Source organism: Perna viridis, chromosome 10 (genome assembly GCF_037379345.1).
Source record: "Perna viridis isolate PV_CMFRI_1.1 ecotype Kerala chromosome 10, ASM3737934v1, whole genome shotgun sequence".
In the NCBI taxonomy this organism is placed as follows: Eukaryota; Metazoa; Mollusca; class Bivalvia; order Mytilida; family Mytilidae; genus Perna; species Perna viridis.
Window position 1 is genome coordinate 37,325,045 of NC_142454.1, and position 251,353 is coordinate 37,576,397.

Genomic DNA, 251,353 nt, shown 5'->3' on the forward strand with positions numbered 1-251,353 from the left:
GCTTAGCAGGGGCAGATCCAGAGGAGTTGGTGCCCCCATTTTATTGAAAAAAAAATGACATTTTTATGTGTAAAATTGACGAAAAGTGGCAAGTAATATCCTATCGCACTCCTTTTTCTGAGTAACCTCGACTGGCACCCCCTTTTCAAATGGTTTTGATATGGCCATGCTAAGTGGTGCACCACACACAGGCGGATCAAAAGGGGGTGGGGTAGGCCGGCTCCATTGATTGTTTAATTGTTCAGTAAACTTTGGAAATCACTTGATCCCCCATAGGCAAACCCCCTACCCCATCGATTTTTTTCCATTCGCCACTGTCACCCACATACGCAGATATTCTCTCAAGAGAGAAAGAATCCAAAAATCTCATCGATGTTTTATACTAAGTGGTTCCGGTAACGTGCTACATTTTTTGCCGATGCCGACAAAATAACCATTTTTATAGTGTTTCGCCAGAGACCTATAATTAAATTACTGGTCTATGGTTTCGCTATTCTGTTTGTCTTAATTTGTATATTATCTTCAGTGTACGTTATTTACTTTCAAAACGAAGTTAATATTTTTTATGTTCTAAATTCACTTGTTCAACCGAACATATATTATTTATGTGCAAAACTTCTGCGAACTACTATTCAAACCCAAGCCACTTCTCTATCACTTTTTAATAAAATAATAAAACACATTTCTGATTTCGTCAGGCACTGTGACCATGTCGATTTAATATTTAATTACATAAACAAAACATATTGAAAATAGAATTAATGTCCATAACTACATCACTGAAACATTGGAATATATCCACAAAACGTCCAATACAGAAAAAAATAGCCAGAGTCCTGCCCAATAAATATACTGGCATTACAGTATATCTAAAAATAAACAAATATCATGATTGATAAAAATGAAATTGACCTTTTTATTACATAATTCATAATACTGTAAATATGTCTACACTATGTATGTACGTGGTCACCGCCCGACCTCGATAACTGAAAAAACGTGATCATCTCCTTTATATACTACCCGCGAAATTCAAATCGGTTCTTTCCCAATATAGACAATATAAACTACGTAACTGAAAATTACTACGCGTAAAGCACATGAATATAAATAGGATGTACATTTTACAGTATCATAGAATTATTCCGAATCCAAGTGCCTGTGATTCAAACTCCGTATGGACCGAAAGTGAAACTACTTCGACCTTGACATCGCTAGACACAAATGCTGAAGTACCTTTCTGTGTAAGAATCAGGCAATGGATGGAACATCATTATTCTTTAACTTAAATATTTTCAATAAATCTAATCACGAAGCACCTGTACTTTAAAAAAAAATACTGCTTATAGGGACCCGAAAGTATTGGAAAACTTTTCTACCATTTCAACTACAATTAACCTATCAATATCTAATAAAAGAAAACTTTACTAACAATTTTATGGTTATTTCTGGAACTTGTGAGGTATAAATACTTGGATAATGTAATAAAACATATGCATTTTTTCTTGATGTGCCACAATTTATACACATTTTGCCTGATTCTTACATATAGGAATACTTAATTGCGACAACAATAGGAACACAAATTTTCCCTATAGCTATTGACGACAGAGTGAGGAAATTTGAAAGGTATAGATTTGTGTAATTACGGACACGTAATTCAAGAGTTATAAATCATGCAAGTCTTAAATATTCTAAATCCCTTAATAGTGAGCGGAGAAAGAATATTTCGAATATTGTATAAGCGAACTAACTGGTAAAACTGATACAGGTGCGGAAAATAAAAGTTAATTTGCATTGCATGGGCCGGACAGCAGTTTTCTTTTCTGTTGAACACTTAAGTAATGTTTAGTACCATTAGCTTAAAAAATGTATGGGATATTTTTAATTAGAATATGTTTTTGAATATGTTTTACATTGTTCATAAACTATACCATTGCGAAGATCTCGGAATATATTAGCTCGCTATTAAGCAGATATAGACCTTTCCCAATTATAGATCACGAAGGAATATATCTTGTAATCCAGCCCTGTGCGGATCCGGGTGTCAAAAGAAAAAGCCCGCAGTAGCGCTAAGCTTGTCGAAGAAGGCAACTTAATAGCGCTCAGAACGGTGGCCGGGGCTAGAGCGCTCTGCATGCCCAGAAAGCAACTGGGTTGTGTGGCCCAGGTGATGGAATGGGGTATACACCTGGCATACTACATGCTGGGGTCGTCAGGCTTTAATACCGAAAACCGGACCGCCTCTGCCACAGGAGGCTAAATTGCCCGACCCAACCCACTTCTCCCTATTTCCAGTGGCAATTTTTGTATCCCATCCCATTTTTTTATTTCATCATCATTTCATGCTCATCGCCTGGATATAGCTGAAATATTGCTGCTCGGGGGTTAAATCCCAACAATCAATCAGTCAATCTTATAATCCACAGTTGCGGATCCAGAAGGGGGTGCAGGGAGCTGTCCACCTTTTTATTGGAAAATTTACCATTTTCATGTGTAAAATTGAAAAAAAGGTAAATAGTGTCCTAGCACCCCCTTTTTTTCTGAGGAACCCCGACTGGCACCCCTCCTTTTTTCCAAGTGTGTGGATCCTCCCCTCTGATCCACATCTATCTCAACACTTTAACTTGGTGTAAGAAATTATAACTTCATAGCATTGATACTCTACTAACACTTGCATGCTGTAAGTTTATCAGGAAGTGATTTCTTGTAACAAAAAAGTTGAACTTAACTTGCAGGTAGCATAAAGAACTATAAGGGACATACCTATACTTGTCGTCTTTCGAAGGAAGGCGAATGAAAGGACATTTTCTTCAGATACCACGGTTCACCCAGTCCGTTTACATAGTCCTAGCATTCCTACAATGCAAGAGGTTGGATTTCGGTTACTCCGTACTACAATTAGAATTACATCTAACCAGAAAGTGGCTTGTCTTTCATCAGGTAGAACACCAGTTTAGTATCGTTTTCTGTGTCATTCTGTTTGATTTCTTCTCTTCACTAATTCATGGACCAAACAGCAATTTATATAGTGAACTGCATATGTTACTGCAGAAACTAAATGCATTTGACTCCTGAAAAAAATCATTAAAGGAAAACGGAAGAGCCCCATCCAATATATTACTAGAACTAATAAAAAAAATAGGATATAAAGACAAGAAATGACCACATACAGGATATAACGATAACAACAAAATTACTGAACACTGATCCGATCAATAATCAAGTCTGTGCCCATTGGAATGCCAATTTGTTGACAATAACTCCTCCAAATGTGACAGATACATTATTAATAGAGGAAATCAAGCATACCACGAACCTGCTGTGTAACACACATTGCTCGGCTGCGATGTTTTTAGAAAAGTATGTGGATTTGTAACCAAGAAAAACAATTTTTCGGAACAGCAAAATATTTTAGAATAAGTCTTTTCAAAAGAGATTTCAATTTATCATGCGGCAATGTAGTGTAAAGAGTTGAGAAGTCAAAAGTTTGGAGAGAACTAATTTCCGAAAAGCCGCGAGATTTAAGTATTTGAAGTAAATCTTCAGAATTTTAAAGCATCCACATATGATTCACTTCAAGTAAACGAGTTACCCGGGCTCCAACAGTAAAAGAACACACTGATTTTAACAGCATATAACCACTGTCTAAGGGGTACTTGCATTCACCCTTGTATCCCATCAGGGACTTAACATTGCATACAGTATACACGTAAATACTTTCGGAACTCGCCCATCACGAAAGTGTATGGCAAACCATTGTGGAATTCATTACCTATTTATTAATATCAATAATTCATTTATTGATACCAATAAATGAATTATTGATATTAAGGATAAATTATTGATATCAATAAATATAACATATTTATTCTCATGTTAATAAATATTGATATCAATAAATGATTTATTAACACATTAATAAATATTTATAAACATGTTAATAATTAATTACTGATATCAATAAATAGCATGATTTATCAACATGTTAATAATTAATTACTGATATAAATAAATAGCACGATTTATCAACATGTTAATGAATATTTATTACACGTTATTAAATCATTTATTGATATCAATAAATTGATGAATTATTAACATGTTGATATATAGGGTGTTACTAAAGATGGTTAAATTGTGGTCAGAAAAGTGTTTGTAATTGCTTATTGTATTGGATATTGCCCAGCATGCATAATCCGGAATAAGATTTAATAACACATGAACTAGTATTTATTAATATGTTACTAACTCATTCAATTTATTGATATCAATAAATGATTTATCAACATGTTAATAAATATTTATCAACATGTTACTAATTAATCTATTAATTGATATCAATAAATCATTTATGCACATGTTGATAAATATTTATTAACATGTTATTAAATATTTATCGATATCAATAAAATGGGAATAAATTCCACAATGGCTTGCCATCAAAGTGCTACAGTTTTTGAAAATATTTTCGGTTAAATTGACAGACATAGTTAACAAAATCATAGACCTGTAATTAATTACAGGTCTATGACAAAATGGTGGACATATTACCCACAATTAGGCTTTCTTGTGTAATTATTCATCGAATTTATTTTTTTTTTGTTGTGAAAAAAAAAATTAATCAATGAGTTTACTTGATACATATCTGCTACGAGGAGGACAGTGGTCTAATTAAAAAAAAAAAAACAAACACACATTTCCTTTAATTTCAGAAACAGTAATATGGACAACCCTGTAGCTTACCATTTGAAGTGAATTAGATTTATTATGCCATCCAAGTAACATTTTTATACGTTTTTACTTACATTTATGTAGTAATGTCTAAAGCTTGGATTTATACACCAAGAAAAATCTATAGTACATTTAAAGTTTTCTGCCATTCAGAATTTAATTGAGTTGATTTCAGTGGCTGTATCAGTGACTCAAGAATATTTTTCCTTATCATGATAGGTTTTTATTCTGCTTTGGAGTTACATTTTTTTTCATACAAATCAGCATTGCTTTCTTCCTTATCAGTAAAGCAGGTGTAATCCGGACAGATTAGTTACTGGAAATATTGCTTAACAAGACTATCTATACATGTAATTCTTATACTAGTATTATTAATGTCCCTGGCTCAACATTTACATCTCTTCTACTTCAGGTTTCAAAGAGATTTGTATTTTCTATGCGTTTCTGGTTAGTTATTTAGTGTACATAGACCTTACTGCAGATTTAAGTATGGCATTATTTGTTGTTCAATTTTCAGGTCTTAATTTTGCTTTTGAAGTCCAATTATAAGCTGAAGATGTTTTTTTTTTACAGTATGGTTTTGGACAATTATGTTTTCTGCTGAATTTGGACAGAATAAGTGTTAATGTCTGTAAGAATCAGGCAGTGGGTTAAACATGGTATGAAAAAAACCCCATCATTTTAATAGTGTAATTTGACTAATTGCACCATCAGAATCAAGGAAAACTAACCAGATTTTCCATATCATGCTGGACCAACGAGTTACAATTTGACTGAAATGCACTGAAAATGAACATTTCAATGCAGATATCTCCATCAAACACTTCATTTTTAAACATTGTATTGAAAAATTTCTGAGCAAAGCCAGTGATGCAGAGTGCTATTTTTAAATAGAGAAAGCAGCCTTGAGTTGTATTACATTGTAAGATCGGTGGGTTTTTAATATGCATTTTTCTGATTTTTCCCATTTTGCCATTTTGCCAGACTCTTACAAGCACTTACACTTACGTTGTCATAAAAGTTTGGCATAATTTTACCATATATGCTGGAGATGACATTATATTTGCTATTTTGGTACACATTTTACATATTTGTTTCATTTATGCTTTCTAAATGGCATGTGTTTTTTTTCCATTTGTTATAATTTGATGTTCTTGATCCATTTTTTTTCTGAGTCATTTTATCTTTACACTTAAAAAAAATCAACAATCACTAGTCATCCTGCACGGCTTCATGTTATTGTAAATCATCATTATTTCAAGAAAATACCTCAAAAGTATGTTTATATATGTGATTTTATCTATTTCACTTAGTTCACTAATTCTTCATGTTGCCAGTGTGTGTAACTGATCAAAACTTTAATTTCATGGCTGTTGCTTTTATGGGCATTTTTCCCCAATCTATGCTTCACTTTTGCTACAACATCAGATTTCTTGGCAAGTTATGAGTAAAACAATGAAAATTACATTTGTGTCATTTTAATAATGAACATGAAGTATATACTTTGGTCAACATTTAATTTGAAGACCAACACATTTTCTTTCAAAGTCAATGAAAATTATACAAATTGGTTACTCAACATAGTTATTTATTGTTGCAAATTTACAAAAATAATGAGCACATTTCATACATACTTCAATAATGTGAGAGAGAACAATTGTAGAACGAAAAAAAAAAAAAAAAGATGATGAAACAGCAAAATAAACAATTGCATCATCACAACCTGTCGTCATGGTGATGTAAACAAACAAAAAATAATGCATAATTCTGTCAAATATAAATAATTTCATTGCACATGCTTCTTTTACATGTTACTAAATATCATTAATGCGACATTGTTGAACACAGAATACTTTTCTTTGCAAGGCAACCATGGTTCAGAGGTCAATGGTCAATATTTAACACAAAGAGCATAACTGCTGGTCTTTCTACAGACAATGAGTAGAACCAACAATAGATGAGAACATGAGAAGAAATAGTGAAAGCTATCCCTGATAAATTAATACTTATTTTACAAATAATGACAAAACAAACAGTCAAGTATATGTAAACACCATTTACACGGCCAGCATTCGCCTTAAATTTTGGCAAACAGACTAACTAAACATTTGAGATTTTGAGCTGGTGAATTATGACTACTTACTGAAGATGAGTAAATAAAAATTCAGAATGTAGTTTGAAGCAGATGGTTTGGGCTGCTACTGCTAATGAAATCACTTCATTATACTCATAAAATCTGTGTGTCTTAACAAAGAAATTTAATTGAATTTAGTCATAGCTATGAGATACAATTTAAAAAATATGAGCATTATGCAATACACTGTTTAAAAGCCTTGAACTTTTAACTGAACTGCTTATTTCATAGATATCACACAGTTAAAATTACAAAACCTGTCTGTAAAAATCTAAAATCTTAAATTACCCATTTTTCATCCACAGGAATTTATAAATGAAGCCATGGTTACCTTTCAATACTACTAGTGGGAACAGAACCATGAAAAAATCAAGGTCATACCAGACTGAATGTTGAAACTAACATCACAGATCTGATTCATATCTTGCTTATTTATCAGAAGACTTTAAAGATTAAAAAAAAAAATACAATCAAACAGAATAAAATTCTGATATGTCAATCCTATTCAATACTTACCAGTGTACTTTTTGATTTTTTCATGGTTCAAAGAATTTGATTCTTACTTAATTCTAGATAACTGACTTGATAACAAAACAATACACTAGTTTTCTTAGATCACAGAATTTGGAATGATATAGATAGTTCCTTTATATTTACAACAGCAATAACTCTAAAGAAACCATTAATTATTGTTGTCCTCTATAAAACCTCCTAACAACATTTAAGTAAGTCTTTTTAAGAGTCAGGCAAAATGGGAAAAAATGAAACATTTACATCAAAAACCCACTGATGTGAGAGATTATTTTCATTCCATTCAAAGAAGGATCATCTATTTGAAATTGCTACTATTTGATCTCTGCATCATGGGATATATTTGGAAATTTGAGGCGTTTTAGTTATCTGTCCTTGAGATGTACATTTGGAAAGCATTTCATTGACATTGTAACTCACTTGACTAAAAATCTTGTCTTAAATCCTAAATGATGGTACAAATAGCCAAATTACACTATCAAAATTGCAGGTTATATCAGATTTCACCCACTGCCTGATTCTTACAGAGACTGACATTCTTTTAGTGTAGGTTATTAACATTCAAACAAATATATTTTGCCGATCATAAAAACAATGTTACCAGAAAGGCAATACTTACTAACCTCACACTATTAAAACATTTTTGGATGTTTAGTTTTCAGGTTGTGATTCAACAAAACGTCACTTCTGATTTACTCTCTAGGTTTACAATATAATTTCTTTGACCAAGTAGTGTAAATTTGGTTGGTTACACTTACTTAAATTAGTTAAAAGGCAATTTATCATAAAACAAATCTCAGATCATGTCAAAACATACACTCAGGTGCAAACTCATTAAATTGCACAGACTTTCTCCAGTAACAAATGAAGGCATTGATGACAATATTGCAGACACTAACCAATGGATATTCCTTTAAATAATGCTACACTGTATATCTTTCAGAAGTAGGCTCTGGTGTCACTAAACCTGCAAGTTATTTGATTCTTAGAATATTCTCAACTTCCACGGAACTTCCAGAAAATTTATGATATCATGAATAGTTAAGAATATACTCAGATTTAAGTAATCTTTCAAGTTTGTGGTACCAGGGCCAGTACTGCAAACTGAGATACTTGTTGTTTTTTCTTTTTTCATCAAGCCATTTCAGACTAGACTTAAAGGTCAACATTCATTACAACTTCTTTGATAAAATACTGTCAACACTTCTATTTTTGGATTAAAAGTCAAAAGGTGAAAAGGTGAAAATAAAAAAATTTCCATAGTTTATAGTATTCTATCTCTTCCCAATAGTGCACAACAAAGATTCATATGGTTTGCTAAACCTCTGGTATTATCAAAACTTAGGCACATAGACTTCAAATTTTTAAAACAAGTCACTCCAGTAAGTCAGCAATCTTGGAAAAATTAATACTTGATTTGTGAAGAAATGAAATTAAGAAAATGTAAAAAAAAATACATAAGTTATATCAAATTTATATGCCAGTAAATGTAGCACAAGTCTAGCCCTCCCCCTCCCCAATGAATATCAATTAGTCAGCACCAACTAGCACAAGTTTTATTACTAGCACCAAGTACACAACAGATTAGCATTTAATTAGCACATTTTAAAACATAGAGTACCATCAAAGTTAGCACTGTTTATAGTTAATTAAGTTTTGATTGCATAGAGCAAAATGAAGTAGAGTTGACATAAATAAAAAAAAGAGGGAGAGTTGTGTGGAGAGTTATTAAATTGGGCTCCATTTAAAAGGTCTATATAAATGTTAATTCTCTTTTCAAGTTAATACTCTGTGTTACTTAAACCACAGAGTTAATATTTATTATATCCCTAAGTATACACTTCATTTAAGTATTCTGGATCTCATGCCTCCCCCACCTCCCCCCAAAAACTTACCATAAAATAACTCTCAACACATTGAACCAAATGAAGTATGTAATTAACAAAATCATTAAACAAGTGAATTATCAACTTGACTAGGTGGACAACTTTTCACATTAGGAGCAACACTGACAAGGATTCTGGAAGGCTTGAGAAAATAAATATCACTTTGTACATCAACATTCAACGAGATTATAAAAACAATTAACAACCAACTACAAGTATTAAAGATGTTTAAAGCATATGTAATAGATGATTAAACAATGTAAAAGGCTGATCATGAGACCCAAGTACCCTTGTAAATTATCAAAATAATGCTATCACAAATCAGGGTCATTTCCCCAAGAACTAACATTTATCCTGCTCTGACTGCCTCCAGTTGCCAAGAATTATTCTAGAATAAATCATTTCTCATTAATCCTTTAAAAGGGAAAACAGGTTCAAGGGAAAACTTGCCCCACTTTGTGTTTTAACAGTAAAGAATGACCCACAGAGACAAAAACAAAAACAAAAAAACAAACAAAAAACAAAAAAAAAACAAGCATGGCATTATGATGTATATGCAAAGTATACAGTAAATTACATAATTTGAAATAAATTTTTGTGTTAAATTTTTTCTTTATGTGTACTTACAAATAAAAAAAAATTGTCAACAATGTACAATGCATATAAGTATACAGAATTTTGTAATAATAATGAGATAATTTCAAATCACTTTGAAAAAAAGACATACAGAGATTATCATTTTTCAATCAGCTTACAATACAGTCTTCTCAAACATTTAAGTGATATTTCATTTCATACATAAATTTGCTTGTAAAGAGACCATCAAATTCAACTAAAATGATTTTCTTTACAATGCATACACACCATAGTGCCATTTCTTGCTGATCTCTGCAGACCAAAAGAGAGACAAGACAAATGATATCTATACATGCATAACAATATATTACAAATGTCCATTTTTTTGGCAGTTTGACAAAATTTGATTTCTGTTCAAAAATAAATTAATTATAAATATGATGTATTTGTATATATATTATTATTAATTATTCAGAGATCAAAATAAAATATATAACTAATCATTTTATTGTCATTTATGTTACAAACTCCATATTAAGATGTTTAAAGGTTTTGTCTTCTTTGTCAAGGTCACAGGGTTACAAGGTCACCAGTACCATCAAATTTTCTCACAACTAGTTCTTATCACATTCATAAATATAATCCATTTCATTCTAAAATAAACAAGTCATACAATTAAAACTTTTTAGTAAATAAAAAAATCAGGTATCTCCCATTCTTAAGGAAAATATGACTTTCTTATTTTGAACCCTATTATCACAATAACAGTAGGATAAGGAAAAACAATTGGTTGATATTACATACACTTAGAAATTTACTGTGAAATTTAGGCAATTACAGTACAACTCAAATGGACTTTGTCATTTAAGCTCAATCATGGTGAACATTTATGTTTCAGCTTTTTGAAAATTTATCAGGCTACATAAGCCATGTAAAATTACCAGAATTTCTGCTGAATGTGGCATGTAACAAATAAGTTTTGTTTACTGTGTCCCCTTCAGCTGTGAAAGGCAAAAATCATAAAAACCACATGTGCTGTAGTGTACTTATCCCGTCACTGTGGGAACACCCACCACAATGTTATGTTTTACATAATTTCATTTTGAATTCAATGCAAGAGTTTTTTGACACAATATATTTTCCTTATTGAAACCAGATAAAAAAATCACAGGTTATAATAGAAATAACACACCAATTTTTTTCAGCCAGACAATTATGTGAAAAAGTCAAATAATGCATAACTAGTTTATGTACAAATATTCAATAAATATATATATATATATCAGAACAATAAATAAAATCATTTTGACAGATTCTTGGGAAAACACTACACCGGCAAAGTAACCACGCTATTTTTACCCTTTAACAAGCATAGGACATGCTCTGAGCAATTGCATGTAGAATTTCAAAATCCTTTTAACAAGCATAAGACATGCTCTTGAGCATTTGCATGTAGAATTTCAAAATCCCTTTAACAAGCATAGGACATGCTCTGGGCACTTGCATGTAGAATTTCAAATAGCAGACAATTTGCTCCAACTTGAACTTAAGATAATCATGGATTAGTAGTAATTTAACTGTCATTTGAATTAATATGAAGATTTATACAGCAACTGAGTAGAGAAAGTTTAAAGAAGTAAAAGAGACTTCACAATTGAACACGATGAAGATTTTTATCAGCTTGGTCAAAAGTAGACCATTTCATCAGCAATATGTACATGTTTGTTTTGAAATTTGTAATCTATATTTTCTCTATCAAAAAAAAAAAATTAATAATATTCCCTATTAATTTGACAATTAAATATATCTTATTATTTTCTTATTTTTTTGCAAAACTTTTAGGTTTGATACAGTGTCATGTGAAATCTGAATTCAAATGCATTTAAGTGTTCAAGAATCAGTAACTATTTGTCAGATATTAATGTAAATAAACGTAAGCATCTAAACTTTTGATTTTTAATTAATGACCAGAGTTGCTTACTACAGATTTCTCAATCAACAATAAATATTGCAGTAGTGCAAGAACATGTTGCCATAGTAATGTACATGTTTGTCTATGGAATGCAATGCTGTGTCATGTCAACAGAAAAAAAATCTTTTTAAAAAGAGATTAAAGATAAAAAAATAAACTGAGTGTATGACTACGGTATCAACTGAATTCTTTAACATATAATTAATAACTCTAGAATTTTGACAAAACTTTGGCAGGTAAAAAAATATCACCTATTACAGGTAAAGATATGTTCTTAAAAAGAAATTCATTTGGCCATTCAAGTTCTACATATATAATTGGTTAATGTCATTGTGAAGTAAACCATATCTTTGTTAAATTAAAATCTCTTATTATATAGATAGCAGATAATTCACACTGTGAAATAAATTCAGTAATTTCACTCTCAGACTTTCTCCCCCCACAACTTCACAACTTTGATATCAATCTGCCAATCACAAAATTAAAAATTCATGTTGAAAGTATCGATAAATTATGAAGAAAATCTTTTTAATAAATAAGATAATCAATAGGTTATCGTGAATAACCAAAATAAGATCACTCGTGCCAAAAACCCTTGAGGATTGAACACTCATTAAATCTAGGCATTCTTCGCACTAATGATAATATTTTGGCTATTAATTATTTCCAATTTATTATCCCATTATTATTCATTATGTAATTGAACGTTTTGACATAATACTTCAAGTGTAGTACAAAAATATGGAAATTTGTATTATGGAATGTCCATGATATAAAGCCTAAAAATTTAAACTTGATAAATTTCTGTCTTCTTACAATACTCAAAATATAAACATAACATATAAAATTTTCAATAAACTTATCAATCATTATCTCAGAATGCCTGTAAGTCTGTACAAAAAACCTTATTTTTGTTATGAGCTTTCAGTTGCCCTATGTATTCACAAGTCTTAAGCATAGGGTAAGTAACAAAAAGGCCTTGTTGAAGATTTGCAAAACTTCATTTTACCAATAAATAATCATACATTTATATTCATAACAGACACTTGCAATTTTCTATGAAAAAAAATAACATGAAAAAAATCGATATTCATCATCATACATTTTCTTAAATAATTTAAATTACATAACAAATTCTATAAATAGTAACAATAAAGAGAAAGTAGAATCAGTTTCACCTAGGTACACTAAAGTTGTAATGGTTTTGCACAAAACTCAATCAGAAAGACACAATTGTGTATTGCTTACTATGTGACAGACACAAGCATGTGGATTAGGTTGAGCATTTCTACTTTTTTCCCAAAATATTAGATTTACAGAATACATAATATATGCTTAACAAGTACCCAACAAGATTCTTGAGATACTAACCAATGAAAGTCTGAGAAGAAAATTGAATCATAATTTTATAGCCATGAAGGCCTAGTTTGAAAAAAAACAAAAGCAATTGAAATTAATAACAAGACTATTAAAAATCAATTCAAAATGATGCCCTAGATGCAAAGCTTTTATGACCACATGTCGAAAAATCGTTAAAGTAATATTATATGTCAAACAGTTTTTCTGAATTGCCTGTAGCAGACTTTTACAAGTTTTTCAACAATATTGTATGATTCTACACCACTGTTATCATATTCTAATTTGAACACATTCTTACAAAATCAGTAAATTGGATAATAGAAAAATATGTCCATGACTTTTCTGCTTTCTGTACTATCTTCTCTTTAAGAAGAATAATCCATGTTATCAGAAACTCTAAGGTTAAAGAAAGAAATCCACTTTGTTGTTGTTGTTATTGTTGTGGAATTGTCACACCACTGAAATCCCATTGCCAGAGATCACATATTAAACAGAAAAAGTTGAATCTGCAAAACTGTTGTAATCCAAGCATCAAAATTTATGATGAGAATATCCATCTTTTCACAGCAGAATCACTGAATATCTATTTGTACAATTCCTCAGAGAGAAAAAAAGAAGTATCCTTAGCAACTTCATGGATGATGGATGCATAATTCCTAATCATAACTTGACAAGGTTATCCGAAGACATTTAATGGTAAGACAATTGAGGAACTGTAAAGACTTTGTTATCCTTAGACCTTCCAAAGTAAGACAACTGAGGGTTTGGAAGACCTGTAGAATGCCGTGTATATCACAATGGAGTCAGCGGGTAGCTGCCAAAGGGATTAGAAAAAAAATTATGTTATCAAGATGTATCCTTGATTTTCTGTAGACCAGTTTGTACATAGTAGACCAGATCTGGTACTGAAGAATGTATTGATAGAGAACCACACTGTTCATCAATATCTTCATAAAAATCTATAAAAGAAACACATAGGTCAATAAATATTGTAATGTTATAGGGAAGCAAGCCTAAACCCCTCTAAAACTTTTGCTTAACTCATGCTGGTACATCGGTTTACACATGGTGTGAAATGTTTCATGACAGGTAATAAGAGCAAGTGATAAATTGGATGAGATACCCAAAGAACTAAGGTCTTATAGATAATCATTATAAAACAAGGCATTCTAAAATACACCTATCATTTTCTCATAAATAATCATTATAAAACAAGGCATTCTAGAATACACCTATCATTTTCTTTCTTACTGTACTGCAATGGCATTATACATCCATTACGTCTACAACTGTCAGTCTCACTAACCTCGGTTCCCTTGATTAATCTTTGATATTTTTCATTTCAAATATTTTTTGTTTGTTTGTTTGTATTGTTGGCAACATCAATTAAATGTGATTTTCTGCCAAAGAGGGACAGAGCTGTTTGTACTCAGATAACATTTGACCTTGTTGAAAATTCAATGTCATGTTCTTACATCACTGATGTCTCAACCCACAGGAATATGCAAGACTTCCTGAAATTGTGTTAAGTATTTCTCTGATTTAAAATCAGGCAAAATTGTGTATAAGGTGAGGTAAATGAAAAAAAAAAAAACAAAAACAAAAACAAAAACACAGAGATTTATGAAATTATCCAAGTCTTTATACCTCATAACCTCCAGAAACAACCATCAAAGTGTTTAAGAAGATTGCCTTTGTAAGATATTGAGAGGTCAAATTAAGTTGAAATGCACTATGGGAAAATGGTGGGGAAATTTACCAGTGCTTTTTCCCTATACAAGCAGTCAAAAAATATCTATGTCATACAAAGATGTGCTTCAGAATAAAACTAAATTGCTTTTCCATAATTTCTAAATGAAATGAATGTATTTGAGGCATAAAAGACAAAATTGAGAAAAAATGATGAGCCACCTATAGCCCAATTCTTACACATAATGGTACTTAAAAGTTCAAACAATCACCTCCCATCTATATACATTGTTTCAAATTATGTCCTTTCCAAGAATTTGAGCCATTCATGTTTCAGTGCATCGACAAAACAGGACGTTCCTGATGATTTTGAACAACGAACTATTTTGTCTATTTCACTCAATATTTTATTTGTTTACCTTTAAGATCTGATAAGACTAAGTCAGCTTGATCCCAGTATTCATGGCACTGTACAGAATAACCAACTATACTAAGATATTGTTGTGTAATGGAATGTATTCGCTGAGGAACGGCAACCGTCCCCGGCGATGACATGGTTGGTTGGCTCGATATGTTACCATTCATCATCTTTGATGGGGTAAAATCAGCACTTCCCTGTAAAAAAAAGTATTAACATTATTTTGCATGCTTAGATTAAAATGATTGGAGCAATACAAACTGATTAACAATATTTTCCATGCTTAATTGCAAATGACTTAGGCAATATCAGAACAGATAAACATGATTATTGTGCACGCCAAAGTTGGAAAGGAAAAAAGCAACACAAAATAAGAATAGGCATTACATTTTGCCCAAGACAGTTGAAAATGACAGAGGGGTGGAGATATTTATAGAAACTATCACTCTAACAAACAGTATTTCTTGTCTATAAATAGACACATTTTAGAAAGTTCAACTATGACACTTTTCCACTTGACAATCAGCAAAAAAACAAAAGTTTATATATAGACATCAAGTGTATGATTAAAAAGAGCACTTAATATCTCACTTTTAAGTGTCATATCTGATATGGAAACTGACTCTTCAAGTTGGTCTTTTTGTAAGCTGTCATTCACTGATTTTGATTTTTGCTGCGTTTCAACATTTCCCCCCCCCCATCCTTCAATCATGAATCAAAACCATGCTATAAATATGGAAAAATGATTTGAACTGAATCTTTGGACCACAAACTTTCAAATAATCACTATGCATATTACGTGCGTCTGTACGTACCTGCGAGCCTTGAGAGCAGACACTACCTGCTGGTGAAGGTGATGGAGACATTGGTGATGGAGTTGACCGATTGTTCCAGTGAGGAGATGGTGCATGAGCAGGTTTAGATGAGGAGGACTGTAAAAAAAAAATTATTTATATTCAATCTCAAAATAAATACAAAAAAGCCCCAACAATTTTTTATGATACAATGTCCATTTTTCCCATTTTGAGATGGTTTTTATTTTTTTTAAATCAAAATCAATTTTTCATGGAACCAAAACTAAAAGAGTTAAAAGAAAAATCAATGAATTCTGAGAGACCAAAATAAAACTGTATGAAATTCTGTGTATGACTTTCTTGAAATTCTGAATATGAAAACATATTTTGAAAACGACATTTTTCCATTTTTAAAACCACTATTGTTATATTTCTTCCTCTGCTGTTGATGCTGAATATTTAAATTCGACTTGAAAAAAAAATAATTAAATAATGAATACACAAACATAAAAAAACAAACAGTACTAAAAGACCCTAAGTTCAATAAATAAATTTCGTTTTACAACAAAACAAAACCAGGAAATGCTAAAAAAAAAAAAAAAGAAGAAAAAATAAAAGATATCAAAACAGTAAACAGCTGCAACAACCAACAGATTATAACTTTATACTTGCCTTGTTTAGGCAAGGATGTTTGATATAATGTATCAACCTTCTTGGTCTCTGTAATGACTGATGATAAATGATGCTTTCAGATTTATTGTTTTCAAAAATGATAATTCTATCTTATGACAATTCTTGCATCCATAAAAAAAATGTGGACTCATTGTTTCGGAAATATTGTTAATTATGTACCACCACATTTAGTTTCATGACAAATTTGAAATAGTTTTTTTTTTCAATTAATAGCTAGGATGATTGAGACCAATTTGGATGAATGCATACCTGTTAATCCTCCAACATAAAACGGGAGACTCCCACAAAAACGATGAAAAATTCAGAATCTCCCATATAAGAAAATGAGATTTGTGGGAAGTTTTTGAATATTTTCACAATATTTTCTATAAAATTTACTCAATAATAAAATTTCAACATAAAACATTTGCTTTTACATAAAAATCTCCCCATGAACTGTTCCAAAGGGTAACAGGTATGTGGATGGACAGAAAGACAAGGTGATTCCACTTCACCTTGTAGAGTAGGGATTAAAAAAAAACATACAATAAAGTTTACTTCAGGCAGGGACTTAATTTTTCTGAAGAAATCCATTCCTTTTTTTGTTCTTTAATTGTCATTTTCTTTTCTTAACCCACATCAAATTATACAGTTACTGGTTTGTCAATCCCTGATTTTTCTAGATTAAACAGGATTGTTTCACATTTTTTTCTAAAAATCTAAAAGCAAGCGGAGTTATGTCCCCTAGATCACAATCAAAACCAACCTTGTTATGTTCATCAATGATTTTCTTGAACTTCAATGCCTCATTTTTCTTCAGTTTATACAGCTTATAACAAAGAATTGACTGGATTCTAAATCTGAAAGTAGAAGATAAGGGACAAGGTAAAAAAAAACCACATCTTTCATCGCCTAAAAAAAAAAAAAAAAAAAAAAAAAAAAAAATTGACAAAATTTCCCTATAATGTGAGTGTGCATCTTAAAAGGTAAATTAGCACTATGCAGAATTTTAATAATACATAATACATTGGTGACACAGGTAAAATTTAATATTTCAAAGACAATTCTAGGTTAAAATACTGAAAATAAATAATTTTTTAAAATATCGAACAATATTACCCTAATCAACCAATGGACAGTAATCTACATTCGTAACAGGAGCTAAAATAGGTCAAGATGTAGAATTTTCTCACTTTATTGATTTGAAAAATATTTTGATGGCAGCAATAAAGTGAACAGATGGCATACCATGGAAACAAACAAGGCAAAAACCAGGTTTTATATGATTCCTGCTAACATTTTTGTTTAATGTTCAGATATTTTCATGGAAAAACTTGTTAAGTAAAATTTAATAGTATGATCTTAAAACCAATCTTTATAACATTGTACTGTAATCATGTGATAATAGTGGTAACTTTCCCTAAATTCAATTTGCAAATATTTTAAAGAAAAAAAAAAAACTTGCAAAAATTTCCTTGCTCAATCTTTCCCCCCACCCCCCACACATTAAGAGACAACTTATACTGAAATTACCCATGCAAAATATTTGACTAAGCAAATCCTGAAAATAAAATCCCATGAAAATTTCCACTTTTCCAATTGTTGCTACCTTCCTGGGGAAAACAAAAAACTATCAAGTTTTTAAAAATTCATAAACTTACATTAATACTGCTAGTTTCTTCTCTGTATCTGAAGTTTCAGGAGTAGGCCTAATTCTACAGATGTGACTAAAACAAAGCAAAGTAAACAATTAAATGAAAGAAAATTCCATTTCTTTGAGGACCAGCTACTAGAGGTTTTATAAGCCACTTATAAGCATACATACATGTACTTGACAGTAAGTTGAAATACAAATGATCTAGTTCATACAGCAATAAAACATAACATTCATTTGCCTCACATAATTAGGAAACTATACCAGAGTTGGATACGTTCAACACTCTTGTACAGCTCTGAGTGCTGGAAAATAGCACAGCAAGACTGAACAAAACTGTAAACATTTCATACCAAATGTTTAAGACGTATGTTGCAAATATTCTGACCCAATACCATCAGTACTGAATATCTTGAGAAAATGCAACCAACTTGACATGGCAACAATACTGCTGAGAAGAAGATGGAAGTGGGTAGGCCATGTCATCAGAAAAGACAATACTTCTCATACCAAAGTAGCCTTACACTGGACACCACACCAGACGGCAAAAGAAAGAGAGGGAGACCTGAAACAACATAGAGAAGAACCATAGAAGCTGAGATGAAGGGCAGAGACCAAGTCTGGGGAACTGTTGAAAGGATGGCAAAAGACCGTAACCAATGGAGATCCTTTGTTGCTACCCTTAAAGGGCAGTAAGTTATTAGAAAAGTTAGTGAAAAGTGATCGATTTTTTTGAGTTCTCTCCTGCGACCAATGTCCTCCTCAGCAAAATGAAGGAAGGAGAAGGTACAACAAATGCTGACCATTACTTAATTCTTCCATCACACTGCAGAGGAGGACAAAAACAAACACTACTGCTACCCTTGATCATATTAAGTTAAAAACACCTAAAAAAATCTACCCAATTTCATCAAGACAGACAGGAATTAAGTGTTAGTATTTGTAAGAATCAGGCAAAATGGAAAAAATCCTAACTATGCATGTCAAAAACCCAACAAGGATGATTCTTTGTATCACTGAATTTGTTCAAAATTTTCAATAGAGTATTAGAAAAATGAGACTTTAATTAGAGTTATCTGCCCTTGAAATGTTCATTTTCAGTCCATTTCAGTGAAAACAAAACATCCTTTTTCCTTGATTTTGATGGTGCAAATAGTTAAGGAGGGGTTGTAGACTTTTTGATATACACACTACATCCATTCTCTTTACAGAAATTACACCATTTTTCATACAAGGTTTCATCCTCTGCCTGATTCTTACAGAAACTATCACTTAGAAAAAGCTATTGAATGATTAAATGTGTGATGCATTATCGCCATGACATTTCTAGTTGTCATCAACGGATTACATAACTCTATTTAAATATTTAAAGCCAATGGAAATGTCTTCAAGTTGGTGGATTAAAAATTCACATTAACAGTTTTAAAATAATTCACACACAAATTAAAGTGAGGGTAAGATTTCTATCTTTCAGATAAAGAACATGTTGAGAGTTCCAGGAAAAAATTGTTAACATGATCAATATGCCACAGGAAGGCAAGAATAAGTTGGAACAATACAGATTTATCAATTAAATCATTGTTCACTGACACTCTTCCCCATAAAATAAAAACAAAACTCTTACTTTATTAGTGCTTTTTCTGATTCAAATAATGTGAAATAAAAATAAGTGTACATATCTATGAACATGCCCTCCTCCTTTTTATGATAGATAAACCACAACACTAATATTTTCATTATAATCCAAACAATCCTTGGCCCCTAATAACAATATCTAAACCTTGCACTAGTTTGGATGTTTTCTGGAAAAAATTACACTTAATGACAAAATCACAAAAATAAATGCATACAGCAATTTCTGATTTTACAATATCATTATCTCATACAGAGAAATTTTTAATATTTATATTAGGCACTAAAACAAGTAAACTGCAATGTGCATTTTACTGATAAAAAAATTGGTTAAACTATAATTTACACTGGTATGTTGTAAGTACTATGTTATCACTTCATTTCATCAAGGACACAAACACATGTTATTTTTACCACAGGAAATCTATCATCGTTTACTAAGCAGAAAAACTTCAAAGTAAACAACCACAACTGCACATATTGCATTACAAGTGCGTTAAACAGCTGATCAATACACTAATACTATTGTTCTAAATGCAGGCTTTCTTTGTCAGGAGAATTACCACTTCACACGATTATTGACAAGTCATTCATACTTTTTTCGTGTAAAAAAAGAATTGCAAAAAAACTTCGTATAAGGACTTGACATCACAATAGGTGTTTCACATAATAATTCCTCAGAATTTTTGCACGTCTTACTGAATGAATAATTAATTCATGTTTTCAACATTTTCAAATTGAAAAAAAAAAGTAAACTTGGTTTTCATAGAAGTAATGACTTATCGATGGCTGGTCTTATCAAAACTTAAAATATTAACTTTATCAAGTGAAATATCTCACAAATAATATTGGGAGGTACAGATGTATCAAACTTCCTGATTAACAGGCAGACAGACCTGATAACAAAATGGCCTAAATGAGACTAACAAAATAATGCCTAATTTAAACTAGGGCTTTCAAGTCAAATATGACACCATGGAAATTTTTTTTTTTCATACTTGAAGTCTTTCACAATTAATAACATTTCTAAGTTTCATGAAAATCTTAACTTCATCAAATCATCTCATGAACGTGCCAGTGGTACTACTGTTTCAATACTGCAGATATTCAACACACAGATTCCCAATTATACAAGACAATCTTGCCAGGTAATATAATCAACAACTTGGCAGAAACTGACCTTGTTGATTTTGTTCAATTTAAGTCCAGAAAAAAACCTTTAAAGCAAAATTTCTAAGTTTGAAATTCAAAATTCCATGGCAACGGTATATCAACTAAAAACCTCTTCCCTCAAAGAAGTATCATTACCCTGAAAGTCGTCTAATGACTTATTAATAGGCTGTACAAAAGAAGATCCTATTTTCTATCAAGCTACTACAACTGCTTCAAATAGAGAATGCCTAAAGGATGACAATAAGTCCTAAAAGTAGCCTTTGAAACTAGATAGTTATACGCCAAAGGAGAAAGGTTTGAAAGCCATAAAAGTTTTCATTAACCAAAAAACGACGTTATAACTACTGGTAGTAAGATGACTGATAATGAAATACATGTCCCAACAACAATATTTCACTTTTAACTTCAATTAAAAAAAATATCTTAATATGATGGTTTTTTTTTTCAATTAAACATGCATATGTTCAGATTGATTTTATTGTTCCTACAATAGAATCAATTCTACTCAAGCCATTATAGAATAAAGGAAGAAGGCGCAGGGGAATAATAAAAGAACTACTTTGAAAGAACACAATCAAAACTTTCTCACAAGCCAGAGATCATTAAATCACACGATATCTTATTCATTATTCAGCACATAAGATTTAAAATTCATCAACAATTAACCAGTTTAGTATTCAACTTTGTCCAGCAATTTATTTCATCAATTTCCAAGCAGGTTTAAAATTCCATTAATGAGCCGTTAAGCGACTACCTGATGTAAAATTGATGTCAATTCAATGTAACCAGACCTACTGAAATCGTGACTGATCAATAGACACACAAATTAGCAGGACCCAATACAGGTAGTAATTTCCGTGGATTTGAAAAGAGATAATTTTATCAGCTTCTTCAGACTTAACTTGATGGAAAAAAAATATCAAGCTCAATCTAAGTTAATTACAGTGTTTTAATTTGACTCCGGCTCAGGAGGAAGAAGCTTATTTCTTCTTTCCTACAAATATCTAATACACTGCAGGATATAGCATGAAACCCATTTTGAAGGTTCAAATGTACTTTGTCTAAAGCAAACTAATTCTTAAAGTTACCATGCAAATTTTTAAAAAAAATTTAAAAAAAAAAAAATTACTGTAAAAGACCTCTCCCAAAAAAACAAAGTTGTTTATATTCCTCATGGATATAATGCAATCTATTATAAGAAAAGAGTGGGTTCTATACTACCATTTGGCATTTCTTGTCCAAATAATGCATATTTATTAATGTATTTATTTTCTCCAAAAAATAGTAGGAAGGATTTCAAACATCCTCATACACCTGCCATTATAGAAAATTACCATAAAATTTATGTTACTGTTGTTTTCATACCTTTTTAATATTTTCTGACATAAACAACACTATAAAAAATAACTGACAATATTATGTAATTTGATTCCTTTATCAAAGGTTAAAAGTCAAAGTTCAAGAATAGGAGGGTTGTTAATCATTCTTGTTGCCAAAGTATTGAATTTCTCCATTATCTATTATTAAATCACTCAAGTTCGAAGCTGCATGAAATGGTAAAGTTGAATTTGTTCTCTACATGAAGACACTGTCAGGTCTTGGTTTTGTCTAGTATTGATCTCAATACAAGAAAAAAATGTCTTGTAAGTAATAACAGGACAAAAATAGATATTTTCTGGAAGTCTGATCTACAGTTAAAGGAACCAGAGCAATTAATTTAAGAACCATAGTATTTCTATATTTAAACTGATAAAGGTCACAAGTGATAGAATGAGGTTCAGAGAGTTATTAAGGATTAAAAATAACAATATTAAACAGTCAAAATAGAAACAGTATAAACTGAATTGTTGCTGCTCACATTAAATTTTTACATATTTTTTACGGATATCAGAAAAATGAATTGATATAAGACAGTCAAAGTGAGTATAATCTTGATAATCAACAATATATCCATACTACAAGATGATGGCTTTACCATAAAAATTTTTACTAAGGAAGCACACATGTCGCAAAAGTATTTTAAGTTTTAGTGCCATTTTTTTTTTGGGGATAAAAACCTCACAAATTTAGTCTGTCTTGTTTATTTAAAAGATGTATCTTGCGAGGTTTTAATCAAATCTATGAATATGAGAAGCAAGATAGAACCAGACAGTACCTATACTAAATGTCTCCCCTGTAAATGGAAAGATATAGGTGCAAATATAAATTCACTTTCAATCCTAGCGGTAAACTCTGAATACAGACTTTTCAAGAGCGGTAATCTTCTAGTGAGCATGAAAACTTTTCTACAGCCATAATCTTTCTTTCCATAAAACCATCACTGCTTCTATTTCTATACTTACGATATCAGATTAAGGGTATCAGAATACATTCTATTAATATCTGCTGGTTTGCGTTCTTCTTTTTCCATGGCACATGCACATAATATAAACATTGTCATAGACTCTGTATACAACAAGTACATAGCAATTCTGTCAGACTGAAAAGAGAAAGACAAAAAATATTAACGAATTTCATAGTTCAAGACATGGCACAAGTATGTCAACCAAATCTAAATATAACACCCACAATTCTAGAAGTCAAAATTACATTTAGTCACTTTAGCAGACGAAATCATGGTGTGAAACTTAGGCATCAAGCCTGAAGTTGGTCAGAGAACCTGTACAAGCTGTTTTTTGCTTGTGAGTATTTGGGTGGAATTTCTGATAGACATCTGTTAAATTTAAGGTTTGAACAAGCAAATTAAAAAATGGATTTCACATATCCTAATTCAGCTGAGTTCGGGAAAATTTACAGTCAGAACGGTCAACAATAGTAAATTTTGCCCTAGAGATGTTAGATGAGACCGACAGTGTTTCTTGAAGGACAACCGAGGGAATATCAACCCTGCATTCAGGTATCTTGGAAAATTAGACCATTTGAATTTTGTAATAAATTGAATTCAACTGTTTTATCTGTATAGAGCTGTTTTCATCAGTAGTGCAAAGAGCACAAGATATTTCTCATTGATAAGGAACTAACAATAAACAAAGGGAAGAAATTTAAAACTACATCACTTTTACATAATCTCATTTAAATAGATTAAATCATATCACAAAATGCAAAACAACCTTAACCTGTGGGAAGAGTAATAAACATGTGAAAACTGGATGCTAATTGCGGATGCTATTTTTAGCTTGACAAGAGCCATAATCATTAGATTAACAAAAAGCTCTTCAAGTGTATCCAGTTTCAGCCAGAAAGTAAGCAGCTGAAAGTAATAAATAATACATTTCAATTCTTCTATGATTGTTATTAGCTATTTCTTAAGCATCTTCCATCATAAGGGGTATCAATTTCCAACCAATTGAGGGCAAATTATTCTCTTTGAGAAGATAAACTGATTTACTTTTGCTACTAATCAATTTCTACCTGTTAACCCTGCAAGTAGGAGAATACCAAAAACTTGTGTAATGAAAAGCATGAATTTGCACACATTGTCATGCTAGGCATACCTCTACTCCTTCAGGAAGTTAATATCAGACAGCAACCAAAATAACTTTCAATGTATATCCATTCTGTATCAGGCAACACACCAAATTTGAAAACATTCCATTCATTGGGAGTCAAAATAATATTGCAACAGTGTGTACTAAGGACTATTTAAATAATTCTTTGTTTCCAGAACTTGACCAACTATTCTAATCATACCTTGATGGCTTAAGCCTAAAGATATGGGTGAAAACAGAGAAAAATCTAAATTAATATTCTCAACACTACAAACACTTATTTGAGATAGTATGAATAGAGAAAATATGAAGATGCATAGCAGTGCATATGGGCTTATAATCAATAAAATTCCAACTGTCACTGGTTGTACATTAACATTTCAATAATCAGATATTTCCATCCAACAGTTATGAACATCTATTTTACCAATTTCAATGAAATGAACACTTCACTGCTCTGTAATATGATCGTCATTCAATCCAGGTGAGAGGTATGATCTCAGTGTAGATTTTCTATTGTCAAGATTGTGTTATATAATGGTCCAAATTAATTTTACACAAATAAACACAGGAACTTTTCATTAAGAACATTAACACATTCATGGAAATAGCTTTCAAAGAAATATTGCTTCAATAAAATACAATATTTACAAGAATTAAGCATTGCTCAAGCTAGAAGCAAAGCGATTCAGGTCATTGATCATAAAACCTAAATGAATATGCACACCTGGATCAAATTTTCTTAAACTAATGCCTTTTTAAACTTGGTCTGAGCAAGAATTTTCAGCTTTGATTTCAATGCCAAAAGTTTTAAGGTATAAATTTACCAAAATTCACAGAAAGTAACTAGAACTTTACCAACAGCATGACAGGACATAGAGGTACAACATATTACAAATCAACATACATATTTTGCTACCCACTAATAATTTGAGAACCTTATAACTTAATTCATGTTTCAGACATGATTTTACAAAGCCAACCAAAAAAAAAAAAAAAAAAAAAAAAAAAAAAAAATTACCAGAATGCGAATTAAACATAAAATAAAAAAAGAAATGAATTCCAATTCCAGACAGTAGAAAATCTGGTATGATATTTGCAAAATGCCCTTCTAAAGAGTCAACCAAAAAAATTGCCGAAATCCAAAGTAAACAATACAGAATTCCACTTTAAAGCAGAAAAAAATCAAGTCCATTCTACTTTATAAAATAAAATGCTGTTGACAATGATGAAACCTGAACAAAACTCTCTTGACATTTGAGAAAGCCCATATCTCAATCCACTGCTCCATATTGCTAATGACATACTTCTATCTACCATGTACTATACAGTATGATTGATAGTCCAAAAAAAAGAAAAACAAAGTGGTGTTGTATCTGACAGATATAAACATGAACATCAAACTAATACTGTCACTTGACAGGGCAACAACTAATGCATGACCAGAGTCACTGTGATGTTTGACATCATGCATACATTAGATACAATTCTTATAAGTAAGACAGAGTTATAAGAATTTCATTCAGAACCAGACATAAAGTACCTGCTAGGAATATGTGTATTTTTGACAGTTCTCAAAATTTCAAATGAGTACAGAAATCACTCCAGTCATTTCAAGTGTATATTAAAGACTTTTTTGAAATTTTAGATCATAAAGAGAAGCTCCACTCAAGTCAATTCAGACATTTGTAATATGAGTGTATTCCTACATATTCAGAAATTTCCACCACTCTTACCAAATCATGAAGAGGACAACTACACTGAATTTATACGTGTGTATCCCTACAATATCAAATCTGTATGACTACTTACAAAGCTGTCTACTTGACGTTTCAGATGTTTGGCAATTTCATCAGCCTGGTGCTTCAGGTCTCGAGCTCTAGCACGATACACATCATTATGTTCCAGACTGAAATGGTGAATGTAAAATAGAATGTTTTAATACAGAAATAAATTCAGTCAAGTACAGTACTGTCATAAAATTAGGCAGAAAGATGTGTGTATCTGTGTGTGTTTAAGTACATCATATTTTTCATTTGTAGTACATGAAGCATAAACAGTGTTGTAAATGATGTATGTGAAATCAAAGAATTGGCTTTCCAACATCTCAGAAGTACAATATGATGTATGCAAAATCTATCAAAGAATTGGCTTTCCAAGATCTCAGAAGTACAATATGATGTATGCAAAATCAAAAAATTGGCTTTCCAAGATCTCAGAAGTACAATATGATGTATGCAAAATCTATCAAAGAATTGGCTTTCCAAGATCTCAGAAGTACAATATGATGTATGCGAAATCTATCAAAGAATTAGCTTTGCAAGATCTCAGAAGTACAATATGATGTATGCGAAATCTATCAAAGAATTGGCTTTCCAAGATCTCTGAAGTACAATATGATGTATGCGAAATCTATCAAAGAATTGGCTTTCCAAGATCTCAGAAGTACAATATGATGTATGCAAAATCTATCAAAGAATTGGCTTTCAAAGATCTCAGAAGTACAATACTTTATTGACATTAAGTTTTCAACCATCAATTCTACTACCATACATTTTCCAACCATTTTTCTCTCCGATTGGTTTACTTACGGATCATCAAGCTTTCTGATTGGTTTACGACTGATGGGATCATGTGTGATTTCACCGTCCCCCTCTCGATTAAATATGGTTTCGACTGATGAAGGATGAGCATCACTGTTTGCCTGGCCGTTCAAATCTTCAACCTGCATAGAAAAAGATAGGTGAGAAGGAAAGCAATGAAACTGACGTCCAATACAGGCCAGTGAGAACTACCTCACCAGTGTCCACTGTGGGCTATTGATAATTGTAATGTAGTAAAGAGAACTACTACAGTGGTGTGCACTGTGGACCAGTGAAAAAGTTAAATTGCACACAGGTTGTACTGTTAATCATACATAAGAAAAACTAATTCTGAAAGTATCATATACCCCCACACCCGTATTCTTTTTTAAGGAATTAAAAATCTCAAATATTGGTGCAAAAATCATTGATTGGCTGACAACCAAAATTTCACAGGTAATGTTTGCTGTCCAAAAAAATACCTAAATCATGTCAACAGAACACTGAATAATCAATAGACAAGGTACTCAACAAAATAATGACTAACTCAGAAGGTTTATTATAGTACTTTTTTAGACAACAGAAAAATCCAATGGAAATAAATTTATTGCAGAGTTACAAATAGTAGCCTGCCTGCCAGCCTGAGACTGGCTATTTTTTGGCAGGACTGGCTAATTTAAGCAAAAATTTATAAAGCCATATAGTAAATAAATTGAAAAATTGTTATTCAGGACTGGCTAGAATTTGAGTGAGTTTCCTACACTGTTTATTGTTCAAATATTCACTCAAAAAGCACAAATTTAAGTTACAGATGCTTAAGCTCCAAGGCAGTAATGACTGTAGACATGTGCCTGTCTAGTTTTCAAATGCTTTATTCATTACAGTACACAAATGCAACAGATGATAAAAATAATATAATTCAAAAGGAACATTCTTGATAATCACCAAAAGCCTTAAAGTTTGGCCTATATAGAGGACCTAGTAACTTATCTATCTTCAATAAATTTATGCTTTTAAAACCCTTCAATGCTGATTTATATAACCTTTATGCAAACTTAGACCTAATTATAGCAAATATTTATTGTATTGGTCATAATGGATCATATTTAACATTCTGGCACAGAATTACTAATGCGATAAATATAATGACACCAGTACAACAGATATTTATGTACCTATCTTTGTGAATAAGTAACAAATATGTATGGACAGTGATACCTGTCTAAACCAAAACCCATTTGAAATTTAAAATTGGTTAGACAGATGTTTCATTTACCAAGGATTAAAATACATTTCAACTCATATAAAGGGACCTTAAATAGTGTCTGGTTTAGACAGATAATTAGATTATTCATGGTTCAGTTAAAGATAGGTTCCATTGTATAAATTACATTATCTAGGACTCATACAGTAACACAATATGACTATGAAGATATAAATGTAAACACACATGTATAAAGAGTGAAAATAACTGATTTTAAGGATAAATACAGATTTACAAGTGTGTAATAGAAAACTTCACATTTCTTGAAGGATACAGTAATGTCAAAATCAACTTTAATCATTTTTGTCAATCATCATGTAATAAGAGTTGTTTCCCTTGGGCTAATATCTGCTAAACATGTTTGCTTTAATCCATTTCATTACTGTATGGATTGCAATGAAACTTGAACACATGTTTTATCAATAACAAGACTTTAATGGTAGAGTCAGTATAAAATTTGACAAATGTTACGTTGTTATCAAGTTTTTTGGTGATTTTGTCAAAGTTTTATTTACATGATAATCAAGGTAAAAACTGTTTAAATATCAGTGAATAATTTGGAAGTACTAAAAGCCAGTAGTTTTTCCAATGATAACGATCTAAATGTAGCTTGACTGAAGTCAAATGACTGTTTCCAAAAAAAGTTTTAAAAAATGAAATTGACATTTTTCCCTTTCACAGTTATAACTTTTCATTGTATCAAATCTTACCTTAAAATGAAATTTAAGTTTTATGACACATACATAGGATTTTTGAGTTACATTCCTTTAAATTGGACACAACAAACTATTATACATGTAGCTAAAGTTATGAAGGAGTAATCAAGGGAACCAAGATTCTGGCTGAAATCAAAAGAATTTAATCCAGGGACAAAAACCAGACATGCAAAACAGACATACACCACAAAGAACATAAAATAACCAAAATAATACATACATGTACAAAGCAACAAAAGTAAATGAGCAACTTAGACCACTCATGAAGGCAATAATTAGAACTAATTAAAATCAAAGGAAAACAAAATCTTGGTCAAGTAAGCCAAATGGTCTTTCTATGCTGATTAATTTAACAAAGAATGTAATATATAGGGATATTTCCATCATGGTCATTTAAGTCAGGTTATTGCTGAATATAGGTAATTTGTGCATTAAAAAATCCTAAGTTTGTGGAGAAGAAATAGAATCTCTACAAATCAGAAAAAAACAGGCAAACAGACATACAACTTAACAAATTAAACTCTCATCACAAATGATATAAAACTAAGGCCTTGTAACTCTATAATATAAATTATACAATGGAATGCAAGGATTACTTTGAAGTTTATAATCTTATCTATTGGAAAATCAATATAAACTCTTTACAAAGTGAATTCAGGCTTAGCATCCAAACCTTGTGGGGATGATACTATTTCAAACAGCAAAGATATCAGACTACTTTGTAGTTCAAAACATTTAAAATTCAATATTATGCCTGTGGTTTCAATATCCTTGTGTTTACATAAATATTGTTTTTATTTAAACTAATTTCAAATTGATCTTTTCTTTTAGCATACTCTTGAAACATACAAATGTAATTTATCACTGAGAGTATATGAGGACTCTACTTAAATATCTGAGAACTCTATTTAGATCAAAGAGAAACCCAAACACTTTCAAAATCCTAAACAATTTTGTTTGAAGAAAAAAATCTAAGTTAAGTCATTGATCAATATTCAAAAATAAATTCAAGAAATTGGACCATAGACTGCCTGATATAAGAAAAACATATCCTCAAGTACATGTACATGTATATCATAGCTCAGGTGGATGTTGCCTCCCCCTTTTTTTGGTAATGGGTATTTCATCATTGAAGCAAGCATAAAATTTTAGATAGGTATTCTAAAAAAAAGTTGGATGTGGGCAACATGTATATCAAATTAAGTTGTATACTTGATTGAGGCTATGTTGCTCTGATATCACATAAAAATGTAGGAATGAGTGAAGTTACCCATCATATTTGACAAACTTAGAAGGCCTTATGGAAGTATATGTTACTTCTGTCAAAGACTACAGCTCAAATCATATCTAACAGGGAAACAGAAAACAGAGGAAAGAAATCTACTCCATGACCACCACGAATGAATACCTCATTACAAGTTATGCCCTTAAGTGTCAAAGATTTCAAAATAACATTGAATGTTAATGGAATTCAATTCGCATGAAACAGACAAAATATGAGAAAAATGGTATACAACAAATGACAGTGCATTTAAAGTTAAAACTTTATTGTCCTAATCTCTTAAAAAGCCCTGTAATTCACTTTCAATGGTGACTAAATGGAATTCAATTCAGCCTTAATAGGAGGTATCTTATTCCCAACAGTAATCTTACGGGTCATATTACCTGACCATTTACATGTAAATTCAATCAGAGAGCTAGTATAGCTTAGAAACAGTGGCATGACACTCACACATCTATGGGGAAAAAATTTGCATTTAAGTGCAAGAGGAATCAATAATCTATGAAATCACAACACTGAAATTTCATGATAAAGAGTTGATCGTGCCTCGAGGGAGCAATTCTGTGAAGATCTCTATGCACAATTTACCATTTGCGTCATTTATGTCATTTCATTAGATATTGGATTTCTTCATGGATTTAATGTATTTTTCACTAATCACTTTTAAACATAAAATCAGAAGAACGTGAAGACAAAAAGGCAACATTATTTTCAATAATAACTGTGTTTTTCCCTGTCATTTGAGCCGAAAATTAGAGTTATAAGTACGTCATTTAATGAGTAATAAAGAGAAAATTATTTTTATTATCATATTTGACTAGTTGTCATTAAAGAGTCAGCAGATGAGATAATATTTTGGAAATTCTGTCAATTTTTATCTTTAACTGTATGGGAACTGTTAAAAATCACCAATAATGAAAATTTATTTATTAAAAAAAATTATTTTGATCAAACAATAGTTCTTGGCACATTACACATGACATCATTTTAAAGAAAGTTTAAAAATCATCTTTTTTTTTTTTAAATGAAATAAAAGATTCCTTTGTGGCAACAATGAAACAGAACAAAAACAAGTTCAACAACTTCGACCGAAGATTAAATGTGATAGAACATTCTAGTTATAACCTACATGTACAAAAACATTTGTCAAAATTAAAAATAAGTTAAAGTACATGTAGCATGACATCAACATGCAATCCAATTTTCAATACATAATTTGTCTCTAATTACATGTATTTTTTTATTATTTGTGTTTAAGGTCAATTAAAAAGAAATAAAATGCATCAAATAATCTTCCTATTAAATGGAAGTTATGCATGTACATGTATGTATCTATAGATGTTAATCACTTCACATCATCACATTTTATTGATAACTTGTGTGAACAGATGAACAACATTGACAATGTTTATAAGAAGTAGGGTGACAGACAGCGATATCTCCTAGAAAGTTGCATATTACTGGCCTACATTCCAAATGAATTATTTATTAACAATGGGTGGAAAACAGATAAGAAACATAACAAATGCACCAGATACATTCAAGGATCACCATAAGGTCTTCAATAAGTGTATTGTCTGAATATAGCTGAAATATTGCTGCTCGGATGTTAAACACCAACAATCAATCAATCAATCAATCAATAAGTGTAAAACACACCTTTAAGTTAACTCTGCCTCTGGAAGGCCCTGACAACAATAAAATCTACAATAACCAAAAAAAGACTAATCTTCAAAATCAAACTAAAAAGTAATAGAACAACACAATGACCAACATCTAATGACAGGGTCATGAAATCTGTGGTGGGGTGAACTAGTCTAATAAGGTGGCATTAATACCTTAACCATCCCCCTTTTAATGTAAGGTAAAAAATGAGTCGAAACAACAAACACACCATAAATGATAAAATTAATTCAAAAATACATCCAATTCTCTCCCTGGAATATGTCAACATAAACCACATAGACAAATGAGATATAAGGTGATTTATCACCAGTCTTTGAATAATTTTTCATTCTATGACACCACTACTTCAATCTAATATTTTCTTACCAGTTCAAACTCAGGTTTATCTGTATGACTAGAACTAGTACTACTATTGCTAAGAGGCTCTCTAGTTTGGGACGACCGGTGCGGGTGCTTCCTGTCCCATTTATGGTCATCCTCATGGCTGTCTCTCCTGTAACAAATCACATGTCAATAACTTGACAATCATTCTTGTAACAAATCACATGCCAATCATGCGACATGCATCTATTTTACAGAACTCATGATCATTGATTCTGCACAAAATAGATATGATTGCATAGCATAAAAACAATTTTTAACGAACTGTGCAAAACAGGATATTTCCTACTAGAGTCTGGCAAAATTCTTTTTCTACAGGTGAAAATGTACATTCATACACTACCCCTAATGAATACAATATTTAAATAAATAAAACAGAATACTTACACTCTTTCACTTACCCTTATCTTGAATATAGAATATGTTAAAGAATTTAAACACAAAATTACTAGAAATGTCCCATAGGAATTTAAAAATAGAATCCAATAACATAAAATTCAGAAGCTCAATGCCACTTACTCCTTTTGAGCAGTTTCTGTAGATTTATTTGTTTTGGGCGTGATTTTCCTTCGTTTAATGAACACCTTTTCAGGTTCGTTTTCCTTGCGTTTACTGCCAATTTTAGTATCACAAGGTTTCCAGCACTTATTATTATGAGGTGATGTAATAGAAGACACATTTCTTGAAGAATAATCTTCAATATGGCCATTCACCATTTCAGAGTCCGTGTCAAGGTCCATCTCAACAGGCTCAGTATTGGCAGTTACATCATGGAAGGGCGATTTATGAACAATTGCAGGTGATTTGCTAGGTAGGTTTGGATATGGTGAATTTTGTTTAACATCAACTGACTTATTTGCCACTTTATCACGGTATGGAGATTTCTTTCTTTCATCCTTCAGAAAATGGGCAACACTTTTCAGACTAAGACAGACTTTTATTGAAGGCTTGCCATCATTATATTTGAGTGCATCTTTATTCACTGGTGTCCTAGCACGTCTCAACTTTTTAGGAATTTTCTCTGGACTTTTATCGCGATGCAAAGGAGATACAGGAGGAAGTTTAGTTCCAACATGTTCAAGAATTTTTTGTATGTCGTTAAGTTCCACATCATTATTATTGTGAGGTCCAGCATCCTCATCATCATTGTCATCATCACTACTTAAACTGCCTATAAAACTTAATTCTGAACTCTGCCGCTTCGCAGTACGCGGCTGAACTTCTCGTTTATTTTCATAATCCAACCGTTTGACAACACTATGCTCACTTTGTGGTGGTAACAACACTTTTTTCTGAGGAGTATTCACAACATCTATTTCACTATCACTATTATCACTATGCAAATTCTTTTTACTTGGAGTAATTCCATTCAGAAAAGATTTTGACGGTGTAGAAGGTATAGAGTGAGGACTACTACGACGGAAACTTGAATCACCATGACTACTTGAATGAGAATGAGGCTGTTGATATGGCGACTTTTCAATACTGGTTGGAGTTTTGCTGGTTGGAGATTTGATGAGATCTTTGACAACTGATTCAAGAAGAATGGCATTTTCATCATAATTATCAGATCCGTTGGAAGCTGGTCGAGCTGACTTGTCACCTGGTACAAAGTTATTTAGACTCCATGATAAAGAACCTGAATTCTGCAGAGAAAGAAAATGTACATTTGCATTAAGTTACATTCAAAGTATCCATAACTACAGAATAATTAATTATACGATAAAATCTTTTGCAGAGTGCAGCTTGATAAAACTGCAGATGTCAAACTTTCAGCAAGTGTGGATTTACCATTCAAATTTTTTGCCATCGTATAAAAAGAAATGGTTTTCACTGAACACCTGAAAAATTTTAACCATATTTTTAAAATTTATGACCAACTTCCACTAGCACAGCAGTACAAAGGTAAAGACAACCAACTTAGAAAAGAGATCAAACAAAATTTCAAGTTCATCATCGTACATTTTATCTTGTTCATTCATTTCTAATTTAACAGTAACACTGCTAGGGCAACTGGTCAATGCTTCCAAAAATTGTAACAAGTATTCATTACTTATGTGACATTCTCTTATTAACTTTTATTTTTAAAAATTTCTATATAGTTTACCTTTTCCTGCACTGGTGACTTGTGTGTCACTTTTTCTAATTTCACTTTGGTTTTTTCTTCCTCTTCTTCATCTTCAGATGAGGAATTACTTTCATCAGAACTACTCTCAGACTCATTACCAGATTCACTACTGGAACTGTCAGATGACATTGAGGTCCTATAAAACAAGTTTATCAAAATTAAATACTACATTGCAATAAAACAGGCAAAATAAAAACCCATACCACGAATTTCTTGTTTTTTTGTTTTAAATTTGATTGATTGACTCATTGTGGTTTTATGTCCAAAAGCAGATATTCCATGCAATTTAGGACAGGAACATTTGACCAAATGATCAGCCCATACCCTGTACTAATCTGACATGCTGAGCCCAAATTCAAGTCAGTATGTAACGGTATCAGTACATATCAGTGACTATCAGGTACAGATTAAGTATTTTGCTGGAATTTCCACCATTCTGTAGGACGTTCCAAACCCATTTTTATACCAACCCAAACTTTCAAGTACATTAAAACTGGATTTAATTTGCATTATTTAGTTCTATTTAAAAAAAAAAGTTAAGAGAATCTTGAGGACCAAATGTTCTTCACAGCATATAACAATAAAATACTAATTACAAGTCACACACAGTTTACAAGTGTACTCACGACCAAAGGGATACCAAATCCATATGGAAAAGTTTACAAGTGTACTCACGACCAAAAGGTTACCAAATCCGTATGGACAAGTTTACAAGTGTACTCACGACCAAAGGGATACCAAATCCATATGGACAAGTTTACAAGTGTACTCATGACCAAAGGGTTACCAAATCCATATGGACAAGTTTACAAGTGTACTCACGACCAAAGGGATATCGAATCCATATAGACGCAATATCAACATCACTCCAACGAAGTATATCTGAATATTACACAACACTATTTGCCTTTTTGTTAAAAATTTCACACTTAGGAACTTTACATGTGTTACAATTGTAGGTCCAAACTCGAAACAGATGTTTTATATTCATAGGTACAGTTTAAAATATCCGCATTATGTTGTGTAATAACAGACGTCAATACACCATAATATTAAATTCTGAACGGTTCAGGAGTTTTTAAATTGATATGCATTTTATAACTTTTATTCTACTTTTTGTAAGTAATTTATCTTTTTAAAACACGCTGTTATATAAATCTGTTAGAAAGTTGATATTAAAATTATATTTTTCAGATCAAACATTTTTAGTCAGTGTGACATGTTTTTTCCTGGAGTCACTTGTTTTTTTTTGTTTTTTTTTTCAATGGAGATTTCATAATAAGTCCTATTGCTACAACTACAAGCACAAGAACCAGACATCCACAGCAAGGCAGATATTTAAAATTCCATAACATTAAACGAAAAGGTCTCATGTCAAAATATTTGTCAGTAAAACAGCAAGTGTCAAAAACAATCAAGTAACCTAAAGTTGAAAAATGAGCACTTCAAGCTTCAAGAATTTGAAATCTCATGTAGACAACAAAAATCACACTGCTAGTCTAGTTACAATTTTCATTCTTTTATAGGGAACACCTAGTAAAATAGTCCCAATCCCATTAAAATCTAAATTTTACGAAGCATTTTTTCATTCATACATAATACACACTAAATTGTACTTTTCTTTGTTTACACATTTATTTATAATGGTAATGACCACCTATAATCCAGGAAGTAAATTGAAAAAAAGGTAATTGCCCTAAATAGCCATGCACATTTTCCACACACTTTAAATTCAGTACTGTGAGAAATCAGTACTCTATTTGACAAAGAGACCATTGTACTATCACCAAGTCTTTTAAACTTAAATGACCTATCAAATTTAAAGATATACTTCCATAAAGGGGACTTCTTTTATTCACAGCTTGATTACTCAACAAAATATTTATTTCTATCTTCCTCATTTTCTATTAGATAATGCAGGCAATAAATATTTTCAATTTGACAACATCTTGTAGTGCATTGAAACATCTTTACAAATTCAAAATCAAAGAATTCAATCCTTACACTACATTTCACACTGTTTAAAAAAATCCCTGTTTCCATATTGTTCATCCTATTTATGAAGGTTCCACCAAATCACTAATTCAGAGCGCACATCCTTTATCACTCACTTCTTATCTCCTGAGTGCAGTGGCCATGACAATAGGTGTAAAATGTTTAGAGGTCAAAGAACTAAGTTTATAGCATTTCCATACCATATGCATTTGAATTCAATACTTTATGTATAATTGTAAAAATTTTCACAGAGCAAGCTAACTTAGCTTCTCTGATTATTTACTAGTGGCTCAAGGTAGGTTAGGTGAGAAAATTAAACATTTTTTGTCAGTTGAAACCAAATTCCTTCACTTAAATTCTTCAGACTAACAATTAGATTTGAAAAATCTAGTTTCATAAAGTGAAGGTCAGTAGTTATTATATGTAGTATTTAATGGACCATCAAAAACATCTCATAAAAGCAATCCACTACTTCTAAAAAACATTATTCACACTTGAGTCTGGTTTGTTTACAGTCAAAACTCCAGACCTGTCTTTACAGATCAGCTGATTTCACACCAGCTCTCAGTACAATACCACCCACAAAGTCTTAATTAACCAGGCTTTGTTTTTAAGTGCATGTGTTTTTTCTCTTCAATTAATTGTTTACAATGCTTACAAATAGACAATCTAAAGATTTCAGTACAAAAGAAACATCTGCAAACACATAACAGCAAATTTCCAGTCATATCTGGATTCTCCACTTTCAAAGTAGGCTCATTTGGGTAACCCACACATACAAAAATAAATATTAATATGGATAATTAACCCTTTCAATTTCTAAAAATTCATTTCAAAGAAAATAATTGAGCCAAAGATTATTTAAAAGCTTATTTAATTTCATCAATGTCAAGATTTATGTCAAAGTAAGTGCCAAACATTAATATCTAAATAAGGACAAATTATTTGAAAATTATTTCTTTTCATGACACTCAGACTATATACCTACATACAAACTATATCACAATAAATTAGGTCATTAATAGCCAAAACAGTGCAACCTTATCAAAAAGTCTTTTTATGCTCTAGAACACTTCAACTCCTTCAAACATTCACTAAATCGTGAAATTATTGTGTTAAATAACCAACAGATGTAGGCGATCAACTTAAAAGTTACATAACTTCAAAAGTAACATTTCTGCTTCTTGCTTACAATTTAAAGTTTCATTAACCACTTAAGGTGCAAATCTCTGGCAATTTCTCAAAGAATTACACCAAAAAAGTTAATGAAAGTTGTACAATAGGTATTATTGTAAGAGGTTAATTGTGTAAATTCATTGCTCTGTGATGAAACAAATTACAGTTTGGTTAAATAATATACATGCAGCAAAATCAAGTAAAGCTATACTATTTTAAGCACTGTAAACCCTAATCATTTATAATTGACTTCCCGAACATGTTGTTCCACTAGACAAAGCAGCTTAAAACCATGTTGTAAAGGTCATTAGTACTTTTTACCTCTGATTATTTTCAAGAAAGGCTCCATACCTAGTCATTTTATAGTCAAACAAAATAAAGTGGAGTAAATGTAGGACTTTTTACATAAGACCAAAATGCAGGGTAGGAAACTCACTCAAATTCTAGCCAGTCCTGAATACAATTTTTCAATATATTTACTACATGTCTATATAGATTTTTTTTTGCTAAAATTAGCTAGTCCTGCCAAAATATAGCCAGTCTCGGGCTGTTGGGCAGGTTACTATTTCTAACTCAGCCAAATGCAGATTTATATTCATAAAAAGAATTTATCAATGAAGACCACCTTTTCCACTCTGGAAGGAATATCCCATAACCCATACAATATAACCCCCCAAAAATACAAAAGGTATGACTTAACCCTAAACTCTCCTTAACTTCTCCCAAAACATGCATGAGGGAGTTCTCTTTTTTTTTGTAAAGTCTTCAAAATCATTTGGAAGATTAATTCAAGTAATATTCATTCTGCTGAACTTTTAAAAAATAAAACATTAATTAAGTGATCAGGATGTACTTCAATAAAATAGCTAACAATTCATGAGTGAAGTCAGCTTCTGAGAGAATCAGTGTCGCAAAACATTACAATATCAGCAAGGTATTGTTTTCTGCATAATCAATAGCCAACTCCTAGGAAAGCCATAAAAAGCCCATCCTTTTCTGCAATAATGATTAAAATGGATTTGTAAATGCACAACATCCTATCTCAATTTACTGTCTGCTGATCAACTTGTTGCCTCCATACATTTTTACTCATTTGAGTCAACATCAATATCGTGTCTTGTCTTGTATTATTTGAATCAATGACGGCATTGTCGACAAAGTTATCACTTTAACTTAAGCTTCCAGGCTTCAAGCCATGCATCTCCATTGATCTTCACCTTTTCATTTCGAATCAAGAAATTCATCATAAATATGAAAAACCAGAGATCAGTGCCTTAAGTTGTTTTCCTTAACCAGATTCTGAAGACCTTACTATGTTAAGTATAAATGAGACGATTGAATAAAAGCATTGTAACTCCAATCATTGGTATATATATTTGCTTCTTGAAATGAACACATTGCTTTTTCTACCAATGATAATTTCTAGTTTCTCAATAACAAATAACTCATCAAAATATGAGGGTTTTGGTATTTAGACAAAAATTTAGCAAGACGGAAGGACAACAGTATACAGTAATACTGTGAAAGTACTTATATTTGTGGGTATCCATTTTCATGGTTTAGGGGAAAAACACAAGCTCGTGGATTCTTGAATTTATGGTTTCGATAATCATATCATACGATTGAAAGTAAATAAACCTTTCCTATGGACCGTAGGAGGTCCGGGTGTCAAAAGAATAGGCCTGCAGCAGCGCTAAGCTTGTCGTAAAAGGCAACTAAATAGTGCTTAGAACCCTAGCCAGGGGCTAGGGCACTCTGCCCACAGAGGAACTGGGATGTGTGCCCCAGGTGGTGGAATGGGGTACCCCTGACCCCTGATGCTGGGGTTGTCAGGCTATAATATGGATCGCAAACCATAGTGGTGCACCGTGTTGGGAAAGATGCCACGTTCCTCGCACGTTTAAGAACCCTACTGTTGTATTCTCCTGGAGTAGGAACCATTAGGCTCCGCCACAGGAGGCTAAATTGCCCGAACCTACCCACCTCTCCCTATTTCTAGTGGCAATCAAAATTTGTCGACCCCATTGTCCTTGTGTTCCATCCCTTTTTCATTTCATCATCATTTCATGTTTATTTTATCATTAATTTCATGTTCATCGTCTGAATATAGCTGAAATATTGCTGCTCGGACGTTAAACCCCAACAAACAAACAAACAAAACAAAACCTTTGGGAATCAAATTTCATGTTTACCTTCCTACAAAATCCATGAAAAATTGGCACCCCAGGAACAGTAGTACTTTCACAGTATTTTCATGTTGGGTATACAATCTGTGATTGAGATTTAAAAATATTTGTGATTGGGCCATTTTAAATGACATTCAGAATTCTATAACAAATGTTCAGGTGAAATGTGATAAATGTCGCATGGCCCTTTCTAATCCCAATCCCTAATACAATAACTTTACCTTCTCCCTGAGGACTTTCATCACTGATCATGCCATTAGTTCAACTGAAACCTACGGACATGGGCGAAACAAGATTTCTCAAAAGGCCATCAGATTACATTGAATTAGCACAGATTGTTAACAATGCCAAAAGATGTAGGGATAAAACTCCAGAGTGTTAACATGACAGCAAAGTATATTGATTTAAGTACTGGACAATGAATGAGTCATTGAAAATCATAGAAGAATATGGGGTCTAATTTGACACAGAATACCGACAAAAGTGACAATCTCTCATCCTGTCAAAGGATATAATTGGCCAAATCAAACGTGATAAAGAGTGAAAAATGTGATTAATGAAAAATTATAGTCTTCTCCGTTTTCTTTTATGATGGGGGTGTCTAAAGAATTGACTAATGCACTAATGATGTAACATGCTCAAAATCATAATTTGACATTTAAACTAAAAACAAGACAGAATATGCCATTAAATATTGCATAATAGCCGATGTCCTCAATCCAAGTGCAGTAAGATGAGACATGTGAACTAAGACCTGGATGTTTTTAGGGCAAAAAGATTTAAGGTCAAGACAGTGGATGATCACCATTGAACTAAATCTTAAGGAAGGGCTTTAATGTAAAGATACAGCTAAAATCTAAAGGTAGAGGAAGAGAGTGGATGATCAACATTGAACTAAAATCATAAGGAAGGGCTAAAATAGAAGGAAAGAGCGATAAACGTAAGAACATCAACTCTGCAAAATCCAGTCAAAAATTATCTTATGGTCATTCAAATGAAATAAAAACAAATATGCTTTGCAGATAAGTAAAGCATGAAACAGATATTACTTTTCTATTGCTTTAAGATTTTGATAAAGAAAAAAATTGTCAATCTCTTCGTGAAGAATATTTGACAAAATTAGGCTACTTCTTATTTTTGTCTGTTCTACTTCCATTACACCGCTAGAAAAAAAAACAAATGAAAGAGCTTGACAATATTAACTAATCCTGAAATGAGCCAAAAAGAACAGACCAAAACAGAATGAGATGGAAAACAACTGTAGCAGCCCTGTGCTCCACAAAGAATGATGGAAACTAAATAATGAAAATAATGACTTTCTACCTGCGTGATGAATAGGATTCATGGATGAAAAAGTCTACATATTTTTATTTTTGATATTTTGTTAGAATTGCCATAGTAAATAGAAATTTAAAATCAGTTCATATAACCTGTGTTCTTAGGAGATAAATATTATATAGAATGTACTGTAGATTTCAAAATTAAGGGAGATAACACTAAATGACGCTCAAATTCAACAGAATCTATTGGATTTTCAATGTTGATTATCTTCTAAGAGCAAACAGACTGGAATGAATAATACACCCATAAAAGAACTTAATTACAAAAATAAAAATATGTAGCCTTTTTTGGGATGTATCACATTTTTCAGACTATGCATGATTCTTACAAGGACTACTACTTCAGTACAAACTAGCAAACAATGTAAATAAGTTACATATAGTTATGTTTATCTAGCCTCATACAATAACATAAAAATAGACATTAATTAGTAATCTGTACTTTTTACTTTTGACTGATTTTTGTCTTTTTCTGGTATATGACAAGATATTCAAAAATATCCTAAAAACATTGGGAGTGATTGTGACATCATCAGATCTTTCAAGGACATCAGGCACTAACCATAGGTTATTGGCGGGACAAAAGCAGTCTAAAAACTAAATGTACATTAAAATGATTAAAAATGCAATAACTTAATTATCAATAAACAAAATAATAGTTACTTTTGATTTTGATACTAACATTATCAAGTGGAAAATCCAAACTCACTCTTGTCGAGACCCAAAAAGTGATATTATCAGAATCAAAACTGAAAGTTCCCATTTTTCTGTATGTATTATTGTCCCAAACTAACAGAAACATTTTGTAAAAACCTTTATCACCATATGTACTAGATCAATTTTCCAGGCATTATATGAACTTGATGTTCTTAAATAGCAAGTAAATATATGGCTGTATATAAAGATATTGTCTTTAAAAAGGTTGACTATCGATAGTTCACACAGGCTGGAGTATTACAAAAACTGCAAATATCAGCAGATACTTGAGGTACAAATTACTGGAGTCAAACCTTGAACTAATTACTTACAGTAAAAATAACAGACAAACAACATAATCATTGAAAATGTAAGTACAGCCAATAAAATAAACGTTAATCATATCTACTTTAATCATGATTATATAATGTTTTAAAATGTTATGTAATTCTGAGTTAATGAGGTATGAAAATCCAACCTGTATGATTTACATAGTAACTCTGTAACTTAAGTTTTATTGATTCCATTGTTGGTAAGATCTGACTAATGAGTTGCTCAAAACATAAACATTTGTGTCAACAGGACTGAAAAGCACTGCAACAGGTAGTATACAGACATAATACCATTGGATTGTACTGACTCAATGTCTAATAGTACTGAAAAGTACTGCAACAGATAGTATACTGGCATAATACCATGGGATTGCACTGTGGACTGTATAGTACTGCAACAGGTCTTACACAAACATAATACCATTGGAATGGACTGCACTGACTCAATGTCTGAACAGTGCTGAAAAGTACTGCAACAGGTAGTATACAGACACAATACTATCTGCCTGCACTAACTCAATGTCGCATTATCATTGAAAAGTACTGCAAGAAGTCTTATGCAGACACAATACCATGGGATTACAGGAAAAAATGTCTAAACATCACTGAAAAGTGCTGCAACAGTGGTATACAGACAAAATATCATTGGACTGTAGTTACTCAAAACTGGAACAGTACTGAAATGTGCTGCAAAAGGTAGTATATAGACAAAACAAAATAAGATTGCAAGTAAGCAATGCTAGAACAGAACTGAAATGTACTTAAGTAACAGACCCAAAAATCACTAGAGAATAGCTAAACTATCCAAAGACTTGGACAGAATATTCATAATTTCAATCTAATGGTATAACTCTGTACTGATTAAAATGACCTTGAAGTTTTACTTGTTATTTACATGCACATCACCATATCTTCTCTAGGGACTCTTGAAACATATCTCAAGCTGTTTGTAAAAAATATAAGTTGTAAGATTTGTGACATAATGTAAACAAACAAGGTGAGATTGTTGATAATCTTATCCTTTACCTTGACAGATTTTTTACCTGTAAATTTACCTTCATTTATTGTTTAGCGTAAAAGGAAAGAGGAAATGGCGGGATAGTTTTCTATTATTTAGTATTGATGAAAAGAACCAATCAGAAACATCTGTAATAGGCAGTAATTATTGACTATCAGGATTGCATATTTTTTGTCATAACAAAATTTAATGATTAATACCAATCACAGATTTATGAACGGATGCAGGAACTAAAGTTTCTCATACAAAGTATTTTTCCTGGAGTGTGCAATATCTAAGGATCATTACTCTGAAATAGTGCATTTAAACTCTGAGACAATCAAATATCAATCATATAACACTGATCTCTTCTAACTCACAGACACATTCTTGAGCAACACAACACATTTATAAAAAAAAAATTACTTAATTAATTTGGTGATTGAATGGCAGAGACAACTGAGCTATACAGTGAATATTTTTTTCATGAGTTACCTATTTTCACAGCTTTCTTGGTAAACCACAAATTCATATTCCAAACAAAATGTAAAATTTCCATTTAAAAACTTAAAAAATTCTCTTTCAAATCTACAAACTACAAAAGTTTTAACAAAGATAAAAAAAATTAATACCCATGAATAAAATTTTATATCTACTGCTTCACGAACAGTTCAAGTTCTTATTCAGCATCAACTGAGATTGCAAATTGTTAATGTCTTGTTTAAAATTGATATGGAAAACTGTATGACAGACAGAAAAAAAATCAAGCCCAAGAAATTTTCACAGAATTGGTCTACAAAACCACAAACCACAATACTTAAGCACCAACTGACATGCCACTGCACCAGAATTATTCCTATTAAATATCAGAAAAAGCCATAAAAAATATTTTACTGATGCTATTACATGACAGACCACAATAACAGAAACCTTTTTACCATCAATTCATTTCACAGCAGATATTTTCCTCCCATACTGAGAACAATTTGTTCCTGCTATATAAATACCCAACCAGAGTCAGGAATCTGCTGTGTCTTGATTATACTGCACCTAGAGTGTCAACAATAGAACTATATCTGTAAATGGAATCATTATCTCACTGACAATATCTACAACCATCCATAAAATAGCAGAAAATGATGCTTAACGGCGTATCAACTAAAATGCACTTTGGATAGCAATTTAAAATCTCCCTTTCTCTCTCTATATATATACAGTCAAACCTGTCTTATCAACCACCTGTATTCTGCAGTAACCTGCCAAAAAGACTGAATAAAACATGCAGTTCATTCTATGTACCATAAACTTGTTATAACCTGTCTATAAAGACAATCCATCTTATATGGCCTTAATTTTGCTCCTCTTTGGTTACTAAAGACAGGTTTTACTCTGTGTACATGTTGTTGCTGTTGTTCAATTTTCTCTAACATTTACAAAGATATTTACTGTTTCGTTTTTAATTCAAGCAAATAAGATCCAAAGCTGTCAGTTCCAAAATATTTTTTACAGTAAAAAATGGGTTACAGCTACAAAATTGACCCCAATATTTATGGAATATTTTTAGATTAAGTGTGAGTTTCACTGGATATTACAAAATCAAAACTGAATTCAGCAGTTATGTAAACTTCCTCCTTTGACTAATACTTTTTGAACTATTAGTAAAATTCCTACAAAACACAGAATGACTGCTACAATTCCTTGACATCCATTTCATTTAGAGAAGAAATTGCTGCAAAACCATTTAACCTCAAAGACCATTCCTTCAAAGATTATATCTATAAGAATCACAAAAAGACAATTTGATATTTATTATAAATTCTCATCATTCATTTTTTTTCAACCTTAGTACAACAATAACCGGTCCCAGACAGAGATCTTCAGCAACAAGTGTCATATTCAGTAGGTCATTGTCCCTGTTAATAATTCATCTATTCAAAGCACCATCTCCTGTCATCACAAGAAAATCCAATGGATCAATTTCTCCTTTTGAATTAGGTTAAATCAAAGAAATTGGAATTAGAATTGGAAATACTGATAAGAAATCACACTTAAGTACAAACAGACTAAAACAGCAATTTCCATATAGCAGTAGAATGTGGGTTCATACATTAGTCATTCACATGGTCTACTTTTGTCTGTATAAACCGCAAACTGTCTCTTTTGAAAATACATCAACTTTAACTGCTCTTAAATAATAGGGTGCACTACGAAAAATGTCCAAGGAGCAATTTTGTTTTTGTTTTTGTTTTTTGTTTTTTTGGGGGGAGCTAAAATCATGACAAAAATACAATACTGTGAAAGTACTTAATTCGTGGATTAATTCTTTTTTGATTAAGAATTGTAACAATACAGGTAAATATGTGATTTTATATGTGGATTGTGTTGTTACTTTTACTTTGTGCTTTTTTATGATCCTTCACACTGTACCATTCATTCTTCCAGTATTGAACTTCAAATAATTATTTGGGTCATTTCTTGTCCAAGGATTTTACCCTTGTTTACACATTTGATATAACTACTTCTTCCAGAAGCCAAATTGATTATTCTTAGCATACTCTATTTCTGAACCCTACATATATCTTAACATGAGCAGTCTTTCCCAAATGTCAGGTAAAATTATTGTCGGACCGACCAACTCTGATCTTTTGCTGGACCAAATATTATTTTGTAGGCATGCCCGATTACGTTTTGATACCATTTCTATTACCGGTTTTAGACCAATGTTGAACTAAAAATTGTGGAAGGGGGAATCTCTGGAAAGTCTTTGAAACATCTTGATAACAGAGGCTGAACAAAGCCAAAGGAAGAAAACATATGAGGAAAATCGTCCCGATCGGATATTCAGTAATAGCTGGGATAGGAATATGGACACATTTATTCTTACAGTAAATTAAACAAATGCAACTGATTTCGTGAAGCATTGGGATTACGTTTTGGTGGGATAGGAATATGGACATGTTTATTCTTACACTGGGATGCAATTTTTTCTTTAGCCAAGGAATAAAAGTTTAATACAAAAAATTGCTATTAGTATTCTCAACATTTCACATGAACAAATTAACAAAGTAACATGATAAAGGCTGAGACAATATAAAAATTAAAACAACAAATGAGTTGTACACCATACATTATTACAAAATACACCAACAAATGTAAATGCAGACAAAACCAATCAGCCTGTCTGACCAAATGACAGACAGATCCTCTGACAATTTGGCACCGACTGATGAGGAGACACACCATAAAAACCCCCAAGTTACACATTTCAATAATGTCAGAATTAAAAATACCAAATCTAAGTTCACTGATATGTCTAGATTTTATCAAATATTTATGAAAGGTTACAATAACAGTTGGATTAAATCCTCTTAGTCAATAACAATGTAAAAAGTGGGTTCGTGTAAGGTTATGACAAGTCTGACACCAGTACTTGAGAATGATCCATTGATTTTAATCTCATTGTAGTTAAAGGCAAAACCAATTGTTACTTTTGTAAACAAAAAAAATATCAAACAGGGTACAAACTGCTGTTTTCTCATTTAAAACAAGTATAAATCTAGGTGATGGTAGATCTGTAATGGCTAAAAAGATACCTGACATTTTTCTCCCTTTTCGAGAATTCTATGCTGAACAGCAGCAAAACAGAAAATTGGGTTTTTTTAACAACAAGACGATATTGAAGAATTACGTTATTTTCCATGAGTGTAAAAAGTTGATAAATTGTTCACACCAGCAGAAGAAAATCTAGTTATTCATTGGTGTGAAACTGATTTCTTCAGCAAAGGCATCATAATGAAGACTCTACACCTAGATATTTATGTTGTGAACATTCCTTAAAGGGTCCACTAACTTACCAATTTTCAAGAGTCTGAATCCAAAAGCTGATAGAAATGATGGTGGACCTGTTAAAAGTCTATTTAATCAAAGTATTGACCAATACAGATTATATCCATTCAAAAATAAGGGATCATGCAGCTGTCTACCTGCCATAGAAAAAAGACATTAACACAGAAAAAAACCTATTTAGACACAATAGCACTTCAGCAAGGAAACAGACAAGATGATGGGATGATAGCTTAATTACTTCCTGAAAAAATGATGAGATGAAAAGTAATTGCCATATAAAAATTGGGTGAAAAACTATTTAGTTTCTTTTGTAGTTGCTTCTCTGACCTCTCATTAAAAAATAAAGATTGCAAAACCTTAAATCCAAGGCTTCAAGTATTTCCCATTATCTTTGAATTGATTGGAGTATCGGTTGACACATGCACCAATAGTCAAGTCAAGATCGGGGAAACCATCCAAGAGACAACCACTAAAACAGTCATATAAAAAATTAAGACACCAAATAATCTTAATTAAGAAGTAATAAATAAGGAATCTAATTATGGTATATAACAGATGTGTAATACAATATGATATGTACTACTGCAAATTACCATATCTGTACTGCCTATGTCAATAACCAAAGCTGTACTGCCTATGTCATTTACCACAACTGTATTGCCTATGTCAATTACCACAACTGTATTGCCTTTGTCAATTACCACAACTGTATTGCCTATGTCAGTTACCACAACTGTATTGCCTATGTCAATAACCAAAGCAGTACTGCTTATGTCAATTACCACAACTGTATTGCCTATGTCAATAACCAAAGCTGTACTGCCTATGTCAATAACCAAAGCAGTACTGCTTATGTCAATTACCACAACTGTATTGCCTATGTCAATAACCAAAGCAGTACTGCTTATGTCAATTACCACAATTGTATTGCCTATGTCAATTGCCACAACTGTATTGCCTATGTCAATAACCAAAGCTGTACTGCCTATGTCAATTACCACAACTGTATTGCCTATGTCAATTACCACAACTGTATTGCCTTTGTCAATTACCACAACTGTATTGCCTATTTCAATAACCAAAGCTGTACTGCTTATGTCAATTACCACAACTGTATTGCCTATGTCAATAACCAAAGCAGTACTGCTTATGTCAATTACCACAACTGTATTGCCTATGTCAATAACCAAAGCTGTACTGCCTATGTCAATTACCACAACTGTATTGCCTATGTCAATTACCACAACTGTATTGCCTATGTCAATAACCAAAGCAGTACTGCTTATGTCAATTGCCACAACTGTATTGCCTATGTCAATAACCAAAGCTGTACTGCCTATGTCAATTACCACAACTGTATTGCCTATGTCAATAACCAAAGCAGTACTGCCTATGTCAATTACCACAACTGTATTGCCTATGTCAATTACCACAACCGTATTGCCTATGTCAATAACCAAAGCAGTACTGCTTATGTCAATTACCACAACTGTATTGCCTATGTCAATAACCAAAGCTGTACTGCCTATGTCAATTACCATAACTGTATTGCCTTTGTCAATTACCACAACTGTATTGCCTATGTCAATTACCAAAATCTGTATTGCCTATGTCAATTATCAAATCCTTATTATTGCCCATGTGAACAACAAAACCTATATTATTGCCTATATAAATTACCAAACCTGTATTGTTGCCTATGTGAATTCCTAATCTATTATTGTCTTGGTGAATTCCTCATATATTATTGCCTATGTGAATAACCTAATCTATTATTGTCTTTGTGAATTCCTAACATATTATTGCCTATGTGAATAACCTAATCTATTATTGCCTATGTGAATTACCAAACCTGTATTATTGCCTATGTGAATTACCAAACCTGTTTTATTGCCTATGTGAATTACCAAACCTGTTTTATTGCCTATGTGAATTACCAAACCTGTATTATTGCCTATGTGAATTACCAAACCTTTATTATTGCCTATGTGAATTACCAAACCTGTATTATTGCCTATGTGAATTACCTAATCTATTACTGCCTTTGTGAATGACCAAACCAATATTTTTGCAGATGTTTTGGAAAATTTTGCTCCAACCCAAACAAAATAACACCCTTAATAGTCCAAGCATTGTTAGAATAGAATACCATATATTAATGTATAAAGGTCACTACTTTATTAATGACCAAAACTTCTATAAGAGACAATAAAGTTGACAATGGGGACATTCTCGTGGCAATTATAGTTCTATAAACCAGTAAGAACTGTCAGAGATACTACTATAATTCTCAGATTAGTCTAGCACTGCTGTAACTTCTATCCATTTCCTATAAAACAGTTTTTTCATGGATATGACAAACACATGATTAAATCTTCCAACTGAGTCCTTTAACCAAAGATCAAGGTTACTGCATCAGGAACTTGAAAGTTTCCTGAAATATCTCTAAAGAAGGATATCTTGTAAGAAATTGGTAAATGGCAGGCACGAATACTTATCCATTGGAGGAGAAAATTATTAAACAACTTGACCGAAAATCATTGCAAAATTGATCTGAAAAATAATCAATTTAAAAAATAATGATAGAGTAAAAGGCCTCAGTTAAGAGTTTGAGAAAGTTCAATTGTTTAAGGGATTAAGTGTCTGTATCAGAATGTTCATGTACAGACTATCCCACAAAATTTAAACAAGAACAGGAAAAGCCCTAATAAAAAAATATTAGTTATTTTTAAATCCTTGCTTGTGTTTCGTCTACTTGAATTATGAAAATATTCAGAGAGAAATATCAACATCATCCTTAAAATGTTTCAGAACTTCCAGCCATTTGTTAATTACCATCAAAATAAGTTAATCAGACACTGCAAGTTTTTGAGGCTGAAATGTCAATACCTATTATACAATGGAGATATCTAAAACTGAAGCCTGATGCTACTGGAATTAACTAATTCACCCTCTGGTGCCAGAGAGTCCTATAACTAAGTTGTATGCTAGACAGCCCCACACCAGTACAGATGACATTAGCTAATTATCTCTCAGTCTGAAATCTGTAAATCATTTTCAAAAGAGAAATGCAATACTAAAAAGAAAATGGAGTAATTAATTTTCATGCACAAACCCCTGACATCTCCAAAAGGTTAGATTTCAGGACAATTATGCTGTTGTAGTGTCACTTTGCCCTAATGCATTTATAATATATCCTATATGATATATCATTTGTCTTCAGAGAACATATGTCATAATGATAATAGCCACCAGTGACCAAAAAATTTTAAATTTGGATATTCATGTTTCTAACTGTTGCCAAGGGGATGCAACAAAAATGTATTTCAACAAATCAACAGACAATGATACTGAAATTGGAAAGGATGGAGATAACAAACTAAGACTAGACAAGTGAAATATATTGACCTATATACAGCTAATGATTTTGACCCTGATTCTGGTCTCATTAATCATGTCCATATATATCAACAGAACCATAATTACTGAGCATGTCAACTCACTCTCTAGAGGCTTAGAATTACTTATTAGTCTCATTATTGTAAGGCTTTGTCATCAATCACAATATGGGTAATTACAAACATTCAATTGATTGGGAATTTTTTTTCTATTCCAAGATCAAAGAAAGCTTAAGTTAAGCTTACTAGTACATACTTATTTTTTTTGTTTTTCGTTTGTTTTCAATCAATAAGCCTCACTAAATGTTGGTTGAGATGTATTTTCTAGGTCACTGTCTTAGCATACATTTCCCACATTCCCATCCTACTGATTTCCTTTCTAAAATAAAAGTTTTTATTCTAAAATAAACTAAATCTAGAAGAGACTGTTTATAACCTTCTACCAATCCAGTCCACTCATGTGACAATAATAAAAAATGGACAATGAGACACTCTCGTATGAAAGGAGGGACTGCCTTAAAAGCAAGAAATTATTATTGTTGATGCTATGAAACACAAATTCTTTTTCAAAATTGAGAAAAATTAAAACTGTTACAGTCACTTGTACCAATGCATTATTATGTAGACTGATGACTGTTGCCTCACTAGACTAATCCAGAAACAACCAGTTAAATTCAAATGAAGTGAGGAAGCCTTTCATTATGAATGATTAATGTTTACACAAAGAACTTATAAAATGAATTAAAATAACACATCATCTGGGCAAAAACTTTTTACATAACACAGGTAGCATGTAAGCACTTTTAATACTTGAATACCAAATTTTTGTGGTTTGAAGAAATTGTATTGGTCTGAAGTTTATAATTGGCAATTTAATGTGAACAGTTAATGTGATTGGTTGCAATTTAACTACATGAATTCACTGAATTTATTTTTCAAAAGAAAGTACCTTGAAACCTGAAAAAAAACACCAGATCCTGTTTAAACTAAACACATTTTGAAGTTCTTTCATAATGATTTAGAAGAATTGAAAACCAGATTAAAATCAACTGCTGCTATCCAATGCTAATAAAACAAAACCAACTACTGCCAAGTCATCCTTCACTAATTACACAAAAAAAGCTTATAACAGAATCATTGTCACCAATGGCAATTTTTAAGAAATATCATATAATGGGACTATATTTAGATTTCATTAAAATTAGCTCAAGTTAAAATGTCAACTACCTCATGCCTTGTATCTACTGAAACAACCCATTAAATACTTTATACTCCCACATCAGAAAATTTGACACGTTTATTATCAGAGCATAATGAAATGAGCAACATCCCTGTAGGAGCCAAGTTTTCCACATAGCTTTAAAATTCCTCTGTCAAACTTTTGATGTTAAAAACACATTGTACAAAATTTAAATCTAGTATTCATGCTGCAATAATGTATAATTGATGATAATGATTATTGTGTATTGGCTTGTAAGGTTCAGAGGGATGTCAATTACAGCGTTTACCTGATCAATAAGTGCAATATTACATGATTTTATACTTAAATTCATTACAACTTTTGCTGCTTTCAAAAGCTTTCAAATGGCTCATTTGGCCTGCCAATTATCTAAAAGTTTTTGAGATTCTACATGCATATAAGATAACACAAAAATGTTTAACAAATCAAAGGGAAAGTTGAAAGATCAAAGAGATTCCAGTAATCTCATGTCAATATGAAAGTCTCGAAACAAAATTCAATCTCCCCTTTTTGACCTGTTCAGTTTACTAAGAGGTCTTTTGAATACTGAATACATTATTTCTTCTGATTTAGCATTCCAAAGAACCCAAAATGAACTTCTAGGATGTAAAGGGTTAAGAACTATTTAAAATTTAAAGCAAAAATTCAATCCAGGGAAAACCTTAAGTTCTTACAAAAAGCTTGACTTATTTACAACAATATTACCTCTAAATAGTACTGCTCTACTGAATTACATTAGTATGCAGTTCTTCTATGCATAAGAAGTCTTGCACGATTAAATTGACACAGTTTCATAGACTGAAATGTTTTCAGTCAAGCTGACGTCAGATTGTTTACATGTTAACATTCACTTAAACTATAAAAACAAAGAGACATGATTATTCAACTTTTAAACTATGAAGTTGTAAAATTGTTCTCTTTTAATACTTGTTACCAACAACTAACATAATTTTTCAACATGTTACAGAATTTTCAAAAAGCTTTACATATCACAAATAAAAACAATATGATCACATAACAATATAAAATGTCAGATTAAACTTCTCATTGCTACAACTTGTTTACATAGATCAATTCAATGCAAACAATCTACTATCAACCTGCATACAAAATCAATATGCAATCCAAGGACACACTCTGTAAATCAATTTGTACGAAGTTCAAATTTTCATTTGACAGGTAGATTAAATTATATACACTGCAGCTTATGTTGATGATACCTTTCCACCTGCTAACAGTTGCAAACTGTTTACTCAAAGTAGTTGAATAGATCACAAGAAAATTTGATCTGGTGATTCCAAATCTTCCAAGAGAAAAGAAAAGGCATACACCCACTATTAAGTTAAACTATTCATTTATTATCATCCAGAAATGATTAATGGATGATTTTTACGGAAACTGACAAAATTGGAAGTAAATTTACATTAAAAATAAGAATCGTAATGGTAAAAAAAAAATCTTCCCTGTATATATGTCTAACATCTATTGATAAACACAATTTCACCAGCAAATTAAAACAAATGTTCTCATGCACTCTTTGTATTCCATGAGTAGTGGAACAAGCAGAATTCTCTACAGCTGTAATGTAGGTAGCCTTAAAAAAAATTTTAAGCTAACAAATAAATTCAAACTTCCTCTGCATTTCCCTGATATAGGCTGACAAGATGTACATCTTGCTATGTCAACGACATGGTGTAACCTTGATTAAGTATTCCGGAAGGGGATTAAAACACTTCCTTTAGTTTCAGTCTAAAACATTTTAATACTTTAAATGCACATCATTAAATTACACTTTCAAATATGATTTTTTTTTTTTTTTTTTTTTGTGATAATAAAGAGCCATTTTTAAAAACATGACCAACATATGACCTTGGTCCTGCCTTTTGAAGCCATAACTGTCATTTGAAAGAGTAATCAAGGGAACCAAGGTTGTAGCGGTAATCCAGGGACAGACCCTTGCAACGAACGAAAACAATTTAAAAGAATTTGGCATTGAAATTTCATTCACTGTTGGAACTCACAGTCTGTTTCAGTTTTACTTTTAAAAATCAAATCTGAATATGGGTAACCTGACTACTTGTCACCTGTAAGGTTTACACAATTCTTTTAAATAATTCATAGAAGTTCAAGTTTCAGCTTTCATCTATTTCAATCAACTACATTTAGCAAAGGCCCTTGAGTCTACTTAAATTTCTCTTGGACAGCTTAGTAACAGGTACATTATCTACTTAAAAAAAACATCAACAATCTCAATATCGATGAAAATAATAATTTTACCCCTTAAAATCAATAAAATACCCTGCTTAAACATTTCCAAGAAAATATAACATAAAAAAATTACCTGAGCCATAACTCGAGACAATTAACCAAGAAATTCACAAATAGAATCAATGGAATTTTTCAAGTATCAATTAAATCATGGCTACCATATTCTATCATAAGTAAATCTGCTATAGAGAAACCAGTCTTAACCAAACATATTCAATACTGTAGGATTTCTATGGTTTAGACAGGTGTATGGTTTACCTAGGTTCAAAACAAATTTAAATAGGATATAAAAGGTTTTTAAACAGAGTCTTATCTTAGACAAGATTTATTCAGGGTTCAGTTTAGGCAGTTTTCACTGTTGAAGAAACTGTAATGGATACAAGTCTTATTTAATAAACCATCCATTTGAACTTGATAACTTAGTCTTGTCATTATCAAAGTTCACACAAGGCTAGTGTACTCTAAATGTGACACTGTTAATCTATACTTTTCTTATTAATTTCAAGAATGACAAAAAATTTTTTTCTCATATACATAGCACGCTTTCTGACCCAAAATATTTTTCTTGTCATGCATTGGACTTTTAATGCATATTTTTTTGTTTCTTTTATGTATATAATTTCATACCCTAACTAAAGGGAAATATTTCAAGGCCTTTCAGCTAATAGTACAGGTATAATAATATAAGCCAAAGAAGAAGTTGAGAAAAATGCATTAAAAGTAATAGTGATCCTCAGATTCAATCAGCATGAAAAATACACTAATAAAAAAATCATAACAAAATGTGTCAAGTTATTACAAACTTCACAACCCCAAAATATGAAGGCTTCATTCTTTGAACTGTATATGATAAAACTTCTTCGAACAGGTTTTGGCATCAAATTTTCTTTGGTTATCACTACTTGTTGTGGACTATTCATCTAAAGCTGCTGATGAAAGGTTATTCTTTAAAATTAGTGTACAGCAATCTTAAATATTTACACAAGATCAGTATTTTTGTTTTCTCATGATGATTGGACAATTTTTAATATAGAATTATAGCTTCAAAACAAACCTGTAACACGCCAGACTGGTGCATGGACCAAAATTTCAAAACAACCTTTACCCACACCCTTTTGCCAGGGATTAAAACAGCATAAGCTCTTATCAAAAACATCAGAATAGGTTATTTGCTAACTGAAACCCAATTAATCTAATGTATAAATCGGTACATTGACTGGCCACTAAATGTCAGTGCTTGTTTAAATTGCTGGCTCCATCAGTCTGTAGATATTTTCTCAACCAGACCCAGGGGCAACACAAAAGGTCAACTGATCTATTCGGGTCATACAAATATACACAATGAAATTTTGATTTTTTAAAGTAATGCAGAGTAACACATAAAATTAGAAAGCATCATGAGAAAAATTTTTTTAGAAGGAGGTACATGAACTTGTTAACATGAACTGTTTAAAAAATTTTTCTACAATTTTTTCTTCTTAGTTAATTGTACCCATACTTTCTCTTTTGTTTCTTTTATTGAAAAAGCAAAACATGCCAAGTGTAAGCATCCCAATAGCATGGAACTCTACAAAAACTCATCTGCAGTAACAAATAAGTACGGACAAAAAAGAGTGGGGCATTTTATTTTTCAGCCATTTATTTTCTCTATACAGTGAAACCAGTATAATGTGAACCATTCATTAACAGAAAACATGTCTGAAGTGTACATTTGTTCTTTGTGCTGATGTGACCGCTGATTTACCAATTATGACAATAGCATGCTTGGACCCACTACATCAGCCAATTCTGATTTTTCGGAAGGCACAAAGGTTTTCGGCTTGAAAACATTTAAGATGCTCATTTTCAACTTTTACTTAGCATTCCTGTCGTAATACTATTTTGTGTGAAATGTAGTGAGATTCATTCATGACGTCGGACTAGAATGTCAGGGTTGATCGATCTTAAAAAGTATTCACAATTTAAATACATATTGATCCGTCTACCGTTAGGAAATATGGGAAGTCCCCTTGCTATTTAGTTGAAAATATGTATTCCGATAGATGGATATTTTCGCGGGATTTATTTTCGCGATTTCCGTCGCACCACGAAAATAAGCGAAAATAAAACCACTGCGAAAATAACCCGCTATACGGTACTTTTTAATCACCACTGGTATATTCCCGCCAAAATGGAAGAGGGAGGTTTAGCATGCTGTAAAACCTGGATTTAACCCACCATTTGCCTGTACCAAATCAGGACCATTGTGGTACCAGCTGCTCCAGTGGTGTAATATCTATTCTGTCACATTTACTTTGGACTTCGACTTGATTATAAATTGGATTAGTGTTTGGCAATTTTGTTATTACCCTTTTTTATGAAGTCTCCTTCCAATACTGTTAGAACCCTACATAAACCTGAAATCTGTCGAAAAAGAACAAATCCTTCAGTCTTTAAGTGGTCAGGTTTGACAAGATATAGGGATTCAAAAGTCTGAACAATTAACTCCCACTCATCACAAAACCCATCAGTGTCCAGATATGGTCATTAAAAAGGACAATATTTGTGTCATTGATTATTAACACAGGGAGTGTGGCTCTTAATAGCAATTTAGACAGTGTATCAAATTACTAGTATTCCACCTCCATTAAACATAATATAATAGTAATTCAATGGCAACAATTATACATTTAAAGCCCAAGAATTTTATGCTCATATTAAGTATCAGAGTCAATTGTGGGAGATAAAGCAATCAAAACTTAGCAATGACGACACTCCTTGTCTTACATCCTCCTACAATACTGTAGACAACCACATTCCTCCCTTTTTTTTTGACAATACCATCCTGTCCTTTGTTCTAAAAAATCTACTACAAACTATTTATTTCAATTAGAGGGAAACAACCAGAAAAAACTAGCAAAATCAGAAATCCGACAAAGAAATAGACAATCATTGATTATGTTCTATGGAAATTCTAGGGTCAAACTGTTAATTAACCCATCAGTCATTTGTTTATTACCAATAAATCAACATGAAAATTCGAAAACTTGAATAACACCAAAGGAAGTAAATAATCTTAGAATTTTATGTTATGAAGATTAAGGAGAAACTGTTTACAACCAGTCAGAAATGATTTAAATCCAGAAATCAAGATCTCAATCTTGTGAGGAAATGAACATTTGAAATAACTATTCATCAGAAGTTCAAAGGTCAAGTTATTTACTTTTCCCCAAAGAACATTTTTACTTTTTTTTTTCATTCAAGAAAATTGAAGGACATAAATAGCTCAAACAACTGATCACAGTTCAACCACGTACATTTCAATCTTTTAAATAAACATTGTGAAAATTTAAATGGGTGTAGTAACGATTTATCTTTTTATGTACGGCTATGTCGTCCATCACTTGTGAATGAAATATTAGATTAGAAAAGAAACACTTGAATTAAAACATAACATGTGGACCATGGTAAAGCCTTGTTACATACATAACATCTTGAATATAGTAAAGCCTTGTTACAAACATAACATATGGACCATGGTTAAGTCCTGTTACAAACATAACATGGGGACCATGGTCAAGTCTTGTTACAAACATAACATGTGGACCATAGTAAAGCCTTGTTACAAACATAACATATGGACCATGGTAAAGCCTTGTTACAAACATAACATATGGACCATGGTAAAGTCTTGTTACAAACATAACATGTGGACCATGGTAAAGCCCTGTTACAAACATACAATAGTTTTCTTTCCCTAATCCTAACAGCAAATACAAATTGCTTGTAATTTATTTCATAAATAACTTGTAGTAATAACAAAATACAACTGTCAGGAAATACTGTATTCATAGTTTTGCGCATATTTTATCTAATCTAAGGCATGATTAAAAAAATGCTGGCATAAAAATTTACATTTACTTCACACAAACCTGTATTTCTGTCAAAATTTCAAAATACATTTCTAATTTGTGGACAAGGACACTACCCTAAAACAGGCTACCATGGTAAGTAGAAATTCTCCTTAAAAAGCATCATGGTTTATTGTAACCTAGCAAAGGACTATGACATTATAGATAACTTGTACATCTTTAAACTCTTACTAACTTCCCAAAAAATCATTTTAATTCAGAAACTAAATAACATGAGCAATAAACTTTCTGCATTACAATAAAAAATAATCAATATCAAGTGTGCACTGTCTAGAAGTAAAACTTGTTTAAGCAAGTTCAGAAATTTTTATGTTATCTGCACATATCTACAACAATTATATTATAAATGCAATCAAAACCAGCATGTTACAAACAAAAATTATGAAATACCTAACAGAATTGTTATAAAAGTCCCAAGTCATCAGAACTTTTTTTCTTCACCATTCCGGTTACTCAAAATGCAGATACACTGTACTTATTTATAGTTAAAATGCATTTAAAAAACAAAAATTTGATAATGTGATGAAGTACACACAGTCATATCCCTACTATTTTGATTTTTGTAATCAGTAGGTCAATATGAGATTTAAAATTCATCCTCCTTTAATTAAAAAAAAAAAAAAAAAAAAACGGCCCAAAGGTACACAGACCAAGGGCCTTCTGGACCAGAGTCAATGGGTATTCGACTATCATAAGCATGCAGTGTGCCTCCACTTAACACTTAATGACTTCAAATCATAGCTGCTATTTTTTTTTCAAATGATACAGTCGAGTTTATGTACTAGAAAATTTATTTTACATATTAAAATACAGTGGAACTTGTGTAAACCTAACCATGAATAAACAGGGAGCCTGAGTAAACCTTACCCTGAATATACTGGGAACCTGTGTAAACCAAACTCTGTATAAACTGGGAACCTGTGTATACCAAACCCTGAATAAACTGGGAACCTGTGTAAACCTTATCTACAATAAACTGGGAACCTGTGTAAGCCTTACTTTGAATAACTGGGAACTAGTATAAACCTACCCTGAATGTACTGGGAATCTGTGTATACTGAAAACCTGTGTAAACCAGACATCTTTCTAGTCATGTAACATGTTTCAATACAATAAGAACCTACTTAAACCTAACACCTGTGATCACCAAACAAAAGATGTCTGGTTTATGCAGATTTCACTGTACATAATATGGGTGAAAATGTGTCTCACAAAGTGTCATGACATAAATTATACCTTTACAATAAGAAATTTTTTGCATAAGGTTTACATATTTATTACTTTAACTACTGAACACTGGGAAAATGTGTGCTTCAGAGTAGTTATGTCAAAATACTAGGCATCTAAATCACTTGAGATGCATATGAACAACTGAGTACAGGCAGTCAGGGCACCTGTTACTGTAAATGTAAGATATATCTAACAAAAAAGATTGAATAGAGGCATGATGGAGTGAATCCAAGCATGACAAGATCTCAATTTCAGGAAAAAACAGGAAATGATAAAAATGACCCATGCAATTGTTGAGAATGAAAATTTTAGCTTCCAGATATAATTGAAAATTTAAAATCTTGTTTTTTTAAAAGAATTGCAGGACCAGAAATCTGTAAAAATCTGTAAATCAAACACTAGAAATAGAGTTAAAAAAATCAAACAGAACAAAAATGTAACAGATTACATCTTGGAGTCAGTGATTTTATAAAGTTTTAAGTGCAAGAGTAAGAATCAGGCAAAATCTGAACAATCAGAAACATGCATGTCCATACCTTTCACTCACTGCCTGATTCTTACAGGGACTGACACTTAAACTGTCCATACCTTCTGAGTTTTGAAAATTTATTTTAACCAATGTTATTTTAATGTAAAATTCATTGACTCAAAAGCTATTTTGAGTATGAATTTAATACAAGTAACATTATTGTGACATTAGATGAAGGCTTACATCAAACTACATGTAATGATCTCATGTTTCTAGAGTTATCAGAGGAAGTAGCATGTTCTAAACAAAACATTACAGACAAAAACCTTGTACATAGCACAGGAAAATGCAACATAGTTTACAATTTGAAATGGTCCAGTGAATCCTAAAAATAGGGGGAAATCCCAGACTATAAGGACTTAATATCCAATTCCCCATTTGTACTGTCAATGACCTTATATCATCTATTGATACATTACCAACCCATAAATAGAACCATTGCAGTAAAAATACAGTTCAATGGTGATCAAAGTGTAATGTGTAAAGTGAAAGTTCACATACTTTTGGTTTTCTTAACAAAGCATGTACTTTATCCAAATATGATACCAAATGTAAAACAAGGTTTTAAAATCCTAAAAGTTTAAGGCTCCATGAAAACTTCAAGGTTCATGGTTCTCAAAATACAGTACATCGTACAGTAAATAAGTATTAACGACAGTGCTAGCTCAAACTTCTATCTATATACATGTAGAATAATTTAATTTCGATGGTAAAGTCTCTTCTGATTGGTTGATATTTTTTTTTTGTTTACCATCACATAGATATAATTTTACCAAGTGAAGTCATATAATGTTTTCTTAGATATTGAATGCTCCCTTGAAAATATCTTGCTACAAATGTTATTTAGTGTACACCACATGATTGAGGTTATTTCTTCTTAGAAAAGATATTAAAATCATTCTATAAGTGCATATAACCCGTAACTACCCAACAGATTCATAGGACGGAATGATTTGACCAAAACTTACTTCAAGAAGTTGTGCAAACACATTACAAAACTAATTTCAAGAAGTTGTGCAAACACATTTGTCTGTCTTTTTACACAGGACATCCTATTATGCGACTTAATCTTAGATACAAGAATATGTACATGTATCTGCATAAACATTCCCATAATACAAGTCAAGTTACTTCATAACATCTCTGATTTATTGTGTATTTAAAGGGTCACATCAGGACAGCCGTGTTACCTAAGCAAATTCTATACTTTGAATTTTTGGTAATAAAGTTTAATGTAGGTTTATAGGCATAAACTTCAAGCATATTTATAACATTTACAAGTTTTACGTAGATTGATTCTTACAGCTTAAACTTCTATTACTCATTTTGTTGTAATAACTTTTTTGGACTGTAAGTCTATGTAGCTAAGGTCTCCAGCAAAATACCATTTATCAACTCACATATAGATACAGATGCTGTTTTGTTGTTTGATTTGATAAGTTCTTTTTTTTCCATTGAATAAAGTGCATACAAAATCTTAAGATAAAATGAAAAACATCTCAAGCTTTCACTTCAAATTCATGAATTATAAAAATACTGCAAGGAATAGACAATTTTACAATTTACATGACTGTTGAAGATTTCTTTTGAAAATTTCCAAAATACTTGTGGTAATTTTCGATCATCAAAATTCAAAAAGACTGTCATACTAGAATCATAACTGACGTAAATATATGTAATTCCTGATACGTATATTCTTCTTGCATTAATTAATTTCTTCCCAGAAAATTACTAATTTTTTACATATAATTTGTGAAATGTCACAAATTTTGCCAGCCCTGTGACTATGTAGTATTCTTGAAAAATAAATCACTGCTTCTAGACAATACAGTTAACACACATAAGGACTTACCTGGGTTCCTTCACTGGGGCCCTTTTCCCCTTTTGGGGGTCCTTCCGGGAGGGATCATCAGGAATCTGAAAGAGGGAATGAAGGCAAAGGTCATTGCACTTATTATGAGAACTATCCGATAGCCATAACATGTTTTACTGTCTCCTATTGAAAGATTGCAGCCATAGAAGATTCCATTGTTAATCCTGGGGGGTGACAGGTTGCAACATGCAACAGAGTCATCACTCTAATGAACAAGTAATTTTTCATTCCATTTTTACCAAGGAGAACATGCACTAATGAAGTGTTGTGAGAAAGCCTATGCTCCTTCTTGTCATTTGATAACAAACAGTAAAATTGAGACGTGATTTAAATGGCATACAGATCAATATAATCAAAACTTGTCACATAAAAAACGCAAGATTTACGTCCCCTTTCACAATACACTAATCAATAGATGAATTAAATCCTGACTGCAATCCCAGGACAGCATAATTAAAGACATTTTTGTAGTACAAGTATATTATGTGACCTAATCTGGAGAAATTTTGCTGCAGGCCTTTTGTTGTTTTTTCTGGATCAGTGGTTGAAAGAACTGTGAAGGCAATTAATCAATGTTCATCTAGCACTGACAAGTGGATTTAATGTGTCTTACACAACCATCAAACCCCCGTTATCTTATAAGAAGCAAATCATTCAATTTTATAGACACATGTCTTTACTTGTACTTTTTCGTCAATAGACCTGACCTTTGAGTCTAAAACTGAGGTTTATATCTATAAGACTGACCTTGATAAAAGAAACATTAATAATTTTGTTCTTTTTTTTCAAATTTGACCCTACAACACTCCTATCTTTTGATCAAAACAAACAGAATGAGTCAACAACAGTACAAACCACTTTCAATTTTTTTTGCCTCGCATGTTCTCCCGATGACAAACCAAAATGTAAATGTGACCTATTGCATGTTCATTTTCTCTCTTATAAATTTACACTGATAACTTGCATTAAGCATCACAATACTAAATCTGTTCATTATCATTTTCTCATGACATCTAATTGATTTCGGACACAATTATAAAAAGTATTGCATCATAATATAATTTAGAAACTTCCATTTTTTTCTTTCTAAAATTGGGTGCTGCATATCAAAGTGTGAAGTTGCCTTCATTTGTGGTTACACATTAATGTAGTTAGCAGAAGTTCTGAAGTCTTCCTTTTCATCAGGTGGTTTGAATTTTGAAGAGAAACTTTAATTCTTCTGAAAAAGTACTGGACCAAAAATAATGACAGGCATATTTCAAATAAGTCCAGTGAATATCAGGCAACTCTCTGAACGAAGACCTGGCAAAAATTCAATATTCCAGTCATTGTTTAGTTTTTTTCTCTGGAAAATCTTGGTTTAGACATTCTGATTTCTATACTTGCAAGACCTAATATCTCATCAAAAGGTTTGAACTTTCCATGTGACTGCTTTAACATTTAGAAGGAAATCAGGCCTTTCATTAAGAGGCGGTACCAGGTACTTTTACCCTTCCAAACTACTGAAAGGTACCTCCAGAATTTTAACATTTCATGCATTTTTATGAAACAAAATTATGAAAGTACCTTCTACAAAACCAAAGATACCTGCATTGCAAAAAATTAATTAAACTCTTGGGAAATGATTCTGATGTTTGAGCAACCATTTTATAACCAGTTAACATCGAACTTTCTGCGTATTTCTCTTTATTTATATGCACTTGAAACATTCAACTCATACAATGTATCTATTAATCATGCAGTTGGTGATTGTATATCCTATTAATAGTATACTGTATCACAACATGTATTTTTTGCATGATTCTTAGGTGAATCTGTTTTTAAAATCTTTCATGGAGAAAAATCTTATTTCATAATACACCTACAATCATTCCAAAGAGAGCCATTGCCCACAGAAAAAAAGACTCCATAGTTAGATACAGTGGTTTGAATATTTTTCCAGCATTATGGCTTCCATTAAATGTTTAAAGGTCAAAATCATATTTCCTATATTATTATCATGCCAACATGCTACTTTCTAACAATGATACTATGAAATTAGCATTCAACAAAATACCCAGTTATCTTCTTAACATAACAAGCCAATGTGACTTAAAATTGAATAACGTGCATTATCTTAATCTTTTCTATCAACTGTTAAAACCGATCATATCTTATTTTCACAAGGATGAAATTCACTCAAGAGAATAATCGATATAGAAAACAAGCTACTTTCGATATAAAGTACCAGCCTCAGCAAGAATTGGGCAAAAATTTGGAAAAATCTGAAACATGCATGCAGAAATCCTTACCAGATTTAAAACTGATTTTATCTCCACAACATAATAAATAATGATGAAGTTTTTAACAAGTGTTTATTCATTGATGGTGTTGTCTATTGCTGTGAATTATTTATTTGCAGTGTTTTTCATTAAAGAAAAACTTAATAATAGACCCTCTAATGAGAACTAGTATTTCATCTTGCCAAGTCCTTCAGCAAGGAGAAAACTACTTCCCTCTAAAATTTGATTGAACACGATCAGAATTTTCATTTGGAAGTACCATATACATCAAGGAGGTACTTGCCAAATCAATTTTGAAGTAAGCATGGAAAGGCCTTTTCCAGAAAAAATAACTCTGATGGTATAAATAGTGAAAATTTTGTTGCATTCCACTACATGATTCTTACAAAGATTGGTCAATAAATAATCTTCCAGGTCAATAAATAGTTATGTTTTACTAGAATGGTTCAATATCATTCATCAATTTGTTAAAAGAAATTATCATGTCCAACATGTTGATGTTAGAGCATGTTTGTAAACAAACTTAATGTATTCAAATAGGTTATCATTTCCTCACAACACAAAACATAAGATTAATAGATGCTTTAAGCAGCACATGCCAAACTCTTCTAAAACATGATCAAACAGCTTTTCAAAAGATCTTGCACTGAATGAACTTATTTTTAGAGATATTTTCAAAATGCATTACTACTAGGTCAATTTCCTATGAAAGCAAAGTGAAAGTAAAATTCCACTTTGCTCCAAAAACTTATCCGACACCAAATAATTTTTTATGCTATTTATAAAATCTGAACTTCTACATAGCCAGTAACCCTTGAAATACAGAGGTTGGACCTTTAAGTTAATTCAGAATAAGATCCAGAGAAAGAGTGTACAAAAAAGCAGAATTCAGGGCTATTACTGGTCTAATTTCACTTCTTAAAATGCATAATTATGAAATACTGTCTGACTAACAGATATGTCAAACATTCAATCAGTCGGACAGAAATTTTGAAAGTTTTTGACTGCTTACATAGGAGGAAAAGGTCAAATTTGGATTTCAGTCAGTCTGAAAACTGAAAATGCACCAAATTAACCAAAATTTCCCCCAAAAAAAGGCATGCATAAATGCATCTCAATAATTACAAGTTCAGACACACTTTATCTCCTTTTTTTTGTTGTTCTGAAGAATCGTTAATATTTGATTCAATGTACAAATGTCATATACGTATAAGTAACAAAAGACATTTTTTTACAACCGATTCTACAATTCTTCATTGAGATTTTTATCCTAAGTTTTCCGTCCTTTACCTGATATCAAGCCTGAGCTAACAAATTTTAAATGAATTGAAATAAAAATTATTGGTTTGTTAGCCAAATTCTGCAAGTCCACCAGCATTTTTACCAGCCATGGCTGTTGGTAAATTCCTAAGACTGCAACTAAGAAAATACATAACATTCACTTATAAACTATTTATTAACTGCGAAAATATACACTGAAGAGTTATCTACCTCATTTATAAGCAGTGACAGTATACATAGAAGAGTTATCTTCCTTGTTTATAAACAGTGATAGTACACAATGTATACATAGGAGAGTAATCTACCTTAGAATTGTCTTCATCTTCACTGTCACTAACAGTCAAATCTTTACTCACATCATCAGCTCTTAAAAAAAAAAAGAATGAAATTAACATGTCAGACTAGAACACAAAATCAAACAACTATTATGCAATGGTATGAAGGAAAAAAATAACAAAAGACCAGGATATTCTTGAAATTTTTGATGTAGGAAAAAAAAAAAAAGATCAGAAAGATTAACGATTTTCCGTGCCATTTAGTTGCCAAACTGATTCAGTAATTAAAACAAAAAACAAAAAACGCTCATCTAGTAATGCTGGTCAAAGAAAATGTAATATTTTTCATTTCTGACATTAAACCCTTATAAATGAATTTAAGTTTAGTAAGGAGCATTTAGGCACAATCTCATTTATCATGGGGCAAATATTTTAATTGATTTTGAGATGGGCTACCAAACTTTTGGGTAAAATTCAGTTGAACATATAGCAAATATTCAACAGAAATATTATCTTGGCTACCAGCTTGAAATTCCCAAGTTCTACTCCTGACCTACATGTAATGCTTTTGTTTGCCTGTCAAATCACCATCAATAATTATTGTACAAGTTCTCAATGTAATAACTTAACCTAAAATTTCATTTATTGCACTTTAGTACAGATCTTTCCAAACCTACATCATAGAGTACCAATCACTGTCATGGAGATAATAAAAACTTGTTTTCATCAAAGTGCATCTATTTGTTTGTGAAGATTTCAATGTAAAGAGATTATACACTGAAACTTATTGTTATGTAATTTCTAACAAAAACAAATAAAACTACATTAATTAAAAATGTACAGCTATGAAATTGTATGATTGCAGTCCATAAGGTTCCAAACCTTTTTACAAAAGAATCTGTGGAATTTACTGACAAACAATAATTAACCCTAAAATGGATTTTGGTAATATAAAATGCATCGATCAGAAATAATGTTGCAATATTCAGTATCAACAATCTGCTCAAGGTTAAATTCACAAGGACAAAATATGGTTTGTTCTGCGGTTTGATATGCAAATCTTACGATATGAAACATCATTATTGAAAATGTTTTCTTTCTTTTTTTCAATATAAACCCATGCACTTTTGTCAGTTTTCTTTATTGGAACAGGTAAGCCAATAATGAGCTAACATGCATCATAAATATGTCCCAATATGATTTCCTCAATAAAATGATCAAATTCCAAAATACTTTGGTTTGACAAAATGAGAATAAAACAAGATTTCCACAAGATTAAACCAACTATTGTATTGAATGACTTTTTAAACACAAAATTCCATGATATAAAGCCAGCAAACTGTTACAACTATTGATATTCCTGTATGGAGGAAACCATTTTTAAAGGAAAGTTGCAACTTTTTCAGACCACACTCAATATGTTGTTCTTAAATCAGTGAATTGATTTACTCTATTTCTGTTAGCAGTGGCTAACAAATGAGAATGAAAAACAATAAATCAGCTGGTGTGGAGAAAGAAGTTAAAAGACAGAATGATGTTATCTTTTTCTCTAGTTTCTTTGTTCAGTACATATGTACTTAAAATCTAAAATAAGCATTGAAATTTCAAAGGTAATTTATGCCAATTTCATTATACTATATTCCTAAGTAAGGAATTGCCATCAGTGGATAATTTGGTAACACCACAGTTGTGAGAAAAACTTTTATAATTTATTTTTTTCTATAAGTCACCAAAAACTTCACAACTTTAAGTCATATAGAATATTATTTCAGATCAAAACTATTTCCCTGTTTGATCAATAAAAAAACATTCTTTTTCAGTTTTTTTGGCAGTCTTTACAGGCTACAAGCTACTCCACAAAATTCCAGGGGAGTTTTATTTAAACATCTTCTTGGTATTTCAAATTTTGTTCAGTAAGATAATTTTAATAGATTACAGTGCATACAATAAACACAATCAGTAGTGTTTAAATGACAATTATCTAATAAACTGTATTAAGTAGTTACACTGGGCAAATGAGAAGATTTCTATTTTCCATCATTCCACAGGTTTTTGAATCTATGTCTGATAGATGGTCAATCTGTTTCTTAACTGACAAGCTAACTAAGGGAGTTTACCTGGTGTTTGTCATTTAATCAGGGGAAGGAAAGAGAAATCAAGGGAACCAAGATTCAAAAGAATGTAATTCAGGGATAAAGGCACAGAAAACAGGCAAACACAACAAAAAACATAAAGTAACTAAAATAATACATACAAAATAACAAAAGTAAATGAGCAACTAGGACTCCACTAAAAACTGGGAACATGGACCAGGTGCACTGGTAGGGTAAGAATATCTCATGAACATCCTTATTGTATGTGCTATAACTGGTTGCCTACTTACTTTTCAGTTTTGACTGGCACAGGTGGCGGTTTAATAGGTGTTTCTGGAGGGGTTATCAGGGGTTCTATTGGTTTTAAGAGTGATATGTTCAAACAGTCCTTGTCCTCATCACTTGATGATGATCTTTTTGATGGTCTGGTATGGTTACCTATAAAAACAAAACATGTCAGATATTACAACATTTTCAAGACCAAAACTTAACAATACAAAACAGAAAGTTGTAGTTGACCAGTCCTAAACTACATGTAGTATTTAATACAATAGAAAAGGAATCAGTAAACAAAACTTGACTGAAATGGACAGAATACAGCCATAATACAAAATGATTAAGAACTATCCAGGTTTCAAAATTAATTTCTGTGTAATCCAAGCATTTTTCAATGAGAGAATGGGGCATTTTGTTCCTTACACAAAACAAACCATGGTTATATACCCAAAAAATGTCAAAGTGGTAGGGTATATCAACCAAAAATTTTTTATTACTTGGCCTTTGAAAAAGAAACCTGTAGCTTTTCATTATAGATGTTGCTGCACTACAAAATATTAGTAAACAACTAAAACCACATCCGTGTTTAAAATGCTTACACAACAAAATAAAATCTTATTTTATATATGCCAGCAACATTCACTTCGGATTGCATAATTTAAGTGATTTACAAAATGAATATAATAACTGAAGTGAAAATCGGTCAGACAATGTTTATGGATATAAAATTTTGGAAATAAGAAAACCTCATATATTTTTGGTCTCCCACAAAATTGGCACTGGCATGGTGTTATTTTATGGGATGGAATCATGGAATGGTATCGTGGAGTAGAATTTTGGACAAGTTGTTAGAGTTGTATTGTTTTTTTTTTTTTTTTCCTTTTTCAAATGTCATTGATGAACTAATTAATTTATGTAGTTACATTTTTAAGAATATAACAAAAATAGACAACAGTTTCAAACAAAAAAAAACATAAATGATAAACTGTTATGTAACCCCAAAACGATGCAAAAATATATATCAAAGATCAAACTTTAATCCAAATTCAAAACCATATTATCAATTCCAAGTTCAACTCCAAGACTCCACTCTTTACCTCCACTCCATAAAATAGATTATACCACTGACACCCATCACTAGATTGGTAAATTATTTATAGAAACTTCTAAATATAAAACACATAATCAGAACAATTATATCATACAGTTAGTGTGACACACATAATACATCATAACAATCCAACCAGAACAGCTAATGAAATACCACATATACAAAGGTCAAATTTGCATAACCATGTCTTTGCATCTGTGATTACAGATTTATTTTCTTTGATGTGTTTCTTTGTCTAATAATTTGATTTAGTCAGAACTACATGTACTTACTTTTAAGATCACTTTGGTTTCTTCCCTGCAATAGAAAATAATTTATTTACTGTGAAAGTACTTTTATTCGTGGGTACCAATTTTCGTGATTTAGGGGAAAATCATCAGTTCAAAGATTCTTAAATTCGTGGATTTGACAACTTCATCATACAAATGAATGGTTAATTTCCTTTTCATTGGGAACTAGATTTCATGGTTTAATGAACCAACTAAAACCATGAAATGGTACCACAGGAACAATGATACTTACACAATATAAATTTTGCTTTAGTAATTTCTTTTTTTTGAAGAGTAAATACTTATCCCAGCTTACTTAAAGTGTTCTGAGGTTCTGTTTCCCATGACTGCAGGCAAGTAAAAAAATCATCAGGGAGCAAAGTCACATGAAGACATAATTACAGTCTGTATTAGGCCAGTTTTCAAAATGTTCAGTAAATTGGGTTGAAGCATCGTATCATAAAAATCTCAATTTGACTATTTCCTAAAATTCTTCCTCAACACACATTTATACAAACAAGATAGCTTGAAATTTGAAGTAGGGGCAAAACTCAAGGATTTGAGGAAACCAAACTAAGTTACAATACACTAAGACTTGTGTAAACATATTTTCTTTCTGATATGTTTTGTTTTGTTTTGATTGTTGGTTGTTTTGTTTTTTGTTTGATTTCTGTGGAAGATTAACACTGCATTAAGATACAAAATACTTCACAGAACATTTCTACTGCTTGAAAGGCAGTACTTACAATTATATTATAAGGGAAGGGAAAATGTTCATCTTTCTGTGGTGTAGATATCGCCGTCAATGGATGCTCTAAATGTGTCATCTCCTGTAATGAGATTAAATAAAAACATTCTTACCAACAAGAAAACAAAGTAGGGAATATAGAATCATAATTAAGTAACAAGTGATAAAGTATTAATTCAGGTGCATCTCTCATTGTAAAGGTAGTACAGGGAAATTTGTCCAAAACTTAACCTGAATAAACTAACCATGTTCTGGAGTTCAATCTACATTTGTTTGTTTGTTGGGGTGTATAGCAGCAATATTTCAGCTATATTCAGGCGATAGTTCAATCTACAAAGGGTGGCGATGTGGCAGGGGTCCAAATTTTCTTACAGGAGTAAAAGGTATTAGATTTTTTCAAGTTTCCAATCAATGGTCCATTTGAGTACACTCAAAAGTCCTCAATAGTCAAATAAGTATCAATGAACACAGTTCAACATCATAGAACTGGGTAAATGAAATTTCAAGGGTCCAAGGTGTAAAATTAACGGTACTCTGACCATGGCCAATTTGAACCCAAGCGAGATTGGGCCGAGCAGTTTCTATGAAGTTTATGACCAAGTGCAACAACGAGGATTGTTTTCTTCAATAAAAAGAGGGTTCAGTTCATAGTGCAGCTTAACAGTTATAAAGATCTTGACTCAATTGCACTGTAGCATGACAAACAAATCAGATAGCCAAAGATGTAAGGCCCCCCAACAAAGCCATGACAAACAAATCAGATAGTCAAAGATGTAAGGCCCCAAACAAAGCCATGACAAACAAATCAGATAGCCAAAGATGTAAGGCCCCCAACAAAGCCATGACAAACAAATCAGATAGCCACAGATGTAAGGCCCCCAACAAAGCCATGACAAACAAATCAGATAGCCAAAGATGTAAGGCCCCAACAAATCCATGACAAACAAATCAGATAGCCAAAGATGTAAGGCCCCAACAAATCCATGACAAACAAATCAGATAGCCAAAGATGTAAGGCCCCCAACAAATCCATGACAAACAAATCAGATAGCCAAAGATGTAAGGCCCCCAACAAATCCATGACAAACAAATCAGATAGCCAAAGATGTAAGGCCCCCAACAAATCCATGACACAAACAAATCAGATAGCCAAAGATGTAAGGCCCCCAACAAATCCATGACAAACAAATCAGATAGCCAAAGATGTAAGGCCCCCAACAAATCCATGACAAACAAATCAGATAGCCAAAGATGTAAGGCCACAACAAATCCATGACAAACAAATCAGATAGCCAAAGATGTAAGGCCCCCAACAAATCCATGACAAACAAATCAGATAGCCAGAGATGTAAGGCCCCCAACAAATCCATGACAAACAAATCAGATAGCCAAAGATGTAAGGCCCCAACAAATCCATGACAAACAAATCAGTTAGCCAAAGATATAAGGCCCCAACACATCCATGACAAACAAATCAGATAGCCTAAGATGTAAGGCCCCCAACAAATTGTATAATTTTTTCTTAGCTACTTCTTTTATATCATATGTTAAGAAACATCTTGCATACAGTGAACAAAATTTAATTATACTTTTCGTATTCAATCAAACCAGATGCCATTTTCAAATATTATTAGTCCACAATACTAACTTAAGCAGACTGTGTATGTGTTTTGCCATTTAAACAAAAAAAATTAAATGTCCTTACTAGAAACTTGTTAATGTAAATTATGACAATAGTTTGTACTTTTGGCCTTTGTTCAAAGTCATAAATTTACAAGGTCAACAGATACACTTGACAGTTGAACAAAAATTATTTAAACTTTTATACACTGATTAAATAGATAAGAAAAATTCAGTACATATATTGATTAACTGTGAAGAACTACCACAACTGGGAGTCATCATGTTAAAGCATTTCAAGCAGAGATTTTAATTGGAGTATGACCACAATAAAAGACGAAAGAACTAAAAAAAAAAAATCACAATGAGTATTGATAAACAATACAAATTAGGAAACCTAAAACTCATGACATTCAGAAGTATTCAAACAAATATTAAATATTTTGTGAAACCTTCAGGAATTTCAAATATTTTTTCCGTTCAAACAGGGTTTATATTTGCCCTCGAAAATGAGGATACAAAAATCCCTGCTGTTCAGCAGTTCAGAAGAGTAAAATGACCAACAGAGTTTTGGCAGGATTGGGTAAAGAATGAATCAGAAGTCCTACAATGTAAAACTAGTTTAATAATCATAGGTCCAAGGATTCAATAATTTTTCAATTTTTTCCAGCAACAAAATACTTGAATTAATTAAAAGCTATGCTGGCCAAAGCATATTGGATGAGTCTTGTATGATTTTTCTCATTTCTACATGTTTATTGTTGTCACTATATCATTATTTCTTGTTCTGTCTTCATCTCTTGATGATAACAAATTCCTCAAGTTCAAACTTTTTTCAGCCATTGATTTGAAAAGTCAGACTTGTGTAGGTGGGTTTCAAACACTACAGGTAAACAATTTATACAGGCACATGTTTTAAATGACATTAATGCTTTATTCAAAAGCTTAAACCATCAAAAATATGACAAACTCAATGGAACACATGATCTAAAACATTCTACAAAAATTCACATAAAAAGCTTCATCTTCATATGAAATATTTACAAACAACAGGAAATAAACTTACAAATTTAACACTATTTGACCTTTAACTAAGTTCAAAGATATTGAATTAGTTCTATAATTGTTTGGTTAAGAAAAACAAACTTGATTGCAACCTGCAGGGTACACATACACCAACTATTTTCAAGTCTGTTTACAATTTAAGAAATTTGCTACATGTCAAGAAATAAACACCTAAAAATAACCTAGCAGATTAATTGTAGCTAAATATAACATCATTTGATTAGAGGCCAATTATCTTCAGAGTTTTGAGCACCTAATTAGGATATGATTGGTTCACACTGGGACAAAATCAATAAATGCATATACAGAATTTATTGGATCTGGATTCAAATCTGACACTTTAGATGCTAAATTTTCCTTTTATGGGACTAATAACCACATGCTTGTAGACGTCAACAACTTGTCTAGGAATTTTATATGACATCAACTAAAAACACAAACCATGATCAAATTTAGCAACAATCTCGAACAAACCAGAAATAGAAAATTGTAAAACTTTGCCTTCAAAATCCTCAATTGATTTCATATTCTTCATATATATTCGACATAAACGAAATCTACCAGCATGATATATAAGCTGCTTAAGATGAAATCTACCAGCATGATATATAAGCTGCTTAAGGTCTCAGCAGATCAATATTTAGCACCGTACATGTGAATGAAGTGACTAGTCTATTATATCTTTCTCCTCTGCAGACAACTAAGGTTAATAATAAGATGTATGCGAAAACAATTGTCTTAGATTAGCACAACAAGACTGACGGCAGATCAGGAAAGACTTAAATAGATTACAATTAAAGGAAAGTGTCCACAATGCATAATTCTTGTCACTTATAAATGTCAGTAGGGCATCCATGATAAAAGAGTCAGATTCTCTTTTTGTTCCACTTATATTATTATTCTCACAACTTTGAACTCCTGGGAACAGACAGACAAGCTAATTACATAACAAGTTTCTATGGACTTCCAGGAAGAAGACAGTGTATGCCATTATACAATTGCAAAATGTGTGTGGTCACATAAAAAGGAGCTATATATACAGTTTTGGATTTCTACTAAACAAACTAAAATAACCTTTGAATTATGCAACTTATCTTGATGAGAACAAAATGGCATACATTTAAACAAAAATGAAAAAAAAAACACATTAAGAAGATACCATGATCATACATACAATCTTATGCAAGGTCAGACAGACAGACAGACAGACAGACAACATACCACTGGGTCAAAAGACATACATGTATGCATATACATTACATACAAGTTTGGCATTTCATGATATTTTAATCAGATACTGCACCACATGAGCACAAAACATGACACTAAGAAGCAATATTCATTGCTCTAATTAATCTGAAGATCCCTGACAAGGTACATGTCTCAATAAAAGGTGAAAGCACCCCATTCTCCTGCCAAGTTCAGGTCAGATGTCTTTCTACATGTGCCTTGTATAACTACAGGTGGAATGTGTCCCTTGCACATCAGCATGTAGGAGGGGACAAGAAGGGTACTATTCAGTGAAGTATTTGTAGAGAAGTACTAGTACAAATATCAGATGCAGCAGCATAGTAGCCCTTTGTTTTCAGACATTTGTCAAAACCAACAATTTTCTTCTTCCAACATAAACACAGAAATTGTCAAATTAAATTCTAACTTTTCATTCTGTTTGTACAAAAAGTATGCACTTCTGATTGTGAAGTGAGCTTAAATGGTCTCTTTTTTCACAAATTGTGACCCTTATTTTCCAGCTGGAATAATATACTGTTTACTAGTGTGAGTACTAATAGTGTGCACAATGTGAGCTCAACAGCACCGTGTGTACGTGAAAATAGCATTCCTGAGATAGTACCTAGTGATAGCTATCAGCTGAACCAGAATATGTTCGGTAGTCAGCAGAAATAGCCATAAAATAGAAGTTCCATGAATTAAAGTACTTTCACAGTAACTTTCCAGGGTTTGACACCAACATCATTTGTTTGGTGGTCAACAGGACTATTTCAGAGGTTAAATAGGTAGTCCCCAGATGGTAATGACAGTTCTGTTCTTAGATCTTATGAAATATAAGGCTTAATTTAGATGGCCCAAAGGACTACCATGAACATTTTTCAAGTAGTCCTCTCCAAAATTTGGGTGGAATAGGACTATAGGACTACTGTTAGTGTCAATTTTTTCAAGTAGTTCTCTCCAAAATTATGGTGGCATAGGACTATAGGACTACTGTTAGTGTCAATCCCTGCTTTCAATCACGCTCTCTATTTTGGTCATGAACATGTTGATAATTTTGGATTGCATTATAAGTCGGGTATGAACAAAATACCAAGTTTGTTTTTATTTAGAAATAAATATTTTGCCACTAAGTGAAAATGAAAAAAGGTGTAAGTCTCTGAAATTATGTTAAGAAAATGGTCCATAAGTGTGATTTAAATTTACACTCAAATATTGCTTGTAACAAAATTAACAGAATCTCACAGTAATTCCTATAGTTAAAATGGCATATTAAAAAAAAAAAAAAAACAATCCGAGCACTTTGAAACCACAATAATCAAATATCTACAAAAGGAACAGAAATCTTTTATAGCAGTCTGCTACCAGAAATTTACACTCATCCAGATCAATCAACTTAAATGGGTAAGAATTAATTTTTATCTTTGAAAATATACAGTCGTTTTCAATGCATTCCTTTAAATTTTGTCCTGTGTGATGAGAAAGGTTGCATGCACTGACAAGTGTACTTACAAAAATGTATGTGTCTTTCTTTGCTGTTCCACTTGCTTTTCAAGAACCTAACCCGCCTTGAAAAAAATATCGTTTAAATCGAAGCATAGCTTTTCTAAGATTGGGTGGCAATCATATTTGGATTTTCTGTAAAACTGTCAGTTTGCGAATATGTCACAGGTTATGTGTGAACTATTCCCATCATCCATGGAGAACTGTTAACATTCCAGACTTTATACATACATAAATTTGTATTCTGAATTGGACTTGCTTAATCTTCAAAATGATATAGCCAGAGCTGCACGAACAGTAAAAAGTGAAGGTTCAAAAATGTTGAATCTCTTGGTGCTCACTTCAATAGGGAATGTTTATGCCAACACCATATTGGTCAAAGCAAGGAATAAACTAAACATGGGTCAAGTAGCACATTGCTTGTACGAAATTGTTGGCTCCACACTATTTACCAAAATTTTTCATTTGGGTCAATTCAAAAACTTCATCGTTTGCAATTTGATCCCTAGACCGAATATGTAACACACAGTTAATTTAAAATAAAAAATTTCAACACTTGTGGAATAGATACATGTTTACCAACATCCACCCAAATTGTAGTGTACATGAATACTAACATGTACAGTACAAGTAGGTCATTAATCAGAAATAGAAACACCTAGTATGTTCTGGTTTAGATAAGAATATTACCAGAGATTACTTGGAATGAAATGTCAGCATCAATTAACATCAACTTCCTCATAAGTTATTTTATTTCTCTTCTTTGGCTTGAAATTAAATTTCTCTGGCACTGACAAGACTGCATTTAGCAAACAATTGCAATATAAATTTTATTTACAAACGTTCAAACAATTTAGTAAATTCAAACATTAATTGATGAATTCAAGACTGAAAGATTAAGAAAGTAACATAATGCTGGTTTTCAAATTAAACATTCTGACAGCAAGACCATGACAAAACAAAAGTAAACCCAGGACGACTAAGAAACCAGACAAAAATTCTACTATATAAACATCATATTGTGTGTACAAAATTTGGCCAAAATCAAGGGATGTTGATTCTAGAGTGTTCAAAATGGTACTGCTGACACAGGGGAAAGATATATCTTTATGATCAAGGTAAATGCTTTATGAGGTTTTGGCTCAAGCTTAACACATGACAGCTCCTGTTTTACTAACAATTTATCAACACAATCCACTGAACTTAATTCCACAAGGAAAAAAAAACACAGATCTTTAATAACTTGGTATTTTTAAGTACAACCAATCAGTACAAATCTATCCTACTCTTTTTAATGACTATCAACTCCAGGAAATATGTACTAAATCTACCTCCCACTACTTCAAAAGAAACTGCCACCTAAACAAACCCCTACTGTTTTCATTTTTAACAACAAATTCAATAACAAGAACAAGCAATGATAAAATGATAAAGATATGAAATTTACATATTTATCAGCAAGCACCTTTATTTCAGTTAAGTACACCTGTATAGGCACTACAACAGGTAACTGTCAATATCAATTTACTTGACAACAGAAAAACTTACATGTATGATCATTGATTAGGGAAATAATCTTGGCTTATCTAAAGCTAAAGTGTCTTAACCACTTAAGATTTCCATGAGGAGAATAAAGAAAAATGCCAGAACACTTTGTGAGACTCTTCCAGGTACAGGGTAGAATACCTCCATGTTAAAAATTGCTACAGAACATAAGAGGAAAAATTCTTGAAGGGTAGAACTGTTCAAAATTCAAGGAATTTTGGAACAAATTTAAAAGAAAAGTTTATCTGTCAGTATTTCCTTCTAGGCCTTCACAAAAAAACTATCCTCACTGTTATCAGTGTTTTCTCCACAACTTTGGTTCAGATGTAAACGTCCTTTAATCATTAACATGAATTCAGGAATCAAGCATTTTAGAGGGAGGACATTTGTTTTTTTTTTCCAAAACAGCTCTGGAGAAAACACTGCTTTATTCACAAGTGAATTCCAAATTAGTACAATTAACAGTTTGGTGTGTATTTAAAACCTGTAGTAATATTACAAAAATGTGCACATAGCCTACATTTAAATTCAGAACAAAATGTTTAAAGGTTTTTAAAGGGATTTAACTTCTGAGTATTTATTTTTTTCTCTATTTCATTTTCAGAAATTCATTTGAAGACAGAAAAACATTTGAGTTAAAAATGGTTATGTGTTTCCATGTCATGTGACATCACGCAAAGAGTGAACCAAACAAAAATGCTTCCATTTACAGACTCAAAACAGGAACAAGTTAAAAATCAGGCCATAAAAAATAATCATGTGTTGTTATTACCAGAGAATCATTGAGCTATAACATTTACAACTATATATTGATGTATTTATCCCATAAAGTTGGATATAAATATAAGTTCATTTTGTCAAAGTATCTAAGATTTGGTGTTGCTATGGTTCACTACAACAAATGATTTCATAGTACATGTACAATGTATGAACACTTACCTTGAAAATTTCATCAACACTTTGTGGTTCTTTCTGACCATCATTCTGCAATAAATGAAACATTTAAAGTAAAATCCAGTATACAAAAATAGATCTATTTTGGTTCACATTTTCTAACCTGAAAGGAATACACAAACATTTTGAGCATCTTGTACTTGTAGCCCATAGGGGTCTCAAAAGCAAATACTCAATCAATATCATTGATGTCAAATTGACATCTTCTAAAGACATTATAAAAACTACATAGATTATGGAAATTTTTATGTTTTACAGAATAGGTCAAATCATGGATAGTAAGGATATGTTCTGGAACACAGCATTATAACATGACATCAAGATGATTTTCACATGTCTAGGATATGTTTACATGCCTAATCAAGAACAATATAACTCATTATCTGTTCTTTTTTGCAGGAATAAGCAGGGATTGATTTTGAAGTCATCATGTCATCAAGAACTACACATGTACTTGTTTTTATTCATTAATAAAGCAATTAACCCTTTATAAATGTGACATACAATAATAAAAATGTACTAGGATTTTTCAAAACTTAAGGTTTCCTCAAGAAAACTTTAAATAAAGATTATCTTTCCCACACTTGAAGTTAGCTTTCCAAACTTAACAAATCCTTTAAAAAATTCAAGCGTTCTACTTGCATAATAATCAACTTTGCCCATGCCCCAGGTGATGGGAAAGTGGAATCCCGGAACACTCATAGATAAAAATTAGCAGTCGCCCAGTAGCCCATGGCAACTACATTTTGAGCTGGGCCACCTAACTTTTGGGAAAAATTTAGTTGAAAATATAGAAAATATTAAACGAAAATACGGCCTGGGCTACCAATTTGTATTCCCTAATTTTTATCGCTGACATTGCACTTGAAGTCCTTGAAAAAAAAAATATTAGTCCTTCAGTGTACATGTATGACCCTTTCAATACAAACACAAGAACATTTTGAACTTCTAAAATAATTTGGAAAGTTTTTATCATATATTTAGTAGAAAAATTAAGATAATTAACAATAGTTAATGAAAATCATTAATTATGAACTTCTGAATTGTAATGAAGATTACTATGTACCATTAACATAATTATATTACCTGTTTCATAGACTATGCCAGTATATCAATCTACTTAGTATACATTTTTTTCTGTTATGTTTGTAACTATATGATAAATATAATTGTATAAGTGTCATATATGCAAAACGGCCAAACATATTTAATTTGCAGAAAACTATCAAAGCCACTGAATTTAAACTGAATATAAATAACTAATACTGCTTATAAAAAATTACAAGTACATGTGTATTAAAAAAAAATAATAATAAAATGAAGTCATACAACTGAACATTTGAAACTGTAAGACAGACTTATCTTCACCTAAAATGACAGTATGACTGACACTAACCCTACAAAGCTCTATTTTGGCATGAGGAACACACGAATTACAAATTACGTGGGAAGTAAATCACATGTTTATACCCATCAACCACGACAATCAAAAAGGGAGATCTGTAACGACATAGTGATCGGCACCTACAACCACCGCTGGGGTTACAACTATTATTATAGCCATGTCCATTTAAATACATCCACCATATGTCAATATTCAGGTACATTTGTACAAGCTAAAATATTACCTAAATGTAATCTCTGTCACAATAAGCCATTAACATTGATTCACACACAATGTGTGATTTATAAACCAGCTAATCAGAAGATTGATGTCTTTAAAATCTCAGTTCATTGGAATGGAAAAAGAAAAGTCTTTAGGCCAATGATTTGCAGATATTGGAGGAAAACTAAAAAAAGCTGAGATTTTGAGCTGGGCTATCAAACTTTCAGAAAAAATTTAGTTGAACATAGAGAAAATATTATACAAAAATATGGTCAGGGCTACCAGCTCGAGTTTACTAATTTTTACCCCTGAACTAATACAGGGATTTACATGTACATGTACATATAACTCAGCCATTAAACCAGATTAGTCAATGAACTTGGGTAGCAGACCCTATAGTTAATGGAATACGGAGTTCAGAATCGGCCAGTTACCTTATAAAAAGTGTCCACACTAAGTTTAAAAATTTCCTGTGCATAAGATTCCATGGTATATTTGATCTGAGATTAACGACCAGGTGAATCTAGTTAATTCAGGTCTACTAGTTCAAAAATGTAATCCTTTCGTCAGATAACACAATAGATAAGTCAATATTTTTAATCCTTAAAGAGATTTCAACTAAATATACCAATAACTGTAATGGTATTTAAACATTTGGTAAAGAATTTTAAGACAAAGACCCAGGGTTTCTTACAGGAGACAAGTACCACAATGAATAAAGGTAGAGCTGTCAATTTCAAATTCACAAAATCAAGAACAAAGGGAAGAGCAAAATTAGTTAGTACTCTGAGAGGCCAGGGACTGAAAACTTTTTAATTGGCAGATGTCACATGCATGCAGGTGGTGTATGGTGCAATTTTCAAAACATTCCAACACACTGTAAAATCATAGATCTAAGTGTCATATGATGTAGAATCTCCCAAAATAATAAAAGCATTTTCATTTTCAAATCCATAGAGAAATGTAGTATAAGTATTTGGTTTAGATTTAGTCTTCCATGTAAAATCAATTGCCATGGATTTGATCATCTGATAACTTACAAAATACATGTATTAAATCCGTATGTACATTTGTGTATTCTACAGATTTACTACATGTATTTTATAAGAGGTCAACCTTTTCAATGATACTTGGAGATCTGATCATTGTAAGGCTTAATATACTTAGAACAGCAAATTCAAACATACATGTACTTTATGAAATAAAGCAAACTAAGCATTCAAGTACCTGTTAAATTTCATCAACATATCTTTTTTCAACTTGTCAATGAAAATCAATATACATTTAGTAATATATCTTAAATTATACTTTTGAATGTCATCAAAGATCACCTAATGGTGAATGAATACACCATTAACTTTACTGACAGAAAATCTTAACACTGAATGAACACATCACTAACAAATACCTTTGCCATAGATAAGTAATGACCTTCTTCTACATGAAATAGGGGGATGTTTCAAGCATGATAAATGACATTTATTTCTTTTGTTAATTAAGCACTTACAGTATAAGATTGTGCTTTTTGTATCCAAGCCAAAATGTTTGATTCTCAGATGAGTGTTAGAACTGCAACTAAACTTGTAACAATCACAAGCAATATAAGATATTCATTCATTAGCTCAAATGCACTAAAAGAGTCCCCAATACACATGTACAAGATATGTATCAGACCTAATGATTTATTGATTTTGAGTCCTGAGCAACTCTGCAGGTGTTTCTAGGAAGCAGAGGACCCTTACCCTACCAGTGCACCTGGTCCATGCTCCAAGTTTTTAGTAGAGTACGAGTTGCTCATTTGCTTTTGCTACTTTGACCGTTTTATTTTAGTTATGTTATGTTCTTTGTTGTGTATGTCTGTTTTCCATGTCTGATCTTTGTCCCTGGATTTACATTCTTTTGATTACCACTAGAACCTTGATTCCCTTGACTACTCTTTTTCAAGAGTCAAAAGGCAACAACTTGCCTACATGGCAATTAACACATAAGGTATATCATCTGTACACATACTTTTCATTTAAAAGAATTTCATAATGGAAGTTAAATCCCTCAAATGTAATTCATGTGCATGCATTGACAGAACTTTCAATTGACAGCAGTAAGTCAAGGAATCCCCATACCATTCTAGTCAGTAAAACTAGAAAAAGTAAATTCTGGTTATCATAGATACTCCTGCATTCCACATTCATAAAGGTAAATAAAACTTCACCAGTTACAGATCACACAAAGTAAGTTAGTACCCATGATGGATGGACAGAGCTGAGTGGCCCCTAAACCCAATTTCAACATCAGTGATGCTGGTAAAAGGATCATAAGGCCAGAGAAAAAAATATTATCAGTTTAAGGTTACTCTACCAACCCAAGACAGGTCTAGTACATCTAATAATTTTTTTTTTTTTTTAAATGCCCCTGAATTATCATTTTTTTCAGTAGAGCATTATTTAAGTCAGGATATCCTCCCATAAGTGTCTATATAAATAATTTTATCTACCTACTAAACCTATTTAATGACTAATGCAACCTTCCTGGCTTTACTCCTGACTTACATTTTATGGTCAGGAGAATTATCTCGTCAATGAAGGATATAAAAAACGACCTTAGATCCAATGTAACCTTATACAAACATATTTTTTTCTTGGCCTTACTCCTGAATAGTTAATGTACACTTCAACCAGCCTTACACCTTATGGTCAGAAGCATTAACTTGCAAAGCAGGCGTTTAAAAAATGAACTTAGATTCAATGTAACCTTAAACATATTTTTTTTCTTGGCCTTACTACTGAATGGTTCATGTAGTATACATCAACTTGACTTAAATTTCATGGTCAGAAGCATTATCTTGTCAAGAAAGAGTAAATAACGGCCTAAGATCCAATGTAACCTTAAACATTTTTTTTCTTGGCCTAACTCCTGAATCTTAAATGTAGTGCACATCAATTTAACTCATATATTATAGTCAGATGTATTATTTTGCCATGCAGAGGTATAAATAATGCCCTTAGATCCAATGTAGCCTTAAACAGGCGTATGTTTTTCTTGGCCTTACTCCTGAATGGTAGTACACATCAATATGACTTATATTTTATGGTCAGAAGTATTATCTAGCCAAGCAGGGGTATAAAAAAACTTATGGTATCTCTAAACATTGCAAATATAACTTTTGCCAAAACCTAGTGTACATCCCATTACATGTCACCTACATTTTAGCCACTATTGTGAACTATGCTCTCTACAAGGCAAAAGGAGACCAAAATATGTCTTAACTGTACAACTAAATCTTTGGCGAAATGCCAACTTTCAAATTAAATAATTTACTACAACACTTAAACAGTTACATCAGTGTACAAAATTGATTTTTGAGCAAGCATAGAAACTATTTTAAAATAGTAAAATGACCAAACAGTAGATTTATAAGAATTTGTTTTTAAAATCTTAGAATTTAGTGGATCATTAAAAAAAAAGATGACAAGTGAAAGTCTTCTGCATGACATTAATTCCACCCATCTATAATGTTCTGTGTGTACACATATTTTTAACTTAAGTTCAGTTTTGTTATATGCATATCCATTCTAAGCTTGTCCAATGTGTGTACTTCACTGACTATCGGTAATCATAATTCAAAACAGTTGCAATATAAACAAGGTCATACATGTACACCAAGTATTATCTCACTATCACCTTGAATATCTTTGCCAATTGTTTTCACTCAATATGTACTGGTGTGATACACTGACTATCATCCAACATTATTACTTGCACAATTTTAAAATTTACTTTACATTTACATTTGCAGTTGATAACTTGAAGTTTACTTAACTGAGTACATGTAAACTGGAATTTAAATCTGATCCGTTTTACAATTAAATTCAGGGTGTATTTTGCATAAACATGTGAAGGATAAAAAGTTTTAATGTATGCTGACTCAGTCTTCATGTTTAAGTAGTAGTCCGAGGCCCAAGGCTCATCAAAATGGAGTTGGGCCTGTAAAATTTACTATTACAGGCCAACAGTCACTATATAAAAATTTCTGAAAAAAGTATTTCAGGCCTATGAACTGGGAAGTTAGTTGGGAAAAGACTCTCTCAACAATCTTTTAACCATCTTTCACAGAACAGATCTACATATTTTCAAATGAAAATGGGCATTCTAAATGTTCTTCTTGAATTGTACAATAAACTAATATCAAAGTATACAAGTTGAAGATCTATAGCTCAATTGCAAATATAGTCGTATGCTGTATCTACTGTAACATGATAAAATCAAAACCAGCTGGAAAAAAATTGCAAAATTTGGTAGAACAACAAATTGTCTGATTCAATTAAAGAGTTTAACTGAGAATGACACTGAAGCATACAGTAAAATTTCATATGAAATGGTACAAGTGTACAGATACATGTATTTTTGTAACATTAAACTTATATGGAAAGTGATTAATCTGAAATGTTTACAAATACGTAGAAAATAATGAGAAAATATTTGATTTCCAATTATCAGTCTTCCATGTTGTGTTGTTCAACAACAAAAAAGGCTGGCTCTGTAATATTGAGTGTTCCTATCCATAATTAATCCATCAATCAATAGCCATCAAGAAGAAGAGCCATTGTAACCAATCCCTTCTTAACACTCAACCACATGGTTTCTACTAGTACTCAAATTAGATATTTAAGGTATTCCGCCCACGATGTAAGTTTTGAATCTTTTTTAATTTTTAAACAACAATATCACTTAGAAACAATAGTTACCATATTTAGTACGATCAGTGAGCATGAATGCAATAAGTTTCTCTAATATTCTGAATTGCACTGTGGGGAATGTGAACTTGTGATTACAGAGGAACAGTCAAATGTTCTCATACAATACACAGGCAGATATTTTTCACATGAAATTGACGTTAATCGAGCTTCACATGAAATTCACTTAAACTTCACATGAAATTAAGGTGATTCTCATGTGAAATTCACTTAACATGAATTACATGCAAACAAATCATGTGAATTTCACATGAAGGCTTGATTCACACAAATTTCATGTGAACTCTATCACAAAGTTTATTTGCTCAGTTCGGGTGAAAATCATGTGAAATAATTTTGCCTCTGTATAAATGGCATTAGATGCAGAAGGGAACCATTTTTCAATTTTAATATTTTGTACTGTAAGACTGTAAGGTCTAATGGGCAACTGCAAAAAAACTTAAAAACAAACAAATCTTAACAATATCAAACAACTTAAATTAAAGGAAAGTACAAATAGTTTAATGGATTGTTACTATTTCTGTAAAGAGTAAAGACCAATCAAAATATGGGAAAATTGTCAAGATAGATCATCAGTCATGATCAAAAAAGTAAAAATGTACATATGAAGTTTATGAAAGAAGCTTTGGTGTTAAAGGTGGCTCAAATGTGAAATTATTTTTTTTCTTCAAATTAATGTAAGTTTTGTTCAACAACTAAATAAAGATCAGTTTCTTTTTGATTCAGTCTAATAGGAAATTGAAGGGTTTGTTTGTTTGTTTGTTGGGGTTTAACGTCCGAGCAGCAATATTTCAGCTATATTCAGACGATGAACATGAAACTGATGATAAAATGAACATGAAATGATGATGAAATGAAAAAAAGGATGGGACACAAGGACAAAGGGGGTCAACAAATTTTGATTGCCACTGGAAATAGGGAGAGGTGGGTAGGGTCGTGCAATTTAGCCTCCTGCGGCGGAGCCCTATGGCTCCTACTCCGTGAGAATACCACAGTAGGGTTCTTTAACATGCGAGGAACATGGCATCTTTCCTAACACGGTGCACCACTATGGTTTGCAGTCAGGTTTTCCGTTAGCCTGACAACCCCAGCATCTAACACGCCAGGGGTACCCCATTCCACCACCTGGGGCACACATCCCAGTTCCTCTGTAGGCAGAGCGCCCTATCCCCCGACAAGGGTTCTGAGCACTATTTAGTCGCCTTTTATGACAAGCTTAGCGCTGCTGCAGGCCTATTCTTTTAACACCCAGACCTGCACAGGGCGAAATTGAAGGGAGTTACAAGACTGAGGAGTAACACTTCATGACAGAAGAACAAACATCAATTATCAAAATATCCATGGGCTTTAAAAAAAAAAAATTGTTTCTAACTTACAGAAAACCTACATGTAAAATGTGTCTAAATACATTTTGATCTTGATAACCAGCCTCTTTTTTACCAGTCTCAATTACATAAAAAAAATGAACAATATTGAGAAAAAAAATCTAAACTTTAATCAAATATAATTTGCATATCATAATATCAATGGGCAATTTTTTTTACAGAAAACTTATAAATCATATCCTGTCTTAATATGCAAAAGACCTGTCTAATTGTCCCTCCAATTCCTGAAGATCATGGTCTTGTGAATTTCTAAGCTAAATAATTAAGAAACCAGACTCAATGACTCAATAATATGAACAAGAAGAGATCATATCAAGAAAAAAATTATAAGACTGATCCCACATAATAGAGAAGTCCAGACAGATAGGTTATTCACCATGTAAAATTCAAACATCCCAATCAAATGTACTCTTAACATGACTAATAACTACATTGAATCTACATAGTAAATATGACCATCACTACAACATCCTGCAAAATAACCATGTCCTTATCAGTGTTTTCATAATTGATTTTTAAAGCACATTCATTGAAAACATGTGTTTATCTAAAAGTACAATGTACATGTAACTTACTGAATAACTAAAGAGCTGCTTGCATTTGACCCGTCCAGAAAGAAGCCCTGAGAGTACTTTCCACTTTTTCACAGATGTTCAAACTATTATTTTGTAACTAATAAGTTATAAAGTTCTCACCTGTCCACTTGGTATTCTAAGTTTCTCCAGATTTTTCCTCGGTGGTCGGTTGATTCCATTTGGCGGAGTAAACTGCTTGGAATTTCCAAGAGGCAATGGTTTCTCTGGTGATGGCTTTGGGCTCGGTTCCTTCTTAACTTGACTAGAATCATGAATCACAGACGAACTAACAGGTGACTTAGAGTTACTAGTCAATGTTTTAGTTTTAGAAGTAGCACTAAAATCTCTTTCCCCTTTGTCTTTCTTGATTTGAACATTATTCAAAGTTGCACTTTTTGACAATTCAGAATATGACAACTTACTTTTTGGAAGTTTTGAGAAAGAATTAGATGTGCTATAGCTGGTATTGGGTTCTGGCATAGAAGGTTTTGATGAGGGAGGTTTTCCATGAAGATTTGGCATTGATGAATTAGGTCTCATGCCATTTTTTGGATGGCCTGGTTTTTTGTGAGATGTGAAGATATCATCCTTTGGGCGGTGACTAGGAAGAGGCGTTTGAGGCTGACTTATCACACCTAATAACTCATGTGTGCTTGTGTCACGTGTGTTGAATATTTCAGAATGGTGTCCTAATACCTGCTCAATTCTGTCATCTTGTTCTGTTGTCTAAAAATAAAATCAATCAAAAAATTATTTTTTTTTGCATTATATACGTCAAGTGTTAAGTCTTGGGACCATTTGACAAATAAAAATTATTCCTTGAAATAATACAAAATAATAAATGTAAATGTAACCTTACACTATATTTTCTTTAAATAAATGTTGTATTAGATTGTAGTTTAAATGTTAAATGGGAATATTTCATTTATTTTAGGATGACGATATTATAAACCAATCAAAGGTGATAATAGACCTTTCTTATACTTCCTCTTTTGGAAATGTAGATACTTTCCTTATGGAGTGTAAATGAAAACCTTAAGTTGATTCATAAAAACTTTTGGCACTTCACACAGAGGTACTTCAAACTTAATTAATTTTTTGTGTAAAAATAGAAACTTGGACTTTACTTTACCAACTCCTCAAATCCCCTCATCAGTTCATGAAAAAATAAGCTTGTAGGATATGTCATACAATAAGCACACATACATGATGTACATGTAAGTAATTGACGGGCCCTTAAGGCTCCTTGTTCTAAATTTATGTAAATTCCTGTAAAATTAATTGATCCAATAAAAATGATTTTTTTAGTGTGGCCTATTTACTATTGTTTACAACATCCATCTCCTACAGTGTACTGTATCCTTTCTCTTGTTCCACATCATTAGACAAATGTAAGCTACCGTGAGGGTGGGTGGACACATATCATATGTCAAGGACCATGGTAATAATTGCTAAGGTTATGGATCAATTTTAATCAATAACACTTCTATCATGTCTATGTGTCTGTAAGGACAGTATTGATAGTGTGAAATAAACAGCTTGATTTCTCACCATTGAGTTTGCAAAACTAGCAAAATGTTTGAGAAAGACCTTTTAATGGATGTCAAATCAAGTGGGGTGATATCAGGACAGTGTAAATTTGCAACGTACCTTTGCTGGTGTACATCAGACTTGACTTCACTTGATAAGAAACATCACAGGGGTAAATTAAATCAAAAGGTAAAAACAAAAACATAATAACTGTGGCTTTTAAGGATACCTCATGCATCCCAACCTGAGAAACCTTACATACAGGTAAAGCTTTGTTCAAGTGTCCTTAACAAATGATTGTAGAGAGAAGTCAATAATTGAAATTAATGTGTGTATTAGCTAATCTTAACATCATCACCATATATTAATGTGAACATTACATAAATTATTTCCATTTGGTTAACATAAAAAGTCTTCAACAGACCTAAGATTTTCCTACATGTAGGATTAGAGAATATATTCTAAGAATTTACTATGCAGGACATATTTTCCGACCTACCTTCCATTCATAACAGAACCAAAACATACATAAAATCAGTGAATTAAACTTAGGTGAAATTAGAAGACTGATATCAGATCAATGAAAAACAGTTTAACAAACCTTAAAACACAAACACCCTTTAACTCTGACACATGGAACTGATTAACAGCGAATGAAATTTTCAAAAGCATTAGTGTAAAATACACAATACGTTAAACAATCAATTTTCTCAAGTGGCATTATTACATGAATAAGGAAACACTACAGTCTAGTTTATTGATTTATCAGAGCTAGTCTGCTGTAAATAACAGACTTATCATATGTCTGGACAAAAACATAACTACTTGGCCTCAAGGGGTTAATGTTCAGGAGCAGCATATCAAACAAAATAGTTCTATGAAGTTGAGGACCTAATTACATGTAAAAGAACTGTCATTTGGATTTTTTTTATCTTGTTAAAACATACAGACAAGTACATATATGTGCATTATGAACTATCATACATGTATTTTTGCCAATGGTTTGATTTATTTATAACACTTTATTGGGTTCAAATAGCAGTTGCATTTACCAACATTTGAACTAAGGTTTAAAAAAAATTTCTTAGCAGGTACACTGTACATGTATGTGTATCTACAATTTCCCATGTAGGAAATTAACCAGTCCTCTTTCCTAAAAGCCTAATTTTTGTGTGGCAAATCTTTTTGTGAAGTACAGAACACCCACATAACATAAATTTTAATATCATTTTTTATGCTTCCTACTTCCTTAAAAATCATAGCAGAAGAAGCTAATGCAATTGTTCTATACAAGAAACCATTAACCAGAGTTGAAAATAGTAGCCTGCCCTTGGGCCCAAGACTGGCTATTTTTTTGGCAGGGTTGGCTAATTTGGGCAAAAATTAATACAGCCCATAGTAAATATATTGAAAAAATGTATTCAGGACTGGCTAGATTTTGAGTGAGTTTTCTACCCTGCATTAATACTCACTACCATGTAAAAGTACATATGAAAACTTACCCTCCTTGGAGGAGGAAACATAGGAAATGGCAACGCCTTTTCTTTGCTTTGCTCTTTCAATTTGGCTCTTTCCCTCTGAGCCTTTTCTCTTTCTCTCATCAAATCTGTGTGGCTAAGTGATATAGCAAAAATTATTTAGTCAGTATGTTTTTCACATGTAACAACATTATACAAAATAGTTGAGTTTGGGTATGATTTAAACTAACACATGTAATAAGACAATATTAGGTTTCCACAGAGAAAGGTTAAAAATAAAACTAACTTCTACTAAGGATGAAAAGATCCAATGCTAAATGTATCACAATACCTTTGGTCACAATACGATACTATACAAGTCAAAATACAACATTTGTTCAAATAACTGATAAAATTAATCTGCAAATAGTTAAGTAGGGCATGTCTTGTGAGGAAAAATCCATTTACGATGAAAGTTATAAACTAAAAGAATGAAACCTGACTTCCAACAAAATTCATCATTTTTAAGAAAGCAGATAGGACAACATGCTGTTGTGTTTCATCTCGAAATGTGTAGCATGATCACCATGACCTTTGTATCAGATATGTTTTTTAACTTCAGGTATGTGCATTGTTACAGTGCTAACTTCCAACATTCAATATCTGCTAAATTTCCAAACTTAACAAACCCTTCCAGAAATTAAAGTTTTCTGCTTCCCATAGAGGACACCAAATTGATGCCTTGAGTTCGCTGAAGTCACAATTGTCACAAATTATTCATGAAAACTGTCCTATACATTGTACATGTACATGTAAGAAAAATGTAAACACTAACTATTATTGTAGATTGTGTGCATACAAGTCTTTAGAATGGATTATGCATAAGCAGGAGGTACTACGCAGAATTGAATAACAGGCTCAACTATGAATTCTTGTAAATATACATGTACCAGTATTTAAATTCATACCACTCAAATACAGGACAAATGGTAATTTTGATCTTTTTTTTTTGTCTGTAAAAGAAGCAATCTTCATGAAATGTTTTTGGTCTGACAGACTTACACTCAGATTGGAAACAATTCAATTAACACCTGTACTGAAGTCAAACACTGTTTCTGGTCTTAGCACATTTGATATGTAGGTCACAATAATTATAAGTCTTAATACATGTAAAATCAGTGCCAAAATGGGACTTAACATGAAATACATATGGGGGAATGTAAAGCTCAAAATCTTACAAGGAAAAGTATGAAGAGCACAAAATCATGGTCAACCAAGTTTTCCCACTCTTAATGCACTTGTTAGAAAATGTACTCTATCAATTTTTTTATTTAACGAAAGTTGCTTTTGGTCCAGTATTTCTTGGATAGCTGGTTGATTGCAGTCAGGGTGAAATGTGTCAGAACATATGCAATATTTACATGGTCCAGCAGAAATTTTCACATTTCCGTGTTGAACATACATGTACAGTTGTATCTAGAAAATGTCAAAATATGACAATCAATCAGATGGTCAAAAATCTATTTTCACAAATCTGGGAATGAATGTCGGCTGGGGGAGTAGCAATACATATTTCTCTCAAATGATACACATTGTGATATTGGATATGCTTGGCGGTACGTATCACAATACCTTTTAAGAGACATGTGCCTTCATGGGTGCTGGCTGCTGCCTTGTTTTATTAAACAAAGCCACTCATGCACAAGAGGAAATAAAAAGTAAGAATTTTATCCAACATTCCATTTGAAATAGAACATTAAAGCAATATTTTTTTGTTCTTGGCGGCTATAAAATGTTAACTATAACACTAATGCTAATAAATTCATTTGAAAATAGTATCGTATCATTTGTATTGTAAGGGGCCATGACGTACCCCAAACCAAACTGTCCCAAAAAATACCATGATTTTGGTACATACGTGTACATTGAAACCCTTACCCCTTAATGTCCGCTTCTCTCTAGAAGTATTTTTCAAAGAATTACATATACATGTATATTATACAAATATATGATCATAAGTAAGACAATGCAATAACTCCTAACCTGACAAGACAGGTCCTCAGGGGAACCATTTTCTTTAGTAAATATACATATTTCTTTTTGCCTTTAGGAAATTTTAAAGCTTTTTCCTTTTTCAATGAATGAAATGATCACTTAAAGACTGGGTTACTATATTTTCATGCTCTTTAAAAATTTATACATCATCTGTCACAAGACCTTGACCGGAGTAAAAAAAAAACTAAAAGATACAGGGGTACTGACAAAAAAAAACACATACATCATTTAAGAGAACTAAAAAAACATCATCAGGGTACACATTTTACAGTATTCGTTCTACAATCAAAATATTTTTCACTTGACTACAAGTTAAACTAATAACAGCCATTTTGCAATAAAAAGACAGTTAAGGCTATTATAATATTTGATATTCTTCTAAATGACAGAAGGCACATTGGAAGGGAACGGAGTTCAGCTACATGCAAGTCTGAAACCCCTTTTTCAGTCTAGTTGAGTTTGGGACACTACAAGGAATCAATAATACACATGTACAAATGTACTTGCAACATAAGCTATGTTGCATGTGGATTAAATATGTACAATATTTATGCACACATGTACAATTAGATACAAGAAAAGAGAAAAATATAGTTTGATAACTTTGTATAATTTTAAAGTCACTTTTTCTACATGTGTTTTACACTGTATGAAATGGTTATTTGTTTATTTACTTAATACACAAAAATTAGACATGAGTTTAGAAAGTCAACAAATGAATTTGAAATTGATCAAATCAAAAGTAAACTTCCTGTAAAAAAATGAAATGGGATAATCTGGACTTGTGAAAATGTGGAATTCCATTTAAAAGCAGAAGAAAATCATGTCTGTGAAATATTGTTTATCTAGCCCACTGTACAAATATTCATACATCATGTATGAACAAATGTAATTAAGACATATATATATGGCAGTTTTGCACTTGGTTGATCACTTCTCTAATGTTGTTCAGTACAACAGCAAATACTTTAACCTTGTGATTATTTACATGTACAATCCTTATTTGGCACATATCCCAGATTCAAGCTACAGTGTACATCTACAACATTCCAGAAGTAAAATCCAACAATTCCAAGAAATGCTAGGAATCTTCCATTTACTTTAATCAGCTTTGGTCATACTAAGTGTCTGTTTATAAAAGAGTTCTGTATGTGTGCTGATACATGTGACCCTACCAACAAAGGTGACTGAACTTTTCTTGATAAAATAAAAATTCAGTATTTCATCCTGTGACCTCTTCATTACAATGTTGTGTAGGATTTACTATGAAATTCATGTTCAAGTGATTCAAAATTCCCTCTGTTTATTGAAAATTTTGTTGGACTTCCCCCCATTTTTAATGTAAATACACCACCGATCAGAAAAAGGGTTTGCACAACCATGACTATTCTAAAAATAGACATTGTCCGTGTTTAGGTGACGATTTTTCTACATACCTAGATCTGAGTGCCATTCTCAGCCCCAGATTTAATTACGTATGTCCATCAATTTCGACAAATAGTAAAGAACATTTGTGACATATCGTTTCACGACTGTGAAACATTGTCCCAGATTGATTGCATCGTCTACATTTTTCACAGTTTGTTCACGGTTTATCAAAGTAACATAAAATAAACAACAAAGTTCATAAAATAGATACATCCATGGATATATAAACATCCATTAGAAACAAATTGATCAATTTTTCGATGAGTTAAGACCACTAAACTTTACATATTCCCAAAGTCTATGCACTTTCCACCATTTTAGACTATTTACAGTACATGAAAATTCATCCGCGCTGTCAACAACCAGTAATTTTGAAAATTTGCAATAATATATCATGTCTTTTTATTTTTAAGTAATATCTTCAATTTCCTCAGGAATTTTTATTGGTGATTTTCACCGAACATCACGTTAGAGCAAAAATCATAAGATCGGAAGCTTACAGAAGTAAAAAGTAAGGTGAAGGTCAGACATCATGTGACCAAATTTGGACGACTTATTTTCAGTGGCGCGATTTTCGAGTACTTTTGAATAGCGATGAAATGAAAGCGTAAATCAAGAATCGAGCAATAATCAAAATAATATATAATCAAGGATAACGATAAGACTGGGAAAATAAAATCATACAACAAAGAACATAAAATAACAAAAATAAAAAGTACAAAGAAACAAAAGTAAATGAACAACCCGGACTCACGAATAAAAACTCAGGAGATTGATGTAAGACTTTTAAGTCTTGTTTCTGAATCCGGTAATTAATTTGCTATTTTCGTATCATTCTACTGTTTTGGCTTGATGTTAAAATATGCAAATATTTAATCAAATATGTTTTAACTAAAAACTAGGCGTATGGACCAGGTGCACCGCAGGGGTAAGCGTCTTCTGTTTTTCTAGATACCACCATCAAGTTGTTCATTAAATGTTACGTCCGGGGTAGACAAAAAGGGAAATGAAAACTATGATAAGGTGAACAAATCAGTTTTCACTGTGCAGATGGATTATACGCAATATCCAAGATTGCAGACAAAAAATCGACACTGGTGAATGAACCGGGACCCTAAATTTTCCGGCAAATTATTCTGTATATATATGTATTTTTTTTAAATGCAACTTAACGCGATACATTATTTAAATATTGATAGATCTTGATCCTTACAATTTTTATTTCCCTCACTGCTCCCTTGAAACCGTCGTAGTAGGGGAACATATTGGTTTTGTTCCAACATTTATCATTCTTCTATGCTGTATACTTTTGTCCACATATCTTCTCAAAAACGGATAAGCCGATTATACAATCAAACTTGGCACCATAAAAAGGTTACAATATGTCGATGTGCTATCACTATCTAAATTTTCAAACATGGTCACCATTTAAAGACGAAAAAAAGGCGGGAAAAGTTGTTAAGCTTGATAAATGTCTAAAATTATGTCACCATAAGGGTTTCCGGTCGGCCATATTGATATGTATTTTTTTAATTCCACCATTGCCAGATAGCCGGGCACCGGTAATTTTTTTTATAAAAGTAAATAAAAGTAATAATAATAATAAATCATACATCGGTAGAAACTGATTTTTTAACTCCTGTGACAATAGGATTGTTTGGGGGAACATCCGTGTTTGATGACCAACGCAATTAATACCAGTAGATATTTGTCACTAACTATAAAACGTCGGAATTAACAACTAGCGCTAAGCACGCACTATCCAATCAAGTATCACCATTTACCATATAGAAATTGTGTAGTAATAAATTTTAATTCATGTTGGTCATTGCCTAAGCGCTTTATTATAGGACTCAAAGGATTGTTTTTTTTTTTACATGTTAGCCAGTTAGAGATATTTCAAGCTGGATTGAAAATGAATTCTGTTAAATTAACCTGTGTTTTATTGTACATCAGCAGTGGCCAGGGATAAAGGCTATTTGACAGGGAAAACAGACACACTCAACAAAAAACCAGACATAACTAAAATAACATTTCATAGAAACAAAAGTAAACGATCAACTCGGACTCCATTAAAACCTTTGAATATGGACAAGGTGTATCGGAAGGGTAAGCTTCTCTGCTTTTCTAGAAACACCCGCCAAGCTGTCCAAGTGAAGCCTGGGATAAACGAAAGAGGAAAAGTATACTACTCATATCAGATAACTAACTCAGATTTGTTGTGATTTAAATAAGTTTTTTTCTGGGATAAAATATAGATCTTATAAGATATGGAAATATATAAGCAATGTTAAAAATATTAGGATTTCAAAATTAAAAATATAAAATCCAGCATAACTGGTAATAATTGGCAGTTTATATTGTTTAAGGAATGTGTCATATTTTTTAACAGGCTTTAATACGAAATAACATGAAAATTTTAGACATTTCGTAATCACAAATTCCTAACAAACTCAAATCAGAATATTAAGCATTGGTTTTTAATCAAAACGCTATTAATTAAGAATTATTTGGATAGTGGCATGCGAATCAATCGACGTCAATGAAACCTTGTTATACAAAGAGACCTACAATTACAGGTATATGTTCAAAGAGAACCACCAATCAGAAATTGAACTTGTTACAATTCAGATAAAGTTGAGAATACCTCACGGGGAAAAACATAAATGAACAGCCCGTGGTAAAACGGTGATAAAATGGTGTTTCCGTAATTTATTTCTTAATTAAGTAGTATAGCGGGCGAACCGCCTCCAAATTATTAGTGGTGCATGACTTTAATGTTATTGTTTTATATCAGCAACCTTAATCTGTGCAAAACTATACCTTAAACCTCAATTTCATAGTGGATCCAGGATTTCAGGTTAAAAGGTGTCAATAGAATTAAAGGCCTAACAGGCAAAGCAAAAATATGTTTGGTTGAAGAGATTGTGAAAATCAAGATGTCATGCAAAAAAAATAGAGATGGACGTGAGCCGGGTATGAATCCGTGCTTGTACTGAATTTGTCAATGGTTCTTTTTAATTTAGACTACCGGTGAATTCTAATAAATAGCCTTTCGTGATTGGGGACACGTAGACATCATAAATTTACGGTACAAAGGGAAGTGACTGAATGAATTATTTTTTTGACAGTTGGCGGGAAATTCATTAGTCGTCACGGTTACCTCCCGTTCACCATTTTTCGGAACTTGGACGTTCCCCACGCCGAAAACCTTCCCATAATGCACCATTCTGCTTCAAAAATGGAGTCGAAATATGAAGTTGGCGATTTAGTCTGGTTTGTATTTCTGCAATAATGATAGTCAGTCTACTTTAAATGACAATATAATAATTGCAATAGCAAATGTTACGTATATTTTTCATATTTTTCTAGGGCAAAAATGAAAGGATTCCCGGCTTGGCCAGGAAAGGTGAGTTACACTTGGCACCGCTGTTGACCGGCATGTCAACAAACCAGACAAAAGAGAAAGAAAGACCGAACAGATACATATTTCTCATGTCTATATGGTGTTTGGTTTGTCAGTCAACGATTAGGCGAAGTAGCTATGCATAATTAATTTACTGGAGCAGTTAAACTGGCTGTAGAAGTGTCAGTAATAGAGTTCATACAGAGTTATCCCCCATTATTAATAGCAAATAACAAGGTTGTTGCTATTTTTGTTTTTGTAAGGTTACATTGTACTTTCTATATTCAATACCTAACACACCAAAGCTTTTACAAATAATAAACAAAAACATTTGAACAAATGTACATTGAAACTGGAGGAAATGATAACAGGGTCATCTTACAAATGTACTGGTCAATAAGTAGTTCTACAGACTACATGTAGCAAACAACTAATTTTTGCCAACCTATTTTTCATCCTCTTCTGTGATACAAGTTCATACCAAATATTTCCAAAAATGTGTCTTAATAGGTTGCTTGTATTTTGCTCTAAAAAAAATGCTATCATTTATTGATTTTTATAGAGGATTAAAATTGGTGAGAATTGCTTCTGTCTTGAAAACGGTGAGATCTATTCTTTGACCAGAACTTGGAACCAATGCCAGCAGGGCATATGTTTCCAACATCACATGCATCATAATGAAAGTAGAACAAGACTCAATTCAGTTTTATTTTAAATGCTAATGAAAAATCATTTGCTGAAAGTTTTTTCCTCTATTTTTAAAATTTGTTGATAAAAAGTGATGGTAAAAAGTAATCAAAGTACTTTGATCTTCAGTTTAAAATTATAAAGAGTTGAAATAATTACTTATTCATACATACATACATTTCATTGGAGCATATCCAGAATCATCACTTTTTTCTCAAGTTGACAAAACATGGTTTAATATAAATTAGCTATCATTGCTGTTTCATGGATTTATGGAACTTAACACATGAAAGTACAATATCTCAACTTGAGTTGGGCATTTTTAAATATTAAATCCTTCAACTGTAACACTATTTTGCATGAAAGTCATAATGGGGTCGACATCCTGTCCAGCTTTAAACATGTAGATTTTGATAATTTGGTTTCTTATCAAAATTGGTTTAGAACCACAATAAATTAGTACCAGAAGAATTTTCGGAATGTACATTTTGTATTCAAGATTAAATTTTCACAGCCTTTTTCTTATTACTATGAGACCGGTAAAACCTGAAAACTCTAAATGACTACTTGGTCAACAGTTTCACATATTCTGTTGTGATACCATGATTTTCATGCATTGTAGACCTCTTTTGCGCTGTGTTGCAGAAATTATTTGGCCATAGTGCTTCAGTTCCATAATTTATATTTTACTATTTTTGGATTTTTCTATCATTAAGCTCCCTTTGGTAACTTGTCAATCTTAAATAGCTAATGTTAGTTTGGCTCATAGCCTCAATGAAAAAGAAATCAAGAAAATGTGAAAAATGTGAAATATATCTAGCATTAAAACTGGATGCTTATCATTGTTTTGTGTTCAGTAAGTGATCATTGTGATGGTTATTGTTAAAGGTCATACAGCCAAAGGAAGAAGTAAAGAGGCCATTGAAAAAGACACCGCATCATTTTGTTTTCTTCTTTGGGTCTGAAAACTAGTAAGTATAACTATATTTTAGTGCTTTGGGGGGTAAGGCTTTTTTCTGTTAATTTCTTGAGCTTTTTGTCTCCTTGAAGCTGGAAGTGAGAGGACAATATTTTAAATATTTATTTTGAAACTACCTTTTACATTGTTAATATCCTAGGAATATTGAAAGGGCAGTACATTTTAAATTTGTGTTCTATGGCAATAAAAATGTATCTGAGGCACTTTTAAAAATGTAATGAAGGGGGACTAGAGAACCATTAAATTAGTTCTAGTTGGTCTGAAAGTTAATTTTTGCCAGTTTCAGGAAGATAGTAGAACCCCACAGTGATTGAATGTAAGGGGAATACTTGCTAAATGAAAGTTGAAATTCAATTTTGCAAGTAGAAATTATTTACACTTGCTAAAATTTGCTAGTAGAATTCTGTATGTCATATAGGTAAAGTCCAGAAATAACCCACAAAACTTAAATTTAGCGAATGTAAATTTTCAGTACTTTCTGAATTTATCTAGTGGAAAAAATTCTGAAATTCAATCCCTGCCCCATTATAAAATCAGTTGTAAACAGATATAACCAGTTGTATAAATTTGTAACTTTACTATGATATTTAAGCCCTTATACTTAAACAAAACCTGATGACTACTGTATTTTCTAATTTAAAATATACAGATCTTGGCCTAGCATAAAACTACTGAAAGCTGCATTAACTGTCATTTTCATTTAAAAAAATTTCTGTTGAAATATGCCTTAACTTTGAATTATTTCTACTAAATTGTACTTTTCCTGTATAATTTCAATTGATATCCACAAATAAAATGCATTAAGTACATGAAATAGGTGTCGATACATTTATGGTCTTGCAAGTCAAAAATTTGATCTAAATAAATTCACATGCATGTGTTATTTGGTGACCTTAATTCTCACATGTACTGTGAGGGTAGATTCTTTAAAAAAAATCTGATTGCAAAGCAAAGGTGGTTAATCAACGATGAAGAAGACAGATGGACTCAAGCCATAAAAGAAAAATGTTCGAATATATCCCAAGGATTCTTTTGTAATTTACATATTGTGATATAATGTGGCACAAATATGGTCAGATTTGTCATTATTCATTTTAAAACTAATCAAGAAATAGATGAAATGAAATGTAAACAAGGCATGTGCTTACCTGTGTATCTGTTATTGTTATTTTTTTTAACTAAGGTGAAAGTATTTTTGACTCCAGTGAATGTCCTGAAGTAATGGCGAAAAATAATTAGATCAGAGCTATTGATCTTCTTTGATTAAAAAACGTTGTTTTCACAATATTCTTTAGGTATCATCGGCATTTATTGCTTCAATTGCATTACTACAAACTTTTCATTGAATCAGCAAAATTCAGTAGAATCAGAACTGAACAAATTTGGCAGCAAATGCAGCTTTAAATAGAAATTTTTCTGAAATATTTGGCTTTATTAGTATCTAAGTGGTCATTATTTGAGTTTAGTAAGGATTTTTGTAATAGAAGTTTTATGATGCATGTACAGGGGCTTGCTCCCATTATCAAATATGCAGCCCCACTAGTATATATAAACTACTAAAGGGTGATTCCAGATTTGTACTATATTACTGTTTACTTCTGAGCAATCATTTGACAAATCATGAATCTAATGAATGAACGCGGGTATCACCCTCAAATACTTCTAATTAAATATTTTGGTCCACAAATTCCCTCGAAAACGTAGCGATCAAAACACCCGTCTGCAGCTAATAAAAACCTTGTTAAAAGACATGTTCATGTCTTTTTAACTGTCTCAAGGAGCAGACAATTCTCCACCATCAATGATAGAAACTTAATGCATGCACATAAGGCTGCACAGTCACTCAATGCGCCATGTGGACAGCACCTATTTTGTATAAATGTCACTAACAAAGTATTGAATCATATTATAACTGGTAACGGAAAAAAATATCAAATTAATATTATTCAAACTTTGCACAGTGTATTTAAACATATTGAAGATGTGCACTTTCCTATTATGGAGAATTTTAAATAGCCATTTTTCTCACTTTTTGCTGTGGACAGTACCTATTTAGTGTTATCCTAGTATTGAACCTATATTATTTATACTTCACAGAGTCTTTCATAAAGTTAAAGATGAGTACCTCTTGCTATAACAAATTCAACAAATATTTGATATGATTTTTTAACCAGCTGAACTTGGACATTTATTTCAGCGTACATGTTACATTTAGAATACTTTATTTAGTTTTGCCTTGTGTTCATGCAGCTATTTAAAGTAGGTGCTGATAAACATATGATAGAACACTAGTTCAGACATGTTATGGATCTTGTTATCCAAAATTACCTTAAGAAAGCATCCATTTTCACTTAGCAGAATTATTTAAGAGTACCAGTAATTCAAAATTTTCAGTAAAATTTAATTTACACATAGATTATCCATTATCTTATTAACATTACATAGATTATCCACTATCTAATAACATTACTACAGTCGGGGTTTGAAAAAAAAAAGTAACCTTATTACTGTACTACATAATTTTAGAAGTCAAATACTTTCTATGTAATTCTCTCTACAATACACCATTTTTCACTAAATTCATAATGTCATCTACTATAATTTTTATTGTTATAACTTTTTAGTGCCTGGATTCCAGAAGACAACATTTATTTGTATGCTATCAACAGAAATAAGTTCAAACTGAACAGTAGAATACCCAAGGGATATAAAGAGGCATTAGAAGCCATTGAAGATGAGGTCAAGGCTCAACCAGCAACAGTAAGAAATAACATATAGAGTTGAATGCAATTTATCTTATCCAATTTTTCTTGAGGGTAACAAGCAAATTTTCTTATGCTCCTGGATACAGAAAGTTATTCAAACTTGATGATCTGGCTCTCTAGTAACTTTTTTTTATAAAGTCAATGAGGGAAGTATTGAAAATGTTTTGATATTCTTTTGCAGTTCTCTGGCATATCTATTCAGTTTAATACAATCTAGAAATTGATATTGGACCATTTTTTTTATTATTCCAATCTGATTCTTCACTTTGCTATACAAGAGGTCAAAAATGAAGTTATGACATTAAAAATTTAGTTTTTTCAATCTGAAACCATTTTAATTGCAGTGAAAACTTTGCTGACTTGCTGAAACTGTATGACATAAAAGCTAGTCATTACCTACAAACATTACAATATGTCATTTTTTTTACAGCGGTTGGAATTTTAAAAAAATACCACCAATGCATCCTTTCTGTAAAGATCATGATATGTACATTTGTATTGGATTTTGACAGGTTTGAACCAGTATCCCTAATACAAGCATTTAAGTTCATCTGTGAGTCTGTCCATGCACATTGTAATCACAATTCACTCTTCTTTAAATGGGCAAAGAAAAAAAAAATACATGTGTTTCTGCTAACATGCGCTAAAAAGTAGGTTGGTAGGTAGACAAAATGTTTTATACACAGATAATAATTTTTTAAGCCTTGTTAATTATATTCTTAAGTTCATTTTCATTATATCTGTATTTTCTTAAGTAAAATTTAGAATTTAATTTAGAATTTTGTTATACTTGTAGAAGAACTCCAGAACACTAGAGTTGCCCTCTATTGATGAGGAACTAGCACAGATATTTCCAGCTAGACCAGACAGCAGTCCATTGAAAGATTATTCCAGAGAGCCTCTAATGGGCAAAAAACCTAAGGTTTGTTGATACAAGTACCCATTATGTTCCCAGGATTCCAACTTTTCCCTCAAAGTTCTTTGTAATGACCTGAAGAGTAAGATATCAGTAATATTTGTAGATAATGATTCAGAAAGTGTACTTTAATCACTGTTAAATTAAATTATTATATAATGTCCTATAAACGTAACGATATATTTCTTGATATATCTACCCCTGGCTGATTCAGATGTAGTCTTTTTGTCATATTAGAATAGAAATAATTCATGTTAGGGTTGGTGTAGTACTCATTTACTCACAGGTTGGCCTTAATATTCAAATAAAGACCTAGCCCACGTGTAAATGAGTACAACACCATACTCCCATGATAAATTATTATTTCTCCAATTCATAGGCTTCATTCACACTGCACGAGTGTATGATTTAAAATTTGTAATTTCCTGCCGTGTGCTGGGAAATTAAAATGTCGCGTGAAGACTCCCACGCTTACCATGTTCACAGTTGTTATTGTTGACCAATTAAATACTCGTTGATTTACAAATGTTATTCACATTTTAAAAGATTAGTTGGTTGTGTATCAACTAATCATAATCATAATGGTAGTGATATCGATGACGCAATGACTTGACTGCAGGGGAGGTATTTGGTGACGTATGTTTTGGGAGAATTTATTTTTATGATTTTCTTCATGGGAGAAACATTTTCTCCATCATTTCTCTTGGGGATTAAAGGATTTTAGATTTTAACTATTTAGAGTGGGGAAATCCTGTAATCCCCTCGAGAATCTAAGTGCCTCCCACTTGCAGAGTGGGGGTTCTTAGTGATGGGGATGTCCACCATTCCGTCCATACTTCCTTCCTTCATTCTGTTACACAGGGGGACCCATCTCTTGCTCCTCCTACACAATTGTATGGAATTGAATGAAACTTTCACAGAATCTTTATTACATGTTCCCATTGTGCACCTCCTATTTTAGATTTTGATTCAAATCAGTATGGGTGTTAAAAGATGTATGTCATCAATGGGAGGGAGTAGGAGGTATTAAGTTAGTGATTATTGCACAGTTTTAGTATTTATGTGGATTTTTGTAAGCAGAAAAAAAGTATATGTTACATATGCCAGTTATGATAGATTGTTTTTAGATAATACACTAAAGCTAACGACCATTTTGATGATGCCACTCGCCCACGGTGGACAAATCAAGTTGTTCACGCTTTGCCCACCCTTAATGCCCACGGTGGACAGATGTCCATGTGCCCACCATGTCAGGTGGACAGTATATTGTCCACGCCCACGGTATCCGGTGGATGCGTGATAACCTGTTATTGGATTTAATCCATGATTGGCAACTTTATTACAATGTTCAAACGGTTGACAAATAAAAGAACAATGTGTCAATCATTACCTTGACCGTGAGAATCAATTTTCTTTCTCGTATTATTGGCCTCAAGCCAAAATTGTGACACCACCAGGTGTTTACTTAGGAATTGATGTAATTAGGTTTTTTTATGAATTAAATGCTTTAAAGTCTTGTTTTTTTTTTGTTTTGTTTTGTTTTTCTTTTTTCTTTTTCATCGTACTTAAGTCTACCATTATTTAGTATCATCAAAATGTAAACCTGGATTAATCGAAAACCAAAGTTGATGCAATTTTTAAAGAAATTCATAAGGCCTTAATTTTATCATTTCCAGTTGCTACATGTATCATGTAATAATATTATACACCTGACCTGTCACCAGATTGTTACGAATTGTGTATTACAATGTTCAAGAAAATCGAGTATTTGCGAACTCCTTATTTTACTGACAATCTATTTAACGCAGTTGTATTTTCTAAGTGGAAGAACGGATTTGAAGCAGACACATGCAACTTAAACTTACGGTCTATAAATAACCAATTTCGATATCGTGTCATTTCAACAAAATTTGAGAGCGGGAAGCATCGTTGGAAGATAATATATGATCCAGAATTATTGAACCACATACTTCATGAGTTTCAAATGGCAACGGATTTAACCTGGTATTATCCGAGCACACGTTAGCCAACTATAGTGATGGGTGAAAATTTCCCCTATTAAGTTGAATATGCAGTTAGCTCTTTAAGATTTAGCGCACCATAGACAATTGAACGACGCATTTCTTCCGTTTCTTTTTTTCTTCAACAATTTTGACTGTGATTAGTTCCGTTATTATATAATAACAGCAGCATACAAATTGTTAATTAAATGTTCAAGAAAATCGAGTACTTGCGAACTACTCATTTTACTGATGGGTTTCTTACGTAATAATTCTAAAAAAAGAACAAAGTATTTTAAACCAATAACTATTAGAATGCTTGGAGTGTGTCAATTTCTTATGCAAATTTAAAATAAACGCCTTTGTAATATCGTCGACCAATCAATGTGTTTCACGTTTTATCAAAAAGTGTGTCCCTGTGTTTTGAGCATTGTATGAGGTGAATTGACATTTCGTTGACTCTGCAACAATTATCGATCGATGAACAACGTGCCTTACTTGCATAGATAATAAGAAGAGTAATAATACATGAAAGTATTTAAAATTCGACACCATCATTCAAAAAACATGTAACTTTAAGAGACATATAGAAATGTAAAATTTTGCTATCTTAAATTTTTCATACCGTTGACGTTAAATCATAACTTTTCATTTTACGAGTCAAACTTTTTAATAAAAATTGATTTACATGTAATTCCCGAAAATAGATTTCTTTTGAAGTGTTTTATTTTGAAATATCATAATTTTTTAGAATCTTCTGAAACTTTATTCCAAAAACATTATTACTTTCATTTTCAAAATATCCATTGTTAGTTAATGAATATACAAATAGTTGAATGACACAAGGGCAATCATATTTTTATTTCAATAATTAAATGTTCAGTGTTCTTGTAAAATCATGCTCAATTAAAGTATTTTTTTCTTTTTCTAAACGTAATAATCTTGTAAAGTATTTGTGATTTTCATATCATAGCCACCTAGAAATAAAATTAATTAATGTGTTTACAACCTTAACTTAATTAGTCAAATCAGTATTATCAGTGTAATGTCTCTACTTAATACCTGAGCGTGTCACGCTCAGCCAATATACAGGAAGTGGTGGATTAACTGCTAATTAACGAGAAGGAATCGTTTAATAATATTTACATTAAAGAATAAAGAGAGACCGAATTTAATGTTTTATGATTACAGAAGCATATTAGGGACATCCAAAATTATATTTATACATCAAAATTTCACCATTAAAAATCCTGTATAAAATAGTGTTAGAATCCCCAGATATATATAATCTGATAAAAGAAAAATAAATTCTTCTAGTATGAATTTTACGACTAACTATACATAGAATAAATTAAACTAATTGGTATCTTTATTTACACTGATGTGCCGACTTAGTAGGCCTTTTTCCGAAAATCTGCAGTATATTTCAATGCTAATATGGGACAAAATTAAGTTTGAAAATTTCGTATTTTTGTGTTATTTTGCCTTTCACCTGTAGTTATTGAAATGGATACATATTAAATTAATCATAGTAGAGAGTATTATTCAAATTTTATCATATTTAAAATTCGTAACACCAGCCCACAGTTGTTTCGATTTTATTTCCGAATTTCATGAAGGTTGCACTCAACGTATATCTCGTTTATTTTCTTTATGGTTGATGACAAAAAAAAAAAATTATTATTACTCCTCAATCTTAGTACACACGTGCACGAAGGTCTAATCATGATTAAATCACCTACATGAATACGTCTTCTAAGGTACATGTAAGTGTGGTTAGTTAATACGCGCTGGTTAACTGTCCAGTTTCATTTCACAATACTTTAAACCACACCCTCAGTATTCCTATAATTCATTACCTGTCAATCAACGTTACTGCATCTTTACTTAAAACAATACCCTTGACATTTAATTTATTTGATTACTTAGCCACCATGAGAAATTCATAGTAAAATAATGCAGTGCCGTAAAAGGGGATGCTGTGGAAAATAGATTCATCTTTAAAAGGGACTGCACATCCAATCTTAGCTGATTTTCTCTAAGAATTTTAAATATTATAAGCAAAAGAAGGTTGCACTTTTTCCATCACATGGTCATTAAAGTATTTTTCTCAGAATTCATCTTACAAGATTAGTTGTAGTTTCCAAATTCATATAAGTTATGTTGAACTATTCGCTATTTCTGAAAATATTCTAATCCAGCAAGTAACACTTGATTAACATTAAATCAAAAAATTCTTCTATAACAATTTATTTTTACAACCTTGTATGTTCTTCAATATTACCGAGGTAATTATGTCCCCCCCTCAATGTTGGAGGGAACCATATTCTTTTTGTCCTGTCTATATTTTACACTTTTATAAGTGTAAACCCCCAACTACTGCACAACATTTCATAAAACTTTGTATGTAGTTAGGTCATGCTATGTAGTGCATATGACCATGACTTTATGATCCACTGAATTTTATTGTTGTACCCCTTTGATCTTTGGAACAAATTGGATGGGGGTGTAATTTTTTGTAGGCCAAAACAACTTCAATTTGGATTTTTTTTTATTAATATCCTATATCCTGAGTTCATATGTTGAACATAAAAATGTTTTATCAAATGGCAGTTTCTGTAGTTAATAGTACCAAGAATTGTAAGGCAAAAAAAAATAGTCTTGTTACTTGCTACCAAAAGAAAAAATGAAGTAGTTAGGTTTAGAATTTTAGTTTTCAAAAACATTACACGTTGAGTTAATGGGGAAATAATCTAGACCTGAATAGTGCTTGAGTTAAAATAGCACAAAATGATGAGGGTAATTAGGGTAGCGGGAAACAGACATTGTTTTTTTGTTTTTTGTTTTGCCTAAGTTTGATTTATTCAAAGGTCTTAAAACCCTAAAAAAGAAAGAAGTTAATTTAAATCTGTTCTGTTGACTTGATGATTTAAATATTGATAGTAATAGCTTTTGAGTATTTGTTTTATGCTTTTTATTTCAGATGAAAAAAGAGGGAACCCCATCAAAAGAAAAAAGAAAGGTATGAGAATTGACAACAAAAACAAAATGACATAATTTGATATAATGATAGCAACGAAAACCAAAAAAAGGACAATTCTTTAATACAATACCATTATCTCCATTCTAATGCAGCTGTCAAATATATCTGTGAAAATAAATATTAAAACTCTTAAGTAGATAAATCTGTACATGTGTTCAAAACTTGATTTTAGATGGCTTAGTAAAGTAAATTCTACCAGTAATTATTTAAAAAAAAACCCATTTAACTCCAAGTACTAGGTTCAAAATATTACAATTTGATCAGAGGGCATTGTGTATACTGTAAAAGCTAGAGAAGTACTCTCATGAATTATAGCAGTGCTCTAGTACATTCTTACAAAATAAATGTGAGATGGCAGTGCTATATAGGCAGCAGAGATCATGTTGTAAAGTTAACAGTTATTTAGAAGAAAGGCGATATTTTGTATACACTTACTATTGTTTTATTTAGTCCTCTGGCAATGTTGGCCGACCACCAAAAGGAAAAGATGAAGATGGAAGAAAGGTTAGTGGTGTGAATGCTTGTGTCTCTTCCATATAGGAGATCTTATTTTCTTTAACTTTAATAAGGAATTCTGCCTTTTCCAAGTCCGATTTTCTGTCAAATTTTTAAATGTTTACTTTAACATAATTTTTGCCAAATTCTGATTTGTTGAACTTGTAAAATCAAGTCTGCATTCTCGTAAAAAAAGTAAGTAATTTCTTGGTTGTTATGTCTTCCTTTATCGTGCTAGATCACTGCTCATTTTATCAGGCCCTGCCACTATCTGTCAAATGCCCTATAGTAATCAATTTGTCTGCCCATTTGTAACAAGTTGTGTCCTGGCTGTAACTTTGTTGCCTTTTGGTGAAGGCTTCTGATATTTGGCATGAGGGTAGATCAGCTCAAGACCAAGTGCCACATACCATTGTTTCACACATGGTTGAAGAACTTCGACTTAAGGTCAAATTAATTATTTGCAATTCAGATTTGTGTTCGTCCTATATCTGTGTTGTCTTTTGGTGTATGATTTGATATTTGGCATGAATGTAGATCAACTTAAGTGGTGTGTGCCATACCATGGTCAATGACCTTTTACCTTAAACTTTGACCTCAAGGTCAAGTTAATGATTTTGCAAAACAGATTAGGATCTAGCTTTTACCCCTTACAATTTAAGCAAATCTAAAGAACTCGATACAGCAGATAAATCATTTAGAGAAACAAAAGTTTTAGCTGTCATTACTCTTGTTATTGACTTCTGTTTTGCTAAGTAAGGAATCAGATTGGAATTGTAAAATGAATCCCCCACAGTACACAAACATAAGATTTATTAAATACCTAGCTAAAATGATTCAGGATAATTGTTTTTTCTGTGAAAGTTGAAATCTTTTATATAAAACTATATAAAAAGAATTTGAGTGAGATTCAAGCAGAAATTGTTAAGCAGCGTATCAGTCTCACAAGCATTAGAAAGACTTCTTAATCTGGGTAACTTTTAATTTTACAGAGTATGGGTGATTTACCACCAAAGAAAAGGTTGTCTGGATTGACAGATGAAGAACTAAAAGCCAAGAAACAGAAACTGTTTGCTGAGGGAAGACTAAACACTAAAATTAAGCCAAAACCAACTAATGATACTGAGGTAATTCATAAAATACAAATCATAAATACAAGTCTGAGATAATGTTGTCATATTTTACCTGGAGTCTGAAGTACGAGTCCTTGTTAACATTGCCATATTTTTTCCTGGAGTCAGAAGTACAAATTTGATATAACATTGTCATATTTTACCTGAAGTCAGAAGTACGCCTTGAAAACATTACCATATTTTACCAGGAGTCAGAAGTACAAGTCTTTGTTAACATTGCAATATTTTACCTGGAATCAGAAGTACAAGTCTGACATAACATTGCCATATTTTATCTGGAGTCAGAAGTACAAGTCTTTTACTCTTGACTAGTATGGATTGTATGTATTTTACACAGATTTTTAAATAAATTATGCAATATGGATTTGTCATGAAAAAGTATGGATTTTCTACCATTCAGGAAAAAAATAGTAGTTGCTCCCTGTTCCGGCAGTCAGTATATTAATGGTGCTTTTTTTTTAATGGGAATCACCACTGTTTAATGCGCAAAAATGATAGCAATCAAATTTATCTAATTGTAAAGGCCTTAACAAGTTTATGATTTTTTTCAATTAAACAATGTCTCTTAGATGTCTCTTCTCTGTTAAAACAGAAATAAGACACTTTTGTGAAGATTTTACATGAGAAAGTAGGTATGCATTAACAAATTATGATGGAAATAGGGGATTACTGATAAATAACCAAAATTGCTGAAAAAATCAATTACTATTACTGAAGATAACAAAAAGGGGTAAACACCTCTGTTGTTAACATTGCAATATTTTATGTGGAGTCAGAAGTACAAGTCTTTGTTAACTTTGCCATATTTTACCTGGAGTCACAAGCACAAGTCTCTTAGAATCAGACAAAATCTGGTGATTCCATAATTGTTTATTTGTAGCACATAAAGTTATTACTTCTCTCATAAAAAAAAAATAACCAGACTGGCTTCAGTGGTAAAATGACAAAGTGGTGGGTTTTTTTTTTCTGACTCCTACTGCCTGATTCTTACAGACTGTGATACTTCAGTAATGTTATGATGGAAATAAGTAGTGGAAAGCCCATATACATTCATCCTTTTTTAAAATGAAATATATTCTGCATACCAAGAATCAAATATCTGACGATAGTTTTGTTTATGTTATTATTTTTAAACCCCTCCACACAGCAAGTTATTATGCCATACCCTCTAATACGTTAGGTGTCTATCTGCCCTGGATGGTTTCCAGATAATAAATTATGTATGGATTAATAATGTTTTCAATCTATGCACAGTTTTTTAGTACCATAAAATACAGGTTAAGTTAAATTTTCAGCAAAACTCAAAATATAGTTTCCAAGTTAAGCCATTTTGAACATATTACCATTTCCCTTTTTTTTCACCATTAAGTGGTGGGTATCACTTGATGTGCCATTAATGCCCTATTTAGTATGTCTCCCGTGCAGGTCCGGGTGTTAAAAGAATAGGCCTGCAGCAGTGCTAAGCTTGTTGTAAAAGGCAACTAAATAGTGCTCAGAAACCTAGCCGGGGGCTAGGCACTCTGCCCACAGAGCAACTGGGATGAGTGCCCCAGGTGGTGGAATGGGGTACCCCTGGCATGTTACATGCTGGGGTTGTCAGGCTATAATACGGAAAACCTGACCGCAAACCATAGTGGTGCACCGTGTTGGGAAAGATGCCACGTTCCTCACACGTTAAAGAACCCTGCTGTGGTATTCGATAGGAGTAGGAACCTTTGCGCTCCGCCACAAATTGCTAAATTGCCCGACCTTACCCATCCCTCTTTTTCCAGTGGCAATCAAAATTTGTCGACCCTATTATCCTTGTGACCCATCCTTTTTTTTTCATTTCATGTTCATTTTATCATCCATTTCATGTTCATTGTCTGAATATAGCTGAAATATTGCTGCTCGGACGTTAAACTCCAACAAACAAAACAAACAAGTATGTCTCTGCTATTTTTTTTTTACTAAAATTTTACATGCACTATTTTATTTATGATATAGAAATGGTATTAATATTTATGCTAGATTCATTCATCATTTAGGATTAGAATTCAAATATTAGCTAAATTGTTTTCAATCAAAGATTTATTTTAGCGCCCTGTTGGTTCATTTATCAGTATTAGTTGTCAGATTATAAATTCTTTTTATCATTGTTGAGAACTCGGAGTCTTAACTATGGAAAAAAATTATTACTGTTAAAGATATGTCTTATCAGAATTTTATTTTCCATTTTCTTTATAGAAATGTTATGATGATTTTAAATTATTATATTACTGGTACATAATATACTATCAATCATTTAGTCATGTAAAAAAATTGTTTAGTAAGGATTAAACCTGGCATGTACCAAGAAATCTTTTTATAAGAAACATCAGAAAAAAATCAATAAATGGTGACACATGGAGTTTTTAAAGGGAAGTTTTAAAACTTGGCACCAATAAAACTCGTAACTTTACAAATTTGATTGATTTTAGAGCTGTTTGGTAGAATGCACATTATATCCACTAGTTCATATTATTTACTAAGTAAGTCAATTCAGTACACTGAAATTACTGTCAACCAAAAGCAATCTCGAAAATAAATGTAAAATTAGAAATTTATTTTTCTGTTTAATTAAAAGAGTTTGCCAAACATTTTACCATAGAAAATCCTAATCCATGGCACACTTTCATCAAAACAAATAAAATGAAGAATTTATCCTCAGACATTGACCAATCATATGGATTAAATTGTAGAAGCTTAAGGAACTTTATAGATCTTGTTAATTTTCTTAGCTTAAAAAATACAACAAATAGTGGAAGTCTTTCTATTAACAATTGTATAAATTCCAAAGTCTTGATGTAAGTTTCTATGGAAATTAAGTATATTCTATACATAATGTCGCTTTATTTTTTTTTCAAGTTTTGAAGAACCTGTACCTGACTGATTCTGTTCACAGAAAAGTTCTTTACGTTGACAAGATATAACAGTTATTTTTTAAATGTATCTTTTTTTTCATAATCTCATCATTTATTTACAATTAAAAGTAGGACTGCGATTGTGGAACTTATTAGTTTTGGTTGGGATAAAGTTTGAAATGTTTACAGTAAGGAGCATGAAAAGTTTTGTCACACAGACATCTTATAATGCTATATTATTCCAGGACTCGACGATAGACATGAATGAAGACAACCTACCTCTCTCTCCTCCTAGAGATTCCCCCTCAAAGTCCCCCTCCACACACAACAGATCATCAGCAGGAACACAGATTGAAGAACAAGTTCTCAAACCCACCCACAAATCAATCATAGCCACACCCCTTCGAATTGGTTTCCTTGGACTGGGTATTATGGGACAAGGGATGGTAATGAACCTTTTACGGTCAGGACATGAAGTTACAGTATGGAACAGAACTCCGCAAAAGGTAGGTGTAGATGAATTGTAGAATGAGATACTTGGAGTTGTCATGATTGTAGACCTAATGCTGTAATTTTTTTTTATTAAATTATCATTGGCAGTATTTTGAGTGATGTAATATTATATTGTGAATGTATTTTTATTCATGGATAACAATTTTCGTGGATTTGGGTAGAAACACAAGTTCCTGGATTCTTGAATTCATGGTTTTGAGGTTTTCAGTTCACACATCAATGGGAATTCTTTTTTCATAGGGTACCAATTTTCGTGGTTTGGCCTACCCATGAAAATCACAAAAATGTCTTCCTCACGAACTATAGTACTTTCACAGTACATATGGCATGTTCCATTGCTTAAGGGTTAATAGTTTTTGTAGTAAAATTCTTTTCAAGGACTAAGTTGATTGTCTATTAATTGCTCCTTTATCCACTCTCTTTTTATTAACTAAGAAATGCTTTAAGTAATTGTCATTTTGTTCTTGTTTTCTTTTTCTCGCAATGTCTGTCTTCATGAAAGGTATCTCCCTTGTGTCTTTTTTTTTATTGCTTTTTGATTTTTTCATTCAAAAGAATCTATTTATATAGTATAGTGGGGTTATATTCAGTTGAATTTCTGGTTTACTTGAGTGCATTAATGTCTATAATTAGAGAAGGAATACTTGAGAACCTATGGACAGGTCATTAATACCTGAGAACCTATGGACAGGTCATTAATCCTGAGAATCCTTTGGCAGTTATTAATCCAGAAAATGACCCAGACATGTTATTTTTGTTATTTCTTGTGAATAATTGACCAATCATAAAAAAAATATCTCTGACATACCAAAATGTTTATTCAGATAGCTTTATTACATAATCAGTTCTCATGCTGTGCAGCTGTTTGTTTTGTGTATATAAATATCCATTGTTTTTTTTTTTTAGTATTGATTACATCCTGTCAGACTGAAATCAGGCTTTCAAGACTTCTAATATTATATTTTAAATTCATGTTCATTGTGTTTTTTTTTTAGGACTTTGTCTTCTGTTAAGTGGATCTTTAAATTTTTCAGCACTTGTGATTAGTGGCAAAAATTTTGTTTAAAAGTCTCCATTTTCTTAGAAAGAGAATGTTTGAGAGGATAAGATTCACTTAGGGGTGTTTTGTCTCCTGAGTCTTCATTTTCTGAACACGGTATTAAAATGTATACTATCTGCATATTTGTAAAGGTTCTTCCCATGTCAAGATTTAGGATACACATATATACACATTCATATTTTCATCATTTTAATGATCGATGTGAAATGCATTTACATAATGCAGAAAGACCTTTGCAATATGCAAAGGCACAGTTAACAGATACTTTGGAATGAAATGTCTGTTTCCCTTGCCTGTGGATTAAAACAAAAAATAAATGACAAAAAATGTATCTGCATGAAAAATCACTTCATTTCAATTAAGTTAATGCATTATAAAGTGTGCAAAGTTTAAAAACTTTTCAGAACATTTCAGTTTATAGTTTATTGAAATAGTGAATATATTGATTTTTTTTATGTGTGTATAATTTGTATCCTAGATCTTGACTTGGGAAGAACCATAAAGACCTGGGCTAATGTATACCCCAACATCTTCATGAATTAGGATAAAATAAACAAGAACTACTGAAGAATATCAAGATATGATATGGGTTTGCATTGACTTAAACAACTGCATTTCATATTGAATGGATAATCTATAAATACAGGCAATTATACTTAATGTTTAGCAAGTGAAAGTTTGCTTGTCTCAAATATTCCTTTTCCCAAAAAAGTAAAGAAGGAAATATCACTTGTAAATATACCTCAACCTTGGTTTGCTAGTTCTTTTTGAATAAGCAATAAGCTTCTTTGGTTACTGCAAAGTTTCAACTTTCTGTTAAAGATTAAATTCTGCTCAAGTCGTGATAGTAAAATCTCCCTCTGATGGGAATGATTTGAAACATCGTTGTAACTTAATACTTGGAGTGGAGTATACAGTACATAAACCCATCAGTGCTTTATTTTGGATCTGTCATGGATCCATTAACCGGTGATAGCATTAATTTTACATTAATGATCAGTTGATATATATTTTACAGGGTGGTTTGTTCCGATTTTCGATTTCTACACTTATTCACTAAATGATATAAATTTAAACATCAGTTTTATTACTTTTCATTGAACACTTGCATTTTTGTAATGAAATACAAAACAAGGATATTATATTTTAAGTTAAAAGTAAGTTTAATATAGCACTATATTAGATTGGTTCCAATGAAAACTCTGGGATTTACAAGAACTGATTATCTGTTATTTAACATAACAAAACCGTGATCAGATCAGTCATTGATCCAACAGCAATCATTCCATCATCAGTCATCGATCCATCCAGTAGTTGTACAGATCATTTCAGGAACTGTACCTAGCAAGTCAACAGGTGTAATCTCATCTGATCATGATCAAAGCCATTGATTGCTCTTTGTATATATATATATTTTTTTTTAATTGTAAAGCTAAGTTGTTGACTTGATATTGTCTAAATAAGTTGTTTTTTGATCTAGAGCTTATAGAGCTTCACAATATGTCAGTACATGATACTATAACATTTTTTTTCTGTTAATCCTTTCCCCTTTTGTTTGAAAATTTTGTGATCATTTTGTGCAAAATCAAACATTGCTTGTAGCATGATTTCTCAGATCCAAATAAAACAATTATCAACACACATTTAATAAACTTGCAGATACAGTTACAAATGTGATGAAAAAATGGGGATATGTCCTACAAAGGAATGTTCTTCCTATAATGATCTGCTTACTGTAAAAATATTTCACTACACACTTATGGTGTAAAACCACTATTAAAAGTCCCATTACTTTTGAGGTCGCAGTCTTTTTTAAAGTTTGTTCAAATGAACTTTAACAGGATTTTATCATACAGGATTTTATCATAGAGGGAACCCTTTAAAGACTTTCATAAAATTGCAGCATACCTTTAATAGCATCTAAGAAAGAATGGTGAAGTGAAAGTAGTCAGGTACTAAAAATACTACTTCGTTTTGAAAATTTGACAAATTAATGGGCTTAAGATCTAGACTCTACATCAGAGTTAAAAACTGTTGTATTCAGTATGTATCTGGCATGATAAACTTTCAGATGATACCCAGTTTGCATATATTGGCTAAATCACAAAAAATAAACAATGCATCCTAGGAACTACTTTGTTTTTACGGACTGCTTTCTGGTATGTGCAGGCAACTGGTTCCCCTTAATAGTGGTATTATACCTGATCTGATTAAAGAACCTTAGTGTGAAAGGGTTCACAACACCAAATAATCAAAATATTAGTAAAAAGTCAATGCATGAGCTACAGTTCTTTTGAATAACTGAATTTTAATGTCAGTGACTCTCTAAATCTAATGATCTGCTTAGCTAAACTGTCCATATTTGAATTTTACTGAAAGGGCCCACATCACAATTAAAAAAATGAGAAAAGGGGAAATGTCAGACACACGTATCAATGTTTCTAGAATTTTCTTTCTTGTCAGTTTCATCATCACTTTCATCGATCATTTGGATCTGAACTAACATTTGATCCAGTTCATCACAATCACAATCATACATATCTTCAAGATCACCATCATTTTCCGAGTTATCTTCCCTGATTGGACAAGAGTTATCCTCCATTTCTTGACTAGAGTTGTCTTCCATAGATTGACTAGAACTTTCATCCATTGCATGGTGAAGGTTAATATCAACAGTTTGACTAGAATGCAGCAAGTTATCTTGCTCGGATTTTAGGTCCAGATGACTAGAATTTGGAGTGTTGTTGGTAGAAGTTGCGGTCTGGTACTCAGTGTCACTGTCTGAGTGGGTTGGAGATATGATGCCAAGATCTGGATGAATCAAGTCTGTTTCAAATATCATTGACTCAGTACGAACACACTCAGAGTCTATTATCATGCGACAGTTATCAAAGTTCATTGTTTCCAACAGCTTCATTACATGTCGTTGCTTGATTTTATATTTCTTGTGAATTCTGGCCATTTGAGATGAGCCATAATCACGAATCTTGAACAGCTGATTGTTGTAGGTGTCTCTCAACTGTTCAAGTTTTTGAGTACTATTTTCTTTAAGTCGTGTGACTTGACTGTTGTAGTTGTCCCGTATTGTGTCAAGTTTGTGAGATGCCCATTCTCTTCTCTGTGTTTGTTTTTCTCTGAATCTCAAAGCTTGAGATGTATAGTTTTCACGTATCCTTTCTAATTGATTGTGGTAACCCTCACGAATGCGATTTAGTTGAGTGTAATAGTTATCCTTGAGTCGAGCGAGTTGAGCACTTTTATAAGTATCCATATTTTCGACAAGTTTAACAATGGCATCCCTTCGCCTTTGATTGATGCACCGCCTCACAAGAGCTGATATGAGCATGTATATCAGATTAAGAGTGAAGAATGCTGCTGCACAGGCGGCTCCAACTAACACACTCCAGACCATAATTTCATCAAGAATAGTTTGGTCAACATAAAGAGTTACATTGACTGATGTGTTGTTCTGCGAACTTTCTCCCATACATTTATAGACACCAGTGTCAGTACGAAGCATATAATCTATAAAAAGATCACCGTTATTTAACACAACAACACGATCAGAGTATTCCGCAAGCTCACTGTGATATGATGTTGAATCATGCCATGTGTGGCTCAGATGAAATCTTCCATCTTTTCTAACATCCTTCGAAGAGGGATGAGATCTCTCCACAAACAAGTGGCTGGGATAGAAGTAGAATTTCTTCCCGCGTGGAGTAATCCAGGTTAAGAGGGGCACTGGATTACCCACCCAGTCACAGTGTAAAGTTGTTGATGACCCTAACCTGGTCTTGACCTCAGTTTGGTTAGTGCTTACTGACACTTCTCCACAATGGAGATTTCCAACATTAAAATTGGAAATCAGCATTTCTTTGTAATTTGAGAAACATTTCAGGTACTTCGCATCTATTAAGCTAACCTTTGACCTATTGTTTCCACTGGCAATCCACTGAATGCTGCAGTCACATGGCAGATGGTTGCCAGTAATATCAATTTTTACAGGTCCCATGAGGGTGAACATAACAGGATGTAATGCTGTGATGTTGTTATAACTTAGGTTGATCACTTTCGCATTGACTAGCTCAGAGAACAAAGACACATGTAAAAACTCTAAATGGGAGTTATGAGCCATTTGTAAGTTTGAAAGACTTTGTAATCCAAGAAAAGCATCTTTGTTGAGGTATTGTAAACTTGATAGGTGGGACAATGAGAGCGATTGTAGTTGAGACAGTGACTGGAATACTGGTCCTGTGATCTCGTTGATTGGGTTATAATCTAGAACCAATGTATGTAGATTTGGCAAAGCACTAAATGTCCTGAGAGTAAGTGTTTCCAAGTTGTTTTGGCTTACATTGAGGAATTGTATACTTGGCAAATATGGAAATTCCAAGGATGAAAACTGGTTCTTGGATAAATCCATAAGTTGCAAACTTTGTAAGTTTCGTAAGAACGAAAAGTTCATATTTTCGAAGTTATTTTCAGAAAGATGTAACTGTTGAGTAGTTTCTGGAATTACTACATCCTCCATTGATATGCTTGTTTTACTGAGGTCTAAATCAACCAAAGACCTTAACAATTGGAATGTGTTGTTGTTCAAGGGTAGTTCTTTGTTCCCACTCAAATTCAATGTTTTCAAACCTTGGAGTCCTTTGAAAGCATTGTCATCGAAATGTTGAATGCTGTTGTACGAAAGATCAAGTTTTTTTAACTCTGGCATTGCTAAGAAAAATTTGTTTTTAATGCTTTGGATGGAGTTATTTGACAAACTGAGAATCTTCAGTGAATTGAATGTTCCACTTTGAAAGACAATGGCATTATCATGGATATAATTATCACTTAAATCCAACTGGTATGTATCAATTGGAAGATCGGCAGGAATAGTTGTCAGATTTTTTTTTGCACAGCCAACTACCAATTGACCGCTCCGAGTTGTACACTGGCACACTGAGGGACAACAATGGATGTTTGTTGTAAACACGAGAAGAACAACACCTTGTAACAGTAAGTGCCATGGTGCTCTCATCTTGCTTGATTCACTCAGCACCTTGTGCTGACCTCTACCAACCAGCTATGTCATTACATCAAGGATGGTGTCTGGAAGAGAGAAAATTTGATAAATACACAATTCATGTGTAATTAATGAAATTGCCAATGAAATATTTCATTTACAATTCTAGTAATTTCTTATTTATCAAAGGCACTTCTTTAGATGCTCCCAGCTTTTAATGGAGTCTGAATTGCTCATTTACTTTCGTTTCTTTGTGTTATTTTTTTTTATTTCTTGTTCTTTGTTGTGTGTGTCTGTTTTCCCTGTCTAGTCTATCATTGGTTTATATTCTTTTGATTTCCGCTTGGATCTTGGTTCCTGTGTTAACTCTTGCACTTATGTGTTTTAAGCAGGGGGTTTAAAATATCATTAGGACAAGTAAGATGTTCACCTCTTGCAAAAAATACAAGGGATTTTTTTTATCTGTGTCCTTGACCAAATATTTCAGGAAATTAAATTTGAATATTATTGTACTTGACAAATAGACACAGTTTCCTACACATACCAGCCAACAAAGAGAGTACTTTGTATATCATATAAGTACTTCACCTAGTGAGGTATTTATGTATTACTTATATTTATCAAGGTTCAATGACTATACTTGTACATATACATTTAGAAGATAACTAGATCAAAGTGCACATTGCTTTGGTACTGTGTTGTACAAGATAAGTGAACTATGTAGTCATTGGTACAGGTGCACTAACCAATCTCTCTGTAATGTGTAAATACAGGGAAAGGCAAATCTAACTGTAGTAGTAGTCTGGACCTATACTTCTATAGATACTGTTTTGTACATTTTCTTTACTTCTCTCAAGCTTCCAACTTCATTTTTTGACAATACAGTGGCTTATCCAAGGGAGGGTGCAGGGTGTTGGCACCCCTCCTTTTTATTGGACAATTTGCCATTTTCATGTGTAAAATTGACAAAAAATGGCAAGTAATGTCCTAGCGCCCCTTTTTCCTGGCACCCCTCGTTTTCAAAAGGTCTGGATCTGCCCCCAGATATAACAAGTACTGGTACTACAATTGTTAATTAGTCCTAGGCTGTGATACATGTACTTATGGCTCTACATGTATCATACATGTTAAGGTAGGAAGGAATCATTCATGTTTTTTATCAGTTACATGAAATCCATACTGATACAAGATTGTTTCATGCTGTGAACTTTTTCACAGGGCTATGGCACAAAGTAGGATTGTTAAAAAAAAAAGAAAAGAAAAAAAAAGTTTAGAAACGATTACAGGTAACAGAATCATTTTAACCCAAAAGGTATTCATTTTAAGATGCTTTGAAAATTTAGAAGTAGACAAATAGAAGGCAAGTGGTTGATCAGTATTAAAAAAGACAGAGTATTAAGAAAATGATTTATTTACATGAATTATAAAGGCAACCCTTTATTATTTCCCCTGTTTGGTCATGTTCATATATGGTATTCAACAGAGATGCTGTACCAGTAGACAAAACAATGCCATTATCCTACAGGTGTGTGACAACACATCATTAACAGTAAATATTCTGCTGATAATGATTTCAATGAACAATTCTTGGTAAACAATACTTGTTTACATGTGAAGGTCATCAGGTGATCAACTGGTTTAATCTGGCATGTAATTGACAAGTGTTAACTGACTTCATTAACCAATATGTTGTTGTGGTCAAAGCATTAGATTGATTGTTTAAAACATTGTAGTTTCTTTGTCCACACCTGTAGCCTGGGGGGTTCTTGGGGTTCTTAAGAACCTCCCCTTAAAAATAAATAAGCACTTTTAAAGTCACAGTTTTGTTTGATTTGTGACCATTTAAGTTGATAGCACCTCTTGGTGCAAGGTGCAGGACTCGCTCTGCGAGTGTAAAGAACCCTCCTCAACAAATTCCTGCCGAAGGGCCTGGTTTGTTTGGTGAAAGATTAAATGTGGGCAGATCCAGAAATTTTGGGAAGCGGGGCCTGCTGACGCCTAAAAGGGTGAAGCGTCACTCTAGTAATTTTTTTTTTCTCTCTTTATAATCAAGATTTTCAAGCATAAAGAGGAGGAAGCCATTGGATCTGCCTATGCCAATTATGGGATATACTATAACTTAGTTGATATGTAGAATTATTTCTTCTATAAGTACAATACACTCAGCATACATAGAGTTTCAGGACTTCCAAACTACCTCATTCTTTTTCCATTTAGTGCATATGAATAATTTATGGTAATTAACGCTTATTGTCATTTTATGTTATACAGAATATTCTGGTGACATCATCAAATATGGTTTTCATGGTTATATCGTGCAATTTAAAAGAAAAAGCTTAAAAGAAGGAAATACATCACATCTGAATTCATTAGCTTATAGATTTAGCCATAGAAAATGTCAATTTCTTGCTCATACATGTATCTAACAAAAGGATAGGAAACATAGTTATCAAGAGATTGTCCAGTGGAACAAATGGTATTTGAAAAAAAAAACTTATACATACTTTTTTAGATGGACGATAGTTTTATTCCAAACACATATAACAAGTTACAATGTTTGTTTGCTAGTAGAAATAAATGCAGCAGGAAACTGGTGAATCTGATTGTTTCCAATATTAGATTTTAACCTTTCCTGTTGTGGATAATTCATACCATGTCATTTCCTAAGCTAAATATAATTCTAAAAAACTGTTATACAGCTGTAAGAACTGAAGATAAATGTAGAGGATTTTGGTACTTTTCATATTCATAGAAAGTGTTCTGAAATCTTGTGTCTGTTGAAGCTTGATATCCAAACAATCTATTTTCTTGGAAATTGTAATCTGCTAAACATAATATCATATTTTAGAAAGATTAAATAAGGAGGAAAATATTATTATCTCAGTTTGTATTGGGAAGATGATTTTATTGTATTCATTTGGTTAGTAACTTGAGGAGTTTACAAAATAAGTTGAAATACTAAACGGATCTCGGAATAGTCATTAGGTATCTTATTTTGATACTTAGAAATATAGTCACTGATACTTGAGATCTTACACAAGTTTAGATAAATTCGTCACTGCAGAGATTTAAATTAGTGTATATTTGATGTCCAGGACCCTTCTTTTTTCACTTTGCACCTTTGAAACTACATTTACCTGAGTCCTTGACCTTCAACACATCATTGACACAATACTTAAGATTTTAGTTTACCTCAAGTGGACTATTGACTGTAAACTTTGAAAAGTCCATTACATTCTTCTCTAAAAGAAAATTTGAACCCCTGAAATGCGATGCAGCCATTTTGTATATTTTTCACAGCTTTAGTCTTGGTACTTAGAAATATAGTCACTGATACTTGAGATCTTACACAAGTTTAGATAAATTCATCACTGCAGAGATTTAAATCAGTGTAGATTTGATGTCCAGGACCCTTCTTTTTTCCCTTAGCATCTTTGAAACTACATTTACCCGAGTCTTTGACCATCAACACATCATTGATACAATACTTAAGATTTTAGTTTACCTCAAGTGGACTATTGACTGGAAACTTTGAAAAGTCCATTACATTCTTCTCTAAAAGAAAATTTGAACCCCTGAAATGCGATGCAGCCATTTTCTATATTTTTCACAGCTTTAGTCTTGGTATAATAGACTTGTGGCTTAACTTAAAAGACCCTATCACTTTAGTTATGGATTTTCCCAAGATATCAATAACACTTCACTTAGTGTTAATTGAAGTCCACACATTTTCAAGTTTCTCTACATGTGCAACTAATGTCAGGATTTATATGACAGACTTAACAATGTAGATAGAAGATAGAAACAATTTTCTCTCATTCTATGCATGTGATTAATAATGCATGGGACTTTTTAACCACTGGGAAGAGATCAAATTTCTTGAAGAGTTTTCCAGCCATTTTACATTCTCCAAAGATTTGATTCTCCTTGAGCATATTCTTGAATTAAATTCTCCACTCTCTATGGCAGTGTGAGAAACCATTTTTTTCCCCAACTTGCCATTCTGGCTAGTGGAATATTGATCTTGCTAGCCAAATATAAATTCAACTAACCACATTTTTTGTTTTTTTTTTCTGTACTATTAACTGTTTTCTCTTGAATTTGACTATCTTCTGCATATCTTTTCATTTGTTTTAAATTTATCAAAAACTTTTCCATTTTCGAATATTCCCTCCCATTTAAGTTTATGTACTTTACAGTAACCAGATAAGTACTCCATTTCTGAACTCATATTTTAAAAATAAAATTATATTTCAACAGATTCATCATGAAACAAGAAAATCATTTGCTTTTTGTTCATTTTTATTTTGACAATAAACAACTCATTTGCAAGGTAACAAATCTTAAATTACCAAGATAATTTTGTTTGAAAACTAATACGAGATCAGGACTGTCGCCTAGGTTTTGGCGCATCCCATTTACCAGAAATTAAAATGGCAGATCGTAAACAATGCTTTACAAGTCAATAAAATTGTGCATATCATGCCAAAAATTCACTTGACATATTCAAGCTATACTTCTTAAAATGTAAGGAACATATTTTGATGTATGATGTTAAGGGATGTTTTACTAAATAACCTGTTGGCTGGTTAACTTTTCCTCAGAACTTGCCAACCAAACGACGGTTGCCAAATTGACGAGTGTAAGCAAATGAGAACTTGCCAAAATACACATCTACTCCTATTTGGCGTGCTGGCGAGCGGTGGTTTCCCACACTGCTATGGTTAAATTAAGGAAGCATTTTAATTTTGACCATCTCAGAAGAGGAATAGTATAACCATTCTTTATTGAAGGAGAATCTAAATATCGTGTAACTAGCTTCATCTGTGTTGTCTACATGGTGTAGAAACTAATTTTAGGCATTTGATTGTAGTGTTTTGTAATGTAAATGTCAGATGCTTTCTCTGTGTTGGCTTGTTGGATTATAATTCAAGCTTAATTCACTCATAATTTCTCACATCAGGAAGTTCTCACAATTACTTTGCCAAATAAAAGTTTATGATGGTATAGGAAATGCTTATTCTGCTCATCCCATACTTGGAAAAACACTTAATGTTGATTGATTAATATTTCACAAATTTTTAAATTAGATTGATTAATCAGATTTTGAAACAAGTCCAAAATCCTATCCCATGATACGGCTTCCCCTAATAAAGCTTTGGTCAAAATAGCAAGTTGCTGTAAAGAGTATTCAAAGCAGAAAACTAAAGAAAATGGTTGGAAAAGACATACACACCATGATCCAGCCCAAGAGGGAGGTGGGTGTATAAAGGTAGAGCAGCAAATTTAAGCATATATCAGTGTTAGTGAACAATACTACGATTGAGCATCTCCTGGTTAAAGTAAGCATTGTTATATAACATGATTACTATACCACATACATGTAGCTGCAATATTACATATTCTAACAAAAGTGTATTGTGTATCCTTTTCTTTATACCCTTTTTTGCATAAAGTAATTTTCAAGTTCATTTAAACTTAGCATTTTACCAGTTCGCAAGAAACTAGATTGTGAAATATGCATTCTGTTGAAGTCAGAAGTGAATACCTTAAGGCTTTATGCACTCTGTCAGACAAGAGAACAGCATGATACATGGTTGAGGCTCAGTGAGGGAAAATTACGAGAACAGTGATGACACTCAGTGCCCAAAGCTCAAGGCCAGAACCTGGCACAAGTGGGTTCAGTCTGAAGAAATTTCACATATTTTGTTTTGGTTAAATTATTGGAAAATGTTTTAAAAAGCCATCTATGATTTTGTCTAGTAGCTGAGAACATTTTGGCACAGATGAATCAGTTGTGTACTAAGTACCATTGTTATTCAGTTGTTAATGATTGGTGATTAGATCTTTGTTAGCTATTGATAGTTTTACCTGCATAGTTTTTGTATTTTTGATAGTCCTAAGGCCAAATGAAATTATACCTCTGTTTCCTGTTTCATGTCAGAAAAAAATGGATGGGTAGGTCAGGAAGTTATTTTATTTTATTTTATTTTATTATTTTTTTCCCAAATTTCATAGAAAGCAACTTCAAAAACATCTAATTTACCACTCAGACTTTATGGAAACTGAAAACTGACTGTCACCTGTTAAATGTCAGGTTGTTATGTGGTACTTTTTGTTGTCTGTTAACTTGAAAATAAGTCATTTGGAAGCAAGGAATGAGTCTGTTGGGTAACAGGAAACAAAGGAATAATTTTTATTTGGCCTAAGCAAAAAAATAGTTTTTGTCACATTACATCTAGAGGTTTCAGTGAAATTTATGAACTCTAGCTCTAAACTTGCATGTCAATGTAAAGTTATTGACATGGATGTACTAAATTAGGTACACTATTATAGATTATAGGAATGTGTAATATAAATTGGAAGTAATGATTAAAAGTTTTCCTGTGTAAGAAAAAAGTTATTTTTGACTTGAAAGTGAATAAATTAATTTTAATTTACATGTTAAGCCTGTCTAGATATGCCATTTGAATTAATTAACTTGTCACAGGAAATACTGACATTGAATTACTTACCTTTACAGGTTTGATGTGAGAGAACAACTTTTAATTTCAGATACTTATTAGTGTTTAAGTTTGTAATTTGAAAGAATACCACCAAATATGTAAAAGGGGGATAGAACTGCCCCACTTCAGTGATTTTCTGTATTATCAACCAAAGTTTTCAAGTTCTTAAGTATAATAAAAAAAACTTTCTTTTTGGATTCTCATAAGAATATGATGTTATTATCAACCGGGAATAATCTTCCCAAAACATAATGAAGTTGTAATAAATTTTATGATAAAACATTGTTTTTGCTAATTTCGCCTAGGATTGATACAAAATAGAAATTCTTGAAATTTGAGAAGATTTTGCAGAATTTCCTAAATTTAGCCTTCAACCATTGGCTTGGTATGTGATTTTCTTCTTTTTAACAATTTGATAATACTAACAAATTAACTTAAAACCAAATTAATCTGCATCTTGTACTTTCTGGAGCCAGGAAAAGTTTTGGAAATGTCTAAATGTAGAAGTACTTTGAAAGCCTATCAATGTTATGTTTGACATAGAACTGTAAACATTGGCACCAGCTGTTTCTGTATTTGTACTTATAAACAGATTGAAATCTGATGTTGAATAAAATATCAATAGATTTTTCTGGAAAGCAAATCAATTGATGTTACTACTAAAAGCCATTTCTAAAAGGTTTTATAGATCAAGTGTTAGTATTTGTAAGAATCAGGCAAAATGGGAAAAATCAGAAATATCCCTGTCAAAACCCCACCAAACTGACAATATAATTTCACTCAAGGATGCTTTATTTGAAATTACCACCATTTGGTAAATGTATCATTGGATTTGCTCAGAAATAGATTGTTAGAAAAGTGAGGTTTTTTTACTTAGTTATCTGCCCTTGAAATGTTTATTTTAAGTGCATTTCAATGAAATTATAACTCAATTTACCAACATGATGTGGAAAATCTTCTCCTATTTACTTGATTCTGATGGTGTAAAGCGTCAGATTACATTTTTGAAGTGATGTTTTTTTTCATAACACTGCCTGATTCTTACAGAGACTGACACTTAAAACTGAAGAGAAAGGATGTGTTAGGTATGTAACATCTACTTTTGATTTGAATCAAGTACATGTTTTTCATTGAATGTAACAATCAATAGTGACTGGAATATAACAACTATATTATTCTGGGATAGTATGTATAGGCCTGCATCAAGTTAACCAATGTGATAACAGTAGTTGTTATTGTGAAACTTCCAAGTATCCTACCGTTGCACTTGGTCCATGCTCCCAGTTTTTAGTGAAGTCTGAGTTGCTCATTTACTTTGTAACTTTGTATGTATTATTTTACTTACTTTATGTTCTTTGTTGTGTATGTCTGTTCTCCATGTCTGGTCTTTGTCCCTGGATTGATACTCTTGATTACTCTTTCAGTAGTTTGTTCAATTTTTATTTCTGAATTTTTATGGATTTCATTAGATCATTTAATTATCAATCAAATTAACATTTTGATAGGGTTTCACCAATCTTTGAAAACCATGAAAGTTGGTACCTTATAAAAAAAACAGTTCTTTCACTGCAGTCATTACTGACATGTATTCATAAGTGGGTCTTTGTTTGTCTGAAATTTAGCTGTAATTAGTCATACTTCTTCAAATTTATAAACAAGCAGCCCAGCTAACCACCTTATTTTGTAGGTTTGTTTTTGTTCTCATTCAAAATGCTGAAAAAGCTATTATCTTTCCTCCCCCTTGAAGTCATGTAAAGTTCAAATTTTTGAGTTAATTCACAGTTACTAAATTATTGCATGTGTATTACAAATGGCCATAAATTCTTGCTTTGATAATAATAACTGGGAGGTGATACATGTACTTTAGCAAATTTGGTACATATATTTACGTGCAGTTGTTAAAAAAAATAATCATTGAAGACAACAATCAATTTCTAATTACTGTACCTGAATTTGGTTATAACTCCAGTAGTCATTATAATACTTTATTATTGTCCACAACTTATCTGAATATTCCTGAATAATTTATGTCAAATGCTTTTATCATTGCCAATTAGCACCATCACTTTAGACATATGGCATCCTCTCACATCCTTTGTATTGAGGTCACCTGACTTGTACACCTGTCATGTGACTTGTTTATTTGAAACAAAGTTCACAGTTTGTATTACAGGGTCAGAGTGGGGTTATCTTGATGATATTGAAAGTCATATACTTGTTTGTATTCTTAACTTTCATCCATTTCAAATAGATACTAAATGATTTATATATATGAGGATTTGAAGATATTAATGTAACTTCAGTTTAAACTTTGCACTGTTATGAAATGAATATTGAAAAGTAAAACAAGACTGTTGTTAACATTGTTCATTGTGTAGTGATACATTGTAAGTATAACTTGCAAAGAATGCTGTGTAAGTTGGTTTTAGAAAATAAAAAAGAAAGGGTTCAAATATATTTCTGACCTGGTAGTCATGTGTGTGTGTTGCATTGAAAAAAATTACATTATTGTAGATTTTGCTCATATATTTTAAAGAAAATATAAAATTCGCCAGTGTTGCTTGTATAAATGAGTGTTTCCCCTATATTCAGATAGAATTAAAGGAACACCACTGTTTGCCCTCTAAATAGATTATCGTAAAGGACATCCGTTTTATCTTACCGTGTATAGCCTTAAGGATCTTAACATAAAACAAGCTTTATATGGGTCATGATGATGTATTAATAATGAATGTTTTGACCTCTACAGGTCATAAAATGTTTCCCAGACTACAATAGTAGTTAATTAAAAATCCATATGATCTCCATTTGGAAAGTAGGTTTATTTAGTAGACTATTGATGCTGTGGAGAAAGGATGGTTGTCCTATATTGGTAGTTTAGATCAAGTTGATGTTTATTTGAAACGTGAGGCACTTTCACATGTCATGATTTTAGTAGAGAGGAAATATGGAAGGTATATAAATCTGCACAAGCCATCCATGGGAGACTTATGAAAGGACATTATTTTTGACCATCAGACAATAGGTTCAGCAAGATATCTGATTTGATGGACCAACTGACCTATATTGGACTTATTTTATTATTTGTGATCAAGAACATAAAATCATAAAGTGTAATGTGAAAATATTTTTTTATCATTTATTGATTTTTAAGGGGCAGATACAGAATTTTTTTTTAAATGGGGTTGTAGGCCAATATTCGCTCATTTTTTGCCCATATATTACAACAATTTAACAAAAAAATTTGAAATAGAAATGGATGTCCCTTATGTATCATCCACTGTTTTCCTATGTGTTGATATCCAATATCAAAATTGGAACTGAGAAGTGGTTTTTAAGAAACTTTAGAAATGTAATCTTTCAGTGTGCATTTTTGGGCTTTTTTTTTACAAAGGATTATAAGATTATGATAGAATGAACATTGATATAGATGTGGAAATTAATTTGGTGTTTTGAAAAGTGACTTTATGTCATCTTTAAGAATGATGTCAGTTATTGAAAAATAAAATTCCTAACATATAAAATGTTCCTAGCCTAGCAGTTATTGCTCTACTTGAAACAAGTCTGAAATACAGTTTTATAAGACAGGATTTGACTGCATACAGAGATAACAATCTAAGCTCACTATTTATATTAGTCTGCATAATAGTGCACCTACCATTCTCTTCTTTTCTGTTAACCACAATCTGTTGAAGAGCATGTCAATGAATTTGGGGAAGGTGGGGGAAGGCTGCAGGTTGACACCCTTTTTTTGTTGGAAAATTCAATAATTTCATGTTTTTATGGCTCGAAAAATATACATGTAAAAGCCTTGCACGCTTACCCCATATTAGATCTGCATCAGTGAGCATTTACCATCAGGTCTATGAAATATGGCTAATGTTCTAACAAAATTTAACATGTCTGGCTTCTAACCTTCAAAGCAACATAGATTAGAAATCTGAATGAAAAATGCTGAGTATGTAAGGTTTGCACATGTGTGTGGTAAAGAGCAAATTTGTTATCAAGTTAATTACATAAGAAAATATACTGATCAAACTGTTCATGCAGTATACAGCTGATCATAAAAAAATGTGTCCATTTGTTCTCACACACTGTTTTTAATTCATGATTTACTGCAGTTAGTGAAATTAGAATCTACTTATTTTTTAAATAGTTCATTTTACATTTGCAAAATCTTACCTTCGTTTTGTCAGCTGTATTTTTGTAAAGTCATTTGTGAACACAATACAGCCATGTTGTATTATTGATCTAGCTCCTGATGCTGGATGGATCAGTTCATTTTGTATAAAAGGGGTGGTAGGCTATTCTCTGGGTGTTTACTCTACCAGTGTTGATCAATAATCAATTAAGTCTAGAATGTATCTGAGGCTTCCAAAAGTTCTATCTAATTGGCCTAACAACTTCAAGGACATCAAGTCTCTCACAGGTGTGGATAAACAATTGAAAGAAGAAAAATAATACAGAGCTTGTCAGGGGTTGACCTGAATATTAATTTGAAATTTCAAACAGATCTTGTTAATTTATGACCATTTAAATTTAAAGGAAACAGATTGTTTCTGTTGATGAAATAGAGAAAGCTGGAGTAGCCTGAAATAAAACCTGATAGTTTTAAAAATTTAAGATTTCTTTCTCCAAGCCCAGTTTAGAGATTACAGTTTCTGGTTTAAAAAGTTTTTTTGGTTAGAATTGTGATTATTTACCAACTTTTTTTATACAAGACCTTGATGGGAAATTTTATTTACATAATTCCGGCATTTTTCATGAATACTGGTTTCAATAAGAACAGCAACTTGTTATTGAGGAATAGCTCTTATAACAAATGTTCTATTTTTAAACTTCTTAACCGTATCAGTTTTAGCACAGGAACATATACATGTTTATGCCAGTGTTCTGGAAATGGGGGGGGGGGAGCCTGGTCATTAATGGAAAAGTTGAGGAAATGTAAATCAGTCATGGTATAAACTTAGTATCTATAAACATACAATATGAATATGAATTATTTTAATATTATGTATTTCATTGTCTTTTCAGTGTAAAGAATTTTTATCATCAGGGGCATTTAAGGGAAATAATCCAGCAGAAGTTGTTCAGGCTTGTGACATTACATTCTCATGTGTGGCAGATTCAACGGCAGTCAAAGATGTAAGTCAGTAGTTTAAGTCTTTCATTGTTGCTTTGATCGATTGATTGTTTGATTATTGTTTAGTATTTTATGGCAGATAAATCAGGACAGGAATGATTGACCAGTGATATTGTAATGATGATGAAGGATAACTTTGCACAAATGCTTAATACTGAAATAAATTTATAAGGCAAACGAATATAAAAATAGAAGATATGGTATTGTTGCCAATAAGAAACATGTAGTAATCTACCAAATGCCAAGCAACAAAATTAAATTTCTACTGGTCACCACATGGTCTTCAATGATGGGCAAAGCCCATACTATAAACAAGCTGTAAAAGCACAAAAATGATTGATGTGAAACTATTCATAAAAGACAAATCCTCAGTTTAAGCTCAATCCTATTTGTTGTCCAAGTTATATAAGACCAATTTTAATGGTAGGTTGCCTACAAATGGATCTTGATAAAAAAAGAACTCTATTTTTACCTTGACTATTGAACCATTAAAAGAAGGTAGGATAGAAATTGTGTTTGAATCTTCTGTTTAATTATTATACAAGTCCTTTGTGACTACGCCATTGTATTATTATAACAATACAAAAAGATCATTATAATTTCATGTATCATGCAATCACTTTGAGTTCTATAAATTATAGGTTGTTCCTTACAGGTCAGTTTCTGTGATAAGTGGAAATTCAGCATGCTATTTTGAGTTTTTGAAAGATAGCAACCTCTTGAACTGTTTGATATGGATTGTTTATTCATATTACTTGCATGTCATGGTCAAAATATTTTGTGAAAAATTACATTGTCTTTTGTGGCATTTGAATTTTGTTTGTTTAATTACAGCTTGTATTTGGTAACTTTGGTGTGCTGCAGGGAATCACGAAAGGAAAATGTTATATAGAAATGTCCACGATAGATGAGGAGACGATGCAGGATGTAGCTGAGGTATCTATCTTTATTGACCAAAATTTCAATCTACAGTAAAGCACAAATAAACCGAACACTGAATAATGCAAAAAATGAAGAATAGTTTACTGTCATTCTGATGCCTATTTATACCAAGAAATAGTCAAAGTGAAATACACTAACTGTCAAAGTGTGCCTTTATAATTCAATTACAGAATGTTTTAGGAGCCTCTTTTTCAAAATTATACCACTTTTCTAAAAAATTTGTAGCAAGAACCATGTTGTTTTCTTACAGTTCATTTTTTTTTTAACAGTTGAGATAGTTAATCTAAGATATCTTACCTCAGAAAAGAAATTTGATATTTGAATATTGAGACTAAAGATTTTAAAGATTTGTTCTAGAAGGTGAAATAATTTATCATCTGTAGTTGTTTTTGTTGATTATTGTTTTATATCTTCAATTTTGTATATAATCAATTTGCAAAAACAAAAACAAAAATCATGTGATAGAAAATATAGAGTCTTCTTCTGTAATGATTAGTTGAAATTATTTCTCCTTTTAAAATGGTAATTTTTTTTCAATAAATAATAGTTTAAACCAAAAATAGGCAGATTTGAATCAGTTCTTCCTGCTGAAATTGAATCACCATCTGATTGGTTAAAAAGTCTAATGCATTTCAAGTTGTAAAAATAATGTAAATGAAAACAAAAATAAGAATCCTATCTTTACTTTACAGGCAATCAATGCACGAGGTGGAGTATTCTTGGAGGCCCCTGTAGTGGGTAGCAGAGTTCCAGCACTAGAAGGACAGTTAATTATTTTAGCATCTGGTGACAGGAAACTGTTTGATGATTGTTACACATGTTTTGAAGCCATTGCAAAGAAATTTTTGTTTTTAGGTAAGATTTGATATGATACAGTAAATTGTACATTTAACTAGAGTGTTCTATACTCAGTATTGATAAGTAACCATACCAACATTTTTTTAGTCTCCCCTTAGTAGAAAAGGGAGCAAATGTGGTGAAACACCGAAAGGTCTTCAACTAGTGTGAACACACCTTTAAAGAAAGGCCCTGACAACAAAAGGTGAAACACAGAAAGGTCTTCAACTAGTGTGAACACACCTTTAATGAAAGGCCCTGACAAGAAAAGGTGAAATACTGAAAGGTCTTCAACGAGTGTGAACACACCTTTAATGAATGGCCCTGACAACAAAAGGTGAAATACAGAAAGGTCTTCAACTAGTGTGAACAAACCTTTAATGAAAGGCCCTGACAACAAAAGGTGAAATATCGAAAGGTCTTCAACGAGTGTTAACACACCTTTAATGAAAAGCCCTGACAACAAAAGGTGAAACACCGAAAGGTCTTCAACTAGTGTGAACACACCTTTAATGAAAGGCCCTGACAACAAAAGTAATAAAGTTCACAATAAAAGAACGAGGACACTCCTCATAGATAAACTGAAAATAAGAGCAGTTTTGAAATTGAGACAGAAAATATTACAGTGAGGCAGATAGGGTGAAATGTGATGTTCTGTTGAGATGATCAAGAGAGGTGTCATTCTGTTTATTGGCTTTGTCACAGTCCAATTGACATATCATTGTCATTGGAAATTGCCAATATTTTTTTTTAATTACTTTGATTTGAAACAAGCTTTTTGATTGGCTAGTTCATTTACAGCAAACCAAGATATTTTGTATAACTTGCTTTGGGACTGTGATATCATTAACATCAATCGGTCTGCACTCAGTAATTCAAATAAACCTAAACAAAATAATATTAATTCTTAATTTTTTGGTTTGGATACTTTAGATATGCTCCCTATTTTTTTAAATTATACAAAATAACCTGGTTTAGGCCATGTTTAAAAAAAAATGAGACATTCCTTAAGTGTCACTGCAGTACCCTGATTCAGGTAACAATGCACCTGGTATTTCCAATTTTTTATTGAATGTAGTTTGGGTTTCCACTAATTGTAACAAAATTATTTAACAATGGTAAAATGCCTTAAAAAATGTGAGTTTTCCTCCTAATTCTTAAAGCAAATTGTTCTTAATAAATTCATTGAGATATGGAAGATGTATGAAAATAATTATGTCCTGGAAAGTTCATATCCCTAGTGTTGTCTAGTGTGAAATAATTATCTTTCTATAATGGTGTTCAATTAGCAGATAATATAAGCTCATTTAATGTTGGTTAATCTGTAATTAGAAAAAAAATTATCCTTTTATCTTGAGAAGTATGTCATTATTATAATTGAAAAATATTGATTTAAGGATTTTGAATTTAACCTAGATCTGTTTCATAAATCTGCATACTATACTTTAGTTGTTAATTGGTATTTGATTTGCATGATGACAAGTTTTTCCTATCTTTTTGTTTATTTTTGCCCATTGTTTGTAATTGCTTTTTAAAACTCATGTATTAGCACAATATTTTGTTTTTTTTTTTTCGATTCAACATTTAAAATAAATATTTATTGGTATAAACAATGACTGTAGGTGCAGAAATGATTAGACCTGTAAAAGATAAACTAGCTCATCATTAATTTGCTTCATTGTTGAAGATATGTTTGGCACAAAAAGCTTTTCGCTATCATATGGTTGTCAAAAAGTGGGGGTAAAAATACTCATAAAAATTATTATTGAAACAGTAATACTAAAACTTTTCCTTCTTTTATAAAATATTCTGTCCTGATTTTTATCCATTTTTTATGTTGAATTTCACTTTTTCAGATCTGGAATATACATTAAGATCTTGCCAATTACTACTTAATGTTTTTAATTGTAAAATTGGATTTGAAAATAATAAAAAAAAATTAATATAAACATTAAAGAGAATTTGTGAAAATCTGTAATCATAAAAATGAACTTTCTTTCAGTAGTTCTAGTGAGAGACTTGCACAACTTCCTGCAAGAGAATCAAAATACATATAGTAATTTCTTTTTTTTTTTTGATGTTTGAAGGTCCAGAAATTGGTGGTGCTACACGAATGAAATTAATTGTTAATATGATCATGGGAACAACAATGGCCAGTTTAGCTGAAGGCATGGCTATGGCAGAAAAAGTTGGTCTTGACCAAGAAGATGTTGCTGAAGTTCTCTCCCTTGGTTCTCTTTCTTGTCCCACAGTAATACACAAAAGTCAAGGTGAGGGGCAAAATTGAATGCCAAGAATGGAATTCTGAAATAAGACTATACAGAATTTTCCTTGTGAATTTGCAATAGCATAATGCGGCTCATAAGTCTTTTCTAAAAAAATTCAACCTTCATGAGTTGAAAGCTCTTCAATGAAAGGAGAAAATCAGATAGCTCATTGCTAAGTTAGGCAGGGAAAAACACATTGATTGTACAGGTGAATTTAAATATTTTGTAAGGGATTGCATTTATTATTGTGATTTGGTCATTTACCGAAATATGATTTTAATCATGGTACTGTATTAATTTTCGCAGATTCTGTCATGTGAACATATTTGTGGGTATCAATTTTCGGGATTTCAGAAAATGCTTAACTTTACATAGTGTTAAAAATCAATTGTGCTGATATTATTTTTCACAGGTTTCTGTTTACTGTTAATACAGTGAAAAATAAAACCCCATGATAATTTGTATGTCTACAGTATCTAGAACAATTGTTGAATCCACTTAAGCATGTTAAGCCTTCATACAAGAGCTTGGGTATGTTTCATTGAGAACTAAATCACAGCTTTTTGTTTTGCATATGAGTAATGAAGAAGGATACTTTTGACCTCTTTATCTACCATATATAAATTATTTGTTGCTTCTGGTTTGTAACTGAAAATTACTTCCTTCAAACAAAATTGTCTTAAAATAGTAACAAAAATGGAAATTTGTTCTCAACATATGTAGGAAAAAAATCAGATTGCAGTTAATAAGAGTAATAAATTAATTTGATATGTAACATGCTGTCTGATTGGTTGGCTCTCTATTAGCAAACCAAGTCATTTTGTATAACTTAATTTGGTACCGTGATGTCATTCAATTCAATCGGTACACACTCTGCGATTCAAATAATCCCAAACAAAAACAGTTTTTTGATAACAAACAAATTCTTTATGTTATGATTGAATAAAGTAGAAATTAAATTATATGAAAGGAATGTTTCTAATTTTTTTACTGTTCGTACGTTAAACCCCAACAATCAATCAATCAATCTAATTTTTTTAACATGTTAAAGGAGATAAAATGAGTCAAGGGTTTACAACTGCCACAAACCATGTTATTTCAAAAAGCATGTTAAAAAATTAGAAACATTCCATAACTATTTTTTTTGTCCAGTACTTTTATGAATTTAGTACTCAGTCTCCTGTTCAGGGTCTTCCTTGCTTGGGTTTGAAAGGTAAAGGGAGATAATAAATGTGACAAATTGTACCAAACAATTATTTTCATTAGATTTATATATTACATCTTTATTCATTTTATTATTTCAGCCATATTAAATCAAAAGTATGACCCCCACTTCCCATTACAACATCAGCAGAAAGATTTACGGCTAGCATTGTTACTAGGAGATAAAGTAGAACAGCCATTATATGTAGCCTCTGCAGCCAATGAAGTACGTATCAGGTTGTTGACAAAACAGATTATGTTCTTGACAAAGAATTTTTTTTGTTACAGCCTAAGAACTTCAAGTGTGTAATTTTTTTCTTTGCTTGTTTCTTGCTTCTGATTGAAATTAATTTTTAAGAATTTAAAAAGATACTGTCAGCCTGTTAATTGTGGCATTTTACTATTCTTTATAAATTTACAATGACCAAACAAGTATAAACATTGTGTTTTTATGACAAATTAATTCTTTTTCCTCAAATCATGTGAAATTTTCACAGCATATCGACATAATTTATAATAAGTGCAGGTTTTAAAAAATATTATAAACATGAGCACCATTAGGATTTGATTTTATGTGTTAAATGATTTAAAAGAATGTACAGTTAAACCAGTCTAAACTGAGTCTGAATAGTCTGAAAACTTATCTAAACTGAACTGAATACTCTGAAAACTTGTCTAAACTGAACTGAATAGTCTGAAAACTTGTCTAAACTGAATTGAATAGTCTGAAAAACAGTCTAATCTGAACTGAGTAGTCTGAAAACCAGTCTAAACTGAACTGAATTGTCTGAAAACCAGTGTAATCTGAACTGAATTGTCTGAAAACTTGTCTAAACTGAACTGCATTGTCTGAAAACCTGTCTAAGTCTGAAAACAAGTCTTAACACTTAACAGTCCTTTTATATCAGTTGGTATGGAACCTTGGTTAACTTACTTAACACCTGTCTAAACCAAACAAAGTTTTAAAGTCCAAAAGGGAGTTTGTTAAGACTGATTTCATTGTATATTGTTCTATAAATATTTAATCAATTTTGCAGCTCTACAAGAAAGCACGAAGATTAGGATATGCAGATAGTGACATTGCCTCAGTGTACCGGGCAGCTAGTTCATGAAATCTCCTTACAACTTCACATAGAGGCAAATGTAATGTGGTAGGCGCGACAATTATGTCTGGTTTTATTTAAATGCTTGACCAGACATGGCATTAATGAATGAAATAAAACATAGTATTGATCTAGATGCCAGTGTTTATCGGAAGGAATTTTCTGATGGATCTGACGCAGTTGAGAAAAGTTTTACGTGCAATAGACACACGGACAGAGAGTCCTTCCCATGTTGATATGGTAACAAGGCAGCAAATCCACTGATGAACAACAATTTTATTTTATCATTTTGTATGAAATTTTGTGTTCATTTTTATGTCATTGAACAGAGCTATGTGAATTTTTATTTCATTTAAATCAGTTGACTTGGATTTTAGTCTCTAGCAGTGTTTTTGTTTTTTATTTGTTATGTTTCATTTTACTTAAAGTTTTGAAATTGTCTTAAAACTTTCTGAGAAAGTGTAATATGCTTTGTCATCATGAACTTATGGAATTGTTGATGTCATTTTATTCTGTATACTTTTGTTAGTCAATTGTCTTTAACAGGGAAAGTATGATCACATGATTTTAGTAGGCGTTTGAAATTCTTTTCACATTTTTGGAGCAAATAGATTCTGTGACAATTCACAAGGAGTTTGTATAAATGAAGCCTTCAATTAAGTTCTAGCACAAACTGTAACTTAAGTATCAGTCTTTGTAAGAATCATGCAAATCCTGTAATATGTGATACATTCCAAAAAAGGCTACACACTTTTATTTTTGTATTTTATATTAAGTAGCTATATAGGTCTTTATGATGAAATGTATAATCCTTCATTCTAATCTGTCAGCTCTTATGAGATTATTTATAATTCACAATGAAAATCCAACGGTTTCTACTGTATTTTGTTTTATTTATTGAGTTATCTCCCTTAATTTTGAATTCTTCAGTACATTTTATACAATTTATCATCTCTCATGAACATAGGTTCTTTGAAAAGCTAAATGTTATTTTCTGTTTACTTTTTACAACAAAATATCAAAAATAAAAATATTTAGCTTTCCAACCTTGTATCACATATTGCAGGATTCTTAGCTGGAGTGCTACTTTAGTAAAATATATCATAAATACTGTAAAACTCATTTCACATCAATTCATGTTAAAAAAAAAAAAGAACAAAGTATGTTAAAATAATAGAGGTGGCATTTTCATTTTTAAAAAATATATTTTTCTTTGAACAAGTATTGCTGATGTATAATTGATTTTTTTTATGAATAGAAAAGATGCATCAAATGTCTTCAGACCACAGTCATGGTAAAACAATGATGAAATGGAATTCAAGTGATTTATTTCTTAAATGATAGTAAGAATTTCAATAAGGTTGTTCTGCCTGATATTTCAGTTTCAAATTTCATGATGCTACAAAGTATAGGTGAAACTCGTTAGTTGATTTATTTCCACATACACTGCCCTCTGGTGGAGAAATAGAGTCATGTCAACTCGAAATGTTGTGGAAAAAAGGTCCTCAGTTGAGTAACTCACACGGTCTGTTGGTTTCTGAATAGCCTTTTAAACTTCCTATATTAGACAAGTAAACCATTACTAGTGAGTGTTAAGGGTTAAAATAACATTTTTACTGAAGTCAGTAAATATTCATCTTTACGATTGTCTTCCATTTCTAAGATTTTTGAATACACAGCCAAAGGTGTTGTGTGAGAATCATATGTTCTACTAATGTAATCATGATACATATGTTTTTTCTTGATTTACTTTAAGATAATCTTATGTTGGTTTTTTGTTTACACATAATAATTATGTTTTTCATTTACACATGATCATTTGGTTTTTTGTTTTTTTTTTTCATTTACAAATGGTAATTGATATGAGAAAACAAATATTGATGTAAGAGTTATGTGTAAATGATATAATATACATGTATAACTAATTGGTTGATATACACATGAATTGAGCAACATTTGATCAACATGTGTAGATCTATGAATTCATGGCTTTCACACATTGCTCCTTCTGAAATTGCAACCAATTGCAATGTATGGGGCCTATTGCACTTGTTTAAGACGTTTAGAACTATTTATTTGTTGTTAACCAGGGAACAAACATTTTCTGCATATATTAACATTTCTTTTCTTAGTAGATTGCAAACTTTGCTTTTGAGATATACCATGTATTTATATGGATGTAGTTTGGTTTTAAGATGTTTTTGATTAGCCATTTCAAATTTTATTTTGATCTTGAAGGGTCTGCAATATATTCTATATTATGAACATTATACTAAGTTGGAGAAGGTTTGAAATCCTTTGAATATTTGAATGTCTTTTTATTAGAAAAATTATGTACCTCTGACTTTTAATTATTCTAACATACATTATCATATTTTCACCTTTATCACAAGTGAGTTGCATTTACTCTGATTATTTTCACCTTTATCACAAGTGAGTTGCATTTACTCTGATTATTTTCACCTTTATCACAAGTGAGTTGTATTTACTCTGATTATTTTCACCTTTATCACAAGTGAGTTGTATTTACTCTGATTACTTTACATTAATATGTTATGTTTATATTTTTTTCTGTTGTGATTAAAGTTAAAAAGTACTTAATTTTAAGTTAATCAATTTAATTCAAGAAGCTTCTAGAACTTGAATGACTTTTTGTCAAATTTAAATTATATTTGTCTTTTGTTCAGTGCAAGTCAGAATGAAAGAACTTTTTATTATACCTCCATTCTAAGAGTAAAATCTCCTGTTTTGACTTCTAAATTGGGTGCAGTGGTTATCTGTGATCACACTATCAACTGTCTATAGTTTAGATTGGCTTGCCAAATAGCCAACTACGTGAGTTTTTTTGGGGGGAGGGGACAAAACTAAAAATGGTATCATTCAATTTATTTGTAATCTATTTCCACAACAGTTTGGAGTAAAGTAATATAAGTTTTTTTTTCTTCCTTTTTGTTGTAAGAGTGGTGTGAAAATTTCTGTGCAACTGGTGTAAACCAAAATATTTACACCAGATAGAGTTAGTTGTAGAATGGTATTTCTTTTTTGTAAAAGAATAATTATCATTTTTGTACATGTTCTGTATAATTTATCATTATGTAAAAACCATCATGAGTAGGTAGTATTACATGTAGTATGTATGTCACTTTATCATCTTCATCGATGTGTACGAAGTCATGGTCTTTGTTATATTAAATGAAATACAAGAGTTACTTATGTTGTCTGTATGTATAAGCAACATATAGAGGAAAGTTTGTTTGATTTTTATCCTGTTGTAAATCAGTCTTTGTTGAAACTGGGGGATAAATAAGACCTATATCCTCAAAATTAAATTCGTAAAAAGGTGTCTAAATCTGAAGTAAAAAGCAATGCAGTGTTCACCCTTAATGATCACACAATTCACTTTTAATATCTTCATCAGTGTGTACCAAGTTATATTAAGGAGGTGGACCTAGGGCAAGGGACATAACTCTTGAAATCAGTGATATGTTTGTATCTTATTCAATTTCACCAAAGCCTATCAAGGTTTCATTTTAAACAGAATGAAATAAATCACAGTTGCTTTGATGCTCACATGAGATTGATATAAAATGCTGAATACAAACATTCAAATGATTTGTAAGAGTTGTGTCCCATAGCCTAGGTCTTAAACCCCCCCCCCCAAATGAAATACATGAGTTAGTTAGATTGTGTACATTTTTTTTGTATGTGTAAGCAACCTACAGAGGGAAAAAGTTTTTGTGATTTTTATCCAGTCATGAAGTAACCTTAGTAACAGAGAGAAGAAAAACCAAGGCCTTTCTCCTAAGAATTAGATTTTGTAAAGTGGTGTACAATCTAAATTCTAAAATATGAAAGTACATTCGGTTTGTATTATCCAATTTGTTAGCGTTCATGAAGAATGCATATTTTATTGCAGCTAAAAATTTGTTCACATGTGATGTACATTCAGTTTACATTCACAGCTATATGCTTGATTCAAGTTGTAATTCTGCCTTTACACAACTTAAATACATTCCTTTGTGCATATAAACAGCCAGTATTGAAAATGTATCACCAGTGTGAATTAGTTAATTGAAGTAAACAGGCACAGATCCAAGGACTGGCTTACCGGGCGTACGCCCCCCTTAAATCGGTAAGAAACAAAATTTTACCACAAGTTTCACCCCATAATATTTTTTGCCTTGCTTTGCACAGCATTTAATTCAATTTACATTCCCCCCAACTCAAATCCAGGATCCGCCCCTGGTAAATTCTCATTTGGTTTCCTTATTACATGTGAACAAGTTTGTGGTTTTATGCATTAAATGGGTATTATTTAGACAAGTAAATAAGGTATCTGTTCAAAAATGTTACTAATACCAGTACACCACTTGCTTAGGAAAAAGTGTTGTTAAATGGTGAAACTAATAAAAATGAGCTACATACAGAATATTAGACAATTGGTTTTTGGTACTGTCTTTATCAGGGGGTATCTCAATTGAGCCCTGTGAGAAAGCGAGTGTCAAAAATCAATTGTATAATATTCTGATGAATGAAATAAATAAATGAAAATAAAGATACTAATGACATTTAAATGAAAGAGATACAAATGTCAAGGAAATTAAAAAAAGATACAAATGTCATTTAAATGAAAAAAGACCCAGGTATGAAAGGAAAAAAGTAAACCCTGTTTTTAATATATTCATTAGTAAATAACTCAAACCAGTGTAGTTAAAAGTAAAATATCAAGTTTAGCACTGAAATGATTTTTGTCCTGATTGCACTCATGCAAATTGGCTTATAGCATGGTAGATGTCGTGCCGGTGGGGAAAATATTTTCGTGTAATTTTTCTCAGCAACTATTAATCACAGATATTTGGTACACAACTTCATTGTTGAATGGAGTCAAATTTCAGGTCTGTCTCACTTCTACTTCCTGTCTACCAACTTTAAGACAACCTGTCTTTTCTGTCTTTGACTCATTTATAAAAAATGAAAAATTAGAACTCCCATCACTAAATTGGAAATGAAGGAAATCTAAAATATTTCTGACTGTATGAATTATTCTCTTTAATATGTGGTTGGGAAAAAAAAACACAAGTCTTTCCATTAAATATTCAAAATGTTATCTGAAATGCACAAATGGTGTACATTCCTTTTTTAGGGTCAGTAACTCGAGGTATAGTTAGTATGAAATAAATTACAATTTCATCATGAAAGGAAGATAACTCACTTTTCCCTTATCAATCTTTTGTTAATTTGAACTCTCTTATCTGAATCCTCTGACACTTCAAAGACAAATTGTCAATTTTTCTCAAACAGACCATAAACTTAATGCCCACATTGTAAAATTTTGTGTTTTTTTTTCTTGAAATGATTCAATATTTTTCAATGTTGCCTGATTCTAATGGATTCCAGCACTAAATATTCCAGAATTTTTTTTTTAAAGGATAAAAGTAGATTTGTGTTCATGTGAAGATCTAGCTTTTGAGAAAATTTTAACATTTTTTTTTTCTCTCACCTTAAAATCAGATGAAGATTCATAAAGATTTCAATTGAATTTTGATCATTTAAAACCAAAAAAATAAAAAATACTATGAAAGCTCTTAGTATGGTTTTAACTGTTCAAATATTCTTCTGTTTTGTGGGTTTGAATATCCATGAATTGAAATTCTCATAAATTTCTAGTGTCATACTGAAGGTCATTATTACAAAACTCCAAAAACAAAAGTTTAGCAATATGAAAAACAAAACAGGGTTATTATCAAAATAATTAAAACAAACATTAAAAAAAATTCATATTGCCCAAATTGTTCATGTAATCACATTCTGGGGGAAAAAATGGCTATTGCATTCAGTGAAAAACTACAAATAAAAGAACTACCTGCAACCTGCTTTCCAATCTTGTTAAATGTTTAAAATCATAAATTCATTTCATAAAGTGGGTCTTTTTTCATGTCAATGTTGTTTTTATTAGCTCACCTTGCCAAAGGCCATGTGAGCTCTTGCCATCACTTGGCATCCGTTGTCATCCGTCATCGTTAATTTAAGTTAATTTTTCAAAACTCTTCTCCTCTGAAACAACTTGACCAATTGGAACCAAACTTGGTATGAATGTTCCTTGGGGTATCCTGCATAGAACTGTTGTGGGGATTTTTGATCCATCGAAAAACATGGTCACCATTACTAAAAATAGAACATAGGGGTCAGACAGTAGTTTTTCACATATATCTCTAAAACGGTTAGGTTAAGTCCAATCCTGACCGGGTAAAAGTGTAAAATCAGCATGATGAGATTTATCTGTGGTCAAATTTTCATTTTAATCTATTAAGCCATATTGGAGTTATTGCCCTTTTTTATAGTTTTTTGCTATTTTTAATGTCATTTCTTTCAAAAATCTTCTCCCCTGACACTATTTTACCAATTGAAACAAAACTTGGTATAAGTGTTCCTTGGGGTATCCTGCATAGAATTGAAGTGGGGATTTTTTTGATCCGTCGAAAAACATGGCCACTGTAACTAAAAATAGAACATAAGGGTCAGACAATAGTTTTTGCATATATCTCCTAAACTGTTAGGTTTAGCCAAATTCTTTCAATTGCTGAAATAATCCTTATTTTTTGGACTACAAAAGTTTTCAGGCATAAAATTTTTCAGACGCCTTCTTATTGGAGTTATTGCCCTTGATGGGAAAATGACAGGTTTGTTTTTTTTTAGTTTTCAGCCAATGTCGTGAAAACTGTGATAGATTTAGATTTTCATTTACTGAAATGATCCTTATGATAAGTCCTATCAAAGTTTTCTTGAGTCAAAATTGTTGGACAATTTCTTGTTTAATTTTTTGTCCTTGAAAAGCAAAATTTAACCAAATGAACGATTCAGGCTCCTGGGAGCCTCTTGTTTACAGATAAAGTGGTACTGTTTAATAACCTGCCAGACTTGATCAAGTCACCTTTCAGAAATAAGACAGACAATGAGAAATCACATCTATGTATCGAAACTTGTATATCATATGGAAAGTGTGTAATCAACCTTGCATCTATTTTTTTCTTACTATCAAATTGAACTGTATATTTAACAATGCAACCTGTTGAAAACAAACCCTGAAAAATCTTAAATACAGTGGAACTTGTCTACACTGAACCATGAAAAATTAAAACTTGTCTAAACTGAACCATGAATAATCAAAACCTGTCTGAACTGACCATGATAATCAAAACCTGTCTAAACTAAACCATGAAAAATCAAAACCTGCCTAAACTGACCATGGTAATTCAAAACCTGTCTAAACTGAACCATGATAATCAAAACCTGTCTAAACCGAACCATGATAAATCAAAACCTGTCTAAACTGAACCATGAAAGATAAACTAGACTAAATTTAAATAAATTTTGAACTTTGGTAAACTGAACACCTGTCTAAACCAAACATGTTTTAAAGTCCAAAAGGTTTGGTTTAGAGAGGTTTCATCATATCCTGGAGTTCCTTCATATCAGCCTCTGTACATTTTGACCTGTTTAAACCAACCTTAATTCAAGAGTTATTTGGTCTAGTTTTATAATGTGTAAACAAGAAATAACTAGATTAAAATAATAAATATTGCAAAGTCCATAGCATCTTTATTTCAATGAAAATTAAAGTTTATATAATTTGATTTAAATTAAAACACTGCCCATTCAATAATTATGTTCAAGGGATACACTTGTTTTTCTGCTGTTTATCTGACAATCACCGATAAATCAAAATTACCTACAATTGTTAAAATCAGGAAAATAAGATGAAGAACGTAGGTGTTTAAGTCATACAAAGCCCTGTAAGCTTTTTGTTAAAATTAGTGAACGAACCACATACTGTGAAAGTACTTAAATTCATTGATACCGATTTTCATGGGTTAGGGAAGAAACACAAGTTCTTGAATTCTTGAATTCTTGGTTTTGAGGTTTTCAGTATACACATCAATGGAAATCTCAATTTCGTTGGGAACCAAATTTCATGGATTGGCCTACCCACAAAGAAACAAGAAAATTGGTGCCCCATGAAAAATAATACAGTGAAACCTGTCTAAACTGAACCCTGAATTAACGAACCTGTCTAAACCAGACACGGTTTGAAGTCCTATTGCTTCAGTTTAAATGTATTTTGAACCTGGATGAATTGTACGCCTGTCCAAACGGACCGAAGTCTACAGTCTGAAAGGGGTTCAGTTTAGAGAGGTTTTACTGTACTTTCACAGTAACCAGTTTTAGTTTGTCATTTGGTTGTTGCACTTTTGAGATACGAATCATACAGATTACATTCAAAATTTGCACTTTGCATGAGTAATCATTATTGATTTGGTTGAATTGAGTGAGAGATGAAACATTGTATGGTTCTTCTAAAACTGTTGTTGGCAGGATCTGAATTTTACATGGATTGGTACCTTAATTTAATAGTTTGAATAACAATTCTTTGTGTTGACATGAAATGTATAAGAAATTGCTTATTAGAGGTCAAGGGCAAACTTAATCAAATAATGTTTAGTATCCGACTTTTTCTTATTTCAGAGATTGTGGACTATTGGAAGCTTCAACTGAAAGGTCAAATTCAGCCCTCTTGGTAGTACTCTTCACAGTAGTATAGCTGGTCTGTTTATGGGAACCATTTTGAGGAGGTAAAGTACTTACATTTGGTAGCAATGTAAGTGAAATCAGATTGATCTTTCGTAGAAAATCAATTTCAGTTGAAATGAAAATAGAAAATGATTGACATTTAAATGTTATCTACTGCAGTAATAAAATTCTCTGGAGTTTTTAAAATGACATTTTATGTTTATTTGAAAATAGAGTACCATTAGTAATGGTAGATGGAATGGCATTTATCTGTCGTCTGCTGGAACAAATCCATGATGTTCAACTTCATCTAGTTTTAGTCTAAAAAGGTAAGAACTGTCATTTGATTTTTTTAGGGGGAGCAACAAGAATGAAATTTGAAATGATAAGGCAGTGATTGGTGTTACAAAAAAATCAGAAGTGAAAAATTAGTCATAAGTTATGACCTTATTGTAGAAAGTAGTATTTGTCAATGGATGTCAAAACTTACAACTCAATTTACACTCGAAAAATCATCCACAGGATCTCCCATTGTCTTAATTCCCCCCCACCCCAAACACTACATGGAAGGGGACTTAGAAATACCAGTGTCTGTCCATCTGTCCTGTCGCACTTGTGGACGCAACTCCTTGAAAACTGCTTGATAGATTTTGTTCAAATTTTGTGAGATTGTAGGTCACTATTTGTAGTTGATCATTTTGCGCAACTATTTTGGTTAACAAATTTTACAGTTATTTTTGGTGGTGGTGGGGGACAAATGGCTACGAGTTGCTTGTATTGTTTATGTTTCATAAACAAATGGAAATTTGGAAATCCGATGTTTGCTTCAATTTGACTTGATCAATTGTAAAACATGGCTACTGCATGTATTGTTCACATGAAATTCAAGTTAACAGAGCTTCATATGAAATTCACTCAACATCTACATAGTCTACATAGTGTGAAATGATCAAGTTAAATTCAGTCACAAATTTTGATTGCTCTAATCAGGTAAAATTCATGTGAAAATGATGCAATATAATTTTGCCTGTGCAGTGCTATGTTTAGAACATACAGTATATTTACTATTTTCAACTTGTTTCTCCCAAAAATATAAGATACAAGACTGTAAATGTGATGATTCATGAAGCTTGAAGACCTCTACTGAACTCTCCATGGTGAAGTTGTTGATTTTTTCTATATTTTTTTAGCTCACCTGGCCAAAAGGACTATGTCAGCTATTGCCATCACTTGGCATCTGTTGTCATTGGTGTTTGCCGTCGAATGTACATTTTCCGTTGTAGCTTTAATTTTTCAAAACTCTTTTCCTCTGATACTACAAATGTACTTTACCAATTATTGATTTGGTATTGATTTGGGGGTTGTGGGTCCTAGGTTGGTATTGATTTGGGGGTTGTGGGTCCTACGTCGGTATTGATTTGGGGGTTGTGTGACCTAGGTTGGTATTGATTTGGGGGTTGTGGGTCCTTGGTCGGTATTGATTTGGGGATTGTGGGTCCTAAGTAGGTATTGATTTGGGGGTTGTGGGTCCTAGGTTGGTATTGATTTGGGGATTGTGGGTCCTAGGTCGGTATTGATTTGGGGGTTGTGTGACCTAGGTTGGTATTGATTTGGGGGTTGTGGGTCCTTGGTCAGTATTGATTTGGGGATTGTGGGTCCTAAGTAGGTATTGATTTGGGGGTTGTGGGTCCTAGGTTGGTATTGATTTGGGGATTGTGGGTCCTAGGTCGGTATTGATTTGGGGGTTTTGGGTCCTAGGTTGGTATTGATTTGGGGGTTGTGAGTCCTAGGTTGGTATTGATTTGGGGGTTGTAAGTCCTTGGTTGGTTTTGATTTTGGGGTTGTAAGTCCTTGGTTGTTATTGATTTGGGGGTTGTGGGTCCTAGGTTGATATTGATTTGGGGGTTGTGGGTCCTAGGTCGGTATTGATTTGGGGGTTGTGGGTCCTAGGTTGGTATTGATTTGGGGGTTGTGGGTCCTAGGTTGGTATTGATTTGGGGGTTGTTGGTCCTAGGCTGGTATTGATTTGGGGGTTGTAAGTCCTTGGTTGGTATTGATTTGGGGGTGTAGGTCCTTGGTTGGTATTGATTTGGGGGTTGTAAGTCCTAGGTTGGTATTGATTTGGGGGTTGTAGGTCCTAGGCTGGTATTGATTTGGGGGTTGTAAGTCCTTGGTTGGTATTGATTTGGGGGTTGTAAGTCCTAGGTTGGTATTGATTTGGGGGTTGTAGGTCCTAGGTTGGTTTTGATTTGGAGGTTGTCCTGGCCCAAATAATTGTTTTTGTCCCTCAGGGGTTGTCCTGGCCCAAATAGTTATTTTTGATTTGGGGATTGTGGGTCCTACGTTGGTATTGATTTGGGGGTTGTAAGTCCTTGGTTGGTATTGATATGGGGGTTTTAGGTCCTAGGTTGGTTTTGATTGGGGGTTGTCCTGGCCCAAATAGTTATTTTTGATTTGGGGATTGTGGGTCCTAGGTTGGTTTTGATTTGGGGGTTGTCCTGGCCCAAATAATTGTTTTTTGTCCCTCGGGGGTTGTCCTGGCCCAAATAGTTATTTTAGATTTGGGGATTGTGGGTCCTAGGTTGGTATTGATTTGGGGGTTGTAAGTCCTTGGTTGGTATTGATTTGTGGGTTGTAAGTCCTAGGTTGGTATTGATTTGGGGGTTGTGGGTCCTAGGTTGGTATTGATTTGGGGGTTGTAGGTCCTAGGTTGGTATTGATTAGGGGATTGTAGGTCCTAGGTTGGTTTTGATTTGGGGATTGTCCTGGCCCAAATAGTTATTTTTGTCCCTCGCCATTACACAGAAGTAGACATAGAAATCCCAGTGTTTGGTTGGTCTGGTCGCAGCTGTGGAGGCAACTCCTAGGAAACCATTTGACAGATTTGTAGGATTGTTAGTCAACAATTGTAGTTTATCATATTGTCCTACCATTTTGATTTGACAAATTAACAGGAGTTATGGGACATTTGTACTTCAACCTTTTTTTGTGGGGCGGGGGACATATGTTTACGAGTTGCTTGTAATTACAAAATTTTGTATTGATCTCCAGGAAATCATGCCACAACGGTCAAACTGTAATTAATTTTTGTGGGGTGTGGGGTTCTAAGACCTTTAATATCACTTGATGTTATACTAATGCCCTGTTTTTGTTGTTTTGAAAATGTTTTTTGTAAGAGTTTAAGGCTTTCTACAGCCTCTTTAGACCTGCTACAAGTCCCTCTTTATTATTTATGACACAGAAATAACAACACTCTCATCTGATAACTTAACAATGCTTTGAGGGATTTTATTTTAAAGATTTTTTTATCTTTGTCATAAAAAAAATAAAAGTTTTCATAATTTTCCTATCTTTTAGATTTCAGACATTTGGTATAGTAAAAAACAAGGGGGATCACAGATAGCATGTCTTTCACCTAGCTGTCTATTAGAAAGGAACCACTGTATTATATAGGGAGAGGGTAGGATGAAATATTTCATCCTGGATTTTTTTTTACTCCCTTTCCTAATTTTTATGTTTCTTACCTAACGTTTGTTTTTTACTGTCAGTCTGAACGTAGCCACCTTTGTCATGACTTTATTTTTTCCTAATTTTAATACCAGCCACTGGCTCAGACAGTAAAAACATGGTAATGCTTGTTTTGGCATACATTGGAACTTTTGTTTCCTAATTTGCTAAGAAATATCATGATTAAACACCTTTTGTTAATATTTTATTTCTCTCAGTATGAAGATTTAATTCGGCTAATTGACAAAATTTCCATCTTAACTTAAGGTACGAAAATCAATTTTTGTGAGATGACAACAGAACATAATGGGACGCCTTCAGAGTGTGAAATACTGTACTACGATAGAAATGATCGCTATGTTCATTAACTATATGACTGGGTATTGTATACTAATTTACAGGTTTTTACATTCTTCATTATTTACCAATACAGGAAAAATGTTACCATGGAAACCTGCCTATAATAATAATAGGCTGTTTTAATCTGTGGCATGAGAGTATTGACAGACTGTTGAGATGTGATGTTTTTTTACAGGTGTGTGATTAAACTAAGTGATTTAACATCATTTATATAAACGATAACTTGTTTGGATTTGCTATTAACTCGATGAGGTCTTAGAAATTAAAAAAAAAATTCAGATGAAATAAGAAGCATAAAGGTAAGCACTTGTATCTATTATTTTATCAATTATTGTTAAGAGCTAAATTAGATGTATTATAAAATTCAGTTTTTATGTGAAATCTTTTTTATTTGGTCATTACATTGTGTATGTAGATCATCTCTGTTTCATGGATTCACATTTTAAGGATTTTGACGTATTTGAATCATCCCACTGCTGACACTTTGGTATTTTTTGGCGGATATATATTGAGTAATGCTATTTTAAAACTTATATTTTTTTAATATGGTTTCAACAGTTAACTTTTAGATTTGTATGAAGAAAATTATTAATTGAAGATATGAATAAAAAATTGAAAAATGATATTAAAGGAAAAACTATTTAAAAGAGAAAATTTTGTAAAAATTTAATGTAAGCTGAAAATTAATAAAGGTTTTGGCCAGCTTTCCCAGTATTTTGTTCAATAATTAGGCATTTAAATATGTCAGGGATCGATGATATATTTAGTTGATTTGGAATCACCTGAAAATTAGGTGTAACAACATGAACTTTTAAAAATACAAAATTTCTTGTGATAAAATATGACTAATTGATTATCGAACGTAAGACATGGCATAAACTACATAACGTTTACTGTTTCAGTGTTTTATAATTTTGAGGAAAAAGTTACTTTTTCACCTAAAAGCACATTACCAACCATCTGGTGCTAATAAAAAATGTGTCACACTACACCAAAAAATCATACACTGTGATAGTTGCAGATGTGTTTCTTTTGGGAATTTTAGACTCAAATTGTTCTATTTAGTCCAAAAATGTTGAAAATGCATTTTCAAAGATTTTTGTACTTTTCATCTATCCGAATTTTCACAAATTTGCAATTTTTGGACCAATAAGAGATATTTCTAGAGACTCCAATGAAAATTCCAGACTAGTGGACACTTTTACTACTGACTTGGGTCAGAATCCAGGGAAAAATGGCCCAGGTCCTTTATATTTAAGCTTACTACAGCCCTTTCTGATCATACAAGAGTGTATATTGGTTCTCATGTTTGTCTGTCTGTTCATTTTTGTTCCTGAATGTCAGATTAATGATACTTTTCAATATATCAATCAATGAAATCTTGATGAACTTTACTATAAGGTTTTTTTTTATAATTTTTGTTGATTAAAAATAGTTTCTGTTTTGAGCCTGTAAAAACAAACATTTAAACTTTGTCATAAATTGAATGCAAGTTGTTTTAATGTTTCTGAAATGGGTTATTTGTTGAACTACTGCTATATTTTGAATTTTGGCACAACCATTTTACTGTTATAGCACATACTTAAAAATACAAAATATTTGAGAAAGTCCTTTAGTTAATAAACATAACATTGTTTATTGTTAATTATTCAATATTGAAATTAACCCTCCCTCTTTAGGAGGGAGACTCCATCTTCTTGGGGTCAAGCTCCCTCTTTCACAAATTTCTTCCCCAAAGATCTCCCTCTAATAGCCATGTTAGCAGAAATATTGCACAAATTATGTTCTAAATGGCTTATTTGATTGATATAAATACAATGTTTGTGTAACATAATACTCGTAATGATTGAGAAACTATCAACAAATAATTAAACCTCTTGTTGTACTAATTACTCAGATTTTGAATAGAAACCCTTAGTTAATTAACGAGATTATCATACATTTTATATCTTTGTCTAATCTTTGTACTTGAATTCTTAGCCAAATTTTCCTTTTTTTCTGCAAAAAAGGTTGTCATGCTAAATCTCCCTCTTAAAAAAGCTGAAAAGAGGGAGATGTCCCTCTTTGAGCATTCAGAAGGTTAACCAGTATGGTAAACAAAATTTTTCAATTGGTATTCTTTGTAAGTTGTGGTGTTATATTGATTCTTGGAAATTCTCTGACGTATTTGATGGCTGTGTTATGTATTTCAAGAATTGAAATTATCCAGCAACAACCAATTCCAACGTCAAAGTTTTCATATCACATTGTCCATGGCGTGATATCACAAATATCTAGCCATTCAAGAAGTTGATAAAACAACCAATTCATAGAAAAATTGTAGTATCAAGCCATAGGATAATGTGTTACCAACAAGTGATATAAAATTGTGAGTTTTTGTACATTGATATCCCCTAAAAACTGGTGATGTCTTTGATGGACAATCGTTTGAATTTCCGCCATGACACAGATGCCAAATTTTAAGCGGCCAAATATTCCAAAGGAATCATAGAGAAAAAGATTTTTAAAACTGTCTTTTTTAATATCAACTTCATAACAAGCTCACCAAGGCTTGTTTCTTGTAATGTTAAAATTAAATAACCTGAGTTAATATTTTGCAATATTGAACTTGCACTCATTATGAAACCTGTAAATATCTTGCTGTCCCTGAGAAGAAGTGTATAAAACCACCAAATCATAGAGAAAAATAATAATTTTCCAACTTGTGGGAGTACATACAAAACAGTTATTGATAATTTGATTTCAGAAGTAACAGGCTTTCTGATTGGATAAAACAATTGTCCAGTCATCTCACGTACATAATTTTGTAATGTGACTGTGATGTCATGAACCTTGTTTAGCGATTTATTCATTCAATTTTGATACTAAAATCAAATTATAAAGAATGATTGTTATATTTTTTCTATCTATTTGAAATAACCTCAGTGCACTTAAGAAAAATTACCTGCATATTTAGTGTTCACCATGTGATTGAGGTTATTTCTTCATAGACTGAAAAAAATATAATAGTTATTCCTTAAGTGTCAGTCTCTGTAAGAATCTGACAGTAGGTGAAACATCATTTTGATAGTATAATTGCACTATTTGCACCATCAGAATCAAGAAAAACAGCGTTCTGAGCAAATCCAATGATGTAGAGATCAAATAATGGTCTTTTCAAATAGAGAATGCATCCTTGAGTGATATTTTATTGTCAGATCGGTGGGATTTTGACTATGCATGTTTCTGATTTTTCCCATTTTGCCTGATTCTTACAAACACTTACACTAAATTATTGCTTTTGTTAAATTTGTCTATTTGGAAGACATGATGATTGTTATGGAACTAATATCATTTGACTATTTTTTTTTTCATTTGCACTGATATCAGCAATAATATCGAGGACTATTTATCACATGTTCCTTTCTAAAACATTTTTTAAAAGAAGATCAAGTCCCCATCTCCCATATGGCAATTATCACTTTTCTCAAACCAGTTGCTATTCATGTAATTAACACATATTCTTGATGTTACAAGTATGTTCTAAATCAAATTTTCTTTAAGTGTCTTCTTGTGCTTCCCATTAATGGTATGATTCTTGATATATGTGGTCCAAGGTGATATTTCTGGTATTCCTACTGAGGTGGCGATAATCAGTGCTGTGTGTCACCTCTCTTTAGGGATTATTTGAAATAAGCCATGTCTAGATCTTTTTCAGTTTAAATAGAATGATTAGCTGTATTGGCATTCTGTGTAGTTGAAGTATTTCTCATCTGAAATCTTTTCCTGCTGTGGACTTTTAAATGACTATGGAAACATTCTTAAGAATTCTGGTATGTGTATGTATGTATGTAAACTGTATGTATATTTTTTTTTTAGGTGGGGGAATTATTACTATCTAAATTTTGATTCATCTGAATATAGCTGAAATATTGCTGCTCGGACGTTAAACCCCAACAAACAAACAAACTAAATTTTGACATATTTTTAATCCACTACCGGCTTAAGCCAAAGGAGACTTTAGAATTGCACTCCATCAATCGGTCCGTTTGTCTGTCAGTCCTGAAAAAACTGAAGTTTCCACACTTTTTCTAAACGTTTGCAGACGTTGAGGTGAATTTTGGTATGTAAGTCAACCTTCATGCGATACAGATCAAGTTTACATTTTGTTCTGTTAAGCTGATTTTTGTTTGAGTTATGGCCCTTGAACTTTGTAAAATTTACTGAAATTTTTCACATTGTTTTTTTAAATGCTTGCAGATATTGAGCTGATTTTTTGGTATGTGAGTCTACCCTTATGAGTTGTAGATCAAGTTCAGATTTCATTCTACTCCACTTATTTTTGTCTGAGTTATGGCCCTTGAACTTTAAAGAAATTACTGAAATTTAAGTTTTTCACACTTTTTTCTTAACACTTGCAGATATTGAGCTGATTTTCTAATCCGAAGTCAGGAATTTCTGGCCTTTCTTATTTGTGTTCACCTTTAGTTTATTTTTATGTTACTTGAGTATATAGGGGCAACTATTTTGCTGTAACTGTGCATAAAGATGTTTTGGGGCCAGCTGCAGCCTGCCCTGTGGTATGATAGTTTCCTAATTGTTCATTGAAGACCAGTGGGTGGCTTTGAGGCAGACATTTTTATCCCAGTTGAGTTGTTGTCTCTTTGACATCTATGCCATACCTATTCTCATTATATTGTGTAAATATTACTGCTATTGCAAATTTAGATATACTGTACATGTGTTTTAAGGAGTAACCCTTCATCAGTAGCATTAAAATCAAATACATGGAAAGATCTAAATCCAAAAGTGATTCTTTAATTATCATATGGAGACCAGAATTGTGACAAATGGACAGACATTTGTGAGAATCATTTATTATTATGACTCAAGGGTATAGATAATTGAGAATAAAACTTGTATCCTAGTTTGTCCCCATAAAAATCTAAATTATGCATCATTACATAGACATTAAGTATCAGTCTTTCTAAAAATCAGACAGAAGGTGATTCATGCATGTCAAAAACCCACCAAATTCAGTTTTATTTCTTGTTCATAAACAGTAACTGATCATGTGACCAGTCATAGTTTTTCATTTGGTTGTTGTACTTTTGAGATAAAAATTATATAGATTGTACATGATATCTGCACTTTGCGAGAGTTATTGTTCTTGATTTATCTTCATTTGGTTTTTGCTTTTAGTGGGAGATAAATGTATGATTTTCTCAAAAGTGCAAAACTGAATACAGAAAAAGTTGTTGTAATGTGAAAGTATAGCATATGTAGACTAAAAAAGCATCATTTGTATGGTGGGTTTTTCTTGACCATGAATCACTTTACCATTGGTAGTGTCTGAATTTTTTGTGGACTGGTACTAAATATCTTCAGAAGCATAGAAAATTTAGGTCACTTTCCTTTTCACATATAAATTAAAGATATCAGAAAGATGTTCATAAGACAAGGTACCAGACATCAAGAACTCCTAAAAACAAGAGAGCACCAACTACATGTAGCCTTTAACACTGACTACTGTGGAGTGACTAATTTATGTGGGTTGCCAATTTTGGCATATTTTAGCACTCTGATTGAAAACACCAAAATTAAATTAAACACTTCCTTACTGCATTTTTCAGTTCCAAATTACATCTGGCAGAACGATTTTGAGTCATTCAGATTTTTTTCATAGCATCTTTATATATAGGATGCTGCTGATGCCCAGACTATATTATGGATAAATATAAAGCATTACAGTCATAATGTTAAAGTTTTGGTAAACAGTTCTGCATGGTGACCTTCACAAAGAGCAAGTTTTCCCATAGTAATAACTGCTTAATCTGACATCACATCTTTTAGATAAGGGTAAGTACCAGTCCGCATAAAATTCAGGCACTGCCATTGGTGGAGGTGATTCAAGGTGCAGAAAAACCCTTCAAATAAAAGGTGCCGTTTTTTTATACATACTACATATTTTAGTGAAATTTTGATCTTTTTTGCATACAGATCTTTATTTAAGAGAATATTCAACATTTTTCTTTCTTTTAAATTAACAAAAATCAAGAATGATAACTCTTGCAAAATGCAAGTGCAAAAATTCAAAGACAAACTAAGACTGATTATGTGGTCTATAACAGTTTCTGTATAAGAAATAAAAGTGGCTTGCATTCCTTCTGAAATTTTTAAAGACTGCTGCTTAAAAACAAAAATTGCACAAAATTTCTTCATGATTTATTTTTTTCTTGAACACTAAATTTTTTTACCAGTTTCCAATTGTATTTTAAATGTTCTAAAGTTTAAAAAAAACATGCCATAATCATTCTGTTTAGTCTGGAACAAACTTTTGTTATGGATGACGTACATTTCATTTATGTAAATTGGATACTGAAACCATAAAAGCTTTGATAATCTCAGATAATTTAATAATACTTTTGGGATATTGAGTTCCTTTAGGATGGAATGTAGATTAATGAAGGAAATTCCATTATCAATTTATGTTGTATGCCCTCCAGTTTTGCATGCTGCTTTTCATTTTCGAAAGGTTAATCATACATTAAATTTCCTACAAGAGTTTTATGTTAACGATAAGAGAATTGATAATGATTTTTAGTAGAATTTATAGAGCAGTTTAAGGAGTTGCAATCTAGTTTAATTCTTCAAATCGACTTTTGACATATGAAGGGCAGGTTTTTTTATTATTTATTTTTTAAGAGCTATTAATTAGGATTTTAGGCCTTACAAAACATTTCCCATTGTTGAAAAAAATGTCAATAGATTTATACTATTGTCAAAGACAACTCAAAGTCTTATTACTGTAAATGATTGCCTGTCCAAGTGTTTAAGCATAACTTGTTCAATGTACCTTATCATAAATGTTTCTTCTTAACTTGTTCAATGTACCTTATCATAAATGTTTCTTCTTAACTTGTTCAATGTACCTTATCATAAACATGGTTCATTGTAACTTGTTCAATTCCAATATACTTTATTAATTATACTCAGTTGTTTGTTATGATAGTCTTACGGTCTGTATATCATACAGAGAATTTCTCACTTAAAAAGGAAGAGGGTAAAGATTTTACATGTCTTGCCATACCATGAAAAAGCCTTGTTTATATAAGTACAGTTATTTGTTATAATTGTTTGAAGGTCTGTAAACATTTTGGTGAAATTTCAATTTTACTTCTGGATGCTTAAACTTTGGTTTATCACATGTTGCACCATATCAAAATTCACAGAGTTGTTATGATGTTCTCAAGGTCGGTATATAATTTTTTTTGAAAACCCATTGATTTTGGTTTTTTTTTCACAAGTTCTGACTATTGTAAAGTTTGCTTCCAGATGGGTTTTTATTATCATGAGCCCATGAAGCAGTGTTTATTGCAGAAAGTGTGATTAATGAGAAACATTTTTGTTGTTGATTTTTTAATGATTAACCTTTGTCTGAAATAAATAGAAGCAAGAATGGATATGGTGAAAAGTAACAAATGCATCTGAGGGTTTAATCTAAATACAAAGTAGTAAATGGCAGATATACTTTTATAAACAATAAAAAAATAATGTACTGTATTTTCTATATATTGGCTAAAAAATACAGAAGCGTCAGCAGCGGGATGATTCAAATGCATCAAAATCCAAAAACATGACCTAAATGTGAATGCATGAAACAGAGACAATCTACATACATGTGGTAGCAAACTATGTAAAAAATATTACACAGAAAAACTGAAGATAAGGGAAACAACAACAAAAAAATTAGCACTAGCAATATAAACTCCCACCTGTGTAACATAGATGTTGAATTTGTTTTGAAATATTCCTGTTAACTTGAAAACCATGTTTATATTTGAACTATTTCCCTTGAATAATGAAGCTAGGAACAAAACGATACAATCTTACAGATCAACTTAGTAGAAGTATTAATGGACTTCACAATATTTTCAGACTCCCTCAGCAAATTTTATTATAGAAAGCCATTATAACCCTCTCAGCATAATCATGTCGTCCACTGTGTACTTATGGATAAAATCTGTCACAATTGGCCCAAGAACACATATAAGGTGATTTGTTGCCATGCCAGTGATAATTAGGCAGATTGTGAGGAAGGCAATATAAATATTACATTGAAAATTGTAAGGATTCTCATCTCATCAATTGATTGATTGATTGATTGATTGATTGATTATGGTTTAACATTAAATTTCAGAGATGAATGAGCTATTTTTTTGTGGTTAAAATAAGATCATGCGGTATACATTAATGTGCAATGAAATGTCATTTTTACAGGGAACCCCAAATTAATTTTCCCTGTACTATAAGAGGAAATTGTTACAGTATGAAATGTATTAAAATGTAAATATTCTTTAAAAAAATGTCACAAGAGCAGTACCACATGGTAATGTCCATTTCAGATTCTTCAATGAAATAAACACAATAGTTGCTTATGTAGATGGCATTATCAATTTTGAAGTAATATTGCATGCATGCCCTCAGCAATGATAATGCCCTCTCCTGTAGCTCAGGGTATTATCATTTATCAATATCAGTGTAGGTAGGCTATCAATCATGATAATGCCCTATGTATGAGCAACTATTGTATAAATGGCTCAAATAAGAGATAAATGAGCTATTCTTACTGGTTAAAACATGGTCATGTGGTAATATCAAGAGGGCATTGGGCATTAATGCCCTCTTCAGATTCTTTAATGAAATAAACAAAATAGTTACTTATCTAAAGGGCATTGTCAAAAAACTGACTGCCCTTGGTAGATGATATTGCCTATAACATTGATAATTCCCTCAGCTGGGACTCCATGCATTACCAGCACTTCAGTTAGTTAATGTGACTGTCCCTTGGGCAGCCAAATTTTCTATTTGACAATGATTGAAATAGTCCTATGGAATGATAGAAGGTTTGAATCTCCTTCTTAATTGTCCAGTTTTAAAATTATCTACGACAGGTAATTGTTATTTAATCAAGGGAAGACCAACTCATTCTATCCCCTGAACATTATCATTGTTTAAAGAGTATTAGTAACTATTTCAAGCCTCTTCTAGATCAGATAGAAGCTGACACTTATCTTCCATCTATTTCTGGCTTCAGGTATTTATTGAAAATATCAATAATTCATACTAAATAATTACAAAGTATTCTTAATGATTTCAATGCATCTTATATAATCTATATCAATGGAACCTTATTAATTTATTGTATTGGTTTCCTTGGTCCAGCTGTGCATCCATCAATAATTTCTGAAAATAGTTTTAGAGAAATTCTATTCAAGCACATTTATGGAAGTTTATGCAGATTTTCAATTGGCAGGAAATTAATACCAGAACTAGTTTGGAAGATTTCTCTCTTTTTTTTTAATATACAACATGAGTATTTGAAAAGAATTTTCCTAAATTAATTGATCCAAATTAAGATGTTCTTGTAGAAAATGTTATGAGTATTCTCATATCATGACATGCACTTATATGCTGCATGTATTTATGAATTGATGTCATTTAGTATACATTTTTTTATTTCTCTCCTGCTATCAGTTCCACTACAAGAACATGGTTTCCCTGGAGATGAATAAATAAGGGAACAAGAAAATTATTATTTCACATTCTATCAGTTTGTTGTTATGTAATACTCACCCCAGTGCCAAGTGATTATTTGCAATTATTTTTTTTCGTTACCAGTAATTAAGTAGCACTCCAGCCAAGAATCATGCAAAATGTGATTCATGGTTTGAAACCCTACATATTTTTATTTTTGATATTTTGTTTAAAATGTCATAGTGAACAGCAAGTAAAATGTGGCTTTTCATATAACTCTTGTTCATAGGAGATAAAAATTATATAGAACGTACTGTAGAATTCAAAATTAAACTCTGTAAATGACACTAAAATACAATAAAAACAATTGGATTTTCCATGTGCAGACAAGTTGGAATGAATGATTATACATTTCATTATGAAGACCTATAAACCAACTTAATCACATAAATAAAAATATGTAGCCTTTTTTTTAGGTGTATCACATTCTACAAAATTGCATAATTCTTACAAAGACTGCTACTTAACTCTATTGTATAATAGAGTTTGTAAAGTTTAATTTAGAAAAAAAACACATTATTGTGTTTGTCTACAGTCTAACAACAGAAAATGACATGAATTAAAAAAATTGTAACCCTAGAATCAATTGTTATTTGTGGAGTAAGTGCCTTATAACCTCTGAATACTACCCTATACTTACAGTAAATACAGTCTTCCCTTCATTAAAAGACAATCACCGGAAGAATTTCCTTAGGTAGTTCAGTAACTGTACAACTGACTAGGACATTTATTTCTTTTTCAGACTCATATTAAAATACCAATAAAAGGATTGAAAGTTTAAATCTTGTTAATGACAGAGATAAGTTCACTGCCTAAGACATTTCATCAGTCTAAATCTCCTTGTTAATGAGAGATAAGTTCACTGCCTAGGACATTTCATCAGTGTAAATCTCCTTGTTAATGAGAGATAAGTTCACTGCCTAGAACATTTCATCAGTCTAAATCTCCTTGTTAATGAGAGATAAGTTCACTGCCTAGGACATTTCATCAGTCTAAATCTCCTTGTTAATGAGAGATAAGTTCACTGACATTTCATCAGGTAATGGTCATTCAATCAAGGTAAGATCTATTCCCTGAAGTTAACTATTTAACTCGCTGTAGTAGCTGTTTTCTAACCCTATTTACATCCACGTGTTTACATCAGTTCATAGCTGAGTTTTACTGATTTAAGTCATTTTATCCTTAAATAAAACATTGACATTTGAACAGTTAATAGGGCTTTATGTAATTGGTTCTTTTATTGGAAAACAATATTCAAGACAGATTGAAATTGTGTGTATGTTTATCGAAGATTGTTTAGAGATTAGTTTTATTGTGAAAGGCAGGATTTTCAACAGTAATGTCAGTATTTAAATACTTTTGTATCTGTGCTTTCATTAGTTATTTCAGGCTGAGTGTGTGCTCTATTCTTAAGTACTGAGAAATAATTGTGTGACTTTGTGGATAAAAAGAACATTTCTGTTTATGTGGAAAAAATGTTGACGTAGATTATTGGGACACATTTTATGAATTTAAAAGGAATACTGTGTTACTTGTTACCGTTTCAATATTACTAAAAAAAAAAACATGGAAAATATAGGGTATGTAAGTCTCGTCACGTGACTCCGTGATTTTATGAGAATGGGTCCTCGTCTACCATTCAAATGCATGAAGATTTGTCATTAACACATCATTGGGTTCAATATCAAAAGCAAATTTTTTTTAGTGTAAAAATACTGGTAAAAAATGACAAATATCTAGTTCTACAAAATAAAAATGTTAAGAAAAGCATAAAATATAAGATTTTCCATTGTGATTGCAGCTTTTCGAATTCCCAGAAGTAAAAACAATAAAATGCAGATCGGTCTTTGGATTTCAGTACGTTTTACATCGGAAATTTCATAAGGGAAACTGAAACTAGAAGGAGACTTACAAACCCTATTGTCATAGTCACTTCTCTATTAATACAAGAAAGAGTGCAACCAAAGTAGAAATATTATCTTTAATAAGACCTTACCTTTTTTGTTTGTTTGTTTTTTTTTGTGTGATATTTTACCTTTACTTATATTCAGTTTTTACGTATAATTATATTTTGTTTTGTTCTCCACGTTGTTTATGTAGATTGTCTCTGTTTCACGTCATGTACTTAGATTCTGGTGTATCTGAATTGTCTTTTTTTTTTGCCGATATTTAGTAACAAAAATAAAGTAAGGACAATTATAAGGTGAATTTACGATAATACAAGATGTAGTGTTGATGAAATTTTGAATTTAAAAAAAAATCTTTCTTTTTTAGATTTTCAGAAGAAATAAATAAAATTTCCAGGAATATAAAACCTCATATTGAATCAGAATGAATGAGTTGAAGGATTTGTGACCAAGGAAAAACGAAATTACTTCATGTTTTTGATTTCGTGTTTTTCAAGAGGGAATATCTTAAGCAGTTATTTCCAGTAACCAAGGTAAGACATTTATAAAGTATATTATTTACAGTAAAACCTGTCTAAACCAAATCTCTATTTGGCTGTTTTAATCTGCTTGGTTTACATACACATGTTCAAGTACATTTAAACTCTTATAAAAGGACTTCAAAAAGTTTCTGTTTGAGACCATCTTTTGGTTTAGACAGGTTTTTGGTTCATGCAGGGTCTGGTTAAGACAAGTTTTTGGTTCATACAGGTACTGGTTAAGACAAGTTTTTGGTTCATACAGGTACTGGTTAAGACAAGTTTTAGGGTTCATTCATGGTCTGGTTAAGACAAGTTTTGGTTCATTCAGGGTTTGATTATGACAAATTTTGCTAGAATTCCAAGTACAAAGATATAGATATCTATGATAATCTTGTTAACCTACCAAGGTTTCTAATTCAGTAATTAGTAACAACAAAAGGATTAATTATTGGTTGATTGTTTCTCAGTGATTATTATACAATTCAAACTTTGTATTTATATCAATTTAATAAGTCATTTTGAACATGATTTGTCCAATATTTCTGCTGAAAAAGAGATTTTCGGGAAGAAATTGTGAAAGAGGGAGATTTGTGTGGGAGACTTTCTCAAAGAGAGGGATTGCCTAATAAAGAGGGAGGGTTAACAGGTATGGACATTCCAAACTTTCCAAAAGATACAACTTTTAGAATTTAGCTTTAGACTGAAATTTGCCTTTATTGCCAATTGTCTTTTTCATTAGTTGGTTAATCTTTAAATTTATGGATTTAATTACCAGTCCACATAAAATTCAGACACTGCCAATAAAGTAATTTATGGTATAGAAAAACCCACCGAACAAACAACACTTTTTCAATCTACATGTGCTCCAATTTTACATAACAATGTTTATCTCTGTATGCAGATCTGCACTTTTGAGAAAGTCTTACATTTATCTCCCACTAAAATCATCCAAATCAAACAAAATCAAGAACGATAACTCTTGCAAAATGCAAATTTCATGTACAATCTATATAATTTTTATCTCAAAAGCACAACAGCCAAACAAAAAACTAGGACTGATTATGTGTTCAGTAACTCTTTCTGAACAAGAAATGAAAGTGAGTTTGGTGGATTTTTGAAATGCATGAATCACCTTCTCTCTGATTTTTATAAAGACCACTACTTAAATGCAGCATCCAAATTTTCAAAGGATTTTCTACATTTGGATCGGAATTTCAAAAAGTAATCAAGGGAACCAAGATTCTAGCAGAAATCAAAAGAATATAATCCAAGGACAAAGACCAGACATGGAAAACAGCCAAACACAACAAAGAAAATAAAGTAACTAAAATAATACATACAAGTTACAAAAGTAAATGAGCAATTCCGATTCCACTAAAAACTGGGAGTATGGACTTGGTGCACCATTCATCATTTAACAAAACCATTTAGTAACTTGGCAAACTAATGCCCTATCAACTAAAAAAAGATTTATTAAATTGGAACAAGTCTGTTGAAATGTTCATTACTCTTGTAATTAATTATTCACAAACCATAGTGATAATGAAAAGATAAATTCCACTGCACACATAATTCAATGCAGACAAACAGACAGACAGCCATAAAAAAATCTAATTGTACATAACTTCTGTAGTAAAAAAACACACTGTCAAAGACCTAAAATAGAACAAAAAAAATCATAATCCCTTAAAACAAGTCATTGTAAAAAGATCATATGGGCCTGGTGCTCCAGTCATGAAATTATCCTGAACTAAAATAAGGATTTTTATGTTCTAAATGTTACATACAAGTTATATAACCATGTGACGTCTTACCAGTAATTTTATTATTTGTCTGCCTGATTCACTTGACATTTGTCAGAACTCTAATTTCAAACCATTCAACTTTTGTTACTAGACCAAAGTGAATGTTTTCAATAGCTATTTCAAATTATCAGATTTTGTTACTTGATCGAACATTAAAGTGGCTTTTCCAAGCTTCAACATCAAGATGTCAGCAACATTATTATTGCGTAATACCGTTCAATATAACTGTGTTTTTTACATCATAAAATCACTGGATCAAGGAATCAATCGGATTGTAGCTGTGGTGACTGCCGTGTTGTTCACTCAAGCATGTCAATTTCAATGGAAGCGGATATTGGAAGCTCAGAGATCCTTATAAGTACTCAAAGTATTGTTTGTTATTTTTATTGGGATACAGAAGATTTATAACTGAATTTAGATACTGATACCATAGATTAAATTAAATACTAGATATTGAATGAATGGTACTTTAAAAAGATGTAAAAACTATTCACTTGGTTGTCACTATGTAATTTAAGTCTTTAAAGTACCATTCTGTGTAAGAATCAGGCAATGGGTGGCACATCATTTTTCTCAGTTTGGTCTTTTTTTGCTTCAAATATACCAGCATTTAATAAATCTAGAAAATAACCGAAAAGCTATTCAACTTTATCCTGAAGCATATGTTAACTTTAGTTACAATCATACTAGTTGTTTCCATCAGTTAGGCCACTGTTCCAACCACACAGTTCCATCATTTTGAAATATAGTGAAACTTGGTGAATTTCAAAGTAAACCTTAATAAACCTGGCCCCAGCACCACAAGAATAAAAGAAAATACTTAAGTCCGAGAATATTCTCAACTTGTTCACGGTAACTCCGAAAAATGTCTTAAAAATCGATGACATCACAAATAGTTGAGATTTTTTTTCAGACTTAAGTATTTATTCAAGTTTTGTGGTGCTGGGACCAGGTCTGTCTAAACCAGATATTTTCTGTCACCTTTTTAACACAACACTTTCTTAAACTAAACACATCACTAAATTGAACTGAACACATCACTTTACCAAAACACATCACTAACCTGAACACACCACTAAATTATAAACATATCACTAAACTGAACAAGCCAATAAACTATAAACACGCCAATAACCTATAAACACACCAATAAACTATAAACACATCATTTAACTAAACACACCACTAAACTATAAACACATCACTTAACTAAACACACCACTAAACTATAAACATATCACTAAACTGAACAAGCCAATAAACTATAAACACACCACTAAACTATAAACATATCACTAAACTGAACAAGCCAATAAACTATAAACATGCCAATAACCTATAAACACACCACTAAACTATAAACACATCATTTAACTAAACACACCACTAAACTATAAACACATCACTTAACTCAACACACCACTTGACTATAAACACATCACTAAACTATAAACACATCTCTAAACTAAAAACACATCACTAACCTGAACACACCACTAAACTATAAACACATCACTTAACTAAAAATGCCAATAAACTATAAACACATCACTAAACTGAACACACCACTAAATTATAAATACACCACTAAACTATAAACACATCACTTAACTGAACACACCACTAAACTATAAACACATCACTTAACTAAACATGCCAATAAACTATAAACACACCACTAAACTATTAACACAGCACTAAACTATAAATACATCAATTAACTGTACACATCTCTAAACTGTAAACACACCACTAAACTATAAACACATCACCAAATTAAACACTCATAACAAAACTAAACACACTACTTAAGTTGAATCTAAACTGAATACATTCTTTAGTCCAGAGGTGGTAAGATTAAGACAATTTTCACTGTAAATTAATTTATTTCAGGGTTTAAACTAAGATGGAGTCTCCTACTTGACCATGGGTTGTGCCTCTGGAAAAAATATCAAGATCGCAGAGGACACAAAATCTGAGAAAGGTATGATGGGTAAAACCTGTTAAAATTGTTACCTAAATAAACTGGTGACCTGTCAAAACTAATCTCATAAGGTTATTTGAAACAAGGTATTATTTGAATTTGGAATTATTTTGGATTTAAGAAAATAAGTGAAAAAAATTATTTATAAAACTTACCCCTACCAAGGGGGTTAGTCATGCCATTATGACTAAGGGGGTTAGTAAGTTTCCTTGACTTTTGTTATCCTACTAACCCAACCTCTTAGCCTTGCCAGCATGACTAACCCCCTTAGTAAAGGTTATTTTTACAGATTTTTTTTTTGAAATTTCCTTAATTCCAAAATAATTTCAAATTCAAACAATACCTTGCTGGGATGCTGTGACTTTCATGCATTAAGCTTTCCTCATTTCTATAGCATAGTAGTTAAATGTATTTATTTTCTGGGTCAACGTTTTGGTGCTTACTGGCATGGTATAATTTTGTATGCAGCTTTCCTAAAACATTATATATTTAAGCATTGTGCTGTAAACATATTAATTTTCATTGTGTCGTGTATTATAAGTTTTGGTTTTTTGTAGTAGACAAATAAGGGCTCAGATTAGTAGCCACAAAATTGATTTTTAACAATATTGGCCAATTTTTTTTTTTCAAAGCTGTAAAAATGGTAACCAGGAACATGTTCATTTGCCTGAGTTTGTGGAAAATTGACAACAGCAAAAATTAATATGTTAACAGCCTAATACTGGCTAATAGTGCATTTTGTTGAAAACCATTTTTGAAATTATAGAATTGCAAAGAATATCATTATTTTTGCATGTGGTGAATTTAATTTACATTTAGAATTCTGTAAAAGCTAGGTTAAAGTGTTTTGTTTGAGGTACCAGTAACCTGGTAGAGGACCAGAATATCCCTTTCCTTTAGGAATCTAAAGAGCCTTTAAACTATCAAGAATGAGCTAAAAAAATGGTAAAACATTGTTAAAGTGATGAAAATTTTATCCAAATAACGCCAACCCCTCTCACAACCCTGCTAAAAGTTTCTGACTTTTGGCCTGCCCCTATTGCCACAAAACTTTTAAAAATACTGAAGTCTGAGAATAACTTATTTTGTAACACAATCAGAGTCATTGTAGTTAATGATATTACAATCAGTGAAGCATTTCCTTAAATTCAAGTAATTTTTCATTTTTTGTGGCAGGTGTTGCGGGGGGTGGGGGGGGGTGGAGAGGCATATAATTTCAGATAATAAACAAATTTGTAAAATTGTACTATAGGAATGAGGGGATAGTCCAGAAATTTTGAATGTTTCTTTAGCAAAATTACTTAAAAGTTCATTATACATGTACTGTAAACATATTAATTTTTGCCTTTGACTAATTTTCACAATTTTCACAGTGGACTTAAAAACTTGAAAAATAGTACTCTGGAAAATTGTTTTTTAAAACACCATGTTACTGTAATTATTTTTTTAACTTTTAAAACCAAAAGAATTGATACCTGCCAAAATGGTAACTTGACAGAATCCATGAAAATTAGCAATGTGAAAATTAATCAGTTTACAGTAATAAGATTGGGAATGAAAAGATCAAGAGCTCCAGGCACAATTTTTTTTTTACAATTTTTTTGAAATATTTGTTAGGTTTTGCTGAGTTATAAAATTAAATAACCCATTCTAATTTAAAAAAAAAAGAAATTACAGATGGTAAAAAATTGCCATGTACACTTTAGGTTGAACTAATTTTGTTTGTGTAGCAAGACAGGATCTTAAAGAGTCATGTGATCAAGTTCATATCACATGATCAGTACAGTATTGCTTATGTTTCTTTATTTTCACCAAGTACTTCATCATATGAGCTTTGAGATGGGTAAGGAATCTTGCACAATTTACAATATTATATTTTATATTCAAATATTTCCCATCCAGTTTACATTTTCTGTTATATTTTATATTCCACTGTTATCCATCCAGGCACAGTTTCCTATTTTTAACAATTACAATTATTTTATTATTTGTATTGGCTCATCCAGACCACACTCTAACTTGGCACAAACTACCTCTTAATATCCCTTAAATCAAGGAGTTATATGTCTATTGCTTTGCTTAATTTCAAGACGGTATTTTCCTTCCAAAGCATTTTGGTAAAAAAAATCCTCCATCTGTGCATGTATTCCTTCAATAAATTTAGTATAAATTTCCATTTAAATACATGTACAACAGAGAATTCTCTTGTATATCATGAAATACCATCAAATCACAGGTTCTTCTTTTAATGACCTTCAGCACAGACAACTACCTGAAATAGAAAAAAACCATGTGAAAAAGTAAATGGTTTTACACAACATTATCCAACTGACAAAAGACAATCGTTTAAATGATATCAGAAAATTTCAAAAGTCCTGTCTGTAGTGGTTAGAAGAGAGGAAATGAATGATGGCCACTGTGTGGAGCTTGTAGAATTGTGTCTGTAGTGGTTAGAAAAGAGGAAATGAATGATGGCCACTGTGTGGAGCTTGTAGAATTTTGTCTGTAGTGGTTAGAAAAGAGGAAATGAATGACTGCCACTGTGTGGAGCTTGTAGAATTCTGTCAGTAGGGATTAGAAAAGAGGAAATGAATGACTGCCACTGTGTGGAGCTTGTAGAATTCTGTCAGTAGGGATTAGAAAAGAGGAAATGAATGACTGCCACTGTGTGGAGCTTGTAGAATTGTGTCTGTAGTGGTTAGAAGAGAGGAAATGAATGATGGCCACTGTGTGGAGCTTGTAGAATTGTGTCTGTAGTGGTTAGAAGAGAGGAAATGAATGATGGCCACTGTGTGGAGCTTGTAGAATTGTGTCTGTAGTGGTTAGAAGAGAGGAAATGAATGATGGCCACTGTGTGGAGCTTGTAGAATTGTGTCTGTAGTGGTTAGAAGAGAGGAAATGAATGATGGCCACTGTGTGGAGCTTGTAGAATTCTGTCAGTAGCGATTAGAAAAGAGGAAATGAATGACTGCCACTGTGTGGAGCTTGTAGAATTGTGTCTGTAGTGGTTAGAAGAGAGGAAATGAATGATGGCCACTGTGTGGAGCTTGTAGAATTGTGTCTGTAGTGGTTAGAAGAGAGGAAATGAATGATGGCCACTGTGTGGAGCTTGTAGAATTGTGTCTGTAGTGGTTAGAAGAGAGGAAATGAATGATGGCCACTGTGTGGAGCTTGTAGAATTTTGTCTGTAGTGGTTAGAAGAGAGGAAATGAATGACTGCCACTGCGTGAAGCCTGTAGAATTCTGCTTTCTGTCTATCCAAGTAATGGTGACCACTTAGGAATAACCTATGAAAGTTTTTTTTGTAATTTTTCATGTAATTTATACCAGTTAACTTCATAGGAGTAATGAAAACACCTATTGATATACTGAAGGTCAAAGTTCAAGGTTACACACACACTTTCAGATATACAAGTTTTTGCCATGAGGCAGGGAACCTGGGGCACTACTCTGCTGTATATTAGGGAAGAAAGCATAGGCATACATATTTTATGAGCACATTTTTGCTTGTTTGTTACATAAAAATACAATCCTAGATTTTTTTTAATTTTTTACACAATATAATGTTCATAAATTCATATTTCTCCAAATCTGCACTGCTACATTTGCAAGTTAATTGTGACTACCAGTAACTCACTGAACACTGAATTAATGAAAAATTGTAGATAATAAAGTTCATTACCAATCCGCTGTTTTTTTACTTCAATTTCCAAATGTTTGAATAACATACATTTATGATTGGCAAATGTCAAAATAATTAAGTAGTAGTCCTTGTAAGAATCATGCAAATTCTGTAATATGTGATATTCCTAAAAAAAAGGTTACACATTTTTATTTTTGTTATTAAGTTGCTTTATATGTCTTAGTGATGAAATGTACAATTATTCTTTCCAATCTATCTGCTCTTAGGAGATAATCCACATTAAAAATCCAACAGTTATTTTAGTGTCATTTACAGAGATCATGTCCCTTAATTTTGAATTCTTGAGCACATTCTATGTAATATAACACGGGTTATATTAAACCCACATGCTAATTTCTGCTTACTATAAGTTTTTAAACCAAATATCAAAAATAAAAATATGTAGGCTTTAAAACATGAATCACATTTTGCATGATTCTTATCTGGAGTGCTACTTAATTACTGAGTGAATGAAATATATATTTTGCCATTGAAATGTCAGTCCTATCACTGGGCCTTGTGTTTAGTCCTCACATATGTAAAGGCTGCAGTTTTAAAGGTGACAGAGAAATATATGAAGTCCATTTTGATAAACTGAATACACATGTTCTGTTGATGTGATAAAAATTGATGTCTTCAATAAATCAACAACTTCACATTCACATCAGAGATGATTTGACATAATATTAAGATAGAATTAAAAAAAATGATAAATTTGTTAATACCATTTGATAGGGATAGAACAAGAATAATGTTTGATACAGTGAAATTCTAGATAAGATTCTTTGAAGTCAAGTAAACTCTCAGTCCCATTTCATAAAAATAGAGATTTTTCTTAAATCCTTGATGTTTACTTCAAATCTTTGATTTTAAGTGATATGATTGATCGAAATTTTAGTTGAGAAAGGATTTGAGAAAATCTTTTATGAAATTGAGCCGAAGGTGAGCATATAATGAAAATGGATAAGTGAATATGTCATATCTGTTAACCTTTGGTACATGTTATGTGTGAGATTTTCCACCAATAACACAGCCTCATGTGGGATATTTTTTTTGTTTAAGCAAAATTTTGATGTTTAAATTCAATATTTTGAGTATTTTTTATTGCAATTTTAACAAAAAGCTCCCACAAATCTTACATTTTCATCTGGGAGATTTTTAATTTTTCATTGAATTTGTGGGAGTCTCCCTATTCCCTCCAATGGATATTGGGGGAGATACCAGTCAAGGAAACAGAGAAATGTAAAAAGTAAAAAAAATAAATTAGAAGTTAGAGTGAAAAAAATCTTACCCTACATTAAAAACATTGTCATCAGATTAATGGGCTTCATTATCAAATACAAGAGTGAGAACACAATAAATATTAATGACCTTGAAAATGTGATCTGAAAGATTTTTGGACTTTTTTCTAGTTATACGCTCAGCATTACTGATACAAAGATGGTACCGCAGGTATATGGCAAGATTAGAGGCAAGGAGGCGGTGTACATGGGAAATATTTCAGAACATAGAGTATGCGGGAGAACAAGATCAGTTGAAGGTAGATTTTCTTTTGTAAAGGTACATGTACAGATCAGATTTTACTACAGTATTAATGTATGGCCTTTTCCACATTGGCCCTGTAACATGCCCAAGGTATTAATAGTGGCCAAGGATGACTGTAATGGACCGAGGCAGGGCCAATATGGAAATGGCCATGCATTGATACTTTTATTAACCAACTTTATTTCAGGACATAGTCAGAATCTGTTATCAATACATATGATTCACATTAATTAAAAATAAGTTCATTTCTCGATGAATCAAATATTTATGAAAATAAATCATGAAGGTTTTGTTGTCTTTTCCAATAATCTCCCCCCAAAAAATTGTAAATTTATAGACAAGTACAAGATTAAACATACCTAATAATTCATGTGGAGAAATTGCGATCACCAAAAATGAATATTCATGAGCTATTTAATCATGTGACCAGTCGCCCTATACCCGACATCTCAAAAACCATGATTTTTCAGATATCCATAATTTATGGAATATTTGGGTTGTTTCAGTCATCTTTCATAGGTTTATTGATACTGTCCTAGTAAATGACCTGGGAAATTTAAAAAAACAAACAAATAATTTGGCCATTTTTACGTAAAAACCGTGTTTTTAAATGCATTTTCATCTGGAATCAAGCCATTTTCAAATGTCATGGGAACTCTTTTGATAGAGTGACAAGGTAGCTTAGTAATAAGAGAAAAGAAATGTACTTTGAAAATTAATTTCAACACCTGGATCCCTGCAAAACAATGAGATTTGACTGCACATTTCGTCTTTGAAAATCACTAAAACACAAAAGTTGCCTTTTTTCTTAAGCATTTCTGTATAGAAAAGTACATGCTCCTGTTTCAAGGTTTCATTTTTGTTGCCTCTTCCAATACCCCCCCCCCCCCACCCCCAACTCATAAATTTAGGTCTCACTAACCACTTCCGGGTCAAATGGCCACCCCCCTATGTAGTACCAAAAACACACTGAACCTAGACATATGCATTGTAAGTGCATTATTTGTGTGTATTATGATTAAAAGTAGTCAAAATAAAGCTGAGCATGTGTACTTTAAAATCATATATGTAATTAAGTACAAAAGTGTATGAATATTGTTTACATGTGTGAGTAATTTGCCTCCATGCTGTCAGTTAGCACAACAGGTAAAAATGCGGATTTTCAGTATTATTTATTCAAGTAAATTTTGTGAAGAATTTCTACTATCATCGTACCATTAGCATAATGATTTTGGAAGCCTTATTTTCCAAGCTTCGCAACGGTATGCAACTTTAAGATGTCATTTGTCCTGGGAATTCACAGTGAGACTTTGAAAATTACTTTTTTAACATGTAAAGTAATGGAAACGTTAGAAGTGGTTAGTGAGACCTTAAAGCTCAAGATTAAACATACCTAATAATTCAATATGCTAAGTCCCAGTACCATCTTTCAGCAAATTTAAATATCCTAATCTAATTAATTGAATTATTAGGTCACTCTTAATTAAAGTTGTCACTTATTTTAGGCAATGTACGCCATTTTGATTTAGTTCATAATGGTCCCATATTGATGCCCTGTTTTGAAATTTGTAATGCATGGCTGTGATTTTGTAATGACCGGCTGTAGGAATTTCGGGTTCATAATGACCAGTTGTCAAAATTTTCGGTTCATAAAGGATGGGCATTTCTATACATATTGTAGTAAGTTGGTTAATAATGTATGTTAATAAATATGTAATTTCATATTGGCCCTGTTATAGGTTTGAGGTCTGTCATATTGGTCAGGGTGGTCGTATTGGTCCTGAGGCATCACCGAGTGCCAATACAGCTGTCGAGGCCAATATGATTGACCGAAACCTATAACAGAGCCAATATGAAATTACATATTTATTGACAATTTTATTAACCAAATTAACTAGATGATTTGTAGAACAGTTGTTTTCATGTTTTACCAAGAACATGTCGGTTTATTTGCATTAATCAGTCTTTAATATCCTTTTTGTATAAAATGGAAGATTTTTTTGTGCTCTGTAGCTTTTAGTCCTGGTGATCAAAGTTCATGAAGTTCTACTCAAAATGGCGGTGTCAAACGATCGGAAGTTATGATGCCGTATTGGCCCTGGTTTAATCCATATTGGCCCTCTTTTTTCATATTGGCCCCATATAGATGCCCGGTTTTAATTCATATCAGTTGGTCAGTTTTTGACATATTTTAACATATTTTGGGTAATTGGTTAATAATAGGTCGTAAAATAGCTTATTCATAAAGGATGAATTCTTTAGCTGAATCAGTTTGTCACTTGACAACCACTCAAACCTTCAGCCTGCAATGGCAAGGGCATAACTTTGCCAAGTGAATCATGCTCTCCTATAATGGTTGGTGTCCAAATTTTGTCCAGTGCATCATGCTCTATAATATTGTTACATAGAATATGTAGACGTGTCATCATGGTATGGTTTTGTACTTGTCATGGTTTAGTCAATTTTAGATATAGAAAATATTGGTTGAGCATTACCTGGACATGACACCCATAATCCTAGATGCTTAAGCTGTGTTTCCTACATGTGATCTAGCAACTTGTCACTTGAGTGTTTTTTCAGCCCTTGGTATTTGAGACCCCTATACTTTAGAACGAAATGAAAAATATCCTGTATTCTCATCCCTTTTCAACCCATTTTTTTCCCCCCGGTAGGTCAATTTCTTTCAAATTGACAGCATTTTCACTGAAATTAGTAAAAAATAAAATTCGCCTGGCAGCCTCTAATTTTGAAAAATGTAGGATGAGAATCTAGGAAATTTTTATGATGGCCTTATTATTGTGAGACTGTTTTTCATCCTACCATTATCATAGCATGACATTCTATTCCATGCTGTAAACAAATGTGACATTGCTATAGTAATATTGTAAATTTCTGATTGATATTTGTTTACATTTGAAATTGACAATCAATTTCTCCAAAAATGAGATTGTCACAGAACAAATGATAAAATTTCACCTTAACAAACACATGGGAATTGAACAATTGACAATGAATTCATTGTCCTCTATCATAGATTAAATTCTATTGTTTTGGAATTGGGTAGATTAAGTGAGATGTGATACAGTCCACTACACCTAAGGGTTTGATATTTAAGTACAGGAGCATTTAAAATGTAGGCAGGCACTATTATCATGATGATTTAAGCCTTTTAAAGTTTAGTTTGTTGTCTTGCACCACTTCCTAGATCCATGAAATGAGATATGATGCATTCCATGATTGTACAGAGTTCGATATTTCAATTACAGCAGCATTTAAAATTAACTTCAGCTTGTGGATGTAGACCTAGGATAATGGACATAAGGATTGAAATCAGTGATATGTTTGTATCATATTCAATTTCACTAAAGCCTTTCAAGCTTTGTTTTGAAACAGAATGAAATCAGTCCAAGTTACTTTGATGCTTAGATATGATTTTTATAAAATGGTGAATAGAAACATTTCAATGATTTTTAAGAGTTGTGTCCCTTACCTTAGGTCTACCTCCTTAAACTTAAAAGTCCTTTTTTTTTTGACAATTTTGAATGTTTGTAAGTATGCAACTGTCATGGTATGACTATTCATCTTTCTTGCATCTTTGTTTCAATGTTTTCATCAGCTTTAACTTGGAAACCCTTTAATAGAACAGTTTGAAATTTTAAACTAAATGCTAGCATAAGGTTGTATTGTGTAGTATATTCCTTTTTTACACCTCTGCTTTGATCAAAATGTTTTTTTTCCATCCTTCCATTTGTCACACTTTTGAAATCTTGACTCCTCCTGAATTTCTGCTCGGACTTTTATGAAACTTTTGACGAATGATTATATACAGAGTAATACATGTACCACCATGAAGTTGCTATTTTGAGTTTTGTTCTGAATGAAGTTGTGGTTTCCATAAGGGTAACATTAACTGATGGTCCTGGAACTGATCTGTGCAACTATGACTGGTGATTAAAGGATCATCTATGACCAATAACTGGTGACTGATATGATCACAGTTTTGTTATATAAATTAATGGATTATCGGTAATAAGTGTAAAAATGGATAACCGAAACAAATCAATTTGTAAAATATATTAAGCCATCAGCAGTATGGTGATGAAATAGAAGCAATTGCCAGTTTAAGGGATGGATTTGACGGATAGGTGACAGATTGTGACCAATATGGGATCACATTAGTAGTTGCATGGATTGTTTCAGGTACTGGAGCAATTAACTCAGATGATACCAACTACTCCTATAGTAACGGCTATTACTTTTGAGCAGGCTTTTTTTAACTTCATTTATTCTTGCCTACCTAATTCTTTTTGTGATAATACTGAAGTGACAAACAGCGAAAAACCGATAATGATGTTTCTGGACTTTGTAAATCGATTTGGTGTTTGTGAAATTTCTTATAATTGCATGTCCTTTTCTGCTTACATTCTGTAATGAGTTTATCTTTTGAGAAAAGAAATTGTTAAGATTGTAATTGTGTTTACAGTTTTTGTGTTTTGTTTTTAAATTGATTTATTTTTTAGATTGGTTGAACTTGTTTAGCTTGTTTACTTGATGTGATAACTTTTTCATGGTCATTGGTTTTTGATGAGATAACAGATTGTTTTTTTTTTTTTTGTTTTTTTTAATTTTCTTACTTTTTTACTCCTTAAGACAGATTTTATGTAATTGAAAATTTTCCTGCCATTTTGCAATTGTGCATTTCAACTAAATTTGACGTATCAATATCTTGAAAGGGCAAACTTTACAAACACTGATGACTATTTCTGGAGGTTATGAGGTATAAATACTTGGATAATGCAATAGAATTTGTGGTTTTTTTTTTCTTCCTGTGCCACACATTTTACCTGATTTTTAGACAAAGAAGTACTTAAAATATCAAATATTTTAGTTTTAATTTTTCAACGTGTCATGGTTTTCCTTTCTTCTTTCGTCTACCCTGGACTTGACTTTTTATGAGCAACTTAGCTGGTGTTTCTGGAAAAGCAGGGGACGCTTACCCTACCGGTGCACCTGGTCCATGTTCCTAGTTTTTAGTGGAGTCCGTGTTGCTCATTTGCTTTTGTTACTTTGTATGTATGATTTTAGTTACTTTATGTTCTTTGTTGTGTATGTCTGTTTTCCATGTCTGGTCTTCATCTCTTGATTACATTCTTCTGATTACCACTATAACCTTGGTTCCCTTGATTACTCTTTTAAGAGGAACTCATAAATATTTGCTGTTGTTATTCTTTTATGAATATGTCCTCACTTTTTGTTTAAGTATTGATCACAGTTGATGCTTTTTTTTTCGTAAATGATTTTCTTCTATTTTTGTTATATTGAAAGAAGAAAAAATCATATTGTAAACATGGTTACAGAAATATTGCAGTTATTGTATATAAGATTAGATAAAATAACAATACAATACTGCAGTATTTACAAAAAAATATTAAGAACTTTCAGAAATAAGCATATCATTCAAACAACTTATTACTGCCTAAGTTCAGTAATAAATGATGCTTAGTGTGCACAATCTTGGACTTTTGGGGAATAGATATATTGGTATTCCTCATTCCTTGTGTGCAATCTTGAATAGGTTGAAGAGTCGACGTATACTTCTTAAAAATAAACTGTGTGGACCCTTACTAAACCTAAATATTTTCTGTGTCCCCAGATATTTTAATTTTGTCTTCTTGATGCTTCCCTGGACTTCAGTTAGATTGACATTGTTGAACCTTTCTTACTTAAGAGCAGACATCAGTTTGTTTGGAAACTTTGATGGACAGTTCCATAGATTTCTTACAGAATGAATGCATTAATAGGAGATTGCAATGCAATCCCATTAGGGACTTTGAATAATGTGTAAATATCCAACAATCTTAGACAGACTGTTTTCCAATTTTCTACCAGTGATTTTGGCTCTGTCTGGTCTGTCTTATTTATGATGTACTTTGGATTTTATTGGCCTTTGAGGCTTACTTATTCTGGCTTAAGTTAGACCTGTCATCATTAATTACTCTTTGAAAATACCAAAAGTGGACCCAAGGGATGGGCTGTGGGGGGAAGGGGGAGCTGGTGGGTTTGAGCCCTTTTGCTTGAAAAGTTCCATTGATTATGTAGAAAAAAACTAGAAATCACTTGAGTGCCTCCCCTTTATAGGCAAGTCTGCCCCCTTTTTAGAATTTCTGAATCAATCCTTTAAAAAAAAGGAGTGTTTTTTATCATTGTAACTTGGTCATAAATGTATTTCAATAACCTAAACTTGAATCATAAAAATAGGTATAGTGTATATGTCAAAGAACAACATCCCCACCAGCATGGAAATGTCAGCCCAAGGCCAAAGGTAGTTTTTGTTCATATCTAAAAAATAAGATTGATTTTTTTAGTTGTAAGTCACAAGTGCTTGCAACAAATTTCAGCTTTATTCTGTATCAAATTATTATGCTTGGAAAAGACATGGCTAGGACTTATAAGACTAAGAATTGAACATTATATTTTCATTTCTTGGTAACACAAAAAAGCAGTGGTTATTGGTTTAGTTTAGCACATTTGAATGGTGGCCCCTGAAATATATTTCTTTCAATTTTCAGTAAAAAAAATAATCAACCCCCCCTAAAATAGAAAACAAAATAAAAACCAGATCCTTGTCATGTAAGAATTCAGATGGGTTGCTATGTTAAATGTTATCCTTGATATGAATTCTTTCCTGGCATTTTTCTTATTATTAATATTGATGTAAGATCTTTCTAAGAGAAGGTCAAAATGGTCTAAACTGTGTGCCCATTAGGGACTTTATAAATAATGAGTCTGGTATCTGACAATCAAACTCTGACGGAATTCCAATTTTCTCGTGACGTTATTCATACTCCTGATGTAGCTTTCTCAATTATTTTTGCCTTTGATACGTTTTGTGATGTCGTATGGAAGCATAGATCTTTTATTAACAAGATTTCCTCAAGACAGAGATGAATGGGAACTTGCTTATAGACATTTGTACATGAATAGATTTATGTTTCTTTTTGTGCTATTATGTAGCTGTCTTTGTAAGAATCATGCAAAATCTGAAAAATGTGATACACCCCAAAAAAGGCTACATATCTTTTATTTTTGTAATTAAGTTGTTTTATGGGTCTATCTATGAAATGTGTAATTATTCATTCAAATCTGCCTGCTCTTAGGAGATAATCGACATTAAAAATACAGTAGATTCTATTGTATTTGAGCGCCATTTACAGAGTTAACTCCCTTAATTTTGAAATCTACAGTGCATTCTATATGATTTTTATCTCCTAAGAGCACGGGTTAAATGAAAAACCACATGTTTATTTCTGTTTACAATGACATTTCAAACAAAATATCAAAAATAAAAATATGTAGGCTTTTTACCCATGAATCACATTTTGCATGATCCTTAGCTGGAGTGCTATTTATATTCTCAAAATGAAGAATTATTATGTTTAGAGATAAACCCTTCAATGTTGTTTTCGGCTCTGGTCTAGAATTTTGATATGTCTAGACAATGCTCATTTTTTTTTGGCTTTTGTTGCATTCTTCTGAAAATGACTGTCTCCTCCATTTATCTGTGGCAAAAATGTTGTAATTCTGTATCGAGGAAATTTTTATTTGAATTACGATCTTGAGTATGACCATTACAGATAAATAAAACCAAATTGTGTAATAAAGACTTATCTATGAAAATTAGGTCAAAATTAATTTTTTTTAATTGAATTATTTTCATATAACTTGAAATTATGTGACGCCATGAACAGCTTTCAGTTGATGGGTACTTTTAAGCTGAACATTAGGTTGAAATTGAATTGTTTTCAGTTTAATTATTTTTGTTCTTGAAATCAGTTGACAACATGAATGGGTTGAGTGGATGGGAATGTTTTATATGCTCTCAAGAGCTAGAGCAGTCTACCCCATAGTATTATATTTTTTGTCCTTCTGTCTGTCATACTGAATACAAGTTGATCTCAAATATCTACCATACATTTTGCCCTCTTTGGGTATTTATAATACCTACAAAAATGGTGTTATATGATAGAAAAAGAAAAGCTATTGTGAAAGGCAACAAATGCACCAGAATATAACCTAAATCCAAAACACTAAGTCAGAGGTCACCATATGGTCTTCAACATGTATAAACACACCTTTAAGCAAGCTCTGAAAGGCCCCAACAATAAAAGTAATAAATCTGTGGTAACAGAATGATGACAAATTCCTCACAATCGGACTTATAAATAAAATAATGACACAGACTCATTAATGACTAATATCTCCCGACTGTGGAAAAATGCATGAAACCTGCAGTACTTTTATAAGGTCTTAACCAACCCCTTTAATGTTAGGTCAACAATGAACTGAATAAATTAAGCAAGGAAACACCAGTGAATCTTCAGGTTGCCATGACAAAGTTCAAGGTCACTAATAAAAAATTATGTTATCTATATCAAATAACCTTTTTGGTAAAAAGTTTACGAACTTAAATAGTCAAATTAATAGTAAACATAACAAATTACCTGCAAATGTCAAGAAAAGCAGAGTTATGGCCCTTGATAATACTTTTTTATTATGCAGTACATGTACTTGTATTATCTTATTTTCTCAAAATGATGATAATGCAAATCTGTTAGGTTTTTATTTTTCAGTTGTACAATTTCTTCAACGATATGCTTCAGCAGATGGAACCTGACAAATGTGGGCAGCCGAAAATTCTACGAGCTTTGTCACAGTCTAAGCGACCTATTAGTCTTGGTAAGGTTAATTCTTAATTGTCCCATATCTTCATCCTTTGGTTGGGTGTTTGCCTTAAGGTTTAGCCTCTAATTTTAATATAGATACTAAAGAATCTGAAATTACTACATGTACCTGGTTTAGAATCTGTGTGTAGAGTGACATACCACCATCCTGTGTTTCTATAGTTTTTATTTGGCATATTTTTTGTTCTCACTTTTGAAGCAAAAATATTCTACTTTAAGCCATATAGGATTTCCAAGATTTTCTCCAATTGGTGAGGTTAAACATGCCAGTTTTGTCACATCACAATAATACATTTTATGATGTCTTGTACAAAGAAATTTCTGCAAGAATGGTGTTCTGCATTGGAGTACTAATTACAAAATTGTCTTTAAATGTGAGAAAAAGAATTAAACACCTTCTGAAAATGCAAGCCTTGTTAGAGAGATTTCTGTGTCTTGCAGTCTCAACATGGTAATTTCTTAATGTTTTTTTTACTGTAGATATGCTTGATTAAACAAATTTTCTTATCATGAAATGCTTGTTTGTTGGTATGAAACTACATTATAACAATCAATCAGTTGATTACATGCTCTGTCACAAAGTAAATTTTATAGTTCTCTGTGGAAGAATCATGCAATATTAGAATTAAGTGATTAATTTGAAAAAAATGTAAAACAATTTTATAATTTATGTAGGTACTTTGAGGTATATTATATTATTATATTATTAATGGATTATTTATATAAAGATATTTGAAAGCTATAATAGAAGGGGTTAAATAGACAAAATACAGAGATATGATTTTTCTGCAGATTTTCAAATTTCCACTTTTACAAATCTGTCTTTTACCGTTACAGTTTCTTATTTTACTGTTTATTTACTTCTGATTTTGCCAATAACTGCTTCCCTGTTATTCATTATCTTGTCCATAAAAATAAGACTTATCTCCCTTTGCCAGTACTCCACAGTATTGTAGAACTGCCTAATTTTGGTCTTGTAATCTGATGCTTTATAACATTTATCACTTTAAGAAGTTGTCAAGCATCTGTAAATCTATATATCTAGAAATAGCTCAAGCCAAGGCCTTCAGGATGCAGTAAAAATTTTCTGAAATAAAATTACCCACGGCAAATAAGGTTACCATAGAGACCATGAAAAATATGCGAAAATTTGCAAAAAGTTCATAAAATCAGGTTTAAAAATATCAAATTTTCCGCAAAATATCTTAAATTTTTATTTCATCCCCTGAAACTGTCCAAACTTTTTCCTTCGAAAACCCCATCCTCATGTGGGCTTCGCCAGTTAGATTTTGAGCTATTTCACTTTGTAATCCACTTATCAAATTTGGCATGGTAAAATATTGACTTACTTTCACTTTCACAATGAAATCAAATTGTCATTGAAAAAAAGCCCCTTCAACTTTGAAAATATATAAAACATTGCAAAATACTTTTAAAAGTCCCCTTTTTTCAGAAAATGTCTTATCAACAGTAGATTCTTCATTTTTAATCACTATAGCAACCACCAGTTTCCATTTATGTCATTTTTCATTCCTAGCCGAAAGTGCGAAATTAAACTAAACTGTGGAGTGCTGGCTTTAATAGAAACTGATGATCACTTATCTCCCTTTAATAGAAACTGATAGTGCATTGCATGGATTACTTCTCCGCTAAACCTAAGACTATTTGAAACCATTGTCAAATTTCAAAACTATTAAGCCTTCTTTTATCTAAACATCATATTAGAAAATAACAAAATGTAATGTTTTGACTTGTGATATTGACCCCAACATGAAGCTTAGATGGACAGGTATTTATTAGAATCAGGAAGGAGGTAGAAATAACACAGAAATTTAATTTCAGTTTTAGATTGAGATAGGCACAAAAATAATAACCCTCATGTCCATTGTGTTAGGTAACTGTCAGGACATAGGATATAAATATATAAAATGCATTATGAATGGGAGATAACTCTTAAAATTGCAATAGAAAGTACATGAATACTTTGCTATAAATATCTTTCTTAACCCAGTTGTTTTCGAAAATGTTCTTCACATTTTTTATCAGAACCATGAGAAGAATAAATTAGGACAGAAAAAAGTCAAGGATACTTATTTCAGTGAATCACTGTCTTCATGGGACCTGTTGTCAGTAATAGCAGTTTTTATTCTCACTTTTTGGGAGCTGTAAGATACTTCTCCTAATGAATAAGTTCAATGAACTAATATGACATCCATTATCTCTGATTGGACTAAATAATTAGACTCCTGAAAATACTTTTATGTTGTAATATCATGGTAGATATATCTTACAATGATATTGACCTGTCCTTGAACTGATGAAGGTTTGTTATTGTGATGTATTTCAATAAAAGAATGATATTGCTTGTGAATTCTTTACACGTCATGCACTTTCATGATATTCAGTATATACATGAATATGTATAGCCTTTTTGGGTATCTGCTACAATTACATATGAAAATATTTTTCACATAATAATTATGTAAATTGTGCTGCACATGAAATTCATTTGAACTTTATATGTGATTTTCAGATGAATTTCGCTTAAGGAGGTAGAATTAGGGTAAGGGAAATAACTCTTGAAATCAGTGATATGTTTGTATCATATTCAATTTCACCAAAGCATATTAAGCTTTCATTTAAAACAGAATGAAATCAGTCCAAGTTACTTTGATGCTTACATGAGATTGATGTAAAGTGCTGACTACAAACATTCCAATGATTAGTAAGAGTTGTGTCCCTTACCCTAGGTTCTCCTTAACATGGAGGGTTCACATAAAAGTACTTGTAGATTCATCTTTATTTTTAAAGGTTTAGTCTAGTGCATTTCTGCAATGTTTTTGCCTCACAAAACATAAGTTGATTTAGCTACTTATAAGTCATTCATCATCTGTCTAAGATTTTTATATCCCATCCATCCACTAAGTTTTGGGGATACATAGAAATCATCACATCTGTCTATCCATGGACCTTGTCAGTACAATTCTGAAATCTTTCAATGCATTTTGATGAAACTCTGTATGAAAGTTTCATATCTTATGTAGATGTGGATGACTTGATATGATAATTTTCTGACGCTTGCAAAGGGAGATAATCCAATTTAAATGACAGGGTTTCTTTTTGGTGGTCTACTTACAATTCTCACTAAAAAGTAAGTTGTTGATTTTTTCCAGCACAAAATAAACAGTTTTTTTTAATTTGTTCTTGTCAGTAATGATTTGTATTAGTGACATCAGAAACCTCATCTCAAAGTAGTAATATCTATAGCCTGTATTTGTACAAAATAAGATCATGTTGGAAAATCAAGTCTTTGTAAGAATCAGGCAAGTTTGGAAAAATCTTAACAATAGATGTCAAAAAAACCCACTGAACTGATCTGACAGTATACTTACTCTCAAGGAAGTATTCTCTATTTGAAAATGTCTGTATGTATTCTCTGCATCATTGGGAAGTCATTTGATAGAATGTTTTTTGAAAAAATGGAGGTTTGGACAGGGTTTTCTGCCCCTGAAAATTTTATTTGCAGTGCATTTCAATAAAGTAAGAACTCGTTTTACCAAAATGAAATGAAAAATCTTGTCTTTATTCCTTGATTCTAATGGTACAGAGTTACATGACACTGTCATAGTGGTGGTTAGGTCATACCATGTTTCACCTACTGCCTGATTCTTACTTAAACTAGCACTTAGACCAGATGAAAGAAATGCTCTAAGTTTGGCTTATTAATGATAATGTATGGAACTATCTTTTCCATGCATTTATAGTTGAAAAGTTATTAAAAATTGTCCATTCTGTAATCCACAGTCTTATTTAGTTGCTATATATATCGTTTTCTAGTTTCTTTTTATGTAGCTACATTAAAAAGCAAGATGAGTTATAGTTAGAACTAATTAACAAAATCTCTTGCAGTATCTTTAAAGAACGTTATTATTTATGAATTTAATTAAATCCATGACATTTCAGTTAATTACAAGAAGCCATTAATGGTTCCTCCAAGAATGAATTATCTGTCAGTAATTAGAGGAAACCTTAAATAGCCTTATAATCACTCTGTAGATATTCTATTCCTGTAAAATAAACATTAACTGTATGGTAAAGTGCTGGCCCGTTTAGAAGTCCCGCAGCCTAACGAATAATGGTAGACTATGTTAAAATTATCGAACTTGCATTGTAACCATTCTACACTAATGTAACAACAGCTCCTAGAGAGACATGTGACTCCATTAGAACATTATTTCAACTTTAGGTTAGTCAGTTTTCCCTAATCTGCTATATTTTTCTTCTTATAGATGTAAGAAAAATTACTCTCAGCAAGTCAATGGTTCAAGATCCATTGATGCATAGGCAAAACAAATTGTTTTACTTTATGACATTGTGCATGAAGAGCATGACTTACTGAAGTTGCCAAGCTGCATAAGAAGATAAAAAGTCATGTGTGAAACAGAATATTGAATTCTTGATAATTTTGTTTTCAAGTTTAAAGTGCTCGGCAAGCCTCCAACTTTCATTTTTTTTTCTGTATCTAAAGTGGATAACTCAGAATACATGTTCAAATTTCCCATACAAATCAACTAAATAATAAACAGACCAAAGAGTAATTTCCTTTTATTTTAAATTTTATAGTGTTTTTATGTAATTTATATAATTCTTACTATGTCAGTCAATTACAAAACAACATCCATTTTAGCTTACCTGGCCTAATGCCATGTGACCTATTGCCGTCACTTGGCATCCCCCTTCGTCATTCTCTGTCGTCATAACAATTTTTCAAAACTCTTCTTCTCTGACACTACTTGACCAATTAGAACCAAACTTGGTATAATTGTTTTTTTAGTGTATTCTGCATAGAACTAATGTTGAGATTTTTTATCTGTTGAAAAACATGAATGCCATTACTAGAAATAGAAGATAGTTGTTTCCAATATATCTCCAATACCGTTAGGTTTAGTCAAATTCTGACCCGGGTAAAAATGTTCACCATGACCAGATCTATCTGTAGTCAAATTTTCATTTTAATCTGTTAAGCCATGTTGGAGTTATTGCCCTTTTCTATGTTTTTTTGCTCTTTTTAATAGTTTTTTTTTTTCAAAAGTCTTCTCCTCTTACATTACCTGACCATGTGGAACTGATGTTGAAATTTTCAATCTGTTGAAAAACCATTAGGTTAAGCAAATTTCTGACTAGCACGATGAGATCTATCAGTGATCAGATTTTCATTTTAATCTGTTTAGCCATGTTTGGGTTATCTTCTCCTCTTAAACTACCAGACAAATTAGAATCAAATTTGGTATGAAAATTATTTAGGGTATTTTGCATAAAACTTTTGTGGGTATTTTTTTCCTTCTTTGAGTCAATATTGATGGACAACTCCTTCCTAGAGTTATTGCCCTTGAAAGGCAAACATTGAACCAGATGAGCAATTCAGACTTCTTGGAGCTTCTTGTTTAGAAAATATGAGTTTTTGACCTCAAAAAGATGAAAATGTTTTAAAAACAAAATTTTTCAAAAAATAGAACTAAGGGGTAGGCTACCAGTATGTTAAAATGATTGAACTTAACTATGTCACCCACTTCCTGGGTCTTCCATGAACACTCTCTTAAATGAAGCCTGGGAGGCCAAATATATTTTTTAGGTTGGTGTGGTGTATTTATCATTACTATAAATATACAGTAAAATCAGGAAGGTTTAACAAGTGATTATTTGTGTGGCTTAGTGTGAGTTTCATTGGAACCACTATATGGTAATATCTGGATGATAAAACAGATAATTACTTAAGTTGGCCTGGCTTCATTTGAGCAGTGTAAATACCCTTAAAGCCACTGTGATAGAATCACGAAATAGAAACAAGTAACTAGTATGGTTGGCCTGGTGCCATTTCCCAGGTGTTCCCTCAATATTGCCATTTGTTATACAGACTTTCCTTTTAATGCCCTACCATTCTGCTTTGAAGATTTTTTCCAAAGTTACCAACTTTCAGTTTTACACGCTATACCAAAATTCCTGTTTTACATGTTTTTTTTCTGAAGACTTAAGATATGGATTTGTTTTTTGACCAATCAGTCAACCGTTATTTGAAACCTAATCTGCCCAATTGACCATGCATAAAACTTTGCAAATCTGCATCTGTTAAATGGATTACAACATCTTTCTTGTCTTTTTTATCTAATCTTCTGTTCAAAATCAAGGTAATTTCCTCAGTTTGTCATTTATACTTGATGTTTCAAGGTTGTATTTGGATCATTGATAAAAACAGTTGGTAGGGGACTATGTATTGTTTTGCAATACTCTCATAATGCTTGTTGACTCTTACTCCAGCAATGCTAGAGGTTGTCTGGCAAGCTATTTTCTGACTTGGTTGGGGTATGGAGGACTGGAATTCCAACCTCTTACATTGTAGAAGTAGATGGCTCTCAGTTTTTACCTTTGTACAGCAGGAGTTATCTAAAGCCTCTATTTGATTGAATCTAGAAAGTAAGACGGATAATTATTATGGAGTTGGTTTGTCATCATTTGTACAGAGTGTTTCTCTAATGTATTTCTGATTGCAGATTGTGGCACAATGGAAGAAGAGGATGCTAATATCTACAAACTTGCCAACCTTGATTCCATATCTGTAGAAAGCACCTACCATGGGCCACATATGGTGTTTCCTCTAACTCATGCTCAACTCCAGAACTTGATACAAGCATTTAAATCAAAACAGGTAAGCAGAGGGTTTTATTAAAAAAAAATCTTAAATTGAGGGTTTCCTTAATCTTTCCTTGACTCAAATGTTGACCAATCAAATAGCTTTAAGGATTCAAGGAGGAAACTTACAGATAAAGGCAAATATTAGATTTGAAATTTTCTTTGAAACAGAGCCCAGTGTTCTGTATTATATGGTGTTGGAGTTTGATTAGTGAAAAATGTAATAAATATTTACCAATTTAAGAAAATTGTCTGATTCTGTAACAAACAAACAGCTCCTAGCCATATGTCCTGCATCACGACAAAATAAGTTGAAGTGCAAGATCACACTAAAGGGGACATAGCAAAATTGGTGTCCCTGCATCTGTCCATCCATGTGTTTGTCACACTTCTTGGATGCAACTCCTCTCAAACCGTGCAACAGATTTTGTTCAAATTTTGTAGGATTGTTAGTCACCATATGTGATTGATCATTTTGTGCCACCATTTTTACAGGAGTTATGGGACTTCGTTCAATTTGTACATACTACACTATAGGCATTCATTATGGACACTGCTGCTCAGATGTAGTTCAACTACTAACCACATCCAATTTTCACAGAAGCTTTATATTGTCATATGCCATATCATGGGATTGACTCAAGCTGTTTGAAGATTGTTTACAATTTGACCATATGGTTTCTGGAATTGGGAGCTTTGAGGACAATTTTTTTTCAGTGAACTTTGCTCACATTTTTTCTAGTTTAATTAATTTTTTAGTTAAATCATTGAAATTGAAATTATGTAAATTGGTAGCTAAGGCACCTTCCAGCTGTTAAAAAGTGATTTAGATACATATCTCTTTTTTTCCAAAAATACCTTTAGATTCTACCTTTGAAAAGGTATATAAAATATCTGCTACTTAAATTACTACTTTATACAACTCTTGTCAGGACTGGTTTGTTGTGTCAATGTGTAATGTTGCTTGCCCTAGCCTTCTACATTTTGACTAGCCCATATACGACCTCATCATGTCAAAACTTGTGCTACCAGTATTCATACATGTATTTATCACTGTCTCTTCCGTACTCAACCAAAGGATAACCTTAACTACTTTACAACTCCGTGATGTGTGTTGTGGTTACTGTATTTTGATTAAAGTACATGGTGTATTGTTATTGAGTACCTTACAAGTTAAGTAGCAGCCTTCCTAAAAATCACACATGAGATGCATGTCAAAAACCCACCAAATTCAGTTATATTTCTTGTTCAGAAACATAAACTGATCACATAATCAGTCCTAGTTTTTCGTTTGGCTGTTGTGCTTTTGAGATAAAAATTATATAGATTGTATATGAAATTGGCATTTTGCAAGAGTTATTGTTCTTGATTTGGTTTCATTTGGTTTATTTTAGTGGTAGATAAATGTATGATTTTTTTATAAGTGCAGATCTGAAAGCAGAAATGATTATCGTTATGAGGAAATATAGCACATGTTGACTGAAAAACCATTGTTTGTTTGGTGGGTTTTTCTTCACCATGAATCACTTTACCATTGGTAGTGTCTGAATTTTATGTGGAGTGGTACTTAAAAACAAATATCAATATGTGATAATTTTAACACATAATCAAAAATAAAAAAAAAATAACCACACAAACTATAAGTCTCTACATTAACAAAATGACCATCTTATTTAAAACGATAATACAATAGTTTCTTCAAAAAACTACATGCGTGTACATATATAACATCAAAACTTGTACATCTTAAAAGTTTGGTTTCTTGGGGGCTACTCATACTAAGTCTTGTACATGTATAAACAAACCCAATTTCATCAACCAAATACATTATAATATAAGGAAAAAAACCAGAGTCAAAAGCTTCTGGTTTAGGATTTAACTTAAATAAATAAATGTAATGAGGAAAAAGCTGGAGTTGAAGCATCCAGTTATATACTCCCTCACAGCTGGGGTCAAAGCATCCAGTTTTATACTCCCTCACAGCTGGGGTTGAAGCATCCATTTGTATACTCCCTCATAGCTGGGGTCAAAGCATCCAGTTTTATACTCCCTGACAGCTGGGGTCGAAGCATCCAGTTGTATACTCCCTCATGGCTGGGGTCAAAGCATCCATTTGTATACTCCCTCATAGCTGGGGTCGAAGCATCAAGTTTATTCTCCCTCATAGCTGGGGTCAAAGCATCCAGTTGTATACTCCCTCATAGCTGGGGTCGAAGCATCCAGTTTTATACTCCCTCACAGCTGGGGTCGAAGCATCCAGTTGTATACTCCCTCATAACTGGAGTCGAAGCATCCAGTTGTATACTCCCTCATAACTGGGGTCAAGCCCATCCAGTTGTGAGTTATGTTAGATGTGACATACATGAACAAGAAAATATGTGAAACTTGGGGTCGAGGCATCCAGTTTCCACATATACCCTTGCCTACATTTACTAAAAAATAAATAACTACTACAAAATAAAATTGTCTACTTTTTGTGCTAATTGTCTACCAACATGATACCAACATTATACCTGAACAAGACTTTTCAAAAATAAAAGTACCCCCTACATGAAAATAAATTGCGGGAAAAATAATTTCTTGAAATTATGCCAGGCCAAATGAGAGAAATACATTTAACCTCCTAAAAATGTATGATTGAAGCCCCCAAGAAATAACACCAAAGAAATTCTTTACATGTACCATCCAAAGGGAAACAAACTTGTATTGTAAAAAGATTGTTGGGAATTTTGGCCATGATAAGTTGTTTCCTGTTCAAGTTAAACAGATGGTTTCCCAAACTGGGTGAATTTCTTTGCAAGGAAAATTTGACTAGAAAAAAAGGGATGGTTGTCCAGGTGAGTAGTTGCTCAAAAGGGGAACTATTATCAAGTATATTACATACAAACAAGCCATTGAAATATGTTATACTGTGAATGAATTTTAAATGGAACCATACCAAGTTCCTGATTTGGCTGAACATGAGTTATCTCCCATTATATACCATTTTAAAGCCATGTGAACTACCAGTATTTTATAGAGCTCCTATTAGAAACAAAACATGAACTGAAGGACTTTTGCAAAAGGAACCAACCTACGACCTCAATTTCACAAATAATTCCCCCTTTTTTTACATTTTAGAGACTTCATGCCAAATATTTGATCGAGCTGTTGTTGGAAACAAGACATAAGCTGAAGAAACTGGGCAATATTAACCAAGCAACAACCTCTATTTCACATAAAATAACAGTATGTGGAGATCTACATGGGAAACTCAACGACCTTTTCATGATATTTCATAAGGTTTGTGTAAGAAGTTTGTTGTTGACTAAACTTGAATGGGATCCTATGTTTAAAAAAATATAGTTTGAATTGCGTATTGCATATTTTCATAGACCACTGCTCCTATAAATACACAGGAAAAATTACAACATATTTTTGTCATGCACATTGAAAAACACCTGAATAATTTGTATCTTATATAATTTTCATATGTTTTGGACCACCAAAGAAATTTATATATGAAAGTAGGAGACATGGTTTGATTGCCAATGAGAAAGTTATACACCAAATGCCAAACAAAAAACGATTAAACTTCTACAGATCACCATATGGTCTTCAACGATGGGCAAAACCCATACCATAAAGCAAGCTGTAATGGGCGGCTTTAATTAAGTAGATTAAAAAAAATTTTTTATTGGACTTAATGTATGAGTAGGGTTTTCATATTATGTTGGAAATCATAAGTTTTCATGTCTTTTATTTGCACAAAAACATATATGTCCACACTATGTTTCCATATGTTGAAACACATAAATACGTATTGTGGTTTACTTTTGTCAGTCTATGCATCCTACAATAACTGAGGAACACCTTGACAGACTTTCATTATTTTTTTTTCACCATCAAAAGAAGAACCCTTTTGTATTTTATTTTAGGTCAATTTTACAGCCATTTCCCAGATTAAACTATGAAATAAAATTCCAGTCAATGATTAAATGGAAACACATATCTGAACTCCGAACTTTTTGTAGTGAATTGTTTTCATGAATTTTCTGGTTTAGTCAAACTGCAAACTAAAATTTTCAACAAAAGTTCAAGTTTCTTTTAAAAATTGTTATGACCCTATGGAATCAATGAAGCCAAAAATTCACAATCTAACATACTTTTCAAAAACATGTAAATTGCCTGTGAATAAACGAACCCTCATAGTACATGTATACCATTAAATCTTAAAAGACAAGAAATTCCATATTCCATTCTTCATTTCTTGTTGACTGAATGATTGTTTCTTCTGTGAAACTGATGTGGCTATGGATTTAGAACTTATCTATAGGTATAAATATAGTAAATATTCATGACATCACAACGACTGCCCCTTTTGGGGAGAACAATCTGTCATGAAGAGAAGGCCAATGGTCATGGGATTGAACAATATTTTTTCAATTTAATATATTTTGAAAGAAATTTCATTTTTGCACTTCAGAATATGCCAGTTCTTTATTTTACGGTTCAAAAATTTTTTTCACAGCACTTTAAACAGTAGTGGGGGCTAGGGTCAAAATTTAGCACATTTTCAAATTGTATATAAAGAAGCCATGGAAATTACCAAAAAATGCTGCATGACCCTATGTTTGGAAAGTTGCAAAAGACAACTTGGCTTATTAATCTTAAAGAGTGATACATAAAACTTCTTGGTTTCTAAAGGTTTATTCACAAGGGGCATCACTTAAAATATGGGTTTTCATTGGAAGCAATGGGAGTTTTTTTACTGAATGTATTCCTACAGGCTATTGCAATCAAAATTTCAAAATCTTCAAAAATTGCTTTTTGAGGTGAGTTCTAATTACTTATAGTTGAAGTCAGACACATGAGGTTAAATTTTTGGTATTGTTACCATAAAAGAAGATGTTAGGCTGAAAATGCTATGAATAAGCAGTTTTTTGATAATTTGTCTTTGCCACACATAAAAATGCCTTAAGTAGATAGTTTTGTTAGGAAAACTTACAGTTAGAATAAAAATTTTCAAAGTTATGCTTATTGTAAGTTTTCACAAGAAAAGAAGTATAAGATTGTAATTTTTTTCTGTCGTGACTCATTTTTTATGCATGATAGAACTATACAATTCTAGCCAAAAGGCCTGTAATATATCAAATCCATGTTTGTTTGTTTAAAAATGCATTTTAGATGGCTATAAGGACACTAATAGTTTTTCAATAAACTTACACATATAAAGGTCAATTCTTGTACACCTAAGGATTGCCCTAGTTCATCTAACAGGGCTATGATGGGAAAAATTCACTAGAAAATTGACCACCCCTAGATATAAAAAATTAATTTTCTCAATAAATTTGACCAAAATCACTGTCTCTTCTTATGTTGAATATAATGCAGGTTATCAAAATATGTGAAAATAGATCCCTTAAAATCCACTTTTTTATATTTTCAGGCTAATTTTTTAGAATTTTTTTTATCTGAACTCAATATTTCAGGTATACAAATGGTACAAAGTTAGATTTTTCTGCTTTTATTTCTTTTTCTGGAGCTAATAAAGGTCACATTAACACATTTCCATGCTATATGGGTAATATTCTCTGCAAAAAGGACTTCAGGGAACAAAAACCACATAATAATGGCACATACTAAAACATGGAATGGAGTGTCGCATCTGGTTCTGTGCTTTTGTTATTTCATTTCAGGAAGGTTTTTTTGTGTAAATTTCTGTTAAAATTCATTACATTTAATAGAATGCTCTCCCTTTGATCAATGCCATTGAGTTTGAATGTGTTTCTATGCAATGCTGTTGTATATAAGAACATGACTGAAAAACCACCCCAGTTCTAGAAGGGGGTACCCTTGGTAATTTTGCTGGAGTCACAAAAGAAACAACACAAGGTATCTACTGATACTTCATTTAACATGAGTATACATTCTTAAGTAGATTTATGCAACATTTTAAATCATTGGATGAATTGGCTTTCCTTATAGGTATAAATATAGTAAATACTCATGAAGTCACAAGGACTGCCCCATTTTGAGGAGAAGAATCTGTTGTGAAGAGAAGGCCAGTGGCCATGGGATTGAACAATATTTTTTCAATTTAATATATTTTGAAAGAAATTTCATTTTTGCACTTTAGAATATGCCAGTTCTTTATTTTCCTGTTCAAAATTTTTTTTCACAGCACTTTAAACAGTGGTGGGGCTAGGGTCAAAATTTAACACATTTTCAAATTGTATATAAAGTATCCATGGAAATTACCAAAAAATGTCGCATGACCCTATGTTTTGAAAGTTGCAAAAGATAACTTGGCTCATGAACCTTAAAGAGTGATACATAAAACTTCTTGGTTTCTAAAGGTTTATTCACAAGGGGCATCACTTAAAATATGGGTTTGCATTGGAAGCAATGGGAGTTTTTTTAATGAATTTATTCCTATACTTCAAATAACTAAAATTAGACTTGCAGATATCTGGTAAGAAATATATGTAAATTCTTAATATTATGCACTAATGTATTTTGGATGATGCAAATTTATAATCAGACAGGACATGATTCACCCACCGAATTCAGTTTTATTTCTTGTGAACCACAAAACCAGTCTTAGTTTTTTATTTGGCTGTTGCACTTTTGAGATAAAATTTGTATAGATTGTACATGAAATAAGCACTTTGCAAGAGTTATTGTTCTTGATTTGGTTGATTTTGGTGGGAAGTTAAAGTGTTGTTTCCTCAAAAGTACAGATCTAAATACAGAAAGGACTATTGTCACATAAAAATATAGCATATGTAGACAAAAAAAGCATCATCAGATCCATGAGTTTTTCTACACCATGAATCACTTTACCACAGGCAGTGTCTGAATTTTATATGGACTAGTACTTAAGTTATGAAGAGTTAAAATCATCATGACTCTATTTCTGATTTAGGCAACCACTCTTTGCACCGAATTTATATTGAACATGTATTTGCATAGATGATTGATCCTTCTTTGTGCAAATTTACCTGTATTTTATGTGAGAATTTAGCTATGATAATTGACTTAAGTTATGTTGTAATGATTGCTTAAATAAACTGTGATGATTAAATGCAAATAACAAAGATTCTGATAAAATAACTTTATTACATAGACACTAAACAGATTTAGGATCAAGGATACACAGTATCTATCATATGATATGGGACACCATTCAATAAAATACACAAGACACAGAATAATTATAAATTGGTCATGGCAAGATACTTATGCCAGAGTGATTTCTGTAAATTCAGGCACCAATTTTCTCAGGTTTCCTATACTCCAGGCATTGGTAAATATATGAGCATGTCAGTGGCGCATTCAGGGGGTGCAGGGGTTGGCACCATTTTTTGTTGGAAAATTTGTCATTTTCATGTGTAAAATTGACAAAAAATTGACAAGTAGGACACATTGGTATATTGTAGGACAGATTTCTACCTAGAGAGCTATTTAAATTACTCACTAGCCTACCTAAAGGGGTAAATTCACTAACACTGTACTATAGTTTCTGGCCTACTGTTTCGCCAAAGTTTCAACTTAGTATTGGAAATTTTCTATTTGCCTAATATAAAGCTGAAATATTATCTGATTACTAGTATACAGAAAATACAAGCTGGTGTGTCACAAGGGTATAAAACTGCTTCTACACAGTTTTCAAAGAATTTTCACAAAAATGTGAGGATAAAGGATAGTTTTTTAATCCAAATATATACAGCGCAAGCTATGAACAACAAAATCTTTTGTCGGGAATTGTGATGGTACAGAAGGCTATTTTTATATAAATATCAAAGAGTTCGACAAATGCACTCTATATTTTCTACATAACAACGTATTATGAAATAAGCACATTTAACACAATTCGGCTAAATTTTCTTATTTTGCTTTGTTTTCATCTACAATTTTAGTGCAACACATGCATTAACAGTAATGAAACTTTGGTTTTCATGAAAGCACATATTCAACTAATGAATTACGCAATTGTCAAATTTATTTGAAACACTTTAGTTTTTGGGGCTGATTTTGATATTTTCTGAACATACTCTTTTGTATTGAAATTCGAACTGGTCTATTTTAGCTAGCTGTATGTACCGTAATGAAGACTTGGTCCTGGTAATTGTTTATGAAGCTCTGAATAACATGAGACAATTGTCATTACTACATTCAAACCCTTTCTCAGAAGACTATCATTGAATATCCATATGTACTGCTTTCTATGTAAAACTGAGTTGTGTATGAAGACCACCTGTCTGATATGACCATGATTTTGTTCTCCCTTCAAAGGTCACTTGACAGGTTGCACTGCATTCTACTCTGAACTATGACACAGTGCAAAGTGAGACCATGGTTCAGGAATATAGAGCAGTCCTGGATATTTATGGTATAACTTTTCATCATTCCACAAATAAACTATCCAGGTGATAATAAGGAAAAGAGATGTGGTCAGTGAAAAATATAGAAATCGTCCATTGATATCCATAACTTGTCCAGTAGCCCTTTTTTGATACAAATCAAATGTCATGCAGACATAGGCTATGAAGTAAACTAGAAACATTTGTCCTTTAGTAATAAAGTACCAGTAGAATTTTCCATTTAGAAGCATCAAAATCCACCATCTGAAACCAAGTGTTTTAGAAACACCATTCTTGGTTGTAAAACTACATCTGAAATATGTCTCAAAAAGGATGAAATAGGGAGTATACCACAACAAATGTCTAATTCTCTCATTATAGAGGTATAATAGTACAAATGTATTGATGAGTTCTTGTGGTTGAAGCTGTTGCATCATGGGTTATGTCTGATGGGCTGTTGAAATTGGTATCCTAGCAACACCAATCTATGGCTAATCCCCCTATCTCTCCATCCCTTCTCCATTCTTTCCTTTCCATCCAGTCATACATCCCCCTATCCCTCCTTCCCTTCACTATTCTTACCATCCAGTCATATATCCCCTTCCACTTCATCCCTTCACCATTCCATCCATCATTTTGACAAAACTTATCACTTCTTATACATCGGAAAATCTAGAACTCTTTGTTAATATTCTAGGTCGAAAGTTTAATTTCAAGGGCATACTAGGTCAAATTCTATACAAGGAAGGCGATCCTTGGTCTTGCATTACCTGTTTACCTTTACCTTACAGCAAAAACTAGCATCCTAAATACGGTAAACATATTAATTTTCACGTTGTACTAATTTTCACGATATTTGCGTGAAAAATAGTACCTGCGAAGTTGATTTTTAACACTGTATTACACTTTTCTTTTTCTTGAAACTGCAAAAATTGATTTCTGCAAATATACTCACTTGACAGAATCCACGAATATTAGCAGCCAAGAAAATTAATATGTTTACAGTATTGAATCCATTGTCTTTTTTATTCCTTAATTTGCCATGTAGATTATTGTCTAAACATCTCTGTTTATATTAGTTTATTTCACTTCAGGTACAAGTGAGCCTCTTGATGTTATCTATCAATTGTATGTATTTCTGTATTATTGATTTTAAATAGCAATACTCTGTCATCCATATCAGGTGATGTAATAAAATAAATAGCATAACATGTGATTACAAATTAAAACTAATATTGTTATAGTGTGGATGTGTGAAATTTGGTGGGTGCATTGAGATGAAACATTTAAATTTTTGTCCGTTTAGCAACTAGATATTATTAGGGAAATAAATGCCTTAAAATGCATTATTCAATGGTTTCTCAGTAACAGAGGAAATTTTTCCTTGAGGCATATATCTATTAGAACTTTGGATGGCGCTGTTCATCATGAGGTACATTGTACTTGTATGTTTCCAGTCTCATGCAGCAATGCATTGGTCGTACTGATTTTTTACAGGTATTAAAAAGAACCGAAAGAAAGTCAGATTTTTTCAAAGACCACAATCAACTGGAATTACTCAGCACAAAGAAAAACTTTGTATGCACTAGATAGGAGAATCTGTCAAGAATTTTGTCTGATCAGATTCCAAAATCATAAATGGGACTGACTGATTTACCATTACCATTTTATTAGATGTTCTTTTCACTCTAAAATTCTTGGAGGAATTACTGTTTTTGATTTTTAGTGATATTTTTTTAAAGTTTTGGCAACACCTTTGAAATGAAACCCATATGATTTCTGGATTGCTACATTTTGGCTGAATAATGTAAGACAAGTGGGTTTTTTTTCTGCATATGAAGTTATTTTTAACATTACAGAAATGGCCAAGTAGTTTATCATTTTTATCTATCCTAACACCTGCTTAATCCAAACAAAACCCCTTAGTCTAAAAAGGTTCAAAGAAGATAGATTTCACTATAGGTATTTGAGATGCTGCTGGAAGACAGAGAAATCTCAGACATCCAAAGGTAAGGTTTTGAAATCTCTTACAAGGCCCTGCTGAGTTAGAAAGCATTGAAATCTTACCCGTGGTTGTCTGAGATTTCCTTGTCTTGTATTTTCTGACAGTGTTTGATTCTTTTTCTCACTTTAAAATTGCTTTTTTTTATTAGTATGCCAATTTAGACATTTTATTGTGACATCACAAACATTGTGTGTTTTATCTCACCCATGTTACAGGTGTAATAAGTAAATCTCACATGGCTAAAAATAGGAATATCCATGTCTCTTCAGTGAGAAAACATCAGAGATTAGGGAATTGCCATTTGATGTTTGGGGTTGGGGGTTTGGATGAAATTTGTTATAAAATTTCCAAGAAATAAAAAGGCAGTACAGGTCATAAGAGAAAAATAGGCAGAAGCCACAGGACCTATTGGAATATAATCTCAACATAAAAATGCAGGATTGAAAATTTCATCCTAGTCCCCCCCAATAAAAAATGAAATGTTTCTCCCTTATTTATGATGTCATTACATTGACTTGATATATATGTACTAGATTTTATCATAGATAAAATACTATGTTCAACCTTGATGCATACATGTACCAGCCCTCACATAATTTAGGAAACTCTTTGGTCTGGCCTTTTATGATTGGGCTTTGGTCATATCTTTGCAATCATTTAAGTACTTCCTTAGTCTAAGAATCAGGCAAAGTGTGTACAAGATGTGGCATATGCAGATATTTTTTCCATTATCCAAGTATTTATACCTCATAACCTCCAGAAATAACAACAAAATGTTTGTAATAAAATTGTAATATCATTGTAATAAAATGATACAAATCTGTGATAAGAACTTGTTGTGGAATAATTATGTCACCATAATAAGAAGCTTTAAATAGTTTTGGTCATGTATTGTAAAGTCTAAAGAACTGGCTAAAATTTATTAAAGATAGAATATTATTTCAAATTAGCAATGCCTGCTCCAGTGATTGTGACCCAATTGGGCAGTATAGATAATTTAAAACATAGACAATTCAACTTAGGTAGAATACTTTGGCTTTGGAAGTCAAGCTTTCTAGGACTCCTAACATCATTTTTTACAAAAAATTTTGGGACAGTGAAATAGGTGTTGTATGAAGGTTTTGAGGAGGTGTCATCTATGGAATAGAGTTTAATGGCATCCTGTAAATCAAAGGGCCAGATAAATTCAAGTGATTAGCTCTTATATCAATTTACCTTGATTTTTTTAATCAGTACATTTGTACATGGATTACTTAGTGGAGACAAAATGTAATCTGATATAAATTTGGACTCAATCTACTAATAGGATTAGTTCCTAGATTATTGTATGAAAAAAAAATCCAAGGTCCGGATAGCCAAATGTTAATTTCCTGTGTTTGTTTCAACACTTACTGGTTTGGGGTATCTCAAAAAAGGGTATTTTTTATTAAAAAGGAGGGTTGATGCAGTGATTTAAAAGATGAAGATCAAATTTTATGAAATTTGTAGAACAATTTCACTCCCATTTTTCTACGGCTATGGCAAAACTTGTTTAAACTGAACTATGATTGAAACAGAAACTTCATGTGAATTTCAATGCATTTTGACCCTATATAACCCAAACAGATCTATCTGAGTCTTTCAATGGTATTCACTGTACAACTGTAAAGTAAATAACTTTTCCTTATTTATGTTCAAAATAATTCCTATCTTCACTGCCTAGTAACCTAGTACTTGTGGTATCTTTTGAAGTACTACTTTGTCTAGGAGTCTGAGTGTTTGTAAAGTTTGTCTGTTAAAGAAATTGATAAGTCAAATTTAGGTGAAATGCACTTTGGAAATATGCTGGGAAAAAGTTTTTATTGTACTTATTTCTCCATATAAGAAGTAAAAAATTATTGAAGCCACATGTGTTACAGAATATTCAATAGCTATACAGTCATTTTCTAAACCAAATTTATTTGCCACCATTTACCTGATTCTTATACAGAATGGTACTTAAATCATTAGAAGTTGCCATGTCAGGAAACCTTGACACTGATTAAAATGAAAACATCTGAGATAGCAAAAATTTATTGTGGCACGAGATACAAAGTGTAATAAGACCAAGGTTCAGGTATATAGAGTAGTCCTGGATACTTGTGACGTAATTGTACATCATTCCATAAGTAACCGACCCATGCGATCACAAGCATCAAGGCTGTCAAGAATGAATAAAATAGAAACCTGCCATTAGCATCCATAGTTTCATTTTTAGACCTTTTCCTCATTATGACAATGGCCATGAATACAAATCCTACAATATAAACTGGAAAAATTTGCCCTTCAGTAACTAAGTACCAGTAATAAATTCCACTAACAATAGTCAGTACCCACCATGCTATTCCAAGCGATTTAGAATTTTCATATTTTGATTCAAAGCAGCCTGTAAAATATGAACATATACTGATGAAAAATGGAATATACCACATTAGATGTCCAATGATTTCATCATATAAGTACAAAAGTTCAAAGGAATCCACTAATCCTTTTGGCTCTAGCTTCTGCATCATGGGATTTTCACGGACGGAGAGATGCAGTTCGTATCCAAGCTTAACCAATCTGTGATTGACCGAGTCTCCAACTAAATGAATGCTAGCTCCCATTACAAAGATGATTACACAAAAGATATTGAAATTAGATGATGTCTTGTTCTTGCTTCTTTCAAACAGTTTCAGCAGACAGAATGGTGTTATAACATTGTAGGCCATGTGACAATAATCCCCAACACTTGGATATTTCATCGGAAACACATTTTGCCCTATAAATAGTGCAAATATTGGCCTGCCAAAGTCAAAAACCCAGTTTTCAAAAGTCAGCAGGAGCCATAGATCCCAATGAAACTTGGTAGTACTGTTCCTTTTCTCATATTTAGTCCTTTTTTCTTGGTCCTGGGCATCAACTTGTGAATTTGTTTTCCTCTGTCTTATAGGATTACGCTCCATTTCTATGCAAAATAGATATTTGTACTGTTTATGATATCAGCTGATCACTTTCGTGTACTGTAGTGTATTTCTAAACAGCTTAGAGAGAACACTTGTCAGTTGCGTAGATTTCCAGTTTTTTATCTACTTTATCACTCTATAGTACCGGTAGTCACCTGTGAAATTGATTAGTAGCTAACTCAATGTCAATATCGTTTAACTGTACTTTTCACACCTGACAAATTACACAACTACTATTAAATAACATGTTTGTACAGTGATACCAGTCAAAATGGAACCCCTTTTGGACTTTTGAAATTGGTTTGGTTTAGACAGGTGTTTGGTTAACCAAGGTTCAACATACATTTTAATTGATATAGAGGGAGTTTTAAAAGTGTCTGGTTTAGACATGTTTTTAGAGTACTCATGGTTTGTTTTAGACAGGTTCACTGTATCATAAAGTACAATTTCAATGGTTTGCTGTATAAATATTAATGAGGGACCAACCATTTGATTTTGAAGGGTGGATCACTCTTTAGGTAAAAAGGCAGGACCTAATAACTGTTGAAATACCAGTGACTTGATAATAGAGCAGTTACTTATAAATAAAATGATACTATGCTATTTTGCTTGAAAACAAATTTCAATTCTAGCCCACCTATTTAACACCTAGATGAACTTTTGCATATTCCTTTTTTTTTTAAATCCTGATGTTGAAAAAAAAACTTGAACATGAAAATATGTAACAATAACAGTGGTGGATCCAAGGGGAGGGTGCAGGGTGTTGGCACCCCTCCTTTTTATAGAAAAAATTGTCATTTTCATGTGTAAAATTCACCCTAAATGGCAATTAATGTCCTATCACCCCCCACCCCCCCCACCCTTTTTCTGAAGATGGCATCCCTCCCATTCAAAGTGTCTGGATCTAAACTTAACAGTTCATCCATGAAGAAGTATGAAAGATAACTGTTGAATAGAGTGTGTATACCAGTAAATAAATGTTCTTTTAAAAAATGCAGTTAAAACAGATGGTTTAAACTTTAAGTTCAAGTCTATTCCTTCAAGCTAAAATTTTATTTTTATATGAAATTTTGTTAATTGTTTTTTTTCTCAATTCTTTTTGAATTGTACAAAATCATTTGAACTCAAAAGTTTGAAAATTATTTGTTGCTCTTTCGTAATTTAATTAAAACAATGTAATTCAATCATGAATACATATGTACTGAACTTAGAAATATTCTTCATAAATGAATTGTTAATTTGTATTTATCATAATAGACCCTGGTAAGTCAATGAGCATGCTTGACATATACTTATGCAAGATAGGGCTTGGGTGGAACAAAAGAATTTTACTTGGGGAAGTGTATATTGAACATAGGGCTTGGATGGAACAAAAGAATTTTACTTGGAGAAGTGTATATTGAGCATGCTCCACACATCCCCATCGGCTATCCCACAGTTAGCACAAAAGGGTCTACTTATTAATTCTTTTCATGACTTTAAATGCCATTTACTCTTTCATAAGGTTCCCACAGATGGCAATTCTTTTTGTGACTCTATCCACTTAATAAGCAGGGGCATGAATTCTGTATGTCATTTCTTTAAACTCATGATTGAAATATACAAATGTAATTGGTGATTTGAGATACCCATTTGTTCCAATCCATTTGTTCCAATCCATTTTCACCCTTTCATTTTAATGTCTCTAGACAAGTTTTTTTTTCACTCTACTGAAATATGATTTGCATTTTTTAAGAAAGATTTTCTCTTTCTTCTTCAGAGATAGTTATGTAAAAAAATAATCGATTTGCCCATTTTATAATCACTTATGGAGGTAATAACTTTAACTCATATTTAAAAGTTTCTTTAAATGATATTACAACTTCTATGGATATTTATTGCAGCCATTTTAATTACTTGCCTTTCCATTTAAGATCAGAACTTTTCCTGTAATGTGAACTATCATATAAACATAATTTTCTCTCCAAGACAAGGACACTAACTCCTTATTTTCAAAATTATCTCCCTTCAGCAGACTATCAATGCACATTCATGTATGTTCAATATGGGTTTTACAGAAATGAGCAATAACTCAGTTTCCTTGTTTTCAGAATGGCCTACCCTCAACAGACAATCCATATGTGTTCAATGGAGATTTTGTAGACAGGGGCACTAACTCTGTAGAGATTGTTGTTATCCTATTTTCCAGTTTTCTATTGTATCCCAATGAAATGTACATCAACAGAGGAAACCATGAAGACCATATTATGAATATAAGGTAATGACAAAGTGTCAGTCTCAGTAAGAATCAGGCAGTGGGTGAAACATGATATGAAAAAAAACGCCATTTTGAAAGTTTAATTTGACTATTTGCACCATCAGAATCAAGGAAAAAAGGTTTTTTTATATCACTTAGATAACTCTGTCCAAAACCTCATGTTTCTTATATTCTATTGAACATTTTTTGAGTAATCCAATTATGCAGAGATCAAATTATTTATTTTTTCAAACATAGAAAGCATCCTTGAGTGAAATTATATTATCATATCGGTGGGTTTTTAACATGCATGTTTCTCTTCTGAGCTGATGTAAAGTGAAAGGTAAGTACTGAGAATATTTGGCAAAAAAGACAGTCATATTACTCAAATATTTTGGGTCATCAGACCATCTCTTTTTTGATATTTTTCCATCAGTGTTTTATTCTTAAAAAAAAAAACTCTCTTAAAAAATTCTCTTCCACCACAAATAATACAACCAAACTAAATCAATATTTATGAAACCATGAAGTAGAATTCTTGTACTTTAATTATATTTGAAGGTATGGATTTATCAAAGAAGTTAACAAGAAGTACCAGGTAAATATACATATAGATCTTAAATTATACATCTGCACAATGAGTGGGTGGTATATTGAGATCAACTTGTCCGTCCGTCTGTTTGTCAGAATTTTGTCACATATGTCTTGGCTCCTAATGGACAGATTAATTTTAAATTTGGTATTTGGATTTATGTAGATGTTGCATAGAATATAAGCAATTTTGGTTGCTGTCTGATATCAACTTTTAGTTGTGTGGGGCTGTGCACTTTTTACTATAAAAAACAAATTGAGGTATTCCTAGTATGATACATGTATGTGCAACTTCACGGGTTTTTTTTTCTATTTTGTGATTTGTTTTAAGTATTGTGATAGAATTGCAAAAGTCATATTCAAAAGGTTCTTCAAATGAGAAAACAAGATTTTTTACTGTTGACAATGATAAACACAAGTTTTATGTTACTGCTGAAACAACTTTAAGAATCCAAGTTGTAGTTTCCTTTCTCATGCTATTGCATAGAGAAAGAAAATTGTCAGTAAGAATATCAAAAGAAATTTCAAAAAACAAAAAAACACACTTTTCATTATAGCAGGTTATTGAGTGAGGTTTCAATTCAAGAAATAGTCTCAAGGTAAAGATAAACTGCAAAGGATACTTGAATTATAGTCATTATTATATTTTCAAAACTGTTTCTAATACATGTATCAGAAAAATTGCAATTGCTCGTGCTTTCTCTTAAGAATTTTTAAAAAATTGTAAAAAGCAGAATACTGGCAAAATGAGCTCACATGATTTAACATGAATATCACGATTTTTTTTAATTCACATCAATTTCATGTTAATTTCATGTGAATTATTTTTTGCCTTTGTGGGACAGTGGGAAAAACTTGTTTATTCCATTGCATCTATATATTTAATAAAGACTTTGGATATAAACTTACATTTAAACATGAATAAAAAATTAATGTTTTAGATATATGCAACAAGAATATTGAGAATTTTTGAAGATGTGTTCAGTTGGTTGCCAATAGCAACAATCATTGACAGGAAGTTGTTAGTGGTCCATGGTGGGATATCCGACACAACAGACTTAAAAGATGTTGCCAAAATTGATAGACATAAGGTATCGATCAGTTCATGTCTTATGGCCTACCCTAGTCTAGAATTTCTTAAGTCCTTTTGTTTTATAGTTTTTTACCTTTCTGTCAGGTGACATGGTTATCTTCTTTATAAAATTTCATTCAATGTTCTCTCTAAAGAAAGTTGGAGTAGTTGACTTCACACATAGATGTTAAGTCTCCAGTTTTTGGCAAGAGCCTCCTGTTGTTTCATAAAAATTCAACAATATCTCATTAATGGGATCAAAGAGGGAGATGTCGCTGCATTTGGGTATTTCTGCCATCTCATTTGAATTATTTGCTAAAAATTACAGTACTTCATTTCTTGTCAAAATAAATTGATCTTGAACCTTGTAATATAGGGGAACATTTCCTGTCATATTTCAGGGGAGAGGATGTCAAAAGAAATTATCACAGTGAAATGGAATTAAGTTCATATCAGGTCATTTGCTAAACATAAAACATGTCCTAAAACAAAACCTCAGCTAATCTCCCACCTCGAGAAAAATTTTGGGAGGGAGATCTCCCTCTTTATAATTTTCAAAGGTTAACAACTATGCTTTTAGACAACTGAATATAATTTCTTGGTACTCAGATCTTTCCATGTTTGCTGTGAACATGTCTCGTAATATATTTTAATTGTTTTTTCAATAAAATAAAACAAAACTAAATTCCCCTCCCTCATGATTTTCTTTCTGTTTATGAACAGCCTTATGAACAATGTAAGAAGAAACCTTATCATTTTGGGGGGGGGTATAAAAAAGATTAAAAAAATGTTTCCCTCCCTCATTGGATTCAATAGAAAGTGGCCTAAGAACCAATTAATTAACTTTGAATGGCCTTACTAATACTGTTTATTGTGCTAATATTTTTTTGCCCGAGGTAGGTTTTGTCGATATTAGAAATTGGCAAATATTTATTTGCCATAGTTGTGTAAAGTACTCAGCCATGATTTTTATACAAACCAGGTTATTAAATAAACTTAGTATCATGTTTTTATTTTTGTTTTTGTTTTTAGTTTATTTCCATTTTACACCCACCAAGAGAAGATGGTGACATTACATTGCTGTCAGAGAAAGAAATATTGGAATGGAAAACAGTAAGTATTGTCAAAGGGAGCAACCATTTCATTGTATGGAGGCTGTGCAAAATTTTGAAATTGGAAGGGGAGACCAGGTTTAGTTGCAAATGCATTTGTGGAATTGGTTCAGTGAAACTTATCTAAACCTAACCCCTTATGGACTGAATAATCCAATTCAATTCATTTACATTTCAGTACAGATTATATTTGTATTGTAGTGTCCTACTTAAGGTATATTTGTACTGGGAGTAGATTCAGGTATTGTCCAGTTTAGCAAGGTTTGTGGTTTATACAGGATTTAGTTGAGACAGGTTTTACTGTATAAATGAAAATGCTTTTTACAATGGTTGTTCATGGAGTTTTTATAAAAAGATATAAGGGGAGATAATTCAATTTTCTTTTTTAATTTGCTATAGCTTTGATGAGAAACCTTTACATTGTCCTTTGAGAAAACACGTTTCCAAAGAACACAAAATAAAATAACACAGAATTAATTATAAAAAAAAATTAATCTTATTCTGATTTTATTTCACTGTGTCTTTTGGGAGCATCAGCTTTAAGCTTATCAGGAATGGAATAAAACCTTCAAAACATATTCAGTTAAAATCCAATATGATACGAGACACATTATAAACAGATATTCTATGGTACCCTTAACCTGTTAACCAAATAATACAAAATGATAATAATTTCAAATATTAATACACACCTGAAAGGAACCTAGTTCTTTTTAGCATATACATGTACTATCACACCAAAATTATATATTAGGTCAAATGCCTGAAGCCAAATACTTTAATAGGATTAATTGTATTTCTATCAGCTTGATTGTTCTTAAATAGTACTCCAGATAAGAGTCATGCAAAATGTTATTTATAGGTTGAAAGTCTACATATTTTTTTTATTTTTGATATTTTATTTAAAATGAAAAATATTATAGTAAACAGAAATTAGCATGTGGCTTTTTATATAAATCTGGTCTTAGAAGATAAAAATATGTAGAATGAACTGTAGAATTCAAAATTAAGTAAGATTACTCTGAAAATTACACTAAAAATACAATAGAAACTGTTTGATTTCCAATGTAAAATATCTCATAAGAGCAGATAGATTGGAATGAATAATTATACATTTCATCATATAGACCTATAAAGCAACTTAATAACAAAAATAAAAATGTGTAGCCTTTTTGGAGTGTAACACATTATACATAATTTGACTGATTCTTACAAAGGCTACTACTTAATTATTAGATTCAAAATACTCACCAATTAACCAAATTAACAAAGTCCATCTTCAGGACACATGGTGCCATTTGTTTAATTATTGCCACTTTTATTTATTGGAAATTTGTCAACTAACAAATTCACTGAAAAAAAGATTAAATTTAGGGGCTTTACATTGAGAAACCAGTTCTGCATTTAATTATGAATTGTGATGGAAAAATATAGATTTCTACCCAGAAAAAAACTGCCAGTTGAATTTTATTTTCCAGCTGATGCAGTGGCCTCCTTTTTAACTCGTTCTTTAGAATATTTAAGAAAATGTAAGCATACCTTTGGAACAATTCATGTGGAAGATTTTTAGATATTGTTTATGTAAAAAGTCAATTATTTAAAATTTTTCACAGAAAATTTCGTGATTTTAGGCCATTACCTCCCACAAATCTTACAGATTTATTTTGGAGATTCAATTTTTTTTTATTGATGTTGTGGAAGTTTGTTGGAGGATGATTACAGGTATGTCTCAGGTGCACCCCTTAGTCCCATAGGCAACACTTTAATGAAGCAAGTTACATTATGAATTATACAAGTACAAAAACAGTAACATCAATGAAAGTTAATTGGCCCTTAATTCCACTATAAATAGAAACATTTTTAAAATTTTGAATGGAAACTTTCAGTTACTGAAAACCCCAATTTATTTAAATTTAGACCTACTAGTTGTTTCAATTAGTCACTGCATGTAGGATCTAACAATGATCCATTCTACTTTCTGTTCAGCCAATCAGATTTCAGCTTTCATGGCTGCAAAAGCAGTATGTAAACAGAAACAGAAAATGTTGTCAGAACAAAAAGTGGAAAAGATATATCAATTTTTTTTAAATTTACTTTACACATATAATATCTATTTTAGATGTTAGATATTATGTGGAGTGATCCCCGACCACAGAGTGGTTGTTCACCAAACTCATTCCGCGGCGGTGGAGTCTACTTTGGCTGTAATGTGACAGAAGCTTTCCTGAACAAACACCAGCTGAAAGGAATAATTAGATCTCATGAGTGTAAAAATGATGGATATGAGTTCACTCATAATCAAAAGGTACAATTAAATTAAGTACAGGTTGAGGTAAGAATCATGCAAATTAAAAATGATTGTTATTAATCAGTAGGTTTGGTCAACTTTCTTTCAGAATGTCATATTTATGATAGAGTTTATATCTCAAGTTGGAAAAGTAATGAAATTAGTTTCATATAATTGAATAAAAATATTTCTCTCAAATTTTTTTAACAACAGATGGTCATTTTGTTTTCCACTTTACCTGCCTCCTTCCCTTGTTTTATTATATTCCACCACATGAAGTTGCTAGATATTATGTGGTGCCCTCTGAACAGTTGCTTGTCCATCCGTCCGCCCATCAGTTTGTCCATCCCCTAACGGTTTCCAGATGATAATTCTAAATGATATTGACAGATTTTTTTCACACTTTGAAAAAAAAAATTAAATAGCTTTCCTGATATTTTCTAGATGTATTGAATATATTTCAATAAATACAAAATGAAGACCAAATTGAGAACAATGACATGCCTCCTATTGCCTGATTCTTACACAGAATGGTACTTGCATGTTTATATATATAAAGAGGGTAGTATAACGTGAGACATCAGTTTTAACTACGAAATAAAGTTTTGTTTGTGAATCGAAGAAAACAGCATAGATACTATGGGGAGAAAGGAAAGGATCAAATTAGAAATATATAGCAGGATAAAAATTGATGGAAAGAACATCTACCGGTAGACCTCTACCCAAACATACACACACACACATGGACCCTCCTTTTAACTACCTATGACCTTTGCTTTTTACAATTATTTTTAACCTTTTATTATAGCTAATGTAAAATGTCAAATTAGAAACTTATCTTCTGTGTTTTAGGTATTAACAGTATTTTCAGCATCTAATTATTACGAGTTTGGCAGCAACCGAGGTGCTTACCTGACAATAATAGGCAGAGATTTGCAGTACAATTTGGTTCAATACTCAACAACTAAGGCTTCAAGGAGGAAAATTACATTCACGCAAAGGTATTGGAGATGTACAACTACCATTTTTGTGTTATAGGGGAGGGGTCTTGTTAACAGGAGCTAAATAAGCTCATTTTGCATCTCATATAGATATAAAAGATATTTCAGTGGTTTTAAGAGGGCATCCATACAAAAAACAAGTAGTGGGTGGCACATGACAAATTTTGTTTTAAAAAAAAAAAATCCATTTTATATTGCAAATGCATCCTTTCTCAAAATTGAATTGATTTTTGATTAACTGGAATGGTCAAAGAGAAATAAATTACATTGACATTTATTGAAAAATGGAGATGAATAAATTTGGTTGCTTACTTGGGGAACTTTAAATCATTTTCTGAGCCATCCATTGTCAATTGAAAAAAATCTTAGTACTATTTTTTTACATATATATGATATAAATATTACTTTGCAAGAAAGAATTCTGTGGGATAAAATTTTCCATGTGCCATTTATATCTTAGAACTGCCTGGTTCCTAAATGGACAGTCTCTTAAATATTTCTTCAGAAAGCTTTGATGCTTTTTGCTTGAGTGAATTATTTCTATTCTATTCAATTTCACTTTTTTTAACAATGCAGAAAAAAGACATTATTTTGCATAGGTGTAGACAAAAATTGTGTAAGTCTTTCATTGCTATTTCAAAATGTTGGACATCTTAATCAGGTGTATCAATCCATTATTTCAGCTTGGGTGGGTGAATAAATAGAAATTAAATGCTGAGTAAAGCAACGCGTGAAAATTTGGGGTTAGAACTTATTAAAAATCAAGATTTCATGCAAGATAAATAAATATCCAATTTTAGGGAGGTGGCTTACACACAGTATGTCCGTCCTTGGATCTGTGCCTGTTTATTATCTTTTAGTACATATGTGCAGAAATTTTCATAGACCATAATGTTATTTTATTATCTAGAGTGAGTACAATAGAAACATCTGCTATACAGGACCTAAGAGACAAGATTATTGGTTCCAGATCTAAACTACTACTGGAATTTGAAAGATATGATAAAAACCTAACAGGTATAATGTATTACCTTTACAGAACTACAAAATGCTCAATGCAGCGGCCCTGGGAAGTGTCCTCTCTTACTTACTGCTGCTGACAGGCGTGTTGAAATTCTCTGACATTATTCAAATCAAACAATGTTTGACAATCAAATTATTAACTTTTTCCTGACTTTGAAATATTTTGGCATATTCTGAGAGGGCTGACTGCTGTGTCTAGGGTGAATGTTGAATGTCAGATGCTGTTTGGAGCCTTGCAAAATGCCTGAATGTATCATACTTGTTATTTCATCAGATTTCTCTAGGTAATAAGCAGTTTTGAACACTAATACAGTAAAGTCTGTCTGAACTTAAAACTGAATGATACAAAAACCTGTCTAAAGCATCCACATTTTAATGTCCAATTATATACATCATTTTAAATGTTTTTCTAACCTTGGTAAACTGAACACTTATCTCAATTAAATCCATTTTATGTCCAAAAAGGGTTCAGTTTAGACAGGTTTCACTGTATACAAAATACTAAAAACGAAATTTGATGTTCATTGAAAATCTAACTAATAAATTAGCATAAAATTTTCAATATCATTTTTATGTCCCCGCAACAATAAGTTGGGGGGCATATTGTTTTACCCCTGTCCATCCGTCCGTAATTCCGTCCGTCTGTAATTCCATCCATCTGTAATTCCATCCATAATTCTGTCCGTCCCATAAGTTTTCCACACTTTTTTTTAAAATCCTTGAAGATATTGAACTGATTTTTTGTATGTGAGTCTTTCATGATTAGTTACAGATCGAGTTAAGTTTTGTTCCCCTACGGTGAGTTTTACCAAAATTATGGGCCCTGGACTTAAAAAATTCCATGGAAATAACAGTTTTCTGCACTTTTTTTGTAAACCCTTGAACCGTCCGTCTGTAATTCCATCCATAATTCTGTCTGTCCCATAAGTTTTCCACACTTTTTTTTAAAATCCTTGAAGATATTGAACTGCTTTTTGGTATGTGAGTCTGTCATGATTAGTTACAGATTGAGTTTAAGTTTCGTTCAGCTATGCTGAGTTTTACTCAAAACCACATGCGGGGGCATCATTTGTGTCTCACAGACACAATAATACATCTGACAAAGTGCTTTTTACAATTATGAGTTATGATATAGCTGTATGAAGGTTAAATGCGGGGCATCACTTTATCTAGTTTATGTTATTTCTCTAATGATGTTTCAATCAAAATACGGTAGACAAAAATATGGGATATTGATTTGGTGTCATTTGGTTGCTGGTTTATATAAGGATTAAGTTAGTCGTTGCCCATTTGTCTTTCATTGAGGTTGGGGGTTTTGATCAAATTTGAATGAAAAGAAGGACCAAAATTCATGGATAGAAAATCACAATTATTTGGTCTGATAACAAGTAAAAATCAAGATAAAAATAAAATTGAAAAAAAGTGTGAATATTTCTTAATCCCCTAGAAAATTACCTTTCATTTTAGGACAAATATTTCTTAATCAAAGCCTTTCCCATAAAAAATTACCTCCCATTTTTAACCCAACTTTAGACAACCAGGGTTAAACAGAAATAGAATGGGTAAAGTTGAGCATATGGAACATAATGTATTCAAAGTGCATACTTGTAATAAGTGATATTTTGTTTTAGGCAAGGTCATGTTGAAAGAATGGTCATCTGTCATGGATTCAGTAATGATGATGTCATTACCTTGGAGGTCACTGAGGTCAAAGTTGGTGAAGGCCGACCCTGATAATGATAATATTGTGTACTATCATACTATGTTTGACAAGTTTCATTTGTACCACAGATACAGTGGAGTAAGTATTTCATTATGGATTACCTCCCCTTCTTTTACACCCCCCTCCCATGTATATGTATGAGTCAGATAAAAAAATAAATACTGTATAAAGGAGGAATGGTTAATTGCCATAGATATGATTAAATGCAGAGCAAATGAGGCAAGTATGGTAAATGTTTGGGTGAGGAATTTGAAAAATCAACATTCATGCAAAAAATTTTAAAAATTTAATTTCTCCCAATATAAAAGGGAGCTCACACACACCAGCATGCCCATCTTAGATCCACACCTAGCTTTTATGGCAACTTTGACATGGTATATATTATATACAGAAGTTGGGGTGCAGAGGTATTACTAGGGGGTACTAGCTCACAGATTTCGTGATTTTCATAAATTTTCCTTTTCCTATTTTCCTTTCAGAATGGACCAACCCTAACAGAAATGTTATATAGAAACAAGGACAACCTAGAAACAATATTCAGAATTATTGACAAAGACAATTCAGGTAAAACAGAAGGAAATCTCTCTTGATGACTCAAAACTATAGATTTCAATAAGCATAGAGTGTCACAGTTTTACTTTTTGGATAAACTAGACGCTGTTTTTTTTTTCTTTGTATTTTTTGTTCTGTTGTTCATCCAGGAATTTTAAAGATCCTGGTCTTGGGGAGACTCCAACAGAAAAATTAAGTAACTTTCTTAGTAAGAATCATGCAAAATCTGAAAAATGTGATACACCCCAAAAAAGGCTACATATTTTTATTTTTGTAATTAAGTTGTTTTATGGATCTATATTATAAAATGTGTAAGTATTCATTCAAATCTGCCTGCCCTTAGGAGATAATTGACATTGAAAATCCAATAGATTCTGTTGTATTTGGGTGTCAATTACAGAGTTATCTCCCTTAATTTTGAAATCTACAGTGCATTCTATATAATTTTTATCTCCTAAGAACACGGGTTATATGAAAAACTGAAAGTTAATTTCTGTTTACGATGGCAATTCAAACAAAATATCAAAAATAAAAACATGTAGGCTTTTTACCCATGAATCACATTTTGCATGATTCTTAGCTGGAGTGCTACTTAAAAATTAAGAATATCCCATGAAGAAATATAAGATTTGTTGGTGGATTTTAGTTAAAATTACTATTGTCTTGTAAAAAATAATTGATATTTTTTCACTAAAAATTTACTGCTATATAAAAAATATCCCCCATGAGACAGTAACGATGGGGGAGAAACTCCCACTTGAACTGTTCTAAAGGTTAATAAGTATGATTCTGATCTTGCCATTTTTTAAAATTTTTAATTTTGAACCTACCCACACAACCTAATTGGAACTGCATGGCCATTTCGGCCCATCTAAAAAATAATGTTTGATACAGAAAGAAGAATATCTTCTCTTGTTATTCTTCTTGCCACATTTTTGTACTGTAAATTCATTTTACAGAATTTGCACGAGAAGTATTGAAATTAATCAGCAACAGCAATAAACTGATTTTTTTACATGGTGAAATAAGGATAATAAATGCAAATAAGAGTTTGTGAATTAATTTAAAAAATAAATCACAGAAACTCCATTTTGTCATTTTTTTACCATGGGCTTGCTATTTATGTAGCATTATTTTACCCCTAGCAGTAACAAGGGGTTAAGTAATGACATAATTGGCCAATCTGTGGTAAAATAATGATTAAATGGAGTTTCTGTGATTTATTTCGATTCTAATAGGACTAGTTTCTTCATATTTTTTTAATAGACTCAGCCAATGTATTGCACAAAATGTTGGTCATGTGTTTATCACTTTTTTACCATGGCTGTCCTCCAAAGAGCTTTGAAGCACAGCATATTAGAATAGTACATGTTTTACTGAACATGAAGAACAAGTTTAAATATATGTTAGATCATTTCTTGTATTGACATTTTACAGGCCAGATATCTATGGAGGAATTTGAAGAGACAATTTCTATGCTAATAAAACAACAAGGGCTGAAAATTCCTTCAAAAGATATCCTCGATATTGCCCATAGTATTGATATTAACAAAGATGGCTCAATTGATTTTAATGAATTCCTGGAAGCCTTCAGAATAGTTGATCATTACGGCGTGAATTTTGCAAGGAAAAGAATGATAAGCACAGAGTCAGAGGATCTCAATTCAGTTGATGGTAGCGTTAGAGAATTTTCTATGAACTTAAACAGATCAACTGCATCAATAGATAGTGGGGAAACTCGTAGAATGTCACGGAAAGTTTCACGAAAGACAAGTCTTGACGAAATTTTAGAGATTTCTCCTAAGGACACATTCAAAAACTCTGATTCAAGTCTGGAAAATGTGATGGAGGACTTCATTTTGAAGGGAGAAAACGAAAAACCAAATCATAGTTGATATTTTCTGAAATGTTCTATTCGTAGAGAACAAAGTCCTCACAATGGCATTTAATGAAAAATAAAGTCATAGCTTAGAAGTACTGATAGCCTGAGTTCAGTTTGACAGGAAGTCACTTCTTTTGGGGTTCCTAATACAAAGTTCTGTATTTTCATATCTTCTTCACTAACAAGCATTTATTATTGGTCTTCAATGATTATTTGAATTCATTTTTTTCATTTCTGACATGCCATAAAATTTCTTTACCCCAGAAAGTCTGAAGTGTGAACACTAAGTAATACCAGTCTCACTAATTAGTGACAAGAAGTAACAAGTCTAGAAAAAGCAATAAGCGGGGGGAAAATAGTGACAAGAAGATTTCTAAGTATATCTGTATATTCAACTTCATACTCATACAAGTTACACCTGCCTCATTTTATATAATGTAGTAGTGTGCATCATACTGAATGCTTATGCTTCTTTTTTTTTCAATTCTGTCTTCTCCACAACACATATTTTGGGATTAGAATGAATTTACATTGTCGTTTAATTTGTAAAAAGAGGATTGAATTTACATTGTCGTTTAATTTGTAAAAAGAGGATTGAATTTACATTGTTGTTTAATTTGTAAAAAGAGGAACATGTACTTTATTAACAAAATTTTCCGTATATATTGGCAGAAATGATGTGATATTATCTGACAAAAACAGGTTTGAAACAACTGAAGTCATAAAGCACCGGTAAACTTTATTCTATCAGTCGATCCTTTCCATATTAGTTAGTAATTTTGTTTGACAGGAATTCTTTAAATACTGTTTTATATTTTAATATCTCCTTGGAATCATTAAGTTAGTAGTAAAAATACAACATTTATTCATGTGTATGGATGCAGATGGTCTTGAAGCAATATGTATGAATGGTATATGATAACAAGGGGAGATAATCAGTTTGGGGCTTTAATGTATTTATAGTTAAGTTTAAGTAAAGAGGTACAATGTGTAACATTTTTAGCCCTTTCACAATAGGTTATTTTTTTGTTTGTTTTATTTGTAAATTCTAGTATGTTTAAAAATATCAAAATTACTATCAAAAAGGCCAAAATTATACAGTTTTTATTTTTTAATCTAAAACAGTGTACATGTATTGTAACTACAACACCATTTTTTTACATTCATTTTAGTCCGAATTTCCTCTGACCCTGCATCCCTCCTCTTTTTATGTCAGGTATTGCTCTTAGTAATATTCCCTTAAAAAAGCACAACATTTAAACCTGAAGTTATATTTTATTTTTAAAAGCATTTATATTTTGACATAGTGACTTTGGACAATTTTTAACTTTTTGTGAAATAAGAATGATTATTTTTTTGTAAAATTGCTGAGTGAAAAACATGAAATTTTCCGGGAATGAATATGGAAAAACCATGTCCTGGAGTGAGATGTAACATGTGATTTTGAAAGGTTTTATGATGTTTTGAATTCAACACAGCATTCCAAATTAATGAACTTATCACAAAATTGTTTTTAAAAATGAGAAAAAGAATTAAAAAAAAAAAACCCCGAAATGCAAGATTATGAAATTTCAGACATCCTTGGGTAAGGTTTCAATGTTCTTAAACACTGCTTCCTTTATAATACACCTAAAATCCTACCCTTGGATATTGGAGACATCTCAATCTTGTGCTCACGGCTGTGTTTAGATACTTAATACTGTTGATTCAGAAATTATTGCCTGCATAGACTACCGGTATTGTGATTTTGTAATTTAAGATGAAAATGTAGTTAATAAGGTCTTTCCTATTTCAATGGGAAGACCTTCTTGTGTTTCTTCTAGTTATTACTTTTTGTTTTCCACGCCAGCATTCATAGCAAAAAAGTTCTTATGACATATCTTATCGATATTTGGTATACAGTTTGAGCATTTAAAGTTCACTTTGAGATTGACCCTGCTAAATGATCATATTATTAGTAACAGAGTTATCTCCCAAAAAAAAATATCATTTTGTAAAAAATTTTTGTAAAAAAAAACCATTATAAGTGCACAAAAACAAAAGATGCATATTATTTACAAACAGTCTGCTGTACTCTGATAATATTTCAAAAAGATTTGAGGTTTCCTGGTTACAAAATTTTGCAACTTAAAATGAAACAATATGGCTTTAAAACCGTAAGTCGTACAGACTTGCGACTGTCACCTTGTATGGAAAAGACCTTCCAACTTACCTTTTAAGTGTATATGTGGATCTTGGAAATATCCAGCATTATTTATGTTAAAAATTTCATTACTGAAGTCCTAATTAAGCCAAAATAAAAAAATATCCTTGATTCTCATCCCCTCTCAACCCAATTTTTTCACCCTCCCCAAAAAATTTTATTTTGATTTTTTTTCCCAATTTTGGACAATTTCTTTTAAATTGACAGTATTTTTCACATAAGTTGATAAAAAATAAAACATAAAATTCACCCGCCCTCCCTTAATTAGGAAAAATGTTGGATGAGAATCTATGACTTTTTTAATGATGGCCTTATTACAACTTTATGTCATTTCATTTTCAGGATAATAATAAAAATATTTCTGAATTTACAGTGTTTGATACAATTTTTGTACACAAATGCCAAATGTGTTGTTGTTTAATTATAGTTGGATTAATTTGTTATTGAATAAAAAAATCTAATTAGTATTTTGTAGCTTAGTAGATTTGGGAGGGAATGTGTTTGGGAAAACCATCGAAATTAAAGTACTGCCTTGCCTTAAAACCTGGCAAAAGCTTTTGGTTAATGATTTCATGCATTTCTTAATCTCAAGAGAACTTCTTGATTTGAAAACATTTTGCAGGACTCAAATAAACTGAATTGAACAATAAGAGTGCAATTGAAAGTTGGTAAATGGAGATATTTTAAAACACTTAAATGTTTGTTACTTTTTACAATGGAACAGTACAGGGAAAATTTTCCTCAAGAATTTTAACACTATAACAAGTTAAAAGAAATATTTCACAAAATATTGTAGTTTCAAATGAATGCAGAAAAATAGAAAAAAAAGGATATGGTGAAATGTAACAAATGCACCAGCTAAAACTTAATTACAAAATAGTAAATACTTTCAGAGATCATCAAAAGGTCTATAAGTGTCTTTATGGTGTAAAAATGTATTTGAACAGTTTCATTGATTACCTTGAGATATGATGAATCATCCCTACCTGATTTTTAGATAGACCCATACTTAAAAAACCAATAGGGAACCATCTAGCCTTTAAACACTGAATATGACTTGCTATAAATGGTAAGCTGTTATGATCACGTATTTAAAAAGATGTGTTATTGACCCCTATCAAAGTAATGTAAGAAGTTTTACATAACTAACTAACATAGGTCAATCCAAAATAAGAACATTAAATAACAAAAAAACGGTGACAAGACTACCACAAAACAAGTTTCTGACCTGTTTTCCTGTTCATAAAAAAGGAGATATAAAAAAAAACAATAGTATACACTATAGCTGATGGGGATTCTGCATTTCCAACCACCCATGGATAAGTAGACAATTTCAAGAAATTTTAAACCTGTATTTTGTTGCATGAGGACAAATACCCAACTGAATATTTGATAGCAAAAACCACCTATCCAGCTTGCTCATCCACTTGAAATTTCCACTGTGATGAGTGGGAAAAGGCAAAATCACCCTGTGTACATTGTACAAATTATTAAAACATGAGATTTTAGGTAATTAAAGTGTTTTGTTTTTGTCGTTTTAATAACTGGCTTCTTAGTTCGATATTTTTGGTTTTAAACACTTCTTGTAAATACTTTATTTTTGGAACTTGAACTACACATTTAATGCTGCTGATAAGAGGTTACTCCACAGCACACCGAACTTCACAATACCAGTATGATTGGTATTTCTGTATTTGGTACGAACTTTGTTTTATGGTCTATTTTTTTTCTAATTATTTTTTCATCTCAGTTTGAATCCCGCTTTATCATTCCTATGATACAAATAGTAGAGAACCTACAGCTATGATTGTGGAAATGCAAATAAGACGAATACTCCGGTGGTTGCAGGGGTGGATCCATGGATGGTGCTTTTGTTCATGAATTATCAAGTGCATGATCTCATGGAAAAAAGCTGCACTCACACCATTGAATGAAAGTACCAGTTTGAAAGAAATCTACAATTAACAAGCACAAGTGATACAGGCTTGAATAAAAAGTTTTGGACATGATATGATATGATATGAGCCACTTGGAAAATTACATATGTATGTTTTTTCTTCATTTTTAATTTCGATATCTGATTTCTTCTAAACCTGCAGACTTCTTTTGTGTAAATTGCATATTAGATATTGCTAAGTTTCTTTTTAAGCCCGTGACTTAAAGTCGGGAGACATAATAATTTACCCGTGTCCGTCCAGATAAAGGGTTTGCTTTTCGTAAAATATTGCCATAATTAGAAATAGTTTTAATATTCCATAGGGTACATGGTTTGTCAGGTTATCTATTTCCTCCCATGGTTTTTTAGCACAGCTTTTGAGATTTTGTAGAGAATATTTATGCATATACGGATGAGATGTGCAGGATCGAAGGATAGAGTTTGATTTTCGTAATATATCGCCTCTTATCAGCAAACATTCCATAGGCTTATATGACATATGTTTGGGAGGATGTCACTTCATTTCCTATACGCATATGTCTTATTTTTCATAAAAGGAACATGGTAGTATACATGTATGAGCGAGGGAGCATCATTCGTGTCTCAATAACGATTTCCTGAGGCATTCAAAATACGACCTTTTTTTTTGCGTTAATCGCATGCTTCATGCGGAGTGAGGGCACTCTTTTACTCAGAGCAGACAAGCAGATAAGCACGTAATATTACTCCATAGAGCAGGGATAAAAGAGAGTCGCCTATATCTCTCTAGTGTCGGCACATCATTCAAATGGTCTACTATACCTCTCCATAGAACAGGCATAGACGAGGTCCTTCTATTACAAGCAGAGTAAATTTTTTAGGAGAGAGCTTTTCATAGTACCAGAGCATGAGAACATAATACAGGAAAAATAAAATTTTATTTAAAAATCAAAATTTACATATCACTCAGATTAAAAAAGATGGTAAATAAATTAATAACATTTACTTCACTAAAGTGGTGATAAATTAAGTACATTTTACTCACAACATAAAATCACGACAAGCATACATGTACTTCTATTCATTCAAATAAAATAACTTCACCAAACCAAAAAATCACACAAAACACACACAAATAAATGCATTACACAGGCAAATATTTTTCACGTGAATTTCATGTTGTTCGAGCTTCACATGAAATTCACTTAATACGAATTTTACATGAACAATTCACGTGAAGGTTCGATCCACCCGATTTTCACATTTACTTGCTAAATTCGTGTGAAAATCATACACATATATACCTATGTAGATTTCTAACAATGGAACTGAGATCACTATTTTGTCATATTGCATTTAATTGATAATTTACACTCCGCAAAACAAAAAAAAAACTTATTATAATTCATATGAAATGGTACATTTTACAAAAAAAATGGTAATTGTTTGTAGTACTAGTATTTAAAGAGCGTAGAGGATATTGCAATGTTAATGTTATAAAGCCAGGCTTATTGCCGCTTCCGTCACTCGGATACTGTTATACAGATCAACTTTACAAATACATAAATATGACCCCGAAATATTTATTCTACCCCTGTAGTAACCTATTTAACGCAAAACCACGTTCATAATAACAAAAATATCAGTGTTTCAGCAGTTATGTGTGGATCCTGAGATTTTGGAAATGTGTGTTCCAGACTGTTATTGGTCTGTTTACCTAATAAATTAACAAAATTAACACAATAGCCAAAAAAAGGGACTCCATCGGCTGGAAAACGGCCAAATTACTTATGTTCTAACATATACATGTATACGACATGTAGGTTCCAGATCATACATTATTTAAATAAAATCAAAACACTACTTTAAAGCCTATAAAACTCTGACCGTCCGTGCGAGACCCGAAAGGGAGTAAAGTAAGCACAAAAAAGAAATTCTAGCAGTTACAATTTAGTATATATTTTGTATACGGGTATTTGGAACGTACGTATGACATACCGAGCCAGATCACGATTCTGATTACATGACATAATAAAACTTTTTTTCAAATTATAATCTTTTACGTCACGGGAGCTTGCTCCCACTATCAAATGTGTATGCAGCGACTAGTATACAAACTGCATAATTGATAGAAGGAGCAAGCCCCAGTGTTTACATTACAGTTCGTTATCATTGTTCAGAATGAATAAATTATATCACAGCAATAAAAAAATCAACAACAATAAATATACATGCACATTTCATTAAGAATATTTAATTACACATTAAAAAAAATAAATAATAAAACATGGTAGAGTTATTGCAATAGGCTTAAACAAAAAATGACACATTTAGCGTGTGACACCCTTTCTAAATGCGACGTGGACAGGGGGAACAAGAGAGTAAAGGCGAAAGTAGGAATGAGAATTTGAGGTAGTATTATATGCGTATGGTTAGGTCAAATTCTGAAAATTTGGTCTCATTTTGTTGATATAAATCTGTTTTGAGGCAGTCCACACCAGGCGCGTAGCTGCCGTTAGGCAAAAAAGCTTTTGCCTGCACTTAATTTTGCCAATTTTTGTGGAGATAAAATACATCCAGGAGAGGCATAAATGATGCTCTAAAACGCTATCGCCGCGGAGCTTTGGGGGAACTTCGCCCCCTGGACCTCCTGTCGTAATTTTGCCTACACTTCAATTTGGCCTCAGCTACGCGCCTGCACACTGACATTTCAAGTGGTTTTTTTTAAATACATATAATACTTTTCTAATCCTTCGTATGCGGAGGTTCAGGTAATTTATGTGGAAATTAGTGATTAATGTGATAAAAACCAGTAGCCATGGTAACATACTAAAAAACTTAACTGTTTTTTAGTTCAAATCAGGAGTGCCTTCCCAAAACTAACAGCCAAATACTTTGTTTTATAAAATAACAGGCACTTAGTAATTAGCACAGGGTGAAAGCATGCATGCAGGAGTGGATAAAATGTAAATAAAATATACGACACCCTTTGCGATTCATTTACTCGCATTTTGAAACCTAATACGGCAGGGGACTGAAAGATTCCGGATACTTTTCTTCATTTATTAATAACATTTGATTACCGTTACATGTAAAATCTGTCTGCGTACAAATGTACATGTAAATGTACATGTAAACGTACATGTACATGTACATATGTATAAATGCTTAACAACGTGCACATTTGAACAATATATCCACCAAAACAACTTTTAAGTTTTACAAACCGGGAGTTTGGAGGGAAGTGAGAGAAAGGAACCCCCTGTCCACGTAACCTCAATTAAACACTAACAAGGTACCCACTGTGAGTATAAACCACAATGGCTGATATCAAAATTACATACATGCATATATAAATGTAGTACCATGGATCTCGTCCTGCCCCTGAAATAAAATCGAAATTTAATTCAGAAGTACTTGGGATAAACACATCATTCAAGAAACCGTTTTAACTGACACTTCCACTTTCTAAATACACAAAAAACTACAAATCTTCACGCAGGTATACATGTATCTAAACTTAGTCATACTCTAAATCCAGATACCTTTTGACGAATGTTGGGAGAGGAAGACATTCGACGGCTTGAGGTATTACATGAACATTCTTTGTAAGGTTAGATCTAATTGAGAGGCGACACAAATGTTGCAAACTCCGCACACCCATGAAATGTTTGTAGTCGAAGCTCTCGGCAAGCCTCGGATGCAGTTTATAAGTTTTGATCTGTGGTTTTATTTCATCTTTGTTTTCTCCATCTGTGTTCATATTTATATGGGTGCTAGCGTCGAATGGCACGGAATTTAGTGCTCTGAGAAATACATTCAAACATCGCATTCCTTTTCTGCCTTCTTCCGATAGGGCCTCTTTTGTTTCCGGGCTGACAGACGAGTTGTTGAAAGTAAAAACACTATTGAGACCTCTTATCACAGTTTCCAACGGGTCAAAACGGTTTGCGTCCCCAAGTTCATGACACGGGTTTGCTCCAAAGTTCAAGAGAGTTCGGACCATTTCATGATCCCGACAAACAGCTGCTGCAGATAATGGGTTATAAACATCATTCAAATCGAAAGGCTGGTCTACAATATTACAGCCATCCGAGCTGAATCTCTCTCGGCTTTCGCATATCTTCCTAAGATAGTAGCTAAAAGATTCCTTCGATTTATTTCTCAATGTCCGCGACATAAACCCTGGGTACAAAATTTGAACGTTGCGCTTGATATGTACTGTATTTTTTATCACATGACCCGGTAGTAGTATGCTAAAAATAGTATCAAGGTTACCCTCGCAGATGCACATTTCTTGCAACAAATTTTCGGCCAGTTCTTTTTCATGGATCTCATACTCATAACAAAGTCTTAATGACATGTAAAGTGATTCATGTTCAGCACACTTTCCTTTCAATCTTCTTCGATACTTGTGAATATTTGCAACTTCTCTAATTTTAGAAACAATGTCCGATTTGTGGTTATGCACTACGTCAGAAAGGGTATTCCCAAGCTGTTGTCGGTACAAAAACTTTTCAGCAGGACTTTGTGTGTCTTTCTTCTGGACAAAAGAGTACTTGTTTCCTTCAAATATTTTCATTTTTTATCTTTTTTACTGATAGATAAAAATAAATACCTTATGTTTCCTTATATTTTAGATTACGTCCTGTACAATCTTGTTTTGTTTTGATCCTACACCAGGTTAATAAATGTTTCCTCTATGATTGTGCTCAGATCAATAAAAGTCCAGGTTTCATTTAGCGTTGTCTGATCAATTGTCGCGTATCATACCTGCTTCTTGATTTACCTTTCCGCATTTTTAATCAACGATTATCGATCGTAAACAAACAGATACCGCAGTCACAGACCAGAACAGACGTGACGTAACCACCTGTCACTTTTGGGTACGTTTATTTCATTGCATTAATATATTCCGATGTATATATATCGTTGTAGTACTGTGTATATCCTAAAATGTTAGATTGGACCCGACGTTGTACACGTCTTGAATTTACTTACATACAACGAACAGTAAAATATTATTAATCACAATACGTTATTCGGATATACTCCTTAGCCCTGCAGAGGGAAGCTGAATAAATGAATCATTTATATTTCTTGGATGAGATTGCACTATCCTTTTCCTTGTTGTTACTGACTATACTACATTGATTTCCTTAATTTGATGAAATATTTTGGCTGTATGAACAATGTTAGCCTAGACCCCTCCCCTTTACAAAATTTTTGGATCAGATCCCATCAATTTTGAAACCACCCCTTAGAACTGGACGTCTCAGTTTGTTGCATACCATCTGATACTGAGCACATCGAAAAAAAGGGTTGCATCATTAAAAAAAGTAAAAGATTGGTCCTATCATTCAGTTATTCAACACGTCATCTTATTCACCCGGATTGCCTTACCAGTGGCACTTTAGGTAATTATATACTAGCGTTACAGGTTTACACTATTGGTAGGGCCAAATGGTAGATCATTTGTTTATTTTTGTCCGCGCAGAAATTTACACACGTGAGTAAATGCGTTCATATGGATAAATTTGCACCCGTCTCGCTTGTGTAAATTTACATATATGCAATAATATTTGCATATATAAACAATGTGTAATAAACGGGGCAGAAATATGAAGATTACAAATGACGTGAATTCGCTATTGATCACAGGCCCTTGGGACCAGTTTTTTTTTTAATCACAAAAAAATATCATTAAATCATTTTATTTCCATATTTGAGTTATTATGTGTGTTCTCAGACATGTCCGCTTGCTATTCAAGTACTTCTCCGTCTAAGAATCGGGCAAAATGTATATAAGGTGTGGCACATGAAGGAATTTTTACAGATTTTTTACACAGAGATTTTATTGTATTAACCAATTAATTATACCAGATAACCACCAGAAATAACCATCAAAGTGTTTGTAAAATTTGCCTTTTTAAGATATTGATAGGTCCAATTTAGTTGAAATGCGCTATGGAAAAATGGCGGGGAAATTTTCCCGCACTCTTTGCCTATGTAAGCAATACAAAATATCTATGTCACAGATGCTTCAGGATAAACTTAAAAATAGCTTTTTGGTTGTTTTCTATATGTACTGAATATATTTTAGGCAAAACTGACTTAATTGGGGAAAATGATGTGCCACCCATTGCCTGATTCTTACCCAGAATGGTACTTAATGCTGTTTATACTATGTCCAGTTTTTCGTCTATGCAGCTAGAGAAAAAAACTGGGCATAGTGTAAACAGCATTAAATAGCAAGCGGACATGTCTTAGAACACACATAATAATTCAAATATGGAAACAAAATGATTTAATGATATTTTTTGTGTTTAAAAAAATCCTTGTCCCAAGGGCCTGTGGTATTGAAAAAAAATGTAAATTTTTAATTTTCAGAAATTGTTTTCAATTTTTAGTTAGAAAATTAATATCCCAGTAGCCTCAATATAAGCTTTTCATACTCCTGTTTTTTGCCAAGAGCCTATATAGGTTTAGCGAATGGCGTCACAAGCCTTTTTCTTATCTTTTTTACCTTCAGTGCAATCTACTAAAATTAACCCGCTCTTCGTGAATTTCGTATGGGGGGTGGGGGGGGAAGAAAAGTACTTGTAAAAATATAACATAACAAATTAAAAAAGAATAATAATAATAAACTTTAAACGTACAATTTCAACGTTGCATTATGTACATGTACATTGTATATGTTTTAAAAAAAAACTGCAAATATTTAACAAGAATTTCAGTCAAAGTTGGCATCTATCGCACGGAGTATTTTGTCAGATGTAAATATGATTACACGCATGAAAATTGATTTTGTCACGTACTAGTGCTAATTATTCACTGATTAGGAAAAAAACATTGGCATGCACGCAATTCATTTATTTGAAGAGATCTTATAAAATTTTCAAGGATTCCTTTAAATGTCTTAAATAATAATTTTAATTCACAAAGTTCAAGATCAAAAACGAGATTATGAAAGAATTGTATTTAGCAAGATTTTTCCCTCTCGCTAACAGAAAATAAAATGGAAAGCCAATACATGTAAATTTGTCGTCTAGATTTTATTCAGCAAATTATAAAATTTTTATCTGCTAACAGAAACTAACCGTTTAGCCCAACATAACAAGCTACATCAGAAAGAGAGAAAAACTGTTCCTTTTCTTCGAGCTTTGAAACGCAGAAGGTGTCATTTTATGCATTTTATGAAAAAAGTAATGAGTAAACTTTCTCATAGAATTTGTCATGAAAATGCATGTAGGTCGAATTGACAAATCTTTCTTTCAAATAATTGTATATCCAATATTTTAATCAATAATTGAAAACAGTGGTTAACAATAAAAAAAGAGTCGCCCCAAAAAGAGTAATCGAAGAAACCAATATTCTATCGGAAATCGTATTAATGTAATCCAGGGACAAAGACCAGACATACACAACAAGAACATAAAATAACCAAAATAATACATACAAAGTAACAAAAGTAAATAAGCAACTCGGACTCCACTAAAAACTGGGAGAATCGACCAGGTGCACCGGTAGGCTAAGCGTCCTCTACTTTTCTAGAAACACCCTTGCATCGAGATGCTCATACAAAGTAAAGACAAGGGTAGACGAATGAGGAAAGGAAAACTATGAAACGTGGAACAAATCAGTTTTCATGGTGCAGATGGATACACCGAAGCGATCCACGAGTTCATGATGATTATAAACCTCTGTAGTGATGACTTCAGTCTTATAGCAACACATCCTTGTTCCAGAACCTTAACTGTAAGAATTCTAGCGCGATACAAACTCCATACGCAGGTGCTGAAGGGATGTTGCCACAGATGAAAGGAAAGTTGACAATACGGAATGAAAAGTCATCGCGTTTGTCGTATAATTTGGTCAATACTTTTCCTTTACCATCGATCTCTAAGTGAAAGTCAATACATGAGGCTGACTTTGCAGTGTCTGTAGTATCCTTTATCTCAAGTTCTTTGGGGGTAGGTGCGATGTATAAAATCCACGAAACTAGGATTGTCTAATGGTAATACGTAACCTACCGGTATATATAGCGGAAACCCAGATTAAAGGATCTAGATAAACGATGTTCCTTCCTATGGATCAGATCAGTTATAAAGTCAGCCTCATAAGAGTGAAAGAATGGGTCAGCAAATGGAGGAGCACAATTTGTTCCCATTGGAATGTCGACCGTTTGTTGAAAAACGCATCCACCACGGTATGTATGATTTGGAATTTGAAAACTAATCAAAATGATTTTTAAAGTTGACTTTAAAAGCACGTTGATAAATATTTTGGATTTATTAAAATAGTTATGACAGAAATTAAAACAAATCCAAACTTTAAACAGCAGATTTATTCGGTTATCTTCGATACATGGTATTGCCGCATACATCCTAAAAGTGTACACATTTGGTATATGGCAATACCATGTATCGAAAATAACCGAATAAATCTGCTGTCTAAAGTTTGGATTTGTTTTAATTTCTGTTTTAACCATTTTAATTAATCCAAAATATTTATCAGCGTGCTTTTAAAGTCAACTTTAAAAATCACTTTGATTAGCTTTCAAATTAAAAAATACTGCGGCAACTCCTGTATCAAGATAAAATTTAAAAAGAAATACCCCATTCACTGTTTAAACATATTTTAAATATGAATGGCATCTGTTGGGTCACCGATTCAAATTCGTACAGCACCGAAATCTGCGCACACCGCTTTGCTAAATCGAACACATGAGCCTGTAAAGGGGAGATAACCTGATTAACTCTTCATACGTGAGGTTCGAAATTTCTAGAGGCTAGAAAACCGAATCATCATTTCAAATCAGAAGATCCTTCCCGTTAGAAATTTGCTTAGAACGTTAATTTTATATATCAGGTAGCTTTTGTGATGATGTTCAGGAAAAAATATACACAATTGCCTCGGTCGATCAAATTTCGGTCTGATTGTTCTAGTCCACAATACTATTACTAGCATGCCATTACTATAGTCGGCGTCACATAAATAACATACTGTTAAAATTTGAATAAAAATATTTTCTACGACTTTATTGACACCTACCGTCGTTTAAATTGTCTTAAATGACTTGCTCATTCGTTTAGCCAAACGGCTTCTCCCTAAACATTGAATCGTTAAATTCCGGTCAGAATTTAATTCTAGGTGCCAATATTTACATTGTAAAAAGTCGGCCATGTTTACAGTGATCGGGTTGCTAGGAGATGTTGTTTACGTTTAAATGGTTTGTCCAAAAACCGAAGAACCCAGAATGCACTTTGGCGTTATTTCGGATATCTCGGATTTATTTTACGCGTACAACGTATAATACCGAGAAGTTGATCAAGCAGACGATTGTCACCGGAGTTCGATGGGAACTTACGAACTCCGTTTGTAAACAAATCGTCCCATAAAAACCAACATGGCGGATATTAGTATGGGATTTTCCCGTAAGGATTTGTTACGCATGATTTAAGCTAATAAGCGACTTGTTTTTGAGAAGCTGTTTGGCTAAACGAATGAGCAAGTCATTTAAGACAATTTAAACGACGGTAGGTGTCAATAAAGTCGTAGAAAATATTTTTATTCAAATTTTAACAGTATGTTATTTATGTGACGCCAAGTATAGTGTGACAATGGCTAGGGGCGGCCCCTAGTACAGTAGTAGGGCCTTGGCTGGGTTCAGATCGACACACTATTTGTCCTATCTCATAATCATCATTACAATTTAGTTATTAAAGGAAATAATGAAATTAGACCCTTCAAAATGCTGTATTCTTCCATTATTGAATCCATGCATCCGTGTAAACGGCATACCCCGTTCTTGGCAAGAGAGATCTGCCAAAAAAGTTAAGTCACCATGTAAACCAAGCATTGGGAAGTGTGGAGAATTCTTAATCCCTTTTCCAAACATCTGGGCATGTCAAGATTTAGGATGTGTAGCAAGGTGACACTTCAAATGATTATATGCCTTTGGTCAAGGAGTTAAATATAGGAATTGCATCTCATAAATTATTGCAATATCTCCTGTGGTGAGATTTCAGTATACTAGCCATAGCTATTTGCCGCCTCTATACAGTCAAAATTAGGTCATATAAAACATTGATATCACAAAAGCAGAGGAAGCTACAGCTATAAACATTCTTATATACACCGTCAGACCATTTTTATCAATTTACAACAAATTTTATTAGGATCATTTGGGTTTTGAAGAATGAGTTGGAACTTTATTTTGGAGGGAATGCCTTTCTCGAGAGCGTGACTCCAGCCGCCATTTTTTTAAATCAACAGTTGGTCAAATAAAAACGTTGATATCACGCAAGAATGGGAGGCTACAGCTACAAAATTTCTTATATACACCCTCGGACCATTTATGATCAATTTGAAATCAATTTTATGATGATAGATCGGGTTTTGAAGAAGGAGTTTAAATTTTAAATGAGGAGGGTAACCACCCTTGAAGGCGGAGCTACACATTCAGGAGTCAAAACAAAGGCTTGTATAAACGTTGATATCACAAATGCAGGGAAAGCAACAAATATAAAACTCCTTGTATATACCCTCATACTATTTCTGATCAATTTTTAACAAATTTTATGACGGATGATTTTGGTTTGAAAAAAGAGTTGAATTTTTATTGAGGAAGGAAGTACGCCTTTGAAAGTGGGATCAGGTTGAAAATTTGTTAAGAGATTAAGGTCTCAAACATTGAGGTATTGATCAAAACAAAACATTGAAAAAGTCTGTAGGCAACTTGTGGTGGGATATTTTAATTTGTTTTTCAAACCATATGGGTCAGAATACCTACATTTCTTGTGATGAAATGTTGAAGCGATGGAAATCGTTCGCCATTAACTGGGCACGTTCAGTATCAACATAATGCATCATTGGTAATCTCGCTGTATATCGCTCCATGCAACATATTTGTTATCGTACTATGTAAAATTGTGTTAGATTTCTATCCTTGCTATATATAAATCCTTGCTTTGGTTAACTTATATAAAAGTTGAGACCCAAAAAGCTAATTCAAAATCTGAATAGCATATATGTGAACCTACCATAGGGAGGTCATTTCTACCGGAATGAGAACCTTTCTACAGTTCCTACATTTTCTACAGCCCTGCCAAAAAAAGCCAGTCTTGGGTTAGCAGGCAGGCTACTATTTTTAACTCTGGTTCAAGGTCAAATTAAGCTGCATCATGCAAAGCATTTTATTAAAAAATGAACAAATCCATATACAATGTAAAGCTGTAGCTTGTCGTTGAAAGGAAGCAAGTGCATCATTACATGTACATGTACATACAATTTTTATTATTAAAACATCTTGTAACTTGTATGCATTGTATGGTATCCATTTTAGTTTTTGAAGGTAAAAACAATGGCAGATAATGGAAATACTGAAACCAATGGTGAAACAAGTCAGCCAGCTGGCAGTGGGTCAGTTCTGGTAAGTATCCATGCAGCAAATTAAATGTGTGGTTATTTTTTTTCTCTTTACTGACCAACTTATTTTCTTATATGTACCAGCCAAATTTCTGTTTTTTTTTCTGCAATCATACTTTGACTTAACAGAGTTCTCCCCATAAATTTGAAATACTGGTAGTACACCTCACTTGGCTTTGCCTATAATTTTATAGTACAGTGCTCATACATTGTAGTGCATCTAACAGTAATGAAGTGCTAAAATTTTAAGTGGTCTATAGGGTATGTAAGTCTCATTACGTGACTCTGTGGTTTCATGAGAATAGGTACTAATCTACCTTTCATATGCATGGAAACTCTGAAATTTAGAGAGCACTGAATTCAGTTAAGAGTAAAACATTATTTTTGTGTGAAATACAGACCAAAAAATGACAAATATATATATTTCTACATGATAAAAGTGTTAAGAAAAATCAATGAATAGAAGATTTTGTATTGTAATGCAGTGTTTCCAAATCCTTGAATGAAACAATAAAATGCACATAGGTTTTTGCTTTTCAATATGTTCTACATAAAAAAATTCCTGGAAGGAAAATGAAACTAGAACAAGACTTACAACTATATACTAGAACAGCAGTGTCTTTTGGAGAACAAGGTTTTCATTTTACTCATTTTAAAGTAAATTTATACATGAAGTAAATTATGATAATTTACATGAAAGCATACATACATTAGGGGAATGTACAGGTCACAGATTCAATTTTTAACACTATCAAGGTATGCCAAACTTTATTAAGTTAAATCAGGTTAGTCTTACAAAGCATTAGGTTTCTACATTTACATTTCAGACCTTCATGATGTCCAGGAAGATTGAGTCAGCACTTTGGGCTACCAGAATTTTTACTTTAGTGTGTACATTTTTGTTCTTCTTTCCTATAATTGGGTGAGTACACCAAGTTGTGAAAAATACTCGTAAACTACATGTACTTCAAACTATTCATTCTTTACAACACTTACAACCTCCATATGAAGTTGCAAGGTATTATGTAATAACCCCCAAAGGTTGGGTGTCCAACCACCTGTCCATTTACAATAGTTATCAGATGATAACTTCGGAAGATGTTGAAGAATCTTTCTCAAACTTTGTACTTTATAAAGTTATTGAGTACCATCATGGCCATTTTAAATTGTTTTTACCCCACCTCTTACACTTTTTTGCAAGGTGGCAGGTTATTATTTAATGACCCATTCTATTTGATGCCCTATTTTTCCTATTTTTCACATTTCCTATTACATATTTGTTATATTTTTGTGGAAAAAAAATTTAGTACTTCTGAATTAAAACTGCAAAAGAGGCATAAAACATCAATATCAACTTAACTCAATCTAACATAAGGCAAGTAAATAAATGATAGTGATTGCCCAGGCAGTTAGTAGGAAACCAGTATTTATTATGCAAAATACATGTAACGATGGTGAAATAAGTGTAATCGGAACAGCCCCAATTTTCATACACCAAAAAAAAAAAAAAACATAAAGAAAAACTGTAGAATTAGATCCAGTATTACCTATTCAGAGAAACTTATTTTTAAAGATCCTGCCAGCTAGGGAAAACCAAAAATAAACAGAGAAAGCCAGATCTAAGTACAAATGTACATAAATAATTCTGTCAAAAGACTACATCAGATATGTAATGGAAATAGAAATGTGGAAACCTGTGTCCAAACCCTGTGCTTGAATAATGGTCTCAAGAGAAATACTTAAGACTATTGTTTTTTTTTTAACAGTACATGTTATCTGTATAATACATGTCAAAATACAAAACAATCTTATAGTGAAAAGCAAACATAAATCATTAAAATTTTTACTCAACAACACTTTTAGCGGGATCATGTGACACAGTGTACTTACTAATCGAGCGCACCTTTAATACAAATGTTTTCCGCTATTCTTTGAAACATGGAAAAATTAAATAAGTTTGAATACATCTGAAACCACGAAAAAAAGTAATGGTTAAAGATTCGACAAGTTCAACTACTTATATGATATTATAGTTGGATCAGACAGATTCTTCCACCTAGTGCATACAAGATTTTTCTCCTGCATAATGAGAAAGCCTGAGTAGTTCTGACTTTGTTGAAGCGTAATCAAGGGAACCAAGATTCTAGTGGAAATCAAAAGACTGTTTAGTGTAATCCAGGTATAAAGACCTGACATGGAAAACAGACAAACACAACAAAGAACATGAAGTGACTAAAATAGTACATACAAAGTAACAACTCAGACTCCACTAAAAACTGGGAGCATGGACCAAGTGTGCCATTAAACTAATTGATCATTTGATCTTACTGACTCAGTACTGCAATACTTTGATTAGGAACAAATTATTTAAGTTGATGACATTTCAGTGGTAGTCCTTATGGATTCTATCAGCGTGCTTTGATCAGCAGTGCAGCTACCAGTGCCCTAAGATTACATCAGAGGTTGCCCAACTTTCAGCTGAATCGGCAGTTCCTGTCTATGTTATTGGCTGAAGATAGTTGTCATTATCTCATATACTCATTAGTTTTCATGAACAGTTACCCACTTACAAGTATCCTTTAATGTAGAAACTAAGGTAGCACTCCAGCTAAAAATCATGCAAAATATGATTGATGGTTTAAAGGCGTACATATTTTGATTTTTGATATTTTGTTTCAAATGTTATATTAAACAGGTATTAGTATGTGGATTTTCATATTATCCTTGATTTTAGTAGATATAAATGATATATAATGTCTTGGAAGATTTCAAAATTAAGGGATATAACTCTTTAGTTGTCACTGAAATACAATAAAAACTGTTGGATTTATGATGTGAATTATCACCTAAGACCAGACATATTGGATCAAATAATTATTTATTTCATCATATAAACCCATAAGCAAAATAAAAAAGTGTAGTCTTTTTTTGGATGTATCACATATTACATGATTTGCATAATTCTTACAAAGACTGCTAATTAGAAACAGTTTCCCTGTCTGGTCTTTATCCTTGGAATATATTGTGCATTTTTAATCACTGGCTTAGAAAGGTAGAAATAACTGTTATAAACCTTAACTTATAACCAGTGTCATTGATACCGATATTCCTCTACGCTTTGTTGCATGCCTGTAATTTTACCATACAGATTCTAAATGTAAGTATTTAGCACAGACATAACAGAGTTGAATATAAAAACAAACTTTAGGAAAATATATATTTTTATAGTATATGAACTTCAAATAATTTGCAAAATTTTTTTAAATTCTGTGGTCGATTTCACAAAAAGAGGTAAGTGTATGATTGGAGTGATAAGAATCTTAAATCTCTGTTAGTTTTTACATAATTTATTGTATTGAAATCCTTTAACCAAAGAATATTTGAATTACAAAATTGTCATCATCATTTTTGCTTGAAATCCATTGTTATGGTATTGCTCCTCAGTGTTGCAATCCATTTATTCCTCAGCTAAACTGTATGAGAATGGTCATTATTATTTTAAGGTGATGGGTCCCCAATCATTACAGTTTGTAAGGAATATGATAGCCAAATTACAGGGCCAACAGACCAGTATACTACGGTTTATAGCCTGCACTGAAATATTCATAATGCCCGCTGTGTTCTTGATGACATTCACGTAAGTTTTATTCTATCTACTTATATGTTTTTGAGTGGTGTCATGAACATGTGCCTGTATTTTGCCTTCATAAATAACTTTAAGAAAAAGTTTTCTTTAATTCTTTTTTTTGTGTTATGTGACAAAGTCATTTTTTTCTAAACTGATTAAAATTTATTAAAAACATGTATTGATAATAAATGAAAATTAAAAGTTTAATTTTCATTCTGTACTAGAAATTAAAGTTTGAGTATTTAAGCTTAGTTCAAGTTCATGTAATGTGGAAAAAGAGTTATATTACCAAATCAGTATTTTTATCATTTTTAAGGAGGTAGACCTAGGGTAACAGACATAACTCTTGAAATCAATGATATGTTTGTATCAAATGCAATTTCACCAAAGCCTTTCAAGCTTTCCTCTGAAACAGAGTGAAATCAGTCCATTGATGTAAAGGTGTAATACCACTATTTCAGAAACCAGTCGCTTGAACATACAAGAAAGTAGTTCGTAATGACACGAAGTAGTCCCAATATTGCACCCTATCATTCTCCTTGTTTTGTAGAGGTATACAAACTTGGTGTCATCTGAAAGCTAAATGAATAAGCAATACTCTAAAAACATTTTCTTTATTCAGTGTAGGGTAAAACAATTCTGAACAAAAACTCTAGGCCCCTTGACCTTTGATATGGCTATATTTCAAAACGAAAGTAGTGATTTCTGTACCTGTCTACTTTCACTTTACCATTCTTTCTCAGAAGGCACATAAGGTATGTTGTTATTTTTATGAGAGTTAAGGTAAAGGGTGACCATCATAATGATACACCTCTAGCACCATCAGTACTAATGTAAAAAATATTTTGATGCTTATAAAAAGCTGAATTTATCATAGAAAGTAATGGAGACCAGAAATAGTGGTATGACACCTATTAAGGAATATGGCAAAAAAATAAAAGTAGTCGATTTTCATCTTTTTGGGGAAAGTTTAAGTGTTTGACACCTAAGGAATACTAAACAGACCATTCTCGTCTTCTTGTCTTCTTTTTTTAGTTAATAGTCTCATAATATGCAAGTTTGTTGAAATTTCATAAATTTTTGGTCATATTTCAAATTTTGAGGTATTTTTCTCAAGTTTAAGTTTTAAAGTGTCATTTTCTGCCTAAAATCTCTTTGCAGGCTGGCAATATATAGATTTATTAGTCATAGTGTATGCTAAGTCCTGGTGAGCTAAACAATTTTGTTTGCATAATGTTTTAGAGTGCAATTTGACAGCCAGTACCTTCTTATATGAAATTGAAGTTTTTTGTCCCAATTTTTGGTAGTTAGGACTTAACTTTGTAATAATCCTTTGTAATAGTAAAATGTTACTTAAAATGCAGATCTAGGAATGCATGTAATAAAATGTCAAATTTTCAGTTTTAGTTGGTGTATAAGTCAATTTTTCAAATTTTACCTTTAATTTTTGTCTCGTCGCTGGTATAGATTTCCCTTTTGTCATGTATTCAGGCTATCTCTTAGCAAATAGTGCTGTAAAGTACATGTTGAGTGTTAAAGTTAACCAAAATGACCATTTTGATGGAGATACTGCTTAAAATATTGAAAATTTGCTGTCATGGAAAGAATGCAGTGAAAGTCTGTACACTGTGAAAACTGTGAAATTTGATATTTTTGTCAGATTTCTAATGTAAAACACCATTAAAGCATCCTTATATATCATTTTATTTACACATTTCATGCCATATAAGCCAAATACCAAAAGATTTACCCTCCAGCACCCATAATTCTGATTTTTGTATTTTGGTCAAAAAAGGGAGGAGGGCATGCTAATTTTGGGACAGATTTCTTAGTTTTACATTTATCTGGTATTAATTTTGCTATCTTTGCATATAATTAATTGAGTTGCTTTTTTATAGCTGAACCCATATTTAAGAGTGAAACACAATACACTTGCCTATTAGAGATAAAAAATTGAAATGAAGTTTCAGTTCCAATTTCCCATGGAGTTTGTATAGGGTATGGGCGCATGTTTTTTTTCCTGCAGAGTGACCCAATACGCCAAAACATACCCTTTCTATATACCATTGTGATCATAATGCTCTATTCTAACAAATAAAACAAGAAAAACAGAAGACTTGAACATTTATTTCCGTAATATGATGAATATATGGTCTCACTAACCACTTCTAACGTTTCCATTACTTTACATGTTAAAAAAGTCATTTTCAAAGTTTCACTGTGAATTCCCAGGACACATGACATCTTAAAGTTGCATACCATTGCAAAGCTTGGAAAATAAGGCTTTCAAAATCATTATGCTAATGGTACGATGATTGTAGAAATTCTTTACAAAATTTACTTGAATAAATAATACTGAAAATCCACATTTTTACCTGTTCTGCTAACTGACAGCATGGAGGCAAATTACTCATTCATGTAAACAATATTCATACACTTTTGTAGTTAATTACATGTATGATTATAAAGTACACATTCTCAGCTTTATTTTGACTACTTTTAATCATAATACACACAAATAATGCACTTACAATGCATGTCTAGGTTCAGTGTGTTTTTGGTACTACATAGAGGTGGGGTGGGGGTGGCCATTTGACCCAGAAGTGGTTAGTGAGACCTATACATTCCAATGATTTGAAAGAGTTGTGTCCCTTACCTTAGGTCTACCTCCTTAAATTACTTAAACTGCATATATCATAAATTGTGTTAGGAAAACAGTTCAAAATAGAAAAAAAGTTGTTATGGCAAAATTAAATATTCACAGTATTGCAGTAAATGTCTTCAGGCAATAATAAACACACACAAATCATTCAAGCAAGTAGAAGTATTCCTCTTTATACAGACATATGGTATACATTATTCAGGGATTGGGGAATTAAAATACGCAGATATAAAATTACTAATTTTTTCAATAAAATATGAAATTTTCAACCTAAAAAATACCTATAAGGTATATTGTCACTAGTGTAAACTACAACTTTTTAGAAGAATTTTGGAGAAAGGTAGTAGTAGAAATTTGGCACAAATCAATATGTGATTTTTTTATATAGATTATACTTGACAAAATCTTTTGACTTACATAAATGATTTACCAAATTTTAAAAAAATTAGCATTTATTTTTGATTTAACATTAGTTCAATTCTTTTATTGTATTTTCAGTGGGAAATGCTCAATATTCTTACCAGTGATCTACTACAGATTCTTATTACTCAGATACTCATCTAGGAGAAATCCCTATTGCAGGTAAAGTCATGAATGGGGAGATAATGCACTTTTGATATTGTAAAACTGAGTTGTCTAACTTTGTCCTTTGCAGGTGCATTTTCATAGGTCTTGCAAATTATGAATTTTAGGGCCAGTCATTGCAGATTTGAAAATCACTCAGTACTAAGATTATTTTTAATTTCTATTTTTGGAAAAGGTAAACTTGCAACAACAACAAAAACAGTCCTTTCTTTGCAATTTTAATTTAAGTGGCTTTTAATTTTCTATTGTGCGTCAAGCTACAAACATTTCTTTTTTCAATCAAAATTATATGAGCATTTATATGATAAAGTCATTAATGTTGAGATGTTTTTCATTTCAGAACATTATTCTATGAGCTAAGACTTACAGTAGAATATCTCTGTAACAAGCCACAGTGTCCTGCTGTTGTTCGTAACATTTTCACCAAAGCCATTGCATTTATCTCTAGACTGGCACCAACTGTAGCATGAGTATACTTCCTATTGTGGAGGTACTGAAATAGTTTGGGAAGTAAGACTGGTTACCTGTATGGATTTGAATGAACAAGGGTTCAGTGATCAGGGATGTTTGATGTAAATAAATGTGTTTATCCAAGAAAGATGTGGGAGAAAGTTTAAACATTAATTGTGATACTTTTTAATGTCGTGTATTCTGTCATTGTTCAAAAGTTTCTGTGCTTTTCTTGTGTGTCTTAATATTTTTTCCTGTCAATTTTTCACTACTGGTGCACATATATTATTGGAGTGATATGAATACTACCAGACCTATATTTTACAATGTTTTTCCCTTTTCTAGTTCTTGACAGTAAATCTGAAATCCTGGAAAATTAAAAGTTACTGTGAAAGTACTTTTATTTGTGGGTATCAGTTTTTGTGGTGTAGGGAAAAACCTTTAGTTCGTAGATTGTTAAATTTGTTGATTTGACAAACCCATTATACAAATGAATCGGAAATTTCCTTTTCATGGAACCAAATTTTGTGGTTTTTCAAACCCACCAAAAGCCATGAAAATTGGGCCCTCACGAACAGTGATGCTTTCACACATTTAAACCTGGTTAAATTGTTGATATTCTTTCATCATAGTTTGATCAGGAGTTATAGTCCTTTGATCAGGAGTTTTGGTCATTCAATTCAGTTTTGTTCAGGATCAACCTTCTCTAGTTATCATTTAAATAATTTCATGTACATTTGTACTATATATATTTTCATATTATATGTTCATGATGTACACCTAAGTCTTGCTTTTAAAAGCATCTTAAGTATTTCATTGGATCTCAAAATGTTTTTTTAGAACAAATGCTTGGTAACTTTTAATGATATACATTCAAATGTTAATATTTGTATTGAAAACTAATTTTAAAATCCAGTTAAGATGTACATTTTGTAGCAGTTGCCATTTTTATGGGGTATGAAGCAACTCGTGTATCCATTTTTTGTTTCAATAATTGTAAATCATCCATATTTGCATTTATTATTTATATAAAAAAATGCATTTAGATACAGATTTTTAATGCATTCTTTTCAGTAGGATCTTACGTTTTTTCTGAATATGAATTGTACTGAAGCCATACAATTTTTTTTTCAAGTTTTTCAAATTTTCCAGAAAAAAAATGATACAAAATAGTGATAACAGTATATCATTTTTCTTCATAAAGCAGATAAATTTATGCTGTAGTATGGACAATTTCTTTTAATGCAGGATGTACTTCCAATCGAAACTGCTCTGTCTTTCTTTTTTCTCATAGAAAAGCCTTTTACTCAATAGTAAATACATCCAGAAGTTTTTTCTTACAATTATACCGTATATTACTGAACTGGTTCTGTTTTTGACACTTTCTTATATATATGCTCCTTTATTTGTGCCAGAATTAATGTCGTCATAACAGTTTGTGGTTTGGAGTGATGTAAGACTTCATTGTTTGTAACACCTAGAGGATAGAACTATCATGCTTCATGTTTCTAGAAAAGCAGAGGATGCTTACCCTACCAGTGCACCTGGTTCGTGCTCCCAGTTTTTAGTGGAGTCCAAGTTGCTCATTTGCTTTTGTTACTTTGAATGTATAATTTTAGTTACTGTATGTTCTTTGTTGTGTATGTTTGTTTTCCATGTCTGGTCTTTGTCCTGGATTACATTCTTTTGATTACTCTTTCATGGATTGGTTAATTTGTACAAAGGTGAGCATAGTCCTACATAACAGGTTATTTTATACATTTGATAAAAATGGCCAAAAATTTCTATAGACTGCTGTTGTCATAACATTATATATAAAATTAATATTGTGGAGATACTTTAATTCGTTGGTACCAATTTTTGTGAATCAGGAAAGAAACACAAGTTTGTAGGTTCTTGAATTCATGGTTTTGAACTTTACAGTATACACATTAATTGGAATCTCTTATTCATTGGTAACCAAATTCCGTGGTTTGGTCTTAAAACAATGAAAATAAGCATCCCACGAATAATAGTACTTTCATATTATGAAACTTAATTCCCTTTTTAGTGTAATGTTTGTCTTGATTGAATCAAGCTTTCTGTTGTTGTCCAGAATTTCCTATTTATTGGGTCATTGTTGCGAGAGGGTGTTGATGGAAGACTTGGGCAGTGGGTGGCACATGCCAAATTTTGTTTTAAAAAAGATTTCATCCATTAGAGGTAATAAACACATGTAATGTTTGTTCGCCATTTACTAAAACAGTAAGAGTAAAATAAATTGCATACAAAGCATTAGACATTTTAGCATAAAGGGAAATAACTCTTTGATCTACTCTTAATTTAGTTGATTTGTAAGGGAACTTTAAACATGTATCCTGAGTCATCCATTTTCAATACAGAAAAAAATCCCTGATTTTTCTGTCATCATATACATCTAACAATACATTGGGACAAAAAAAAATGGAGGGATGAAACTTACCCTGTGCCACCCATACCACTGGATCTACCTGGTGTTTGAATGAACAGTCTCTCGGAAAGATGGCCTACTGTTGTTCAGTGTTTCCGTTTTTATGGGTCTGAGTTACAGAAGTTCAAAAATCACATGGTTTATCGTATGATTTTTATTTTATTTTTTTTTTATTTTTCCATCTGTTTCCATTTTTCTTTTTACCTAACATTTTTCAAGAATAGACCATCTCATTAAAACTTAAAAATATTAGTCATCTCAGAAGCAGAAATGGATATGTATGTGAAATAATAAGGTAATAGTTTATAATTGAATTTTATATAATGTACATGACTGAAAGAAAATAGATGGAGAAAATGTATAATTTTGAGTTGTCTATCATCTCTCTGCTAATTATTGCCTTTGATTGTGTTCCAACAATGGTTTACTTTTCCAAAATCTCAAGAAAGATACTGAGCAACTAAAAAAAAAACATACCACTTTTTCCTGTTTTCCAGTTGTCACTTGTACTTTTTTTCACAATTTCAAATCTTTTGTTATATTCTAAGCACATGTTGCATCATTTTTTTGGCATAATGATAATGCTGGCATTTTTTAATGTCAATTTCTCAGACCTCAAAACTGAAAATTTGGTAAATCTTCATTTTTGCAAAATTTGAGTTATTGATGTCATATTTTCAGTTCATTGCAGTTATTATGCATTTGAATTGTATATTCCAAATAAATAAACGTAAGTGGTGTGTTTCTTTTATTGTTAAGTATAAATAGAATTTTTTTTTTAATTTGACCAGCCAGGCTCAAGGCAGCATTTTTTTTTTATAGAAAAAGATATTAGGTTTATCTAATTATCCCAGCACACATTGTAAACACAATATGTTTTTAAAAAAACCCTTTGATGTATTTATGTTAAATATACTTTCACATATGTAGTCTAGAAATGTTTTTGAATGAAAATGAAAGTAGAGACCTTTTGTTGACAGAGATGTCTTTGTACTTTCTTAACACCAGGCTTTCCCTGTATTTTACGAAATAAACAGAAACAATAACCACCAAACTTCAACTCTTAATTATTTGGCAGGTAAAGAGAAAGGGTTTTCAAGCGACTGGTCATTTTTTGCTTTAGAAAAGAACAAAATCAACAATTTTTTTCAACTAAGAGGTTCCAACCTCTAAATTCACTACTGAAATCTGCATTAGATTTGTACAGGGAATGTTTCTCGTAGAACTGATTCTAAAAAACTGGAAACAAAAAATATTTGGTGATTTTCATTTGTTAGGATTCGAAAGGCTGTACATTTCAGTATATTTGGATTGAAAAATTGATTCTTGTAAAAAAAAAAGAATCTTGGAAAGTGGCACATTCTGAAAGTTCTAATGTCCTTTTACTGTCATGATGTACAGGGGCAGTGGCGGTCCCAGAGGGTGGATGCAGGGGGTTGGCAATTTTTTTTTTTTTTTTGGAAAATTTGTCATTTTCATGTGTAAAGTCGACAAAAAATGGTGAATAATGTTCTAGCACCCCCTTTTTCTGAGGAACCTCGGCTGGCACCCCTCCTTTACACAGTGTCTCTTTCCCTGAGGGGGCATGACATGGTTTTATCTTGTGTACAGTTGCCTCGGGAAGTTAATTGATTAACTTGTTAAAATATGGTATGTTGTGTTACAAGTGATAATGTTACCCAAGTTTTTTTCCATTCATCTATCTATACATCTTGCAACTGCACCTAAACCACTTGATTGATTTTGATGAAATTTTTGCAGATTATGAGGAAGGATAATGATTGTAAGATCCCTTCGATGGGGGAGTAGTCTAACCTTCGAAGTTTTTTTGCATTTCACGTCTGGCACAACTGCTTCTAAACCTCTGTGTCTTTTGATGAACTTGGCGGGAAAGTTAGACATCATATGTAGATGTGCATGAAGGAGCTAATGTCGTATTTTCTCAGTGATATTGTCCACCTTAAGGGTTTTGGAAATTCATGTATTATAAGCACAACTCCTCCAAACTTGTGAATGGATTGTGATGAAATTTCGTAAAAGGTTAGGCATCATATTAGATATGCAAGATAATTATCGTTTATCCCGGCTCTGCTTGGGATGAATAGTTGAACTTAAGGCTCTTACGTTATTACAGTTTAAATGAAAAGGTATTTTAGCATTGACACTGAAGAAAATTTCAAACCACCAAATATTGAACATAGTCAAAATAAGCAATTTATTCATTATTTATACTTCCTGTTCGTATATGATCATGTGATCACTGTATATACACTGCACGTGCTATGATAACGAACGCTCATCTTCATTCTGCGAAAAAAATATAAAAAGTAGTCTTTAAAAATGTCATCATCATAACATCCGATAGAAACTATCCGATTCTTATCTTTTAATGGAGTGTTGTCTTTTTTTTTACTTTCTAATTATACAGGAAAACTATTACATTTCAAAAACCTTTACGCAAAGACCGCAAAATATTAATAAATCATCGTAATTCCATATTATTGCTAACAGGCATAAGCCACCAACATCCTTTTTCATTGCTCAAACCAACATGCCTTTAAGATTTCGCTTAAATATGGAATTATTGTATTGTTCTAAATTTGTGCTCTTTTTGCATGAGCGATCAAATTGAAAATGAAGATTGTAGCGTAATTAACCATTTTTTCTTTGTCTTGCTATATCATTTGGTATTTTACTAAAACTAAATGATACCGTGCACAAACGTGTATCCTATAATGTCCGATATTATGATTGGTATATTTGCCGTCTGTGCATCCGTTCGTTCGCTTATTTCTTTTCGATATTCGATATATTTAGAACTCATTATTATCTACGATTTTCCTCATACCCCATTATAATCTGGATAGCAACATTATTGTGTCCGATATTTATCAAACCAATTTTCAGAAATCAGTTCAATATGACATTTCTGGCAATACAGACACCAAAGGACCATAAAGTCCAATAAACGGAAAACAAAAACGACAATTAGAGGGAACATAATATTGTAATTTCGACGTTCCGTGAAAATTATCACCGTCTGCATTAGATTTAGTTAACTTATTTGACGAATACAATTATCTAGATTTCGAAGTAGAATAAATATAAGAGAACACGAGAGAAAAGCTGTAAAATTAAGAATAATGTTTCAATATTTTTCTCAAATTATTCTTAATTAGATTTTCGTTAAAATTTTCTCTGTTCGATGCTTGAGTCCGGGACCATTGGTTCCTATACAGATTCAAAAGAGACTAATGTTACTAGAAAATATTGACACGAGGGGAACTGAATAAATAAGAGGTATTTAAAGAAAGTTTGGGGTTTTTTTGCGGGAAACATCACAATTGTTGGTCAATCATCAAACAACATATCGTACCCCTGGTTCATATTTAGATCGTTCCTCGCACGTTAAAGAACGCTACTGTGGTATTCTCCCGGAGTAGGAACCATAGGGCTCCGCCACAGGGGGATAAATTGCCCGATCCTACCCACCTCTCCCTATTTCCAGTGGCAATCAAAATGTGTCGACCCCATTGTCCTTGTGTCCCATCCCTTTTTCATTTCATCATCATTTCATGTTCATTTTATCATCAATTTCATGTTCATCGTCTGAATATAGCTGAAATATTGCTGCTCGGACATTAAACCCCAACAAACAAACAAACAATCATATTTAGATTTTTATTTTGATCTAACATGCGCCTAAATTGAATAAATCTAACAATATCTTAATTTTACGTTTCCCTGAAATCTCTAAATGCCTGCTCTTTGAAGCATTGAGAAGGAGTCACTGACTACAACTTGTTAGCAAGAAAATGGAATTAATTTGACTTATTAATATTTCACGGTGTTTGCATTAAAAATGTGAAATGTAAGAGTTTCCCTGTTTCATAAAAGAGAAGAAAAGAGATGATGTTGTCATTTGTAAAGATAAGAATCAAGGAAGTAAGGTAATGATACGTTTTTGGTTGACACTGCATTTTTTTCGCTTTTTTTCACAAAAGAAAAATATTCAAGAGAAAAGGGCACGTGCAAATGCAATCTCTGTGTTAAGCAAGAACGCGGTTGTACCCGTACGGCGTTTTTTTTCTAAAGTTGTTTTAATTTGTCATAAGTTAAAACTTCTTTAATCTTTTTACATAATCAATTTTTGTCATTAAATATGATAATTGTATTTTTGACAAAACTAGACAAAAAACGCGCAACAACAAAGAAGATAGTTAACATGTCATAACAATACTTCTGTCCTTATTTATATGACTGTTTTAAGGAGGTAGACCTAGTGTAAGGGAAATAACTCTTGAAATCAGTGATATGTTTGTGTTATATTCAATTTCATCAAAGCTTTTCAAGATTTCCTTTGAAACAGTATGGAATCAGTCCGAGTTACTTTGTTGTTTACATAGGATTGATGTAAAATGGTGAATACAAACGTTCCACTGATTTGTAAGAGTTTTGTCCCTTACCCTAGGTCTATCTCCTTAAAAAGAAGCCAATAACTCTTAACATAATCATACTCAGTGCAATACAGGCTATAATCAAATGCAATCCTTTGTACGCCAAAATTTTAAAACTCAAACCATGTATGCACGTTGAACATCCCTAATTCAGAGGTACACGTAAAAAACTACCGCTGTTAAATGTCAAAAACCCAATGGTACACTTCTAAAACCTTCTGACTCAGTGGTATACTCCAAAACCCAAGTACATGTACTAGTCGAATGGTATACTTCTAAAACCTACTAATCTAGTGGTACACTCCTTAACTCGAAAACCGAATACCTACTAATTGAGAGATACATGCCAAAAATCTAATTCAGAGGTACACACACATAAAAAAAAAAATGGTACACGTCAAACACTCATTAACCAAGTCAAAAACCCATTTATATACTCAGTTTCAAACACAGTAAAAACCTACTAATCCAATGGTACACTCCAAAGATGTACACGTCAATAAAAAACCGCTTTATTTTTAAGTGTAAGTACCTATAAGAATCAGGCAAAATGGGAAAAATCGGAAACATGCATAGTCAAAACCCCACCGATCTGACATTGTAATATCACTCAAGCATATTTTCTCTAAAGACCATTATTTGATCTCAGCATTATTGCTTTGTGCAGAAAGTTTTCAATGGAATCATAGAAAATGAGATTTTTGACAGAGTTACCTGCCCTTGAAATGTTCATTTTCAGTGTATTTCAATGAAATTGTAACTAAATGGACCAGCATGATATGGAAAATCTTGTCTGTTTTCCTTGATTCTGATGGTATAAATAGTCAAAGTACACTATCAAAATAATGGGTTTTTATGCCATGTTTCACCCACTGTCTGATTCTTACAGGGACTGACACTTAAGTTGTTGAAAACGTCGTTCTTATTACTTCTCCGCTGTGACATTCGTTTTGGCGTTGAATCGTATTTCTATTATGTATGTGGTCACCAAAACAAACTCATTATTGTCACAGTAGGTCAAACAATTTACCAGTAAAGGCATGATAAACTGCAGGGGTGGATCAAAAAATTTGAAACTCGAGATGCAGGTTGCCGGGTAGTTCTTTTGGCGTAAAAAAAATCGCCAACAATCAGTTGCAAACCCATCCTCAACCCCACTTTTCTGGTACTCTCGAACTACCGTTGATTTTTTTCGTTCTTTTTATGAAACCTCTAAATGTTCTTGCCAGTTGCCAAATAGCCTAAAACTGCAGTTATTAATGATTTTTATCCCCTAAAATACTATAGGCTGATCACAATATCTTTAGTTTGATCACTGACGTATGAAGAGTCGACACGAGTCAAAAACAATTTTCTGCTGAATTCTTCAATACAGAAGTTCGTTGAAGTATGAAAAGGATATTGTTGAAAACTGCTTATTAGCAGTGAAATTGTTTGAGGACATTTCTATGATTTATTCATATTTTGCGGTCTTTGCGTAAAGGTTTTTCAATGTAAGAGTTTTCCTGTTACATTAGAAAGAAAAGAAGAAGACTGTACCATTAAAAGATAAACATCAATAAATCCTTATCGTCAAATGGACTGATGCATATTTCTGCTTTGGAAACCACCTTTTTTACCTTTTACGACCGAAAAAGAAGATTTCAAAAACGTAACACGTGCGATGCATTTTTCACTGAGCTTTTTGGCTCGGGATATGAAAAAAAATAAATCAACACATCCCTTTTGACTTTTTAAAATAAAGGATATTGTTGGGAGATTTATGAAATTAATTTTTCCATTATGCCCGAGCCCCAACCGCATTATCTGTTAATGGTTTGTAATTAACCCTCTTCAGAACATTGCGTGGATTCAGTCCAAACTTACTTAATTATTGCAAACATTAATATAATATACTGCGAGGAAGAGAAAAAATATGACGGAAAAAATCTTAAAAGGAACCTTAGACGTTATTCCAAATATTCATTTAGCTCGGAAACAATCAAATTTCTCGAGAGCTTTTACATTTGGGTTACATTAAAGTTGTAAAGACATCATCAACTTATATTTTGCTTTCAAAGAACATTAATGTAGACGTAACCCTATAAAATGGCATATTGTAAGACAGTTACCGTCCCTTTACAAGTGGATGGTTGACTCGGCTAGTGTAGTTGACCACGAGCGGTAACGTAAACGAATTAGGATTGGCTTTTGCATTAAAACTTCAAACGGGTGTGTAGGGATATACACATCCTAGAAAGTCACTTTATTTTTTGTTTTTTTACAAGTTTATTGTGAACAGGTGCTTTCGGTTTTTTTGTTTTATTTTACTTTTGTCCATATGTATTTTTTTTAAATTTTATTTATATATTTAAGTTCATCATGAAGTAAACTTTGACCATCCAGATTCGGCCATGAAACTCCAGTATTTGATAGTATGTTCCTACAAAATATCGGATTTATACTACATCCATTAAAGCGACATAAATTTATTCTTAAGAATGGTAAAAATGACGCTTTTGGTACGTATACGCAAGTCTTTCAAATGTCATCTTTTAATGTCACGTCGTCAATAAATGGGTTTGTTCCCCAAATTATATAATCATGTAACTTAACTCTCATTACTGATGCAATCCGCATCAATCTGCCCACGTTTTAATCTATGCCATTTCATAACAACTTAATATTTAGCATTAATCCGGTGGATGGCAAATATTCATAACCGAGAAAGGATATTGGGTAAAATTCATTTAGCTGTTCCGTGACGGAGGAAACGGTGAACTCACATGAAAACACCATTTCCGAACGCACCTTTAATCAGTATAGCAAGGAAAATTTGTAAAATTTTATCTTTTACGCATATAAATCATTTTTGATTTTAATTACATCAATTTGATAAAACATTTAGCTACTTCTTTCGTGTTTAAGATTTTTAATTGCTTCTTTCTCTTTTGTATTAATTTCTTTCCATAATAATAAAACAACCAGACGAAGGCAAATGTTTTAAGTTAGATTTTTTAATGAAGATATCTTTTAATGCTATTTTGACGCAATATCCGACAAAGAAAAAAGTCTTTTATACTTGTTTCCTCGTCGATTTGTAAATGAGTGGATTGCATGTGGTAAATATTTCCTCTAAAAAACGGACCAGGGAGAGGGAAAAAGAAGTGCATAACGGAAAAACGAAGTTTAACTGTTTGCTTACAAGTGCTTTGTTTTTCCGGAAATATTCCAATTGACTAATTCGTTGTTTATCAAAAATTTAATTTGAATAACAGTGTACAAGTAAACAAACATTTTGAGCAGAAAAGTAAATCGAATGTTATATCCGGTCATGCATGTCCTCGCTCTGCGTTTATGATTTTCTTCTTTTGTAATTTCTCTTTCCTATTTTATTTCCGTTACATGCTTTGTTCTAGAAACAAATCTAGAGCGAATTAAGAGGAGAATCTTGAAACGTGGAATGGAATCCGCACACACAAAGCACACGAATAAGAACTTTTATTATCCACATGAATGGGCACTTGATTACATACATACGTATTAAAATTAAAACATCACATTACATTATAAGCACACAACAAATATCCAAAATGACTGATTGCACCACATAGTAGAATATAGTATGAAAATGTGGAATGTCAGGTTAGTTTGTTGGGGTTTAACGTCCGAGCAGCAATATCTCAGCTGTATTCAGACGATGAATGTCAGGTACAACAGAGATGAGACGGGAAAAAATACATGTCCCAACCACAGCTAGCTACTTATAATAACCCAAATGAATATTGCTATTTTACAGTTGCGAAGGTCTACAATTATCAAATTGTTATAACCTTGCGTGCGGACCAGAAGGAGCACCTTTTTGGTTGATCCAAGTGTCGAGGACACGAAGGGACGATCCTTTATACAACAAATAGGAACTTGACCCAATTAAAAAAACTAAATAAAAAATAAACGAAGTTATGAGTTCATCAACGTGACGTTGGGACATTACCGTCAACTGAGTGCATATACATTTGCACATCCATTCATATACTCATTAAACAATTCAGATTTAATTTCAACTCATCCTCCAAAATCAGGGGTTTGAGTCCAACAATTTGGAATGAAGATGGACTAAAAACCCTGACTTGTGAGGATGACAAAACACCTGCTAGTATATTTACGTGGACTCAATAGTTGACTACGATTTGTATTTTGTATTTTGTAAGTGTTGTATAAATCCATTTTTTTTTCTGATATTTCAGACATCCATGGTTTCAGAAAAAAACATCTTTGTGCCTTTTTTTTAATCTCATATATATTGCATTCACCCCACCTCAGGGGCACCAAAACGCTAAGGAATACTTTTGACTTGTTGATTACAAACTTTTGATTTATTAAATTGATGACTTCTCCCATAGTTATTCTTTCAACGATTAAGACTTGAACCTCGAGTAATGTAACTCATATTTTCATAAAGAACATTTTTAAAACTAATTATTTTCTCTAATCATCAAATTTTATCCATAGAACTGAGGGTAAAACAAATCCGCAAAGAACCAATGAGAAAGAACAGATCTTCTATCATGAGAGTCAGATTCCGTAAAATTCAAAGAAATTATCTATATTCCATGAACCTTAAGTCTTTTTTCTGATAATTTATTGCGTAGCTGCTGGGAAGATTATAAAGAAATAGACGTCTAAAGCCTTAACGAAATGATGAGTTCCATCAAAATATTAAGATTATCAGCTCGTGTTTTACGGTGCCCCGAGGATGGAGGCATGAAATGGTGGTATGACAGATTATCATAGATTATTATGCTGGTAGAAAGTCTAAAGGACGCGTTTTTACGACAATTATCAATCACTAATAGTTTTCCGTATTTGTATTTAACGATAAAACAATCAGAATTAAGTTTTATATTAAGGTATAATTAAAATCGTTTTAATTGGCTCTAAGAATTTCAAACTTGCATAAAATTAGTTTAAGTCGCTACTCATATACTTTCAATTATCACAATTCGGTCTCACTTGCCATTCAAACTCGAAATATAAAAAAGCTATCTTTTTCAAAATAAAATTGTTCATAGAGGCGCAAAGCACGAACACGGCCTTTTTCTATCTTTAATGATGTCCAGTTTCCGCCACTTTATGAACTGACCCATGAAACGTGCTTACGGTACTTCCCACCGAGCGTTGAAATCGACAATCGCAACCTATTTGCATATTAAGTGAGTATTTATGGAGGTTGTTTTTGTTAAATAATGGCGTATCAATCGGTAAATATTTGAATTTATTTTAAAATTTATTTTACATACAATTTCATTCGAATTTAAAGATCTTTAAAAATAAAAATTAATGGTTCGAGTAGGTTTTAATCCGCTTAAAAATGGCGGGAACGTCCACGGGACTGCATTCGTTCGTAATTTATTTGATTATGACTCCAATCCCGGGACACGGTGGCGACCCAAAAGACTGGACAGTGGAATTGAAATATTAAAATTATTTACTTAAATATGAATTACAGTTGGCACGTTAAAAGATTTTAATTTCAAGAATGGATGAATGTTGAATTTTCTGATTTAAAAGATTTATTTCTAGAGCGAGATAGAAAAACCTAACCTTGAGTCAATATACTCGCGTCAACCCGTGCAAATACTGAGGTTATGTGTTTTCTTTAAATACATACAAATCAAAATCTTTATATTCTTTTGAAGACGGCTAAAATTTCGGAATAAACGTTTGAAATTCAATCAAACATCGAAATATAGATCCTTGTTTTCTACATCAGTAATCATGATAGAATCAGAAATATACCTGTGATAAAGTAAGAAGACAAGTAGCCTCGTTCTACATAAATTATACGAAGATGACTTGTTGACAAATATATAATTTTTCATGGTAGCCTAGGCGTATAATTAATGACGACACAAGGATATTAAACCTAAACTAGTAAGAAAACCGTCCAATAAACCAACCAAACAAACAAACAAACAAATAGATATATGAATGCAGAAAAATTTGCATCTACAAGAGCAACCAAAACTTTGCAAAAAACGTCATGGGAGCATGATCATAACGTGTATGGCGAGATTGATATTTTTTGTATCCGAAACTTTTCAAGATTTTATTGAAACGTTTGTCAGTTATAGCATAAAACATGGTAAAATGGGAAAAAAATCATGATTGATTTTGATTCTGTGAGAAACACAGCTCTGGCTCTGAACAACATGCACCAAACCGGCATGGTTCGACGTTCGGAAGTTACATCAGTTTCTGCCAAAAGCATGCTCAGAATCTTGCAATATTTGCTATCCAGTTTTGAAACCACGTAGCGTTTGAATATTGTCTGAAAATTTCGAAGAACTGACAGTAGAGGGTGTTATGGGGAATAAACGAATGTTAGTTGCTGCATTAAGCCTTTAAGAAGTATTCCGATTTTACAGTCCAAACTTTATCTCAGAAAAGCAGGCAGAAAGGTCCTTTTTGATATTGAATTCATTTAAAGGCACGAAGTGAAGGTCTGGCGACGACGTCTAGTCCTGACTCGAGGCTCATCTCGTGTCTGATTACCGTATGAAGTTGAAGAAAACAAACTCCCAAATACAAACACAAACGCACATCACACACAAAAGTATTGTGTATTAACTATCCATTTAAAAATTTAAAATGGACGAAAACTGATTCCGGAGATTCAAACCAATAAATAAACAAAAAGAAATATAGTAATTTGCATCTAGAAGATATAGAATTATTTACATTTTAATAACAGGTGCTCGGCTTTTGGTTTCAAATCTTGCGTTTCAATAGCTTTTAAGCGATTTGTACGCATATATGAATTTACACACTGATTGTTCAAAAAGATAAAACTGAATAAAATTTAATTAAATACTAGAAGAAAACTTTATCGTTTTGTCCGGGTTTTTAGATATGTATCTACGTGCCTACAAAAGAAGTCAGTGTTGAAGTTGGATTTGATGAACGACCGAAGCGGGTTCCTTTTTTACAATAAAGCAATAATTCTATTTAATAACAACTTTAGAAAATTAATTTTTACAGAAAGTATCATTTAAGGTGTTAATATTGTGGATTAAAATTGAAAATGGAAAGATTGTGGTGAAAATTTAAATTCTAGGTCTATACCGGGTGTGACGACCCCGGCTGAATAGAAATAATGGATATTTATTATTAATATTATAATAATGTAGAAATTATTTCTATAAACTTGTCTATTTTGGTGATTTATGAATTAAGTATTCGTTAATGGGGCGTGAAATAAAAAGTGGAACTATTGTCAATGTAAATAAGAAGTCAATCTAGTTAAATCTAGTTAAAAGAACAAGTCAATCTAGTTAAAACTTCTTGTATAGTCTTCCTATTTACAGGCCTTCATTAGTCCCAAGGTCATTGATCTAAAGAGTATTAAGACCAACACAAGGAGACAGCACCATTTCTCCCAACCATGCCGCATCATACCTCAGCAGCGTCCATAACGATTCACAACGTTGAACAACTCGATTCAAATGTCATGCTCAGGTATATTTATTGGCAGCTTTATCATGTTTTCATTTGTTTTATCAATTTATGACTAAAATGAGATAATAATCGTCTGTACTCTCTCCCATCCTTTTCATTCATTTCTGAGTCGGAATCCCTCCTTTATAAATTTTTGAATCTACCCCTGTTCTTTAAAATCAGGCCAAACTGAGCCTTTTTCAGTTCCTGGAATTTTGACATTATAAAATTGCTGGACTCGAACCTCTAGTGATATAGTGAGTTAAAGTCCAGGGCTGACACTTGCGTCCGCTCGGTCGCCTGATTTCATTGAACACAATTTTAACCTGTCTTCCATTAGAATGATGAATGCGAGAGTTGAGAGGAATCATAATTATTGTATAGTCCAATAAATTTGTTTGTTTGTTTGTTTTTTTTTTTCATTTCATGGTTATTTCTAGCCCGTACATTAATTAATTTCTTATGATTTTTTTCTTTTTTTTTTTTGGCCAAAGGTGCTTAGTGTGGGATATTGTTGGAGCTAAAGGGGATCTATTTACTTGCTATATACGTGTAGTTTAAAATAATATATTTTGTTGCTACGAGCTACTCGATTACTTAAGCAGACCCCTAAATAAACACGCTCCAAGAGTACTTGCACTTAACTTGCATGCACAAGATATTCATTCATATTGGTCTAAACTACATGTATTCCCTATTGCACTGACTTCCCCAACTAAATGATTGTGTTAAGTCATAAAAATCAAGCGCACACCCGACACGTGCAAATGCACATATTTTGCACATATCGGTGCAGGTGTTTGTGAACATTTGTTTTACATAACTAGAGTGCTTGCCATTGCGCATTCGGAACATATCGTTATTTGTACATCTTACTTCCGTCACTCTTTGTTGAAGTTAAGGGTGATTTACCGAAATGCTCATCAAAAGAATAATTTTCTTTTCAAATATAAATATCTTTACAGGTTTTCATAAATCTTAAACAAATTGTATAAATATTTGTATTGATGAAGGCTTTATTCCGCCATCAAGAGATGATATGTACCCAATTAACGCGTTGACAAATTTATATTTACTATAGATTTAAAGGGAATTAACTTTATAAATAGGAAACTCGAGTGTGAAATCGTTGACGCATTTTTAAATAGAATATAAACACAATACTGTAATGGATAAATAAAGAGGGTCATTTAATTTTGATCTAAGTAATTATTTATGTGCCTTATTTTGAAATCATCGACGACTTTGTGTTGCCGAAATATTTTTATTTGAAATGAGAATTTTTAACGGTACGTAAAATCGATACCCGTGATGTTACATGTAATTGTCAAATGAACATTCAGTAGAACAGTCCTTAGTTGATACTATCCGAGGTAGCCGGTGAGGGTGGTTTTATTCATCCATATCGGTCAGTGCCGTTTCGATTACATATAGGTCATGGTAATTGCGTGTTTGTGATGATATGAGAGTTTTAGTACGAACTACACTATTGCTTCAACCAGGGTGGTTAAGGGCCGGTATAAATTGGAAAAAGTCAAAATTTTACTTAAAAATATTGAATCTGTGTCTGCGGCTGTTAAATTGAAATGAAAACTGGAGTGGGTAATCTATTTGCATTTCAAATGTAGTCTTAGTATAGCGAAATTACATAATATTGAGAAAATAAAATTAATTTAAAAATTTTGCTCATTACTTCGAAACATTAAATTGTGATGGTTCAATATTCACAACCATAATATACGCAAATGATTTTTTCCTCAATGCTGATTTTCACCCTTTCTCTTAAAAACAGACTAGCCTAAATTTCAAATAATGATATTATAATGAATATCATTAACCACCTAAAATACATCACACATGTTTCTTTTACTTCATTTCTGTATTTTTCTGATTGAGAGATACATAATTTTAATATGAAAATAAGAACTAACAAGAGTTGTGAATGTTTCTTTTGTTTATATGCAAACGGATATTTAGTTGCATTGAAATGGTGTTGATTTCTGCAAAACCAGCCTCTAATAAATGTTTTTGTTACACCAGAAATGCTGAATTTGAACGCTACATTAATTCTGTTTGGTGCAGTTTTGTAAATAGTCACCCATAATCTACTTCTGAAGATAAATACACCGAATTGACCTCAAGATTATTAAATTGAAGAAACCATCTCAGATTTCAAAACCTTCTCATTCTCGTATGGTGGAATTTTATGGCCTTTATTTAGCACTGTGAACAAGAGTAGAAAACTGGTTATTAGTTGCTCCAATTACACACGAACGCTTTTTATTTATGATTCTTGTGTAAGAATATAAATCAAAAATATTTCTTTTTCAAGTCTGATTCATAGTATAGAAAGAAGACAGGGGTCCGGGATATACACATTAAATTAGGCAGAACTTCCGCAAAAGAGAGTTGCCTCCCATGTATCGGAAGAATATTAAGCAATAAAAATAAAACTTATGAGTGATTTAATGATATAATTTTACATTGTTCTAGACGGCAATATATTTCTCTTATAAAAACGTTTAATCAAGAAACAATGATTTAGTCCATTTATAATCAATTATAGTAATCTTAGTTTGATAATCGAAATAGTTTGCGTAGTATACATATGCATATGATATGATTAATAGTAATCTAACCCCCTAAAAAAGTAAGTTTACGATTCATATACGGATCCCCAGAATATCAGTATTTTTTTTTATTAGAACTTGTTTGCATATTACTTAAT

The 251,353-nt window shown here is 32.1% G+C and overlaps 6 protein-coding genes across 14 annotated transcripts; 3 read left to right on the plus strand and 3 right to left on the minus strand.

The window, feature by feature from the left end:
• Nucleotides 1–6,196: 6,196 nt before the first annotated feature.
• Nucleotides 6,197–93,201, minus strand: LOC148605656 (uncharacterized). 3 transcript variants are annotated; one of them, XM_088548348.1, is made up of 20 exons: nt 92,813–93,194; nt 89,367–89,478; nt 86,455–87,060; nt 78,003–78,047; nt 70,102–70,185; nt 69,359–69,383; nt 67,990–68,137; nt 65,637–65,697; nt 61,748–61,812; nt 34,731–34,887; nt 33,143–34,269; nt 32,609–32,735; nt 27,304–27,437; nt 26,525–26,621; nt 23,567–23,703; nt 18,427–18,492; nt 17,532–17,625; nt 16,115–16,231; nt 15,301–15,496; nt 6,197–14,151 (listed from the first exon to the last, which is right to left on the minus strand). In XM_088548348.1, the coding sequence occupies exons 1-20, from the start codon at nt 92,827–92,829 to the stop codon at nt 14,039–14,041; spliced, it is 3,528 nt and encodes a 1,175-aa protein (XP_088404474.1). In that variant the 5' UTR covers nt 92,830–93,194; the 3' UTR covers nt 6,197–14,038. The 3 variants fall into 3 exon arrangements, with proteins under 3 accessions (XP_088404474.1, XP_088404475.1, XP_088404476.1); XM_088548349.1 differs by lacking the exon at nt 89,367–89,478 and having other exon boundaries at nt 92,813–93,196; XM_088548350.1 differs by lacking the exons at nt 6,197–14,151; nt 15,301–15,496; nt 16,115–16,231 and adding an exon at nt 16,613–16,822 and having other exon boundaries at nt 92,813–93,201.
• Nucleotides 93,202–96,024: 2,823 nt separating this feature from the next.
• On the plus strand, nt 96,025–138,904 carry LOC148605657 (uncharacterized). The gene is made up of 15 exons (XM_088548360.1): nt 96,025–96,080; nt 96,177–96,213; nt 97,786–97,868; nt 100,501–100,636; nt 101,438–101,563; nt 106,541–106,579; nt 107,051–107,104; nt 108,088–108,222; nt 111,356–111,616; nt 129,235–129,345; nt 130,178–130,279; nt 130,978–131,140; nt 133,210–133,392; nt 134,694–134,818; nt 135,630–138,904. Exons 1-15 carry the CDS (start codon nt 96,025–96,027, stop codon nt 135,702–135,704), a joined length of 1,686 nt encoding a protein of 561 aa, XP_088404486.1. The 3' UTR covers nt 135,705–138,904.
• On the minus strand, nt 114,314–128,523 carry LOC148605658 (uncharacterized). 3 transcript variants are annotated; one of them, XM_088548353.1, is made up of 2 exons: nt 128,383–128,523; nt 114,314–117,780 (listed from the first exon to the last, which is right to left on the minus strand). In XM_088548353.1, the coding sequence occupies exon 2, from the start codon at nt 117,707–117,709 to the stop codon at nt 115,103–115,105; it is 2,607 nt and encodes an 868-aa protein (XP_088404479.1). In that variant the 5' UTR covers nt 117,710–117,780; nt 128,383–128,523; the 3' UTR covers nt 114,314–115,102. The 3 variants fall into 3 exon arrangements, with proteins under 3 accessions (XP_088404479.1, XP_088404478.1, XP_088404481.1); XM_088548352.1 differs by lacking the exon at nt 128,383–128,523 and adding an exon at nt 126,148–126,332; XM_088548355.1 differs by lacking the exon at nt 128,383–128,523 and adding an exon at nt 120,199–120,315.
• A 5,133-nt stretch (nt 138,905–144,037) lies between the features above and the next one.
• On the plus strand, nt 144,038–214,038 carry LOC148605659 (serine/threonine-protein phosphatase with EF-hands 1-like). 5 transcript variants are annotated; one of them, XM_088548535.1, is made up of 20 exons: nt 144,038–144,090; nt 144,219–144,325; nt 144,498–144,592; nt 148,306–148,429; nt 159,981–160,146; nt 163,833–163,923; nt 169,018–169,145; nt 177,781–177,886; nt 184,440–184,594; nt 187,699–187,860; nt 199,982–200,148; nt 200,689–200,725; nt 201,660–201,809; nt 202,823–202,903; nt 205,022–205,207; nt 206,042–206,190; nt 207,101–207,207; nt 208,845–209,014; nt 209,416–209,500; nt 210,926–214,038. In XM_088548535.1, exons 6-20 carry the CDS (start codon nt 163,866–163,868, stop codon nt 211,381–211,383), a joined length of 2,199 nt encoding a protein of 732 aa, XP_088404661.1. In that variant the 5' UTR covers nt 144,038–144,090; nt 144,219–144,325; nt 144,498–144,592; nt 148,306–148,429; nt 159,981–160,146; nt 163,833–163,865; the 3' UTR covers nt 211,384–214,038. The 5 variants fall into 5 exon arrangements, with proteins under 5 accessions (XP_088404661.1, XP_088404664.1, XP_088404663.1 ...); XM_088548538.1 differs by lacking the exon at nt 148,306–148,429; XM_088548537.1 differs by lacking the exons at nt 144,038–144,090; nt 144,219–144,325; nt 144,498–144,592 and having other exon boundaries at nt 148,224–148,429.
• On the minus strand, nt 196,963–198,107 carry LOC148605660 (ceroid-lipofuscinosis neuronal protein 6 homolog). The gene has a single exon (XM_088548540.1). The coding sequence runs from the start codon at nt 197,889–197,891 to the stop codon at nt 196,980–196,982; it is 912 nt and encodes a 303-aa protein (XP_088404666.1). The 5' UTR covers nt 197,892–198,107; the 3' UTR covers nt 196,963–196,979.
• A 10,194-nt stretch (nt 214,039–224,232) lies between the features above and the next one.
• Nucleotides 224,233–237,746, plus strand: LOC148605661 (transmembrane protein 33-like). The gene is made up of 8 exons (XM_088548985.1): nt 224,233–224,359; nt 226,836–226,922; nt 227,746–227,840; nt 229,306–229,490; nt 230,008–230,075; nt 230,422–230,555; nt 233,707–233,790; nt 234,134–237,746. The coding sequence occupies exons 2-8, from the start codon at nt 226,854–226,856 to the stop codon at nt 234,261–234,263; spliced, it is 765 nt and encodes a 254-aa protein (XP_088405111.1). The 5' UTR covers nt 224,233–224,359; nt 226,836–226,853; the 3' UTR covers nt 234,264–237,746.
• The last annotated feature ends 13,607 nt before the right edge of the window (nt 237,747–251,353 follow it).

Bases quoted from the DNA above. Each gene is read 5' to 3' on its own strand.
- LOC148605656 (XM_088548348.1), bottom strand. The intron at 32,736-33,142 runs GTAAGTGGCATT...GATTTGTTACAG, and splicing joins ACAGAAACTGCTCAAAAGGA to GAGAGACAGCCATGAGGATG. The intron at 23,704-26,524 runs GTAAGTAGTCAT...TTCTCTTTTCAG, and splicing joins AACGTCAAGTAGACAGCTTT to TCTGACAGAATTGCTATGTA.
- LOC148605657 (XM_088548360.1), top strand. From the start codon at position 96,025: ATGCACCATTCTGCTTCAAAAATGGAGTCGAAATATGAAGTTGGCGAT. The intron at 96,081-96,176 runs GTTTGTATTTCT...ATATTTTTCTAG, and splicing joins GAAGTTGGCGATTTAGTCTG to GGCAAAAATGAAAGGATTCC. The intron at 101,564-106,540 runs GTTTGTTGATAC...TTTTTATTTCAG, and splicing joins TAATGGGCAAAAAACCTAAG to ATGAAAAAAGAGGGAACCCC.
- LOC148605658 (XM_088548353.1), bottom strand. From the start codon at position 117,709: ATGAGAGCACCATGGCACTTACTGTTACAAGGTGTTGTTCTTCTCGTG.
- LOC148605659 (XM_088548535.1), top strand. From the start codon at position 163,866: ATGGGTTGTGCCTCTGGAAAAAATATCAAGATCGCAGAGGACACAAAA. The intron at 201,810-202,822 runs GTATCGATCAGT...TTTTGTTTTTAG, and splicing joins CCAAAATTGATAGACATAAG to TTTATTTCCATTTTACACCC. The intron at 209,501-210,925 runs GTAAAACAGAAG...GACATTTTACAG, and splicing joins TATTGACAAAGACAATTCAG to GCCAGATATCTATGGAGGAA.
- LOC148605660 (XM_088548540.1), bottom strand. From the start codon at position 197,891: ATGGAGCGTAATCCTATAAGACAGAGGAAAACAAATTCACAAGTTGAT.
- LOC148605661 (XM_088548985.1), top strand. From the start codon at position 226,854: ATGGCAGATAATGGAAATACTGAAACCAATGGTGAAACAAGTCAGCCA. The intron at 227,841-229,305 runs GTGAGTACACCA...ATGACATTTCAG, and splicing joins TTCTTCTTTCCTATAATTGG to TGGTAGTCCTTATGGATTCT. The intron at 233,791-234,133 runs GTAAAGTCATGA...TTTTCATTTCAG, and splicing joins AGGAGAAATCCCTATTGCAG to AACATTATTCTATGAGCTAA.